Source organism: Caloenas nicobarica, chromosome Z (assembly GCF_036013445.1).
Source record: "Caloenas nicobarica isolate bCalNic1 chromosome Z, bCalNic1.hap1, whole genome shotgun sequence".
NCBI classification, from domain to species: Eukaryota; Metazoa; Chordata; class Aves; order Columbiformes; family Columbidae; genus Caloenas; species Caloenas nicobarica.
In genome coordinates, this window is record NC_088284.1 from 5,287,442 (window position 1) to 5,575,799 (window position 288,358).

The window sequence follows — 288,358 nt, forward strand, 5'->3', positions numbered from 1 at the left end:
TTTCTCTCTTCTCCAAAATGATTTTCAAAAAATGTCTAGTGCACTTCTGTCTCTTTTGTCCAAATTAACTCTACTTTCAGAAAATAATTTATATAAATGCTTTTAAGGTCCTCATTTTAACAATTCAACAACATTAAATGACTTAAATGAGTATTGTTACACTATCATGCCAACATAAGCTTCAGTTGTATTCCAGGATTTAGACTTTTTTTGTGGTTACTTTTAAAACTTATGTTCAGGATCTGATCGACATGACACAAAGAAGATGTAAGTTGAATAGTCAAATAAGCAGAAGATCTTTTTTTTAAAGGGCTGTACGAAAATTATTACAAAATGCAATTGTTGTTGGCTCTCATAAAAATACAGTAAACTCCTTCTTTTCTTACCTTAATCTATTTAAAATAGATGGCAGAACAAACCATTAATATCCTATTTCATGAAAATTTTTAGTGCAAACTACAATAGAATAAAATTAGGAAACAATTATTAAAGTTCAGCAAAGATAGACTGAGTTTACCATCACAGGAATGAAGAGATTAATCTGTGTTTGAGAGAAAAACCTGAAAAATAAAAGGAGCCACATTTGCAGTGTAAAGAAGGGTAGACATTCCATGATTTGCTATGAACCACTGAGCAGCAGATTAATCTGTGTCCATCTATCAAGAAGACTGATGGTTTTCTGCTGCTCGTTAATACCAGGTCCTTTTTCATCCAGAGAGTTGTCTATGATGTGTATTTTATGGCTCTACAACTTTCCAAGGTTACTCTATTTATGATAGATAATAATTTGCCAATTTTACTTGAATTAATGGTCATTCTACCCTAAAATTGCAAATTAATAGCCATCGGTATCTACAGGAGATGCTTCTAACTGATGGAAATAGACCAGGAGCAGGGGGTTCTTCCAAAGGCAACTTTAATTTGCTGATTTGGTAGCAGTGGACTCATGTAGCTGGCAAATACTGGTGTGAAAAGAATGCTTAACAGAGAAAGTATTTCTAAATGATTGCAAAACACAATAAACACCCAACAAAAATAAATTCTTGTTTCTTTTTTTTATTATGTTCAATCTCTAACAATATGGTCTGTATTTTTGTCATTGGACAGATACATTATATGTTGTTGCTAAATCCGGTTTTGACAGTTGTGTGATCATGAACCATTTAAATCAGTAAAAGATTTTCATTAACCTCATCTGTTTTCCCAGGTAGGAAGATTATAAAATCATCTAGATGAAATGTCTTCATGATAAGGTTGGTCAAAGTTTATGGTTATCTTCCTCTGCTTCTGGAGGTCAGCTTTAAATAATCCATGGAAGATCAAGATCTTTGAAAGCTGGAAGGCAGTTGGTTTTGCCAGTTGTCACACTCCAGCTTTCTGCTCTTAAGCTACCTAGTTATATTTTTTTCCTCCGAATTATTTTATCTTTTGATATTTTTCAGCAATGCTAAACCAGAAGCCATCAAACAGGTTTCCAGCTGCAGTGTAAAACAGTGAATGAATGAATGAATTCGACATCTAAGATATTTATTTATTTTCATTTTTAGCGAATTATTATAACTGTGTTTTGGGTTCAAGTAGTGCCAATGGTTTTTGTGCATCTCAGTATGAGTGGATTTTGAGTCTAGGACAAAATTATTTTATGGTTAAGGCTCTTACTTGCAAGAATTGGGTCCACAGATTGTTTTATCTTTCCACTCTTATGTAGTGCAGATATTGACAAAAAAACCTCTTTAAGTTCTAGTTTCATGTCAGATATTAAGAAATTACATTTTGTAAATGTTCTACTTGCCAAAACAGTACATGTTTATATTAGTCTTAAGAACAGATTTAAATCTGATCTGGCTTCTGAAACAGACATTTTTTTTGGTTTTTTTGAAGGGAGGAGGAGTTTGATTATCTGTGTTGAATCCGTACAATGTTTTCTAATTGTGAATTATAGCACAAAAGTGCTAGGTGCTTGCATCAATCTTATAAAAGTTAATACAGTTATGTCTTTCATCAGTGATCCACAAAAGTAAAATAGGACCCTTTTTCCCCAGTTTGTATGTTTTAAAGCAAAGCTAAATGAAGCCTCAGTAACAAAAAGCTAAAAAAAAAGCAAAAAAACCCCACAATCCATAATACCAGATATGCTGTTTATGGAATGAAATTGTATAAGGCTATTATAAAGGTGTTAACTATGGCTTTGGGACATATTTCACATGGCTTTGGGATATATTTTTCTTCTGGTTGGCTAGTAATTTTCATAGATGTGTACCTTATCATAGAAAAAAATATGTTTCAGCCAGTCTGAAGAATTTACTGGTTTTTAAAAAACTAAACTGTTCTTACATAAGTACTCATGAGATTTTTTTTTTTTTATGGTACCTTTCATGATTTTCTGATTTGGACACCGAACTAAAAAAGTAATTATTCATGCAGATCTATTTTTTGTCGTTTCTAAGAGGCAGATGTGTTAACCTGAGGAAGCACTGGAATCCCGTATAGTCTTTTCCAAATTTATTTTTCAGTTACCAGTAGTGTTGTGTTTAATAAAAATTAGTCTGTGTTTGAACATAACTTTTCCTTGGTGTCACAGTTGTCAGTTTTGTAATGTTTGGCATGGATGGACTATTTTTCCTTTGCAGCATCCGCTGCTACTACATTAAGTTGTTTCTTTGTTCTTCATGTATAGGATTACTCTCCTGCTAGTTTACATCACTATTAACATCTCTGTGAAGAAGATACTTGTTCAATAAGGATCCAGAATATCAGACTCAGATGTGGCAATCATTCTTAATTAAAAACCTCTTAGACTTCAGAATTTTAGTGAACTGAATATAGGTGACATTGTGGGTTATTTTGTTTGGTTGGTTGGGTTTTTTGTTTGTTTTTGTTTGAGGTTTTTTGGTTTGTTTGTTTGTTTTGTCATACCATATATTATCTAGAGGAACTGATAAAAAGGAAATAAAAATAAAATTGTCATTCACTCCAAATTATAATAAGTCTTACACTGTTGAGAGGAAATACAATGTTTTCTGTCTGCTGTCCAAAGCGAACTAAAAACACTTAGGGTTTCCTAAGTGCAGTTTACAGACGATTCAAGACTGAGGTTCAGCAAATACAGGTGCTTTATCTAAGTTATTCTTACCTGGCATAAGCTCATCTCTTCAGAGGGGAGAAGGAATCATAGCTTTAATTTGAAGGAGCTGGGTTGCCTGAAAAATCTATTTGATTTAACAAAGGACAGAAAAATATGCTAATACTAAGTCATACGGCTTGATATGGGGTGCTGAAATCCTCCAGAAGTTTATAAAGCAAGCATGCAAAAAAAAAAAATCAGTGACTGAGCTCCAGGTGTTCAAATCAGTTTATACGGTTTCCTAGTCATACGAATCCTAAACAGTCAATAGGACTTGTATATATCCCCAAACCATGCTTTGAAAATGCAGTTCTTAGGCAGAGATGACTGAGCTAGTGGGGGAAAAAAAATACAACTTGATTTCACTCTGCAGTGAATAGACCACTTATGAGGAGCATATCTTTTCCAGGCAGCATCACTAAAAAATGCATTATAAGACTTTCACACAGATATTTTAGTAGAGAAAGGAAGATTAGATAAGTTAAAGAGTGACAGGTGCTTTTCCCTGACGTACAAGAAAGGATTTTGTTAATGAAAAAGTGTTTCCTAGGCCAATGCAAAAGTTGTAATGACTATTTATAAGTAACAAGTACATTACATATAGCAAGTAAATCATACAGATTAGTTAGCACAACTGGCTGATATTGATCAATTATTGCCCTGCTAAATGACACAAGGTTGGTTTGAGAAATTGAATGTAACATTGCCACTATATAGTTTAGAGTTTTCTCCCCCAGCATTTGTAACCTTTGCAGATTTACTCTTTTTTTAGCAGAAAGCAACTTGAATGTTAGGGACATTCCCAGTGAGTACCTCTGGTTAACATTGAATTAGTTCTCAGATAATATTAAGAATTAATCACTACAGATATACTTCTCTCCTTCTGGAAAAGTTGCACTTACAGTTGCTGGGAAACAAAAATGACCAAGAGTATTAAAATGAGGTGCAGGGACATGCTTTCTTTTATTAACTGTAAATATCTATACATTAGCTCATCTCCTGATCTCCTTTTATAATCTAAAATTAGGTAAGAGGAATCCTGCTTCATGTTCCTGCTTCTAAAATTGTGTTTCAGAACACTACTCTCCATGTGGTGACCAACAATACCACAACTGAAAATACAAGACACCACCTTAAAACCAACTCTGAGAGAGTCTTAATGACAGATAAAGAACTACTTTCTCTCTCCATCCATCTTGTATATTGCAGAATTGCACTCATTCATGCCAAAGGGTGCTCTTTCTTCCCAGCTTTTGTGTACTATTCCATAGCTTGTGGGATTGGGATTCGAACTACACCTTCCCAGTTCCTACAGGAGTTCTAGATTCTGCTGCAGAGTCTACTACAAAAATGTAAGTAGATGCAGTGTCCTCTGTTACTTCTCACCCTTGGTTCACCTGCTTCATCTCTTCTAGAAGGAAAGGCCATGAAACTGTCTCACCTCCAAATAAAATTAGACCTCTAAATCTGTGCAGTTATTGCTTATAAAGGAAGATGTAAAGGAAATAAGCTCATTTATCAGGGGCTGAAAGACGTTGCCATGATGGTTTACAAGTGCAAACTCAGGATTCTGTTAGACTTTTTGTTTGTTTTAATTAGGGACACAGATTTACAGGAGAAAGTAAAGATGTGTTTCCACTAGCCTTTATTATCAGTTACCTCTCCTGGGCAATAACAGTCATTACTTGTTTTATGTACAGATTGTTCTGCTTTGTTATGTAACATTTTTCTTCATTTGTACATTTTTATCTAATTCTCTCTACAATTCCCACAGTAAACTCTCAGCTTTACACCTATACAAGGAACAGTGATTTATTCTTATATTTTAAGCTGTTGTATTCTTCATACATTTCACATTTCCTGTATATGTACTTCTGCAAGAAAATTAGTCAAGTGTGTGATAGAAGTAACAATAATAGTGAGTACTCTCTTGCATATTCTGCAAAACATTTTGTCTTTCATTTCTGTCACTTATATTTTTGGGTAGATAACCTCAAGCTACTAGAATATCTTGTGTAGCACTGAAATGAGTATTTTGTAATGATCATTTCCATAGGTGCGTTCTTCACCATTTGCAATTCCTTAAACATAATGATACAGCTAAAATGAGATTTGCACTTCAAAAGCTGGGGAATACATATATATGCAACCTTAAAGGAGTTTTATAGGCTATTTTTATCATAGTTTAAGACAATGGAATGAACATGCATTGAATATGCATAAAAGGGCACGGTAAGAGCATGCAAGTGGGACTGGGAAGACAAAGATGGGAGTTACACCTCCTGTAAGTCTTTCTGAATGTTCTAGTTTAAGTTGTGATGATTATGTTGTGTGGACACCCAGGCAAGAATCTGATATACTGAAATACTAATTCACTAGTAGAGTGAATTTGGATCTGAACAGGAGATAGAAGAAAAGCACATTACCTGTTCTGTTATTTGCTCAGACCTGTAGTAAGAATTTACTGCCTAAGTATCTGCTGAACTGCATGTTGTCTTGTCTTGTTGTTTCTTCAAGCTACTAAAAATGATACATAGGGAGAACTGGAAGGCAGAAAGGTGAATGCTGACCCAGACTTCTGTGGCTAGTAATAATTTGGGATGTCATGATTTTTTATGTTTATTCTGAACTGAGACCCAAGTTTCTGAAAAGCTCTCTATACCAAACCCACAGACTGGTTAGATGAAGAATAGTTAGCCACTGGATATTCACTTTTTATTTGTCATTATGCTGAATGAAAGGAAGGAAGGGATGCAACTTTCTGAGAACTCATTTTCTTATATGACTACGGAGATTCAAGAGTCATTTGATGGCTGCTTTCTTCGTGCTGGGAGGTAATGGTTGCTTTCAGCTGGTTAAGTGCTATCCATTTATTCTGTCTGAAAGCAAATCACCAAAGGATTCTTGCTACAAGTGTACATCACATTTTGGCACCTTCTATCATTATGTTCTTTAATGCATGTTCTCTACACAAGGAGATGATGCTGAATGTGATGTCCAGTTTATCACATCAACATCATTCATATCCATGGCTCTAGTGATAAGAAATATCTAGACTTCCTGATAACTCTGAGCTGTCTCACAGAAAAGGGGAACGAAGAGCAGTAGCCCGGTAAACAGACCATTTAAGAAGTGCAGTACCATTATGATAATCTGAAATTGTTATGGTGAGTGTAAATGTGCTTTTTGATATGATACAAGTGGAAAGGCATGAGTCTTTAGCTAGAGTTATGTAAAGCCAGTAGAATATTGCATCAGGAGTGATTATTTCTACAGAAGTTAAGGAAATATCCCATGTAAATGAGCCATGATTGCTGGGTGAAGTTTTGGAGGTTTGCTGAAATTAAGATGAATTTACATGCTGTCGAGGTTAGGTGGCAGCTGGCTGAAGTATTATCTCATTCTGAAAGTAGACACATTCTCTTTCTGGCTCCTCCAGTTCACAGTAAGATACTGGTACTTCTAATATTATTAACAATACATGAATTCTTCAGAAACCATCAACTGGAATCGAGGGCTAGCTGTTAGCTGACTGGTCCAACAAGTAGGTCGGAGCTGTGTTCTTACAACACTGTCCTGTCAATTTGTCTGCATAGTTGCAATGTTGCAGTAGGGCAAACGGAATCTGTCCTAGTGCCAATATTCATTGGTTTAATATGTTCCCCTGCAAGATGTGAATTACATGATTAGGTTCCTAAATCCATTAAACAAAGCTGTGGAACAGGAATGGCACTTCTGGTTCTTTTTCTCTTGTGTTTTTGATGATGTAGAGTGCTGGCCTAGTAAGTGGAAGTGTCCTGTATTTCTCTCTTCCCTGAATTGCTTACAGACTGAAAGTACAGGGCTGCTTCTGTGGTATAGGAAATGTGATTTCAAAGAGGTTCAGAACTGTAATGGGAAAAAGTTTCTGTTGAAAAAATGAGCTGTAGCTACAGTGACATTTTTAAAAACAATCACTTTTTCTGGTGTCATAGGACCACTTGAATCATGCTGATTGGAGGGAGAAACTGAAGAGAAATACCTGGAGTGAAACAAAATGTGGAGTTTTCAGATTGCCTTGTTGTTCAGACCACAGTGTTTCTGGGCAAGATAAGCACCATAAGAAACTTCTGAACAGGCCAGGGAAGCAATAATTTCTCAGTTGCCCTGGGAACAGGCAGTGTTGGGTACAGGTTTTCTGGTATATACACAACTATGTTATTTAGACAATCTCGATTATTATCTATGAAGGATCTAAATCAACCCTCCCTCCTTCTCTCTTTTTCTTTTTTTTTTTCCTCTTATTGTCATTGTTTGTCTTTGTCTTCCTTTCTTCTTTGCTCCTTTTCTCTCGTTCTCTCTCTCTCTTACTTTCTTCTGTCTCCATCCATGCCTTTTTGTTAATAAACAAAGCAACCTCTATTCTTTCAGCTGAAGTTGAAACTGCTGTATTTCGGAAATACTACTTGGAAGGATTGTCGCCATCGACACTCCAGAAGCTGAGAAATACAGTACTAACTCTACCACTAGTTTACTATAGTGTTTCTTCTGCAAGTAGCTTCCAAATTCTTTTGCAAATTCTAGTTATTACTGCTACTGTGATGTTTAATAGATATAAACATAGACTTGTATACCAAACCAGAGTGGCAGTGAAACATTACAGGAATGTTGCTACAGGGCACACTTTTCAGCCCTCGAGGGATGTGATTTAAAATCAGGGCTTGTCATACACTATGTTAGGCCATATGCTCTGACTGGTCTGTGGATACTGTTCAGCACTGGTGCACAGCATTCAGTGTCAGATGTAAAACGAAACTCCAGTTTGAAATCTATACTTGTCATGTTCTCATGTTTTTGGGTCTCTGAGCACTTCAGGTAATTTGAGAGGCACCTATTTACTAGAAACCCTTTAGAACAGTTTCAGACTTTGGAAGTATTATATAGGCTTATGATTTATAGATGTGTCTGACTCTTGCCTTTATTAGGAGTTTTTAAGTACTTGAAGTAAATATGTTGTAAATTTGCAACTAGCAGTGGACATTGAGATATACTTTCTCAAGAAGGACATGATTGTGAAGTGTTAATATTTTCCTCATGTTATAATCAGCGGGTTGTATTCGTTTCACTGGTTTTGTCCCAGGACAAGATTAGAGGAGAATGAGGCTAGAAATGTTTTCACGCTAGCTTAAAAACCGTCCAGATTTCTCAGAGCTTTTCTCACTGGCTTCCTGAAGAAGTTTTCTTCAGTCTGAGGGTTTTACTAAAATACAATACCTCTCAAAGTCTCCTGACACAATGTCAGGCAGCCATGAATCAAGGAAAGAGTTAAGAAAAAACTGTGTGATTTTTCCTCTCCTAGAGACCACAACGCTGTAGGTATTACTATAGGCCTCATTACCAGTTCTTCCCATTGGTAAAAGATTTTCCACTGGCTTGATTTACTGGGGTTTGGGCAGCTTTGGAGGAGCTATTCAGATGTAAAAGCTGTGTAACAAGTTTAGTCTTAAAGCACGTCACAAATGTTGTTACGGTATTTTTGTGAAAAGGAAAGGGTCTCTCCCTTTACACTCAACAAGGAATATGGGGAATCTGGTGCTAAAGCTTTAACTGGACACAAGATGTAAACAAAAATGTTTTATATCTTGCATTCAATAGCATCAGTCACCTTGCAGCTCTTTGATCCTCTTCTTTCAGGAAGAATCTTTTTCTTAAACTCCAGGTTTTAAGGGAATATTACATAAACAATTTTTCCAATTACAGTATTTTTCCTTTTTTCTGAAAAATATTAAAAATGTGGTTTTGTGGAAATGAAATTATACCCCTATCAACACTTCATAAAGCATTGCTAAAGCTGTTGTACCCACAACTGCCATCCCCACATGTAGATCCAATTTTATCTTATCCCTTGACTCTTTCCAGCTTTATTGAATAATTACATCTGCTAGTTCTTTGGAATTTATGAAATTGGATAATGTAAAAGTTGTGGCGAGAGGAAGAAAAGCCAACAAGTTATTAATTACTGCCAGAAAACTCATTACACTTCCCTGTCTTCCCCTGCTCTCTTTGTTTCGTAGCTCTTAGAGGTGACACTAGAAAACATCATTACTACAGATTGTGTAGCCCGAAAGAGTGCACCTGTAGTTTATCATCTGGTACTATGGATCAAACGTCCTTACTAAACACATTTTTGAGGGTGGTCAACCAATTTTTTTAAAAAGCACATTTCTAGTCCAAACTAAAATGCTAATCTGGATTCTCCTTTTCAAGACTTTCATTGTTGGACCCCATTAAGTTTGTGATAAAAACCAAACAAAAACAAAATCAAAAAAACCAACCAAACAAACAAAAAGCACCCCCACAATGACAACAACAAAACTAAACCCAAACAAACAAATAAAACCAAACCAACTAAACAAACAAAACCGAAACCAAACCAGAATCAATACAGTACCATTTTTATAATGACTTTCACTGTAAAAAGGTAAAACCAGACTATAAAAATATAAAAATCCTGAATGTTTCTTAGTCTGCCTGCTGTATTCTAGTATGGTGAATAAGACAGAAACAACTAAATTGGGTGACAAAGGTAACAACAGCAAAACAAAAAGATATTATAAAATACAGAACTAATTGCAAGGGAAGCATAAAAGCATATGACAAACACTTTAAAATGCTAAAAAAAAAGAGTAAACCAAAATACAAAAACCATATGAGTGATCTGTGGTAAATTCCAAAATAGAAAAATCATATAAGTGATCTGTGGTAAATTAAGATGGTTAACATGTCAGCTTCATGGCATTTTGTTGTGAGAAGTGAGTTGCATAATGTTTATGAAGATATATTATTTGTATCTTGGTCAGGCTCTCATCAAAGCCTGTCTCTTGTGCAGGTCTCCGTTGTTGTTTGTTCTGTGCAACAGAATCATAGAATCAAGATCATCAAGTCAAACTGATAACCTGACATTGGCACTAAACCATGTCCCTGAGAACCTCATCTACGTATCTTATAAACACCTCCAGGATGGTGACTCCACCACTGCCCTAGGCAGTCTGTTCTAGTGCTTCACAACCTTTTGCATGAAGAAATATTTCTTATCGCTTGCTATTTGGGAGAAGAGACCCATAGTCTCCATGCTAAAACCTCCTTTCAGGCAGTTAGAGAGAGTGAGGTCTGCCCTCAGCCTCCTTTTCTCCAGGCTAAACACGGCCAGGTGCCTCAGCCACTCCCCATCAGACTTGTGCTCCAGACCCTTCACCAACTTCGTTACCCTTCTCTGAACTCATTCCAACACCTCAATTTCTTTCATGTCATGAGGTGTCCAAAACTGAACACAGTATTCGATCACAAGGAATTTGAAGATAAGGAATTTTGTAAGGCAGTCACCCTAGAAACACTTACACCAACAATTACCATTATATCTCACCATGAATAAATGAATCACATTAATGAAGGTATGCAGAATCATTCCAACTGGATGCCTGGCCCTTCATTTCCCCAAACGTTTCAACTTAGCAAGTGAAATAGTTCTTCCTTGTTCTCTTGCAAAGTCCTCTCTAAGCATTTTGTTGGATTATGAGTTCAGGAAATGCTTTTACCTTGAGTTAATAAAGGTCTGAACATTTTTCTGAAGCACATCACCTTTCAGACTGTTCTGAAAGCTGGGATTCTGAAAGTCTATGGGTGTAGTGGTACACTGCACCTGCACAGAGTGAGGATGATGTGAAACTTCAAAGTGAACAAAATTTGTTTCCCATTTGACAGCAAAATGGGAAAGCAGAGTGGAGGCTCGAGTGGAAGGATTCTTGAACTTATAAATTACTCTTGTAGTTTGAAAAGATTTTTTTGGCTGAGCCTTGGAGCCCCTTTACCCTTCTTTTCATTCCAATAAGAGTATCAAAGGGAAAGGTAACAAAATCCAGAGCAGTGTGATTCTCATAATAAGGTCCTATTGAAGCCTGACCATTGTAGCTACTGACTGACTTTAATTAAAATTAAAATAAAAATAAATATTCTGAGCAGTTATCATTGTCAGATATATGAGACCCTCTCAGAAAACCTCTGTCTAACTTCAATAAATACCTTAAGGATTCACAATCATCTTTTTCCACACTAGGGATATGAACATGTGCACACACAACTGACGTAATAGTTCTGTTGAACTGTACACAACGTCAGTGCAAAAGTCTCCTGTGATTATGAATGATTTGGAGGAAGCAATGCAATGCCAGTGATTGTTCTGGAGGATATTAATTCATCAGACAGATCTCCATTACTATTCATCAATTTGAAGAAAAGCAGATTGACAGGAGAAGCCAAGATGGTTTGAAGAACTCCATGACTCAGACTCCACTTCTAATTTTCCCAGTTTATCGTCATTCTTAATTCACACAAACCAGATACGAAGTCGAGGGAAAAAGAAAGAAAATCTTGACTGACTAATCCTACCCAAAGATTGGTGGGAGCAGCAAGCAATGAGCAAACGAAATATCCCTCTACTACATGTTTCAGTGAACTCTGTGAAAACAAGTAACAGGGTACTAAATAAAATAAAGATGTAATTTCAGTAATGAACTATGTAAGATTCCATGGATAAAACATTAGAAAGATTTGTGAAACAAATTTTATAATGATTATATATGATATCCACACAAAAGTATATTAAAAATATTTTGATATTAATAGCTGAAGCTTTGCACATAAATGAAAAAGAACAGCAAGTCATAAGGAACTGCTCATAATGCCAGTGGTTTAAGAAAGAAAATGAAAGACCTTCTAAAAAATAAAATATGGTAAGAAAACCTCTACTTGACATTATTGTCTTAGGTATAACAGGATGTGAGGCAATCACCATCTTGTAAAGTGTATTGGTAAACAAATTGTGATTAATTGGACAGTCTTTGACAGTATCAGCCTTAATTGCCACTCTTTAATTTGAGGTTTCCAAAGATTCAGAACTCCATAAAATCAAATCTCCTTAAGTTCCAGTGAGCTGTCAATTAATTTTGACTGATTACACTCACTGTTATCCTATAAAGATAATCCAAAATTAATTGCTATACTGTGCAAACTGCAGCAGGACAAGGATAGTTTACAGGCTTAGGGAAATGTATGATAATGTGCACCCATGTTCTCCAGACACCTGAATCTCCATTTTAATATTCCCAATGTCCTTCCAATGTCAGAGTTAGTGATTTTTATGGGACTCATTACAGTGCATTTCTGCTGCAATTGGAAGATTCTTTAGCATGGTTCATGTCCCATACCTGCCAGATGAATCACTATTACATATACATGAGAAGAGAAAGAAATGCAGGCTGGCAAATTCAGTATTCCAGATTTGCTTTGGGAATGTTTTCTTCAGGATTCTGAGGGGTCAGGGAAAGAACTTTCTCCAGAGGGTTTTCTCGATTCTCTCTATATACAAGCTTAGCCATTAAAACTTCCTTTATTTAGAATTAAGTTGTGTAGCCCCTGATCATATGAATACGATTTATAGGAAATTTAAATGAGATAATCCTGCCATTTTTTCATAGAATTGAATGCTGACATTGAGCAGAAATAGAAAAAATAGCTGAAAAGGTGAACATTCAGCATTTGGCAGGTGTAAACGACATGCTGCAGTATTATCGATAAAAAGACATGCATTGGAGGTAGCTACAGATTCTAAATAAACAGGTCAGAGAACTGCTTTTGCTTTTTCTTTTTTTTTTTTTAGACATCAGTGAGAAACAAGAAAAAGCTGGGAGAGGGAAGACTGTTGAAAAATAAGACCAAAATTATAGTGATTCTCTTTAGCAAAATAAATACACAAAGTTTTTGTTGAGAACATTTTAGAGATGCTTCTATATTACTGTGAGTGGAGACAAGTACAATACAAAAGTTGTAATCAAACTTATTTTTGACTCATTAGTGTGTTTATGTAATACAGCTATTTTCAGTGACCTTTTCTACACAAACAAATAAATTTAAGTTACCAGTAGTCGAATGAAAAACATTTCAAAGATAATTAATGAATTACTAAGCTATGTCACTAGTTAGCAATTACCATAACTACAAAGGAGTATATTTCTTACCTACCTATAAGTGTATTTACAGTATCTCAACTCCTTCTTCACAACCAATGAATGCCTATGATGTTATTTTGCACTCCATTTCTATTCCTCTTTCCTAACTCCCAGCATTTTTCTGAGTCAATATTTCACAAAGAAATATCACTTAATTCATGAAGAATTTAACTGTATTTAGTGAGGTCTATGATAAATTTACACACCATTTACTTCAGGCAAACTTGGGACTAGACTGCCATTTAAAAGAGCAGAACATCTATTCCTTTATGTAAAAAAAAAAAAAAGAGAAGCTGATTTAATAAAGAATGTGAGAATGTTCTCCTCAGGGTAGAAAATAATTTGGTTTTGGGCTAATCGAAAGGAGTGATGTGTCATGAAAGACATTATCTTTTCCACTTCTCCTTAAAAAAATTAAAAAAAAAGAGAAGTAAACTTTCCATTTTAAATTTGCATAATTTTACAGATTCTCCTATCAAAGACAATGTATTTCACAATCTTTCTGGAGCATGAGGGGCTTAAATGTTGTAGAGAATATTGATGGCTGACAGGCAACAATTATATCAAAGCCATGGTCTGCTTCTCATCTGGTGATTAACATGCTGAGAGACATTTTCTGGCAATACTGATCTAAGAGTGGGCCTTCAGATGAAAGCATGAGTTTCTGTGCTGTTATTGAGATGTATATACTCTACTAACACCTTAAATACTGCGATTATAAAAATAGTTGCTGCTCAAGGAAAAAGACACTATCAGTGTGCTCTTAAGGAACTTACAGAAACAAAGAAAAGCTGTTACAAGAATGAAGAGGATGACCTTTCCAGGTATGTCAGGAGAGAGAGGCAGTTTATTCTATTACCATTCGAATATGCAAGCTTTAAAGTCATTTAAATGTGAATGAAAATACAAACTTGAAGAAGTGAAAGATATTTCCATAGTAAAAAAGACACCTAGATTGATTTGAAAGAGACCTTAAATTCTAATTAAAACCAGATGAAAGTAAAGAACATGTGGAAAAATAGCCTAAGTAAAAATTAGACTTTGGTTTTCAAATTAAATTTTGTAAACTTCTCCCAAAGATGGAAGGATAAGTATACAAAATAGAAATGCAACACAGACTAGCCAACTCAATATTCATAAAATGATGATATTGTAAGGAATTGTCCTGAGACGGTACTCAGCTAACAAAAGATTCCTGAAATCCAGTCAAAGTCCTGGACGAGGTATGTTTTTCATCTAATGTGTATCAGGGGCTTGGCTGGTTTCCAGCATTCAAAAATCCTTTATGGTGAATTGTTAATAGGGAGGACATAAATTCTTTTGATTTCTATGTTGGCCTCTGTCTAGCATGGTATTTATGTACTCCTTTCTATTAAAGATCCATATTGTCTCAGCCTTTTCCTTTTGTTATATTGTCAAGGTCCCTCTACATCAAAACTAAGCAGGATAAATTTTTCAGTCCAGCTCTCTTCATGAATACCTGTGAGTATGTCTTCAAGGCACATTATTATTCACAGAGAGCAAAAAGTACCAAAAATTGTCTCAGGGGCATGTACAAAATCCTGTTTCTCTCCAAACTTCAGTCTAACATAATGTCACCTTTTACTGGAGGGTTACAACAAACCGGGGCAGATGCTCTCTGTTAAACCCCCGCCTTCCCCACTAAGCAAAGGCAATACGAGGAAAGGGAGAGAGACTTCCAAATTGGAAACTTAAAAATGCTTTACTAATGCTACTAATAAATAGAGAAAATGATAAAAAATATACAAAATAAATCTTGAATTTCCCCGTGTAGTGCAGCAGCGGAGCTGGCATTGCTCCAGCAGCTGCAGGGCAGGCACCCAGAAGTCCTGGGCTGGACTCCACAGTAAACTGGAACTGGATTCAGGGATGCAGGTCCTGGAACTAGGCCGTGGATCACAAGCAGAACAGGCAGGTTTCTCTTCAGGTGCCACCTGTGGTTGAAGACTGTGAGACTCTCGTGATCTTCCACTTTGATAGGGTGTATGACATGTATGGGATGAAATACTTAGTTGGTCAGTTTTGGTCACCTGTTCTGTCTGCCCCTCCTTGCATATGCGCCCCTCTCACTTACAGGACGTGCAAAATTTATGGGTAACCTTGGCTGCCATAGTAGTAAGTCTAAACCCAGGGCTCTTCTGCATATCATTGCTACTGTTATCAGCTCCAGGGTGAACAGTGTCTGAAAAACATGCAGCCAAATTCAGAAAAATGCAGTTACTTAGAAGAATTTAACTGAAAGGGAAATTCTCTAAAAGATAAATTGGTCTTGTTTTGAGCAAAAGCAGGACACATAAATGTTCTGATCCTTGAGGCTTCTGTGTCAGAACTCTGAAACTGATCTTATGGAAAGAAAAAATTATGTGTGGCTAGAGACCTAACCAGATGCAGCCCCCATTCATGTTTTTGTCTTGAGAAAATTGGGCAGTGCATTAGTTTTTACAGAATATTAAATGGCTTCGCAATAATACTGTTCTCACCTCTTCAAGTCCTGGAAGAAAATGATAAATGTTAAAACTTTACATCAGTTGAATGCACGCTTGGAAATTATTTTTTAGGGTAGCTTTTTGATTGTTGTTTTAAAATACTTTGTTTAACTTATATTGTCGTTATATGTATTATTACATATGAGTTTTATACATATATATGCGTATATTTTATTCCAAATTAAAAAAAAAAGATAAAAGGAAAATGTCTTAGTAGAGATTTGTGGACGTAATAGGGTAGGATTTAGGAGGTGGATATATTTGTTAACATTGGAATTTCACATGTCATCAAGATTAATACAGAAGATATATTTATTTTAGACAGAGACGTATTTCTTCATCTCAATAGTGAATAGTAAGTGAATACTTAATTGAAATATTGCCTTCGCTGAGAAGACAGAAGTATCTCCGTTTGTGGGTATGTAAAGAGTCTACTTTTGGTGATCTCAGTATGTTGCTTATAGCTGCAAGAAAGTAATCATTTGGTGAATTTAACCACTCAATCAGTTCAATATTTTAATTTTCAGAGCCATCTTCTGTCTTCTTCATTTCTCTAGATCAGGAGTGTCAAACTCATTTTCTCCAGGGCCATATCAGCCTCGTGGTTGCCTTCAAAGGGTTGAATGTAATTTTAGGACGGTATAAATGTAGGAGTGGTTATGTTTATACAGTCCTAAAATTACATTCGGCCCTTTGAAGGCAACCGCAAGGGGGATGTGTCCCTCAGTGAAAATGAGTTTGGCACCCTTGCTCTGGATTGCAAAGGATTTTATTTTCTTTATGAGGCAATGAAAACCACATTTTATATGAAAATTGACATTAAATCTTGGAAATAGAAGATTAATAGATCACCTAATACAAGATATTGTCTTAGAAGATTCTTTAACAAATTTGACTCCAGTAAGGGAAGGGGTATTAAGTATTTCCAATTCAGAGAACAGGGATCCAGACTTTTTTTTTTTTTTTTTGTGTGTGTGTGTGTGTTAAAGGTGAGCTTTTTACATTTAAACAGTGATACAATGAGGTCTAAAGTGATGGGTTTTTTTCACTCATGGTTAATTAACAACGGTATAAAATTATCGCGCTGCTTTGCTTTTCAAGTCATACAGAGGTTAGATTAGCTCTTTTCCTAACATGTGAGCCTATTGATCTTATAATATTTTGTAAGAATAACATCTTTAAACTGATTAACAGACTAACTAGTGACAGACTGCCGTGTCTAGTGTCTTGGGTAGAAGCAGATCCTGAAACACTGTGGAGCCATAAGTGGAATGTTTGTAATCCTTTGCAACACAACTCTGTAAGAAGTTTCCAAATAAATGAATTTGCACACTTATCTAGTTCACAATCCTCTTGCTGGAGCTTAAATGCAAGAGTTTATCTCGGATTTGTAAAAGATGCTGATATCTTTCATGTAGGTTTCCTAGTGTTTTCAATGTTATATTTACATATTAAACGGGTCCCTTTAAACAGATTGAAACCTGTCAAAATAGGTAAGTTCATCAGAATTCAAGCACATGTGTAAACAGAATGAAAACAGATACGTTTAGTCAAGAAAATACTGCACTACTACTTCTGAAAACAAGAGTATATATATTCATTTTTGTGTTATTTCTTTCCTGCAATCCATTATTCAACCTATTACGTAGCTGAGTCCAAGTCTTTATTACTCTAAACTTAATGAATGTTCCCTTGTTCAACACAGGAAAAAATATGTTCAATGAGAGATTTAGCTAACCAAAAGTCTGAATTTTCTCAAAAAAATCTTTTACTGATGATTTTAAGAAATTACTCAATTTTTCTTATTGTTGGTACAGCTCTTCAGCTTAATTATCCACTAAGAATATTATTGTTAATTACAGCGGACTTGCTAACTGCAAAAGTACTCACTTTTTTTCAACCAACAGAACACCAATAAACAATTTGATTTCTAGAATAAAGCTATCTCAACTTGGAAAATAATCCATGGTGCTAAGAAAGTCCTTGCTAGTAAACTTAGAATTTATCCTGCTGGTGTTTCCCTGATGAAGCTGGAGTCACTTGTTACAGATAGTGAAGTGGAAGGCATCTGAATGACTGATAGCAGACCACATTCAAAAGTCTGTCTACTGCTTTTGGTTTTGTTTGTTTGTTTATGTTTGGTTTTTGTTGGTTTGGTTTGGTTTCGTTTCGTTTGTTTGTTTTTTACTGATACACTATTTGACATGGTTCAGTATTAAAATTCGCATGCTTGAAGTGAAGTCAGGAAACTGTTTTCAGGTGCAAGGTCTTTTGTGATGCAGACATTATTGTCAACTGTAATACCTTCAAGGTAACTGTCAAAATGAGAGTATTGTCTTTTTTGTAACAATAAAAAACATAGAAAATAATTAAAAAATTGCATCTGTTATTGTTGAATGCCTGTGTTTACTGTAACTATTTTAAGCTTAAAATACACTTGTAGTAGAAGTAAATCCATATTGTATGAAGTCTTGAAACAATTATGTGGCCAGATCTGGAAGCACATTTCAAAACTGTCAGTGGAGTCTTTGAGAACACAAGAAGCATTAATGGTTATTATAATAAACAGCCTATGAAAGAGAATCAATAGAGTTAGCTTTCTGGAGAGAATGAGGTGGCATGAAAGAAAAAGAAGAGACAGAACATCTCAGAAGGACAAAATTCTCTGTATTTACCATGTTTGCTTGACTTGCTAGCTCACTATTTAAATACGCGTTTGGTATATGCACTATGCCTTTTCACAACTGTAGCAGGTAGGATGAGAAGTGATAGTCTTACTGTGTAATGAAGGACATTCAGGTTTCAAAGACATTTCTAATAGGACAGTGAGGCAATTTATTTCAGTGTTTGAGAAACTGGATAAGTTCTCTCCGGAAGATTTTAAAGTAAGGTTAAGAAAATATTGTTCAAATTACTTAAATGTATTTGTGGAGTGTGGCAGGGATGAAAAAGATAGCCTCTTCAGAGATCTTCTAACCCTATTTTTATAGTATTTTGTATTATATTTGTGCTTATAGTTTTCCTTCCTAACAAAAGGTGAATGAGTTTAGCATAAACATCCATTAATGCTCACAGAGAACATGTTTATGTGGAGTTAAGGATTTGAGATCTTTAAGGTTTGCACATTCTGAATATCAATGTTGCATTTGAAAGTATGAAAGTCTTATCTACAAGAGTAATTAAAATTCAACAGAAATCTATAAATGACCTGCAATCATTAGTATTTCTTGATGGTAAGATCATAAATCACTTGTGAAACCTTATTGAAAACCCAGAGGAAACAGCTTTTCCCTTTGACGTACTCTAGGACATGACCTTCAATGTTTCTGTTCTATAAGAATTTAGAGTAGTCACTTGTAAGAACTTTTGACGTTGACACTACCGAGTGTTCTCAAGAATGTAATAAACCGCCCCTATTTCTCAAGCCTTTGTATAGTAGTTACAATATTAGTGCATTGTTTGACCTGGGGTAAGCAAAGGGAAGATGTTGCTTATGACAAACCTCAGTTCTTTGAAAAAACCAAAACCACAATACACCTTTACTCTGTGGAGTAGTAAGTGAATACTTAATTGAAGTATCGTCTTTGCTGAGAAGACAGAAGTATCTCCGTTTGTGGGTATGTAAAGAGTCTACTTGCTTCTCATTTTCTACCAATAGTAAGTCTCACATATTTTCTCCTTTCATTTTCTTTTGCCACTTCATGCAGTAATAAGACTTTAATTAAAATGCATTGCAGCAGAGGCAGGGGACAGTATGTTGTCTGACACTAGGGACAGAAATAAGAACTTCAGAGCAAAATACAGCTGTGTTAACAGCTTGAGCTGAAGAGCCAGCTTCCAGGTTAGAGGCTGTCAAGTGTTCTATCAAGTATACTATGTGTGACACACTGAGTCATCCTGCCGATGAGTAATTTGGAAACTGGAAATAGGATCGGGATTACCCAGGGAAGTCAGGGTGCCTATGGCAGATGGGTGATTGAACCACTAGGTATTTGTAGTTGGAATACAAAAACACAGAGTTCCTTCTGTAGTGTATATGATTCAGAGGAGCTCAGTATATTTACAAATGAATATGTTATACGCTTTGATGTAAAAATTAAGTTTAAAATTTTTGAAGTCCCCCGGCAATTACTTTTGTATGCTAGCTTTACTCAGAATTGACCAAATTAAGAAAGTGTGCAAAATGCATTTTTTTCTCAGAAGACCCGATCAGTTCTCCAGTGCTGTGCAAAGATTTCTGCATTAGCACTCTCTCTTGTCATAGTAGCCTGAACAATGCAAAAATGTGGGCTTACATACAATTTTATGAAGGATGCTTTTTATATTTCCTCTCTCTCCTGTGCCTAATATGTAAACATGAGGGACGACAGACTGGTCAGTGTTTCCATAATGGCATAGCCCTCAGTGGGCTCATGCATATTCACTTATTATTAAATGGTTCACGTGCCTTTAAACCCATCACTTACTGGAGCACAAATAAGTCAAGATTTGCATTTTGCTTGCTATTCAAATTTTTAAACTCATGAGCTCCCTGCCTAATGACAAGAATATTTATCCAGGTTAATTGATAAAATCTCCTCAACATAAAGTGCTCTAGGAAACAATTTCAGAACATTTACATGTTGTATTAACATCTCATTATTTTATTCAACATCCCCAGAGCAAATGGTGAGGTAGGATGAATTGACTGTGTTTTCTAATGGCATTTTCTCTAGAAAAAGCTCATCTGCTTCTCCTTTAACCTACCTATCTATATGTTGTCTTTGGCTTAAGATATAAACATCCTTGAAGATCTAAGCATACAGCTATTTCTATATTAACTGTCAAAATATGAATTTAAACAATTGCTAGATTTCAACAGTTGCTAGTTCAAACAGTTTCTAGATTTCAAATACTAAATGCATTCAGTTCATTGCTGTGTTTTAGAGCGAGTTTGAATAGCAAGTTAAAAAAAACAGGAAAAAATTTGCTGTGTGGTCAAAAGCAATACGTGAACAACAACATAGTCCAAATTTTTTAAATAAATGCTTCGTTACAGGCTAGTAGCCTTTTTTCCAACCTTTGCTGTTGCTCCTTTTTGCCTGAGGACAGTTTTCTATGAATTTACGTCATGACAAATGTGTCCTTAAAACAGTGAAAAAAAGATAAAATAACGAGTTGGAATTTGTTGTGGAATAAGTCACTCATAAAAACTCTAGTATCTCAGGTTTGATTATTGTATATTGTACTGTTTCTTCCTGTTGTCCATAAAGCATTTACCCTGGTGATTTTTTTCCTATATTATTTCAAACTGAGTCATTTCAGATCATCTCAGCATTAATTTTGTTGGCAGCAAACCGAAAGCGAAACGTTGTAGTTTTCTGCTTAGGTGGGAGAAGGAAGACTAGTAGATGTTATCATAAATGGGAATGAAGTTAAATATTTGTCCTCCATTACTGTTTGTCAATAGGAAGTTATGAAGAAAACTGATTAGAAAAAGTCCTGCATTATAAACAGGAATGCAGCATCACCTTTTTAGATCCTGGGCAAGTCTCTGTGAAAGTAAGGAAGATATATTTTTCTATGTGCTTATACAATGTAATTACACTTATTAAACTGTTAAAGTTTAATAAACATGGATCTGTCTTTAAATAAGGTATTTTACATGGTTAATCCTCAATCAACAGATAAAAACATTTAATTCCACTTTTTCAGAGGTAAAAATGCTGTCTTTATTTCAAGATTTTCTTAAAAGATGAGGAAGTGGTTTTCCATTAAGTTCTGTCTTATTCCACTTCTCACTCAAACATAATTCCCTTTTGTAACCTCTTCCATTCTTATGTTCTCTCCCCACTTTCCGACTCTAAACAAAAAAAATGACTTGTCATTTTTTCTGGCAAACACCAACAGCTGGAAAAAAATCTGACTAATTCTTATTGATTATGTATACACAATTTTCACTAATATTGTTTTGGAATATTTTGGTTAGCTTATCTTTTGAGTCATACCTACAACCACTCACTTTCCTGATGTTTTAATGTCAGCCAAATGTTACTGCCAATTACAGGGTTAAAAGCTCCTGAGAAGGAGTTTATTGTGTTGATGGGAGATTATCAGGAAAACCCAGCTGTTCTAAGCCCTGGATGTAGTATCATTATTAGTTTTATCTAATAAGTGAATACTGAGCACTTGAGGGTAATTTTAATGAAAATGGGATTCTAATCACAACAGGGATTTACTGTCCTACCTGTCTCTTTCTGCTGAAGTTCAATATTGAGACAACACATTATTACATTCAGAATTTCCTGGTTAAGCCCTATTTTATGCTCAGGAAGTCAAATCCTTCTGAATTCCAATGACTGCATCCAGGCATCAATACAGCCACACAGCCCTGACAGTATAAAACTGCTCACAGCATGGTTATTACATAAATCCTGTAGGACAGCTGTAACAGATTCTGATTCTGGAGGAGTTCTCAGAACACAGTGGCTCTCCCTCTGTTTTTTGTTTTTGTTTTTGTTTTTGTTTTTTTTCCTGTGTAGCTGTAAACAGACTGTCATGCTTGCATTCTTCAGTGTTTTCCAGGATCTGGTGGTGTGATCTTGAGTGCTCCTTAAACAAGAGGTGGTGACTCCAATAAACCACAGTGGATTTTGTATTATTCTGTATTTAAATTCTTTTAAATTACAAGTTCATTTTTACTGCCCAAAACATCAAGCAGCATGAAGTTCCTTAACATAGGCATGAGTTTTATAAGTAGTTTCATTTTGAACCCTACTACTATCTCTTTCATCTGATGTTTCCTAATTTTTGGATTAGGAGGGAAAACAGGTACTCATGTTGACTTTCTCAGTTGTAACTATAATTCTATTTTCGTACCTATGTATCTCTTCTCTTTAATTATGCATTTCCTTAGCCCATTAAACTATTTATTTTCCTCTCCCTCCTAATTTTCTTTCAATCATGTCCTTAATCAGGCTATTTTTTAAATTTCCTTTTCAAATTTTAATTCTGTATTCCTATGTAGTGCCATATGTTTGCTCTCCATGAAATAATTGAAGGAATGGACAGCTGAAGGTTTCTGGCTTCCAAGATACTTTACTTTGCTTCCATTTCCCTGTTTTCTTAATAGTTCTACCTGTCATGAAAGCCCAGCACTTTTCAAAGGAGAGCAAGCTTTTGCTTCCATCCCTTTTACAGTAGATGCTTTTCAGTCCTCAAATGTATTAAAATGTTAAAGCTAGGCAAGTATCTCATTACTTATCATATTCTTTAAGTATACTAGATCTGTTGAGAATGTCATCAGAAACCAATGAAAAGCTGCAGTTTTTTGTTGTAAGTTTCCACTGAATAATTCTAATGAGACATTTTCACACTGGATGTAATTCACAAACTTTTTGCTTTATTCTTTCCTTATTTATTTGGGCTGACCAGGTTGGTTAGATGTATCACTTGATGTTAGTATAAAATACTTATAGCAACTTGTTTTTCCTCTTTCCTTACATAGGTACTTTCTGGATGAATAGATCTTTCCCCTTACATGCAGTCCTAATTTCCTTCTGAAATTTCGTGTGGAACAAAGCAAAAATAACAAACACACATGTATATATACATATATATATATATATATAATTTTTTTTTCCCAAAATACCTTGTTTCTGTAACTAATTGATACAAACTGAACTAAGAGAATTGATCTGGGGCAAATCCAACCTTAGAAAACTTCTCTGCTTTGCAGTAAGCTTTATGAAGAATGAAGACTCTTAAAAAAAGTTGTTTATTTCACTTCTAACAGTATTAAACATAAATCTAGCAAACTTGAAGAACACAGGACAAATATTTAAGTCCAAGGTGGCAGGGAGGTTGTCTGGTCTATTTTGTTATTATTTAAGATTAAAGCAAGTGCTACATGGAGTAAAGAGCATTATAATTAAAAATTGTGATCCATATTCTTTTTCTAAAGGCTCTGCTCAATTTGATTCCAAAGACACAGCAGCACCCAGAGGTACCAGGGCTCTTGAGTCTCACAAAACTGCTTCTGTCCAGGAAAAGAAACACAGAGAATGATACAGAGCTGGGAGGAGGCAGAGAGAGATTTTTATTGGAAGCTGTTAAAGTGGTTGCTATGAGACCTTCTCCAGCTAACACAGGCACAGCAGCAAGTGTGAGGCTGATAAATCGTACCTCTTGTGTTATACCTTTCCTTTCTGCTTCTTTATTTTTTTTTCCTAACACATAGTTGTTTAAGATCAGAGGAAGCACCTGCCCATGGCTTTTTCTTCCCTTTAGCTCCCTTCTCCTGCCTCATGCAAGATGGAGCTAGAAAATGAAGTGATCAGCTCTTCCAGCAATGCTTCAGCAGGCTCCAGAGAGTACAAGGTGGTGATGCTAGGAGCAGGGGGAGTTGGCAAAAGCGGTAAGTTTGAGCAACAGCATTTTTGGGGAGAAAGGGTGAATTTGGAGTGTGAAGTTTACAGAAAAAGATTGTTGCTTAATGAGGGATTGCATTGCTCTTTCTCTGGCACGTGGCTTGGATTAAATATTATAATTTGTGATTGGGGCAATGAGTCAGCTTAATTTCTTAGGGACTGAAATGTTATAAGCCTTTTTGATTGGATATTTTTTAAAAACTAGTGTTGGCTCCACAGTATATGAGGGGAGAGTGGTCAGTTTGCTGTTGTTAGTTTAAAACAAGTGGTCACGTCACTCACACTTTGCAAGGGGTGTTGGTTTGCTGGATAGTGTGGATGTAACTTGTTGGCCTGCCAGTCCCTGCGCTCAGCCAGAAATGAACTAACTGCAAAGTCAGCTGTACAGTGTGAAGTGTGGAGGATGTCTACAGTGACTCTGTTTTGTTCTCCACATTTTCTTTTGAGTTTTTTTCTAAGTGTCATTATGACTCAGCTGGTGTTAGTCTCCTTTCCTGTCCGGACAGTTACAGAATGCATATCTGAGTCTCACTTCAGGCAATATGGTAGATTTGCAGCATATTTTAATATCACTGTCCAGTGCTGGCAAGATATGCTAGTACCCGACAATGATATTTCTTCAGAGGAGTCATTATTTTCTCCAGACAATGTTTTCTTTTTTCCCAGATATTATCACCTTTGATTTATTCTCACTGACACTTGCATCCTCTCTTAAAAAGACTTTGCTGAATGTGTAGTGTTTGTCTCAGCAGCCAGTGTATTGAGCTGGCCACACGACAAGTGTTTGATTACATCTTCTGGAAATTCAACAGAAAAATAAAAGAAGAAAACAAATGATGACAACAACAAAAATATAATAATCCAGGCTAGTTTCCAATGAAATTTCAGGATAAATATGCTGTGACACTAATCTACAATAATCATATAGAGCAAACAGGTTTTATTTCCTATTCAAACAAGACAAGGTATGGATGCAAAAAATTAAATATTGGGAGTGGGTATAATTTCCCCTCTGTATCTATAGTCTCTGTTCTGTTGTTATGTTTATCTTCAACTTCAGTGGCACATCTTTCAGTGAAACCTATTTCCCATCAGTATTGCTTAGCCAAGCAAACAATTCTTGCACAGATGTTATTCTGTGATCACTATATAAAATGGAAAAGGAGAAATAATTGGTTATCTCAGAGTAAAGTTCTGCAATTTCAAATTATATTTTCCATGGTAAAGCAGATATTTGGGATATGTCAGCTAGAACTTCAGTAAAATGTCATCTTTTTTTTTTTTCCTGAATGCATCCAAAAGATGGCAGCAATTTTTCCCAAACATACTATTGTAAAAATTATATCATTTTGAAGAGTCATTCACCAAAACAAAGGATGCTACAAACTGTACCTTATGAATAGTAGAACTGAATCATAACAACCAAACTTTGTGTGTACATTGAGGAAATTTTAGAGTTCCCATTTGCTATTAGAGAAGAGTTTTAAAGAACAAATGAAGTTTATTCAAATATCCTTATTCAGAAAACATTAGCTGGTGATTTCATGAGAATAAAGCCTTCAGATCTGTGGATTACACAAGCTAATAATACATCCCCAAAGCTGAGTACATAAATATTTGAGAAGGGTTAAGCATCTGTGTGGTTTTAGAGAAATAAAAATAGGATGAAGTGGATAGTTATGATATTGAATGGAATTAATGAAAATCTTCTGTTGTTTTCACTAAAGTGAAATTTCTGCAGGAAAAAAACCTGAGAATTAAGAGTCTAGAATAAAGAAGGTGGACAGTTCATAATTTATTGATTCTGAACTTCCAATGTGGAATGGGCATGAAATATTCCTGTAGAATCCCGATAGTCCAACTGGTCAAATTCTGATAGACATTAAGGAAAAAATGATATAATTCCATAAATTCTTTCTGTTTGTTTTATAGGCAGGATTAATTTATGCTGGATTAAAAGCAGAAAAACACTGAATGATTATGATCATTCTCCAAGATGAGCTTTGCTTTCCCCTAATTACCTATATTCACTCTGTCCATGAAATCACAAATTCAACCATAAAAAAGGGTCAGAGTAGATAAAGAACAAGAGATTAAAAAAAGTTCAATTTCTAATTCAAAGTTTTACAGACAAGCAATATATGGTATGATGTATTGATAATATCGTTGTTTCTTTCCTGTTTTTCTCCCTCCTCCTTCAATTTTTAGGTCATGATAAAAGCAGGAACAACTAAGATCAAGTTGCTGAGTGGGAAACCTCACTTGGATAAAATCCTTTCCATTCCTCATTTTGTTCAATATTGAATAATTCAGGTTTGGAAAGAATTTTCCTTCTGAAATTAAGCTGCAGAAATGTTAGAAGACTTATTTTTGCCCTGGACATAGTTCACTTCTGGAGATCCCTTGGGCATTTTGGTCTTCTGTTTCCCACTTTCTTCTGTTCTCTTAATGTGCCATGTCATACTGTATGTATGGATGTCTTCACATTGAAAATTGCATGCTTATCACAAGGGGCTGAGAGTGAGAGAGGAGAATGAGGAAAAGGACACCAAAAATCTTCTTTAGACATTGGTGTTTATAGAATATTTGCTTTGGTTTGTCAGGCTTATCTCTTTAGTTCTGTGCTCCAAGGTGGCAGAAAATCCAGGAGGACAGCTAACTTCCTGTTACTTGGGCTATTCAGTGTACTAGAAATTTCACAGGAAGTGGTAATATGAAATAAACTCAGCACATCTAAGTCTGATACCCACCACATTCAGAGTCACGATGTGTAAACTGCAGATGGTTTAAGAATTGTTACGTAAGGGTCCTCACATTTCAAAGTCAATACCAGAAAAAAGAAAAAATGTCTGCCACTATTTTATAGGAGGAAAAAACACCACCTCTAACCCAGAATTTGGAACAAACAGGTAATAGTGGTGTTAAATTGAAAAGTACAAAGCTATATGTAAAATTTCTTGGCTAGTGATTTCTGTACTTTAGCTATAAATTATAAGTTCTCTAGAATGCGTTATCTTTTCTAAGACCTCTGACAATAGAACTGTTTTTGTTTTCAGAGCAATATGCTAATTTATTACTTAGTGTAAGTTGTGTTTGACATCAAGAACACCTATACAATCTACTGCAAGTTCAGAGTAAAATCAGGCTAGAACCAGGAATTAAACTGAAATTAAATAAAATGAAATAAAAATACTTTTCTACTGGCTCTCATTTGGTTATAGTCCGTACCAAAATTACACATTTCTAGTGATATTTCAATTTCAATTAAAAATGGATTTTGACGTTTGGTCTACTCTGGTTTGATGACAAATCTCAGGTGAGCTCAGTACTATTCAAATCTACCTGAAGTTGTCTGACATATGGCTTAAACCCTAAGAATGTCAGTGGTTTTGAAATGGGTCTTGCTTAAAAATACATTCAGAGATTTATATCTGAACAGTGAACCAAGTACTCTTATTGTTCCTAGTCTGATGAAGCTCAGACCTCTGGGTTTAGCTTTATTTTTCAGTGTTACAAAAAATATGCACAAAAGAGCTTCTAAATCCAAAGACCATGCATTGCTATCTTATATTTAGCAAACTAATTACCCTAATAACAATAATTAACTGCAGTACATTTGGCAAAACATTAGCAATAATTAAGTGATGGATTGAACAGTGGCTACCAAAAAGAAACAAATTGTACCTGTGCAACTGAGTAAAAAAGAAAACCTCTGTCTAAAGAAAAATGGTTATTACCTAGATATCTTTCAAATACTGATCAGATTGCACCATAATCTGATTTTATATTCATCTTCTTGGCTGAATGATAATGTTATCATAAGGTTTTTTTGTTTGTTTGTTTGTTTTGTCTTCCCTAATGAATTTATTTAAAGGTGAAGATGATTTGCTGTCATTCTTGGTAAATGGAATCACATATTTATCTATAGAATGGGTGTCCTAGCTGCAAAGTGAATTTCATGTTACTTGTCCTGAGAAAGTTGTATTTCACATGAGAAAATGAATTTTAAAGTTCGAAAACTAACAAGTGGTTGTTGCTAGTAAGTTTTTTGTTTGCTTGTTTTCTTTTTTTATCCCGTAACCTAAGAGAAAATGTGCATTTTTCAGGATGTATTTCTCAGACTGATCACCAGTTTATTGAAGGGATTATCAAATAATTAACCCAGGAGTTTCTTAAAGCTAATATATTTTTTAGTTTTTGTATACAAGTTTGGAAAATACTTCAATAAATATTTCCAGGCTTCAATCTTAAAAAAAAAAAAAAAAATCAAAAGGATGAAGACGCTTTTAGGACTGTTAGAGGAAGAGTCTGAAGAAATGCATTTCTCTGACTGTTCTGGTTAAGGGAGGCATGCTTACCCCATTGATTTTCTTCTTTTTTTTTTTTTTCCCTGGTATTGCATGAACACCATATTTCCACAGATACAGGTGACTCATCCAAATAATTTCAGGATCATGGGTTCAAAATAAGTTCCAAGGTGTGTGAAAACAACAATGATTTTTGTGATATGTGAATTTCTGTCCTAGGAATTACATTAAACACCCAAATTTTTTTGATTTTTTGCTTTTTAAATTTTTTTAATAGTTTTATATCTTATTTTGTATAAACAAAGCAAATTCTGTACCTACCCATTTCAAGTGTTTCCTCGTAACAGGACTCCTCAATAAACAGAGGTCATACCATGGAGCATGTCCTGGAGAACTGCCCCACTCGAGCTGTTTATTAATCCCTTGGAGATAAATTAGCACATTATCCACTGGAAGAAGATAGGCAAAAGCAGAGATTCTACTATTTTGTTGTTGTTGTTTTCTTTTTTCTACCAATATACTCTCAAGTACAGCTTTACTTCCCTAAATGCCTGGCAAATTGACCAAGGGAAAGAGTCTGGCCTTCCGTGGTCTTTTGAGCTAAACAAATAGGCAGAATGAAGGTGGAGGATTAAGTTACTGCTCAGTATGAGTAAAGGTGAAAAAAGTAGTCTTTCAACTGTCTGGACACGCTGTAGATTACACTGAAGGCAAACCAAATTCCTTTTTTTTCTCCCAAAAGTCATTATAAGTGTAGTTTTTGATGTCTAATTTGGTGCTGCTTCTGCTGTGACTGTGCAAATATCCATCTTGAGATCCTCAATTAATAAAAACATACACCTATATCTCACTGAAAAGAAACGTTTTTCCCACATCATCCTCTGTCTGAAAAAAAGGTAATTCAGATTTTTAAGGCCAAACATAAGACCCTGACAATTTCAGGGAAATAATTAATTGTACTCATTTAAATGAAGAAAAATAATTTTTAAAATTGGAAAGAATAAATTATATCCATTTGTTGACCAGAGAAAAACTTCCTTGCTTAGTAATAGTTCTCAAAGCATAAGGATATTGATCAGTCAAAACGACATATAAATTTCCTTGGTCATAGTACTGACTGTAACCTGTAATCAGCTGTGACCTGATGTGGAAGTGTCAATGCAAGGCTGGGAAAGTGAGAGGAAACAACAGAATACTAACAGCAGTACAGCCCAAAAGACATAGTAATACTTCTAGACAATTACGCATCCATGGAGAAAAAATCCTAACTGAACATTGTAAGCAACCAGCTAAATTCGTCATGTCTGGGATGCTGTAAACTGAATTACAGTAATAGTTCTAATGTAGAATTACAACAGTTATATGCAGATTGATGATGGTGTAGGTTGTATTTTCTTCATGAAGAAAAAAAAAAGCAGCACTGTAGAGAAGTCCCACCAATGCCAGACAACCACATCCCTGGGTATGGGAAACTTCCAGTTTTCCCCATAAACCATATTAAGTATTGGAGACTTTATAAATGCAGAATCCTGATCTGCTTGTGATCTTTGAAAAAAAACCTGTTCTTATGTTTCAATTACCTTCAAAGATAGGTTATTGAACTAGTTTCAAGCTCAAATTTGTATAATTCCAACTTCTGGCCATTTTATCTTATGACTTCTTCGTCAACAACTTTGAAAAACTCACTATTCTCTTACTTTGCTATCTTTTAATACCTACAGACAATAATCAGTTCACACATTCATCTTCTTTCTCTTCAAGACATTAAGCATCTGAAACCTTACTTATAGAAGCTTACTTTCCTGCTCAGAGCATTTTGTATCTTTAATTTGAGTACTCTAATATTTAAACATCATTTTATGAATATGAATTCAAAAAATTCACGTTACTCTATTAGTGGTCTTACTACAAGCAAGACGACTTACTGGTTTCCTTTTCACATTCCTCTTTTGTTTCTTTGAGAATAACGCATTATTTTGTTCAGGTATAGTTCACAGAGATCACATACAGGGAAATATCTGTAGAAACCCTCAAGTTACTTGCCCTTTCTCAAGCACAGTCATCTGTGCTATCACATCTCTAGTGATGACCTGAATTCTACAATTCCATATATTTTATCCAAATTTGGAAGTATTTTGCTGGGTTGTGACCACTGAAGATGATGATTCAAATATTTCTGGACCCATTTCTGAAATTCTTATTTGTCTTCAGTGTGTTTCTTTTCCACATGTAAGGATTGAATGCATTGCTTATTCATTCATTTTTTGAATATGAGCAGACTTTTGGGGAAATGAGTTAAAGATATTTTCATTATTTTGCCTGTTCACATAATTAAATGGCTGGAGGGATGGAGGATTCAGTTGTGGCTCCTGCATTTAGTGGGATGGTTTCTGCATGTAAGATGCCAACAGGTTACTGGGAAAGCTGTCTGCAGTTCCAGTTTCTTCAATACCAACAGTGGTCTGATAAATAGGAGAGAGTGCAGAAAAGACCCAAAGAGACAATAAAATGTAATATGATTTATAATGACAAATGACTACTACTATATTCAAAAATATCTATCAACCACCAGTCCATGGTTCTTTATTGGGCAAGTTGCATATGTATACAGTGAGTTAATGTAAATGGGATTGGATGCAGCTGTAATGCGAATGGGTTGATCCACCCAGATTCTCCCACCATAGCATTCAGATGATGAATACTCACTTAGATAATACTAGCAAGAAGTCTGGTCACTGTCTGTACCACTTTGGCACAGGGGACAGAGAATTTAGAATATATGAAGGTAATAAACATCAAGAAAATAAGACATATTTGAGGAGGAAAGGGATCAGAATTTCTTAATGGAAAGTAATCTGTTAAGTGGTAAAATTAGAATTAAAACATGTAGAATTAGGGATGTATGAGATCTTGAAGCCTGACTTCCTTTTGTCAAAAAGAGCAGCACATATCCTAAACCATTTCTTATAAGGCAAGATGGAGTAGATTGTGGATTTTTTTTTTTTTTTTGAAAGGAAAAGTTTGATGAAAGTTGTATTAATCTAATTGTTTTATGCTAATTTGAGATAAAAGAATACGTTCTAGAGATTGAGCATTAATGAGCAAATACACCTGAGCAGAAAAAGAATTTACAGTCTTGAAACTCTTATAAAGGAGAAGGAATACTGTAATCCTCAAAATTATGAAATGTGTTAAAAGACATCAGGACTTGTGGTTGATGTGGTGTTACTAATGTGTGTTGCCAGTATCTCTGTGTTCAGGCTGCTTAAGAGACATTCTAAGGCTGGTCTCAAGACTGGAAGTGATTAGAACTCATGGACGGTTATGTTAATGAATCTGCTTTTCGTCATGTGATTTATTGAAAGCGGGCTACTCTTACACAGTGAAGATTTCAGTGAAATGCATACTGCCCAGCATTTCCCATCCATATTGCTTGCTATTAAGAGATAGGAAACCTTCTGGGCTCTTCCTCAACAACAGGAATTGGACTATCAAGGGCCCTCCTGGTTTTGATCACACACAAATCTGCCATTTTAAATGCCCAGACTGAAATATAAAATAAGGGAACAAGCACTGTTTCATGACAATGACTGGGCACTGTGGTGTCTTTGCTGTAAACAATCTGTGAGGCAGCTACAGGAACTGTTTCCCTTCCAAGCCATCCCTGCTGCTGAGCTGAGCCATCTGCAGCATTTTTGGCACATGATATCTCCTAGAATTTGGATGAGATTAAATCCATTAGGGACAATCTTGAAAACACATTTAGGAAAGATTTTTCTTTTCCTTCTGTTGCTGCTTTTATCTCTTTTCCTGCTATACTTCCCGTTTTATTTCCTTGCATTCCTTCGTTCACACAGATCCACTGGCAGATATTGAATCTTACCAAAGCATTGTGCAGAGTCCCAGGTTCAGAGGTCTTGCTGTCTTGGTAGGTCACTTTGCTACAAGCTGTAGTGATTTCCTGATGCACTACTAACCAGATCCAGTGGAGACACTGGCTAAAGCCACTTTGTTTCATTATTCTGGCCTCTGAAAGAGGTATGTTTTCAACTCAGTTACCTGTTGTAAAGCAGTGTTTCATCTTTTCATTCAGGTAAAAAAAAAGAACTAAACTGGATATTTCAGAGAACTCAAAGCTGGATCCACAAATGGTTATAAGTTTTAAAAATTAATTTCATAAGCTTTTGTAAAGCAAAAGCTGTAAACAGCTGAGAGACTGATGCATGTAATTCTTCTTTATCTTACATTGACTACAGCTACGAGAAGAGCTGTTGTTGAATTTCTTCCCTTGCAACCTTATTGTGCAGTTTTGTAATTCTGTAATTCTTATCCATTTTCACAGGCATAGAATAAAAGAACCCTACTTCAAATTTATGTCAGATCCTGTGATTCCTTTAGTAATTTTGTTTGCCTGCTGCCTACATGACAGCTTGTTGTGTTGTACTAAACTGTTGCCTGCTGGACAGGATCTACAGTGTCTTTACAGAAACATCTCTTTAGCAGCCTGCAAAATACGTACCATTGTTTCAGGTCTTCATTCAGAGCATTCAAAACCAAACCCAAGTACTTTCAAATTCTTGATTGTTTTAAATCAAGAGAACTCTAGTTTCTTGAATACAGATTGCAAAGTTTCCCCTTCTCTAAAATTTTGTCTGGAACTTTCTTAAATAGAAAAGATATTCCTTTCTCAATTTGAATATAAAGTCATCTTTAGACATTTTCTACATAGTGAATAATCTTGCCTGGTGACAGGGTCATCTGCTCACCCATCACACACGCTGTACCAGAGGTCTGCTTCGTACAGTATTGGCCATTGCATACAGCCAGATAATGTATTCCTGGGTCTCATCAGCTCTTCTTCTGTTTGTAAGCATGCTCTACAGACACTTTATTTCTCTACTGGAAATGGAGGAGAAGAAAGATCAATCTATCATAGTAATCAAGTAGCCCTCCATGAGCTTCAGAAACCTAGTTTCCTATGGCTTTCTTTCACTTACAGCAGTTTCAGTGAATTTTCCAGTGTCTCATATTAGCTGTGAATTTGAATCATAGCCTCTCTAACAGTGGATATTCTGTTTACTGATCTGTTTTTATAAAAGCAGTAGTCAAAAGATCCATTTTTCAGATCTTTCCTCCATCAAAATTGAGAAAAATACTTAAACGTTATTAAATGTCTGACATACCAACAAATAGTAAACCACATAAACTTCCACTTTTTTTCAGATAACATGGTTGAAATGACAAGTGGTTAGGAGAAAAGCAAAACAGAAGATACAAAAGATACAAACCAAGCAGTAGAAGGGGGAAAAGTAACAGATGCCAGCAACAGAGAGCAACAAATCAGAAGAAAATAGAGGCATAGGAAAAACACTGAAAAAAACAGAGAACTAGATAAAGATGAGTAAAAGCAATGGTACGGGAGTAAAGAGATAGAAGGAAAGGGCAGCAGTTCATACTTCAAAGAGCATTGATTTCAGATGCTCTCTTTTCGCTATGCATATCCTACTAGTTGCTACTGGCCCGTGGTTATATCCCAACACCTTCTGCAAGTATTGGTGGCCAAAAAAGTATACAGAGGTCTCATTAGTTTATCTTCTGCCTCTGTGACTTCTCATGCTCTGTTTCTCGTATATTGACTTTCTAGAATAGGAAGCTGGAGAGGCAGCAGCAAAACTCTTCTTTTTTTGCAAGTCTTCAGGTTCTGTAGAAGTTTGCCACAGCCATGAGCAAGGCTCCATGAATCTAACATTAATACAAATTGATGGGGTGCCAGGCAAATGGTGCTTCTTCTGTGCAGTATTCTTACCATCATCCAGAACTGAGAGGAGTTTGTGGGCACCAGCCTTAGAAATACTAAGCATCTAGTGAAATCAGTGGGAGGCACAGCATTTGTCAGACTCTTCTCTGGTGTTTGAAAAATTAGATCCATCCACACACCAAAATCTCAAATCAAATAATCACAGTGGTACCAGGGATACATTTCACTGAGTGTCAGGAAATAAAATTAAGTTCTGTTTTTCCTCAGTCTGGGAAAATTGTCAAGATGCAAAGCAAAAATTTGTGTATTTCTATATTCTTTCTCTTATTCTTTGTGATCCAGCTGATACCTCACTCTTATCTATAGATTTACTGCCCATCATTCTTGCCTACAAAGAAACAGTTACCTCCCTATAATTGAATGTGGACAAATGGTGGTAGGAGGAAAAATCAAAACAAAATGCCAATGATTATAAACACATTTAAATACACATATCTTTGAAACTCACTCATGTCAGATTTCTGTAAGTGTAAAGTAACACACATTTTGAGTCTTTAAGGAAAATTGTTGTTAGTGCCAATGTGTTATTCAAAGAATTATGGAAAGCTCTATAAAACCCAGTGAGATAACCACTTCTACTGATTGACAGTGACAGGATAGTTAAAGAATACAATTATTTGGTGACAGAAAGCCCTTATTCCTCAATGTCATTTAAGTAAAAAGAACTATGGACGAAACTAGTTTGCAAAGCTGCATCATGTTTTTCTAAAGCATCGCTGTACCTGCTGGATGAGTATTAGTATTGTTTTGAGTATTAGTATATTAATTTTCAAGTACTATTTTATTAACTATTAGTTAAACCAGTTTTATATTTTGAGATATTTTAGGTTGGTGTAACTAAAAGACATTAATAAGCTTGTGAATGAAGTATATTTCTCCTTGTCTATAAGCAAGAAAAATGCAGAAATTTGATTTTTTTTTTTCCGCGAAATTTTTAACTGTTCCCTTCCCAGGTATGAGTATCTCAAATGAAGTTGACAAAAACTGTAGGCAGTGAATACAGGATTGGAACTCATGGGAATATCTTTCACATCCCTGATATTAATTTAGTCACAACAAATGGCAGTATGTGGATTGGGAACAGATTAGGTAGGTTGTAGTAGACATAATTGCTCAGGAAATGACCTAGGTAGACAGAATACCATCTTGCACTGTGATGAAAGCTCCTGGGGGAATCAGAGGTTTCCCTTGCTCACAGTTCAAGTTCAATGCAACAGAGAAATACCATGAATAATTCTTTTCAGGTTTAGTGCATAACGGGTTGCTAAGAAGTCATTAAGAGATTCGTGATAGAATTACTTGCTTCTGAGTTCTAATTTCTTCCTCTCACTTTTCTCTTTCTTGCAGGCTTTCCCGTTAAGCATATGGTAGAATTTATGAGGGATGTAGGAAATGTAAAATACCACCTGTTTGTGTTAGTACAGTCTGTGTAGCCCATGCTATCTTTCAAAATTCCTTTTATCTTTTTCATAAACTTACTTTAAGTGTATTTACTGCTAATAAAATGTTTTACCAGGAATGTGGCTGTTTCGAAGGGCTCAGATTGATAACCTCTTGTGAAACTGTTTTCCTATTCCGAATTTAATTTTTTTGTATTTCTAGTTTATTTCTAAGTTTATATTAATTTCAGGATGTTCAACATATGATTAGTTTCCCACAATGAAAGAGTACTAAAAACTCACCTATCTTCAGAACCATCTGTAGCTAACCAAATACATATTTGTTTACTTTAGTACTGGAAAATGAAGATAGTATGGGCCTTATTTGTTCCATCATTATCTTCTGTGTCATATCTGTTCAGCTCAGTGACTACTGTCAGTATTGTGGCATTTAAAAGAAGAGCTGAAGAGAGAGTGGAAATGAAATTTGTGTTTTGTGCTGCCTCACGTATCACAAAGAAGACTGGCAGCTTAACACAGACTCTTTGCTTGACCTTAGCAGTGGAGCAGAAAGAATACATCCCTTTTTTATATATACTGAGAGTTCCATCCATATGACTGCATATTAATGGAGAAGGCACTCACACCGGTGTGGGTGGGAAGGGGAGAGAAACAGGAAAAATTATGCAGCTGAAGAAAGAAATCTGCATTTGTTCCTGACTGTCTGTTTGAAATTACCATAAAATGCCTTGACCTCTGTTTTCTGCCCTATCCACTCAGAAATCTATATTAAAATAGTTAAAGCAGTGCATGGTTAAATGGGATGGAGAAGAAAGAGGAGAAGATGTAAGAATTACTCCAGTAATTTCAGTAGGTTTGGGAAGAAGTATCAAACGGTATTGTGTCCACCAAATATTATAGCACAATTTGTAACAGAATTTGAAGGACAAGGAACCTCAAACATAAGACATAACCTTAAGACCTTAAGACTGAACCTTAAGACATAAGTCTTTGGTAAGCATCTATGGTGGATTGACCCCAGCCAACAGCCAGACACCCACCCAACCACTTGCTCATTGCCTTCTCCTATAGCAAAGAGAGAAAGGGGAAGGAGAGAAGACTTGTGCCTCAAGACAAAGGTTTAATAGTTGAAGCAATAGCTGTGTGCACAAGAGAGGAAAAATTAAGAATTTATGCACTGCTTCCCATGGGCAGGCAGATTTTTAGTCACTTCCTGAAAAGCAGGAGTTCAGCACACGTAATTGTTACTTGGGAATACAAGTGCCAGAACCGTGTACATCTCTGCTTCCTCCTGCTTTCCTTGAGCTTTTCTTTCTGTGTATGACACCATAGGATCTGGATATAGTTCTCTTCGTCTCAGCTGTGTCTGCTCCCAGTTTGTTGCCTACCCTGAGCCTACTTGTTGAGGCCATAGTGGGAAAAAGAAAAAGCCTTGATGCTGTGCAAGCGATGTTGAGTAATACCCAAAATATCAGTGTGTTATCAGCATTGGTTTAGTCATAGATCCAGTACATGACACCATACAGGCTGCCATGTAGAAAATTATCTTCATCCCAGACAGACCCAGGGAAGCAATTTGTAGTCTGAAAAGGAGCAAAGAAGATTTAATTTTTTCTTTGTAGTTTGTGTCTGTGGCATCATTAACCCTATGTTCGTACTACCATGCTTTTCTGTTTTGTGGAATTGCTATTAGAGGCCACAAAGCCAGTGGGGGCTGGCATTGGTTTACTTCTCTTTTCTCCTTGTTTATGATTTGATTGTTGAAAAACTATCTGGCATTTCCATGTTTCGTCATTTTTTTTAAGAAACATCATATATGAAATGTAACTGCCAATGGGAATCTCAGTGGCAAGGAGGCATTTCTACTGTACACCTTGTGCGTGTATGGTTTATTTGTAGGCCATTTGCCATCCAGATGCCTCACATGTTTCTGGGGAACACCAGCACTGAATACAGATGAGTCTTCCATTCAGGTACTAAGGTACTGACCGAGTTGTAACTTTTTCAAACAGGAGGAAGTTTCTGGTTTGCTACCTTTTTTTTTCTTTTTTTTTTCTGTTTTAGTTGAAAAGAGGAATGTCATATTTATAGCATCATTAAATCATCATTGGCAGAAGGTGGGTCAGCATGAGTAATATTTTATGCCACTCCTAAAGCACCAGTAGTTCCAAGGAGACATAAATCACTTTGAACTGTCTTTCCTGGAAGGAACCTGTTGAAGCCCATACTGCAGGTCGGCACTAGACAGTATTCCAGTCATCCTCCACACAAGGTCTTTAGTTCTCAGTCTCAGGATTCCCATGGAACACAGTATTTGAAAGCCAGTCCGCAAAGTCAAAGTGCTTTTGAAGTCTAAGACTATTCAATTCAGCTGTTCTATTACAGCTCAGTAACTCTGAGCCAATATTGACCACATGAGGAAATCAGACACAGTGCAGCACAACTGAGACAGTAGAATGGGTCATCAGCAGCCTCCGAGGCAATTTTGGTGCCATTCAAAAGAAACACTAGAGCAGGGCAGCAGTGCTGCCTTTGCACTGCAGATCTCATCTTCTCTGTGATGATGGCTGCTGTTCTTAATGTCCAGGTGGTAATTTTTCAAAGCATGGTACTTTCTGGGCTTCGTGAGGATTCTTGGCAAATCTTTATATCTGCTCTTTGGTAGGCAATGGCTAGCTCTGAATGGTGATTCTCACAGATTGTTAGCACCTGTCTACCAAACCCATCAATCAGTATGGAAATGCGCAGCGGACAAGGCTGGCTGAAGTACCAGTTATTAAAGGCAGATGAGATTTTTTCCCCTCTTTCTTTCAGTTAATTTGATAGACATAAATGCAATGAAAAAAATCATTATTCATTTGATCTAATGCAGTGCTTATGACTTTATCTTGAGGCTGTGTTGTTTCCCCTGTCACTGTCTTGATTCGTACATATTTTAAAGAAATGCATATCTATTTTTTTTTTTGACATTGAAAAGACACAAAAAGTTTGAGTGAACTAGTAGTCCCCAGAGAGCCACAAATCAGTGGATGGACTTTGATTTTCAGCTTTTAAATACATAAATCTGTATGATTAATAATATCTTCATTTACTTATAAAAAATAATTTAAGATGCATGATGTGCAGCAATCAGATCACTGGTATTGTTATTATAGCAGTTGATGTGTATGCTGGTGGAAGTCAGAAAGATATTGCACGCATAATATATGAGTATATGTAAATATCTTTCTGGTCTGAGCTTCCTGATCCCCTGACACTAGAACATGGGGCCATGGTGCTACTGATTATCTAGTGGCAAAAACTGGCATTAGCATTGGAACACAGAACCTCAAACTTTTATCTGATTTCCACAGTTTATTCTGTGTTTTGTGGTCTAGTGTACACCCCATCTCACTGTTTCTGTGTCTGATCTGTAAAGTGAGACCAGAGGTATTTGCTTTCCTTTGTATGTAATAACCTTCCTGACCTTCAGATGCAGGATACTTTTTTAAAGCTATCAAAAAAGACATCTTAGTAGATAATGCCCAAAGGGGTCATCATATGAAGCACAGCTCTGCAACTGGTACCAGGTGACAGGTTCTTTGAAGTTTATCTGGCAATTTCTTCAGAGTCCATGTCATCTCAGTGAGCAAATTAAGGTAAATGTGATAAACAGTAAGACAAACTCTGTAAAGATTATACTAGGCATAATGATTGAAAGAGTCTATAATACATTTCAGTAAACTAAGTAATCAGTGAAATCAGTGTGTATCTCCTCAAACAGAAGAGGAACTGTGAATGCCTTCTTGCTACAACTACTGAATTATTGAGCAGTTGAGGAGGCACAGCCAGCTTCTTCTTGGCTATGTTCTGGGCAGAGCCCAGTACTATTCCTCTTCTCTGAGAATTCCTCCCAAACTGAAACTCCAGAAGACAAATAGTAGTTTAATTTAAACCTTGATAGACTTAAATGCAAAGCACCTGGTTAGATGTTAGATTCAGGCAGCTCTGGGATTTGCCAGAAAAAAGCATCCAGAAAACTCTGTGGGGAGAAATTTAGGTGCTAGTGCTGAAATTCATCTTGCCTAATTTCAGCTTCTGGAAACATTTTCTGAGTCTAGATATGTAAGCACTTTTTATAGTTGATGGAGCAAAGTGCACAATCCCAGACAATGTTTTCCATTGTTTGAGAGAAGCCTGGATGACTAGACAAGTAGGATGACTAGTTTTCAAAGAACAGATGGGAATAGACAGAGTTTGAATGTTGGTAGGGGTGGCTGTAATTGATGTGGAGGGTTCATAAACATAATAAATTGTGGCATGCAGTACCAGTTCTTATTGTTGCAGAATTTATCAGTCATGTAAGATATATATGATGACTTCATTTGCATTTGTTTTGAAGTTATTTTTCCTCTGTTAAAACCATCTATAATTTCAGTGGTAATAATGCTCCCCCTTAAGTTGAAAATGCACGGTCTGGTGGCAAGTGTTGCGTGTGAGATTTTTCAGTCCCCAGTTTAGAAAGCTTGTTCCTTTTAGCTCGTGCAGACTGAATTTAACTTTGGAGTTCCCTGCTCTAATGCAAATACTCACCAATACAGTAGTGGTCAACATGCACAGAGATGAAACTTCCAGTTACGTTTAATTTTTGTTAAAGCCAGTTAGATCTATGATTTTTTTTTTTTTTTTTTAATTTTCAGTGAGAAAAACAAGAAGCAGTTGCTGTCCTCCTGAAATCTTATCTTAATCCATTTTCCAGCTGGGACAATTTCACTTTGACACATGAGAAAACTGTGAATAACTTACTATTTAGAGTGTTAATTTTGTCTGCAGTAGGTATATTAGATTTTTGTAGAGTACTTTATGAAATGTATGTTACTGCAAATTCCTTTAAGAATCTTGTAAGGGAGAAGCATCATAACAGACTACTTCTCTGTAAGGAACATTTTTAATCACAGGGTAGTTAAGTTGTCCGGAAATGTAGCATTGACAGGATGCAAGGTTTTGCTTTCATTCAGGCAGAGAAATCTTACCAGATAGGTACTTGATATTCATAGTTTCACTGAAGCGAGTTAAGTCAACTGTTTCAAAATGGTATCACCATATTTAGAGAGTTTGGTGAAAGATGAGTCAGTGCTTCATGGAGCAGACATGTCTTCTGACATCGACATCACTTTGTCTGCTGAGTTCTCACTTTTGCTGGCACTTGTTCTTGATTGATCTCTTGTTCTGTGCCACTTGATTCATCACGGTCAGTGACGCAGGGGTATGAAAAATTCATCCCAAGACAACATATACTTTGTAGTTTATGATATTTCTTTCCCTTTGTATTCAAGACAATTACTCCCTCCAGAAAGCAGAAACCTTATGGAGTGTAGCGATTCTGGCATTTCTGTAGAGGAAGCAAGTAAAATTGTGTGTTTCCATTCTCTCATGCAGGAATAAAGATAATGTGTTACAATGCTGAATTATCTAAATAATGACAAAACCTAATTCGTCTAAGGGAGTAGGTTGTGCAAAGGAATTTATTTCTGCCCTGATGTTAAATAACACTTAATATTATGCACTAAATTTCCAGAAAGATGTAAAGACCTATATCAACATCAATTTTCTTTTCAAGGAAAATTCTCATTTCAAACTACTTATCCTACTTAGATAAATTCTGGCTTGTCTTGGTGTTGCTGTACCTTTATTTATTATGATACCTATTAACTTACTTTAAAATTTTATCTTCCACGAGCAGAATAGCTCTGTAATGTGTACTTGTCTTTAAGTTTGCAGTCGAGATCCAGTTTTTTCACCAGTTTTCGACCGAAAGTATTGGAGTAGTGTTATGACTGCAGATACTTTGGAAAGTCTGAAATGAAAACTATACAATCAGGTGTTAACTCCAAGAAATGAACATAAAGCTCCCAAGCCACAAGACAGAGTCCTGTTTCCAAGATTACCTTTTGTCTCTCAGAATGGAAGTCTAATTTGCACATCATCAGACCTAGAAATTGCGATATTTAATCGCTGTTGTCTGATGCCTTTTATGTCATATCCTATAAGACAAAGTGGCATATGAAACAATCAAAGAGATAAATGAAGTGAGAACTTTGCATAAGAGACAGATGATATGCAATTTAAACTACCTAGTGGCTGACTACAGTAATTGAGTTGAACAAATTACTTCCATGAAAAAAAAATGTGGTAGAGTCATCTGGTGTAATATGAGTAAATACCTAGTGCATATGTGTCAGAGGTGACATGTGGTGTATAACTGAGGTATGGGAGCTCAAATCATGCACCTGCTTGTTCCTGGACCCTCATTACTTCATTTCTTTGTCCATGCCTCTCTCTGTCACAGTATATTCAGCTTAAACAGCTAAATCTTGTCAGATATTTTCTATTGTGCAAAGAACAGGCATTTTCTCTTTACATTTCTAAAACTGTGTCATATTATGATGTTTGTGTCACTGCAATGTAGGACAGCTCTTGTCATATTCTTTTGCCTTGTACTTTTTGCCTCATACTACATCTCTAATGCTTTCTAAGAATTAACATCATCTGCTTATTTTATTGGTGTGCATATTTGTGCAGAATTGTTCATGGTTTTTATTTGCAAACACCAAAGTTTTGTAAGTCTTATGAGAGTCAGTTATTGGGAAAAAAAATGATCTTTACAAGTGCTTTGTGCATGTTCAGGGAGAAAGAAGCAATGTTCTAAAAGTGGCAGCTCTGGAGCTGACATGAATTTATGCAGTTCTGTTAGTGACTCCTCCTATCAATTCCAGTCCCACCTGACCAATACTGTGACTAGCATGACCAGTATCCCACTAAAATTTCACAGACTTGACAGACCTGTGCAGGAAGCCATGTTTAGTCAGATGTAAACGAATATGTCACCAGCTGAGTAGACTTTCAAAAGCAGAATGATATGATGTCATCCCTGTCACTTTCTTACACATGATAGATTTTAAAAAGGAATATCCTTAGCCACACCTGTATTAGGTGTCATATAGATGCAGGTTTCTATACGATGACCTAAATTTGAAGGCCTGCCTGTATCCAAAGATGTGTCTTCTCTGTTTGAATTCTCAAAGATAGAACAATACTGTCAATGAAGTTCTTGACTGTTTGATGCACCCCAGGATATGGTTTGCACCCCTGGCTGCCAGGGCGTGCTGCTATCTCATACTGAGCCTGCTATCAACCAGCATCCTCTGATTCACTTCTGCAGGGCTGCTCTCCAGCCAGTCCTCTTCCAATGTGTACTTGTGTCCAACATTACTCTGTCCCAGATGCAGAATCTGGCATTTGTTCTTATTAAATTCTATTCCATTCATGACTACCCAATGCTTCACTCTATCTAGATCCCTATGCAAGGCATCTCATCCCTTGAGAGAGTCAGCTAGGTGGGATCTTCTTATAGTGTCAAGAATTCAGTCTCTTTCTCCATTAGACCATACTTAAAAAATAAATACTGAAAAATAAATTGATTTAAGCAGCAATTTGCTGAATTTCTTGCTCTACAGTAGCAAGTGCACCACTCATAGGGATTTCCCAGACTTGTTTTCCTGATCTATTCCTGGCCAACCCTATCAGACCCTCATATTCAGTGCATAGGCAGAGCTCAGGAAGAAACATGGAAAAGCTGAGGCCCTCTAAAATAAGAATAATATTGAGAAAGGTATCAACATTTCTTCTTGACCCTTGTCACCAGATAAAACTACTTAAAAAAAAAAAAGATAGCCTGAAGAGGATCAGGTGTGTGCACAGTTAAAGAGTGAATACATGAGTTTCCAGGAGGCTCCAGAGAAGAGAAATTCAAAACAACTAGCCTTTGCAAGCAGACTCAAAGCAGATGAAGCCTGCTCCAAATCCCATTTAACAGCACATTGATGCAGCTACAAAACATGTGGAGAACATCAGGGTCAAGAAGGTCTCTTTATGAGAAAGAGATTACAGTCAAGTCTCTTGAAATGTATAAAAATAAACTGAAGCCCAATCTCTGACAAATATTGTACATTTCAAGACTGATGTGCAGTTGCTCCAAAAACAGTTCTTTACAAAAATCAGTTCAGTAATTGCAAAATACATAAATATACAATGTGCACCTATTGTATCATTAGCCACTTGAGAATATCAGACTTTCAAAGGAAGGTAAAAAGAAACAAACTCTGAGAATAATTATTTTAAAATAATAATCTAAAGAATCAATAATATGCACCCCATGTTAAAAAATAATTTGAAAAGGTGATTGCGCTCTTCTGTATATTCTGTGAGTGACTGAATCAGTCTGACTGAATGTCTGAGAAGGTATTTAGTTGATTTTCCTTTCTGTTACACAAACTTGTGATTAACATATCGGTCTTCCAAAGCCAGATGAAGATCACTATCAAAGGTTTTATGTCAACTTCCCCAGGCTGTGAACAAATATCTACTGCTCACCTTCTCTGTATTTAACTTCACCAGAATTTTTACTAATGCCTTTGTACCTATAATTACTCTTCATCTTTCCTCAGTTCTCAAGAGTTTTCCTATGCAGTGCTAAATACACAGCAGAAACATTACAGAATTTTGTTACTGTCCTTTGTAAATTGACACCAGATAGGAAATGAGTTTCAGGTTTATGTGAAATTCATTGATCTTCAAAAGACTCATTTATGTTTTCTTTCTTCATGACTTGCACAAAATTGTTGAAGAACCTCAGCTTGGTTTAAGCACTTGGAAGTAAAAGGAGTAAAATATCTCCAGTTTGAGAAGATAACAACACAGTAAAACGACAATTCAGTCACTGAAAATTCATTTTGAAGGGTAAAATGAAGTCCACTTAATACTTTCAAAAGGCTTTAGAGTCAGATTCAGAGGTCTTTCTCTGTTTAGAAAAGGACTGATCTCCATTTAAGCATATTTTGTGCTGAATTTTTAGTATTCATACAGCAAACACTTGTAATACTCTCACTTGCAATAGCAGGGCATAATGAGGAGGGAGCAATTCCTGCCATGTGTCCATTAGAAACAAAAGATCCTGCTTTTCATTTTAGGTACAACAATATACAGTTCACTTAAATTAAGCACTTAAGAAACTTCTCTGCAGGTATCATCTTCAGGGGAAGAGATGACCCATGTCCAATACTTCAGTCAGTGGTTATCCTTGTATTTGAATAAAGCCCTGGAGAGCCAACTCTGTTTCTAACATAATGGGGAAAAGACAGCCATTACAAGGAGAAAGAAGAAAAAAAAAAAAAAAAAGGGAGAGAGAAAGACATTTAAAGAAGTTTTCCACGGACAAATTGAATTGAATTTTAATACTTACTCTTTTTTAATCTTTCTAAAGGCTAGCTAGCCTCATGTCTTCATAACAGTGTTTAAATAGTTCAGATATAGAATAGTTTGATGAGATACCACATTGCCCTGAAAAGGTTATTTAACATTAAGTATTTTTTTGCTTTTATACACAGAATTGTTTAATGGAAACAGAGATATTTATCAAAGTGCTGGGAAAATGTTTCACTTTAGCAGTATATAAATATAGCATATCATATACCACATCATCCATGTTAATTCTGATTTTGGCATTCTGCTAATTATCATATAATAATGAAAAGTTAAATGATCCTCAGTATTAAAAAAAGCTGAATAAAATGCATGGTTTACTTACAAGAAACAAAATGGCAATTTTCCTGAATGTGCTGTGCTTCTTTAATATTAACATATTCTTCCAAAAACTTGCATTAAAAAAGAAGGGCAGAGAGAGAAGAGACTGAAGAAAGATGGCAGTGGTAAGAAATAGCTCATAGAAGATTCACTCCATTTTCTATTTAAGGTACATTTACCCTTATTGATTTACAACATTTAATAATTGATCTCTATACTCTTCATATGTAGGTAAGAAAGAAAAAAACAGAGACTAATCAATTCACCTAAGGTTTCTTCTGAAAAGAAGTAACTTAACATAGAACTCTTAAGTCCAAGTCTACTCCTCTTTGTATGGGACCATTCTTCAGGAGACATTTTCAAATAACTAGACTGGGATATATAAAATGTATGAAGTCATGAGACTACTTGGAGAATTTGCTCTGTGATGCACCAGAATTACCAAGGAATACCAATTGTGTCCAAGCTGAAAATAATTAAGCTAATCAGATTTTATGCATTTCATCACCTGAATGTTGCTTGAATGGTTCTTTAGTGTACACCAAGTGTAAATTGTGCATCTGTCTCATTTGAAGTAATAGAGATGCATCCAAATGAAGAATCTCAAGAAACATTTTTCTCAGACAGAAACGGTGCCTACAGTTGACTCTTCCATTTAAGATGTCTGATTCAAGTAAGTTGAAATCAGCTGAAATATTGTATTGCTTTCAAGGGATTTTGTAACTAAGTGGCTAAAAAAGAATTGCTACATTCATATTATTGTTCGGAGTTGGTAAAGCGTGACTTCTAAAATCCTTCCAGAGCATGTCTTCTGTTGAGGTAGTCCTGAGTTTGTAAATCACCAAAGGACTTCAATGAGAAAAAATTTCAGATCCAGTTACTTCTGAGAAGATCCAGAAACAGATTTGTTTGAATAGATGTGTTGGAAATTAAATTTAAAAACTGCAGATATTGGGAATTGATGTTTCTTCACACAACTAAGATACAGACTAGGATGTTGAAATTTTGGGCACAACCATTTAAGGTGATACTCAGGCCTAAGTTCTCTAACTATTGGGGTGATGGCTCCTACTTAAGTTTATACTCAGTTAGTGATTGATGGTAATGAATATATTAGCCTTCATGCTCTTTTAGACATATACTGTGTGTTCTGCATATGAATACATGCCCATACAGAGCTTTTACATCTATCAGACAAAGCACTCAAAAAATCCAATAAAATACAGTAAGAAATAATTTATATTACCTTTGTTCCCCTGCTCAATGGAGTAAGTAGAGGTAGACTTCAGTGAATATGGAGCAGATCCTAAATTAGGGAAGGGCTTTGGACAGGGGATTCATCAGTTAAAATAGTGGAATGGTTGAGACATTCTCTGGCAAACCAGCTTAGCATCAAAACTGAGAAAAAATATAACTCTTTGTTTAAAGACAGTAGTAGTTGTCCAAGTACATATGACAGAAAGCAAAAAGTATTTACTGTAAGGTGCTCAGAATAAATGGAAATAAAATCAAGCAAGATAAACTTCTGCTTTGCTAGGTGATTATACCTGTTTTTTCAGAGTATTGTATGAAGGAGTATTTGACAGCTGATTTTGACAAATGCTTTGTTCGTATGTTGAAAGGTAAGGGACACATTAGCTAATCACTGATATATTTAATAAGTAATCATTAAGGAAATATGATAAGGGTTCATAAAAATAAAATCATCAGTGATAGCAATTACTGTGATCTCAAGACCAGTTCATCCTTGTTAAAAATAAATCTGCTTTGTGTCAGTCAGAAGTAATCATTATTTTCAGCTGATTTCAAGCCTCTGTTGGAAAGAAAGCCTCTTTAACGCTCCACAGAGAGTTAGCAAAACAAAAGGCTTTGATTAACAAGCAAACCTGTAGCTAAGCTGTAACTGTATTAATTGGCAGTGACCAAGCCTTGAAACCAAGGAAAAGCAATAATTTCCTTTCTTATGATTTACTCATGCTTTTTTTCCTAGTCAGATATGCCAGTGTTGCATCCTTTTCCTTTCTTTCAGGTTTATCAGAGATGAAAATGACTCCTGTAAAAATCAAGGGTTTTCTAATTGCTTTTCCACAAGGCATTTGTCTTTTTGCCAAACATTTTAGTGGTGTGACAGAAGCTCTAGACCATTGCTTGATCAGACACACTTTTAAACATAGATTTTTCATTATGTAAGCAAAAATACTTTTTTTCCTAGTTTTTTAGGAGGCAAGAGTGTGATATTGCACTTTCCACTTGTTGTTTTCTCTTCTCATTGATAATTTAGCTTGCTGACAGGAAATTATAAGCTTCTGGCATGGATAACCAGCACAGAGCTCATTAACCCTGTGACTAGTGTCAAGGAACTTTTGGCCCAGAGCATAACTAAGGACAGCTGTGAGTTCCTGGTGTTTAAAAGCAGCTTTACAGACTGTGGTATTTGGTGCTGAAGACTTCAGTGATGTTCTTCTGGTATGCAGATTTATTGAAACAATGCCTGAGCATCTTCTGTTGTCTCCAGGTGCCTACATTATTCATATGGTTTTTTAATTACGCTTTTCTTCTGAAGTGCTCTAACTTTGTATATTGAAGATATACTGCATTGGCTATTCTTAACTGGCAATAGCTAACTGTTGTTTTTACTTTTCCAGTCATTATTTGCCTAAATTTGTTTTCAACTAAACACTGTGTAACAACAAATTAGTTATAACAGGAATTATGACAATAATTGTTAAAGGGAAATGTCTATAAGGATCAAGATAAAGCTTGGGGACTAGACTGTATGATTTATAATGTTGTCTATAAAATGAGTATGACTATACAATGTTACTGTTTTGAGCAGGATGTTGAATGGATCTTCCTCCTCAGACATCTTCCAAGCAGAATGTTCATATGATTTTATAGTTCTAAATACATTCTGGATGGTGAAGGCAGGGCCATATCTCTGTTTGAAGATTGATAATGAAACATGAGGAATCTGGTTTGTCCTAGCCAGCATGATTTTTTGCTAGATGATCATCTGTTTCTTCTCTTCAGGTATACCTCTTACAGTGAAGATTCTTTGCATATATATTTTTTAAAAAAGTACTCTGTTATCTTGAAGGAGAGAAAGTAAAATGAATGTATGAAAACTTGTTTATGGATTTTACAGCTCTCAAGATAGATGTCCTGTCATGGTAGACTTTCAGGAAGGAACTGGAAAATCTCTTACAATGGTCTTTAATTGATCTTTGAGAACTTACATGTGCACTAAACATTAAACATATTTAAAAAAAAGTAGTTCATATAAATTGTTTTAGCTGACTCATTTTTGGAAGATATGTACATGGTTAAAATTTCCTGATATTGCCGATGATTCACAATATTTCTGTTTTCAGTCATTTAACCTGTCACTCTCATAACCAGTGATTTCTTTATTTTCCAGAAACTGGCCTATCTTAGATATCTTATATTGTTTTCAGATAACTTCTGATATGTATCCTAAAATGGAAGTATATATCAGCATTTTTAAGTCTTGGCCATCTTCAACTTTCCAATTATCCTTAGCTTGTGTGGCTCAGTGGGGCTGAAGATTTTACATCTTTGATGTTGCATAGCTTGCCTGGTAAGGAAAGTGGTCATGTAGTTTCGATAACAAGATCAAAACCTGGAAGGAAGAGACAGGAATAATTTTGTAAAAATGCTGTTGTTTTGTAGGTTTATGAGTCTTTCACACCATTTTCTTCTTTCTGAGATATTCTAAAGGAGAATCAGTAACCCAGACTAATAACGTGTTAAGACAGGGAGATGCTATAATTACACAGTGAGGAATACCTGAGCAGAAAATGCAAGGTTGATCAGCTTACAGGGAATAGAGCTCCTCTCAAAGCAGAGAAAGAATATGTTTGTTTTGTTCACTCAAAAATGGGAAATTCATCCATTCTTGCAGGAGAGGGAGGGGAAAAAATCCCAGCTATTTTCAGCACACAGATTAGCTCAGCTATTCCTAAACACAATGCAGATGCTGCCTGCCCAATCTAACAGCAAACTGCTTCCTGTCTTGTAGCCTTTCCCAAACAGCTGATTGTTAAGAACAGTAACCATTATGTATACTGGTGTGCATTTGGACCGCATAACTCTTATTTCTTAATTTACTTCTTGCACTTCATGCCTTACACTGCAAGAACTCCAGAGCGGCATATTTTCAGTGTGGGCACTTACCGAAGACACATGCCATCTATCTTTGCATATGTTGAGCTGCTAATATACAGGAAAAAATCTTTTATTATTTTGTCTTCTCATTGTTTTTCAGTTTTGTCTTCTCCTCAAAGTACAGCATGCTACATTTACCATAAATCAAATAGCCCCAGGATTCAATTGCGTTGATAGCATACACAATAAAACTGACAGTCAGATGAATGCTCACCCATCAGATATAACACGGTCAACAAATTCTATATATACCAACCAATTGGATCAATCTGATCACCTGTAAAAATGGCCTCTATATATTTTTTTTTTTCCCCTGTTGACTGATGTGCTACATCATGACAAACTGATGATGGAGAGTAGAATGAATCAGTATTGGCATATGCCATGCAGAGAGGGACCTGGGAGTTCTGATTGACAACAGGTTGACCATGAGCCAGCCTTGTGGCCAAGAAGGCCAATGGCACCTGGGGTGCATTAGGAAGAATGTGAGCAGCAGGTTGAGGGAGGTTGTCTGCACCCTCTCCTCTGCCCTCGTGAGACCACATCTGGAGTTCTGTGTCCAGTTATGGGCTCCCCTGTTTAAGGACAAGGAATTACTGGAGGGAGTCTAGCAGAGAGCTACAAAGACGATGAGTGTTCTGGAGCATCTTTCTTATGAGGAAAGGCTGAGAGAGCTGAGTCTGTTAAGCCTGGAGAAGAGAAGCTGACAGGGGATCTAATTTATGCTGATAAATATCTCAAGGGTAGATGTCAAGAGGATGGATCAGATTCCTTTCAGTGATGCCCAGTGATAGGATGAGAGGCAATGAGCACAGGCTGAAGCACAGAAAGTTCCATCTGAATATGAGGAGAAAAACAATTATACATAACAGCATTAGAAGATCCCCGTGTTTCTTGAGTTGTCAGCAAACACCAGTCCAGCCATTCTATTTAAATGCTAAGCTGTTGGATGGTACTGAATAGCTAAACTGTCAGATTTTCAGAGATCTGCGGACTCTGGAAGGTATTTCCTACTAACATTAGGCTAACCCTCCAAGTTTACCGTCTGATCAAGTGGCTAACCAAACAAAAACATGCCTGGATTTTCCTTTACCTATGAGTTTGTACATCATGGGCTTTAATGTTTCTGAAGGTGTTTTAGCATGAAAATTGTTATATACATGTGAAATATTAGCCTTATAAACAACTATAATACAATTACATTAGAAATAAAAACAAAGTAGCATGCAGAAATATAATTTTCTTAATTCAGTGAGTTCTTTATTTTTCTGTGTCTGTATTGAAGTGAGCATAAATAAACTGAAGTAGGGAAAGCACTGAAGATCATCTCCCTGTCCTCTATAAATGCTTCAAGAGGCATCTGATCTGATGGTGCCACATGTCCTTTCTGAAACTACATCTTGTTGTTTAATTCATGTGTTACTCTGAATAAAATGGCATCATTTAGTAATGGGGACTAAGAAAAGGTTTGGTATCTACAAAATGCTGCACATTAACTGGAAGTGCTGCAGCAACAGGAAAAATATTAATGTTTACCAGAAAGACCTTTATGAATACTCAATTCACCCTTAAAAGGCTGGATTCTAGTTTACGGTGTATATATATTCAAACTTGAAAATAAAGACCTTAAAATGAAAAGTCTCTTATGATCTTAATTTCAGTAGTTTAAAACTGTCTTATAATCTTTCTTACAGGATGAATTCTCCGTGCTTCAGAACAGACTATCTAAAGCACTTAACCACATAGTCAGCTATAAGTTTAAATCCTACTGAAAACAATTTCTTAAGCACGTGCTTGAACACATGTGTAATTAAATTCTTTAGCTGTTTTGCTAGATAATCTCTATAGCAAAGACTCTTTACAGGCTAGACCTTGCCAAGACCCAGAATTGGTCCATAATTCAGCCAATTTTAAATTTGTACCACAGGTTTATTCCCATGTTGTTTAGGGCTGATGTCTGGAGGACAAAGAATTTATTTATTTCAGTGAGAACGTAGCAGAATGTCATGTAAAATATATATATATATATATATATATATATATTTAAGTTTCAGTTTTACTTTGGCAGCTTTAAACACCTTTGGTCCAACAATGTTCTTTCAATCTTTAAACCTTTCTCTCCTTTACAGCTGAAACATCTTCATCAATACTGACAATGCTTGTATCTTTGTTTTACAGCAAATAATGTGATAGAAATAAAAGAAATTATTTGTCACCTCATGAAACTCCTCTTAATGCTACAGCCTTCTGTCATAAGAACCTGATACTTGTTCAAAGTACATATTTGTGGCTGCATATATATATATATATTTTTTCTTTTCTATTTTCCTCTGACAAGAAAAAGCCTCTCTACTGCTAAATATCTGCATTATGTTTATAAGAAATTTTAGCCAGAACAGGGCTTTTGTAACCAGCCTACTGTATGGAAATCTGTCATTCTAGTTCTTGCAGGTTCATCTGAACCTTTGGTCCTGGGGAATTTATCTGTTCTTTCCTCCACTTAATATTACTGTATTTGTCATAGCTGTGGTGATTATTTTGCATTGGTGTAATTCCTAGGAAGGCTAAGGGCTGTGTTGTTCAAGCAACTATGACTGAAAAAGAAAAAATCAAATAAATATTGCCTAAATAATTGACAAGGTATAACAAGCAGATGAAGACAGAAAAAAGTCAACAAGAAGACTTTAAAGCTTAGCATAATAAGCAGTGGTGATAGTCCAGCAGACATTTAGCTGTTCCTCTCAGGTAATTTCTTATGGGGATATTTAAGATGTTAAGAATTGAAAGAAACAAGATATGTGGCTGTTTGCGTAGGATTTTACCCGTGTGGAATTCACTTAACTTTAAACTTAAAATACAGCTGTTTACAACCAATCTAATGTAATAGACTTTAAACCCAAGGTAGAAAACAGGAATTCCATGATATGATTCAGCAGAATTATTTTATCACCTGTTTAGTGAAACCGAGTGGTATCATATATAAGAATTGCTGGTTTCACCTGACTATATGTGGACTCCATGCGTGAAGCCTTGGGTGCTGTCATAGTATTGGTCAAATAAATTCCCTTCCCCTTATATGCAGTGAGATTTTTACTCTCGGGTAGATTGTCTCAATAAGTACATGTGGCTTCATTGTGCTCAAGACTCAGCCTGGGGAGCTGGTACTGAATTAAAACAAAAGTGACACGAAAAAAAGTTACGCTCAAAACAGTGAAACATAGAGGTAAAGAAAAAGCATTAACTTTTTTCCAGCTCTTTTAGGAAATCAAAAAAGCTACAGAAAAATGCCTAACAGATACTGAAAACATAATGGGCGATACATTTTTCAAAATTTATTAAAGTGACAATTACACTTCCCGTGTGGTAAATTTCCATACAAGTCTTCTTTAGTAATAAGTTTCCTATGCAATACTGTTACATTTTTCCCTAAGAGGGGAAAACAGTCCAATGTCTATAATCCGCTCCTGCTTTAAGAGGAAAGGCAGCAGTTTTGTGATTTGTTGTTGTTGTTGTTACAGATTGACAACACCCTGCTGTTGAAGTATGACCAGCATTGTTTTTACATGGGAATTTAACCATTGCATCTTCTATTTTGTGATGTATACAAAGAGTATACATATTTTTTTCATATATATCACTACATCAGTATTTCATAGGCATTCACACTCATTCCAGATTCATTAACAGCAGAAAATCAGTATATTTAGTAACAAGCAGTTTGTAGCTATCATCTCTGGCATTAATGTTGATTTGCCAAGTGGGAAGTGTGAGAAAATGAACATGAATGAAACCAGTATTATATTCTGAAAAGCATACAACAGAAGTTCATAGCTAGTATATCCTCTTCTATGTAATGGTTAGATAAGCTGCAATATGCAGTGAATCAGAAAGTTTTGTACCTCCAAATATTTTTTTTTTAAGTTTATGATGAATAAACCATGAAAATGGTCAGAGGGCTGGAATACCTCTCCTGTGAAGAAAGGCTTAGTTTTTTTTAGTCTGGAGAAGAGAAGGCTCCAAGAAGACCTTATAGCATCCTTTCTGTACTTAAAAGGGTCTTATAAGAAAGACGAAGAGAGACTTTTTACCAGGGCCCATAGTGATAGGACACAGGATAACTGTTTTAAATGGAAAGGGTAGATTTAGATATTAGATGTAAGGAAGAAGTTTTTATGATGAGGTTGATGAGACACTGGAACAGGTTGCCCAGAGAGGTGGTTGATGCCCCATCCCTGGAAACCTTCAAGGACAGGCTGGAGGGGGCTCTGAGTAACCTGATATAGTTGAAGATGTGCCTGCTCTTTGCAGAGGGGTTGAACAAGATCATTTGCAAAAGTCCCTTCCAACCCAAACTCTGCTATGATGCAATGGTTCTATGTAACTTAATGGTACACAAACTGTGAAATCACTGCACATCCATTACTGTTTATAGCAGTTACTACCTTGACATAGCATTCCAAGAAAATAAATCATGTTGACTTAGAAGGCCTGTATTATTAACTAGTGAGAAGCTACTCTGGCAAGTTCTGTAACTTCAGACTGCAAAAATACACTTAATTTTTTAGGTTCTGACATATACAGCTATGTGGATATGACTATAATGACCATTAAAACAAGACAGAATTAGGGACAGCCTACCTTCATCCTGACTAGGACCAAAACACAAGTGGTATACCACTGTTTCAACAGCAGTAAAATGCTAAAAAAGTCTAATTGAAATACGAAGTGTAGTTATCTTGAGATTTTTTCATTTATTTTATGAAGCACTCATGAAGTATGACTTCAAAGCATCTCTTAAATGAACAAATGGCAGCCTGTGGACTCTGAAGAAGGTATTTCATGTCAGTAGGTGGTATTAATATTTTAACTCCAGATTTACTTTCCTGTGTATTACATGAAATATTGGGTGTAATACTTATATTGTACCCCAAATTACACAGTTCTCTGTAGGGTGTGTAAATATTCCAAGTACAAAAATCTTGATGTTCATGTAGTTAACTGTATTTGCATTATCCTGTAAGATAGATATTCTGCTCCGCAGTAATCAACATATTCCCCCTGTAAATACTGTCATAAATGAAAATGTAAATGTTATGCTTTCCCAGTTCATCAAAGTAACACGTTTCCATTTCATTTATCATAAAATGCAATTTCTTAACATTCATTTATTAACATTTTTCATAAAATTACATCTTTCTTTATCAGAAATAGTAATAAGTAGATTAAACTGATTGCATGTGATATGCCTAATGTCTTTTTAAGAAAAAATGTTTGTGTTATGGAAACTAGAATGGACATCCTGTGTTTGTCTTTTGTATATGATCTGTGTATATTCTACAGAATCCTAAAGGAAGACTTTTTTTTTACCTGTGGTGTCTCATAAAACATATTTTAATATCTGCAACCATCACTAGTCCCTTCAGGCATGAAATCGGGATTTCTATAGTAGTACTGGAGTTGAAGAAAGACAAGTTTTGCTTTTTTTAGGTGCATACTAATGAATGGTCATGCTGTCTGTCCCCTTGAGCTACCCAAATACCACAGGTTACAGTAGCTAGTGGTTCAGATGGGACATTATCGCAGTGCAGAAATAAAATATCTGTGCCTCTGGAATATAAATGTGTACATATATGTATATGTCTGCGTGTGTGTTTCTCTATGCACAAGTGCATGCATTAATATGTATATAATGGACACATGAAAGGTTGAAAATCTAAAGTATTAAAAGATAGCAGAAGACCATGCTGAATTTGTTAAATCCACCAGGTATTTCATATACTAAGGTTGACATGCCATAGAGAAGCTCCAACTCTAGATCGGAAAGAAATATTGTGCTCATTTTGGTTGGGGTAGAGTTAATTTCTTCACAGTAGCTAGTATGAAGCTGTGTTTGGGGTTTGTGCTTGAAACAGTGTTGATAATACAGAGGGGTTTTAATTATCACTAAGTAGAGTTTACACAGAGTCAAGGCCTTTATCGCTTCTCGCACCACCCCACCAGTGAGAGGCTGGAGGTGGACAAAAAGCTGGGAGGAGAAACAGACAGGACAGCTGACTCCAACCAATCAAAGGGATATTCCGTACCATATGACCTCAGCAATAAAACTAGGGGGAAGATTGTCTGAGGGGTCACTGCTTGGCAACTGGCTGGGCATTGGTTGATTGGTGGTGGGCAATTGTTTTTGTTGTAATTTATTAATAAGGTCTTTTGATTTTACTTCAATTATCAAACTGTTCTTATCTCAACACATGAGTTTTTCACTTTTACTCTTCTAAATCTCTCCCTTGCATCACGTGGGGCGGCGGCGGCGGGTGGAGATGGTGAGTGAGTGGCTATGTAGTGCTTAGTTGCTGGCTGGGGTTAAAGCATGACATGCATATGTATATATATGCAAGTAGAACCGCATACATATATATATACATGCATATATACATGTGCAATTTTGAGCAATTAGTGGGGGTTAAGGCAAAGATCAGTGTAAGAGACACAAAAGGTTAGCATTCCCTCGTTGTTTTTGTACCCTATGAGTCAGTGTATTTTGTAACATCTCTTTCAGTGAGAGATACGAAGTTTATTAGTTGAGCTTGGTTTGTAAATTGTCTCTTCCCAGAAATGGTCCAGCCATTGGTGCTGGGCCAGACGGTGATTCTCCATTACTGGCAGTGTTCTGTGCTTCAGGAGGTTGCTGTAAAGTTTGTTCTTCTCAGAGGACTCATGCAACTAGATTTTCAATATTGGGTGTAGGCTGCTTCGTCTCTTCTAAAGATGAGGATACCTGTCATAGATTTTTCCATGAAAATCTGAGAGGTGCAGGCCACTATGACATTCAGGACACAGTCTACTTAACTTAGGCACAACCATGTCCCTTCTTAAGCATGTTTACCCAAGCTGCTGAAATGTATGTTCACTTTAGGGCTGTGGCTGTAACTCAGTGATCACTTTGAACTGATCTGTTGACTTCAGTGAACAGCAGATAGAGACCAGAAGATAGAAACAAAAGTTGAAAGTTATTTAGCAATAAGACTAAGCACAAATGCATAGATAAAGGCAATGGCTACAACTGCATGATCTTTTCCTAGTACAAACATGAATTTCAGAGTGACCATAAATATTTGAAAAGTCAGAGAAATGAACCATAAAGACCTCATAAAGCTGAATCAACTCATCCACTGAAATAAGGCCTGAGTGTCTTCATTTGTATGTAATAGATTCTTAAGGCCACACTTCATCATTATGTCTTCGAACTTTTGATTATTTTATGCAACCAGACCTCAAAAATCATCTGAGATTTCCCTCTTACTAAATCAAATGTCAGCTTCCAACTGTTAGGTTGTACATATTAGACTGTACTGCATACATGGTTTGGTTAGTTTTGCTGTTATTTATAGCTGGTAAATTTGATACAAGCTGTAATTTTAAAACCAGGTAGAGTGGCAGCAGAGGTATACCCATTTAGATAAACCCCCAGCTGTAGCTTGAAATGTGTTTGCTTCACTGTCTCAATGACCTATGAATAATTAGGAAAGAGTTTAGTGAGATCCTCTCCTGTTCCTCAGAATTGAGGGGTTTTACAATTAGCACAAAGCAGTGCAAAATCAGACTGTGCTAGATATAACTCCAAAATTCCTGACAGTTATTGTCTACCCTGCTGTTTATTAAGGAAACATGCCTTTTCTTGCTGCCCCTAAATTATTTTGTATCTGACTAACAGCAGTTTCAGCGTTTTAGAAAAAAAAAAATACTGTGGATGATAATAAGAAAGTGTGTTGGCCTGTTAGGAAGGAAAATCCTGGAGGTAAAGGTGACAGCTTTACGACACTAGCCCTTGCCTTATTTGCAGTAACTCATTTTGTAGATAGTGTTTCATATTGGTGAAGCCAAGGGCTAGAGCTGTTTGTTATTTGCGTCAACCCATAAGGGGGATGGTAGTATCCAAGAGGGCAGAAAATAGGTCTGTTGATTAGAACAGTAAATTAGGGGAAGACGGAAAGACAGAGAAGAATAACTGGATTCCACAGACATGCATAAACATTTCATGTGGTTTGCTACTTGTTACGTGTCTTCCCTATAAACTCTGCTCCAGAAGTCTTTAAACTAATAATAAAGCTTTCTTCCTCATCCCACTCCCTGGGTTATTTATGTCTCTTTGGTTAGTCAGACTTCCTGTTTTTCTGAACTTTGTTATGGTAAAAAAAATTTTTAAAAATTAAAAAAAAAAATTAAAAAAATTTAGAAGTTGTTTTGTTCAGAGTGCTCAAACTGCCAAGAAGGCAAAACTGTCCTCCATGCAGCTATGCAAGCATTTGTCTTTGAAAGTTGAAAAGGAGGTAAATTTGTCTTTTCCTTATACCCATATTGAATTTAGTTCTTTGACTAATGCCCTGGAGGACCATTGGCCTCTAGGCACCAACTCAGAGACCATCATATAGAGGTCTTCCTGAGATGTAACTTCTCATCTTGATTGGGCATTTGACAAAATTCTGTTTTGTTTCATTATATATTTTATCCAGTTTGTTCCAGCTACGATAAAGTAAGTAATCACGTAAGAATGTAAAGTAAGAATCACGGGCAACCCCTCTCCCTACCTGCTTTGCTTCCCCAGGTGCCCCTCTGTAATAAGTTTGAGGCCCTGAATATTGAAGAAGATGTAGGTGGGGATGTGGTGCAAGGGCCACCTACAAGGTCACATAGGAAGAGGCGATTGACTCCATGCCTCAAGACTGCCTCCGATAAAAAAGAAAGAAGGGTAATTGCAGTAGGCAATTCCCTTCTGAGAGGGACAGAGGGCTCAATATGCAGAGTTGACCCTCATCATAGGGAAGTTTGTAACCTACCTAGAGCCCAGATCAGGGACATCACCAGGGCACTCCCCAACCTGGTGCACCCAACGGACTACTACCCGCTACTGATCTTCCAGACAGATGGGGAGGAAGCTGCATCTCGTAGTCTGAGGGAAATAAAGAAAGATTTCGAGGCCTTGGGATGGATGGTGAAAGAGTATGGGGCTTAAGTTATCTTCTCTTCCCTCCTTCCATTTTTGGGTGATGATATGGGATGGAATAGAAAAATTAAGTCTGTAAATGATTGGCTTCGAGACTGGTGCTACAGGCAGGGCTTTGGATTCTTTGATAACGGCTGGTTTTATAAGACACCAGTCTGGACAGTGATACGTGGGAAAGGTTTATCCCACAGGGGTAAAAGTATGCTGGGACAGGAATTAGCAGGGCTCATTTGGAGGGCTTTAAACTAGATTTGGAGGGGGATGGGGTTGTAGCTGGGCTTGCATCAGTGGGGCAGCATGCTGGAATTGATAAAGACTGGGAGGCCCCCCATGCCCCTGGGGTGAAATCATTGTACTCGGCTCGCTCCCTGAAGTGCCTGTACACCAATGCGTGCAGCATGGGGAATAAGCAGGAGGAGTTAGAAACCTGCGTTCGGTCAGGAGATTATGATCTGGTGGCATTAACAGAGACATGGTGGGACAGCTCACATGACTGGAATGTGGTCATGGATGGCTATGTTGTTTTCAGGAAAGACAGGCCAGCCAAGCGTGGTGGTGGAGTTGCTCTTTATGTGAGAGAGCAACTACAATGTATAGAGTACTGTCCAGGTGCGGTTGAGGAGCAAGTTGAGAGTCTGTGGGTGAGAATTAAGGGGCAGGCTGGCAGGGGTGACACTGTTGTGGGAGTCTATTACAGGCCACCAGATCAGAGTGAGGAAGTTGACGAGGCCTTCTACGGACAGCTGAGAGCGGCCTCACAGTCACAGGCCCTGGTTGTTGTGGGGGATTTTGACTTCCCTGATGTTTGCTGGAAGGACTACTCAGCCAGCCAGCCTCAGGCTAGGAGGTTCCTCCAGTGCATTGACAATAACTTTCTGATGCAAATGGTGGAGGAGCCGACTAGGAGAGGGGCACTGCTGGATCTCGTCCTCACTAACAAGGAGGGTCTTATTGAAGTGGTAAAGGTTGAGGGCTGCCTTGGTTGCAGCGACCATGAAATGGTGGAGTTCAGGATCTCGTGTGGCAGGAGCAGAATAGCGAGCAGAATAGCAAGCAGATTTGCAACCCTGGACTTCAGCAGGGCCAACTTTGGCCTTTTCAAACAATTGTAACATTCAGGGGCTGCTTCTACCAAGGTCAAGATCAGAGCACCCCGACACGCAGGAAATCAAGGAAGGGAGCCAGGAGACCTGCGTGGTTAAACAGGGAACTGCTGGGTAAGCTCAAGTGGAAGAGGAGAGTTTACAAATCATGGAAAGAGGGGCTGGCCACTTGGGAAGAATATAAGGCTGTTGTTAGAGGATGTAGGGAGGCAACTAGGAAAGCTAAGGCCTCCTTAGAGTTCAACCTGGCAAGAGGGGTCAAGGACAACAGGAAGAGCTTCTTCAAATACATGGCAGATAAAACTAACACCAGAGGCAATGTAGGCCCTCTGATGAATGGGGTGGGTGCCCTGGTGACAGAAGATACAGAGAAGGCAGAGTTACTCAATGCCTTCTTTGTCTCTGTCTACTCTGCCGGAGGCTGTCCTGAGGAGCCCCGTACCCCTGAGGCCCCAGAGGAAGGCAGGGCAATGGAGGAGTTTCCCTCAGTTGATGAGGACTGGGTTAGGGACCAGTTAAGCAATCTGGACATCTGTAAATCCATGGGTCCAGATGGAATGCACCCGTGGGTGCTGAGGGAGCTGGCTGAAGTCATTGCTAGGCCACTCTCCATCATCTTTGTCAAGTCTTGGGAAATAGGAGAGGTGCTTGAGGACTGGAGTAAAGCAAATGTCACTCCAGTCTTCAAAAAGGGCAAGAAGGAGGACCCGGGTAACTATAGACTGGTCAGCCTCACCTCCATCCCTGGGAAAGTGATGGAACACCTTATCCTTGGTGCCATCTTAAGACATATCAAGGATCATCAGGGACAGTCAACATGGCTTCACCAAGGGGAAGTCATGCTTTACCAACCTCATAGGCTTTTATGAGGACATAACGAGGTGGATTGATGATGGCAGGGCGGTGGACATGGTCTACCTTGACTTCAGTAAAGCATTTGATACAGTCTCCCACAGCATCCTCACAGCTAAACTGAGGAAGCGTGGACTGGATGATCGGGTAGTGAGGTGGACCGCGAACTGGCTGAAGGAGAGAAGCCAGAGAGTTGTGATCAATGGGGCAGAGTCTGGTTGGAGGCCTGTATCTAGTGGAGTGCCTCAAGGGTCAGTTCTGGGGCCAGTATTCTTCAACGTATTCATCAACAACTTGGATGAGGGAATTGAGTGTACTATCAGCAAGTCTGCTGATGACACCAAACTAGAAGGAGTGGCTAACACACCAGAAGGCTGTGTTGCCATCCAGCGAGATCTGGACAGGCTGGAGAGTTGGGCAGGGAAAAATTTAATGAAATATAAAAAGGGCAAGTGTGGAGTCTTACGCCTCGGCAGGAACAACCCCAGGTTCCACTATAGGTTGGGGAATGACCTATTAGAGAGCAGTGTAGGGGAAAGGGACCTGGGAATCTTGGTGGACAGCAGGATGACCATGAGCCAGCACTGTGCCCTTGTGGCCAGGAAGGCCAATGGCATCCTGGGGTGTATTAGAAGGGCTGTGGTTAGTAGGTCGAGAGAGGTTCTCCTTCCCCTCTACTCTGCCCTGGTGAGACCGCATCTGGAATATTGCGTCCAGTTCTGGGCCCCTCAGTTCAAGAAGGACAGGGAACTGCTGGAGAGAGTCCAGTGCAGGGCCACAAGGAGATGCTCCACTCCCTTCAGTATCTCTTATGAGGAAAGGCTGAGGGAGCTGGGTCTCTTTAGCTTGGAGAAGAGGAGACTGAGGGGTGACCTCATTAATGTTTATAAATATGTAAAGGGTGAGTGTCATGAGGATGGAGCCAGGCTCTTCTCGGTGACAACCAACAGTAAGACAAGCGGTAATGCGTTCAAGCTGGAACACAAGAGGTTCCACTTAAATTTGAGAAGAAACTTCTTCTCAGTGAGGGTGACGGAACACTGGAACAGGCTGCCCAGGGGGGTTGTGGATTCTCCTTCTCTGGAGATATTCAAAACCCGCCTGGATGCCTTCCTGTGTAACCTCATCTAGGTGTTCCTGCTCTGACAGGGGGATTGGAGTAGATGATCTCTTGAGGTTCCTTCCAATCCCTAACATTCTGTGATTCTGTAAAAAAAAAATGGTTAGTTTTACTTGTGCCACTATATTAGCCATTTATCTAGATGGTATACAGCGCTGGTAGTACATTTCAATATTTAGTTTCTTTAAAGGTTTAGTTTGAAATATATTGCCTATATGAATATTTAGAAATACAAAAGTATATAAAATAGTTTTTACTCTTTAGTTTCTAAATTTACAGTCTTTATAACTGTTTCTTTAAGTATCTTATTCTATCAAGGATAGTTTCTGGTTTGATTTGATTTTTAACAGTGTAAATTTTTGCTAATTCAAAATGATAGTAACAGAACTCACTGAGGATTGCTGAATTTTGCAAATTAACAGATTATACCAAATTTTGCCAATTCACACTAGCTTAATTTATCTTTAGACATACAAATAGCTTCATTGTCTTCAAAGTAAAGCAAGTGCTCCAGTTTTGACTGCAGAAGCCTGTATGGTTAGAGTTAGAAATGAATATGCATTATAAAATATGTTTTGATGCAAATATACAGATGATAACTAGAATTTTGTTTGATTCACTTGTACTGTGTCCTATTTTTGCATTATATCTGCCTTTTTAAAAATTTTTCTGTGTTTTCCAGGCATCTTTGTCAACTTTGAAAGTATTATGATCTTAAATGAGCTTATTGTTCAAATGTTGTATTAGAACAAGTATAAATCTGTTACCAAATGCTTCTGAATAGGGAAGGGTATTACACAGAAAATAAAATAAATTCATGAGCACGCCCACTGGACATAGTGCAGTCAGAATTTCACCCATCATAATGTAGACCAACTGTATGACATAAAAAAATACAATATGGCTTTTTTTTTTTGTAAAATTTAGTTTTCGTATAGGTATTTCTATAGTACAACACAAAACTCAGATTGCAAAGAACAATGTCACTGTGCCTGTTTTACACTTAAGAAAAATGCAGCCTACAGAGTGGAAGTGATAAAGCTAAAGTCACTCATAAGAGTAGCAGCCTTTTCAGCTCTTACCTGATGAAACTTCTAATGGATTAGATCACTGTGGTGAGAAACTGTAAGAAGTTGTTTTGTAGCTATCTTTTACTTTCCCCCCCCCAATCCCTGCAAATACTGCTCTTTATTCATAATGTTAAGAAACTTCTGAGAAAAAGTATGAGCTACTGATTAAAAAAATCTGGCTGAGAATCAAGGGCTCTTGAATGCCAAACCATGCTTTTGATCTGGTTTGATGATTAGGAGAAATCAGTCTATTTGCAATTACCAGGAATAATTTTAACATGACATAGATACTAAATATTTTATTGAGTTTCACCTATGCACAGATTTGAAGAACTTATATACTTGTCACTCTTTTCTGTCTTACCCGAATTTATCTGTTGTAGCCTAATTTAAAACTATCCTTGTGGAGAATATAGTTAGGCCAAATGGATGTCCAGATGCAACTCTACAGCTCAGATGTGAAATTTGAGGGTAACACATTGGTCCACATGTGATTGCTAGTTTAGAAAGTGCCTAAACAACTGACTACTAGCTGCAGAAAAGTATGTACTGGGAAAGATCACTTTATACCTGCTGAATTTCTTCCATTGTCATGCCTACCTGTTGCTGGGAACAAGGTGCTTTATTAAATACATCCTTGGACTAAACCCATAGAGAAGATTTTATAAATGTATTTTGGAAGTAAGTGGGAAGTAATGTTCAAAAAGCACTTTAAAACCTATTACAAAAAGATGTCATTTTATTTAGACCTTGCAGTGTCTTTCTACAGTTCATGCAATTTTTGCATCCTTTCAATAACACAGCTTCCTAGTGATAGCTGTGTTCTTGACCTGAGGGTTTATAAAATATTATTTCTTTGCAATAAAGGACATTTCTCAGTTAAAACTAATAATAAAGATCATTAGTCCACTCATTTTTTTACCTAAAATCTCCCAAAAGAAGTTTCTTCTTTGTAGGTATTTCTTCTATTTTTTCCATTTAGAAAATAATCAAAATTTTGAGATGTGAATATATTTACACCAAAACAAAATTATAGGTAGCAACCGTATGCACTTAATAAAATGTGAAGACAAATAAATAAGTCATACACTGATATCAGAAAATTTTTGACCCAAATAATGTCAAAGAAATGTTTGCCACTCATTTCAGCAGTCAGAATTTCACCCATTATAATATTTTTTGAAAGATTTTTAGTTATTTCTACTCAAGAACATGGTGGAAAGAGCATTTTGGAAGCAAAAATTTAGTAAGACACCTGCTAATATTAATGGAGAAGCTCCTCTTGACTTCTGTGGATCATGGCTTATGTCCTTTAAAAGCTTTTTTTCAAAGGAAAAGGTTCCAAACTCTATCGTGCTTGCCATCTAAAAGTGAAATAAAACCTGTACTGAAAGAAACACTGCAGATTTACCTGTGCTTAGGTGAGTGCTGCAGTAAACTTATATCCTCTGAATCAGGATCAGACAAATGCATAAAGAACTTTGTAGAGTGAGTTGGACTTGGACAGATACTAGTATTAAAATGGTATTTAGGGTTACAAAAGTAATGATCTCATACTTGGATATTATAGAACAAGTTTAATATTCAGATCTTTTTTACTTACTTCATTTTGATTGCTTCCTTTTCTTTTCCAGCTATAAATACTTGCCATTGAGCCAAAGTCTTTGCTGAGTAAAACACTGATGACAGATGAGTCATTCTGCCACATCTATATCAGTGCAAGTACCTTCAAAAAAGGCCTGATTCTCCTCTCTTCTGGTAACTGAGCTGACTCATTTGTGAATCAGCATAGCACAGTGTCATCGCACTCTTGGGTTATGGAGTACTTGAATACTGTCTTCTTCACTGAGCCCCCAAAAAGTCCTCCCAAGTCCTTTTTAGCACACGTGAGGAAACAGTTCCAGTTGCTATAACCTAAAGTTATATATTGTTTTGAGTTTTAGGCTTACTAGGGTCTTGTAAAAGTTCCTCTGCTGTTTCCTGGTTAGATCCCAAATCCTTACCTTCAGGGAAGTGTGTTTTTATGTCACTGCACCACCAAGAAAAATTTTAATGTTTTAATTACTGCAGAGATTCGGAAAACATATATCCCAGTCCTATGGTGGAGTAGATGAAGTACAACTCCTAACCCTGGGGCAAAATTATTTCTGTTAAGGAGCTATGATTATGGAACAATGTTCTATAGTAATTAGGAAAATTCAGAAATGGCTAAATATATCCATGTCTTCTGTGGCCTGTAAAAAACAAGATATTTTTGGTTTCAAGGATTTTTGTTTTCACAGTTCAAAGAAACGTGTTTACTCATCAGTCCCAGCCCAACATGTTGTGTTCCCAATTAAACTCCAGAAACCCTGAAAACAAGTTTTTCTGTAATATGAGGGAAGTTTTTGAGACTCCTCGAAGTCCACCCTATCATGATTGTTTGCTTGTGGGGAGTTTTATTTTGTTCTACCTGCTGCTGGTTTTGCATGGAAAGGTCTAGACTCACCAAATACAGCTTCTGTCACCCATCAAGCTAAGGTGGTGCATAGCACCATAAACCTCTGAGACAGCTAGGTTTCCCCAGAATAAATGACAAGTGCATCAAGGGCAGAAAGTGCATTATGAAATACATGAAAGTAAGTTTACCCCAGAAGGATCAAAGACTGAGACTCAACCTGTTCTAGTGGCCTAAGTATTCTGAAGTTCATTTCTGGGTCATGAGCCGTTGCCTTCTCACTGTAGGAAAAAAAACATTATAAACCCCTTCTCTGTTGCTAGCATTGATAGCTTTAATATTTCTTATTCACACTGAGGGTAAAAACCTGTATAGGTTAATGTAGATTTTTCCTACGAAAATACGATCAGTCTTCTAGAACTTTTGTATGTGCTTTGTAGCTGTCTGACCTTTTCAGTGTCATACTAATGCTATAATAAATCACCTCTTTCAGTGCCTGAAGCGCTACCTTTCACCCCCGAACATGTCTTGCAATTGTGACCACTGTCAATATATCATCATACTGTAGCATGTACATGTGTCAAGCAATATGAATGTGCTTTCGGCAGATGGAAACTTCCAGTTGGGTTTGTACTGTGAGAGGGGGAAGAGGATGAGAAGATATATAGCGATTTTATGTTACTGTCCTTGTACTTTGTAGTTTCTTCATCTCCACTATACTAGTAACTCATATTTTTATGTAAGGGGTTTGATCTCATGCCTCCTGCCTCCTTTCGTCTGGATGTCTTCACACTGAAAGTGTTCAAGGCCAGGTTGGACAAGGCTTCGAACAACCTGGACTAGTGGAAGGTGTCCTTGCCTATAGCAGGGGAGTTGGAACTAGATGATCTTTAGGATCCCTTCCAACCCAAACAATTCTATGATTCTTTGTTGAAGGAATTGGTTAAGACTGTTCTTAAAACTTTAATAGTTTTACTAACTTGAATTTAGAGGAAGAGTTAAGGAATGCATTCATAGCCGTATCTTATGTAGCAACCCTGTAAATCTTTGTCCATATTGCTGTTGCCTTGAGTTTTTCTGCAGGTGTGGAAACTGAGGCAAAAAAAAGATGTTGGTAGTAATTGAAGCGTAAAGAGCCGACAGCAGAGGCAAAAGCTAGAAACACCTCCCTACAGATTCACATGTACACATAAGTTTTCTTCAGTAGTTTTACAGTGATTATTAAGTCTTCGTAAATTAAAAAAGAACCTAGGGCCAGTACTGTCCTCTGAGATAGCTCATTGTTTCCCAATATTTTGTCTCCGAATTACAAGTTTTTTTCTGGATCTATAAACTCTCTTCTTACCAACCAGCTTGAGCATCTGAAGCCTCTAGGTGTTTCATTACTATTTTCTTTTCCATGTGTTTAAAGTGCTAAAGCCAATGTTTAGAACTGAAGGATATCTGTTTCAGGGTGTCTAAAATTTGCAGAAGTCAGGTCCTAACAGCTGAATATTTAGGGCCTCTCTGGTGTCTTGCCTCTGAGCAAAACTGAGAATCCTCTGTGAAACACATACATCAACTGTCAGCAGGAAGAGTCTGGTGCCTCACAAAGGAATTAGAAAGGCAACGTTTTTAGCTGGGAGCCACCTAAAGTCAGTACACAAATCCTGCAGCCCTTTAGTTTGCCAGAGCAAACTGATAGCTTCTCTCTTGCATACATTTTCTCTTGCAGAGTGATAAATCTAAGAGCTGGTTTACGATGGAAAAGGATTGCCCCAGAACTTGAGTCTTATTTTAACAACATCCTTTCAATATTGTTACCTTTGCAGTTTTCGTTTCTCAGCATAACTGTGTTCTAAGTTGTGCTGGTAGCAAAACCAAGCTACTTCTTCCCCATCCAGAAGACCTTGTTATCTTCAATTCCAGGCTTTCTCAACTGTTTCATTTGCTTTTTGATTTGTATGTACACGTGTATGCGCAGAAGGGAATAAACAACCAAAGAGCTTCAGTAACTGAAGAACCTCACGCTTTCCAAATCTTCTTTAATATGGTAGAAAAAACATTAAGAACTCATGTTGTTATAGTAAGAATGTGTCAGATTTGACTTCATTGTGAAGTTCTGGCTAATTAATTGAGAGAGAAACATCTCTCTCAACTGACAAGGAAAATATGTTCAGCTTAAAATTGTGTTGGTAGTGAAGAACATGTTTTAACTCATATAATGCAAATTATGTGATATTTAACTCCACTAAGATAAATAACTCCACTAAGAGAAATATAAGTTTAAACATATCAGTAGGAGATAAATTGTTGAGGACAGCATTCTGGGAATAATTACATGTCTTTGAGTAATTCAAATTTTTATTGGGATTTTAGCAACGTCCTAGTGTCAGCTTTCTGATCTATCAAATTTGTCTTCAGAAAAGTTTCCATCTTAGTGTATTTGCTTTAAATATGATTTGAACACCATTGTTTTCCTGGAAGAATGGTATTGGATGTTAAAAGAAAGGATCAGAGGATTTCTGAGCAAAGTACAATATTTTAAATTTTGTTTACATTTTAAACTGAAACAGAAAGCCAACATATTATCTACTCTAGTAAATAAAAATTTTTAAAATGTCATGAAAGTTCTGAAAAATTATCTATTAATAGTATAGTTATAGTAGAAATGTCACTGTAGGTAATATGGTATAAAATATTTAATAGTAAAATTATTAAATCAGTTTTGTATTTTGAATGATTTTGATACTATCAATCCAAAGCAGTAGATTTACCATTATTTGGTTTAGTTTCCTCTCCTGAACTTCATCCAAGTCAATTTTCTCTCCATGAAGTATTTTTGTTTAAATGAAAGTTCATTTAGCAACAGGTAACAAGTTCATAATTTTAATCATTAACACATTAAAAAACAGATCTGAATTTTTTGAGGGATATGCAGGTTATTGTTCAGATCAGCAAGAACAGATAAGCACCTAAACCCCGTTAAGTTAAAGGGAATTGTGTGACAGAAATACCTGTAAATGTTGATGTTATCCTTTACTGTACCTAATATATCGAGAAAGCCTAGCATTTGTAAGGAAAAAATAGTTTGTGTTTTAACCCTGAATAAGACTTCTGCAAAGAGTTAAATGGAAGGGTTATATCTTTGTCTTTGGTGTGTCATCAATTTTCCAGACCATAGGTTTGAAGTACTGAAAAGTTGGTATCATATCATAGAACAGCAACTATTCTCCCACTCACAAGAAAATACACCTGCTGTCACTGCCAATTCATCACTGCTTGTCGTATGGGGTAACAATTTCACATGGAAGGCATCACAGTAGCTAACCACTAGTTTATGCTAGGAAACCTGCAAACAGTGTCAATTTACCACAACCTGAACAGCAGTAAACCAAGTCAGAGCAACTCAAGTTATCGTTACATGTCAGCAGTTAAAAAAAGGGAGAGAAATAGATGTGGTTGCCAAGAGTTTTCTTTCCATAGTATGAAATTACTTTATCCTTTCTTCGAAGTCATTTTCACAGTGAGCTAATTATATTTGAGACTGATAGCTGAAAGACTAGGACCACTTCTATAAAGAACTGCCATATATTTTTCTCTTCTTTTGCCCTACTTAATTTGTAAAATTAGGAGATTTATCCATTGACTTTAATTTAAACATGTCTATTTGTAATGTTTCAGGATCAGCTCCATTGGTCTCTGAAATAATATGTGAAAAGTGAGCCTTTCCAGCTTTATTCAATGTCTTCTGTTTTAAAAATCACATTATAATAAAGCCTGGTTTAAAAGCTTTTTATGTCATATTTTGGATTGCTCACTAATGGAAGGCTTAAGTTACTGTTGCATTTTCTAGCTGAAGTACAGTAGAAGACAGATTAAGTTTTCTCACTGATTTTAATTTGATGGGAGAAATGCAGTGCGAAAATGCACTAATAGTGGCATTTGCCAGAAGTAATTTCTGGTTATTAATGCATCTCGTCACATAAGCTAAACAGGGTAGGGAATGTTCAGTACTTTTGTGGGAGACCTTTCTCATAGAGGTCAGGGTTGCACTGTGGAGGAAATGGTGCATAAGTGTCAGCAATCTGCCTCATCGTCATCTTTGATTTGTATATCATTATCATGATACCGCTTATATGGGGAGCAAATATAAGTCTCATCAGCTTCCTCTTTCCTTAAACACTGAACGGAATTTTTAACATGAATTTTATGATGCAGTGCATTCTGCTTTCCTACACTACACTAGGAACTGAATCTGGATGTAAATATTAATGTTAGTCTGAAATTTTTAGTATAATCATTTTGCACTAGAATGTGGTGATTCAGAAGACATGGAACTTTTTTGCAGTGAAGGCACTTTTGCTGAAGGGTTCCTGAAAGTTTCTTAAGTCCAGGATGAATTTTTTTTGCACTATTTCTCTTTTTGTTCTTCAGTCCCTGCTGGAAAGCTGTAACCAGTACCTACTATACGTCTTTGTTCCACTGATAACACTTTGAACAGAAATAATGAGAACTCACATCTTTACATCTAATGCTTGTGAGAATCAACAGCTTGAGACACACTCTGAGATTAGTCATTACTGTATATTCATAGAATAATGAAATCATAGAATAGTTTGGGTTGGAAGAGATCTTCAAAGCTCATCTAAACCCCCTTGCTCTCTGACCAACTCTACTTCAACATCTCTTGATTATAGTCTGTTCTTACTTTACAATGGTAGAGAGTATGAAACTATATGAACAAGCCTTTTTCTTGTTCTGCAGTCTGAACAACAAAACCAGCTCTCCTCTTTCAGTCACTATAAATGTTCATTATGTTCCGTTTTAGTTTGGTTTGTTTGTTTGGCTTTTTTTTAGGAAGAAAGTGAGGGATCTAACTGGAAGTCTCTGGAGGGAGATAAAAGACCATGACTTTTCTGGAAAGAAAGTGTGGATTCCCAGAGAGGAAGTGGGATGCAAAACAGTGAGAGTCAGAGCTTACAGGAACAAATAGAAGACGGGCAGGCCTTGGAGGTGATGGAAATAATTTTTCAGGTGTCGGCAGAAGCTTGTGCAGAGCTTTCTGCAACTCAGTCTTTAACCAAGACCAAGCCAACACAAGTTAACAGAAGGATCCATTTGTAGCAATTCAAATAACAAGGGAGAGTTCCCTTGTTTCTGTTCTGGCTGTCTTAGTTTTCTCTATCCAAAATTTAAATGTCTTGGGTATTTTTGTGTTTGTTTTTCATTTTAATAAGACAGATTTAATTCAAAAGACTTCCAGATTTTAAAAGTCTGCCCTTGTACTGCTTACCACTCTTCGCTGAAGACCTCAGCTTTGGCAGGTGAACAAAATACCTATCATTTTTAGCCAATAGCAGTGCAAAAAACAATGCTGCAGCAACAGCCTGGTATGCACAGTAGATTGTTGTACAGCAAGCTTCTGTTTTTCTAGTACATGAGAATGAGTTTAACACAGAGACATAAAATGTAGCTTGCCTTCATTTCACAGCAAATGCTCAATAAATAATACATCATGATACCTAAAAAATTAATAATTGCAGCTCACAGACTTTGCAGCATTCCTTCCTGAAGTGACATGGTAAAGCTCTTATTCTATTTCTTACAGGGTATAACAATGTAAAAATATCTGTTCTGGGTCAGAACAAAGGTTCCTTTAGACTGGTATCCTGTCTGTGAATCTAGTCTGTAGTGGTTGTGCTGGGAAGAATATATGAACAAAGTATAAGATATTAAAACTTCTGCTTGAAAACCTTCACATCCTCCAGCAGTATGAAGATAAGAGTGTCTTACCATAAGGTGAAATCTCTGAGTTTATTAGAACCAGCTTTTAAAAAAATCCAAGCTTTTAATCCAGCAATACAATTTTCCATTAAGCATGTTGTGAGAAAATCACAGTTAACTATACTTAAAGGGCAAAAATATTTATTATTAGATAATACCATTTTGTATTTCTATTTACCTTCCCTGTACTCTTAAAATTTTGTAAAACTCTGTAATACCCTGCATTAGGCATCACTCTTCTTCTCATTCATCTTTTTATCAAAATATATACTCCTGAGATATTTGTCATATAATTTCTGGTAAATATAATCTTCAACCACTGTGCAGGTTCAGTGCTCAGATCTAACACAATATATGTCTCACATGGAAATGTGTCATCCTGTTGATTTCAGTGTGAGGCAGGTCATTCACATATGCTTCCAGGCAAGGATTTTAGTCTCCGCTCAAGTTAGCTACACGTCATCAGGGAAGACCTCTCTCACCTTTGACATTGTAGCTGTTGTTTGTGATTTTGGTTTGCACTGATGTGTAGCACTTGAGCGCAACAGCATTATTTCATCATTCTGACTCTGTTTGTTTTGGTTCAGGGGACTACTGCCAGTTGTTTATTCAAAAACATACTGTGATCTAAATGCAGCATGCATAGATAAAATAAATACGAATAAATCAGAGGAAATATACTGTATACTCAAATCACATAGTCCTTTGTGACCTGGACAGCTGTCAGCTGACAGAGATGTCTGTTATTCCATAAGATTTCTTAGTAAAGGGTAGGAAAAAAGATAACAGTGTGCTACCTCAGAAGTGAAATAAATTTTGTTCAAAACAGAAAAGGCTGCAGGTGGGCTGGCTTTGATTGCATGAATTGTATATGAACCTCTCTCAGATTATTATTTTTTTTTTTCTGCCCTACAAAAGTGTATGATAAACAGGGTCATGGCAAGGCAACTTTTTCCATATGGAAACTTCTCCTTGGAAAGCAGGAGGTTCTTTACAAAATGTTTGAGATCAAAAGCATGTAGTATTTTAAGAAAGCAAAAATTTGTTTTCATCACTGATAGTAGTTGAAGACCTGATTGTAGATACTATCTGTACTAAGATCACAGAATCATAGAATCATTTTAGTTGGAAGAAGAGAATGCTGTTGGAAACACTGTCAAAAGCTTTGCTAAAATCTAGGTAGGCAACATCCACAACCTTTCCCTCATCCACTAAGTAGGTCTCCTTGTCAGAGAAGGAGATCAGGTTCGTCAAGCAGGACCTGCCTTTCATAAGCCCATGCTGACTGAACCTGATCACTTCTTTGTCTTTTATGTGCCGTGTGATGGTACTCAAGATGATCTGCTCCATGACCTTCCCCAGCCCCAAGGTCAGACTGACAGGCCTATAATTCCCCAGATTCTCCTTCTGGTGCTTTTTGTAGATGGGCATCACGTTTGCCAGCTTCCAGTCAACTAGGACCTCCCCAGTCAGCTGGAATTGCTGATCGACAATGGAAAGTGGCTTCATGAGCACCTCCACCAGCTCCTTCAGGACCCTTGGGTGGATCTCATCTGGCCCCATAGACTTGTGGATGTCTAAGTGGTGTAGCAAGTCACTAACCATTTCCTTTTGAATTATAGAGGATTTATTTTGTTCCCCATCTTCTGGCTCAGGGAGCTGGTTATCTGGAGCACAACTGTTTGGTGAGGCAAAGAACACACTTAGTACTTCAGCCTTTCCCTCATCCTCAGTCACTATGTTTCCCCCTGCATCCAACAGAGGGTGGAGATTCTCCTTAGCCCTCCTTTTGTTGCTCATGTGTTTATAGAAGCATTTTTTGTTCTCTTTTATAGCAGTAACTAGGCACAGCTCTAGTTGGGCTTTGGCACTTCTAATTTTATCCCTGCATAACTTCCTGGCATCCTTGTAGTCCCCCTGAATAGCCTGCCCTTTCTTCCAAAGGTTATATATTTTCCTTTTATTCCCGAGTTCCAGCCACAGCTGTCTGTTCAGCCAGGCTGGTCTTCTCCACCAGCTTGTCTTTCAGCACACAGGCATAGTCTGCTCCTGTGTCTCTAAGATTTCCTTCTAAAAGAGTGACCATCATTCTTGGACTCCTTCATCCTTCAGGACTGCCTCCCAAGGAAGTCTGCCAACCAGCCTCCCAAACAGTTCAAAGTCTGCCCTTCAGAAATCCAAGGTAGCAGTTCTGCTGACCACTCTCCATATTTCTCCAAGAATAGAAAACTCGATCATTTCATGATCACTATACTCAAGGTGAACTCCAGCTGTCACATTACCCATGAGTCCTTCTCTATTCACAAATAACAGTTCCAGTGAGGCACCTTCCCAGGTTGGCTCACTGACCAGCTACATCAGGAAGTTGTCTTGCATATGCTCCAGGAGCCTCCTAAACTGTTTCCTCTCTGCTGTGTTGAGTTTCCAGCAGACATCTAGTAAGTTGAAGTCCCCCACAATAACAAGGCCTAGCTATTGTAAGACTTCTCCCAACTGCCTGCAAAATATTTCATCTGCCTCTTCATACTGGTTGGGTGGTCTATAACAGACTGACACTATGATATCTGCCTTGTTGACCTTCTCCCAGGTTCTTACCCATAACCACTCACTCCTATCATGACCGTCGTCAATCTCTAGACAACCTAAACGCTTCCTAACGTACAGGGCTACCCCACCTCCTTTCTTGCCTGTCCCTTCTGAAGATCTTACAGACATCCAATGCAGCACTCCAGCTGTGCGAATCATCTCACCATGTTTCCATGATGGCAACTATATCATAGTTTTCCAGCTGCACAATGGCTTCCAGCTCCTCCTGTTTGTTGTCCACACTGTGTGCATTGGTGTAGATGCACTTCATGTGGGCCATCAATCCTGCCACCTTTTTGTGGTGAGAAGCCCTAATTCCTACGTGGCCATTCTCAGGTGTATACAATAAATGTTTTCTCCACCTGAAACTGAGAACACAGGGGAAAAGTTCTCCAAAAGAACTTTCTGTGTCACTGATTGAAGGCAATCTTTTTGCTTGGGAAACACCTTAAAATCAAAGAGGTTTCTTGACTCTTCCATCCATGTTTGAATTCTGTTAGAGAAAATTCCTCTTCTGGTGGCTAGAAATATTTCCTAATATGTAGCCTGTCTTTGTTCATAGCCAGCATCTCCTATTTGTTTCACAGCAAAATTTCCCCTTAGCTTTAATAGTTTTCTTTTTCTCAGTTGTCTTTTACTTTGATTAATTAAACATGCAGAAACTGAAAATACATGAAATCTTCCTCAGACTGTATTCAGAATTTTTCTAATTTTTTTTTTTGTTCAAATATATTCTAGCAGTATCGGTGTTTCCAGCCATTCAAAGTTGCTGTGAGTGTTAATGCAATTCAGAGAGCTCATAAGATTTTGTGAGAACTATTATCTGCACCTCTTGATGTTCATCATATAAAAGTTTGCACATTTTTATTGCAAAGTCTAGTTGATAAGTTTCAATGGGCAGAAGAATGATTGCAAGCGACTTTTTAATTGAAAAGTCAATCTAAAAGTTCAGGAGTGAGTTCCGAAAGAATTAGTTATAAGAATGTTTGTTATTTTCCAGGCCAATGAAAGAGAAGTCAATGGTCCAGTTTTCAGGCATGAACATTTGAAAAGATCATACATTTTAGAAGATGATACCTGGGGTCTAGTGAATTTGCAGCCATCAGAAAGACCAGACCTGTTCAAAATTTCTAATATTTCAGAGGTAAAATAGTAGGAAGAAAATTTTTGTCTAGTTGCTGAAATAGTCTAACTTTGATAACATTTTTACTTATTTAGTTATGTACAAGAACCTTATCAAAAGAATAAAATCAGGTAAGTTCAATGTGCCCTGGCCATGTTTTTAGAAAGCTGTTTAATGTTACAAATTGATAGAGGCAACAACTTGTCTTTTAAACTTTTAGCATATTAATCACTTTTTTATTTCTGTGATAGTCTTTTCCTATTGTGTATATTTTATTAATATGGGCTGCTGTTCTCCTTTTATACTCTGTGGCTTGTTTGCCGCTTTGTCTATGATAATAATACCTGTATGCTTTCTTCTTTTCTCATGAACTTCATGAGCTGATCTATAAGTCCACTGACTTGATTACATTATTTTTTAGTCCTTCTTTTATAATAGTATCTTCAAAATCTCAGTGTTTATAAACCCACAAGATCCACTGCAACAGTGGATCTAAACTATGGTGAATTATCCCTACAGAATCACAGACCTCTGAGTTGCAACTACTGTGGTAATTTTGTTAGACTATTCAAAATATAGGATTTTGTGGTGGGAGTAAAATTCTTCTGGAAACAAATTAATATATAATCATACATACCACTCAAGAAAGTACAAATATGTGGAAGTTGTTGAGTGAATAAAGGATAGGAAGATCAGGATGAGATATTCACATCAGGGATACTATTACAAGAAAGAATATTGTGTAAGCTCGCAACATACTCTTCAGCCTTGAAAAATAGATATAAGACCACTTTCAAAGGTGTCAGTACAAGTCAAATTTAGAACCAATTAGAAGGACAGTGGGATTCTGTTCTACTTACTCTCACAACTGCATGGGTATTGAAGCTTTTTTTTTCTATTAGCGTGTAGGCCTACAAAACCACATATTTTTTAAAAAAATTGATACAGTCCTTTACACAAAATTTAATACTGCTGCATTGATCAAAAGGAGGCTTTAGTGTAAATAATATAACCTCAACATTTTTCTGGGCATGACATTTTCTACTGAGAGGTAAATAAATTATTACTAGGAAGAGAGTAGGAATTATATAGAAAATAGCAGACAGGACTAAGTTTATTATTCATAGAAAACATATATATTTCAGTGCCAGCATACATAACATGTATACCATTCTAGATAATGAACACTGGGTAAGCATAACTAGAAACAACTAAAAATGAAACACAAGATCTGAACACTTATTTTGAAAACACAAGAGAACTTTAAAGTTACATAATTACTCATGCATATGAAACTTAGAGTTATTCAGCTGAGGCAATCTGCATTTGCTTAGCCACAGATGGATATAAAGAAGATATTAATCTGAAACAATGATCCTTTTACTTATAGTAGTTGCCATGTAATGTGCATGTCCCATTTAAACAGAATCATTTTCACAGTGTTTTAAAATATTCATTAAAAATTTTCAGGCAACTTGCAATTCGAAATGTCTCACAATATCTGCTATGGATTAAAAGGTGGGGGTTTTTACCATTTTTTAACAGACACTGCTTTTACATGTATATGTATTTATTCAAATATCAGTCTTATCCATTTATTCTGTTTTAATATCCTGCTTTAAAGTCACATTTTGATACAGCGCTTTGTGTGTGGCATAAATTAGAGCTAAAGGTCCCTAATTTATAGAGCTGTAAAAATTTGGAGCAGTGTTATTTGGATTTCCAAAGGAAAACAGTTACAACAATATCTGATGATAGGTATGAGCGTTAATTTATATGGAAAAAAAAGAGTAATGGATAAGGAAAAAAAGAAGCACTAAAGAGAATATTTTCATGAAGCACCATGGAATGCCGATACTATTTTTGTATTAGTTTTCAAAATTAATTTACTCTGCAAAATTACTTTGGAGCTGATGTTAACATCAGTGAAGAAGCATGTGTATTCCAGCTGAGGCAGCTGTCCTGCCGTGGAGCCCAGACAGAGTTGGTTATAAACAGGTCTAACTTCCAAGGCTCCAGCTGAGTGATGTGGTTCCATGCCAGCAGGGATTGAGCCTTCTTTTACTTTGGGAAGCACTCCATCAACTCCTGACCATCAGTCATAACTAATTTCTGGATGTGCTGCAGCCAAGACTGCAGAATATCTGTTAAACTCCTTTCCTTTCCTTTTCCTTTCCTTTTCCTTTCCTTTTCCTTTCCTTTTCCTTTCCTTTTCCTTTCCTTTTCCTTTCCTTTTCCTTTCCTTTTCCTTTCCTTTTCCTTTCCTTTTCCTTTCCTTTTCCTTTCCTTTTCCTTTCCTTTTCCTTTCCTTTTCCTTTCCTTTTCCTTTCCTTTTCCTTTCCTTTTCCTTTCCTTTTCCTTTCCTTTTCCTTTCCTTTTCCTTTCCTTTTCCTTTCCTTTTCCTTTCCTTTTCCTTTCCTTTTCCTTTCCTTTTCCTTCCCACACCTTCCCACACCTTCCCACACCTTCCCACACCTTCCCTTCCCAGAACTGACCTGTTATGCCTGTTCTGAAAATGCTTGCTGCACTAATATTCAGTAAGGTTTAACACAAAATGCTCATTCTTATTTCAAAGAGCACATAGAGGAAGATACATTGCAAGTCCTACCTCTTTTGCCCTGGTTTTCTTGTTTTACATTGCAATTCAGTGACTAAAAAGATCTAACAGGGTACCTCAGTTCATTCTGTCTAGAAAACAAAACTGTGTTACCTGCTTCTGAGAGAGGGTGCTAATCTCCATGCAAGAGGTGGCAAGCACTAAAGAGGCCAAAGTGTTTCCTTACCCTGGTGCTTAGGAGGAATCAGTAAAGGTGGTCAATGGGGCGGAGTCTGGTTGGAGGCCTGTATCTAGTGGAGTGCCTCAAGGGTCAGTTCTGGGACCAATCCTATTCAATATATTCATCAATGACTTGGATGAGGGAATTGAGTGTACTATCAGCAAGTTTGCTGATGACACCAAGCTGGGAGGAGTGGCTGACACGCCAGAGGGCTGCCTTGGTTGCAGCGACCATGAGATGGTGGAGTTCAGAATCTCCTGTGGTGGGAGCAGAATACCGAGCAGAATTGCAACCCTGGACTTCAGCAGGGCCGACTTTGGCCTTTTCAAACAATTGCTGGAGGAAATCCCATGGGCAAGGCTGCTTGAAGGTAAAGGGGCCCAAGACAGTTGGTTAACATTCAGGGACTGCTTCTACCAAGCTCAAGATCAGAGCACCCCAACGCGCAGGAAGTCAAGGAGGGGAGCCAGGAGACCTGCGTGGTTAAACAGGGAACTGCTGGGCAAACTCAACTGGAGGAGGAGGTTTTACAAATCATGGAAGGAGGGGCTGGCCACTTGGGAAGAATATATGGCTGTTGTTAGAGGATGTAGGGAGGCAACTAGGAAAGCTAAGGTCTCCTTAGAGTTCAACCTGGCGAGAGGGGTCAAGGACAACAGGAAGAGCTTCTTCAAATACATGGCAGATAAAACTAACACCAGAGGCAATGTAGGCCCACTGATGAACGGGGTGGGTGCCCTGGTGACAGAAGATACAGAGAAGGCAGAATTACTGAATGCCTTCTTTGTCTTTGTGTACTCTGCCGGAGGCTGTCCTGAGGAGCCCCGTACCCCTGAGGCCCCAGAGGAAGGCAGGGCAATGGAGGAGTTTCCCTCAGTTGATGAGGACTGGGTTAGGGACCAGTTAAGCAATCTGGACATCCATAAATCCATGGGTCCAGACGGGATGCACCCACGGGTGCTGAGGGAGCTGGCTGAAGTCATTGCTGGACCACTCTCCATCATCTTTGCCAGGTCTTGGGAAACGGGAGAGGTGCCTGAGGACTGGAGGAAAGCAAATGTCACTCCGGTCTTCAAAAAGGGCAAGAAGGAGGACCCGGGCAACTATAGACTGGTCAACCTCACCTCCATCCCTGGGAAAGCCATGGAACACCTTATCCTTGGTGCCATCTTAAGACATATCAAGGATAAGAGGGTCATCAGGGACAGTCAACATGGCTTCACCAAGGCGAAGTCATGTTTGACTAACATCATAGCCTTTTATGAAGACGTAACAAGGTGGATTGACGATGGCAGAGCGGTGGATGTGGTCTACCTTGACTTCAGTAAAGCATTTGACACCGTCTCCCACAGCATCCTCACGGCAAAACTGAGGAAGTGTGGACTGGATGATCAGGTAGTGAGGTGGACTGCAAACTGGCTGAAGGAGAGAAGCCAGAGAGTCGTGGTCAATGGGGCGGAGTCTAGTTGGAGGCCTGTATCTAGTGGAGTGCCTCAAGGGTCAGTTCTGGGACCAATCCTATTCAATATATTCATCAACGACTTGGATGAGGGAATTGAGTGTACTATCAGCAAGTTTGTTGTGACATCAAACCGGGAGGAGTGGCTGACACACCAGAGGGCTGTGTTGCCATCCAGCGAGATCTGGACAGGCTGGAGAGTTAGGCGGGGAAAAATTTAATGAAATATAAAAAGGGCAAGTGTGGAGTCTTACGCCTGGGCAGGAACAACCCCAGGTTCCACTATAGGTTGGGGAATGACCTATTAGAGAGCAGTGTAGGGGAAAGGGACCTGGGAATCTTGGTGGACAGCAGGATGACCATGAGCCAGCACTCTGCCCTTATGGCCAAGAAGACCAATGGGATCCTGGGGTGTATTAGAAGGGGGGTGGTTAGTAGGTCGAGAGAGGTTCTCCTTCCCCTCTACTCTGCCCTGGTGAGACCTCATCTGGAATATTGTGTCCAGTTCTGGGCCCCTCAGTTCAGGAAGGACAGGGAACTCCTGGAGAGAGTCCAGTGCAGGGCCACAAAGATACTGAGGGGAGTGGAGCATCTCCCTTATGAGGAAAGGCTGAGGGAGCTGGGGCTCTTTAGCTTGGAGAAGAGGAGACTGAGGGGTGACCTCATCAAAGTTTATAAATATATAAAGGGTGGGTGTCACGAGGATGGAGCCAGGCTCTTCTCGGTGACAACCAACAGTAAGACAAGGGGTAATGGGTTCAAGCTGGAACACAAGAGGTTCCGCTTAAATTTGAGAAGAAACTTCTTCTCAGTGAGGGTGACGGAACACTGGAACAGGCTGCCCAGGGAGGTTGTGGATTCTCCTTCTCTGGAGACATTCAAAACCCGCCTGGATGCCTTCCTGTGTAACCTCACCTAGGTGTTCCTGCCCTGGCAGTGGTATTGGACTAGATGATCTTTCAAGGTCCCTTCCAATCCCTAACATTCTGTGATTCTGTGATTCTGTAGTCCTTGACAAAGGGTTGTTGTGGGCCAAAATGAGTGACAGGAGCTTTTTATTAACCTTTTGCCTAGCCAGGTGACTGTAAGAGGTTTTCATTTCATTATGTAGAGTGCCTTCTGAACACCTTTCTCAAACTCTCTTCCTCTTCAGATTCATTTTATATTTAGCTAAATCAGCTCATGTAGAGGTCTGTGCTGAGACTAGGATCAGATTTGCCAAGTTGTTGCACCTGACATTACAAGACACAACTTCCTCCTCAGATCTTCCTCTAATGCACTGTGTGTGGCCTAGGCTCCTGTGAGAGCTTTGATGGTACCTACACACTGTGGTATGGGACATATAAATTTTACATGGACCAGTCACCAAAATTTTGCATTTACAGTAGAAAATCAGGAGATTAGTTCCGAATTATTTGGGTCCTCTTAGGTCCTGTGGATTTAATGACAATGTAAATGATGTATTGATTTGGGGCTGTCTCAAGAGAGAGGAAGAATGAGTTCTGGGTGTCCTCTGAGATTTCTGTTTCTGTTGTAGCAACAGACTTTGTGATGCAAGCATAGCTCCAAAAGGAAACAGAATGAGGTAATGTACAGAATAGTTTGCTTTTGAAAGAAAAAGCTTGGCAAGAAGAAGCAGCAGGTAGTGAAACAAATTGAATTAATTTGTGGAACAGGCCCTCAGAAAGCTCAAAATGTGTAGGCATAAAACATACGAACAGCATCTCTGCTAGCTGCCTCTGCTTCTCAAAGCAAACTAGGCAGGTCACATTAGGCATCAATTTATTCTTCATAAACCACTAACAGTTATCAGATGGAGGTGCCTAAAAATCTGTTGTGATTAAAAAACAGGTGTCCTGGAAAAGAAAGTGTTCAAACACACAGTACTTAAATGTCTGCATTTGACAACATATAATATAGAAGACATGAACATCACCTCACATATATTTATTCCCTGATAATATGGATAGACTGAATGAACTTTTTTCGCACAGTTACCCTCTCTGAGTTAATATGAATTTATAATGCTGCTTCTTAACATTTATATTTGTTTACACTAAAGATGCAATAATTTATTAACATAGTAATAAATATTTAATACTCCTTGTCTGTATCATTTTGTAAAACTATCTCCTTAAGCCCTTGATTCTTAAAAATATAAGGACAGACATTAAACTAAAACAATGCTGTTTTAAAAATAGGTCTATTATGCACAAAATTTTTTAAATGTTGCATTTCACCTCTGCTATTGAAGGTAACTGAAATGTTCAAGACATAAAGTAGAATATCGTGTTTGATTTAACATGTTGTGACTGATAGTTATCATTCAGGTGGTTTACTTTATTTAAAATGAATGTCCACGCAAGGTCTATAGAGGAATTTTAATGCAAGCGTTTAAGAAAAAGATATTTATATTGGCTAAAAAAATCAAGCAATATTTTTTGAAATATTTTTTCAATTTTGAAGGTCTGCTCTTCACAGCTTTCAGTATTAGGTAGATAACATTCCCTTTCAAATGATCTGGTATTCAAACTCCTGAGGAAAAACAACAAAAATAACATAACTTCCCGTGTTTTCTCTGGTAACTGATGAAATTACTGTGGCTGCTGAATACCCAAGCCTACTTTTATGGTTATTCAAAATACATGAACTTCAGATGTCATGTTGGAAACTCACTTTGGACAGGATTTGATACTTCTGCTTTCTTCATAAATTGGAATTTGACTTCCAGAGTGCCACCTGTTCCAAAGAAAGCAAAACAGTTTTGCTGAAGGCTCATGTAACTTTCCTAAAATTTCTGAAAGCAGGTAATACTCAGCCATAAAACAGTCTGTTCAGAAAAATACAAGCTCTAGATAGTTAACGTAAGCATTTGTCTGCTGCATCAATTTTAATGTCTTAGGTATTCCTAAAATGAGCCAGAAATCAACTCAGGTACTGCAGTTAGTGGCATTTTGTAACATCATGAAAACTTTTATGAATCAGAGTTGTAAATTATGTTTTATGTTTTCTTCATGGTAATTTTCATCTGTATGTGGTTATATGGTATATATGATATATCAGGTTAACAGTATTTACCAAGTGTTAGAAAGATGTAACATTTTAATACAGCAATTGCTAAAACACAGTTTAAAAATAAGAAATTAAGACAAATAAAGAAGTTTAATTCTCTTTTTTTCCATTTATCAGTTCTTGGTTATCACTGTAATGTGAATGCATTCTTGCAGCTCTAGACATAAATCATTTTGACTAATTTTCTAAGCTGATACTTATATGAATGAATGATCTGCTTGTTCTTCTCCTTGTTGTGATTTAAATACAACACTATAATTATTTTTTTTTCTTTCCTCTGTCTTTCTCATCTCCAGCAATGACAATGCAGTTCATAAGCCATCGTTTCCCTGACTATCATGATCCAACTATAGGTGAGTAAAGATTATTCTCTACTTCATCCCTTTCAGTATCTCTGCCTATTTGAGATTTCCATAAAGTGAGAAAGTGCTCCTAAATAGTACTTAGACAGAAGCAAGATTTGTATACTTTAAATTAAACCTTAATTTTGTTAATGACAATTAAATTGCACCATGGTAATGCTACAATTTTTTCTTAGTGAAATGCTTTATACAAAATCTCTTTCAACAACAGATTTTTGGCTTCATGCTCTATATCTATTAATATCTATGCAATTATAATCATAGAATGCAAAATAAAAATGTTACAAGATAGAAAACCATATTTCAAAATACTAAAATAGATGTAAAAACTCCTGTCTGGAGTGCGTTTTTTAAAGTTTTGTTATTTTAGTGTTGTTTTCCACTATTAAATTCTTAGTTCACCTTCTCAAGAAAAATTAAGTTACTACTGAATTTAATAAACTAGAGTTGTGCTCTGGGATCATATACTCCACTAGTTCCATAGGATTTACTTGCATTATAAACTTAAGGAATGATAAATATTTGCTTGTATCTGCAATACACTGAAACACAGTTTAGATGTTGACCATTGCATGAATGTATGCCTAGTGTACAAATGTAAGCGCAGTTACATTTATACAGTCCTAAAATTACATTCAGACCTTTGAAGGCAACCACAAGGGGGATGAGGCCCTGGTGAAAATGAGTTTGACGCCCCTGACTTAGACTAAAAAGCCCTTGCATTTATAGAGACTATACATGTGTAGATGTGTGGGAGGCTCTAAAAATATCAACTTTTATAAAGATTGATTTAAAAATATATACATATATTTTTTCCAGTTCCCTCAGCCAAGACAATCTTGTGTTATCTTCAAAATTTTCAAATATTTCAAACTCAGGTTTGACCTTTATAAAACAACTGCATTGCTAAATAGAGCAGCTAATGGTAATATTTATTTTCATTTTTTATTTCTATAGTATTCCACATTTGCTGGATATTAACTCTTGGTAAATTGTGCTATTTTAATGATGAAAAAAGATATGTATAAACTCTTCATGCCACTAGGAATTTTTTAACCATCAAAAATATTACAAAACAAAAATGAAATGTGTCAACTCTAAAGCAGGTAAAACTACTGTGTAATTGCTACAAATTCATTTGCTTTCTCAGGAAAGAAATAATCATTAGATCTAATTGGAAAAGAGGAGCATTAGTAGTTACTGAAACTATTAAGTTATGCATGTACACCCATCTTTATTATTAACTATCCAACTGCCATCTGTATTTATCCATATATTGTATCTTGTCATTATCTTAAGTTATTGGTCTCTAGACAATACCACAAGATGAATAATAGATAACCACAAAGAGAAGGAAAGCTTATGATGCATTATAAGTACATACTGCAAGAATGCCTAGAGGACCTAATCAGGATGAAGGTCTCCTTGAGTAAGAGACAGCTTCTACTCAGTAAAACCAACAGTCTAAATAGGAGAAGAGAGAGGGAGATAGAGAACAGAGAAATTAAAGATTGAATTCAAACTCACACAGCTGGCTAGAGGCAGAACTGGAAGTATGACTCAGTTTTGTCTGTTCAGCACTTCTGTCTCTCAGAACACACTGAGGACATCCTGAGAAAGGCTTATTTCTATTCATACTCCAAAACATGTACTAAACAGCAGAGTATAAACTTGGGCTAATTACATATGTTTCCTCTTGGGTAGAGTTCCGGTGTGACCCCTTAAAACTGGACATAAGACAGAAAACACGAATAGAAGGAATCATTTGTGACCTGACGTATAATAGCAAAAAAATACATTTCAATATCTCAGTACACTGAAAAGACTTGTACTGTTGAGATTGCTATTACTACTTTTGAACCCCTAGTTTCAAATCACAGAATTAATTGTGTGGGGTTTTTTTGTACAGCCACTATTTTAATGATTTTCCATCAGTTTAATAAAATACTACAGTTCTAGGGAATTTTCTGGGCTATCAGAAAGGTGATTTGGAATAAACATGTCCCAGGCCAAGGCTGTGCTGTCCAGGAGCTGACAGAGAAGAAATTATTCCTCTAAGGTCTCAAGGAGATAGCCACAAAGAGATGCTTTATGTCATGGAGAAGTTATCACGTTGGGGCAGAACAGTGACCTATGTAGTCAGAGTTGTATTTCTCACAGTAACCCAGTAGCAGACAATGAGAAAAGAAAAACAAAAAAAAAGAAAAAAGGCCACATACAAAACGTACCTTGACTCTGGCAAACGGGCAAAGCAGAAAATGGATCACAGATTTTCAGCTGTGCCTGAGATCACTGATCTCTCTGCATGTCAATAAGTTGCCTTTCTTTTTTGTTAAACATTTTAGAACACCTTCATTCCTCAGCTATTTTTTTACTGTTTGTGGAACTGTCATGCTCTGTTCTGAACTTGTCTGGGCATACTGGCCTCAGATTTTAGTGTATTTCTTTGGAAATAATTTCTTCTGCTTACCTGTGGTTTTATTTGTCTTTGGGCATTTAAAGCAATAACATTTTCTGTAAGTGTCACTGAGTGGATGATATTATCTGGAAATAACAAAAAAGTTCCATAGTGTGAATGATGATCCACAGATTTCCAGTATTAAGAAGCCTGCTGAGTCTACTAGGTTTCAGTTGAGCTTTAAGATAAGGTCTATCATTTATTTTGCTTTACATGGACATAAGAAACTAATAAATACCTACATATTTTTTTCTGCTGTTCTTGCACTAGCTGCTCCCTTCTCTACATTTTCTATGGTGTAAGATTGTGGTAGCAGTGACTATGATACTTAACTGTTCAAATTTAACCATGATTTAAGGTAGTACTGACAAAATTGGTAGTGTATCTTCTTGCATCTGATGGAGCTTTTTCTGAGAACTGTCCTATTAGAGATGGATGCGCAGGGGGCTGAGAAGTGGAGGTGTCTTTGTAACTAATATAACTGTCTTTGAAATCCCAGAAGTCTACCAATTTCAGTTTTATGGGAAAGATTTCAATGACTCCTGGGGATACTAAGTGTTTATAACCACTTTGTCCATTTTAACTTTTCATTGTCTACCTTAAGCATTGGCATGGGAGTGGAATAATAATTTCAGCTTTTTTAAATTTCTGTAGATTTTCGTGAAATATATTCACATCTATATAAATAAGAAAGTGGACAATAAACTCTTTGCAAAGCACGTGAGCATAGGACTGACATAATCTGGTTGATATTCTAGTTCAAAAGTAGAATGAAACCACATTCAATCCATACAAAGGGTCCACAAAACTGTCTTGCATGATCAGTTAGGAACACATAAAAACCCTGAAACAAGGAATCTAGAATAGTTTTTGTTTTGACTTAAAAATAAATGGCTGCCAATGGGTTTTCATGTTTTATTTCATAAAGACCCAAATCTTTTCGATCTTAAGAAATGTTCTGAAGTTTGATTCTTTTGGTATAAGACCATATTTAATGTCCTGACCTACTCCTTACTCCATAGAAGCACAGCCATGAGCAACTGACTTTTGAAGACTTTTTTAGAAGTTTTTTTCTCCATATTGTATTTTTATTTTATCCTTCATGTAGAAACTGATAAGATAGTGAGCTTTAAAGGGAGTCTAAGGATGTGAATGTATTTCTTTTTTGTCTAGTCCAACATGAAGCTATGGTGAAAATTGTTTACTGTTACTGACCAGAGAATACAGAGGAGTCCTTCCACTTTAATACGTTGTCAAATGTTCTTCCCCCTCCTACTCCTGCTTCTCTGTAGAAACACAGGAATTTATCCTAAACATTGTGCAGTAATAACCATATAGCTTTAAAAATCCAGAGACACTATTTTTCCCTTTTTTTGTGACAGTCCCTAGAAGCATGTTTTTTCCTTATCATTCTTTTTCATTGTGGTTCAAGATCATGTTACTAATGCATTAGAGTTTTCTCTTTCTACAGTGACTCATATCTCTAGCAATATAGTAGAAATATACAACTCAAATATAATGGTGCTTTCTACTTGCAACCTTGTTCTGTAATCCACTGACATTTTTAAAATATCACAGGTGATCTTGTTAATCACAGAAAGCTGCTGATACTGTGAAATGATGCAAAATTTTTGTTAAAATGATATTTCAGTTTCTACATTATATGATATATCTGCTTATAGATTTGTTTGTCAAATACATACATATGTTTCAAATATGTTCATTTTGATCTGAAAGAGCTATGCAAATAAATTTAGAATTATTTACTTGTGTTAATTTCTGGTTTTATTATTTATAGAAGGAGTACCTATACTTTTGAAGAATGTACTGGATGTTGTGATGGATAGTCAAACAGTTTTTAAGTCTAAGACTTTTTTAAAGACTATCATTAATTCATTTGAGGGAAGAGGCTGCATTTTGTTCTGTCTTTGTTTCTGTGTGATTTTGTTTGTTTGTTTTGTGTGTGTTTGTTGATTTTTTTGGTAAGAATATTATATATATATATGTAAATGTGTGGTACACATAAATACACAAATACCTGTGTCAGTATTTGATTAAAATATAGAGTAAACATTGATAAAAAGTTAAATTCTACCCAAAATGCTAATTTTAATGTTTTCACTTTCAGTTCAAAGCCACTCACGATAAAATGGGAATACTGACTGTGTTTTAGGCTTCCTACAAACATTGCAGTTCATAATTTTGAGACAGAAACATATCATTTTTATAAGTAAATGGTGAGGAGAAGGAGGACATTCTTTTAATATTAGACCGTATGTGGGCAAAATTTCAGAGTTTAGCACTTCATGAAAATGAAATTATTTCAGTGCACATTTACTGTTTAATTGTAGGCAACAATGGGAACAATTTCCATGTGGCAGTGGATGTGATAGTTTTCTGGAACAAATGGATAAGAACAATTTACACTCTGTACAGTCTTTGGCAATATCACAGAGAGTTAATGCAAGCAGAGTGACAGGAAAGGAAGCATGACATAGTGTAGCAAACTGGACAGCCTCCAAGATGCTCATTAGCCATGTGACTAGTCTCAAAATGAATACATAATGCAAACGAGATGCAAAAGCAGCTTCCTGTTTTGGTGAGATATCACTGCATGAGATTGTGTCAAACGAGCAGTTGAGGGCATTAAGCCTGTGTCAATGTCAAACTTTAATTGAAATGGGTGTGAGATGGGAGGCATTTTAGCTTTAAGTACATGAATTTGCATGAGGTTTCCTAACAAAACCTTCCTGCATTCACCAATGCATCAAATAAAACATATTTAAATTCATCTTTAATAAGATGGTCGAAATATGTGGGTGAACTTGAGAAAAAAAGATAAAACATGACTGAAAGTATTCTAAGGTAATGTGTACCAAAAGGCTCTGTGTTATAAAGAACATTATATTTGTTTTCAAGGTACAATAAAGAAAAAGGATAAAGCAAGGGAAACAGAAACTCATTAGTAATGACAGAGTGAAGGAAGACGAAGATGGGGCACATTTTCTAGGGAAGGCGAAAAGTATTAATCGAATTCACTTTAAAGGTACAAAAAGTTTCTAGATCATCTCTACTCTTATCTAAAACATATATATGTGTATACCACATCTCTAATTTCATACTCATTTTTCCATAGAAGATAAAATATTTAGATTGGACAGAGCAAATCACAATTGGATTTGAACTCCAAAAGCACTATTAAAAAAAAAACAACAAAAACATACCCAAATATGTGATCAATAGCTAAATAGTCATGACCACCTTTCAATCATCATTCTCCATATATTTGTTAGCCTTATCTGAGACTAGATAAACAACTTGTATAAAATGGTCTGGAATCAGTAAAATTTGTCTCCAAAGACTGTCTCCAAGGGTATCCAGACTGACTGTGTAGGTAGAGCTAAATTGCCTATTTTTGTGTTCCTAGTTCATCATCATTTAAAAAGATAAATGAGGAATATATAATAATACTGATGTATGCTTTCGAATGATATTCTTAAACCTGTGGTTTCTGTAGTTGCCATTTTTCTATCTGTTGATATTATCTGTATCATCTGTCTCATTAAGAGGTTAATATTTTCAGTATAAAGTATTTTGACTTGCGTACATGAAGAATAAAAAACAGAGATTACGTCTACTGTATTAGGACTAAACCTTGTGTTCAGGCACCTAAATTAAAATGTCTACACCTGAGCTGTGTATCTACGTTCCACTTGCATGGGATTTAGGAGTGGAGTTTTAGGTCTTTGATCACTTCCTCTATCACAGGCTTCAAGAGCCGTTTGAGATGTCCTACAGTATCCTGCTTTGGTTCAGAATCTTGATCCAGAAGACCTGTGGATCACCCACAGGTTCTGTGTCATCGTGATCTGGTCCCCTGTGAGTGTGACATAGGACCTATGGAACACCAGAGTCCTTCTAGTCCAGTAAATGAAAGTCAGACAAGATTCCTGAGATCATATCAAAGAGCAAGAGTCATATATGGACAACTGAGTAGTGTCTATACTTCCGTTAAATGTAAGGGGATTTTAGGTACCTATCTTGCATGTAGACACGTCTTTTGTAGCTGTCTAAATTTAGGTGCCTGAAGCTGGATTGCAGTGCATTCCCTGACAGCTCGTCAGAACAAGAACCTTCACACATCATCATAATGTCTCTCAGAGTGTCTGGATAGAGGTCCTGCAGTGAAGGGAGGAAAACCCTCAGTGAGACTTGCCATGCAGAATCCTTGTTAAAGTTGCAAAAGAAAGGATAACATTGGCATATATCTGGCAGTGTAGCTGCTCTCACTGTAAGATTAAAAACACCCTATGAATAGAAAAAGAGGGAGTAGTGCTAAGAAACTAAGAATGCAAAAAGGGTCGAAGCTGCTCAGTTAGTTTAGATTTCGATGAGGCAACAAAATACCTTCTGCTTAGTGTTGTTATTATATCCTACCATGAAGAGAAATAGAAATTATTTGAAGCCATGGTGAATGGAAATTGGAATATCATAGCAGATATTTCTCTCTGTTATATAAAAAAAGTTTGATTTAAAAAAAAATCCATTTCTCTTGAAAAGAAGTTTTTAAAATATGCTAGTTTCCCTCTAAAGAGCAGTGTCCCGGTTTTGGCTTAGACGGCTTAATTGTCTTTCCAATAGCTGGTATAGTGCTGTGTTTGGGATTTAGTATGAGAAGAATGTTGATAACACACTGATGTTTTGGCTGTTGCTGTGTAGTCAAGGAGTTTTCAGCTTCCCATGCTCTACCAGGTGCACAAGAAGCTGGGAGAAAGCACAGCCAGGACAGCTGACCTGAGCTGGACAAAGAGGTATTCCTTCCCATATGACATCATGCTCAATATATAAACTGGAGTTGGCTGCGGTCAAATACCGCTGCTGGGGAGCAAACTCACAGGTGGTAAGCAATTGCATTGTGCATCACTTGGTTTATATATTTTTTTTCCCTTCCTTTGTTGTTCTATTAAACTGCTCTTATCTCAAACCATGAGTTGTGTTTTGGTTACTGTTGTTGTTGTGTTGTTTGGTTGGTTGATTGGTTGGTTTTGGTTTTGGTTTTCCTTCTTGATTCTGTCTCCCATCTCACTTGGTGGGAGGCAGCAAACAGCTGTCTGGTCCTGGTCACCAGCTGAGTTAAACCACAACAAGCAGATCCATGATAGTTGAATCATCTCTCAGCATTTCAGTCTGAGCTATGTAGAACTTAGATGCGTTCTCATCTCAAGATGAGCTTTGATTCTTTACCCCTTCCTCTGTTGAGAACTTCAGTATTGTTCTTAATTAATGAAAGAGTGTGACCGCATTCTAAATGTACTGTGTTACTCAGATACATGATCTTTAGCTCTGCTATTAAACTTTATTTTTTCGGACTTTGCTTTGACAAACCAATTATTCAGTCCTAAATGGTTTGCAGACTCCATGTAACAAATAACCAAAGCAACCAATTACTTTCCCTGTTGTATTCAGGATGAATCACTTCTAAAATCCTGGACACACATTTAATTTCTACTACTGTTTTGTCACATTCATATTTTTTTTTTACAAATGCAACTCATCATGCAATTATTTGAGGGCTGTTTACACCAGGTGACAGCTTGCTGTCACTTAGCATTTTCAGAGACTTGGAAAACAGTGCTTAAAATAGAAATTTTCCTTTACAAATATCTCTGATATAAACAATAGCAGACAAGCAAACGCAGCCTGGGTCTTTCTAGGAGTAGATGGCCCAGAGGACTGTTCCTACAGTTGTCATTTCCTCCCTTATCATTTCACCAAACACTTGCTCAAAGGTTAATCAGAACACCTTGAAGAGCACTTAGGCTTGCAGTTTAGTCTTGGAAATGCAGTTGTCTGTCTGTGTCCATCACTCATGCCCTTAGAAAACTTAAGGCAACAGCTATGCTAGCAGATTCCCTTCAGCCACTGACATTTTTTCAGGCTCATTCAACAGTAGTCCAGAAGAAAACTAAACCACCCCAACACAGCATAGTTGTCTACCAGGTTAGTGAGATTAATCGCTTCAGTAAAAACAATTCTGCAAGCTCAAAAAGTGGAAAACGGGATAGTGTAGAACCACGTATGGGGAAATGGGAGTATAAGTGGGAATGAAAGAGGAGAAAAAAATCCTTTAATTTCTGGGACAGGCAGGATATTATGATCAAGTCAACCGTCTCGTGCAGAGTCATTCTCAGACACAAGCCCATGAGCCAAAATTCCTTCCCAAGTTGATCCCTCTTATCAAAAAGAATAGCAATAAATACCTGTACCAAAAGTGTAGATGGATTCAAAAACCATTTGGGTAAACTACTGGAGGGAAAAATATCCAGCAAGGGCTGTTAAAGGCAAAGATTTTCTTTCTGCCTGTGAAAGTCCTCTGAGGTGCAAATAACTGGAAGCTGAGAAAATATGCCAAGCAAAAATTATTGTGTAAGATTCCTTGGGCTCTTGGTCATTCTCCAAAAGAGGAAAATGGATTAGATGGACTGTTGATCTTCTGCGGCTCTAGTATTTCTATTCCCATGTGGAGCATTTACCTAATCTGAATGACTCTAATTGATAATCTGGCCAGTGACCTGAATCCCCTCTCTTCCTTGTTTCAGGAAGCAAGCAAACAGATGAACAACTGTTTCTCAAACATCCCTGCCTAACATCTGCTTACTGTGTTAGAACAGGACACAAAAGTGTTTCTCTCATGTGTTGCCATGAGAAACCTATGCTGCATGTTCATATGCAAAAAATGCATCAGTATCCCTTAATTGTTAATGGTTCATATTTACCACCTCAATTCCCGGAATCAATTTTAGGCCTCTCACAAAAAGAAAGACGTTGAGGTGCTGGAGCGAGTCCAGAGAAAGGCAATGGAGCTGGTGAAGGGTCTGGACCACAAGTATGATGGGGAGCAGCTGAGGGACCTGGGGGGTTCAGCCTGGAGAACAGGAGGCTAAGAGGAGACCTTTTCACTGCCTGCAACTACCTGAAAGGAGGTTGTAGCATTGAGGGTGTTGGTCTTTTCTCCCGGGTAACAAGCAATATGACGAGATATGAAATGGCCTCAAGTTGTGCCAGGAAAAAATTCTTCACTGAAAGTGTTCTCAAGCACTGGAACAGGCTGTCCAAGAAATTGGTGAAACCACCGTCTCTAGAGGTGTTTAAAAGATGCCTAGATGAGGTTCTTAGGGACACAGTTTAGTGCCAGTGTTGCACTCGATGATCTTGAAGGTCTCTTCCAACCAAAATGATTCCATGATTGCTATTTTCTATCCTCCATCAACTCTCTTTGTGTTAGCAGTAAGATGTGTTCCTGCCCTGGCTATTTGCTCTTCTCCACTGAATAGGGTCAATGGAGGATCAAAGCACGGGATATAAACCTTCTGTTCCTCCTAGAAACCTGTGAGTTTAACTGTATGTCTGCTAAACATAGATAGAATAAAAATAACTAAAAACTATATAAAATGTGATCTTATGGTTGCTATTCTTAAGCACTTAGTAGCCAGATTAAAATTTAGGAAGGAAAAAAAAAATCCTTTTCTCATAACTACGACAATATCAAAACCATTTCTGTGGTATATTTTTCAACACTAGTAATATTAGTGGTAATAGTAGTAATGAAACAATTTTATTAGAAGTCTTTCATAGTGATATCTACCACATTTAGAATCTAGAAAAGAAAGTCAGCCAAGAATAGAAACCAAAGTTAAAATATTTTTGTCTTTTGCACAGACTATTTTTTCTTTTTTCATATCAGCTTCATACAGGTGGAAGACTTCTGTCTCAGTGACTGGTGTTTCATACTTGAATCAATCCAACAGTTCTCACTTCTCTCTGCTTTGATTCACCAAGTCTCTAATTGATCTGTCTAGTAAACTGACATGGCAAAAGGAGTTGAAGGGTCCTCTTTCTTATCACAGAAGAGCTTATTCATGGAGCTGAGATTTTCAGTCCTCCCTTCAGTCCAATAATGAAACTCCAAACGTTGACCTATCACAGAAAATTGAGACAACATCTCCTTTGGTTCTTAGCTACTGTAGGTTTTTTAGTAGAGTTTCATATACATATTTCATTGGATTGAGGTGCTCTGAATCTGGGGAATTAATCTCTTAGTCTATAGATTCTGACTGAGTTTAAGTGCGAGCAAAGTGTTCATATGGCTAATAACGCAGGATAGTATATATGTTTATCCAGAACAATAAACCACAGTGTAGTCACATACGGGTTGTGGTTTCTAATTAACAACATAACTGTACTAAAGTTCCAGAGCATGATTCATCTCACTCTATCATCTGCATCTGAAATTAGTCAGATAAAAAATGTTCTCAAATGTGAAATATTATAAAGAAAGCCTAGGATCTTAGGAGTAAAGTGTGGTGGAATGTTATGTTACGTGGCAACTAAAGAGATTTAAATTCTTGGGAATTAGGTAACTGAAGCTGGAATGAACACCCAAGTCATTCTGTGGCTTTAGCCCAGTGGTTCTGTTTTAGGTATCACAACCCACATACAGTGATGATAACTATGATTAGGATCATGAACTTAGAAGGAGAGAGTGAGACTTGCAATCCATAAATAGGGTCACCTTGCATCTTTTGATTTGTAAAAATATTACTTACATGATTTGTGAACTTGGAAGGGACACTTATTCTATGGTTTCCTAGAGGTGGATGATTTCTCATGCTCGATTCAAAATACATCACACGACAAATTCCTCCATCAACCTTTCTTTCATGGAAGCCAAAAGCCATTTACACTTTACTAAATCCAAGGCATCATCCATGCTAAAAGCCACACAGATGTAGTCAACTTGTTAATTACTTCCCCTGAAATTACAAGAAGTGAATTTGTACCTGTCAGATCCTCCCACTCAGTAGCACAATAACAGACTTGAAAGAGTAGTGAAATTGCTACCTGCTATTCTTTTTCCCCAAGATAAGGGTACTCGGACTCCTGTTAATTATCATGTTTTGATTAAACAGGAGTACTTTGTTCACATTGTTCACGTACATCTTTGAAGCAAATGACATTTTTCTGGACATAGAGAAAGTAATGATATGCCTTTATTAAATATTAGTAGCATTATCTATATCGCAAGTGGTTTCTAGCAGGAAAGCAAATGCTACAGCAAAGGTTTGGTTCAATTATCTTTAGACTTGATTTGCAAAAATGGTAACATTTGTAAAAAATTGTATTTTCTCTTCAAGAACTGCTTCTGAGAAAAATATCTGTCAGTCAAATAGTCTAATTCACATGGATGGGACACTTCATAAGCAACATTTATCCTGTTTGAAGGGTTGTTTGTAGAACAGCTGAGTGAGTTTTCTGGGCAGCAAGATATATCCTGTATAATTGCATATACAAATTTAGTCATATCTGTGCATGCTTTCAGGTTAAAATCATAAAAGTTGTCTTTGTTGATAACAACATTTGCATCATGATTAATAGTTACTTCACTGGGCCAAATTATTCAGATAGAGTTTGTCAGTCTTTTATCCAAATCTCTGCTGTCCCCCAGCCTCTCTGCAGAAACCTATCAATTACAGGAGGTGAGCTATACTACAACCAGGGGAATCTTACATTTCACAATATGTTATGTATGAATGGAATCAGCTTCTCCATCGACATGCCTATGGGAAAGAAGGAAGACGGGCACACTGTGTTCTAGGCTTCATCTTGGTTATATGAATATTATTATTTATTATTATTTTTTATTATTATTTATTATTATTTATTTTTATTATTTTATAATATTTTAATTTTATTTTTTTTAATTATTATTATCTAGTATTATTTATTATTTTTGATCAGAACTCCGTAATGATCCTGTTTTTCATGGGCTCTTGTGAACACACATTTTACATTTATTAATAATTAGATTTTAAGGAGGAAAATTAATATCTGCAACTAGAAAATAAATTAATATATAGTATAGTAGTATAAAACTAACCCATTGTTGAATTCTCACTCTGCTCCTGGTCCTTTCTTTTTTTTTCCAAGCAAGTAATTTCACACGTTTCAGGTGTTCCACATAGAGACTAATTTATGATCTTTTCTTGTACATTCAGATACACTCAGTCTTACATGTCTCTCTGTGTTTTCATATATAGGTACATACATACCAATGAATAAACACATAAAACTATGTATATATGTATATGTCTAATCTTCTTATAACGAAGCACCTAATGGGAATGGATAAATACCAATACTTGGTGTAGTAGATCTGTTGACATGTTGCATCAGAATATTGAGTTGGAACTGAAGCACAAGAACTATGATGCATCCAAGTCAACAGCATGAAGACGTTCACTGTGCAGAGGGCAAGCAACAGTGGAGAAGGTGTTTCTTGTAGTCAGTATTTTTATGAATGGTGAGTGGCTTTGATTGATTACTATGGAGAATTTGCTACCATGAATGAAGACTGAATATGTTATGTTCACATATACTATTACAAGTTATTGGCACCATATAAAGAACTTTGAGTCTTTATGACAATGATCTGACAGAGTGCAAGGTGCTGTGCAACCAGAGAATGTAGCAATGAGTTTGCTCTGCTGGCCATGTGGATCAAACATTTTTTACCTTCTTTGCCTGAAAGTGGATATATTACCTTGAATTTTCTGTGCTTTTTCTCCTTGATGATGATACGTAGCTGAAAACCTCTCCTATGCAACACTTAGTGCAAGAAAATCACTCTTAATTTCAGTTCTTGAAAGCCGCCCAGACCAGTTTCCTTTTGCAACTGTTTCTTTAGTAAACATACTGATAATGATGACCCAAAGGCAGAAGACAAATCAGATTATCTGACTCAAAATTCAATTCACTCAGGTTTCTGTTAGCACAAAACCTTTTACAGAACAGGTAACATTTCTTTTTTTGTGCCTACCACAGACTAAGTGAGATTGAGTTAGTTTTGCTTCCCCTGCTTTTCAGCAGAGAATGAAAGGGTAACACAGTAATGAAACTGCAAGCTGACGTTGAAGAAGAGCTGCCTGTATATATCTATAGGTACAACTGAGGAAAAAAAAAAAAATAAAAAAGAAGAGAAAAGAAAAAGAAAAAAAAAGAAAGGAGAACAAAAAGAAGAAAGTATAGTGGATAACCTATTTGCCAATTTGGAAGGCACTGAGTGCATTTCGGGTCACTGAGAAAGCTGCCGTGTAGTACCCAATGCTAAAAATCAATCAGACTCCTTCAGCAGCTGTGTGTTATCAGTCTTGCCCTGCAGAGCACAGATCTGAAACATCAGGCAGCCCAACAAGAGGGAGAAACTTAATTTGAGAGCAGCTGTTTTAAGAGAGATACATAATGGCATTAAAAGAGAAGCACTGCAGTGAAGTGAGAGATAACCAAACAGAATATGAATTAGTCTGAGGAAGCTTTTAGTTATTTTACTGTAACCAGATGCAGATGGAGTATGGCCAATGGCAGGCAGAGCCTAGTTTAATGGAGTGAGACCGGAGTATGACAATGACTCAGTAAAAGACTACTTATAACCAATAATCAGACTTACTGGGCCTAAACTCAAATATTTATTACACTGCAATGATTCTCGTTGCTCAACAGGTAATTTAGGTTCTGTCAGCTACCAGGTATTTAGGCACCATTTTTCAGCAATGATAGCACAATCAAGTGCAGAGGTTTATTTGAGGATCTGGGTGTACTCTACTATGACTCTACTTTCTGCTGAAGTTATTAGCACTGCTAATTTCAGGACAAAATCAGCTAAAAGCTATGAAGTGTTCTGCACTTTCATTTTCAGGCTTACAGAAGTACCTTGTATTTCTATTCGCATTTATATACCTGAAACAGTAAAATATCTTATGAACACTGAAGGATTTGCTTTTATGTGCCACTGGAAATACAGATACTCTAAAACAGATCATAGTAGTTAGTTAAGAATATGTCATAATGCTGAAGAATGGCTAAATGAAGCAAATGAAGAATTGCATCTTCACTTGAAATTAATAAGGAGAGTTGGAATGTACAGCAGTAATATGCACTTGAATTTAGCAAGGCCATTTGAAAACAACATTATAGGATCTTTTCTAAAGACACATATGGCAAAGACCTTGGTTTAATATCTTGTCTGCAAATATGTTTATGATAATTTGAATGCTGAAATGAAAACTCAAAGATAGAAAGTGCTGTGTTTCTCACCATGCAACTGAGTATATAATGAATAAATGTATGATTTCCTTTTACGATAAGCACTTAATATGATTAACGCTTTGTTTTTTCTCAGATTATTTTAATTTTTTCAAGGCCTAGACTATAGACTTTTTATAAGAATAAGGCTAGCAGAGAGATACTATCTGATTTAAATACTGCTCTACTTTCCTGCTGTTCTTTCATAGAAACAGCAGAGATATTTGAAGTATGCGGTTACTGAAGAAACAGTTCCAATCTGTGGGTTTGGAAAGGCAGGGTCACTTTTCCTCTGTTCAGCAAACCATTAGCAAGATTCTTCTGTGTGGAACGATGTTGTCCGTTGCCATCATTTGTATACACAGGAGCAAGCAACTTGTGGTCTTAACACAAAACCGAGCAAACCTGAAAGATCTGACAAAACCCGAGAAAGCTAGACAAATGACATCATAATGGCAAACAGCTGAATGCTGAGAAATAAAAAGCAGAAGCACTGGAAAGAATAAGAAGTATTCTTAATTGCTGGTATAATGTAAAATTATGTAACACTAGGAGAACTGGAAATGAGATATTTAAATATCCTAGCTACTAATCTAGTATTAATTTTCCTACTTGCCTTATTTTAAAAGATACTGCCACCCACCTGAGTATTTACAGAATACAGGGCAATCAAATCTGTCAGTTCTACTATTCTAAGCTATTCATTGCTTATCATGCGTGCATAGCTCATAGGAAGGCAACCTCAGTGACTTGGTGTCCTTTTCTGCAAAATGCTGATAGCAATGCTCTCCTAAATTATAAAATGCTCATACTCTAGGAAAATAATTATATGCTAAGGGAAATTATAAGACTAATATATTTTGATGGGCAATTCCTATGGCATGCATATTATTATCTCAAATAGAAGGAGCTTATGTGTAGAAGTTGGTACAGTGGTTTAAGTCTCTGTTCATACACTCTCTTTTTATTTAAAAATTCCTTGTTGTAAATAGAAAGAGCACTCATCCAGCCAAAGACTCAAAATTATCCTATATTCATGAGCATTTCTGGATTAAAATGCATATGTATCACATAATCTAAATACACCAAGAGCTGGGTCTCCTGCTGTCTTTTTGACACACAGGGAGAACACGAGGCAGAACCCCATGTGTGGCTGACTGAGCCTGGACTTCTGCTGGTTTGGTGCCTCCTTATCGAAACAAAATATATTTTGGCTCATCTATATATGTGAGAATCTGATTTGGTTTAACTACAGTTTATAGTGTATAAGACAAAGAAGAAAGCAGAATATTTATTTTGAAAGAATATAAGCAAAATTAACAAATGGAAGACAGAAGCAGCTGACCTATATTTCAGGGACTGAAACATGTCTGTAATGCAGAGGAAAAGCCCATTACAACTCCCCTTTAAATTGTACACCATCTGAATCTATTTGTCATGAAGCAGTTACCTGCTCATAGCTGGAAAAGTGCTTTGATATATTTTTTATGAATCTAGCTTCTCTAAGATAACTGATTGCAGCACTACCTTGCATTAATTATTGTATTTCTGTCTCCAGAATAAGAAAGTTCAGAAAAGAAGATGTATTCATTTTACAAATTAAGAAAAAAAAAAAAAAAACAAAACCAAAAAAACCAGACAGATAACAAAAGGCTTAAGGATTATTTTTTCCATAATATTGCAGAGGATAATCAAATAATTAAGAAAAAAAAGTTTAAAAGTGCCTTCTGCAAAGCATTTTTTCTTGGTTTAAAAAAGATATTCAGTAAAGGAAGAAAGAATTAATAATAAAAAAGAATAGACGCTGTTCAGAGAACAATTAGAGCTCTGATATTTTTTTTTCCCTACCCTGGAAAACAGTAAATGGTCAGTAAGAATTCAAGATTCAATCCAAGTAGTATAATTGAAGTTTTTATCTGTTTTGCTTTTATTTTAATATTTGTAGGAAACAAAATTCTTAAAGAAACCCAAATTTTATATTAAAAAAAAAAAAAAATTAATTTTATTGGATACTTTAACTATCCAGTTAATATATACATGTATTACACAGATTGTAAGGATTCAGGATGTTTATTTATTTTTTCTATTTGTTACCTACAAAATGTGCATTCCTGCACTCAGTATTTGAATCATAGCTATATCTCACAGCAATATCAGTAAATTCCATCCACTATTTGTTCTTATAATACCCGATCTTTCTGCTGCATTTTACATACAGCAAAAGGTGGGACCTGACAGCCTCACAGAAAAGGAATAATATTGAACTTGATATAAGAAATATTCTCTGATTTATTGTCTGATGCCTGATTATTATTCTCTTCTCTTTTTTTGCACCTTATTTTAATTCTTTACTGAAATGACGTTTGGAGTTTGATCTTTTAATAAATGTCAGTCCTTAGAACTGTAGGATGTTAAATTCAGACACACGTGGCTTAGAAGCACCCAATTAAGTTTGAAGGGACTGTTATATTAGTATTATAAATTAATTAGATGAAAGAAAAAGTAATGTACTCAAACACTGTAAGCAGTGCAATATACAAGACAGCATTTTAAATAATGTGAATATTTTTTAAACAGAGGAGATTAGACAATGAGTTTTCTAGTGCCCCTTATGAAGAATTTCCTGCTTTATTTTACATACAGTGAGATGCTATTTCAGAGGAACATCTTCACTTCTGTTCTTCTCTCTCTACATGTAAGCAGCATGTTACTCTCAGATCTCAGAGTTTGTTTCCTTAATGTGACCACGGTGTGTATAGTGTTGCCTGAGCCATAAAGGCTAGCCACATGGTAGTCCTTTTTGAAATACTTTAGGAAGCATGCAAAGACTCCAGGTTTTCTGCTTAGCATTTTATCTACTAATAAAAGAAAAATATATTAACTGGTTCCAACACACATACATAACCAACTCTTGATCTCTGGGAGGTTGTTTCTTTCCTGGTTAATGCCTGCACCCCCTTGTATCTTACTGGGTCAAATAAAGATATTTATCTATGTAATCCCTCACTCTGCTCTATTTCCATTACTTCCTGAGGCAAAATCCCTGTATAAAAATATTAATGGTAGGCCAACACTTCCACTCGCATCTTGTCTTCTTGTTCCATACAACATGAGGTAGGAAGCACGGTTTTTAATTTATGCAATTTATGCGTTTTAATTTAATTTATCGTTCTAACTCCTGTTTCAGACAAATTCATTTTGCTAGCACCTCAGGAGACCAATCACACAGGGTAAATGACAGGAAAATGCCTCTCAAAAGTCTGGTTGTGTTTGAGCACCAAGAAGCTGATAGATCATAATTGGGTGCTATGGTATGAGAGTGTCGACATGAGATAGGGATTCCCTTGATAGATGTGGGCTTTGGGACTTCCTCTTAAGCGAGTGCTATAAGAAAAGTGGAGTTAAATATCTCATCTATTTTCCATTCAAATACAGTTTGAGAATACCCATGCTAATCACACCCCAACTTAGGCTATTTTTAAGCTTTTGTGAATTACCTGTACCATCCTGCCTTTTACGCATATGCAGTGAGAGAATATATATATCATAATGCAGTGAGACAAAGGAAAGTCATATCTCCTTCCTGTTTCATCTCCACATTTCTGGGGGCAAAGGTAAATCCTTTGAGTGAAAAAAAAAAACCAAAACCTCTTCAAAATACGGTTACCTAGCAAACCATCTAGATTCATGTACTTGGGCAATGCTCAACAGAATATGTTTCACTACCACCAACAGAAGATGCAAACACATATTAAGAATGAAAACAGGACAGTGGTTCTGGCACTTTGTAAAGCATTCTAAGGCTAGTAGTTTGAGAAATCAAAATAAATGGAAATAATACAGTGGGTTTCTATGTTCAGTGTTATCTTTGCAAGGTAAAAGGGTTATAAACATAACCTTGCTCCAGCTTTTAACAGCTGAAGCTTCACTGATTAAAGTGGCATGATGTCGGGCCACACCTGGAGTAGCTCAGCAGAGTAGTAGATGTATATACTTTACATTTACTTTCTGAAAGCTATCAGTTATATTCAGAGGCCAGTGGATCATTTAGTTGTAACTAACTTTGAACTCCTAATTCATTTCCTTAGTAAATAAGAGAGGATTTATCTACGTTCTAGCTTCATTTTTATCCAAGTTGAATTTAAGTATGCAAATATCTCTCTCCATCAACTGTTTTAAAGCTATTGCATTAAGGCTCACATTGGTCTAAGTGAAGAGAGAAACAGGACCACAACATATTGGCTTCAGAGTATCCAGCTGCAGAGCCAATAGCGCAAGCTAAATGTATGCAAGTCGTATGTTATTTATGCATGTATGAATGTAATGCAAGAAGTCACTCACCCACATCGAAATATATTAATAATACTTTATAGTATTAATAGAGTTCATATGAAGGAAATAGCATATTTGATTTTACGTATTTTCATTTTTGTTTTCATTTCTAGTTAAGAAATAATATTTTAAAAAGAAAAAAAATCTACTGCACAAATCATTGTCCTGCCATAATAGATTACTTAAACTGTAAGTAGCCTAATTCACCCTTTATAGTCCCTCTTTGGAACAGAGTTTCTTATTCAACAATCTCTAGAAAGAGATCTGCTGACTGAAACACATGCTGGTTGGAGTGCTCTGGCTTTCTCAGCAAGGCAACGTATCATACAATTAATTAAGACTGTGTGTCATCCTTATATCAATGGGATCAGGTATTTATATAAAGCAAGGACTGTGCCTAAGTAATTTGCTGAACTGAGGCCTAAAAGAAGCAGAAAAATCGTGGAGAGTACTGTATGTGATTATGTCACCAAAGACAGCTTTCCTCTGACTGCACAGGAGCGGGCTGAGTTAAGGCCATCCAGAATCCTTCATACCTGAATGTTTAAGTTTTTCCTTTGTGTAGGTAGAAAGCAGGTTTTTACATGCTTTTATAAAATGTCATATGACGCAAGATATATAATTAGGCACAAACTGGAATGTCCTGGGAATTCCAGCTACCTGCAATATAATCCCATATTGTAATCCCAATATTATATCAATAGTTATTGAAAGCGTAGTCTTGAGAGTCCCTGGCAGCCAAGGCTTGCAGGACTGAGTCTAGCCATAGGCTCAGGATGATTAATAACACTTCTTAGATGCATTAAATGCACTTGTCTGTCTTCACACCTCAATGCACAGCCAAAGCATAGTATCAGTCACCAAAACCACTCAGGCTGCTGTGCATTATTGTTTAATTAAACAAAGCAGATAATTTCCAAGACTATTTGAAGTACAAACAAGGCCGGGTATCTGAGCTCTATTTAACCTCAGGAAGAAAGTGCAAATGTTGAGAGGGGAATGGAATTGAAATGTGAAGAAAACAACATATGCAAATAGTAATTCACTTCTTCTCTTTTTCTCCTTCCAAATTTAGCTTGACAAAATCATGAGCTAAGAGAACAGTTCACCAAGCATAAGTTTTTCCTCCTCCACCCCCAGCCATGATGAGTGTGAGGACACTGATTACAGAATCTGTTTTAAAAATCCATTTGCATCCTCTCCAGACATATACAGAGGTATAATTAATTGCTCTGACATATCTGAGCCAGAAGCCCCCCTTCAGCCACAGGGAGAGTTTCCCAGCAATTTAGACATTTTTTAGCTTGAAACTACTTGCTGTAAAAGCTCTGTGGAAGTGTGATTGTGTTAAGTAAAAATCACCCTGCTGCATAGCACCAGCACAACACCTCTGAAGCTTTGTGACTTAAACACCACCTGTGGTCTGTGCTATCCTTTTAAAGAGAGGTAAATTTTCTTCTTTAAAATTTTGTTGTAGTGTAATAGAAAAGACTAGATAACTTCTTGTTGCTAATGCTTTGCAGTGATGGTAGGATTTAAAAAAATGTCTTTTTGACTTGAAAGAAAGCAAAGTTAGGTCAGACTGGAGAGCTTTTGAAAAGCTTGCTCCAAATTAGAAAAGCTATTTCATTTTCCATTTTCTGAGCCACTCTTATGCTTAACCATACTGCACTGTGTTTTTCAGAGGATGCCTATAAAACTCAAGTCCGAATTGATGACGAACCAGCCTATTTGGACATTCTAGACACTGCTGGACAGGTGAGTAGTTTCCCAATGTGAACCATTCAATCAGAGATAAAACCAAAGATTTTTAACCTCAGATATAAGGGTCACAGAGCTAGAACCAAGCTTCCTATTCAAACATAAAGGGAGCAGTGACAGAATAACATTGAGAAATTAACAAAGGAAAAGACCAAAGGACTACTTCAGTGGCATAGCATTAATTCAAAATCTGACCAGAAGAGACAGATGAATTTAATTGAGTAGAAGAAAAAATTGTTTGTTTGTATTTTCTCTTTTGTGTAGAAACATCTATCACAATCATGGAATGAATAAATACTGTTGCTGGTTTATATGTTTATCATTTCTGCTTTTCTATATATTACAGGAATCTTTTGGTCTACTTGTAGATCAAGTATTTTGTTACCGTTTTTCTCCTCCCCACGTTATATTTAGACATCAGATGCTCACCCACAAGGAAAATATCTCAATGCTAAAAGTAACACACAGTATACATATAACGTGTATATGCACGTGTGAGCATCAGCCAGAGAATTAAGTTTCACATACAGTAAGGCAAATACATAAATAAATAAATAACCAGTTAAATACAATAATTTATTCTAACTGATTCAGTTCATCTCTTTTCCATCTCAAAATGTTTTTATTGTTCAATCAAAATGTTTCAGCTGGTTGATTTTTTCCTGAGGTATGCATCATGTTGTGTTTGAAGGCTTTGGTAGTTTGTGAGTTTCAATAACGTATGTGCACCTTGTACAGCAATGAGTCAGCCAGCAAGGACAGCAGATCCTTAAGACAAACAAACAAACAAACAACAACATATATAAGCCCAGAAACCTTGATCTCAGCTTCCCAAATGTCTGAATGCACTTTACATGGGCACTGCAAAGGTGGGAAATGCACTCTGCTGCCAGGAATTTGAACAGCATCAAGTTATATAAATTGAATGTAGTTCAGGGTGATTGTGGTGTGAGTTTTACATGTGAATGAAATATAGGCCAATTTCAAAGTGAACTCAACCCCATTTCAGGAATCAAAAGATGCCCTGAATAACCCTTTCTTGACCTAAAGTTTTACAGTCTCAGCAGTTAAACAGTGATTTGCTGCAGAGTCTCCTGTGAAAGTGTTTGATTCTCCAGAAAATTTAAGCTACATTTTAAGGCATGTCCCCAAAACTATGAATTTAATTGACCTAGAATTTATTATTATAACAGGTACAAGAACTTTCTTATACATAATAGTCCTAGCATAGCTTCAGTAATGATTTGGCTGGTGAAAAGAAGAAACATCATGGTTGTTACTCAATACATCTGAAAATACCTGTACTTCTCCTGGAGAAGAAAAGCAGCAGCCTCTGCTCTCTCAGGAAGCCTGAAACTAGTAACTTCAGCCTTGTATCATCACTAGTACACAGTCATTAGGGAAATTGCATCTCCAGTTGTTTAGTCTTTTAAGGCTTTATGTGCTAGGGACCTCCTGTGTTATCCTTCAATACAGTTCATTGTCTACGTCTATTTCATTCTACTCCTAAACTCCCTTTAGTCATATGTTGTATAGTTAAAATGCTAAAAGTAAAGTACTTTCTTACTCTGAGTTGAAATGACGAATCAGTTTTGTGTCCAGCTTTTTGCTAATGGAAAGAGGAACAAAGTGCTATACAGGATGTACTAATCTTCATAGGTGTGTTCCTAATGTGCTGTGGAGACTCTGAGAGAGTGTAGGAGTTAAACTGTGCCAACCATAGAAGAGAGTACAGTAGGTACACTGCTCCTTGCTTTGTGCTCGTGCTCACAGATCTGTGCAGAGAAGGTGAGCTACCTGATACTAAATTTGCATTAGTAATGCAAATATTATTTATACAAAGGAAAAAAAAAACAGCTTAAAATCAAAGCAAAGAATGGATGATGAGTGAAACAAAAATGGAGAGTGTGCTTTTATTTTGAGCTGGGGAGTAGTGTGTTGCAAAAACCAAGAGGAATAATTTCTTCTACTTTGATTTTTTTCCCATTTGTTTTTGTTACTAGAAACATAAAAGTTTGTGTTGTTGATTAAAGAAAAAAAATAGAATCAGATACTGAGATTTTCATTCTCTTCCTAAGCCCCACCATAATCAAACCCCCATTTTTTTTAAGTAACAGAAAAAGTATTTTTAAAATATATTTTCATTTTGTGTCAGCTTCTTTTAAAATAAAAAAAAAATGGAGCACAACCATCCATTCTTTTAAACACTTTTTTTTTTTTGGATTTAAGAACAAGGAAAAATATGCCTATGCACTGGCCTTTAAAATAGTTAAAATATTATCTTTTCCAATTTAAAGAAAGGTCATCTTTTATCAATCACGTTCCCTTCTAGGAAAAATTTCCCACAAAGCGGTATCATTTCTTCATGATATTTTGTTTTTGATCATATTAAAAATCTAGAAGAATACCTCTTTTTTAATTGGGAGAAGGAGATTAGCCCATACTATGAATTTTAGTAGAACTAACAATTGTAAGATAAGAGAAGAAATCAGAATGATACAAACAGCAAAAGCTGGTGAGAACAGTACTAGAGAAAGGTTGGAGAATTTAAATTTTGTTTCAACAATGGACCGATATTACAGGCCCATGTCATGTAGTGACCACGCAATAAAATGTGGTACTGAGATCTTACAGGAAGTAGAGACCTGTGGCAGCAGCACCACAGTCTGCAGATACATCAGCCCAGGATGTTGTACAGCCTGAGTGTAGTTCTTCTACCTCAAGATCCAGGTTGAATTGATACAAGAAAATCTCTGCTTTAGATTTCCCTCTTCTTCTAATGAAAACTGTCATCACTGAAACATGTCTCAGTGTATCTGTGCTAGGAAGCTCTTCCCACATTCTTAAACCTCTATTTTTCAGAAACAGCCCATTCTAAGTATCTTGGATTTAGCTGCTTGTTTTTGCAGATGTCTTGGAATTTGTTTCCTCCCTATCTGCACTACACAGTTCCAGGATAAATCAAGACCTAATCCAGCTTCCATTGAAGTCAATAGCTAAAAAAGCCTCTTTCCTCACAAGAGGTTTGATATTTTTCTCACTGAGGTTCAGACTGAAATGCTACCTTGACTTTGGTGACTCAGGTTAAAAATCCAAAGCACTCAGTTATGTTGATGATGTGTTCTGATGGTATCTTGCTGGGTTTTGTGTTAAAGTAGCGATGGTGTTACAGCTTCCAAATCATGTAGTGGCATTCTCACAGTCATAAATACTTCGTCATCAACCTTGAGTAATGGCTTTAATCACTTTGGAAGATCAAGGAGTTAAAACTGTAATTCTTCCCCATTTGGGAAACACAAGAAGTCAATAGAAAAAATGACTGAAGTTAATGTATTTTGTTGTTGTTCTAGAGAACACATTTCACCAAACATGCTTTTCCTTTCTCTGCTGTACCTTTACATTAATTGAAAATTTCAACACTGACCAAATATTGGGATTTATTAATAATTAGTATAGTTCTTTATTTTTAAGTGCAGAGTTTAAAATTAACTTTCTATTTCATACCTGAAACTGGAAATTAATAATTGATATTTTAACTGATGTATATGTATTTACAGCACTAAAAACATAGATGGTGCTTCAGAAATACATTTCTGGTTCTCAACTTTCTGAAGTTAAAAAACATTCAAACAAAATGAAAATCAGAAACATGAATTAACTATTAGTATCACTCACCTAATTATTTGTTTTCTTATTCTCATGCTTATACATAGGCAGGCACCATTAAAGATGACAGATTTCTCCTTGCAGGAAGGAAACTGATGTTCCACAAACACTGGATATGTATTTTCTACATCATTATTTGTTTTCTAGTGCTCTCCCAATACTGTTTTTCCACTGAAGATACAACAAGAGGAACATTAATGTACGTAGGGCTGGTGTAAGTAGTTCTGCTTTACAGAAATCACTACCCCCACTTTTCACCACCTACTACACCTGCCAGCAGGCCAGTCTGTCTTTGCTCACCACAATCAACTTCAGACAGAATAAGGTTACGTTTACCTCAGAGAGTTTCAGCAACAGGTTTTGCTGATGTAGCTGTTCACAGCCAAACTGACATAAACTGCACTTACTTGAGCAGTTCCTACCATAAAGCTTGAAAACGTGGCATGCAAGAAGACATAAAAGAACAAAAAATTAAAGTTGGTTTTCTTTTTCAACAGCACAACTGAATGTAGAAGACACGTAACCTTAGTCTAACGTTTGATTCTAGAAGCTATCAATAATACCTTTGGTCCTTCTTTGACTGGAAGTTCTCTTCTTAAACCAATAGCTTTCTTTCTGTACCTACATTTCAGTTAAAGTAAAACAAAAGAGCAAATAATAATAATAATGTATTTAAAAAATGTAAAACAAACAAACAAACCCATCAGAGTAAATGTGAGATTGAACTTCAGGAGGAATTTTATTTAGTTAGCTTTTAACCCTCGAGGCTAGCTACAATTTGGCATGTGGAGTAAATAATACAACCTTAATGGAAATCTGCAAATACAAACTATTATTTGTAAAGATATCTTGAGCTTCCTTGTTCAACCATGTTCATAGCATATTTTTTAAGTAACTCTACCCTGAAATTCATCTGTGTTCCTCTCTCTGACCTCTATGGCTGGGAGAGGTTTTAGGGTGGAGGTAGTTCTGGGATTTCCCTTTTCTTATCCAATGTGTCATAAACCTAGTCTGCTTTTACATATATTTGATTTAAACGGGTGTAAACTATTTAATTTGCAGGAAACTTGTGGGTGCAAATGAAAGGACATTCAGACAGCAAGCCCATTATTCTGTGTTTATTTCCCTTCACAATTGTTCTCAGAGACTGACAACACCTAGCTGCTCCAGCCGTGCACAAAAAGCCTCCACACAGAGTCATACAAACCTTCTGTTCACTCATTTGTTCTTTCTCACTCTCTTTTCTGATTTAAAAATACATTGCTACTTCTGTAGTCCAATTCGAATTCCTCCTCGAGCATACACAATAGTTATCTCTCCTGCTGTATTTATAAACTGTTGACTGACAGAGATTTTATTCTTGTCACAGCTTTGCTTCTCATGACACATTACCCAACTTCACGACAAACGTTAAAAGAGCATAAGACGGCATTCCCTTCACCAAAACCCCATCTGAGGCAACCCTGTGTAAAAAAGACAAACTTGTTTTCAGACACAGAAAAATGGATTTCTGTACCTGTCAGTGAGACAGTACATTTCAAATTATTGCACTAATTTTTACTTGCTAAAATGTGAGCTTTTTATGATAAACTTAGCACACCAGTATGTTTCCCAGGCATGAGTCAGGCACTTGAAAAATTGGCCTTAAAGTGTGATGGCATGCCATTTCAGGGATATTTTCCTTTGTCTGGGGCTGTGTGCACATGAATTAATTTCCAAGCAGACACTTTTCAACCTGACAACAACAGTGCGCTCTGTAGTGAAATCCATCTCTCAAATTGCTAGCAAATCACAGGACGTGTTTATCCTGCCAGCCTCCAGGACTATGATTTTTGCCCCGTGCTTCAAGCTTTGAAGAGGAACCATATTAGTCCCAAGAGCCCTTCAGATAAACACTCTTTCTCAGACTAAACACTATAGTCTTATGACTCACTCAGGCTGTTATCCGAGATCCTTCTGCTTATTATCTAAACATGTTGCTCTAATCCTGAATCAATGGAAGTAAAATTTCAAACTACATTACTGCACCTTATCTCAAGGAAATGTAAAGTGTCTTTTTGGTAGTAATTATATTTTAATGGGCCTTTACAGCGTGTTCTTTTAAGGGGAAAATAATTTTAGTGCACTTTCCACTAGGTACTATAGTCAGTAAATGAAATCCAATTTATTTTTAAAGCATAGTGATAGTGAACTAAATAGCAACCATTAACACAGTGTATTAAGTGAAGAAAATTAATTTTATTTTTTATACGTTGTTTCACAGGCTGATGGTGACATACAGAGAAAGTCAAACCATAGCACAGAAAATTTGGTGGATTCTCAACACAAGCTGTTCTGTAGGAACAACTAAACTCTCACCCATGATCCAGTCATTTTATTCAGGAATGGTCAGATTTTGAAGAAACATTTATTTGGCACAGATACTGAGTGAAAAAAAAAAGAAGTTCCAGTAAATTATAGATGAAATTGCAGACCTGACTCCAACATCCTTCAAATTACGGGCAAAATATTATTTGTCTACAGTGGAAAAAGATCTAGACATATACTGTCAAAAAGAGAGTGTATTAGTCTAGCAAGAACAGGCAAGAAGCAATTAAGATTCCCAACTTTCTTTCCCGTCCCTGTCAATGAATGAATGATGGTGCAATAAAGGATGCATCAGTTTGTATTTCTAGGTCTGCATTTATCTTGCTGACAAACAGGTGCAATAACATGTTGCAGGGATCAGACATTTAGGGTGAACGTTGGGGTTTATTGAGTCTACCGATAGCGATTTCCTGCCCCTCACTACCATTCCACTTCAGTAGAGTAAATGCTAGCGGTTCTGTACTGCAGATGCAGGAATACTTTCCAGTGTTATATTTTCTTTTTCAAAATATTCTTCTTTTTAATCTTGAAATGCTTTCTCTCATTTTGTTTTTTGTCTTTCTTTAATTAATAATTTCCAAAAATAAATAACAAATGATACTGCCAAATGTTTGATTAATAACTTTCTAAATAAAATAAGAACATTTAAAAGAAAATACTTATTACACATTCTGATAAAGGTAGCAAAATGCTTTTTTCTTCTTTGTAGTACTTTTTTTCTCTCTTTGTGTATGTGTGTGCGTGTTCTAGTGTTCATTGTTGGAACACACTTAACTTGTGTGGTTATACTTCATCTAGGTCCTCCACAAAACTGTAATTATGTAAATTTATCTTTTCTTCTGACATTACAAACAGTATTGTATACCTTTTTTTCCCATTTTTGAATGGCACTGAAGCCCTTTGTAGTTGCTTCCAGCAGAAGCTGCCCATGCTCTTAAATGTGTCCTGATTTCTTTTTATATATGTAACTGTCCTAGATAACCTCACTAGGAATTCCATTTTAGAGAGGTTTATATACATAAAGCTCCTTGTTACTAAGCAGCTTTGAAGAGACCAGGAACTCCAGTGGACAGAGTTCTGTTTTCTACCTGTACCAATTTTCACAAAATTCATATCAAAAAGATATTTCTAGAACTAAAATCTTGGCTTGCATGCTGAGAAAACTACCCCAAAATGAGCCCAAAGCATTGTGGTGAATGGAGTTAAATCCAGTTGGTGACCGGTCATGAATGGTTGTTCCCCAGGACTCCGTGCTGGGACTAGTTCTGCTTAATATATTTATGATCTGGATGAAGGGATTTAGTGCACCCTTAGTAAGTTTCCAGATGACATCAAATTGAGTGGGAGTGTTGATCTGCTGGAGGGTAGAAAGGCCATACAGAGGGATCTGGACCAGCTGGATCATTGGGATGAGGCCAATTGTATGAGGTTCAACAAGGCCAAGTGCTGGATCCTGCACTCGGGTCACAACAACCCCAGGCAATGCTACAGGCTCGGGGAAGAGTGGTTGGAAAGTGCCTGGGAGAAAAGCATGTGGGGGTGTTTGTCAACAGCAGATGAGTATGAGCCAGTAGTGTGCTCAGGTGTGCTCAGGTGTGCTCAGGCCAAGGAGGACAACAGCAACCTGGCTTGTACCAGCACTAGTGTGGCCAGCAGGACCAGGGCAGTGATTGTCCCCCTGTACTGGGCACTGATGAGGTTGCACCTCGCATTGGGACAGGCTGCCCAGGGAAGTGGCTGAGTCATCGTCCCTGGAGGGCTTTAAAAGGTGTGGAGATGAGGTTCTTAGGGACATGGTTTAGTGCCTGAGTTAGGTTAATAGTTGGATTCTATGATCTTGAAGGTGTCTTCCAACCAAAATTATTCTGCGATTGTATTAACCTATATGTAACAGCACTGCCTGGTGCCATTTGAACTGACAATAACAAATGACCAAGAGAAAGGTCTTTTGCAGAGTGGGGTATTAACGCTTCTCAGGAAAAGTGGATTGTCCCAAAGAACTGTAATTTAATAAAACTTATCTGTTTTTTATGCTGTTCTGTAGCTGCTAGATACTCTACTAATATATTGCATGGCTGTGTCTCCAGAAAAAGAAAAAAAAAAAAAAAGAAAGAGAGAGAGAAAATAGAGAGTATATAGTACATAGACCTCTGAATCATCCAGACCTTTCAACTGCAAAACTGTATGAGACATCTGGCAAGGAGACACTTTCTAAAGATGTTGTTGTCTTTTCATAGTAGCAGGAGGGAGCTAGAAGAACCTTTCAGGCTTTTTTTAAATTTTGTTTTCAACGAAAGTCATCTTTCACAGCTGAAGTTCCAATAGTTGTGTACCAGAACCTGAAAGTGGCATCTCCCTCCCACCAAAACATGAAAACTGAACAGAAAAATTAAATATCAGTAAATGTTGAACTCCATTGCTGGTCACCTCTCCTTTATAATCTTAGGAATGTTATTGCATCAATGTAGATTTTTAAAAGAGGAAATGAAGAGCAAAGTAGAAATTAAAGAGAATAGTTAGTGAAAATACAGAGCACTTTGTTTTTTTTTTTTTAAACTGGATGGATTTCAGAGATGTATTTTTCTTATTTTCATATGATCAAACCTGCATATTTTGCACACATCTTTGTGCCTGCTTTTATATTGTGTCTAATGGATGAAAAGAATAAGTTGATGCCACAGGAGTTCCATGTCGTTATCAGGGCACCGGGATGATGTGAAACAAGCCATCCTAAGGAGTAATCTTTTATTTTAAAAATACAAAACCCAAAAGCTTAACAGTAGCTGCATCACCTGTACCTGTGTAAGAAATCAAATATTCTCTTACTTACAGTAGAGTACTTGAGTAACACCTTGGAACAAGCTGAAGAAGTCAGACTCCACTAACTTTCAAGATTGCAGATGAGTTGTGTCCTTGTATTGGACAGTCTTGGCAGATATCAAAAGCTACTCAGCATCTTTCAGGATCTATTGATCTAACCTATATACCTCATGACTAAAGTTTTGGAGCTCCCTCTTTGTCCTCACAGCTTTTTTTTTTTCCTTAATAATGAAAACTACACCCCCATTTTATAGGCCGACACAGAGGTTATGCATCTGAAAACAACTTCATTTCATCTGCCACTGGGTATCATTTGCCCCACCAGAAGTGAATTAGCTTCAGTTATACTATTACTGATTTACTTTAAAGCCTAGCTATCCTAGTGATGGATCTCGATGAAATTTTCAGTGTATCTAGAATATATGAAGTGATGATCAACTCCATAAAAAGATGCACATTTTTTTGAATTATTAGAGAAGAATTAGTCCCACTGAACATCTTTGAGTGCAAGATAGCTGCATTTCACGTGAAGGTACCTTAAAAACATTTTGTGAACTGGTCACAGTTGAGGTGACACATGTTCCTGCTTTTTCAGCTGAGTCTCTGTTCCCACAAGACCCCAGAAGGTCACTGGAAGTGGTGTTGCAGTGCTGCATAGATGCCAATCCAGTTGACCCTCTCTGTGCGTGTAAAGCCACCTAGCCATGTCACCTGTGCTAGAAACATCAGTGCAGATGCAAAGAAAAAAAAGAACAGTGGGATCTCCTTCAAACAGCAAGAAATCTGTAAGTCACAGAGACATGACAACTTAGTCCTTTTGTGTCACAGGTTAATACTATATTTTAACATTTTAAGGGACACAAAATCTATGCAGCTACAACACAGCTATTTTACATTCATCTTGGTGATGATTTACATAGTGTCCAGGAAGTACAACCCTCAGATAAACACTGAGCTAAATTTCACTGACATAAATGAGCTCACAATTTATTAAAGGCTACGAAAGACTAAAAAAGCCACCCTGCAGGTTGTTTGCTTCTTCTTTTCCCTGTCTTCACTTTCTTAGTTCAAATTATATCTCTGGTGATGAGTAGGGCACAGGGGAGGGAAGAGGAATAACTATGTTGTGGAATTTTTAAGGTAAGCACACTTGTTATGGAAGTCATCATGACAGAATACATATGCAAGCCAGAATATCATTTGCAGTCATTTATCACAGCAATGAGGTGTCTGACTCCATAGCCTCTTGCTTCACTTCTGCAAGATTGCGCAAGCCTCACTGGGGAAGATGGCAAGTCTGCAATCCCCATGTAAGCTGACAAGAGCTTGTTTGAATCCCTGGCGAGCCCTTGCTTGCAGCTGCAGTCATTACCTCTTCACTAGTGGGTTGTTGTCTTTTTTGTTTGCCTCTGTTGTTTACTAAAATGTAATTACCGAGCTATTAATTCTTTTCCTTTACCATTTACGATGCATTTGTGATAAAAGGTGAAAATTGTCTTTATTCTTTCTTGCATACCAATGAGGAAGGAGGAAAAGTAGTATACAGTGCACAATAAACTAAATGCAGTTGGGGGTTTTAGTGGTACTTAAAAACAAAGATTGCTTCAGTGCCTGCATTTAGGAGAAAATTACTAAGGTGTTTATCCCTAGGAGAGAAGCCATTAGCATTAGTATGAAGGAAAAAGACAGTTCTCTGAGTTAGGGAGTGTATCACTAAAGCATTTTTACTGGCATTGTGGAGAATTGATGTGGTGATTTCATCCATATTTTGGGGTGAATGAAAAGTAGATATAATCTCCCAGGTGATGGTCTGCATATTTTCATTACTGTATATGGCAAACCACCTTTAGAAGAGCAGTGTTAATAAGGTTAACAAAAGCACAGTATATATCATCACCTGAAGGCAGAAGGGCAATTAGAGTGGGAACATGGGGAGCATCAGTGCAGAGAAGCTACTTCTGGAGGGAGGGTCTGAGTGCCAGCACAGGTTATTTAGTAGTTCCTTAGTGAGAAAGAAAGGCACTGTGTGATGCTGGTTTTTTGAAGTCCTGACTTATTTTATTTGAAAATGTCCTCATTTGTCTCTTTTTTTTTTTCCCCCTTTCTTTTTTATTTCTCTTTACTTATTTTTTCTATCAGGCTGATGTGGTTCAATCTTACTTTTAAGCCAGCCATTATGAAGAACAGTGTGTGAATACAGAATAGCAAATGCATAAAAAATGTTCTGCTGTTAACAAATAGGGCAGTGCAATAGTGACCCTTCAGTATCCAGGGTGTGATGGGACATCTACACCTGCCTTTCATAAGATTTAATCTTGCAAGGTCTGTGATTGTTGAGCAATATCAGACATGACGGGGTGAAGTATCACAGCTCCAAAGAGAAGGGGAACTTGAATCTTTAAACCCATGTGGTGGAAATGACATAAATTCACAAGTGATGAAAACCGATTCTGTCCCACAACGATTTAAAGAAGTCAGTAATCAAACTAACTTCACAAACTGGTAATTTTCAGAGAGGGTGAAAATTTAGACATATCACTTCAAGGTCTCAGATTCCTCTGAATGAAGATGAGACCAAGATCCTCATGAATCAGTCTGATATAGTTACTCAGATTAAGAAATAAAGTCTTTATTTTTAATTGATTCATTCTTTATATTCAGGACTGCAAAGGTTCCTGATGTCTCTGCAGTAGACAGAGATTAAAGATGTATTAACCAGTGTGAAGGAATTCACCTCTTTCCCTGCAGATACAATAGTCTTCAGAAAGGATCTTGGACTGAGGTCTAGTGTAATAACAGCTGCTGTCGGGAACTGAATACATCTTTCTAGAGGGAGCAGGCTGATATCAAAGAATACAAATGCAGGGGAAGGGTAACAGAAGGAAACTACTTCAGAAAGTTTTTGGCCAAAATTTTGAGAAAATTAGAGATGTAAGACTATGCTCGCATTTCATATTCAGTGCGAGTCTAATCAAGTTTCTTAGATTTCAAACCATACATTCAGTTGACTCACTCAGCTTGGACCATCCTCCTGCCCACAGGCAAGGTCTTGAGGTGCCCCGTGTCAATCAATCTAGGTGAGCTTATCTGCTCCATTTCCAGAGTGTACACTGACTCCCAGAAAAGCCTGTAAATCAACAGCTAAGTAATGCTGGTATTTGTCACAAACGTGAAAAATCATATCTGGCTCTTCCAGCAAATATAATCTGTCATGAAAATTCTCCTTCTTCCTGTCTGTTTCTCATTCCAGGTAAATGAGCTTAAGGAGGAGAAGGAGTGGCCAGATTAATAGACACCAATTTAAATTGGATTGATATTGTTGCTGCTGGTTGTCCTCTAAATTATAGATTAATTTTGGTATCTATCTCAGGTTTTACTGGTACAGTCTCAGAGTTAAGAAAAGGTTATAGATTTTGTACAATGTGGAGTTCATAATATTGCCTGAGAAGGCTGTCAGATTAAGTTCAGAAAGACATTAGTCTGCTAGGAACATAGACTGCATCTTTTATGTTATCTTTATACTGTTCCCATCACTGGTGATGTGCATTTTGTCCCCAGTACAAATTCACAGAAGGAAAGGGATATTGCTGGTTTATAACAGAAGCAATTATTCCTTCCTGTAATTATAAGGCTTGAGACACTGACTGATCATTAATCAAGGGACTGATTATAATAATAATCCACTTCCACTGCAGGCTTATGGGCTAATTCTCGTTTATACTAATCCCATTTTGAACTGTTCCTGGATTGTTATTAGAGCAGGCAAAAAGGATTGTGAGAGAGAGATTTGATGTACAACCAGAACAGTGTGGAGATTTGATACAGAGAAGAATCGGTCCCTGTCCTCCAGTATTTAAGCCAGAGCCACTACATTTTCTTTGGTCTTTATCTGAGCTGTTATTCAGCTCCCTTCCTCCCAGGGATGTGGCAGATGGTTTAGGCTGGCACAGGTGGCTGAGTACCACTTGCTGCAAACTTTTCTTTATCTTTGGCTATATAATTGCTTTTGTTGTTGCTGTTCACAAAGGATGGCTGGAAATACAAGCTAAGAAAAAAAGAGAGTGTGAAGTGATGTTGATATTGTTCAGTACTTTTTTGTTTCCTGTTCTGTTGTTGCTGGAAACCTATAGCTGGTGTGTGCTGGAATCCTGCAAGCAAAGGCAACAGGTTTGAACTCTGACTTCTGTGATGGAAAAAGCTTATTATCTCCTAGTGTAACTTAACCCATCCTGAGGGGATGCTGCATTTCCCACTGCTGAGTGCTGTGAAGGGAAAAATCCTCCATTGTTTTCAGGCACTTATTGTCGTTTAACCTGGCAGGCAGCTGAACGCCACACAGAGCCATTTGCTCATGCCCCACCCCAGTGGGATGAAGGATACAATTGGAAATAAGGTAAACCTAGTGGGCCAAGATAAAGATAGTTTAAAAGGACAGAAAAGGAAAACAATAGTAGTAACAATTGTCATAGTAACAATAATAAAATAACATATAAAATGAGTGATGCACAATGCAATTGCCCACCACTCAGTGACTGATGTTCAGCATGTCTCCGAGCAGTGCTTCACTTGGCCATCCTCCCCCAAAATGTATACTGAGCATGATGTCATATGGTATTGAATATGCCTTTGTCCAGCTTTGGTCAGCTGTCCTGGCTGTGCCACTTCCCTTCTTCTTGTGCATCTGGCATGGCATGAGAATCTGAAAAGTCCTTGGCTACTTAGCAACAACTAAAACATCACTGTATTATCAACATTATTCTAATTCTAAATCCAAAACACAGCACTGTAACAGTTACTAAGAAGAAAATTATCCCAGATGAAATCAAGACAGCACCAGATACTACATCCTCTTGACTTTTCAAACTCTGTTGGAAATAAACCAGCCTATTAGAAACTAAGTGAAAAGATTAAAATGAAGACAAAGACAAGCTTTATTATCCAAATGTGTGAAGGATATGACTGGTTGAGGACTGTGGTTGGTATTGTAGACCTCAGAGGCTGGCATTGGTATTTAGTCTCTGTTGAGGCAGTGAGAGAGGTAAGAAGGAAATTCATCCTTGGTATCTTAAACACTTCTTTGAGAATGGGTTGCATTATACTCATTTTCTCTCTCTCCTGACTGTAGCTACAGACTTGAAGCCTGATTTAGAATAGGTGACTACCTCTTCCGTGGCAGAAACCAGGTGAAACAAGTTGCGTCATCTAGATTAGTAGTGGTATTAGAGGGGGCTATAGCATATAGTATCCACTCAACTTCCTATCTAGATGCTTTCTCATTTTAAATGTAACTGCTGCAGGTTTCTTGCTGCTTGCCTTTACAAATAAGCTTTTGAAAGCTATTTACATCTGCTGCCTTCCCCCCACCCAAAAAAAAAAAAAAAAAAGAAAAAAGAAGTCTGAAAAAGTAGTAAAAACCAAATAATTATCACAGCACTTCTCACCAGTGTGGCAAATATATTTCAGGGGTAAGAGAAAACAAAAGCACACCCTATGACAAGCAGTGCCAGGTGAATTATATGTAACCCCAGTAAAGCCAACTCTGATGTTTATAAGTGAGGTAATTTATTAACAGAGAGATAAGGGAGGGTTGCACTTTGGCTTTAAAAACCAAACAGAAATATTTGTTGCTAAAAGTACTCTTTGTCCATATTGGTAAAAACTTTCCTAAAATAGAAGAAATTCTCAACTTTTTTGTAACCAAAAATTCAACGACGTATTTTCACATACTTCTGTTGTTATGTGGTCATTACTTTTCTTTCTCTCATTTTCTTTTTGAAAGATTTGTTTTTCCTCACTGAGTTTCCTGTGTCCTTCTTATTCATTTTACCCTTGTTTGTTCATTGCCACCCATGAACAATATCTTACCTGTTTCCAGGAATTTACCCTCCCCTCCTCCAGTGTTCACTAGAAATGTAAAAAAACCCTTTCTAATAAGACTGACCCCTGTGGTAATCAGGGAGACAGCTTTGATTAAGAACATCTGTTAGCAGATTCCTGTTTCTAAAGTCAAGCAGAACATAAGACAAGAAGATATAGAAAGTGGCATTTCTCAAACTGTGAGGCTGGCCTCCCTGGGGAGACTCTGACCTCTTCCAGACATACAAGCCAAGATCATAATAAAAAAAAAACAGACATCAAAATGTGTGGAGGGTGTGTGTAGTTTGAAAAACATGACACCTTTATTTCTGAGGTGTCTTTAAATTTCTAAGCACTATACTTCAGAGGAGTGTGGAGAAGGATGGCACTTCTAAGTGTCGCACCCTGTTTCCTCCTTGAACACATCACAACACAATGAAAATGAAGGGACAGATACGGTGACCCACTGCTCACTGCCTGTGTCCTTTTTTTTTTTTCATTAGTTCTTCCCCCTCTTTTTCTCTTATCATTTTGGGGCTGACAAGGCCTTCTATTAGCAATGCATAACATGGGGAACCAGGAGAATTGGCTTCAGTTTTTAGTTCTGCTACTGTAAAATGGTGATGTGGAAGAGGTTGCTTCTTAACAATTTCTATTCTGAGTTAGATAAAAGGTTTTCTAGCCCAAAGCTCTTTGTCCAGCATTGTTCAGAAGGAAATACTTAGTAAACAGTAAAGAACCAGTGAACTTTGTGATTTATCTTCCTTGATTCTTAGAATCAGCAAGGCAGAGTTGCCCTGAGCTGTGCATTAGATTCAGACTGTTGTGTTTGATAGCAACACATAAACTAATCCTTCATAAGGATTTAGGTATCTAAATGTAGTCTATTTGACTTTGCTGCTCAATGCCTTTTTTTCCACTTTTGGAGACATTCAGAGACTGATCTTGCTTGGAAGGGATTCTAATATCTAATCAAACAAACAAACAGCAAAACAAAGCAAAAAAAACCCACCACAACAACAACCAAAACCCACAAACAAACAAACAAACCAACCACATACAAATTCTATTTATATTTCTATGAAAACAATATTAATTTGAAAACTAATTAAAATATTGCTTTTTATGAAAAGCTTTCTCTTGCTTGTTATGAAAAGTGGGATAAAAGACCATAAATCAAGATGACAGAGAGAAAACAGAGATTAAATATTTTCTTATTTGCTAAGTTGTTCTCCTAAAACATTATAGAAAAAGCAAGCATATACAGAAGAATGAAATGTGGAAATGGGGACAGTCACCCAAAGGTAAGTATGAAAGTATTTCCTGGTCATGAATGGATTGGATTATGAAACCCAAGGTGTTGCCAGAACTAAAACTTTTGAAAGATGCACAAGGCAATGATATAGGTTTCTACAAGAACACTGGCGACTAAACAGAGACCAGAAAAAAATGTGGGACAGCTGCTGAAATTAGTGAGTGGCCTGATGATGAGGAACATGCAAAGGACTAACACACTTAGGACTTTATCTATACCAGCCTTTAAAGGCAAGCTGTGCTCTTATGCCTCCCAGGTCTTAATGCCTCCCAGGAAAGCCTGAGGAAGAGACACACTACCCTTAGCAGAGGGAGACCAACAAGGGATGAGTTAGTTAAGCTGGGTGTATGCAGTTCAGTAGAACAGGATAGGATGCATCTGAGCATGCTGAGGAAGCTGTTCTTTGTTACTGCGCGGTCATTCTGTCACCTCTAAAAAATCTTGTGAGATGCCTGATAACTAATAAAGGGCAAACGTGACATCTATTCAGGAGCAACATAATCACTGAGAGATTTTCTTGCTAACTTTCCTCAACAACAAATAGACATATAAAAACATATGGGGATTGCTATCAGGTTTTTTCTGCAATCAATTATAATGGAAAAAGAAAATGAAAATATTATTCTGCCTTCTTTCAGCTTTTAGAAAAGTTTTATTTTGTTTCTATCCAGATTTGATGCTTGTTCTCAAGTATAACATCTCTCCCAAGAAGAATGGTGATTTTGTTTCAGAAGATTTCTTACCACAGTTTTCAGTTAAGTCTTAGTCATAATACATAAGAGAGTATTAGAGATTGATATCAAGCTTCAAAGTGCTATAAGTATGACAAATCTTCACATTAATACTCAGAATTGATTTCCTTTTAAGGAGGTGTGATTTTGTTTTGTCACTTCCCTTTGGCATTTACGGACTTGGTAATGTTTCATATTTTCCCCTTATTGAGTAGCAAATAACATCTAGTACTGTTCCTGAATAATTTTTTAAAAAGCCACTTTTAAGGCAGGAAACAATTAAAAAAGATATTAGTGTGCCAACTGCACAGGTACACAGCTGTTTATTTTATAAGAGAAACAGGCAAAATATAAAAATAAAACCACTGAAAAATCTGTAAAACCTTTAGGTCCATCTCCATCTACCTTTGAACCCAGTCGAACTTGAATTTTAGTTCTGCTTACTGTAGGGATACATATAAACTGTTAAATCTGGAGTGGGACTTGAAATAAAAAGTGAACAAAGAGATTTAATAAATCTTAGTCATTTGGCTTGTATATGTAATATGTATACATTATTACAGCAAGGGTTATAGTATGTTTACTGGAAATTGTATTTGTTCTTTTTCTGAGTATATATTATTATGTTGGGGTTCTTGGCGAACAGAGGAAAATAAACACTTTTTTTGAAATCAAATAAAAGGTTTATTTATGTTTGACCTTGGAGTCCTTGACTCTGTAATGAGCAACCATGCCAAGGGGAAAAAGCTGAGAAGCAAAAGTCAACATCAAAAAAATAAGAATGGAAATGACTGAGTTAACAACAGAAAACCAAGTAGATGTCCCCAGTCCAGTTTACAAAGAATAATTATTGTCTCTGAAAACGGATCACTGCAAACATGACGCTAAAGTATTTTGGCTGTTTAGTCAAATACATCAATAGCAACAATATGTCATAATAAAAAATTGCAGAAGGAAATTCTTTCTTACCCTTAAAGTCATAATTTTGCCCAGTCATGAACCAGAATGACTAGGTAAATTACTTTGACTCAAGAATGGCAGTGTCTAAAAGCTGAAGACTTTGTCTCTTTGCAATAATCCAATATAAAAATTAGGAGGCCAGGTTCTCTTGGGAGTCAAAGAAAGTCATGAAGAATTCTTGGGAAGTGATCCTCTGAGTTCTCATGCTGCAGGAAGTCCCTTACTGTGAGTAACTTAAAGAGGGATACGTGACCTAATTCCTTCTTGCCATGAATGGCTATAAATGGATGTACAAAGTTCTGAGTACTTCCTATAGGTGGATAATCTCACTTAAGCAGAGTTAATTCTTTCTAAAAGGCTGTGCATAATAATCATACAATGTCACAGTAGGTGATTTATGAAATCTCTAAACCAGGAAGACAGGTTATCTGGGCTGAAATTTAGGTTCTATGTCAAAACATCTACTTTTAGTTGCCTACATGGGATCTAGTGGCTTCATGCAGTTCTGTAAATGTTCAGCTCTCTCTAAACCAGATAAACAAAAAATAGTTAGTTAGATAATTAAAGAGAGAACTATTTTTCATCAGCAGAGGCAATTTGTTGTCCATTAATTGCATTGACTTGCTCACCATTATCCATTACAGGGGCTCAGTGGCCTGCAGCTATGCAGACAGCTAAATTCAGGAGCCTTAATCCACAAGTTTCACTCCACTTAAGGTTTCCATTGTCTGCTCAGCCTGAGAGGTTCCTGATCTTGTTCAACTCTTCCTACAAAGGAGATTACCTTACTAATCATGGTGCAAAACAGCCTTTGGCGGTTGATGCAAAGAGAAGAAAATCAGGGCACAGGGGATCAGAGGCTGCAGAGAGACCCTAGCTGTGTCAGGAAAACTTGGAATCTGAGGGTGAATAAGGGAGAAGGAGTAAGTGTCTGTGTTTAGTCATTAACACTTGCCCATATCTTGGAGACCCTGGGTATGGTCTCCAGTTGGGTATTACTTTGTTTGTTAATCCAGTGGCTATCTAATACAGATGGCAGGCAAAGACCTGGGAACGGAGACAGATCTCCACTTATTTTCTCTCCCAAACCAGCAGAGTGTAAAATTTTGTTTGACGTCTTCTGTTTTTCTCCCCACTGCTGCCCTACTTCTTACACACATAGTTTCAAGACAACAGGATAGAATATGGCCTCATCTACCCTACGCTGTAGCTTAGTAGTTAATAAACTCTCTTGGGATGCCAGTGGTGGTAGTTTAGAGATTTTGAAATTCTGAGTAAGTCTCAAAGCAGAATCTTACCCTTAAATTGCCTATTAGTCTGCTATTTCAGAGCTTAGTCTATGAACTTTTTCCTGCAGCAGGTGAAATATTTTGAATGATATATAAGAAAGCCCTTGGGTAAAAGATACATCATGAATAAATGATAATGGTCAACAGGAAAGTCTATTCACAGGAAGTATCATCAATCAACATGAGTGACTATTGGGGGAGATTTAAGGCTGAGACTTTTAAAAGAGCATAAGCAATATATTCCCTTCAATGTTCAGCAAGAACTGAGGATATATCTGTAATGTAAACTGTTTTAAAAACTCTAGCCTAAATTCTCAACACAGTGAAAAATACAATAAGTGATATTGTATACTGCTGCTCATAGAAACGGTCCAATGTTGATAAGTGTATTTCTTGCTTTATCAGACCTTCCTGCATCTTAATATCTCTAGAGAACTGATTCTGTCAGGAGAATTCTGATCCTGACCGACTGTTGCCATGGTGTTGGGTTATTCTGGGCTGTGATCAAGAAGAGCAATCAAACTTGAAAAAGAAACTGGCTTTAGAACATATTCTTGAGCCACAGCTCTTGAGACTAGTTTGTGAAAACAAAATCTTGAATTTTGTACAATGTTGCAGTTAAATACTTCTGAAAAACCATACTTATAATCAGAAGTGTTGCTGTGACAATAAATACATGCATAAGTAGAGGAAAATGCAGGAAAAGAAAACTAGGCCAGTTCTCACACTATTTGAAATTGTTCCTTTTCATTTAATGGTATTACCCCACATTGAGCTGAAACCCCCAGCTTCTCTGAAAGAATTTGAAAGAGCATAACTTTTTGCAGATTCTATTCCTGTTTTGCTAGGCACTGTTCCAAAGCGGCTGGGAGTCAATTAATATCTTTTTGATACTATTGAGCTTTTGAATTAAGTGCATAATAAGGAGTTTATACCTGTCTGCAGTCACTTGATACTCATATAGCTCTTCTTTTACACCTGTCAGCTTTCATTCAATTGCAGGTCATCTATGTGTACTGAAAGCACTGCAGAAGGTTCTAGAAATAATGTGCAACAGTATTTTCTATATGTAGGCACCAGCATAATAAGTTCATATTCTAAGAAGATAGACTTCCTTTAATGCAAAATGTTTAAGAAAAAAAAAGGTCTTAAGAGGAATCCTGGTGATGTATTACCCAGGATGATGACCAAAGAAGGATGAACAAGTTTCAGCAAGCAGTATTTAAAACTGTAAAACAAGCAATGTGAAATTATGTAGGGAATGGGGGAATTTTTTGGCAAGTTACTTATTTGCAGGTGGATAATTTTGTTTGCAAAATTACTGAGCATGTTCTTCCTGTTCCACAGGCAGAATTCACAGCCATGAGGGACCAATATATGAGAGGCGGAGAAGGCTTCATTATCTGCTATTCCATCACAGACCGCCAATCCTTTCAAGAAGCTGCTGAGTTTAAGGAACTAATTTATCGTGTCCGGCACACCTATGACATCCCCTTGGTACTTGTGGGAAACAAAATAGATCTTGAAGAGTTCAGACAAGTAAGCAAATTCTCTGCTGTTTGTGTTGTGGTTTTCTTTGGTTACCTCAGGGATTTCTGTAGCATATGTTGTACAGTACTGCTGAGAATTATTAGCACAAGATGAGATTTAATGAAAGAACAACACACTAGGATTTATAATAAATTAAGAACTTGGCAGTACTTTTCATTCATGTTATGGATCTTAAAGTAGACTTGGCCAATCAATGTATTTACTTGAAAAGGAATGTCACTTTTTTTGTTGGAAGTTACATATGTGTCCAACATGGAAGGAGATTGTCAGGATCTTTGTGGCAAAACCCCTGTTTTCTTGGGAAGTTACCAGCCATACAGATCATACAGGTGTTTGGTTGATTGGTTTGTTTGTTTCATAAAGATACTACATTCAATGATTTCTCAAACTCAAACTGAAAAAAAAATCTAGTTAAAATGGATAAATATATATAAGATTGTCTTTGACTGAAAAGCCAGTGGCTGTGTTCTTAGGGAGTTCAGGTAACATGAGAACATCCAAGATCTGAATGCACTTTGATCTGTATACAAAACTTGAACCACTGCCACCCATAGAGCAGTAAATTTATTTGACTATGACGGCATTGTCTGTGGCTCTCTCAAGGCCTTTGCTCATTCTTTTACTTCCTTTCTGCTTCCTACTTGCTGTTTATGTTGACGTATGTGTGCAAGGGAGTGAGTCGGAGAGAGAGTATCTTAGAAATTGCTTGGTTGTGACCTGATACTGAATGGGAAATATCCTTAAACCTAAGCAGAAACTTCAAAAAGGGGGAGAAAAAGATTTCCCTACATAGAAATCTTAAGAGGCTCTTTATGCACATTACAATTACTTTCAAATGACTGAGTTCTGTGCAGACATGTGTAACAGTTAAATAAAATGGGGTTTTTCAGTTCATTAGCATCTGTGCTCACATGATCCTGCCTACTCTTTTCCACTTATCTTGTCAATCTTCTCCCCATTTCTTTGTCTTCTTTCTTCTACCTGAAGAAAATCCAAGGTAGTGTTAAGCCTGAAATTAGTCATCAAGATCTAATGATCTACATTTAAAACTTCACATTTGTTTCCAAATCATTGACCTTCCCCATAAATCAGACTGTGCAAAACCTTAATGGTGACAATCCAGGTGCAGTTTGACACACAGCTTGAGACTTCAAACAACAGTGCCATATGCAACATAGAGTTCAATCTGTGCAGCTTATAGGGCAGTTCTATACCAGATGGGGAGTGATGTGGATCGAGTTGTTCTGCTGAGCAAACAGGACACTGCACCTCACCCCAACAAAAATGGGATATAATTGATCACCTACAGTTACCTATAGATGAGGTTTTCAGGAATGCTTTATTCACTAAATGATATGATAACTCTCAGAAGAGAGTTATATTTGGCACTACCTCTTTCTGATCTTGTGTTTTATTTGCCATTTATATTTTAATCCCTGTCAATGCACACAAAAATGTATGTCCAATTTAAATGTTTTACATGGGCCTTGATGATCTTGTCTGGTCTCCCAAAATGGAAAATCACTGTGCCTGAGTGCCTGAATTAAATATCACAAGCAGTACTCAAGATTAAAGGGCATGGGGAGGCTCTTGGGAATTATATTAGAAATTATGTCTTTGAGATGTGACAGACACAAAAAAACTGTCATACAAGGTTGTCACTGAAGATCTTGTCTGAATGTGTATCAAGGCAGTTCCAAATCATGGTCCTACCTTTTTTCAAAAGTTTTAGGACTTAGGTCTTCAGAATATTTTCCTCTATAACCCCTCTACGGCTGTCAACAAACACGGCAAAGTCAGAAGAGTTTTCTCAAATATTCTGCATTCCAGGCTTTGAGCCACGGGACACTCTCATATCGAAGACTAGTAAGATAATACAATGCAAATCTACTCCTTTGAATAAAGCTCTTGAATATGTCTACAGGAGCAAGTAGCACAAACCAACAAGAACAGAACTGTATAAAAAAAAAAAACCAGCTTACTCTGAAGTCCACAGTTTGGAAACTGATATTTAGCTTTGGACTAGCTCTACTCCAGGGCCATTGTCTCCATGATTTGCTGGTAATGAGGTGTACAAGTTGCGCTCCTGAAGCATATCTTCACTTAAATTTCATCCATAGTTCAGGTAATGTTCTCAGAGACCACTCCATAATTCAAAGCAAAGTACGGTTAAGTGGAGGTGACTAGGAGATACCGCTCAGAGTGCCTCTCAGACCTCAAGTGAATCACTAATGCATGGGAGGTCATCTCTGTGTCCAGCTTTAAACACATATTAATGGATTTTGGCAGCTTATTATTTCAGTACTGGGAAGTGAGGTTGTGCTGTATGTTTAACAAACACTGAAACATGCTATATCTATGCTTACCCATTAGGTTAAGCAATATCTAAGTAACTTGATGAACTGTGGGAAAGTAGAGTGAAAGGAATATTTTCAAGGTCATGTACTGTAGTTACAGCTTCATTAAAAGTGCTTGGATGGTCTAAAGTGGTAGCCAGCTAATTGGGGTGACAGAAAAAAATGGTCTGACGATGCATGGCATTAACATATCAGTGAAAAAACAGTGAGGTATACAAACATACCAAATGCAAAGAACTGAGCAATAGTAAGTGTCAGAATGCAATTACCCAGATTGAAATTCAGCCAGGGCACCAGGGCTAATATTGTTGCTTTGATTAACAACATTTTTGTCCTATGAAATTCATTAAAGCTACTGTAATGTTATTCATGGTATGTGGAAACATAACATTAAGTTCGACATTCCCGGGCATCATTTCCATTTAATGTCAATTCCACAGTAATCAGACAGGATGTAGTAGTTCAGCCAGACAAAGCTCTTTTTCAAAATGTGATCCCCTATACAATACGATTAATGATGTATGTCACTTGCCTGAAATCTATCAACAGGACTACAAGAATAAAACCAATCTGCAATTAAAATTTTGTGCTAGGAGGAACACTACTGAAAAATTGCACCAAAAAGCTTTTATTTTTAAATAATGTTTTTATTTTCTGATGGCTTCAATGAAATTTTTGTTGTCTTTAACTATGCCTGCCTTTTTTAATGTCTTAAGAAATGGGCTTGTCTGTACTTCTTAAATAAAAAATAATAATTACATCCACCAGCCTAAAGATTAAACACTTCCCATTTTCTCTGAAACAATGCGGGGGAACAACTGTGAAACAACTATGGAGAAAAAAATATCATAACTTTTTATCTTGATATGCATATTCAATCTGGTGGCAAGGCTTCTGCCGTTCTCCATTCCTTTCCATTCATTCCTGCTACAGCTGCATCTAGTCCTTTCTGACCATGTTCCATTTTGTATTTAAAGATTCACTGGCAAAGTGAATGAACAGAAGTGGTTAAGGCATTCATCTGTGCTCATTCTTAGATTTTTAGCCATTGCTTTAAGAAATATTCAAGTATCATATATATTTTATCCAACATGTGTTTGTTGTAAAAAGTAGAGTACTAAGTGCTTCGTTAGATATAATTTTAATTTCAGTGTTTTTTTAACACGAAAGTCCTTAGATTAATAAAGATAGGTTGTATATGACTTGTAATGTCTTTAGAATTCCAGAAACATTTAGGACCAGCAGATATGAAGTACAATAGATACTTCCACTTCAGGTAAGATTTGTCACTTTACCCCAGATGAACTTCTCATTCTTACTGAAGTTTAAAATCTGTATAATGGATAAGCATCTAATTAAAACACATTCATCTTCAAAAATACAATAAACAGCTGATCCTATTTGAACTCTGGCCATGCTAATGTTAAATTGCAGCTTTAATTAAAATATTTTATATTAAAGACACGTGGCACTGGTGAGCATTGTTTGAAACAAATATACATAAGACTTTTCCTACTGATCATTGCAATATATTACATTCAGCAATTCAGAGGGTGACTACTATAACTACATAAGCTCCTTTGAACAATGTACTGTAGCCCTGAGCTAGAAAGAATAGATGTTTCCTGGCAGCTTTTTCGAACTTTTAATGTGGATTTGAGAATCTCTCTAGAATTTCCACCTATGTAGAAATTGCATATCCTTTATGGAGCAGTTTTCCTTATACTCTTGTTGGACCGCAGAAGAATAAGCTGTGGGGTCAGTTGAATCTATGGATAATATCATGTCCATTGAGTCCGAGGTTAACAGGGCAGCTCACGCTTCGTTCAACTCCTGGTCTCCCTGGGAAGCCTGTCATCAAGGCTGTTAGTTTTGCCAGTACAGTCTTGGTCCTGAAAAGTTTTTTATTCTTCCACACATGAATAGTCTTATTGGCTTCAAGCACAAATATGAGCAGGGGCAGTATTTTGAGAGCATTTTCTTCCTTCTCTCTCCCACTACAGCCTCCTTCCTTCATTAAAAATATGAAATCAATATGAAATCTGTCTTTAACATGGAACAATATCTTATTTAATTATAAGGGATTTATTATATTTTATTATACAATAAGATAATTCTCAAATCAGGATTACAGTAGCTCTGTACGTTCTTATGATCTGAATCAGCTGCCCACAGAACATTTTTACTTCAATGAGGTTTTATTTTGTAATTTGTTCAAGATGAGCTGACTGGTTATCAGATATTGTGAGCATCCATTTTTAGCTTTTTTGTTTTGACAATTGTTCTATTTTCATGCCAGCTCCCAAAAACATTAAATACCTGTTGAGTACTAGACAGTGTTATGGGGCTTTGTTTGGTTTGTTAGTTTGTTTTAAATTGTTTTGTTTCAGTCTCTTTTGCATGAATAACTGTTCAATATATTTCAAACATAGTCAGTCTATACTTTCTGGTGCCTGGCTGAGACACTGAAAATACTTACAGAATATGAGATTATATTTTATTTCATTTTCCAGCTCATGACTATGAAGCACTGTTTACTAAACGCTCTCTTACTCATAGCAGTCATTAAACTGCAGTATTCTGAAATTGTTACCTTAGCATCAAGCTGAATTCCTTTGCTTTTGTGGTTAAAACAGCTCTCCATTTTGTAAATGTCATTTACCACCAGCAGTTCCATCTTCTCTTAAAAACATTTAAGAGGTTGTCTACTGAACGTTCCTGTTTCCCATTTCTCAGGCCAGTGCCCTACACAAAGGGTGAAAGATTTCATTGTTTTTTCTGAACTCTTTAACTGCAAGTCAAGGGAAGTGCATTTACTGTTATTTAATGACAAAGAATCGTATATTTTTGAGTTAACATTAGCCTAAATGAGTTGGCCAGATGCTCTGTGAAATCTATACAGAAAAACATAAATTATCACATATCGTAGAAGTGTATTATAAAATAAGATTAATCTGTCTATGAAGATGTCTGTCTGTCTGCAGACTGTAAAGGGAGGCAAGGACAGCTATCCTCCCAGCCTTTATACAGCAATACTTGGGTGAGACAAAGACTAACAGAATTGTTTGTGATGTCCATTCAGTTGAGAATGTAAACTCACTGATTCATTCTGTTATTATTGTTGCTACTAACTACAGACAGCATGGTCAGGTTTCCTTTGGTATTTGAATGAATAGAATCTAATAAAACATCATTGTTAGGTGGCAGTCCCTTCTGAATATCAGTGTGAGCTCTGATCTTACAATATCTCAGATGCATTCAGGCAGGTTTAGTCTAAATAACAACTACAAAAACCATAGTGGTATCCTTAGTGGAAACAAGCCAGCAGAGACTATGGCACTGAAGAGAAAATTCTTCAAAACTATGTATTTGAATGTTGCAATTAGTTTTTTGATTAATTCCTTCATACACCTTGATGTCATCTTGGCTCTTCAATGTCCATGGACCTCCATGCAGTTCAATTTCACTGGCATAAATGCTTGCTGAGGATGAATTACATTTGTAAGGAGGTGCTTTAGTCACTCACATTCACTTATGTAAATATTGCCTTTCCTACATGAAATCACATCATATTCTTCTTTTACTCTTCAAGTTCTGAATAATGTAAGCCACTTTTGCTGTTTTGATGGTGCCATGACAGTTGTCTGAATATTTGGAAATAAAAATATTGAAGTTGTCATGAAGTTTTACTATCTTAGAAAACTGTCAAACCTTTGATAATGATTTTCTTACATTACCAATATATATCTGGATTCTGTTTTATTCCTCTACACCTCTAATTTCTATTTATTTTTAATTGATTTTGATTTTCCAACATTTTTTCACACTCTTCATTGTCCTAAGAATTCTTCCTTACATCATCTACACAAAATCCATTTGTGTTTGCTCTGCCCACCAAAAAGGTTATGCTTGTCTATGCCAATGCAATTATAAAAGTCAGTTTGGGAGTTCTAGTATCTTGGAAGGAAATTCTACTATTATTAACTCAACTGTATCTAGCAAATGTTCTTTTATGCAAGGTTTACATCATTGTCATTACAATGGATTTATATTTCCACAAAAAAGCCCAAACCACATCTTCATATTACACAGGCTGAAAATTGTAATGTAACTGTTGGGTCATTTTTCGTAGAATCATAGAATTATTTTGTTTGGAAGAGACCCTCAGGAGCACTGAGTCCAACTGTAACTGAACTTTAGCACTAAACCATGTCCCTGAGAGCCTCATCTCCAAATCTTTTAAATCCCTCCAGAGATGGTGACTCAACCACTTCCCTGGGCAGCCTATTCCAGTGCCTGACAACCCTTTCAGTGAAAATTTTTTGCTTATTATCCAATCTGAACCTTCTCTGGTGTAACTTGAGGCCATTTCTTCTTGTCCTATCACTTGCTACCTGAGAGAAGAGACCAACACCCTCCATGCGACAACCTCCTTTCAGGCAGCTATAGAGAGCAAGAAGGTCTCCCCTCAACCTCCTTTTCTCCAGGCTAAACCCTCCCAGATCCCTCAGCTGCTACCCATCGAACTTGTGCTCCAGACCCTTAACCAGCTTTGTTGCCCTTCTTTGAACTTGCTCCAGCACCTCAAAGTCTTTTTATAGTCAGAGGTCCAAAACTGACCCCAGGATTCAACGTGCATCCTCAACAGTGCCCAATACAGTGGGACAATCACTTTTACTGGTCCTGCTGACTACACTGTTCTTCGTGCATGCCAAGATAATTGTGTTAAGCTCTAGTGAACTATCCAGTAAGATCTGTAATCCCTTCATCACAGAGCAGAAGACGTTTGAAACAAACAAAGATGCAGATAGCAAGCTGCTCTATAAGAGAATAAATAATAGCTGAACTGCAGGTAAAAAACCCCCAAACTTTTATAAGAGAAAACCTGGATATTCAGAGATAAAGACAGAGGCAACTAATTGCTTGTAGCCAAAGCAGAACAGAAAACATGTAGCAAAGGATATACACTAGGGATGGTGCTGCGAGGTCACATCATGGCCAGAGATATTAAACAGCAACATGCTTTATGTTGTTTTAAAAGTCTCCCAGTACTTAATTACCTTCATCCGGTTTACCTTCACCATCCAACTCAGAGGGCATAGAGCATATAAAATCATGTAATGAGAGCACAGAATGTCCTGAGTTGGAAGGGACCCACAGGGATCATTGAGTCCAACTCTTGTCTCTGCATATGGCAACCCCACAGTTCACACCATGTGTCTGAGGATGTCGTCCAGTCTCTTCTTGAACACTGTCAGGCTTGGGACCGTGACACCTCTCTGGGGAGCCTGTTCCAATGCTCCACCGCTCTCTGGGTTAAGAACCTCTTCTTAATGTCTAGCCTAAACTTCCCCTGGCACACTTTCCTGCCATTCCCTTGGATTCTGTCATTGGTCACTAGAGAGAAGAGTTTGGTGTCTGTCCCTCCTCCTCCCCTTGTGAGGAAGCTGTAGATCGTGATGAAGTCTACTCTTAGTCTACTTTTCTCCAGGCTGAACAAACCAAGTGACTTTAGCCGCTCCTCTTACGGATTCTCCTCCAAACCTTTCACCAACTTTGTAGCCTTCTTCTGGACACTCTGCAGTAGCCTAATATATTTTTAATTCGATGGCATCCAGATCTGCACACAGTGTTCCAGGTGAGTCCACACCAGTGCAGAGCAGAGTGTCTTCTTGATCTAGATTGCTCCTCACAGTGAACTTGGACTATGAGATTTGTCTGTTTGGTATGTAAATTGGGAGATTAGCTGTTGTGAAGACTTTAATGCACTTTTATTTGTCAGTCATGCCATCAAGATAATTCTTCTTAACTAAATCAAGCAAGTGATGTTGGAAAACTACCCACACAATCCTACTGCAAAACAGCCTTGTGCAGGGCTTGTTTGTGAAAAAGTCCAGGATGTTGTTGCATTCCTCAGAGTCTCTCAGAGGGAAACCCATTGGTTGCACAGTGACCACAAAAAGACATACAGCTTGCAAGGAAAATCACAGTGGGATCATTTGTTGAGTGGATAGGGCTTAGGAAGAAGCCTGAAAAATTTCCTGTGCTGGAAATCAAAGTTTGCAAGGAAGTTAATTATCCCTGAAGGACTTATTTTTTTTAACCAGCAGAGAAAGTTGTAAGTAGACAGCTGTGTATGACTCTCACTTTGGTTCCTGTCCAGCTCCAGGACCGGTGCTCCAAAAGTCTGGTTGCAAAATTCCATTTTATTAATTTTCAGTTTATTTGCTGGAATGTTCATCATCCTGTCTGCGAATCTTCCTCTTGCACACTGTGCATAAGCCAGGCATCACCCTGTTCTTAATGCAGAAATGAGAGAGGCATGAATATACCACATCCAGCAGTACTAATTGGGGCACAGTTTTGCCTCTCCACCATCCATCCCTGAAGCAACGTGACCTCTTGAGATTTTTCCTCTAATTTTCTTCACAGGGGCACATATACGTGAAAGAGAGTGGCATGCAGTGGGAAGATATCATATTTTTTTATATACTTGCTGCTATTTTTACATCAGCAAAATCAAGGTTTCAATATAACTCTTATGTATTATTTACTACAGTTCCGGTTCAGGAAACTATTTAAGCAGATGATTAATTGGAGTGGAACTAATGTGTGTTCTTCATGTTAATCTGCACTTGAGCAAAGATGCTGTCCTGAAAGTGAGACAGTAATGAAGAACTTTGTAAAAATGAGAGTCCCTTGATAAAGCAGCAGATTAACATAGGAGGCAACATTTACTAAGTGCAATGCTTATATAAAAATGTGAATTCCTTGTAGCAAGGATAGCTTCCTGTGCGTTTTTGCAATAGTAGCTCAAATTACTTGAAAGGAAAAATTTTGCCACAATTTAATTACAGCTCATTGTGGTGTCAGAAATAACAAGAGCATGACCTAGCATTTAAAGAAAAGATTAATCTGTTTAATCATCTTTGTTTTTTGAAGACTTGCTTGTATTCTTGTCTTAATGGCTTGCGCTTTTTTTTTGTCTTTTTTTTTTTCTTCCCCTCCCCCCCGCCCCAATGAATTAGGAAGTTAGAGAGGTTTGTTTTATCCAGATCTAACAACTTGATTAAGAATAGCTGCATCTTAGCTTCACAGTATGCGATGTGGTTTAAGCTGTGTAATCATGACAGGGAAAGAAAACAAACAAACAAACAAACAAAACAACAACAAAAAAACAAAAAACCCTGACCCAAACAAAGCAATCTGAAAAACAAAATGAAAGGGAAAATGTCTGTGTCTCATATCTGTTCTGGAAACTTCCAGTCTCTTATCCATAGTGTCAAAATTTTACAGTATAAAATTAATGCATAATGGCAGCTTCTGTAACTCTGAGTAAATTGTCTGATATAGCATAGTTAATTCAAGAAGGTTCTGGAAATTACTGATGATAAAATGACATTAGAACACTCTACTACACTTGAAACTGAAGATGCTAAACGTCTATAAAATGTTAGAACTCAAGTCTTGGTGTTACAGTCATTAGTGATATTAATCACACAGTTCTGCTGATCAGAACCCCAGACTGAGTCTAGGAGTCAAGGTATGCTATCTTGTTTATTTGAAATTAATCAATATTTGAGTTGATACAGTTTAATATCTTCACCCACCTTGTCCTGGCAGATGTTATTTCAAAAAGAAATAAAGATGCACATCCCTTCTGTCATTGCTGCATTTATTTCCTCTGTTGCTCAGGGAATATTCTTGCCCTCTGTTCCCGTCTATGTAATTTTTACCACCTACTACAATCCAAAAAGATTAGTAAGGAAAAAAATAATGTGTCCTGTCATTTTATTTTTTTTTTAATTGTCTGGTACAAACATCAACACAAATGCACAGGGTTTTGTGTGTGTGTATGTGTCTGCAAGTTTTAACATTGTAATCTAACATCAACAATGTGTTCACTGTAGGTTATTCATCAATACCACAGGCCACCCTTTGGGTATTCCTGTCATACATAGTTAATAATTGAAATTTTGAATTTACTTTACATCTTCTCTGAGGTGGTGGGAAAGACAGTGTCTTAACATTTAATGATGTTTGTCATTACCAAAACAATTAGATATTTCTTCTGTTCTTTTCCTAGCTGTGACTCATACAATCTCTTCTTTCGTTTTTATCAAAAAAGTAAAACTTGACTTTGTTTCTGAGATTCCATTCATTTCTACAGCTCATGATTTCTTGGATTTTAAACCCAAGGAATGCATGAGACAGATACGTTTTGTTGTTTTTCTCCCCTCTCCTCTGAAATCTGAGTGATATTACCCTAAACATGCTTAGTGCTAGCCCACTGAAACTACAGACCAAACCTAGTGACCTTCCTACTGTTCTGTCAAACTTTCCTAGCCATTTCTTCAAACCATACACAAGCTATTGCCACAAAACCCTGGTCCATTTTCCACTGAAGACAAAAAAAAGACATACACTGTCTGCAAGCAACCAGTCTGGGAGTTATGGCCAGATTCTCAGAATTATCTGACATTCCCAATCTCTTTTGCTCTCTTTCTTAGCATACAGTATGAAAAAAATTGCATAGATTTTCTCTCTTTAATTAAAAATAGAGAAATAGAGATCTCGTGTTTTGTTGTTATGGTTTTTTAAACAAGGTTTTTAGTAGGTTATTTTTTACAGAATGGGAAGGGATTGCAGGTGGTTTTGTGTTTCATGGAGTCAGAAAAGAAGCTGGAAAAGCAGGAGGTTGGAAGGAGCAGACAATATGTTCTATGAATTCCTTGAAGTTAAATATGCTTTAAGAATTCATCACACTATAATGTCATCTGACTTGATTTAGGCTATAGACCTGTGTAGTTACTTTCCCAGTGCACCTCACTGAAGAAATTTTGCTTATAGAGAAGTTAGATTCCCTTTTAATACCATTTTTCCCCATCTGAAGTGAATCAGATATTTTCATTGATGATTGCCTGTGACTACAAGGTGAATGGTGATGCCAGTTAGCCCTATCAGGATGATAATGCTCCCAAAACCAGGAGAGAATTAGAACTTGAGAACAGTTTGATTTGATTGTGAGGATATGCAGTTGTGAGAATCCCTGAGATCTTTCAGAAAAAAAGGAAGAATGGGAGGGTTATAGAGGTTATAGACAGGTCAGTAGCATTTTGTGATCAGTGGGACTGAAGCCTGGAGGCTCTCTGGGAAACTTCAGGCAGGACTTCAGACATGATGGTGGCTGCAAACAAAATCTTTCTTGATCCCTGAATAGTTTCTGTAAAAGACTTTAAATGTATTTAGTGTTACTGTACTTCTAAATTTTGAAACAAAGAGTATTTCACTGCTTCATCTGATGCCTTTACTCTTGCTAGAGTTTTGTACCTCATTTGATAAACATTTTGAGCCCATGAGGAAGAAGAAACAGAAGGTAGGGAGAGCTCATAGGTCTCCGTTCATACTGCTTTTTTTTTTTTCTGAAAGTATGTGCTTCAGTCCTTTGCAATTGTTTTGAGGAAGCTAATAACAGAGAATTGTACATAAGGATAATTCCTAGATGAAAAGTGTCCATATAACTTACAAAAAATCCGGGGAAGTCAGTTGTATTCTGTCCTTCAAACTCTATGGAATCTGGAGTATGAAACCATGTCTAGATGGGACAATGGTGAAAGTGCCCTTGTGCTCTTTTCTGAAAAACTTTCCTGGCATTCTTAATAAAAATTTAAAAGTAAGAACTGAATTTTTAACCATGCCAATGCTTTGTCAATCTGAGGTGCAATTAGTTTGTCAGAACACGCTGGAGAAACTCCCACTATTTGTACCACTGTTCTGTGTACATCTTCATTCTCTAGAGCTATCAACCTAGTGCTATTTATGTCATTTAAATTGAACAACAACAACAACAAAATAAAAACAATACTGATTTTATTAATTTCAGAATATTAGCACATAAAAATAATTTTATGTTTGTCTTGATTGCCTGACATTTTCGATGTGGAACATCTGTAAAAGAGAAATTGCTTTTTATGGAGCAGAGATAAAAAAGCCGTAAGGGAAAGAGAAGATAATTAATTAAAACGATCATAAAAAAATACACAGTAATAGGGTTTTTTTTATTCCGCTTGCACACTGAAGTTAAAGGCTTACATTTATGCCAAACATACACAGTGGTAAAGGAATCGTCTTTATTCTTTTAATTAACAAGTTCCTTCACTTTGTGACTACAAGTCTACTGTTCTTTGGAAGTGTGTTTCATTAAAGCAAAATAGGGTTGGAATGGCTATATTTCTTCAAAACACAAAACCAGAAAGAAGCAGCAGAAACCTTCATAGTGTTGAAATCTCTGGCAGAAAATAGTTGTGTAAAAAACCACTGATATTTAGACAGAAGATTAACACAACATGGTAATATAAATATATATATCCCATGATACCTGAAATTAAGTAGTAAGATATTACTAAGAAAATCCCTAATGCCGTTATCCATTATAATGTATTAAACCTTCTACTTCTTCAATATGTGGTTGTATTTATACAGATAGCGACTAAAAAGAGACAGATAATTTAGAATATCTTCATTTTTCTCTATCAATGAGAGTATCAGCAGTGCCTACACCATATCTTTTTTCCCCTGTTTGTGGTTCTCAGTAGAAATCTACCAAAGGTCTGAACAAAGTCAGTAATATTCTGTCTTTACCTGCTTCTGTATCTGTGGTTTTATCTTGATGAATAATGTACCTAAATAAAATGATTTTGTAATATATGTATTCTGAACAATCACAGGAAAGACAGAGAATGATGAGATGATTTTGAAAGACAGAAATGTGGTTACCTAAAACTGAAAAATGGAATTATGGCATTAATTTCAGTTCATTATTTATATCTAAACAAGAGTGATGGTTATAGAAGATCTGCAGTCTGAACATAAGCTTCCCAAAATTTAGAATTAGGACTTCAGATTTGGATGTTTCTCTAGTAGACTGTTTAAATTCAGTACTTGGCCAGCTTATAAACATGCTGGAAATAAGGTTTTAGGACAAACTGATAATATGAATGGTAATAAATAATCAGGAACAGATGGTATTCACCCAATAATTGTGAAAGAATTGAAGTATAAAATTGCTGAACTATTAACTGTGTTCGAAATGGAATCAGCACCAGGAAAATGGAAGATGACAACTTCAGAACAGTTCAGGGAGCTACAGACCAGTAATGCTGAGTTTTGCTGAGCAAATTGATAGCTACTATAAGAAAGAACAGAAATAACAAGTACATGAATAAATATATTTCTACAGGCAGAAGTAATCATGGATTTCACAGAGGTTACTCATGCCTAACAAATCTTTCAGAGTTCTTTGATTAAGTCAGCAAACATACAGTGAACAGGTTTCCAGTTGCTGTATTTCCCTTAAATTTCCGAAGAGTTTTATGTGAAAAACAAAAAATTGAAGGAAGGCATCACATATTAATAAGGATTAAAAGGCAGGAATAAATGGTCGACAATGACAAGAGATTATCATTGCAATTCCATGTAGATGTAGATATAGATATTCCTGTTGTAAATATACCAATTAGTAACTGGACAATAGGATGAAATATTTTCAATAATATTTAACTACATGAGGTAATGAAAATGACAGTTGACCATGATAAGGTTTAGGAGTCATTCTTAATATGTTTAAAAACTGAATGATAAGATGAAATGCAATGCTGAACATGAGAAAGTAGTAAAAGGACAGCCATGACAATTAACACGTGGCAAAAGTCTGTAAACAAGTTATCACCACTGCAAAAAAGTCAACTTAGAATTACTGTTGAATGATTTCTGTCAGCTCAATGCTCTGTAGGAGCCAAAAATCAAACTGAAATATTAGCAAGGGAATAAAGAACAGAGCAGAACAAGACAACAGCTACATGTCAATAAGCATTGCTTCAATATGGTAAGAAGTGGTAGTGTCCTCTTCTCCAGTCTGCTAAAAAGTGATATAGTAGAATTTGAAAATATAAGAGTAGATAGGCAAAGAGGTATTAAACAGCTCCAATATGTGGCTACATCACATAAATGTTGATGTTTCTGTCAGGAAACTGGGAGAACTTTGACATGGGGAGAAAATGTGATGGAAAACATACATAACTAAAGAATATTAATTGTTATACAATGCATAACTAAACTATGGAACTCATTGCTGCAGAAATTATAAATGTAAAAGGGTTTTTTTATGAATTAAAAAAGTTATTCAGTCAGCCACCCAAGGAGGACTAAATAAAAACCGTTATATTTCTAGCTCAGTGTCCAACCCTTAGATTCTCAGAAGCTGCAAGGATATAGCAGACATATTCTCTACCCTTGGTTTATTTTCATGTCTTGTCCATAAGCAAGTTTCTGCTGTTGATAACAGCATGGGGTACAAGACAGAAATGTGGGCTGATTTATTTAGCACCATGTTTTTTCTTCCGCAACGTATACAAAAAAATTGACCATAAGAACTAATTTTGATAGGGCAAAGACAGAGGAGGCTCATGAAAACGTTACTTTAAAAAATGTTTATATTTACATACACTCATATATTATAAATTAATGTGTACAGCAGTATTAACATGGTGTTAATATAGAGTAACCACTGTGCTTATCCTATAATCATATTATTATATAATAATAATTGATATTATATTATAATTACTGCCGGTTGTTACTTGGTTTACAATGGGACTCTATTTTTTCTCCTTTGTTGCTTTTTTAAAGGTACTCCATTTTCCAAGAAAATGTTAGCTTGAAGAAGAAAGCACTGGATAAAGTTTTTCAGTCTGTACTATAAAGCAGTCTGGAACAGTGTTCCCAAGAGTCTTTTCAAAAATATATGCATCTTATAATATTATTTTATTTTCTCTTTAAGTGCAAAGAGATTCTTAATAGTGGTGACATTTACTAGAACAGTTTCTTGAAATGAAAACCAAAGAATCATCACATGCTGAAAGCTAAATCAATTCAAACTGAAGGTTTCCAGAAACTTTTCTTATGTGTGTGGTTGTGTTCTCTAATTTAATGTACATATTAAATATGCACCTAAGACAGGAGTGACAAGAGAATCAGGAATGGTGTCAGAGGTAAAGCCCAGGAATCCTGACTTCTGCTCATCAGATATAAACACCAGATAATGTTGTCTCCCTTGTGCATGATTATATGCTTTGTGTCATTTCACAGCAGAAAATAACAAGTAGTAAGGGGTGGAGAGATTCACTGCCGCATCTGAGGAGGCAAGCTCCAAAGCCTAAGGCTGACATTGCCTTTCAAAACAATTTTGTCTGTGAGTGTTTGCAAACAGATGTCAAGCTAGGGAAAATACTGATCAGCAGTGCCACTGATTTGATGTCCTCAATGCTTCACTAGCTGGATTTCCCATTCTGGACTATTGGCTGTTAAACCTGTCTTTTACTGCATAGTTATAAACCTGAAAGACAAAAAATAAATAATTAAGACTAGTCAAATAGCAGGCAAAGGATCTATGTGATCCCATTTGTCTAAGATGGAGAGGGATGAATTGGAATCTAAGGGCTAATATAAGGAAACATAAAAAGTGTTTGTTTTCTGTAGCACAGACCTGAGATGTTTATAGCAATACAGGGAAAACACCAGACAGCACTATTATCCCAATTATTTGACGTGCCAGGAAGGAAAAACCAGCATACTACCTGTGCTCTCAGATTTACATTCACTTTTCTCCCAAGAAGAGGAGCCTGGATAAAATTGCTTTTGAAAGTGGATGTTTAATGATAGTGCATTCTTAAAAGATTAGGCTTGTGTTTACTTAAAGGAAAAATCCATGATATCTGCTACTTATCAAGAGGTGATCTGAACTTACAGATCCGACATTGAATTTAAAACCTTACAAGTTCAAGCTTACACTCCTCATAATTTGGAATGTTTGACCATCATGCACAGCTAGAAATAAGTGAAAAACAATGTCCTGCTAAGCTTTGTCTTTCTTTTTAGTAAACTCTACATTTTTAATAAGAAGTCCAGCTCAAAGACAATAAAATTCTCGTAGTGCTTTCCTTTAGCTTGGTATACATGAAGATGGAGATTCAGCAAGTCGGAAGTAGCTTGAGTTGTTTGCTACACCATTGCTCCTTCAGTGAGGAGGAATAATGACCCAAGTCATCAGAACTGAATCTTCAGCATCATAATGCATAGTGGGCTGTGCATGGTTACTAAATTAAAAGATGCAAATGTTTTACTGCCTTTGAGCTGAATCTTTGACTACCAAGACATATTAGAGATGGTTGGCAATTGCCACTTCATTCTCATTTCCCAACGCTGCAAACAACAACACTGCATTCAATTGTTCAGGAGTCTGTATGATTTGAGTCATTATCCTTATGTGAATTGCTGCATTTTTAAAAGTAGACTACTTTTACTGAATAAAAATGTTAATATTTCAGGCAAAGTTGAGATGCTTGTTCTACTCTGACTATTTATTTCTTTATGCAGTTTCTTTTCCTATTATTTACCATCCTGTAAACTTTTTATCAGACAGGTTCCATATATATATCACAGCATCTATTTCATTATTGAAATCCAGTATAAGTTTCAGAAGTTGCTAGTCATACTAAATAATTGCAGGTATTCACAAGATGTATTGTCATGTTCTGTAATGTAATATAAAGTACCGTGTCTCACTATTTTTTGCTGTAGCTTCTTGAAATAAAGGCTTGAAATCTGGATCAAGATTGATGACTTGGGCCTAAAAAATAAGTCTAATATAGTAGCCTTGAATTTTAATGAGCTGTGAATTTAGTGCTGTTTCTGAGACTGTGTAGCCTGACATCAGTGTCTGTTTTTCACGAGGTGTTTTTGTGGTATTTATAGCAGAATGGTCTTCTGGTCAATATAAAAGAGGTGCATATGAACTGGCAGCAATAATGCAGCAGTTTATACATAATATCCTCCTCCAAACATCTCAAGGAGTGACTTGACTTCCTTTGAATGCACTAATATTTTGTATCGCATTTGAGAAATGTACCTAGTAATCCCGTTTTCTGGGTCCCATACATTCTGGAAGAACTCAGTAATTTATACAACTCTGTTCAACAAAAATGTCATTCATATAACTCCAGAAAGCCTTCTGTCCTAAGGTGTTTCCCCCAAGTATTAAGTGTCACTCCAGGTTAGGCAAGGCTTTCCTGCAGGGTTTTCTTTAATTCAGTCTCTTATTTCTTGTCTAAATGGTATACTGGAGACTATTAGAAGATGTCAGTAATAATTAAAACATGGAGGTTTTTTTAGAGTGGCTTTGTTGGAATCTGTTAACCCAGCTATTGCCTGTGTCCTGTTTCACTCAGCTGTGTACGCAGTGTGGCTTTTCCATGACTGATCCACAGGTTTTGTTTTTTGTGGCCTGCATTCTAATCAGTTTCATTAAGAATCAGCTAATAATTGTGGGTGTTTCACTGAAAAAAATACACTTAAAAAAAGCCTTCAGCAACAATAGACCATTAGTGTAGAAACTGATAAACTTTGTCTGTAATTTCTGATTAAGAGTTTCTAGCTCTTCTTTTCATTTTTTCTTTTAATTCTTTCTCTTTGAGCTTTCTCTTGTATTTTCTTCACAGAAGCATCATTAACAGGCAGAGTGTGGAAAAAATCAGAAGATTTCTTTTTAATAGAAAAGAAGATTAATTTGTGCTGTAGACAAAACAACATCTTAACCATAATTAGGGGTATATAGATAGTTTTCAATAAGAAAAATAATGTACTTTTGAAACGATTATAGCAAAATATTGAGGGCAAACTGCTAATACACTGGCATCACCTATTTTATGGACTCATTTTATTTCAATTCCTGCTGTCACACAATACAGTATCTTTGAATATTGAGAGGCATACATAAATATAATTTCCTACACGTAATGTTTAGGAATATGAAGTGAAAAATGTCTGAACAATTATGTAAGTTGTGATTCCTGGAAATAAGAGTCTAAGTAAACATTTAAGTTTTATTGTGGTATTTTTCTTCTTATTATTTCACTTTTGATGGAGGCTATTTTGTGTGTGGATGAACCAGAAGATTATGTTGTAGCTAGTAAGAACATTAACATAATTTTTGGTACACTGCTTTAATAAAACAAATGTAATGAGCCTTAGTGGTATGCAATATCAGGTCAGTGTGTGAATTAAACTGCAAGTAATTATAATACTAAGATTAGTTGTATTCTAATTATCCTGTGGCTAATAGTACAGAGAAAATTGGCTGAAACCAAAATTATTTGGGCTGGAGCAGTTTTAGTATAGAAGAATATTAGCTGTTACATTTCATTCTGCCTTCATGAAACAATATAGTCGTTTGTTTTTTAGCGGAAAAAAAAAATCAAACTCTCAAAGACGCAGCTCAGTTTTGTTTCTAAATTGAAATGATAAAAAAAATTGCTAGATTGTGAGAAGCCATGACACATAATCCCTGCATTTATTGTACGTTATATGGTAGAAGTAATGTCAAGTAAATTTGTATTCCATGTAACTCATAATGTAAGAACGTAACTGAAAAAATTATTCCCATGAAACTAGTAATTACAAGAAGGAAAGAGTAAATGGATATAGTTGTACTCTGAGCACAAACTGGATACCAGTCTTGAGTGCAAACTTACTTCATGCACAGGGTGTTTGAATACAAACTTATTCTCAGCCAAGAACTTTAGGAAAATTTCCAGGCACACTGAAAAATGGTGGGAGAAGCACTGGGGTTTGTTATTATACGTTAGCATATCATCACCAACAAAAAAAGGCATGGGCAGAAGTATACCCTCATTGTGTAGGATTTACCTCATCCGACTAACCTAACTTAGCTACAATTAGTTGTCTAAAGCTGATCTGGTTGTCCATTCCCTTGCTGTTCAAGAGAGGAGACAGATGTCTGATGCAATCAGATCTGTCCTATTGAAGAATCTTTCACTGGGATATCGTAATACCTTTCTGGCACTGACTGTTACATCCTGCTGATTATAAACCTTCTATGACTGATTCAGTATTAGAGGCTTTTAGACACTGTATAATACATCTGCCTGTAAGCAATATCACCTATTTAAAAAAAGACAGGAAGGTAGCCACCTGGTTCATCACTGGAACATGCCGAAATTGTGAGTTGAAAGTTCCAGAGGAATTAGGAGGAAGCCTCCTTCATACAGGTCTTTAGATGAGAACATCTGGATTACACCAAGCTGCAACTGTCCTACACTTGGCATGCAGATAGAGAGAACTGGGTCTGCAAATTATGCTGCACTTTGGTTCTCCTTCTGGATTATAATTTTGGGAAGAGAACAAAGTCAATGCAGGGGAAATTAAATTACATAAAAAATATAAAACTAAAAATATAGATTGAGCACAAGTATATCCTAGCGGATATTAGCTGTAGAGGGGTAGCATTATTTGTTCTGTGAATCGTATAGGTTTAGTAAGCAAAGTAGTTTGTCTAGGTAGAAATTTTACGTGAAGGAAATGCTTCCTAAAAGTACCCTTCTGTAGAGGTTCCTGCCCCATCCCCAGGAGCAATTAATAGAGCTTGTCTTTGTAGTTTAAATGTTGCTTTGACTGAGTATGTCAATTTATTTCATATATAACTCTCACAGCAAATAACGTTCTCAAACTGTTTTTATCAACAGTGGAATTTTCAGCAAATTTATCTCTTTCATATTGTAATTTGCCAGTGAACAAGCTTTTACTTGCATGAATTTCTTTATTATTCAAGATCTCCATAAATATAAGAATGCAGTTTATTTTAGAGATTGTTCATCAATTTTGCTCCAAGGCTATTACAAAGAATACTGGCTCATCATAATTTGCAATTTGTGCTGCTTAATGTATTGCATCACTCGTAAGTTTCTGTTTCTGCTCTCCGTTTATGTCCTCATTAAGACATATATAAGCAGTACCTGAAGCAGGAGCAGGCATGCATGTTCCCTCTGCTGGGACCTAGGGAGATACTGTCCTAATAGGCTGCCATCTCATTTTGAGAAGTGTCACAGCAGAGATTACCAGCCAGTTCTCCTCATTTTCAAAGTTGATGAGAATCCAGGTAATAAGTTTTCTACAAGCAAGGAAAGTGTTCATGCATGAACAAATTCTTGTTCTTGAAGTAAATGAAAGATCATGTACATCAGTGACTTCAGATTAAACACCAGCACTGGGCTAGTTACTGGTGTAGCTGCTGGACAGCAGGATGCTCTGTATGGACAGCAGGATGCTCTGTATGGACAGCAGGCAGGAGCCAGGCATTGTAACAAGGCAGTGGCTTTGCCAACATGGGCTAGTCCCACAGCACGCTGGTGAAGTAAATGAGGCACATCCAGAGATGAGAAGCAGGAGTGGCTGAGAGTCTAGGTCCTCAGATGAATCTCTGGTGAAGAGGAAAATCCAAGGAGAAGAAGCCAGGAACAGAAGCCACAAAGTTAGGGTCAAGATCAGGTGACAGCAACCAGAATCAGCCATTATCCAGAGATCATCAAGCAAGTCAATATAGATGATACTATTTCATATGTGAAATTATCTGACAGGTAACCTTGTAACGAGTTATGGGCAAGCTACAGGTAAAACCAGATTCGAAAGAGGAATATACCAGTCTCAACATTCTGATCAGTTCTTTAAGTTCTCCAGCTCTTCAAAGAGTCTAAAATTAATAGTAGATCTTGTTATTATTTGTCCTGGTTTCAGATGGAATGGAGTTAATTTTCTTCCTAGTAGCTGGTATAGTGCTGTGTTTTGCATTTAGAATGAGAATAACGTTGATAATGCACTGATGTTTTAGTTGTTGTTAAGTAGCCAAGGACTTTTCAGCATCTCATGCTGTGCCAGTTGCACAAGAAGCTGAGAGGGGACACAGCCAGGAGAGCTGGCACAAATTGTACAAAAGGGTATTCCATACCATATGATATCATGTTTGGTATATATATGTTTTGGGGGAACTGCTGCTTAGGGACAGGCTGAGCATTGATCACCAAGTGGTGAGCAATTGCATTGTATATCACTCATTTTATATTATATTATTATTATTAATCTTCATTATTATTATTATCATTATTTCCCTTTATGTCGTATTAAACTATCTTTATCTTAATCCACAAGGTTTACTTTTTTGTCCTAATTCTCTCTCCCATCCCACTGAGGGTGAGGGAGTGAACAAATGGCTGTGCGTTTAGCTGCCTGCTGGATTAAACCACAACAGCATCTTAGTATATCTACATTCTATTCATGAAGATTTCTAATGTGCAGATGGTGACAGTGAGGAAACTTCTCAGAACACTTTGTAACTAGCACAATTGCTGTTGGGTTTTGTAAAGGTTTGTGAAGCTGGGAAAAGGATCTTAAACATCTGAAGTCAGTTCTTCTTTCCTCTGTGAATGAATCAATTTGTTAAATCAAAACTATAATAAGCAGTAATCTATATTGTCTGTGTTGAGGCACTGGTTATACTTTATCTTTTTTTAAACGGTTATACTTTTCACATTTGTAGTGGTTTTGATTGTTTCCATTTTTAATGGCAATTAATACCTACGTTTGAATCAAAATCTTTGCAAAGAAGCTGTGATTTCTGCTGTATATAGTGATGTTTCTATTTCCATTCTGTACCATATGCTGTTAGAATGATACTTTAACTTCTCTAGAACTATGAAAAGAACCTTCAGAAGGGATATTTTCCTCTTTTTCTTTCGAGTTTCCTTCACAGTTCTGTCTTTTTGACTAACACAATACAGACAGCATCAATACTTATATGTTAAAGACAGTTATTGAGATCTATGTGTCTCTTGCTCAATAATACGTAGATTCTGGTGTGGGTTTTATTTGTTTGTTGTGTTTTGTTGTGTTTTGTTTGTTTGTTTGTGGAGTTTGGGTTTTTTGTGGGGTTTTTTGTGGGTTTTTTTGTGGGTTTTTTGTTTTTTGGTTTGTTTTAAGACTCTACAAATGGAATTTAGAAACAGGTCTGGATTAATAACTAATAATACTTGCTACATAATTTAATTGTTCTGCAATTACCATAGAAAAGAGACTCAATTAGACTTCTGGGTACATCCTGTTTAACATAGGTTGTGAGGAACACAGATTTTTCTTCAGAAGGAAAGTCACTTGTCATATCATTTAAGAAAGAAAACAAAGGAAGAAAATTATAAAGAACATTCTGCAGTATATATTGCAGATATATACTGGGCTTTTCACCCCAGTAAAACTCATAAAATCCAATTCAGGTTTGTCAAATGAATATTATAGAGCTTTCATCAGGAAATTGGTAACAAAGAGTCATTTGGTTTTATTACAGGCACAAAAGGCTTTCAGTTTTTCAACAAGAGAGGTCTCAGTCTGTTTCTGCTTTATATTTTTCTCCTGTCTTCTCTCAGCCTCTTTTTTATATACATTCTATAGAAGTGAAAATCTGTAAGGTATAATCAGCTGGAGTAATGTAGTTATGTATGCATGCATTAAGCAATGGTGTTTCTACCATTTACTATATTACTATCAGAAAGGATTTACTCCCTTTCTTTTGAATTATAGCAGATTTACAGAATCATAGAATAGTTTGGGTTCAAAGGGACCTTTGAAGGTCACTTAGTCCAACCTCCCTGCCATGAACAGGGACATCTTCAACCGGATCAGGTTGATCAGAGCTCCTTCCAGCCTGGCCTGGGATGTCTTCAGGGATGAGGCATCTACCACGTCTCTGCGCAACCTGTTCCAGTATTTTATCATCCTCACAGTAAAAAGTTTCTTCTTCATGTCTAACCTGAACCTCCCCTCCTTTAATTTAAAACCCTCACTCTTTGTCCTGTTGCAACACACCCTTCTAAAAAGTCTCTCCGCATCTTTCTTATAGGCCCCTTTTAAGTAAGGAAAGGGTGCAATAGAGTCTCCCCGCAGCCTTCTCTTCTCTAGGCTGAACAACCCAAACTCTCTCAGCCTGTCCTCCCAGCAGAGCTGTTCCAGCCTCAGATCATTTCTGGGGCTCCTCTGGCCCCTCTCCAGCAGGTCCATGTGTGTCCTGTGCTGACAACCCCAGAGCTGGACCAGCCCTGCAGGGGGGTCTCACCAGAGCGGAGCAGAGGGGCAGAAGCACCTCCCTCAGCCTGCTGGCCACGATCTTTTTGATGCAGCCCAAGATATGATTTGCCTAATGGGCTGCAAGTGCACATTGCTGGGTCATGTCAAATCTTTCATCCACCAGTACCCCCAAGTACTTCTTGGCAGCGCTGCTCTCCATTCGTTCATCCCCCAGACTGTATTGATACCAGGCGTTGCACTGACCCAGGTGTGGAGCATGTATAGCTGTGTGGTTTCAAAGACACATAGATGACTTTCCCCAGTTGAAGAGAGACAGACAAAAGCCTTTGTCTAGGTATTCTATAGTTTCATCTATATGATAAAATGTCCTGCTCTGTTAACATATGTCTTTATGGATCTTTATTCTTCCCTGACAGCATGCATCTGGCAACATACAGAAGGAAGGTGAGGTCTGCCCAAGTAGAATTGTTCCCTAAATTGTGCTCCCAGAGTCATATCCATTAACATCATTAGGGTTGGGACTAATCTCTCCTGGCTTTGGAAATTGAAAATGTAGAGCTCTACAGCAGGATGAGTGGCATCCTAAAGAGGATTTCTGAATGAACCGTATGTGAAACTGTTGATTTCTTTTCACTGATAAAGGGAAAATGGAGTCAAGATGACTAGCTCAGATGTAAGATTATTATGCTTTATAGCATCTGAAAATCTCACCTATATTAACTATTCTTAAAAGCTAAGATATGTCTGTATAAAATCCCAGTGAAAATGAAATTCACAGCAGCCCATCTGTCAGAGTTTACGGGTAGAAACTGCTGTATCATTCCTCATGTGGCTTTGTGTTCCTATTTTTGGATAGTGTGTTTGGTGCATTTAAAGAAAGCAATTACAGAAAACAGAACAATAGGTGTTTAATCAAGAGCATCCATAATAGACAGAGACAAATTAGGAAGACTCTGAGTGGTACACAGAAACAATCTGTTAAGTAGGATCAAAAATAATAACATGGTAAAGTAGAAATCCCTTGTGGTAAATTTCCTCGCAGGTGCACCTATGGTTTAAGGACAGTGATGAAAATGCTGTTCACTAATGGTTTCATACAGAACTTTCTTGCAGAGTCAATCATAATCTGAAGACATAACATAGTTTTAGGAAAAGTTCCACAGATGCAGATAACATTAACAATAACACTGCGTGCTTATATTAAGTCTAACTTTTGGGAGTCAGAAAGCACTTCATAAATATATTGAAAACTTTCAAAACCAGAGTAAGGAAGTTGTATAATAAAACTAGAAAGTCTTGTGGGTCAAGCAGAAAAAAAAGTTAGGTTTATCTATTAATATTTAAAGTGACTCTTGAACGCTCTGATGTTTGCTTTGACTTCTAATTAGAAGAATTTACTCAGTGAAAACTTCCATTCCAAGGAACAGATTTTACTTTTCCCTGAACTGTTTTTGATATAGTTGTGCAAATAACAATTTTGTTTCTTTATTCAGTGTCCAAACTGATGTGAATAAATTATTTAGAATGACCTCAAATTGACGTATTTTTTAAAGAATATATCCAACCAAAACTGTATACCAAATGATATGTTCTGGTCAAAGTGAAATATGTGTTCTATAGCAGTTCTAAAAAAGTTAAAACTATAGAGATATCAGTGTTGTATAAATCTACCTCTCTTCCCCTTGGTTGCTGATAGTCCTCTTGGGATCACTATGTGAAATATGGAAGATCTATAGTCAGGTTATTTTTTTTTTCTTAATTCAGAAGACCTCAAAATATCATAGTTTCCACAGTAGCAAAGTGTTCACAAAGTTTTTTCTATTACCAGGGTATATTCTGAGCCTTGGGATGAACCTCAGAATAACTAGTTCAGGAATCTGAAGCAATACACATTCATCATTAATCACAGGAAATGCATTATTCCACAGTAATTTCTTTATTTAATTTATTATTTAATTTCACTCATTTCAAGTACATATTTATGAGACTCACTGATGCATTGTCTCAGTGGTTTCCTGCAGTACAATAAGCAAAATGTTCACCATCTGTCACATGTGCCTCATTCTCAGCATAAGAGGAGTGATATGTGATCAGCTAAGTGTTTTGTTTTAGCAATATTTTGTTTTATTTGATTTTTAAAATACATTCTGCTGTTTATTTATTTTAGAAAACGTAGTTTAAAGAAAAATAATTTTGGTCTTGGAATGAAACATGAGATTTCAGTCCTATATCCTTAAAAATTATAATCCTAGAGCTGGTTTTAAGAAAGCTTTGGAAAAAGGTTTCTTGTTGCTGGAGAAGGGTTTAATGGTGATTTAAAAATGTTTATTTCATTTGAGAAGTAAAGTTATCAACTGTAGCCCTTATTCAGGCATTTCAGATAATGTTTCAGGTATTTATAAATCTGGGTAACTAAACACCTTGGGTATAATATCAGAGATTGTGAATATCTCTGACAAGGTGATGTCATGTGCTAGGAACCAGGTCTAATGCAATCCTTGTACAAGGAAGACCCATATCCTTCAGAGCGTGATGTTTGATGACTTCGTGCCAAAGGTAACTGAATCATAAGCATGAAGTGAGAACATAAGTTCCAGCTATAAAAATCTGCCCTTGATTTTCCCAATGAACACTGTGCATGGCCCTTCAGAAATTGCATAGGTTTATTTAACAAGTAGTCTGATTTTTTTAATTTATTATATGAGATGGGCCTTGAAGACTTAGAAAGGCAGCTGGTACAGATGACAATACACTCAGTGGGTCATCCCTTGTCTTGAATACACAAACCCCTTAGGATTTATGTATAACTAATGTTATTACAATGCTTCTACATCTTTGTTGACTTTGCAAAGTTTTGGTGTCTGACATATAGATCTACCAAGTTTCTCAGGACTACCTGAATACTAAAAGAGTTTAATAACAAATCTAGCTGGCTATAAGACATGTGGAAAGCTTGATATTTCTTCAGGTTCAAAAATGAGAGACAAATGTGTATAGCTGGGAAGGAAGAGGAGACATTCCTATCTATGAAGTAATTCAGAAATGAGAATCTATTCTGGAATCAGTGAGAAGAGTACAAGAAGCAAATAGAAGGAGAATGGACAAATCAAAATAAACAGTAGAAAATACTATGCAAGATAAATGACAAAATAATGTGAAAGGATGAAACAGGAACAATCAGACAATCTGTGGCTGACACAATAAGCTGGTGAACTGTGGCCACAAAGTTAAAGTAATACCTATTTTGTGGTTTAAAGGATATTGTGTTGAAAATAAGCAATGGCAAGATATGCAGGAGGTGATGGAGTGGAAGTGAAAGTCACCATAGTCAGCATAAGAATTAAATCTTACAGGTAAATTATCCTTAAATCTTAAGAATTAGACAATGTACATCCTAGAATTTAGAATGACCTGGAAGACGGAATTGCAGGCCTGGTTGAAAGGGGCTTGAGTAAATATCTTAAAAACAACAACAAACATAGTTCTTGTTCTTAAGAAAACGGGACAAGGGAGATGGTTCCATAGACTTGAAGAATAATAGTCAGACTTCAATTAATAAGAAAGCAAAGTATTAAAAGATAATTTCTCAAAATGACCTCATTAAAGCTACACTATTTGATAATTGAAAAAAAACCAGTTGGCTTTCAATTTTTTTCTGTTTGTAAAACACAACGTAGTCAGTATTTTATATATTAAAGAAGAAAGACGTCTTCTCTGTTTTCCTTTTTTTCTCTTTTGCAAAATCCTCAATTAAATTATAACATTAAACTCATTTCACCAGGAGTCCATTAAATATTTACTTACCTTCTGTGGTGAACATTAAGAAGATATTACTCAAATTTTATTTAAACAGTTAAAAGGAAATAAAATGCGTTGGAAACATCATTACATATCATAAGCTAATTTTCTAACGATAGCTTAGCAAGTGATAGATCGTTTAAGCTTCTAAAAGGTTTTAGTTTTGTGTTCAATAAGTCAGAGATGAGAGTGGGGTTATGTTGATTTACAGTTTATTACCATCAGTATTTCCCAGACACAGAATGCTGTAGCACAGTATCTAGCCTAATTTTATATTCTTTCTTTCTCTTATGTTGCATTCTTCAAATTTGAACCTGAAAAGAAAAGAATAACTCGTCTCCAAAACTGTCCCTTCCCCAAGCACAGATGAGATTTCTGCTCAAATCACTTGAGAAAGAGGTTTTTTTCTTCCTTCCAATTGTTTCAGGATCTTAATTTTTCAAACTTCTTTAATTGCTTTCATTCCACAATAAGCAATTATTTTATAGTTCTCTTTTTGTTGTAGTCGTTGATGTTTGAGGGTTTTTTAAATTGAATTTTTATAACTGATTTTGATTTTTTTTTTTTTTAAATAATATAAAGCATTGTTGGGCAGACTCAGAGTGGGAAAAAGAAAACCTATAGCTGAGGTTCATCTTACTCTCATAAGTGTTTACCAACAGTTCCCAAGTTTTAGGAGAGTCTGATAAACCTGAATCAACTGTGGTCAAACACAGAATATTTGTGAATTCAAGAAACCTACAGAAAGTGAAATTGTGTAGAATCAACTGGGAAATGGTCTGTGACAATGTCTAGGCCATGTTATCTCATTATTGTTATTACTTCCATGCCACTTTTAAGCATAAAAATCTCTAGGGGTTTTTGTTTGTGTACCCAAAATTTGCACAAGAAGGGCCTTCCTCCAGGACCACTAGGAGATAAAGGCCGTATCATACAGTTCTGGCAAAGTGATTTCCTTATTCTTTCATTAAGGTTTTAATTTTTACAAGTGAATAGAAGCTTACGATGTTTTAAGTGTTTTAATATATTTAGCCCTCAGTGGGATACCCTTTCTATTTTTAAATGTCAAGTAGAATTTCATTTCTTATCAGTGAAACCTATAGATAGGGTTTGTTTTAAAACATCTTCTCCCCTTTGATCAGCTCATTAAGTTAATATTTCTCACAAAAGAACTAATTAAAAAAACCCAAAACAAAACAAACCCTTCATGCTCAGTTAGTGAGTCTTAGTAAGATTATCTGCTTTGCGTGGCCACTGTGAATATTGTTTTTCTAATTATAGAATGATGCTTCATGATTTCCAGAGGTCCTTTCCAACCATAGCCATTTGGTTATTCTGTGAACACACTGTCTATGTTCACTGTATGCTGAAATACCAGGCAGAGATCGCTAAGAGATCGCTAAGAGTGCATCAGTTCAAGCTGGGAGATAGTCCCAGAGATAGTCACCTGGGTTTTGCAAGGTACAATGCTTAGTTAGAAATGAATTAGGAGACTAAATCTGGCAGAGACCATTGGAATTCAACTCCACCATTTATTGGTTTTGCAATAAAATGTTGAATACACTCTGGGGTCCATTGTATGGGGCAGAGCTTTCCATGCCATTCCATCAACAGTCAGAGTTGTTAGTATTAACTGTGTAACACTAATCAAATTAGCACATTATCATCTTTCTCTTGTACATGCCCTTTTCCATGTCTTACTCATTTTACAATCAACTTTTGCTTCATTGATCACTATGTTACAGGACTCTCGTGTTAAGGGAAGATGACTATACATAAATACAAATGGCTAATTAAGATGACAGTTCAGGGAGCTCAACAGTCTGGTAATGCAACCAGTGTTTTACAGAATAACCCACTGCACACAGCAAATGTGCTTTTTGAGTACCTTTTGTCTGGAGTTGCTTACACATTCCAGACCTCCTGTGTAAGGGGAAATGCATCTTTAGAATGATGTGAAAGTATATCCTTCTAAGAAGTACCGACTTTACTGACAATATACTGTCTTCTGACCCAGAGGATACCATCTCTACTTCATTCTCACTCTTTACCATATGTGGACAGACTTTGGGAACCAGAGAAAACATATTAGTGCAAAAAATTCCACCCTATGACACTGCATCCCCTGATCCTCAGAAAACAGTCAGTAACAGCACTCCTGTGACCAGATTTTTCAATAACTTCTTTGGATGAATAGACTGGAGATTTAGCTGCCTGGATAATGATATGAGTTAGCTGTTCTGAAAACTTCAGGAATATTCCAGCTATTCTTCCATTTAAAAAAAAAAAAAAAAAAAAAAAGAAGAAGAATGGAAAATAACAGAAAAAATAAGAAATAAAGAGATTTTCCTTCTCTTAGGAATATAATCATCATGCACAGTGCAAAAGAAATTCTAATTACTGCATCCATGATAACAGTAGAAAGACTTGAATAATTAAATGATTATTGTGTACAGGGGTTTCAGCGGGATTTATAATTCACAAAACTTTTTCAATTATTTAGATTCCTAAGGTGGAAAAAGCAAAAACTGAAAAGCAAATTGAAAATCCCATTAGCCACTCCTGTTAGCCATGCACCTACACAGGCACATGGCTGGATCCCTTTGCAAGTGAAGATGTTTTGAGACAAAGGACATCTGTAGAGACTGACTGCCAGAAAAACACAGTTGGGTTGGGAAGAAGAATTGTCTATTCATGTGGTATAGGCCAGGGAATTAGTGAAAAGCTCAGAGATCATTTTAAAAGCTATCTAACCCTATAACACATGTTCCCTTGGCTGTTGATAGTTCATCTGGGAATATGTTCTGCCAATATGTTTATTTGATAGTTTGCTGCCTATTAAAATGACCAGATATGGTTGGCATATTTCAACTTGAGCTGGATATTTTCTACATTAACTGAGATTTCAAGTAACTTTTTAAAAACTGTTCATTTCTTTTCACAGTGTTGATACTTAAAAAATGGTACATAAAAAAGGAAAATAATTTATAGTACTTTGATAAATTGTATTTCCATGAGCATCTTTTACCAAAAAACATTGCTTTTGAAATTTATTTGGAAACAAAGTCATATATTCTGACCAACTATAGTTATGACTGAATCATGTAATTTCAAGCACTGTAAATATTATAAACTTGACAGTAAGCTCATCAAAGTAAATGAAAGGAATTCGACTGACTTTCATCAAACTCTGTGTCTGGTAGTAAACAGCTTCACAGTCAAGCTCAAATATGTTACAACAATCAATTAATTATACCATGTTTGTGTTTGCTGTTTCTGTATATCACTGATCTATTAAACTTGTTTTGATTATCCACTTTTTCCACCTTCTCAGGTTTAGATTGAAATCTATAATGTCTTTTCAAAGGGCTTTAATATATGTAGGATTTTCTAAACAACACATTTTTGCACATCAGCTGCTGTAGTAACTGGGAAACTTCCTTCTGCATACAGTGCACATCAGATGAGATCTCACATTTTTTGGTACACAAGTAGCTGTATGTAACCTAATAGGTGTAATACCTGTGTCGATGTGGAACTATAGTATAAGAAAAAAATGAAATTACATACCGGTTAATCAAAAAAGAATTAAAATATTATAACAAAGATAATATAATAAAATATAACACTTAGAGATTAATATCTATAATCTCAGAGAAAATAATTTGGCAATGATTCATTAACCAGTATGAAATGGGATGGTAGTACCATTAACGTTTTAAGGGAGAGTTCTTTGCCTTATGGAAATTATCTTTACAAGTACACTTCTCCTCAGAAAATCTAAAAGGCCAGAGACTTGTAAACAAAGCGAGAGGGAAACAGTGAAGTTACAGCAGCCATTCACTACCTCATAGCACTGAAATACAGTGGCCTAAGGCAGCAGGAGAAAATTTCACTGGCACAAAAAATGAAGGGCCCGATTCTTCCTTCAGAAAGTCTTTGAAGTACTTCCACTGTCTCCAGTAGAATAACTGCAGATGTGAGACAATTACAAAGACAGGAAAATCAGATTCCAAGCTTGTCAACATGACAGCTTTCATCGCCACATGATTTTTTAAAAGTACAAAAAAAAAAAAGGCTTTTTTAAAATTAACAAAATGAGCTGCTGAAATTGCCTAAAGTCTCTTATCGAAGTTTTATCCAAAACCTTCATATAGAACAAAAACTACCATCTGTTTTGTAGCTTTCCAAAAATAAGATATTGGATGATAGAGTTTTATGACGACTTGAATTTTCTTCTTTCAGTTATAACATTAATCGTAATTTGGAGATGGACTTCAATTAGAGAATGCCACCACAGCACCAGTTCTTAATGATGCAAAATGTGAGCCTCAGAACTAAATTTTGTTTTCAAAACTCACTGTGCTCACAGAGCCTATATAAACCTACCTTTCTGCAGCTTGAGGCCAGCAGTAAGTGTTGCATTATCATTGCAATATGGAGGAAAGAAGGGAGAAAAAACAGAGAGAACAACTCCTGCTTTATATAGAGGGACTTTAGTGAAGAAGTAGAGAAAAGTATTCATGCAAAAAATCCTGCTCAGAGAACTTGTGATATTTTGCTTAAACTTTAAGGGTCTTTATACTCTCATTTCTACCATCTTACCTGCTCAGCAACCATAGGTAATTTATTTTTTACCCATCCTTCTCTCACAACTTCAAAAGTATATGTAATAATTCTTCATTTTACTGCATGTTAAACAGCTTAATAAAAATTGAAATAACATACAGATCTTAGCATACTACATGTGCTTAAAGGACTTATGGTAATAAAAACTCTGGTCTTGGGCTGCGGCCAGCAGATGCTGTTGCAGCACTGTTTCATTATTTAAAGTTTGATAGATTGTCTGTTCTCCAGTTATTTAATTCAGCTTGGATTTATTTCTTTCCGCATGCTTTTAACTCAGTGTATTTTGTAAAAATATAATTCTCTGTCATCAGGGTGGATTTGTACATGCTAAGAAAGAGCTACCAATTCTTTAGTTTGAAAACTACAGCTGCAAGGGAAGTCTGACTTCTTAGGGAAAGAAGGACTAGAGATCTACCATGGAGCTCAGAATACCTTTTAAAAAATGGTGGCACTGGAGGAGTAGAACTCACACACAACTGATGTGTGGAATGTGCGAAAGTCTTTATTCAAGTTTTCCTTCAGCAGTTTCTTGTAGATACCACAATAGATACCAAATCACTTCCATTTGCTTCTGCAAAGGGACTATCCAGGGAATAGATCTCACTACTGACAGCATAAAGGAGAATAGAGTGACATATTGTAAGAAAGGATCCTAAATGTAAGACAATCTCACTTGCGTTCAAAATAACCGGATACTGATCAATTTACTTGAAAACTCATTTTAACTCAAAGCCATAAACACAGGTTCCCATATAACAATGGGAGACATTAATTCTGATACTCCAAGGAGATCAAAATGTTATTGGTTACTTGTAGTATTGGTGTTTTAATGCAATAGGTGTCACAAAAGGTTACATTTTCATTTCATATTGTCCTCCATATTATGTCATCCTTCATCACATAATGTGCTGTCAACAGACATAGCAACAAAAGACATGATGTGATGTGACAAGATGGGCAGAGGTCACTTTGATACAACGTGATGTTTTCCAGGATATGTCAGCAATGCCGTAGTCTTCATATTTTTAAGCTTTCTACTTTCATGTAATTTTCTGTAGTTGGGCCACCTCTTCACCCCCATATTTTGGTGATGTGCTGTTTATAATTTCCCTCTATTCTTCTGAGATGTGTAAGGTATTTAGACTTCTCATTTATAAATATCAAGGTGCAAAAGCCCCTCTAATCATTTGACACCCCTCTAATCATTTGATGCCCCTCATGAGAATCATATTAGATAGAGCAAAAGTTTCAAAATCAGCCTTGTTTCAATGGTATGTTTCATGGCTTCTTGGAAATATATATGGAGAATTTGCAACACTCATATCTGTTGATTTACAGCTTTTTTAGTCCCATCATCTACCCAAGAAGTAAAACTGCATTAATCTTAGGATCTGGCTATAGGAACTTGGATTGTAGTACCATCTTTTTGAAAATGGGACTAATTAATTAACTTCATTTTCTTAACAGCTTGCAGTTCATCATTAAATGTAAATGTGTTCTGTATTCTACAGTGTTTCCATAAAACGGAGACAAGTTTTTTGTTTGTGACAGTTGATAATATGTAAGTTTAGTAAGTTAAAAATTTTAAAATAAGTCAAGTTACTTTAAAGTAATAATAGCTATTAGGCAGCAGTGGTTCAACTATGCAGCTACATTCAATGGAAGTCTGGATTGCTCTTCTGTTCTGTGGAAACAGCCATGAGCTAGCTAGACACTTTCAAATATTTCTTTTTATTCATTTGTAGCTACTGGTCTCCAGTCATGTTGCTAGAGAGGTACTTGAAATAAATCAAAGTAAATAAAATCAAGAACCACCTCTCAAGAACACAGCAAAGGAGAAACATCTTTCAGCAGTGCAATTGTTACAAGATCGGGTTAATTCTGGGCTAGTTTTTCTCCTTCTAGTTATAATCTATGTCAAGTGAATAGATGACTTTGTCCCATTTTCACTTCTCATTACAAGGTTTGTCATGAAAAGTGAGTTATCACGGGATTTTATTGCCTTATATATTTAGTGAATTATGACCATGTGCAGAGGACACTTAACCTCTTTCATTATTGTGTGGCTTGATTGACTGACTGTTCCTGGGCATGAAAGGTAGTACATGGGAATGCATTGCATTATTTCTTTGCATACAAAGTCAAAGATGACTGTTCAGCAGAGCAAAGAACAAAGTTGGATCCCATTTAAGAGCACATCATGATCAAGCGATGTTATCCCTGTGCACCAATCTCACAAAATTAAAGGAAGGAAAAACTACAACTGCAAGCTGTGGTTGCAGAAGTGCTTAGCATAGTTAAAACTTTTGGCCTGTAAAAGCAATTACTTTTACTTTGCCTGATGTATGACCTCCAGGATGCTGGTTCTCAGTGATACACTTGGTCCTCTGTGTTGAAAATTTTAATAAGTACAGAGTGTATTATTCCTGGGGAGTAACATTGTCAGTTGATGACTTTCTGATAAAGTCATACACCAAGAGGACCATCACCTTCTACTTTTCTGCTATTACCAGGATACTTCCCAGAACATTACTCAATTACAGTAACTAGGAAAGAGAGGCAGCAGAAAGCAGATAGAAGGTTATAAGAGTCTGTATATTTTGTTTTTCTCCTATTTTTCTTCTGCAGCTAGAATAATTATATTTAGTGTGTGCAGAGTGGGAAAGGAAGGATTCATTTTAACTGATAGATGTCCAAGGAACACACATCTCCTTATGTCACACATTTCAAATATTGCCATGTTGCAGATAATCCCTTCCCTATGATACTACCACTAATGATAATAATGACCATTACATTAAGGCTCTCAAATTAATATACAAAGAAGTCATAAATATCTATTACATGTTGCTAATAACCAAGTTACAATACAGAAGGGAGGAATGCAGTCCCAATATAAACAAAGACACTGTGAACTTGCAGAGTCACAGAAGTGTAATGGAAACACTCTACACCAGTCAGTGCTAACAGAGGAGATCAAAGCCATGTTGGATGTTCTCTAAATCCACATATGGAACTTTACTATTTATGTAGAATCTATCAGTGATTGTAGGATGGTAGGTAACATCATTTTAACCCAGCTTTGCAAGTTCATGTGAAAGACATGCATAACCTCCTTGTCTCTCTGATGAATGTCAAGTGGTCTCAGCTAGTACTCAAGCATAACATACACATGTGAAGTACTGGCTGAAGTAAATATATAGTGCAACACATAGTGAGGACCATGCTCTAATCTCATACCAGGGAATGAACTTCAGTGCTGGAAGCATGAGCTTCCACAGTAAGGGATAAAGAACACAGCTATATTGGGAAGGAACAGACCCCAGGGTCTGTTCTTTGGCTCTGAGGCTGTCTGCCATGGTCCACTCTAGGACTCTAGGACTGTCTATCTTTGGGATGAGTAGAAAATAAAGAAGAATATTTCCTTAAAGAATTACAGATGTTATGATGAGCTACTTAAAGGACATCAAGTGTGTATGTTGCCCTCACACAGTTTTTAACTGGAAAGAGTTAATTGAATGGATAAGCAATCTGAAGCTGCTCATGTGAGAAGCCCCATAGGTTTGGCAGGACTAAGTTCTGCTTTACTTTGTACAAGTTGTAGAAATGAGGTCCATAAAGTGTGGTAAATCAGGTTCATGAATATGGTTGTTCCAAGAAGAACCACCACTAGTTAGTTATGCAGCCCTACACAAGAAAGCGCATCATCACCTCCTTAATCAATCCTAAATAAGGGAAGGGCACAGGCAGAAAGTTTAGTGTGTTTTAATCAAAGGCCACGATCAGCTAAATCTAATGTTATAAAGATACTATCAGTCACTAATAATACTGCCTGACAGTTGTGCACTATGTGGTGGTACAAACAAATCGTGCGTAAAGGCTATTATCATATTTATCATTGAATGAGGTCTAAAACCAGATTTATGCCTAGGTAAAACAGTATTCCTTACAATACGATCCATTAGCTGTGCATAAACATGTTAAAGCAATTTAGATAATGTGGGTAATGGTGAACAGACGATATTACTACCCCAGGATAAAATGATTCAGAGATTGGTGTCACTCTGAGCTTCATGTCCAGATGGAAACTGACTATTCATAATAGCAGACTGATCACGGGAAAGCAAAAAGATGAGGGGATATGACAACCAAAGATGTTGTCAAATTCTGAAATCCTCATTCATCCATTCTGACCAAATCATCTTAAACAATCCTATAGCTCAGTGAAAAATGTGTAGAAAAAGATGAGAGGAGGAAGATAACTTTATTTTTTTTTGGTTTTTTCATGTTGGAACATTCTAACTCTTGTTCCCTAGTACTTATTCAGGCAACTGATCTTGATGAAGTTCCTGAAACCACATTGGTTGGTCAACATTCTTCAACTTGAACAAGGAATGTGTTATTGATATCACTAAAGTATCAAGTTAATATGCTCTGGACATCCAGAAGGATGAGATCTAAAAGATGTGTCAGCAATAGAATTGTAATTTGATTTATTGTACTATTTGTGGCTAATATTAGAATAGGTAAAATTCCTCTAAAAATAAATTTTTGAGGGAAACAAGATGTTGCACATTCTCTTGATTTAAAGCAGTGCATCTGCTTTGAAATTGTCTAAGCATCTTTCAAGACACTGTACATGAACTGATTTTAGGAAGATCAGACAGATTGCCATATTTCTACAATAATAACTCTGTTGTCTTTCTCTTTGTGGAGAGGGGCTTCTAATCCAATCCTAAATTATCAAAATTGTAGTCCTTTTATGAGAATACTTTTGGATTCTATTTTTTATTCTGACCAACAACACACTTAGTAGTGGATCCTAGCCAGGATCACAAGGAAGAGTCAGACGTTGCCTGCATAAAAATTCATGTGCTGTCTGTAGAAACCATGTCCCAGGGATAATTTTCACCAATGTTCTTTGACTTCAGGAGGAGGAGTGTGTATGTGTGAAGCTGTGTTAATTGTGGTTTATATTATATAGCTGACTGACTGCTGTCTCTGTGTACATAAGTTAGACTGAAAAAATTATAAATCAGGAACACTTCCGGAAATATGAGCTACAAATCTGAAGGACTGCTCATGACTGATTTGCTAGCAGTGACCAGGGAATAATACGAAATTATTTTTTGCATTTGAGTCTTCATCAAGGACCCAATTTAACATTGCTTGGATTCAATAAAATAGTTGCTTCCTCCTCTTCATCAGATATTTCATTGCACATCGGTTTAGGCCACTGAAATTGTACACCCTCCATCAACAGGAGGTTCAGCATCTCAAGAAAAGATCTCAGGCTTATGGCCTTGCTTCTCTTTTCTGTTGTCCTGGCAAAGAAACCATATTTTGATTTGATTCTAACCTCAAACAGCTAAGTAAAGCATATTTATTTCCAGAAGCACCACGCAAGGTTTGCAGGGTTCTTCAGGCTGTTGGCAATCCATGTGCCAACAAAATGGAATTGCACTGAAGCTGATAATTTAATTGTTGTATATAAAAGTCTTAAAAAAGAATGTTGATATAATATCTTGTGGAAACTGCTCAGATCTCAAAGTTTGATGAACCCTGGTTCTTATTTGGCTTTCCAAAGTCAAAAAGTAATATATTTTTCCCCACTTCTTGGACAACTGTATGCCATACTGTGACATTTATTGATCACCATTCTTTTATCACTGCCCATTGACCATTTGTGTCCCTAGTTATGCATCAGGACTATTGATTGGGTAGTAATTACCCTCTAATGGAGGTCAACTAAGGTCATGGATACAAACCTGCCCTTCTTGATTTTTGTTAATTTAGTTTATTGGGATTTTGTTTTTCTCATTTTCAGTTTTGGAATCGATTTCCTTTTTTATGCCTTTTTACATGCCATGCAATATTTAAGTTGTTTACCAGCTGGGAAGAACCTTCAACTTTATCAGTTGTCTAAGGAATACTTATTTCCATTGTTACTATGTGCTAGTCTTCAAGAATATGATCTACATATTTCTCGGTAAAATCTGAAGTGGAAATAATGAGCATAAAAAATGCAACATACTCATAATGATTGTTTTTATTTTTTTTTCCCTTTGGGACACGGGTAGACTGTAGCTCAGATGGCATCTCTTCTTCAGAATGCATAATAAATTTACCTTCTTGTAGAAGCAACTGGAATGTGAGTAGGGTGGAAGTATATTTGAAAACATGGGTCAGAACTTCAATTCTGGTCTTACAGTCACAATAGCTGAGCTAGCACAGGGAGTAGGAGTATTAATTTACTACTGAAGTGTGGGTCTGCAGTGAATTATTGCACTCCACAAGCAAATAATTAGAGATGAAACCATGAGATGGGGCTATTGTTTGTTACACTTGTCTGCCATGTCTGAAATTGAATCTTGACTTGTTGCATGGAGAGACTGTATCTTCCAATTCACTTTCACAGAAACTAGCACATCAGGGGTCTGATCCTCACTGAATTTGTCTTTGAGATGACACAGCCACAGAAGTTATGATAAGCAGTAATAAAGTTTATTCAGTCATCAAATTGCAACAAACTTGGGTTACATTCAAGCAGGCAATTTTGAAGGAAGCAAAGGTAATCATCTAGTATTTTGCTTTTTTATAGATTTCTGTGTTTAATTCAATTTTCATGCCCACACACACACAGGACACTTGCATTTCATGGCACGTGGTGGATATCTGAAAAATTACCCCAAACTCCTTGAATCTACACAAAATACCTTGTTTTTACAAAAAAAAAAACCAACAACTTTCTTCTCCAGATTGCCTGTTTTCTAGCTCTGTGGTATGAATATGTTCACATAGCTTCTGAAACAAATGGAATTGTAAGTGTCTCTTTCTCCAAGCAGATCATAGCAATAATATTGGTAGCTTAATGAGTGACAAAGAAGTTAGGACACGTTTGTGGGAACATCGAATCCATCTGTGTAAATTAGGAGGTACATTTCTAAAGTTATCCATTGTAAAAAATATCTGCCTGCCACACAGAGGAAAACAAAGTAAATAATTTGGCCTAAAATGCCATTAGTGATGCAAAGTCAAAGTAGTCTGAAGCAAATGTGTTGAAAGATGTTGGACACTTGAGTCTCTACTAAGTGTAAAATGGATTTCAGAAAGTGTTTCACTCATTTCAGGCTTTATAGACTTCACAAATACTGGCCATACTGCTTCATCTTTGGAAGTCTTAAATTCCCCATGGCTGTTGTTCACACTGACCTCTACATTGGCTCATTGTCTCTACTTGACATGGGTCAGACAGACAAAAGCGGCTTTCTTTTTGTCAGTCAAACTGAGTTCTTTCTAATTTGTCCTCTAAGGTCATGCCATGCCTTTTATGAATCTTTTGAACATGACAAATCACATGAGAATACGTTTCTTGAGGAAGGCCAAAACATTGTATTATCTTGCAAAAGCTGTGAAAAACACTTGTATTTATTGCTGCTACGATGTACAAAACAAATGAAAATAAATCATGATTAATTAGAGATTTATACAGCTCAGTTATTCTAGCCCTAAGATTTAACTGTATAATTTGATATGCCTAACGAATGTGTCTTTACCATGAAAGACCTATGCATGAGGAGCCACTTTCCTGATACCCTGGGAGGGTAGCTATAGAACTAGACACAGACAGGTGGTTTTAGCTGGTAAAGAATAACGAAACTCCCCTCTGAAGAGCACATTAACTTGAAATTTTGCCCACAGCTACAGATTTTCCAGACCAGAGCTGATGTGTGTCTTAACTATTTCAAAGAAAGAACAGAATTAGTGTACGACTCTTTTCGTTAGATATCCGGATACATCTTGTCTGCTGTTACATAACAATCTCCTCAGAAAACAAACCAAATTTGTCTATGGGACACTTAGCAGAAAAGACAAAAAAAATCTGCTGTAAAATACATGTGCCAAAGGTGACATATTGTGTGACATGGTAGAACCAGACTTTTCCATTTTGCTCAATAGTCAAATATTGCTACTTAAGTTTATTTTCAGGAGTTGATGAGCTCTAATGAAAGTGTTAATATCAGTCCCCAAAAGAAAAAAGAAAAGCAGAAACTTGAGAAACGTAGGTAAATAATGTTAGAAAGAGAGCATAAATGAATTAGTGCATGCTAACAGATCTATTCAAGAGAAGAAAATGCCTTCTATAAAATAAAACATATTCTATTACACTGAAAGTATATTCCAGCTATAGTGTTTGTCTATGATGTCAACTGACAACCTGGCTGTAACAATTTTTGAAAGGAGCTGAGAACCAGCTGGTGTGACTGAGGTCAGCTGTTTGTTAGTAACTTCTCTTAGGATTAGGACTGAGCTATGAAGTGGAATGTGTCTCAGATCTATAAGCAGTTTTGAAAAAAATCATGGTAGCTAGCTCTTCGAACATTTACAAAGTGCAGTTTCACTTCATTTAGATACATTAGTTAAATTATCTTACACTTCTGTCATATCAAGAAAGGAATTTAAAATTCTCAGGGTAAGATTCATTCCACTGCACTTACAAATGTTAAAAATAAGTTTCTCAACAAATCTGTTGTTTGCAGGTCCTTTCTGTATTCAATAGAGATAAATACATTCAGATAGAAATTCAACCATTCCAAAAGTAGACAGTTAAGGCCAGTGATGCACATGGCCAAGGAGTATCTACCTCTTATCTTGAGTATAAAAGGAAGCCAGACAATAAATAAAGAATTGGTTCCTAACTTCCAGGTACCTAGATTTAAGAGACATTATTCAATTTGTAATGTAGTTTTAAAATATTCAATCCCTTTCACCTTGGTTTTTTCCCAGCTGAACTGATTCAGCTACCCTTTCACATTGTCTCCTATTGCCGGTGTTAAATGAAGCCTTGTTCCTTTTAGGATTTTCTATCAGATTATCATGATCACACTTCTAAAAATCTAGATTTTGCTTAGTAAATGTATCTGTTCAGCTTTAGCTGTGAGTTTCATATAGTTAAGTGCTACAGTCTGATAAGTCATATTTAGCCAAAAATACCATTGATTTCTAGCATTTCAAAAATGAATCATCAGACCCTACATGGGGTCCGCAAAATTCTGCTCAGCTGTAAAGCATATTATGTTTTGCCTAGCATCTCCCCATAATTCTTCTTCTACTTGCATTTACTGGTGGAATAAGGACAGCTAGAGGACTCTTACCTGACCAGCTCATTCAGCAATATTAAGTGAACTTTGTTTTCACGTTCAGACAGTTTAGCAATGATGTCTTTTATATGACTAATTTATGTCAAACATGTCAAAAGTGTTTTTTCAGATGTACCGCATCCAATATGGCATCAGCTAGCTGCTGTTCAATACACAGCTGCATATCTAAGTGTGCAAGGTATTAAACCTATGTATCAAGCCTGAAGCATTGCTATTGAAAAAATCCACTCAAAGAAAAGACACAGCAGTGACTCAATATACAAAGCAGATTTTCTTGAGAACTTGCTGCATTTTCCTGTCTTTCAGCATCCCCTATTATAATTCTATTTTATGAAACAATAATATATAGTTTCTGTCCCATTCATGTAAGGGAGAACACAAAACCTAGTGAGAATTTGTAATATATCATGAAAAGAATGTGTGTCAATTTATAAGATAATTGTCATATGACCTTTATAATGTTGTGATCATTGTCACGAAGTCCAGAGTTGTATTCCAATAAGCTGTTATGTCTCCACTGCAAATCATTTTACTTGTACTGCTGCCGTTTTTTTTAGTCATGGTTAATATTTGCAACAACACTGAAGTGACCTAAATACTTAAACATCATTTGTAAAAAATTGTCATACGGTAAGATTCAGGCTTCCATCTGGGATGTTTTTTCAAAGGGTAGTAAGTATTTAAAAATATTTTAAAATGCATATACAAGCTTAAAGAATTTTTTAAAAAATATCTGATCATATTAGGTGCTTAATTCACACTGAGATGCTCATCTCTCCCTCATTCGCAACAGAAGGATTATTTCCATAATACCCAAGGAACAGACACATGAGACAAAGAAGAAAAAACTTATTCCATTTTAGCTGTTCTGACGCCTTCATAAGTACTAGAGGACTTTATTTTCAGTGTAGTCCTAGGTACCAAAACATGTAATAAAACCATGCCATAGAAAACAGCCTGAGGAATACTAGATCACTTTGTAGTACAATGCCTCTGAGACTTCCCTGATATTTTAAGTACCACATCATTCTCCAAAATTATCTGCTCTTCTAGCAACTTCTCTCTTGAACACTAATTGGGTGACTTCAACACAGGATTCAAATTATACCTTTGCTATTTTTCACTTTCGGTCATTGTGTTCAATAAATGTAACATTAAAATAAGCTAATTCTCTTTAAAGTAGAATAGAATATTTCTTTTCAGTGTGGCTTTGGCTGTTACAATATTGAACAGAACTTATAAACGTACATTATGTATTATATTACACACTGTCATGACTCCTCAAAGTTGGAAAGGTTTCAGATGCAAAAGGATTAAAATGAGACAAGCATTATCATGTGTTTGTGAGACATGATGGTATTATTGATCCTAATTACCTACCTTAGATGCAGACACTAAATTAGAAACCTGATATTCTGAAATGGGTAGTTTTTCAGCTTAGACAGTGTGAAGGGAAAAATAAATCCTTTTGAGGAAAAGAATTCCAACTGCCTTTTGAAAGAGTTTCAATATCATATTAAGCATTTTCATTAATTTGCTGTAGAAGAGTCAGTAACAGATCCACAAAAATAAGAGTAGTTAAAAAAATTTTATGTACTTTTCCTTCACTCTTGGTCAAGTTTTCTAAATCCAATAAAGGGTTAGTCTTGTTTGCTTTCCTTTAGGAAATGGCATCAAGGTAGTTAAACTGTTAAGAAAACATTATTTTCTTAAATTCTGGAAATTGTTTCACAGTAGGAGAAAGAGAGAATTTCCTTTGAATATTTTGGCCCAGTTCTTCATTTGGCTTTGAAATCTTTGCTGCATTTGTTCTGTAGGTTTTTTTATGAAGTTCCACAAGACTGTTACTTAAGCAGATGGGGATTTAAAACAGTATCCATAGACAGAATATTTGGCCAAGAAACACATAAGAGAGAAAATACTGCAAGGCTTGAAAACCAGTCAGAGTATTTTACTGGTCCTATAATTTAAGTTCTAGGGATGTCAATCTGGCTGCTTTTAACAATAAGATTTAAAGAAAATACAAACTAAGAAATTTAATATGATTAAGTCCAAAGTCTGCTTAGAAATACTATTATCTCCCATTCTTTCTGTATTTTTGTAAAACATATCTAAAGAAAAGGGCGGCAGGGGGCAGGGAGGGGAGAAGAGCCTCGTTGAAACACTGAACTGTTTTGGCAAAAAATAAATACAAAATAATTTAAAGTCATGCATAATACTTGTTTGATGGTAAAGAATACCTCACACTTCCAGCCTTGTTGGAAGAGACTGATCAGGAAACACATCCCATCATGAATTCACTAGGATTTTCTTTTATGTCTCTATAGCATAAAGCAAGTAGAGCTCACTTTGTTCTTCCACAGATAGCATAAAGACTCATATGAGGAATAGGCTGGAAATAAGTTCCAAGCTAGTTATGACTCCCTTATTCAGTGTAAAGAACTTGAGTTGCTACGTGCATATGTAGGAAGGGTAAAGCAATTTAATATTGTTGTAGATGAACAGCAAATTACAATCTCTGAAGGAAAAGAAGAAATAAGAAAACTATTATGATTTAGATGTGTCATGCTACTTCTTAGGGCTAATACTGCTGGCTAAATGCTACTCATACATCAAACCTTGCTTTTGGCTATATATGAAGTCAAAAAAACAACATACTGAAAGCTGAATTCATGGGGAGAAATCCTTGTCCTACTTTAGTTAAAAGGGTCTCATTGGCTTAAATCGAACCCATATTTCACAGCTGGCATTTGCGAATTGTGATGAGAAGTGTCTGTTCAAATATTTCACGGCCTTAAAATAGCACAAACAGCATAGTAAAAAAGGTGTACCTTATTCATAAAAATGGTAACATTGTAGACATGTGATGTTCTTAATGATTAAGAAAAAAAAAATCCCATGTAACTTTCTCACTTATTAAGAAAATAAAAAAATAGAGCAGCATTAGCAAGAGGTTAGCCTCTGAAAGTAATTTAATATGATTATCATTATTAAAATACCACTGCTTCAAATTATTTTTTCAGATTAATAAATCTGCTGAGCCATAAAATTTTCTGATTTATAACTATGTATTAGTAGATCTGAAATGCCAGCTATCACCTTCATGCTTAATGCTTAGATTGTTATACAATTTTATGCAGCTTCTAGAGTAGATTCAAAAGGAAGAGAAATAAGAATTTTCTGACCGCCATTTCAATTAGATTTCCAGGCCAGAAAATAACACTCAAGTTTACATTTTCTCTGATTAAAATAATCTGAAAGAAGATATCATAGTGTTAGTAATTGGCATGGTAAATAGTTTCATTTACAAGAGTAATTTCTTGTTTAATGGAAACCCAGGAATTAAATACATCGGAAATAAATTACAATGCAAAGATTTTGTTTCAGCAGGAGACTTAGTCATTGTGGTGTTAATTCTGTTAACAAATAAACTGAAAACAACCTATTGTCCATAAAAGAACATAAAGATACTAATCCTAAAGGTTGTACATTAAGTAAAAATGCTTCATGAATAACAACAAAATCTTGACCTGATGCTGGGCACTGAGAACAAAAACACTGGGAGTGCATTTTTTTGTTAGTGATGGATCGTGCAGTTAGTAATTACTGGAGATGTAGTCCTTTTCATACAGCATGAAAATTGGAGGCTACCTCTTATGGCTAGAGATCCATTGACACTGAGAATGAGCAGAAAAAATTCTGCTGTTCTTGTTAATTAATAATTTACAAAATTTGGCAACTGACTTAACTGGAGCCCTGAATTTATCCTACCCTTGACATAACCTTTTCCTTTAGACTTTATTTTCTATAGTGAAAATATTCTCATTTAGTACCTGTCCTGCTTTGCCCTAAAATATAGTGCACTGGGAATATAGCTCTTGTGTAGAAAATGCATTAATTCCTGATAGGATTTCTATGTACAAATTTTTTAGATAAGAAGAAAGCGAATCTACAAACCACGAATATGTACTTTGCTGAAAACTGTTTTCTCCCATACCAACACCACTGGGATTTCTACATCCTGTTCAAGCTGAATAACACAGAGAGAATGCGGCTTCTTTATCCTATAGACCATAATGACTCAGGGCATTCTTTGATCAAAACTACCCTGAAATGTGATTTTTAAAACCCTTCCCACCCCACAAAGTTACCTTTAAGTAAGGATCTTAATTTTTAAGGAAAAAAAAAAAGAAAAAGCACAACACAGGGAATAACAAAATGAGCCTTAAGGCCTATCTCTGGAAGAAAAGCACCTCCATACTGCTATTGCAGTTAGTAAAATCAGCTTTAGAACTAGCAGGAACTCACACATGTCTGAGAAGCCAGCATCTGGCACTGACCAATATAAAAAGCCTAGCTTTAACTTCACCTTGTGTCAGTTGCTTTTTTTGGTAACTGCAAAATTTTAGCACAGTTAGGAAAACATACATCTCAGCATCTAATATTATAAACCTCCCTCACTCCTTGCACATCTCTAGAATCAAACTGTGTAGAAGCTTTTTTGTAGTTAGTTGTTAAGGTCAAGGACAATAGCTAATTTTGTTCCTCATTCAGGTTCTCTTTTAGATGACTGAGTCATCGGACAGACGATCCATCAGTTTGGTGTTCAGACTCAGTGTCAGGTATTTATTTGGAAATGTTCTGTCCATGCACAGTTCATTTTACCTCTTCAATGATAACACTAGTGAAAAACTGTCTTCCAGTCACTTATCCCACTCCTTTCACAGGTATCACTAGAGCTATATTTGTCCTATTTATATCACATCCTTTTTATCTTAATGTTCTGCTGGGATCCAAGATCACTGAAGGACGTTTTCTATTTCCTCCTAACAGGCTGTCACATATGAACCCCCAAGACTCAGAGTTCTGCCATAAAAAACTGGCTGGATGGCTGAGCCCAAAGATTAGTGGTGAATGGAGTTGAATCCAGTTTGCAGTCAGTCATGAGTGGAATTCCCCAGGGCTCAGTATTGGGGCCAGTTCTGTTTAATCTCTTCATCAATGATCTGGATGAGAGAATCAAGTGCACCCTCAGAAAGTTTGCAGATGACAACAAGTTGGGTGGGAGTGTTGATGTGCTGGAGAGTAGGAAGGCTCTACAGAGCAATCTGGACTGGCTGGATCGTTGGGCTGAGGCCAATTGTATGAGGTTCAACAAGGCCAAGTGCCTGGTCCTGCACTCAGGTCACAACAACCCCAGGCAATGCTACAGGCTCAGGGAAGAGAGGTTGGAAAGCTGCCTGGGTGAAAAGGATCTGGGGGTGTTGGTCAACAGACAGCTGAATGTGAGCCGGCAGTGTGCTCAGGTGGCCAAGAATCCACCAGCATCCTAGCTTGTGTCAGAAACAGCGTGGCCAGCAGGACCAGGGCAGTGACCATCCTCCTGTACTGGGCGCTGGTGAGGCTGCAACTTGAATCCTGGGGTCAGTTTTAGGCCCCTCAGGACAAGAAAGACTTTGAGGTGTTGGAGCAAGTTCCGAGAAGGGTGATGAAGCTGGTGAAGGGTCTGGAGCACAAGTCTTATGGGGAGAGGCTGAGGGACCTGTGTGGGGGGATTTATCCTGAAGAAAAGGAAGCTGAGGGGAGACTTGTCACTCTCTGTAACTGCCTGAAAGGAGGTTGTAGTGAGGAGAGGTTGGTCTCTTCTCCCAAATAACAAGTGATAAGACAAGAGGAAACAGCCTCAAGCTGCACCAGGGGAGGTTTAGTTTGGATATTAGGAAAAAATTTCTCCGCTGAAAGGATTGTCAGGCATTGGAACAGGCTGGCCAGGGAAGTGTTGGAGTCACCATCCCTGGTAGTAGTTAAAGTACATGCAGATGTGTCACTTAGGGACATGGTTTAGAGGTGGGCTTGGCAATGTTAGGTTTATGGTTGGAGTCAATGATCTCTAAAATTCTTTTCCAATCTAAATTATTCTATGATTCTATGATTCTCTTATATACTGTAAGTCTTTTATTTTTGGCTTACTTCACCACAGTCTGTATTCCTCTTTTGAAAGTTTTAATATAATAGTGATTCTCATATCTAAAAAAAATAATTTGTACTAGGATAAAATAAACCCTCAGAACATTCACTCCTTCATTTTCACATGTAACAGTCTTCAAAATACTCTTAACTTCTCCCCGGATAAGGATGCTGCTTACTAGAGAAAGAGGAGCATTTAAAACTGCAAAAGAAAAACTTCAAAAAAATGTTCTCGGTATCCTACTACTGGATCATTATTAGCAGACCTGGAAAATGCACAATAAAACCAGTTATGAATATGATTTCACCTAGTTTTTCAGTGCAGTAAAAGTTGTGTCATTTTGGATAAAGCGTTTACACTTCCCAACAGAGATTTAAAATCACTCCTAGCAAAATCAGAGGCAGTATTAAATGGTTACTGATATTGCAATTGGACAACAGGCTCCTGTTAATCTTCCCTAAAAAGCAGATGAAACATAATTCCTCACATAAAGCTAATTCTGTGGTTTCCTGGTTCCTGTGGGCTGTACTAGCAGATGGTATCAGCAGCATCCCTTCAGCTTTGGCTAAGAGTCAGCTTTTCATTTCAATTTGTCTCTTTTTAATTTCAACCATGGGCACTATATACTGTAACTGCTCAAGTTAGTCAAATAATTATTGCAAAATACCATTTGTGGTGAAATTTAATGTCTACCTACTCAACAACAATCTGCAGATAACATTTTTTAATCTGCAGCTAGATACTATACAGAGACAATTCAAATGAACTTTCTTCAGAAGCTACCCAAGGCAGATCTATGCAGTGTCACACAGCGTTCACCTTTCCTAACATTTTGAACCTCTTTTACTGTGATACCTTTCAAGTGTTTTTCCATGTCAGTCATGTGCCAAAATGACAATGCAAAGATCCCTAGATCCTTGACTGAGCCTGGGACTGAGCAAGAAAATTTCAGAGCTGGCATTCAATCTCCTCATTAATAGAGGTGATTTCTCAAGAGATATATGTCTTCCTCCAACACTCTTACTTCCCACAACCTGGACCTTGTTTTCCTCAACACTTGATGCAAATCTGTCTGTCCTCAAAAGCAGAAACCTTACCTTCGTCAATGAGGTTCATGAATCCGTGGGGCACATACCCTTTCTTACCTTTCTCACTGTTGAAGGGTGGAAAGCAGACAAGTCAAAATGAATGGAGTGAAATTTTCCTGGCTAGGTTTGCTTTCTTCATACAAAATAAGGATCACTGCCAGTAGCCACTCCCTCTGCTTTTTAGTTTGGTGGGAGAGAGTATCAAACAGGTAGAGGTGACAGAGAAGATTGCCTTTCTTGACTGTTATCTGGAGAACCTGACTTTGTGCCTCTCCACAAGTGGCAGGAGTGTAATGCTACAAGAAGACTGATTGTACACCAATATAGGCCATATTAAAACAAAATCGAGTGTGCTTACCTAAAATTTAGAAGGTGTAGGTAAGAAAGTATTACTGTTTTCTACAATAAGATTGCATGGAAAGAAGGACAGAACTAAGATTGCCTGGAAAATATGATAGGATAGATATAATTATAAATTAAAGTGAATATATGAGAATAAACATTTTGTTAGTAGCAATTTTTTTACATAAGGATGTTTGTAAAATTATTTATATTATATACATGAAATCAAACATAATTGATGGTCAGAGACTATGGGAAAGGGGACCGTAAACCTAGTGGAATACATGAATATGAGCTATAACTTAAGCAAAACAATTTATATATTTTAATGTTTTACTGATCTCATGTTGAGATCCTTAAACTTATTCTGCACTAACTGCAACCAGTCTCATTTTTTGTTTTTATTTTTACTGATGGGATTATAATCTGCTATAGTTATTTTTAGAATTACTTTTATCTCCAAATAATGACTGTTGTTAGCAAGTGAAAAGGTATATTATTTAAATATCAGATTCATACTTTGCTGTAGAGGAAAAAGGTTCATCTTAAATGACAGGGAAAATCCTAAATTTTTGGCTTTTACTATTTTTCATCAGGAGAGTAACAGTGTAATAGTGAAATTCTGCCTCTAGGCTTATGATAAACATAATGCCATGCAAACCTTTTATCCTGACATTATGAAGAGTATATATTATCTCAGTCATTTTAAATTGCATTAAAGTGTCCAGCGAGATTAAAATAACAGCGTTTTCCTTACTAAAGTAACAGCATGAATTTAGATCAGTGTGACTTTTTTTGTATACCTTCCCTAGAGTACTCCTTCAGACAATTTAGGAAATAGAGATTGGTGCTCAGGAAAAAACAAAAACCAAAAAAAACCAAAAAAACCTCCACCACAACCAAAAGCTAAGAACAATCTCTACAGCTTTCTTTTGTTAATTTTAAAGTTCTTAGAAATGTAGCTCTGCCCTTGTCTTGATGACATTCATCAAATATTTACCAAATGTGTCCTTCCACACCATCTGAGTATATAACTGATGAAACATTAAAAAGCTGACAACACTGGTATATTTATATGTTTGACTGCAAAATCATTACATTGCCTATAAATATTGTCATCATGCACTGTGTAAGAAAAAAAGGACAGAAGCTCCCTCTGATATTTTCTGGACAGGTATTCAGGGCTTTGAATCAAAAATTTGGTTTCACAAGTGTCATGTCTCCTCCTCATCCACTAAAGTATTGAGCTGGTGCTAGGGAATTCTGGAGGTGAGGTTCGGTTGCATTGCTTTTGTACTTTAATGCTGAGGGACAGACAAAAGTACCTCCTTTCTATTAAGTCAAGTATCGCAATACTTAACATATCCTTAACATTAAGGAATGTAGGGAGTATCTCCTTAGCATTATGCAGCATTATACTTTGCTGAATCAGAACTACAGTTGTTGTCTGTGAACCTTTTAGGAGGATAAGGAAGGAGAACTGGTTAGGTCAGCAGAAGGACAGGTGATGGGCAGTGATGATGGATGATTAGTTCAAAGCAGGCAGGTAAATAAATAAAAAGAGCTAATAAGAGAGAGGATGAAATCAAGAAAAAGAAGGATTCAACAACAAGAATAAAGTTCCTAGTGCTACAGTTTATTAGTATATGAAATTATCTGCCACAGAAATTATAGATATTCTATTTTTTGACTCAGTGCACACTACATGGGATAAGTTATTCACAGACATACAATAGTAGGGGAAAAAATCCTGTTCTTACAAGCAGAAAGAAAACAAACGTAGGCCCACTGATGAACGGGGTGGGTGCCCTGGTGACAGAAGATACAGAGAAGGCAGAGTTACTCAATGCCTTCTTTGTCTCTGTCTACTCTGCCGGAGGCTGTCCTGAGGAGCCCCGTACCCCTGAGGCCGCAGAGGAAGGCAGGGCAATGGAGGAGTTTGCCTCTGTTGATGAGGACTGGGTTAGGGACCAGTTAAGCAATCTGGACACCCATAAATCCATGGGTCCAGATGGGATGCACCCGCGGGTGCTGAGGGAGCTGGCTGAAGTCATTGCTGGACCGCTCTCCATCATCTTTGCCAAGTCTTGGGAAACGGGAGAGGTGCCTGAGGACTGGAGGAAAGCAAATGTCACTCCGGTCTTCAAAAAGGGCAAGAAGGAGGACCCGGGCAACTATAGACCGGTCAGCCTCACCTCCATCCCTGGGAAAGTGATGGAACACCTTATCCTTCGTGCCATCTTAAGACATATCAAGGATAAGAGGGTCATCAGGGACAGTCAACATGGCTTCACCAAGGGGAAGTCGTGTTTGACCAACCTCATAGCCTTTTATGAAGACGTAACAAGGTGGATTGACGATGGCAGAGCTGTGGATGTGGTCTACCTTGACTTCAGTAAAGCATTTGATACAGTCTCGCACAGCATCCTCACGGCAAAACTGAGGACATGTGGACTGGATGATCGGGTAGTGAGGTGGACTGCAAACTGGCTGAAGGAGAGAAGCCAGAGAGTTGTGATCAATGGGGCAGAGTCTGTTTGGAGGCCTGTATCTAGTGGAGTGCCTCAAGGGTCAGTTCTGGGACCAATACTGTTCAATATATTCATCAACGACTTGGATGAGGGAATTGAGTGTACTATCAGCAAGTTTGTTGTGACATCAAACTGAGAGGAGTGGCTGACACACCAGAGGGCTGTGCTGCCATCCAGCAAGATGTGGATAGGCTAGAGAGTTGGGCAGGGAAAAATTTAATGAAATATAACAAGGGAAAATGTAGAGTCTTGCATCTGGGCAGGAACAACCCCAGGTTCCAGTACAGGTTGGGGAATGACCTATTAGAGAGCAGTGTAGGGGAAAGGGACCTGGGGGTCCTGGTGGACAGCTGGATGACCATGAGCCAGCACTGTGCCCTTGTGGCCAAGAAGGCCAATGGCATCCTGGGGTGTATAAGAAGGGCTGTGGTTAGTGGGTCGAGAGAGGTTCTCCTTCCCCTCTACTCTGCCCTGGTGAGACCTCATCTGGAATATTGTGTCCAGTTCTGGGCCCCTCAGTTCAAGAAGGACAGGGAACTGCTGGACAGAGTCCAGCGCAGGGCCACAAAGATGATTAAGGGAGTGGAGCATCTCCCTTACAAGGAAAGGCTGAGGGAGCTGGGTCTCTTTAGCTTGGAGAAGAGGAGACTGAGGGGTGACCTCATCAATGTTTATAAATATATAAAGGGTGGGTGTCACGAGGATGGAGCCAGGCTCTTCTCGGTGACAACCAACAGTAAGACAAGGGGTAATGGGTTCAAGCTGGAACACAAGAGGTTCCACTTAAATTTGAGAAGAAACTTCTTCTCAGTGAGGGTGACGGAACACTGGAACAGGCTGCCCAGGGAGGTTGTGGATTCTCCTTCTCTGGAGACATTCAAAACCCCCCTGGACGCCTTCCTGTGTAACCTCACCTAAGTGTTCCTGCCCTGGCAGGGGGATTGGACTAGATGATCTTTTGAGGTCCCTTCCAATCCCTAACATTCTGTGATTCTGTGATTCTGTGAAAATAACCTTAACAAGGCTTCCCAATTTTGTCATTTCCTTGGTATGGTTTACATGACTTAGTGATAGATACTGCAGAACAGTCTATCTGTCTGAGATGTTTAATAGGTTGTTTTAATAAGCCTTTCTCGTGATTTGCGTTTCTGATACGAACAGCAATTACCCAGCCGAGTAATGAGACTCTAATGAACATGTCTTTCCTAGATTACTTTAGAAGTTCATCAGAGAAGCCTGATAGCATTGTAAAACTAAAACCTACTTTTATTTTTTTTTTTTCTGTCAAGACACATCTGATTGTTCTACTAAGTGCTTTCTAGATGAGTAACTGAGAGATGACAAATAAATATATATATGGCGACCTGTGTGTTTGTATGTGAACATGAAATACGTTATTTTTACTTACCACTCTTTTTCTCATAATATGACATAGAATAAAAAAGTAATTTTCTTTCTGCTTACAGTCTGATTAAAATCTATGTATTTGCTTTCATCACAGGTTTTGTGTTGAAGTGCATGTCCCTTGTGTAAAGAAGGGAGCTTTTTGCTACTTAGTATATCTGAAGTTTTAGGGTTTTTTTTCTGGAAAAAAAACAATAGAGAACCTAAACAAGTCTATGAACTTCAGTTCAATGCAGTGCCATAAAGAATGACACTATACAATGAGGAAAGGAAAAGTGGGTTAACAAGTTACCTCTCCTTGCAATAGGTCTGGGCAATAATTCTGACTCATTGGACTACATATCAAAATTTCTGTACAACGAACTGTTGCAAATCATGTTACGTGTAACTTAGACAGTTAAAAGGCTAGGACAAATTTTTAAAGTAGTTTACTGGCAAAAAAAAAGACAGTACTACACATCCTTTAACTATTTTAGACATTTACTTAGGATGGCATAAACCATATCCTAGAAGAGATTATTTCTCTTAATAGCAAGTATTGTAAGACTAATTCTGACATTGAAGTCCCCATTAAAGAGATTAGCATTTGATCAGAAGAATTCCACTACAAATGATAGTTTATGTATGACATAACCCAAAAATTTTCATGGTAACAATTTAAGGTGTGAAGTAAGAGTTTGTTTTATAGGGCAATTAATGTATGGTTTGGGTATGTGGCAACCTCATGACTCCAACTGCTCAAATATGACTTTAGTAATGCAGCAAAATAATACTATGAATTGTTTTACTGGAATAAATTTGAAAAGTAATTTCAATAATTCTGATAAGGTTTTATTTTTTACCAAATGATTTTGACAGAAGATTGGGGGTTGGACTAGATGACCTTTGAAGGTTCCTTCTAACCCAAACTATTCTATGATTCTATAATTCTAAGATTTGTTAATTCATTGATTTCTCTGTTTTGGTGTATGTTTTTCTCTCATAATGTGTCCTATAAAATGGAGGAGGAAACAGAAGAGAGACAGTAAATATAATTAATTGGAAATAGTTTATCATATCTACATATTTCACAGAACAGATTTTATTTACAGAAGATTACTTCACAGTAATGTGGTTAGAATTTAACATCATTTCAGTCACATGAACCACTTGTATTAAACAGTGGTCTAAACTCCTGGTAGATATATTCCTGGTTTACGAATTTACAGTCCACTTTTAGGCTTTAAAAGTTTTTAAGGTGTTGATTGTTAATGGTGACTATGTTTTTAATGCCAAAAAGAAAAAAATAAATGTTCAAGATGCAGGAATGTTTAAGGTTTGTTTGTGTAGGTTTTGTTTGTTTTTGTTTCTTTGTTTGTTTTTTTTTAGATTTTGTGGGGTTTTGTTTGTTTTGTTTTGTTGATGTTTGTTTGTTTGTTTGCTTTTCTACAGGTAGTAAATAGAAAAGTAGAATTATCCTGACATTGCTCAAATAATAATCACTGATGCCTTGTCTCAAACAAAGTTCAGTGTAAAAAAATAATAATTTAGTCGTGCTGCTTTGACTAAGGAGAAAAGCGAATAGCAACAGAAAAAACATCCCTTTATCCCAGAGAGGGACCTGGGGAAGAGAGTCCTAGCCTAAGGGCCCCAAAATTTCTCCTCCTGGAACTCAATTTCTTTCTCGTGAGTTAGAAATTACACTCCTTGAATTCAAAGTATGTAATTGCTGAGATAAACAATTCAGGAGCAAACCTTACCTTGCAAATTGATGGCTGCAGATTGCTGGCGTACAATGACAAATGATGACTCTTCTTGGAGTGTATTTGCAAGAAGAGAAACAGAGGACAGGCTACGTGCATCAAACACTTCAATTGCATTGAATAATGCAACTGGTTGTAGTCGATAGTAAGTAGAATACGATAAAAAAAGGAGCCAGTGGTTTCACAGAGATAAAAGAACAGCACAATATTAGAGAAAGAACGGCTGTAAGCCTTAGGAGCATATCTGCAGAGAGAAAAGTTTGAAGTCTTTGCAGATGAACAGAAAGAACAGCAGGAAATATACAACATTGGAGATGGAAGGATTGTAACAAGCATTAATGTTAATGACAAGTTAACTTGGGCTGTACCTTCACAACATGAAAGCAATGGTCACTGAAATAGCACAGGCCCAAGCACCTTAATTCAGTGAATGAGTCTTTTTAGAAGAGATATGGTGCCAGCAAATCAAATCTTGCAACAGAAGCACATGGTTGGATTTGAAATTCACTCTTGGAACCAGATATCTTATGTTGGTAGCCTGTATCACCTCCTCCCTCTAGCATCTCCTTGCATGAGTGGACAACCTCGAGCACCACCGTGGTGTGATAATGACAGATGATAGTGATACCAGAAATTTAAAACTCTTAGGTGAACAAAAAATATAGAGGGAGGGAAATCATAAGAAAAAATACAGTTTTAACAGCTAAATGTTTATATCTATGGATACAGGTTTTATTGACCAAAATAGATTTTGAACTTTTACTAATAAAAGGAGAACATATTATTCTTTTTTGATGTATTCTATTTGACAACTAAATACAGTTTTCATAGAGTTCTAAAAATAGTCATCAAGCTTTTAGTTATCTTTTTTTCTGTATCTGGCTCATATAGTACCAAGTACTTTGTAAGTACTTTAAAAAAAAAAAATTAAACAATGGTAATTTGACAAAATGAGGCTTGAAACAGTTCTTGTAATATCCTGACAGTTTTGCTTTGCTTCACAGCAAACAAATGACAAGAAAAGTGGTGTTGCTAGTGAACACTGCTGTAGAGTGCTGAGCTAATGTAGATTCCTCATTTACGTAAAATAAAGGGTGAAGAGAGATTTAGTAAGTGAACTCAAAATTCATACTTAAGAAAAAAACAGATTTCAGAATCGACCTGAGGGGAATAAATTGTGGCATTAGTCACACAATGCACATGAGAAAATGGATTATCTAAGAGAAAAGCAATAACAAAGATATTCTTATTGAATAAAGTTTCTGTTTTCATCTCAGTATTTTTCCACTCTGTGATGACAATAAAAAGGACAGGAAAGTATATGCAGTAGACCTTTGAAAATGTCAGTGTCTTGTGTACACTTAGTACAGCATTTTCCTAATTTCATTTCTTCATTTTCTGTTTCATCTTTTGGGGTACCACTTCGTGTAAATTCCCAAGAGAAGGAGCCATTTGTTTACTTTGTGTGTACGGTGGCCCACACAGGGTAGAAAACTCAGGCAAATTGTGCAGCTGGACACCGCTATTAACTGTTGTGTTATATATTGTCAATAATCACAGCAAAGTTAAAGCTTTGAAACAGAAACCTTTTAATATCAGGGACAACATTTTTTGAGATATTCTTGTCCTGTTACTTGAATTGAGGTCACTATGATGTTCTTTGAGATATTGCACATATGTTGCTGCAAACCATGTCATAACTCTTCAGCACTTGTTACCTTCTGTAATTTGTATTTGTGTGTCTGCCATGTTTAACTCACAGTGTATATCTGAACCACTCCATTGTTTTATACAGGCAAATTAAACTGGATAGGTCAAAGCCATACATCCCTGTAATCTCAGCAGAAATGAGCCCAGAGGCATGGCTTACTACTGCAGTAAATTAACAAGATTAATGGGAGATTTCTTCTTATCTTGTCAACCCAAAAAATCCATCTCTTTGTGCACACTAGATTAATTTTATTCTTTGCAAGTGGCCCATTTTTATTTTACAGTCTTCAAAGATTATGAATAATACCAGACTGTAAAGTTCCAATGCGGTACTTCAGTGGGATGTCCTCTGAGATTTTGTTTTCAAGTCTACTTTGAGATTTGAAGAGCTGTTGTCTTCATCCAAATATGCACTGATGTCTAGTTCTGCGTGTACTTATCCTTTGTCTTAGGATTCAAAGCAGATTTACATAGTGAAAAAAATGCCCACACAAACAAAATGCAGAACATGGCAACCACTGCAGTCCAGGAGGCTTGAATTTTTTTGGCACTGTGGAAGAAACATTTGACTTTTCTGTGTCCATATAAAACTGAAGCAAATTGTTCCCAGCTGGAGTAAAGATAATATTATGCAGAAGTTTGTCAGTTGGCAAATTGTCCTTTCAACAACTTACTACTTTACGTATGTGGAATTTATTGTTCTAGACAAAGCAGTACAATGAGCTACTACAAAATGTGTTCCTTTCTGAATACATAACTAATTTAACAAAAATAAATTTTATTTTATTCATAGAATCACAGAATCACAAACACAGACTACTTGAGCCTTGAAAGGTCCTCTGGACATCATCAAGTCCATCACTCCTGTTCAAAGCAGAGTCAACCAGAGCAGGTTGCTCTGCCTTGTGTCCATTTTGAATATCTCCAAGGATGGAGACCCCACAACTTCACTGGGCAATATGTTCCAGAGTCTGACCACCAACACAGTAAAGTAGTTTCATCCTAACCTTAAGTGGAGTTGATTCAGGCTCAGGTAAATGATAAGTTCAGATGCAGATGAAGGTGGGAGAAGGATAGTTTTTCAATGGTTCATGCATTTTTTTGAGGGAACAAACTTGATATCTTTCTCCCAAAACTCCAGATGATGCTATAATTCCAATCTATTTTAGAATGAAATTGCAAAGGCTATAGGATAAAAAAATATTATTTCTAGATATAGAACCCATGTCAAATCCTAATGTAACAACTAAGTGGAAACTCAGTCAAGTTTAGGTTCTATAGTTGTTCTTGTTATGAGACAAACCATGTCATAAAGAACTTGAAATTTAATAACAGTGTTGATGCATATGAAAACTATTAACGTGTGTGGCACAAGAATAAATATGAGCAGATCCATAGGAATCTAATTGCGAACGGACAAGAAGACAATATTTGTCTTATTTTATGCATGCAGAATATTGTCACCATAAAAGTTCATCCCACAAGAACAGTAGAACAGATCTGGCAACTTAAATAAAATTTTAAACCTGTTTCATTTAGAAAAGAGAATCTCCAGTAAAACTATGAAGTACATTTGTAGTAAACTTCTAGTCTAGAATATTCTGATCCAGGTCAAGATTGTTGCATATATTATTTCAACTTTTTCCATTTAAATAGCCCTGGAAATATATTAGACTTTTACACAAATATGACAAGATCTATTCTCTTTTTCTTAGAGGCTAGATGTTAAATGAAGCATATTCAGAGATAATAATAAATTAAAAGGAAGGATTTGAACTGTAAATGCAAAGAAAGTCATAAAGTTACATTGCAATATGAATTTGTAGACTCAGTAGACATAAAGACATTGAAAATATTTACAGACTATAGAATCCCCAAAACTATACTTTAAAAAAGCTTTTCTCTCTTCCTTTCTCTTCCCTTCTTTTCCCTTCTGCCACTAAGTTACAAATGCTTAAAGTTCATGGGATGAAAACACACCTTTATATTCAGTAAGTATTCTGAATCAAACATATTCTCAATTTTAGGTCCCTAACTGAGATTTAATCTAAGTTTTCCATATCTCAAAAGATCTCTGAGGTTCAGTTTGTGGCCAACTCTAAAGCACACAAAAAATTTCCTAAAACAAAAAATGACAGAGGAAAACAAACTGATCACACTGATTAAAATTTAAACACTTAAATGCCAATTGAGGTTTCAAAAACTGAAATTGTTTTCTTCTTTACCATCTGAGTATTTTTTATTTGATATGTTAAATTACAGGTAATGGAAGTTACATGAATTCTTACTTGCTAGCAGAGCTGTAGCCATATATTTACTGGTTTTCTTTTCCTTCCTGCTGCACTGCAGTCTTGAAGACAGTAGATATTTTCTTAGTTCACTGTTTTCCTGCAGAGAAGTGGTGTAGTAACATTACACCCTAAACTGGTCCCAAGTCTATAATAAGATCCTAATTTTGTTGTTGTGCTTTCAGATCATAGAGTTTTCTTGTAAGGCAAGATTGTCAGGATCACCTTCTGCTTTGGGGAACTCAAGTTCTCTTCCATGTGGTTTGAAAATCACAACTAAACAAGTTAGAAGAAAACCTTATTTTTATATACTACTTGGATACTGTGAAACTAATCAACAGAGACAAACCACAACCTCCAACATTTCAGCAAGCTCCAAATTGCTTTCTTTTTGTATACTTTTTCACGAAATTAACTTTTTCTTTTTCTTTGCATTTCTTTCCAGTATTTTCTTTCCCTCACTCTCTCCTAATCTCCAAAACAAAAGGCAAATGCTTATGAAAATGTGTGTGTGTATGTATGCGTATGTTTGAAAAATGCCACTAGATTGCACATTTGTACTAAAGACATGCTTGAAGAATTCTTAGGAAATGTTTCAGGTTATATTCAAATGACCTATTTAAGACTTCTGAGACCAGAATCATTGTCCAGATAATCCAAAGCAGACCCTAAATTTACATATTTCTTGACATTGTTCATATGTTTCATTGAATGATTTTCTTCTTTCTCACTGTTTAGTTAAAAAAAAATCTTGCATAATTTCATTAGGTGTCCAGAATGACATTCTCATTCTGGTTCACTGTCTCTCTTAGTGATAAAAGTAGAGATGGAGACGTTAAAATGCCTGTAATCTTGGGTGAAGCAAATCCTTTTTTTTATTGATGTTGAGGAAAAGTTTTAATATTGCTCCTCAAACACTGTGCAAATCCTGAGGGACTGGGTAAGCCTCAACTTACCCAGCGGAAATGTGCTGAGGTGGACAACAGTTGCATGGCACTCAGATACTGAGACTAAAGCATTCAGAAATCTTTGGGACACAAAGGTGCCTACTTTATCCAGCACAATGCTGCCGAAAGCCATCTCCTGAATCATCTCTGTGTAACTTTTCTTGGCTACCTAGCATAAGATTTTAATGCCATGATTGACATAAGACTCATTTAACTTGAACTTGAGCTTGAAGCTCATATTAGTCCATCTACATTCATTTTATTCCTAATAAGCAAAACACTTTCTGAATCATGGTATTACTGCAGCATATGTCTTCTTATGAGAAACCACAAAGGTGCCGTATTTTCACAACATATCATTTGTAAATTGCTTGACAGTTATTTCTCCCATTATTATTTATCATGTTTTACTTCTCATAAAGTAGAAAAAAAGGTTTCTTTTCTGGTTAACAAGGTCCAATAAGAAGATGTCTCTTGATAAATGACAGGACATGAATCAGGCTATATCGCACATGGTGAAACATTTTCCTGTAGCAAAAGTCCAACAAATAATAATTCTATCAGCTTTATTGGATATTGCTTGTTACTAGAGGTGCTCAGGCTCATGTGTTAAATCAATCTCTTAGAGCAGCCATCAGATCCAGTATAGCTGTAAAATACACATCCCTAAGCCCTCAGCACCTGTTTTTATATGAGAAGGTAAGGATAAGACAGAAATACATTGTAAGTCGGCTATATCAAGTGGGGGAAACACCTGATACAACATGCTAGAAGAGTGAGGAAAAATATTGCAGATTTAAAATAAGAATGTGCTTTATAATTCCAAATACCAGGAACACAACTTCCTTGATAGAAAGAAAATCCATGCTAGTGTCTACAGTTAAGGCCACAAAAGTGAGGCCTACAGTTAAGGCCTCCCTGCTTTTAACTAGAGCAAATGACTAAAAATAAGACAGTGATGGTACTAATATTAATAGCAACAATCATACTAGTACTAGGTTTCTGGAGTGGAAGACACTCCTGTGAACTTCTCAGAGACCTCTGTCTGGACTAATCAGTGAGTTTGCACAGCACCATGTACCATGCCAGTGTCTGGAGCTCACTGTTGTCATGTCTCCCATAAATGAAGTCCTGAGCAACAAGTATCATAGAATCATAGAATACCATGTTGGAAGTGATCTCAAGGATCATCTGGGACAACTTTTCTTGGCAAAAGTACAGCCTAGACAAGAGGGCCCAGCACCCTGTCCAGCCGAACCTTAAAAGTGTCCAATACTGGGGAATCTACCCCTTCCCTGGAGAGATGATTCCAATGGCTGATTGTTCTCATACTAAAAAATTTCCCTCTTATGCCCAATCAGAATCTCCCCAGAACTTGTACCCACCACCCCTCATCTTTTTCATGTGAATTTTCATACAAAGGAAGACTCCATCTTCTTTGTAGCCACCCTTTAAATACTGGAACACAGTGATGAAGTCTCCCCTGAGCCTTCTTTTCTCAATGCTGAACAAACCCAGTTCTCTCTGTATGTTCTCATATGATAGGCTTCCCAGTCCTCTGATCATCTTTGTGGCCTTGCTCTGGACCTGCTCCAGCACATCCATCTCTTCTTTTGTACAATGGGAACCAAAACTGAACATACCATATCCAGGTGTGGCCTGATTAGCACTAAGTAGAGTGGAATAACGACTTATTTGTCTCTGCTGGTGATGCCCTTGCTAACATACCCCAGCATCTTCTTTGCTTTCTTTGACACAGCAGCTCACTGTATACTCATATTGAACTTGTTGTCCATCAGGACCCCCAAAAGCATAGTAACAAACTATCCACCACGGCAATCCAACATCACACATCACACTTAGGTAGCAGTTCATCCTATTTGTAATGATATAATTGAGGGTGGGAAGTAGCCTGTCTCTGACCCTCTTTAAAATCAGGGAAGGCATTTCCAGAGGGTGTTTTAACAATGACTCTGTAATTATAGTGAGATGCTAGAGTAAGCGGGTCCATGCCATCTGTATCTCTGAAGCCAAGTTTGTGTGACTCCACTTTGTTAGACTCAGCTTATCTCAGATAAGCATAATGACACAGAAATCAGGCCAAGATCCCTTCTGACATTTATGGTTAGGGGCAAGGAGTGGGCTCTAGCACTGATCTATATTTATTTGTGCTTTTTAATTCTTAATATGCTTGCTCAGAAGTATGGACGCATGGGAAATAGTAACTCTCAGTATGATGTCCACAGGTGAGGAGGGAGGCAAGTCTATGTCTGCTAGTCAGGTTAGGCAAGAACACCTTTATTTGGGATACAAAGAAAGTTTAACTATATAAATTTAAGATCAGAGAATTTTTTCCAGTCTATTTTATTTATTAGGATAGATTTAGACTGGATAAGTAATTTCACAAACAAAAAAAACTTAGCTAAAAGGCAGTTACATAAGCCAATAAGTGATTGATACAGTTTGTTCACTGACTCAGGTGCTGCCTGACATAATCTCTGGAGGAAGCTTTAGTGGTCATGCATTGACATTAACAAGTTTGTCATTCTTGTAATTTGAAATTTTTTTATAATGGGGACACTCTGCAATACAAGCCATTACATGGGTCAAGGCCCAAGCACTAATACAGGCTGGGCACAGAATGGATTAAGAGCAACCCTGAGGAGAAGGACTTTGGAGTGTTAGTTGATGAGAAGCTCAGCATGAGCCATCAATGTGTGCTTGCAGCCTAGAAAGCCAACCATATCCTGAGCTGCCTCAAAAAAACATGACCAACAGGTTGAGAAAGATGATTCTGCCCCTATACTCCACTCTTATGAGACCACACCTGCAGTACTGTATCCAGTTTTGGAACCCCCAACATAAGAGGGACATGGACCTGTTGGAGTGAGTCCAGAGAGGCCACAAAGATGATCAGAGGGCTGGAGCACCTCTCCTATGAAGACAGGCTGAGAAAGTTGGGATTGTTCAGCCTAGAGAAGAGAAGATTCTGGGGAGATCATAGAGCAGCCTTCTAGTACCTAGAGGGGCACTGAAAGACAGCTGGATTGAGGAACTTTTTAAAAGGACATGTAGTGATAGGACAAGGAGTAATGGCTTTAAACTGAAACAGGATGGATTTAGATTAGATATAAGGAAGAAATTCTTCCCCATGAGGGTGGTGAGACACTGGAACAGGCTGCCCAGAGAAGTTGTGGATGACCCATCCCTGGAAGTTTCCAAAGCCGGGCTGGATGGGGCTTTGAACAACATGGTCTAGTGGAGAGTGTCCCATGGCAGGGGGGTCGGAACTAGATGATTTGTAAGGTCCCTTCCAAACCAAACCATTTTATGATTCTACGGTATTTGAAAGGACGCTCAGCATTTTCAGCAGCATTTTCACTGTAGCATACCACCACAGAAGCTTCTCCTTCTCTTGTCTCCTTCCTGCCAAGGCTGGATACTCTCTTTTGCAGATGGCTTTTCACACAAGATACGGAGACAAATGAAGCTCTATAGTCTGTGCTTATGTGAAAGAGGTCTGATTAGTTATTTGCACTTTAAAATCCGTAAATATTATATATTACTATTTCTACACGTCATGTGCATTTGAGACTCTTGTAATGACAAAAATACTGAAGCAGATTATATATCTGTTGGCACCTCTATTTCTTAGTCTTTGAATAGAGGCACCCATAATAAATAATTAGGTGAAATGTGATGCTTAATGAGTCCAAAACCATGTGAGGCGTGATAGTGCAAAGAGCTACTTATTGGTATCATTTTTGCTGTTGCAGAAAGCACAGTCCTAGAGGTCAAAACTCACCACATTTGCCTTTGTGGGACAGAAGCTTTTGCTTTGAGGGAGATATCTGCAAGTCTTCGAAAGCTGATCTACAGACTGTGAAGAAGCTTATTCTGATTAGTTATTTAAAATGGATGACTGAATTTCTTCCAGTTACAAAGCGGCAGCTTGCTTTATATGAGCACAATGGTTCACAGAACACCTTTTAATGACTTCTTTATTTGATAACCGTGATTACTTACAATGGGAAATGAAGAGTGACGTGTTTCTTTGTTCAGAGAACTTGCCAGGTCCAGAAAAATGTCTACATTGCGTCTAAACCACCTTTCTTGTGCTCGATTCCTCTAAATATCTGAAAAAATGGGGGAGCGGGAGAGGGAATAGACAAGCGAAAACAGTCTCCTGCAGAATGCATCACAAAGGCTGCACAAAATAAAAAGAAAATAATTTAAAGAGTAAATCTTTTCCAATAAAAGACTTAATATTGTTACCTAAATGATTATTTTTTTTTTCTTTTTTTAAAGAGTATGCATGACACCACATGGAACTGGGCACATACGAGTGAGTGTCTTTTTGACTTTTATTTGTTTGATTAGGTTTTCTTTGGGTGACTAATGGCTGCCATTTATTTTACAGTGACTCCGATGATGATGTATGTGTGATATATGGCTTGATTTTCAAAAGCACTTGTTGGATTCACTCTAAGTATTACAGATTAGTAATATAATTGTAGAGATAGTAAAGTAAGTCACTAACAAGTAAATGAAAGAAAAAAAAAAAACATGCGTGGTAGATTTTTGGATATTTTTTTCAGGGAATATTTAGAAAACATCGCTTATTTAGAAAAAAACTGTAGAACCTGACCTTTGAAAATTAGGACCAGTCAGCAGTGCTCCGATCATAAGCGAAACAATGGAGATAACCAAAATAGGTAGGCAGTTTTGGAGTATCAACAAGACATGGAGATGGAAGAAAAAGGAAGATAACATGCTCAAAATAGATGTTAACTTTTACTTGAGTAATGAGCAAGGATTGTAGTGATATGCTCACAGAGCTGAATTCACCTTACATAAATTTGGGTGAAACTACATTATTCATAGGCCATGGTATTCTGAAGGATGGCTACACTTGATAATTATTTTAACAACCTGCTTCTTTCTAACACAAAATGAAAAAAAAATTCTATTAGTGAGAGTATATTAGGCAGACTCCTCAGTCAGTATGAATCTCTGAGCACCATGGAAAAGCATCATATAGTGAGGACTGCTAAAGAGATTATATTGCCTGGGTAATTACTTAATCGTTTAAACTTATCTTTGAAAACACATGAGTACATTTAGGCCTCATGGAAGTACTGAAACCCACTGAAATGTCTATACTCGAGAGCAGCTTGGAGAAATGCTGTGAAATCATCCCAACATAGTCTTGCCAGCACAATTCAGTAATGACCTCATTATAATGCCTAGTTTCTTTCCAGCAAAAACTGCCCATCTGCCAAATTCTGCCAGGACATGGTCATTTCAATGCAGAGATTCAAACAAGATGCCAAGCTTATTCCTGTGTGTGACACATATGAAATGAAGTTTGAATGAAAAGAAAATACTCCAACAGCCCACTTAGTACATGGTAGGGTAGATAAGATATCCACCCCATAAGCTAAATTTAAACATGGAGAATCTGTTAACTATACAGGTAAGCAGATATATTATACCGTGCTCTTGTGTAGTTTGGAATATTCACTTTATTACAGCTTATTAATTATATTAAGGATGACAAGACAGACTGAAAAATATTTTATTTCCTTCTATCTGTTCTCCATTATCCAAATATGCTTTGGATACTTATCACTCGATTTGACAGATATTATAAGATTATAACACATAACAAATTCATAAAAACTTAATTGCGTATCTGCAGACTACTTTCAGATTGAAAGGAGATATGCTATACAGCATAGTCTATCTGATATATAGAAGTGTTATTGAATAAAAAGTGATAAATCTACTCGAAAATTCTTAGCTATTTGAGACCAGTTTATATATCCTTAAACATATATATATTTTTAAACTTCAACACTTAGTTTAAAAAAAAAAAAGCATACACACTTCACTTGTCTCACTTCTTGGAAAAAACAAGGTATAGCCAAATAGTGGCCCAAACAGGGCTGATATTGTGTCAAAGCATAGACAAATAATATCCTTAAATGACTTAAATAATAATTGTTGGATTTATCTGTTGGTTTGTTCTGCCATTTTTTATTTCATTTGTTGTATAATGGAATTCAGTGTACTCTCTTGAGAATGACATTAAAACTGTGTTGCCAGAGGCAAACAAACAAAATACAGATGCTCAAAGGAGATTAAAAAAAAAAAAAGCAAAAAAAAAAAAAGCTACTATAAGGACAGGATGCTCAGTATTTTTTTCTGTGTTAAAATAGTAGTCCTTTTATATGTGGGGCAGTTAGGCTTTTAAACACATAGTTTTTATTTCCGTGAGTTTTAGTGTTGGAGAATGTGACAAAGTAGTTTCTGACAGATTGCCCTGAGTGTATATCTGATCTTTCCAACTGCAGCCTCTACGGTTCACTGAGAGGAGATCAGAAGGCCCGAGGTTGGCAGGTGGCAATGCAAAGCACACAAACGAAAGGGTTGTCTTTCACCGCTTTTCTTTTTTTTTTTTCTTTTTTAACTCTCCTTATCTCTGGCTTCCAACAGTTTGGCCAGCACAAATCCCCATCTGCTCTATCCCTCTCTCCAAAAAAATGGCAGTTAGGAGCAAGCCTGTGCAGATAATTCATATAGAAACCTCAAGGCATTGGATTATTGGAATTATAACTGTACCGTCAACCAGCGTGGGTCACAAACCAGGGCCCCCTGTTGTAATAGGAGCCACACAAAGGGCTATTTGCAAAGTGGGGTGTCTGGAGCAGCACAGCTTCATGGCTCTTTGCCATGGAGTGTTTAGTGTCTGTCAACTTGGAGTTTTCACATGGGAAGAGATGTCATTAGACTACTTTCATGCAATGTAGCTGGGAAGTCATCATCACACATTAATAAAAATAGGGATAATCATCCAACATTTCATAAATCAGCTTTTTCTCCACTATGTTCTGTATAAACGTAACAGATGGGCTTGTTGAGATGGGCCAACAGAGATGGGTGATTTACTGGCAAAAGAACTATGACAGCTAGATTGCACACATATACAACATGCACATTCTTAAATTTAAGTAACATTTTAGAAAGAGAGGGTTTGGTTTTGACCTCATCAGTTGGAACTGGATCTACCCCTAAGAATATTAGGTGTTGCCCTTCAATTTGCTGATCTTTAACATTTTCATTAATGACCTAGGCATAAAAATTCAGGAGTGTACTGACACAATTTGCTGATAACACAAAGTGGGAGCATTTTCTATCTAGAAGAGACAGGATTATTGTAGAGGAAAAGCTGTGTGACCCAGAGGAGTGATAGAAGTGGAATTAAATGTAATTGTAAAAAGTGCAAGGCCATGCCCTTAAGGACTAATATCAAGACTGTGTGAGAACACATCAGCTGTAAGGCAGGAGAGAAAGTCTTGGATATATCAGTCACTTACAGGGTGATTAAAAACCACAAACCTCGTACAATTGTGCATAAAATAAATGTCACTTCAAGAGGTATTTGGAGTGATATGTTTATCAGTGGCATGGAAACATCAAAGGTATTATAGAAGACACAAGTGAAAGCTCAGTTAAGATTAGCTGTAGTTGTTTATGGATGATGACAGTAAATTCAAATTGGAACAGGTTCCAACGAAGCATATCAGGCTAGTCCTATCAGAGGAAATTAAAGACAACTTAATTTCTTTAGCCTAGGTAAATGAAAGTAAAGAGGTGATGAAAGTACAGTGCATAGGTTGATAAGAAGTGAAGGGACATAAATAATTGTGAGAAAGAACCATTTCAAATAAAGAACAATGATGTGAAAACATCTAATGGGCATGAAATGGCAAGGAATACATTCTGTCTATAAGTTAGATGATGGTTACTGATCATCTTATGACAGTACAGTGACTCCAAGACAGCTGTTCAGTGGGAATTAAATGGGGCAAAAACTTATCTTCTCTTGTTTTTGAATGCGGCATATAGTATCATTGCCAGAAACACTGAAGGACAGAAATGTTGACAAGGAGCTCTTGAAGTCCTATATCATTCTTCTGAGCATCCTCCACAGGTACTATGGTACCTATGAATAATAGATTTCATTTAGTAAAAAATAGAGCAATTGCCACTAATCAGCTTAAACTTGAACTTTTCAGCTGATTTAGACCCGAAAAACAGATTGTACAGCTTAAAGTTTGTCTAAGTTTTCCTTTTTCTGCTTATATCAATTTATTTGACAGATAAATATGTCCATTGCTTTCTGGACTGTATCACTCATCCATGACCCCAAGTCCTAGTAGGATTCCCTTCAACAGGCTTCCCTTCAATAATTATTATTTATTATTTAATTATCTTGTTGTTTGTTTTGTCTTGTGGTTTTTGGAGAGATTTCAGAAAAACTTTTATAACATCCGAAAATGTTCCTCTAGAACTGTTAAGCTGCAAACTTAATTAACAAAGAGGGAGAGAATTTAGGAAGATATGCCAAATTTGGCATATTTCATTTGAATCCTTTAATCAGGAATCAAAAATAACTACAAAATCTGGAGTGTTAATGTTTTATCTGTGGCTATGTGCCACTCTAGCTGCAAGCTTTCCAGCCTGTCCATTCGCTTGTACAAGAGCCAGGTACACTTGGTCAGGTGGAATGCCGCTGACATATAACTCATGGTGTTCTGTGAGGAGTACTCTCATCCTGCTGACACCCAGCTCAGCAAACTTTTGGTTTTGTTGTGCCCAAGAAAGCTGAAAGGACAGAGACTCTTACCCAAGATGAGAGAACTATTACCCTGATAGACAGAGTTAAACATTTCTATTTTCTATGAATAGCCCTATTGATTTCATACGACTACATGAGCTACAAATGCATAGAACACTAGTAACATTAAATAAAGTGAGTCAATATCAGACAGTCCCTAGGAGACCAAAGAAACTGAAAACTGTTAATTCCTATTGCAGATGAGCTGTAGTGTAATTTTCATATGAGCTATTTACTTATCCCATAGGTATAGCTTTTCTGCAGTCTGCAGTGTGCCCCACCATCAGATTATGGAATGCAAAGTTCAGCATATGTTCCAGAATATAAGTAGTATTGAGTAGTGTACATAGGTCAAAAGAGTTCATCTTTCACTAGAAATATCAGGGAGAAGTCACCATTGCCATAAAGGTCAGATCTACACAGGAAAACCACCTTTTTCATGGGTAGGCCTCAGTGTCCAGAGCTATATATGAAAAGGTACAGTCATTCTGGATAAAAAATATATATTGTCTTGGATGATTTTAAGCCATCTGTGGTCTAAAATGTTCCCCTCTTTCACAGCCCTTCTCCTTTGCCCACTTTTTGTATTGTATACTCAGGTATACCACCTGTTCAGGGATGGATGATTGCTTGTTACCAGACTCTTTCTTTAGGGCCTGAACCAAGGAATAATAAGAGTTTTTCAATTTAATTCAGTAATATTGCTTTATTTGCTGAACCCTCTTGCACCTATGGCACGAAAATTGAGTTCTTTGAATGGCCTCCAAAGAAGCTTAAGTGAGGCTGAAATGATAGAGACTCAACTGGTGAGTAAACACTCAGGTTCCTGGATAGGACTGTACAGCTCGTGCTGATGTCTGTATTTTTAAATATCAATACCTGAGCTAAGTATTTTAAAGATAAATCAATTGCGTCCGCAATTTTTTCAATCTCAGTTGCCTTAAAAGAAATGGTGATTCATTTTTGAAGCAAATCCTCCCAAAAAGCCACATTCAAGGCACATGAAGGACAAGAAAATGCCCAGGAACAGCTAGCATGGATTTACCAATCATGCCTGACAAGCTGACTGAGTTCTGTGATTGCCTTCAGATGAATGACTGTGGATGAGAGAACTGGTTTGAGGGACTTTTTACAAGGGCATATAGTGAAAGGACAGGGGATAATGGCTTTGAACTGATTAAAAGGGTAGATTTAGGTTAAATATAAAGAAGAAATTCTTCATCGTGAGAGTGGTGAGGCACTGGAACAGAGAAATTGTGTATACTCCATCCCTGCAAGTGTTCAAGGCAAGTCTGGATGAAGCTTTGAGCAACCTGGTCTAGTGGAAGGTGTTCCTGCCCATGGCAGAAGGGCTGGAGTTAGATGATCTTTAAAGTCCCTTCAAACCCAAACGACCTTATGATTTTATGATTCTATGATTCTGTTTACCTTGACTCAATCAAGACTTTCAACTCAGTCTGTCTGCCAAATAAGTGAGATGTGGTGTGGATAGACTAAAAAGTGCATGAGAATTAGCTGAACTGCCAGGCTCAGAGGGTTGTGATGAGTGGTACAGAATCCAGTTAACCGTGAATTATTAGTAGCATACCTCATGGGTCAATTACAAGGCATGATTTTGAATATTTTTTACTAACAGACGAATGTTGGAACAGAAGATGCCTTCATGAGTGGTACTTAATTTTGTGGTATGGTTGATACACTGGCAGATAGAACATACATGCAGACGGGAACATTGTCAAACTAGAGAACTGGTCTGACAGGAACCGCATGAAGTTCATCAAAAGAAAATGCTAAGGCTGCACCTGGGTTGCATGACATCATGCAGCAGTAGCAGTCGGGCACTACTGGTGAGACAACAGCTTTGCAGAAGAGGACTTGGAAGTCCAGGTAGATGACTTGACTTATTAAAAGTCAGACAAATAAAGCAGATGTCATTGTGGGTGTCTACTATAAGCCACCCAGCCAGGACGATGACACTGATGAGTTATTTTTTAATGAACTAAGCAAAGTCTCCAAGTCATCTGCCCTTGTGCTTATGGGGGACTTCAACATGCCAGATGTCAACTGGGAATATCATACAGCTGGCACCAACAGGTCCAGAAGATTCTTAAAGCACCTGGAGGATAACTTCTTGGTGCAGGTACTAAGGGAACTGACCAGGAAAGGTGCCTTCCTAGATTTGATTCTCACTAACAGAAAGGGTCTCATGGGAGAAGTAGCAACTGGTGGCTCCCTTGGTCACAATGACCACGAAGAAGTCAGGTTCAAAATCTTTGCCAGTAGGAGTAAAATTGCCAGCAAGACCTTAACGCTAGATATGAGGAGAGCAGAATTCAGGCTGCTTAGAGAACCACTTAGTAAGATCCCCTGGGAAGAAGCTTTTGAAGGGGTTGGCATCCATCAGTGTTGGTAATTTTTTAAGTAGCAACTACTAAAAGCACAGGACCAGGAAGTTCCAAAATGCTGAAAGTCTAGCAGGCAAGGCAAAAAGCCAGTTGAGCAGGGATCTTCTTCTTGAAATACAGCAAAAAAAAAAATTACATGGTCAGTGGAAGCAAAGTCAGGCAACATGGGAGGACTACAGGGATGTTGCTCCCCACTGTAGGGAGGAAATTCACGTTGCCAAAGCTTAACTAGAATTGAAGCTGGCCAGTACTGTGAAGGACAATAAAAAAGGCTTTTGAAAATATATTAATGGCAAAAGGCAAACTAGAGATAACATTGGCCCGTTACTTGATGAGCGTGGTCACCTCGTTAACAGGGATATAGATAAAACCCAGACATATAATGCTTTCTTTGCCTCAGTCTTCAACACTGATGATGGACTTGGGCGCCCCCATAACCTTATGCTAGAAAGCCATGGGTGCATGAAAAATAAACTCCCAATGAATCTGAAACTTGTATGGGATTTGCTACTCCAGCTAGATCCCTACAAGTTGATGGGGCCTTATGGGATTCATCCAAGGGTGCCTAAAGAGCTGGCTGACATCATAGCGAGACCTCTCTCTGTGATTTTTCAATACTCCTGAGGCCCTGCAGAGGTATCTGGAAAACTGGAGAACGGGGCAATCACCAACCACATTAAGTTCAACAAAGGCAAGTGCCGGATTTTGCACTTGGGAAACAGCAACCCTGGCTGTACATACAGACTGGGGGATGAGATGCTGGAAAGCAGCTCTGAAGAGAAGGATCTGGGGGTTCTGGTCAATAGCAAGTTGAATATGAGCCAGCAGTGTCCCTGGCAGCCACAAGGGTCACCCGTGTCCCGGTGCATCCAGCACAGCAGGGCCAGTCAGGCAGGGAGGGGATTGTCCCGCTCTGCTCTGCACTGGTGCAGACTCACCTGGAGCGCTGTGTGCAGTTCTGGGCAACTCAGGATAAAAAAGATATAAAGCTACTGGAGAGTGTCCAGAAGAAGGCTATAAAGCTGGTGAATGGTTTGGAGAGGAAGCCATATGAGGATCAGCTAAAGTCACTTGGTTTGTTCAGCCTGGAGAAGAGGTTTAGGTTGGATGTTAGGAAAAGGTTCTTCACTCTGAGGGTGGTGGAGCACTGGAACAGGCTCCCCAGGGAGGTGTCATGGCCCCAACCTGACAGTGTTCAAGAAGAGACTGGACAACACTCTCAGACACATGGTGTGAACTGTGAGTTGTCACATGCAGAGACAGGAGTTGAACTCAATAATCCCTGTGGGTCCCTTCCAACTCAGAACATTCTATGATTCTATGAATGAACAATCTGCAGTGAAGGTGTCCAGGTGCATTCTGGGTTGGATTTGTAATAGTGTAGCCAGCAGGTTCAAGGAATGATCCTTGGACCTTTATTCAGCACTTGTGGGAATGTGTCTGGAGTATTGTGTCTGTTTTAGGCTCCTCAGTACAAGAAATATCTGCATATACTGGACTGAGTTCAGCAGAAATCCCCAATAGCTCAAAAAGTAACAAGAGAGGCTGAGAGATCAGAGCTGGCAGATTTGTTCAGCTTCATGAACAGAAGAAAAGCCATCTGGCTGTCTTCATCCACCTAGTAATCCGTAGGATGAAGACAAAACCAGATTTTTCTTGGAGGTGCACAGTGAAAGGATGTGAGGAAATGAAAAATGTTTGGCAGCACAAGAAAACCTGGTGAATTGTGAGATTTTCTTTATCGTGAGAGTGGTTAAAGAGTGGAACAAGTGCCCAAACAGGCTGTGAGATTTTCTTACTTGGAGGTGTTCAAAACTTGACTGAATATGACGTGAGTAATCTGCTCTGAGTTGACCCAGTATAAGCAGGACTTTGGAAACTGACTTACAGACACCTTTTATATTCTAAACCATGCTATGATTCACTAATTTCTATACATCTTTTAGAAGAATATATTTAATTGAAGCTTGAATCATTTGTATCAGCCATAGTAACTGTTTCTTTTCTCTGAAATAAGATACATGTTTCTTTTCCCACATCTTTTTCTCAAAGATATCATACATGTCCCCTTATTAATATTCCTTCCATCGAGTACAACAAAACTTTACCACAGGCAGTTGTCATTTTCTAAGCTATTTAATAACACACATTTTATTTCTAAGGGTAAAAAAATAATGGGGTGATAACATGCCCTGAATTGCTAGTGACAGTAACTGTTAAGGCTTCAAGCATTTACTCTTTTTCACAAGCTGTTGTTTTTAGTACTAGCAATTTTATTCCCCCAAACCTAGGCTTATTTATGTATTTAAGGCAAAAAAATCAACAACCACAATAAATGACTTATTGTCTGTCTTTCTCATTGTTATACCTGCATAGCTATATATACATATATATATAAATAAAACTACATAATTGACAAAATACAGTTAATAATTAATCAGCCAGATTAGGTTATTCCTGAAAAGCTATGTCTTTCTTCTCCTTAGCCCTTAATACTCTCTGTGCTTTAGGGTATTATTTATCTCCCACATAGTACTATTTATATCTTTATCATAATTTATGTGTTATCTGTTTCCTGTCCTTCATTTCCAATCTTTTGTGTCTGGGAGGATGCAGAAGCAGTGGTTCACCTGGCTGCTGGTACTCCAGTTTATGACCCACTGTTTTTCCTATAAGAATTTCTGGAAAACCTTGAGAAGAGGCAGGAGGACAACCTGGCTTGTGACATCTGCACTACACAAGCTGTCTTTTCACCTTTTCAGTGCCTTTTCCAGAGTTTGGCCAGACTGTAGATTTGAACTAGCTAGCCGACTGAAACATTGGAAATAAATAAATGTCAACAACCAGCTCTATTCTGCAAAGGAACTGATGCTGAATGCCTCCCAGTACCAAAGGCACTCTTTAAAACAGTGTTTTGTCAGCATCCACATCCAAGTTTTGCTGTAAGACCAACCTTTTCTGCCAGGTATACTGGAGAGGCTTATCTGATCCAAGCAACATCTGTTGTGTGTATGTGTTTATGTGTGTAGATGCACTTTCACATATGCTGCTAGGTAAACTGAGCTACAGCTTTATCAGTGTGAGGACTGAAAATTCTGTTCCACTGGGTAGAAATATGAGTTTACCAGCTGTAATCATGATTTGGGCTCCTAGGGTGTATTAATACAGTATCTTTTATACATCAAAAGAATATCTGCATCATTGAATGGATACATCATGGCTAGAGAAGGCTAAACAGATGCTTTGAGCCACAAGTTTCTAACATTCTGTTTGTTAAGAAACTGTTTGCTCATTCTACCCCCAAGCTAGCATATAAAGAAAGAATCTGTCTTCCTCCCCTCTGCCAACCTTCCACCTTCTCTCTTCTGCTTCCCTCTTCTTGTCTCTTCAATATTTCCTTTCCCTGTGGAAATAGACACAAACTAGCATCACAGCCAACTTGTTTGGCTTTAGTGAAAATTAAGATTCTAGAAAAAAAAAAATCCACTGATTAATCCTCAAGCATCATAATTCCTTAAATTTATGTTAGTAAAGTATCCAAGATATCTTGAGGATGTATGCAAGAAAGTTTGGGGCTATATTCAACAAAGTTCAGATTCTGCCAGATGTTAGCTGTTACTTTGCTTACCTTAAGGTGCTCATTTTTCTGAGTATAAATCAAAACCCACAGGCAGCAGATACAAAAGGGTTATCCACAGAAACTGCCCACTGGATCGGGGGAGCTTGCTGACAGAACAAGCTAAGCACAGATGTATGAACAAGTTACCACGGAAACTATCTGGATGCATGCTCTTAGCCTGCAGCAAAAGTGAGGTAATTTGTGCAAGGTTAGCAGGCAATAAGAGAGCTTGTTACATCTAATTAGCTAAATGTATTCTTATGGCTCTTCCTACCCATTGGCTATTTAAGATTTTTAATTTTTTTTCCCTCAGCACATTCATTTCTTGTTGTTATCCCCTTCATATGCGGTTCTTCAGACTCAATATTTTATTATGCATTGTCCACTCTGGCAGATCACATCACATGATGGAGCTAAGTGGATGCTCTTCATGCACCTGTCATTACTGTTTTAAGGTTCCTATGTCATGAGTCTCTCTCTTTGAATGTTTCTGTGACCAAGAAAAGACCCTTTGCTCACCCGTGAGCCCTCCTTTCAGCAGATTAGAAAGAAGCTGAAAAGGAAGACTGCAGTGAAAATCTCATTAATTTTTTCAGTCAATTCATATTCTGCAAAAGTGTAATATTTTGTCTCAACTAATATTGATGTGGGGAAGATCAATGTCATTACTTTAATGAAGGTACTGTGCAAGTATTTCCTTTAATGAGATTGTTTGACAAACCTTCCCAATAAACTTCAAAATTACTAAACCCTCAAAAGTAATTATATATTCCAGAGGAAAACAAACAAACAAACAAACAAAACACAAACAAAAATCCAAATCAAAACAAAAATCCCCAAAAAAACAAACAAACAAAATTAAACAACCAACCAAACAAAAACCAAAACCCCCTCCATTTCCCATTTCTATCAAGTAACTTTTTCTATGAAAAGGAACTCAAGCAGAAAGGTGAAACATTCTGTAAGTTGTGCATAAGGTACTTTGATACCTCATACATTTGCAACACTTGCTTAGTTCAGCAAACAGCTTCTGAAAAGAAATACTAAATTATTCCATTGCAGTCCAAATCTCTGTAAATCCATTATAAATTCTTCCTTTGCCTCCCTTCTGTCAAATACTCACTTCAGCAGCCTGGACTGTATCTCTGAATCTCAGAAGATGACAATCACACATAGATGGAGGGAGAAGTAAGAGATTTGTTGCAATTTTCTTTTTGGTGCCAGGAACCTGGTAGGGTAGTGTTCTGTGTTTGCCTGCAAGCTGTGTCTGGGAGTAAGTTGAGATGTGAAAACTGTACACCAGAATATATGTGCATTGCACTCCATATAGTGTGAAGCAATATGTGATGTCAGAACAAAAAATATTATTTATTGCATTTGGAACAGATATTTTTTGTGACCTTTTTATTCTAGTGTTGGAAAATCATATTCAGCTTGAGTGTAAAGGGAACTTTCAGAGCTTAATTCCAGCAGTCTAAAAATAATACATTTAAGTGAACACAAGTTTTGGATACCTTATATCAAAAGATTATTTCAGTTGTGTGAATCACCAATATTTTTGTTTGTTTATGTGGGTTTTTTTTACTTCATTTACAGTTCTCCTTTGTGTCTACATGTACAAACACACACAAATAAGCAGATAGCTGTTTCTGTCTCTTTCTTGTCTTCTATTTAGCTCTCCAGATTTCTTTCTGATTTCCTTCAAATTTCTTGTATCACATTTCCCAATCTTCAGCATAAAACTGTGGAAAACAGCACACTGAAAGCAGCATCCTGCTCTATCCTTCTCACTGACACCTGCTCTGTTTTCTTATCTTCTTATGTCAGCACAGTGTTTTAAGGACAAAATATTGCTGTCAGAGGCTGTGCTACTTCCATCTTCAAAGTAATATAATGACAGAGACATTTACATAAACTACCAGCTATTAGATGTATTTACTCGGTACCGAATCTGCTTAGTGCCTGAGTCTTAATGAAGAACTAAATTCAAGTGATTAGTGGAATTTCAATGTCTAACACATAAATGAAAACAGCCTGGCCCAGTCTATAGGTAGATAAAAAATTGGAGGCTGGCTGTACTGAACTGACAGTTAAATTGTTCTCAAAAAGCCACAGAAATCACTTGCAGTGTGAAAATAAGAGTTCATCATTACTAACTTTCTATTAGCTTAAAAAAAAGAAATACAAAAGGTACATTTGCAACTTCTTTCACACAGAATTCTTTCAGTAACTATCTCTTGTTAGCAGATAATTGATTTTTTTCGTTGTTGCTTAAAAAAAATTGAAAATATTTTCATTTCTTGTGAACTTAAAACTGCAATTCCTAGATTTTTTTTCCCTACAAGAAACTGGTGTCTTCCTGTGAATGTTCCAAGCTGAATGGATGTAGAAATCTCTACTTTTTGCAACCATTTTATGGCCATCAATGTCTTCAGCTAGGCATTGCAATCAAAGTACCTTTAAAGATGATGGATAATTTAGAAAATTGTCAGATCGCTGAAAAATGCTTTGAGCAATTGACCTGCACTTGTTCATCGTGAAGACTGATGGTAAGGATTTAACACTTCCACATTCTCTTCAAATTAGTCCCAGAGCTATGGCTGACTGATGCAAGATCATGTGGCTTTGAGTATCCAATTCAGTCAGATCCCGAGGCCATCTCTCTAGAAATATTTCCTGGTATAAAGATGCTTTAACCCACTCATCAGTCTTGCTTTTGACAAGACAAAGCCAAAAGAGTACAATCTGTAGTATAGAACAACTTCAGAGTCTAATCTGCAGACAGCACCCTGATTCCTTAGTGCTTTTTACATGAAATGAGGTGTTGACTTAATTATTTAGCATTGCATCTGTGAAATAATGAAGTGACATTATCACAAGTTGGAAACAAAAGACCTAGGAGCCTCTTGTGTTTCATTTGCTTTGCAACTAGGCAACTGCATGGAGAATGTTTCTCTGTACTCAAAACATTTGCCCAAAGCAGGAATGAATTTACCTGGAGGCATAGCTTTTGTATTACAAAGATACCGTGGATCCAAATTGAGGAAAAAGAAAATCCAAAATTGAGAGAAAGACCAGACCGAAATCATTGTTGGGCAGTAATCTCCATCACAAAATATGGTAAATATCTCCAGAAAAAATTCAAGTATGAATTCACATTGGATCCAAAATTTTTTCATGTGAAAAAGAGTGAGATGAATGCATTTAATGAAATAGCAACTGATAGCTTAAAGTTTTTATATAAGAGTGTAGCAATGACTATAGCAGAGAAAATGTAGTTTAACAATGATCAGCAGTGAAGAGCATAAGAACAAGGGTTCAGTGATGCTTTATCAGATTACTTTCTCAGTTCTCAATAATTTGCAGTTCCCTTGGATTGAGTGAGAGTATGATTCTTCCTGGCTCAAAGAGGGAGTTTAAGCTGTGTTTCACGTCCCGAATTAGTGACTAACCAGATAAGAAATGCATAATTTGGGACAGATGAATGTCTCTGGTTTTGTCTAGACATTTAATTCTTTGAAAGACTAATATCCAGTTTTCCTTTTAAAAATAAGCAAATTAGCTTTATAATTCCACAGTCTGCATACCCTACCTCCTGAAAATAAGCCACAAAGCTCATCACAGAAGCCTCTGACAGTCTTATTATTTTCCGCAGTGTTAAAGCCTCATTTTCCTTCCTGACCAAATGTAAAGGTGAGGTTAGAGGGGAAAGGAAAGAATATCTAAGCCTCTGTAATGCAGTTACTCACAGACGTTGGAACAGCTCAAGACGTGACATGCGTAGTACTGTGTGATGCGCTATTTCTATACCATCCAGTCTGTCAGGGCATAAATTCACACAGCTAGACTGCATCTTCTCCTTGACACAGTCTGCTGCTAATCCTGTCTACAGCCATGGCCATTCATGCTAGATCCCATTTTGGTCACCAATAATTCTTCAGTGTGAAACCAGTAAAAAGTTTCACAGAGTGGCAATATAGGAAGGAAAACAAGAAAAACTCTTATAAGACACCTTCTGTCACTTAACTCTGAGATGGAGAAAGAGGAACAGAACTAATTGAAATACCCTCAAACTAATGATTAATTGAATGGCATCTTTTATCTAATCTAGCCTTGTAATCTAAAAATCCAGCAAAGCTGAGCCTGCAGACCCGTCTGCCATGAAGTTGGAGTGGAGTTTGTTCAACTAATTACTTTTGGAGACTTCCAAATGGATTTAAGAGTAATGATGTTGACATGAAATTCTCCTCTCACATTTCTGCAGCATGTTACTCATTTGCTTCTCAGGCTGCTGAAAATAGGTGTCTGCTTCCCGAGAGACTAAGGAGAAAAATAAGGTGCACATGTTTGGTTGGATGAAAAATGCTAGTTTGTGTCAGCAGAAAGTAGTTGTGAATTCTAATGGAATCTTGACCAAATCAAATCGGTAAGTGGAGTGTATACATTTGCGAATAGGATTATACGTAAAGGTTAAAATGCTTATGTTTGCAGAAGAAAAAGTTTCAACATTATATTTTTTAAATAATAATTCACTTTAAAATTCATTTAAAATTCTGAAACAAAGCAGAATGTTTGTGTTGAGGGTGATGGAAACGGTACAGTTGAACACCGAGGATTCTTGTTTTACTTTTGCTCTTAGTATGCATTTGTTTAAACCTGAAACATAGTCATATTGAATGTCTGGCCACAAAGAGGAAACAGTGGTTACTCACAAAGCCTAGCCTTCAACATTTCTTTCAGCCTGAATTGATTTCCACTTCATCTTTTTTTTCCCTTCGTTTCAGGTATGTCATCACTCAGGGATAGGAATATGATAAGCAGTTTATAAATGTAAATATTTGAAGAAAGAGAATAAGGATAAAGGGGCATGAAACATTTTTTCCTTCTTTTTAAAGAATATTCTATGAAAAATATTATGTGAACAAATAATGACAGTGTTCCTTGTCTTAAAAAGACAGAAAGATTGATTTTTCTATTTTATCTGGTTCTGCTCAGGTTTTCAACCCCAGCCACTGCTGTAATATCCAAGTATTTGAGCTTTGACCTGAACAATAGCATTTCACACTTGGAAAGCTCCTCATACTAGCCTGTGGAAAGTCTCTGCCACCATGCCTGTTGATACAACACTTGTCCAAGGAAAAAATGAATAACTGTCAAAGTGACATAGGTATAATACATTTGCTTTTGGGTTAGTGGCTTGGGTTGCACGTTTGTCAAAAACAGAATCAAATGCTTACAGTGAAAGCCTTCAGCTCTAGGAAGGGCAGGTGGCAATGTAGGAACACTCAGCTCAGCCGTCACTGGACTCATTCCCATATATCAAAATACAGAGCTTGTTTTTGTCCAAATTACTGGGTAGGTCCCTGATGCTTATCAGTGCTGGGTGGCCAGCAACCACCTGGTTTCTTCTAGGTACCTTAGACACAGAGTGGTGAACTAAGATTACTGAAAATTGGTCAGTCCTGGTTGTCATTCATCATTAATAAGAAATATCACAGGTGCTGTGTGTGAGTGCCTTTGGGATAAACTCAGTGGTCAGTGCTGGGACTAAAAAAAAAAAACTTTCATATCAGATCGGCAATAACGATTTTTTTGCTTTTTATTGTCTGGGATGGCATTCACTTTCCAGATGCATGACATGGACTGTGATGGAAAGAGAATCTGGGTTCTAGGTTGCCTGCCTGTCTCTAAACTGATAGCCAGATGCTAATACACAACCTGGCATCTGGTTCTTGTTTTGTGGAATGGGGCCTGTTTGGAAACAGAAAAAAAGTCCACCAGAGGTAAAACAAAAGGACATGGGTCTGTTCTAGACATCATTCAGAGTACTTGTGGCTGTTCTTACTCCTTTTCTCATTTACTGTGGTTGTCATGGGTGGATTATAACACTGTTTGGGTTTAGCAACAATTTTGAATTCATTAAGATAAGTCACAAGATTAATACATGTTCTCTAATAACACTTAATTGACAGGTGATTAAGTGATTTAAAAGAATTCAGTGAAATTTGTTATAGTCAACACAGTGACCTGATTACAGATTTGACGATAGCAGAGTCACACTATACATACAAAAGAGAGAAATCATATACACATAAGCACACACGGATATGGGGGTGAAACACATACATACAGGGTTAAAAATCACATGCACACACCAGCGTGCACTATATATGTATAATATACGTGTAGGTATATCTATTACTAAAATTTCTCTCTCAAGTTTAGTGAATGACTCACTGTAATGTGACATTCGCAATGGGCAATTCACCAACGTTGTGAAATCAAGCCTGGCAGCATCCTGTCAAAGGGAGATTCTGATCACAGCCTGCTGTGATCCAGGGAGCTCAAAGGGTCTCACTTTAGGATCTCTATTTATAGGGTCATGAGATCATTGACTTTTGGTCAGTAAGTTTCTACTCTGGCCAAAATTAGGATGAGGAAATTTCTGGTGCTTTCCACCATTTATTTATGTTCAGAACTTTTCAGGTTGCAAAGTTCTTGTACCATCTTGCTCAGGCTATGATCCAAGTAGCAGGTGTGTTAGGTTGCCAGAAGTAACTGATCATTGCTACCTTTCTCTCACACAGAAGACCGTCTTTCCCATATGGTAGGTGCTCTGACAGCACTGAGGGGTTGCCTTCACATCTCAACTCACTACACTTGCATAATGGGAATTTTTTCTCCAACATGCCTGTTTGACTGGGTACCCAGCTCCCAAGTGTCCCAGGGGAGGTTGAAAACACCACAGTGGTGCAAACAAGGCTGCTCAAGATGCTGCTTACTTCCCTGTCTTCTTAAAATGTTGTCTTTACAGTTCACATAAATTGTTACTTGTCAAAAATACAGAGCTTGATCAAAAACCACTGGGGTTCCTCCTATTATCCTCTGCGGGATTTAGATGAGCACTCTGTTCAGCAACATGTGTCCCCTTCTGTCTCTGATTAGTGATCAAGACTCCATGTCTTCAGTAAAAATATTCACAGAATAAGGCTTTTTGATGCACAATTATCACTCTGTTTCCCATTGCAAAGTTAACGAGGATTCTGTAACAAAATGAGGATTCTGGAATTCTGTAACAAAAATTTAGGAGAATCATTGCAAGTCCTAGTACTCTACCTGAAGCCTCCAGACATCTCCATGACAATCTGTAGATCCCACTCACAGGGGAAAAGCTGGAAAATTCAGCTGAAGCAGAGCAAGTAGACCATGCAGTTGCAGGAATGAGATGCACTGGTGGAAATACATTGCTTTCCTGCATGGAGGCCACCACTAGCTCACCCAAGGTGATGCCGTTGACTCTACTAATACAATCTTCCAATGAAATCTACTTTGGGATGCTTCTGTTGCTGCCTTAACCAAAGTAGAGACAAAGCTGAACACAAAATCATCTGATCCTGATGGAGATTTGCCAGCTAACGACAGTCCAAGGGCAGAGGTAGACTGTTGATCTGTTTAGTTTCTTTGTACTTTCCTTTTCAGAACCAGATATTTTTATGTTCTGCCTATGGGGGCCAATGATTGCCAATGCCTCGCCACCCACCATCCAGCCAGGGTGGCTTTTTGTTCTTGTTTTGGTCATGCAGGAGCTGACCTTCGCGGGAACTGGCTGTCTTAAAGATGGCAGCTCATCCATCATGTCTTTCACAGGCTGTCAGCATCACATTTAATCTCACTTGTAATTTTCCAAGGGAGGTTTGCAAAAGCCACAAACAGAATCTTAATACTATAAAATGTGGTTTGTAGCCAGGGAATACTTCTTGTCTGTATGAAGTTGTGCTGCATTCCAGCTGCCCTGAACTATCGAGAGAGGAAAAAATCTCAAATTCAGCCTACAGTCCTGTGTGCTATCCACAGTCCACATGATGTTGTAACTGGTATATCTTCCCTCTCAACTCACATATAACAAAATGTGCACTCAGAACCATTCAATTTGCAAGGAAAATGTGAAAAGACTATTCTCCTGGGGCTCACACATCATGTTCATAAAGATTTATTGCCCATTCTGTGGACTTGTCATTCTGGGGGGTCTTGCTCTTTGGTTATACTGAGAGCCTCATGCCCTGCTTCTGTAAGTCCTGATCCAAACAATCATGGTTTTTAAAGTTTGGATCAAACTCAGGAAGCTTCTGCCAGCTCTTAAATTTTCATTTTTCATTATCTTCGTTACACCAGTCTTCCTCCTTCATTCCCTTATTAAGATTTACCAGCAAAGGAATAAGCTAAATTGGAATCAATATAACTAGAATTATACTTTGGAAAACAATGCCAGATTCAATCACAGAGGGTTACTCTAAAAATGAGATATAAAGCTCTGCTTCCCAGATATATATTCAATAGAATGACCTCTCTCCCTAACCTGTCAGTCTGTGTCACGTTGACAGATCGTATCTTGCTCTGATAGAGGCCCCTGGAAGCTGTAATTTGTCAACAAGTCCCTGAGCTGTGCAGATTTGGGATGGATTTCTATGATATAGTTTCTACTCTGGCAATAAGATAGGAACAAGGTAAATCCCCGGAATTATGTGGGAGTCAGTGACCTCATCAAGGACTTTATCCCTTTTTCTCATTGCATAGGTGTCTAACCCCTTGACCGAATTACGAACTGAAAGAAAAATGTCTGTTTTTCCTCTAGACATCTCTCTATATTTAAAGTTTCTTCAGCAAACAGATTAATTAAATTATTTTATTTTAATTGGTGCTGGAAGCAGTAGTGGTAATTATGGCAGCATTAGATTGCAGAGAAACTGTTTTTCAGCCTTGAAGCTGAAAAACTTCAACTAAATGTCCTGAAATTGTTTGTGCCAGGCATCCTCCTCGTGCTGAATTAGTTCATAAAATTTCACCAGAGCAGTTAATCAGTTCCTTAGGGCAAGATTTAAGAAAAATATCATGCTTTGAAACAAACAATTGCCATTAATAACTTCAGTGTTGTCTCTGTAATTTGGCTGGAAACTCTGGAGTCTAAAACCAAATTTTTACTGCTTTTTATAGAAATCCAGCCAAATTTGGCCACATTACAAGCCTCTAGCCACATAGAGACTGGGAAGATGTGTTTCTGCACAATTTATTTCTCCTGAGTATTCTTCAGCTCTCACTGCTCTTAGCAGTCTTGTTTCATTAAGTAGCATAGCATGTCTTTCCTGCAGTTGTTCTTCCTTGCAGGTGGGAAAAAAACATAGTTTTGATACTAGAAGACACAAAAAAAGAAAAAAATAAAAAAGTGAAACAAAAGAGGATTGGACTAGAAAATCACAAAAGAAAGGAAAGGGTAATTTTTAATATTTGAGAATTTATGTTCTTTTATCCTAATTAGATTTAACCTACCATTCTTTAACATAAGGATGTTTCAATTTATGTTCTTTTTTTTTTTTTTCCTTTTTGGTGATGAATGTATGAAATCTTCACTTAAACTACAGCTCTGTGTAATCATTTGCTCAGAACTGCAGTGTCTCTAACAAAATAAAATAAAAAATGCCCCTACAGCTCAAGCAAGGCATAGCAAGGAAAAAAAGTGTTTATAATATCCAAAAAAAGATGAAAATAGTCTTCTATCCAGACAATCAATTTCTCAATGGTGCCCAATAGACATGTTGAATCAGGTATTTAGCTTACACAGCTGCCCAGAGGAAAACAAGCACCATATTGCTACCCATCTCCATTTGCCAAAGATTGGCAATTATACCAGTTGGAAGGTGGTAACAACCTTTCATTGTGTCAGTGAGTATATGCCGGTGAGTATATGCACAACCTCCATGCTTACCCTCACAGTATTCTTAATTACATTAAGATGATACCTGTAGCACAGACAAATTATCCTACTAATGTTACAAAGTTTGTGACTCAATGCAAAAGTGATGGGGAAGAATTCCCTGGTCGGCATTAAGTGGGTATATACTTGGTGTAGATTTACCTCCAGGCTGGAATTAACTGATTTCCTGTTTCATTCAAAATCCTGTTCCTCTCTGTGTCCAGCTTTACACATAAATAGAAAAAATGCATGGTGATGTCATAACTTCATCATAAAGTACATTTTCCTCATTGTAAATTTGACAGGTTTTGGTTGTATCTTGAAACATCAGGCTTTATTTCCCTGGTAAACACAAATGGCACATTGATGCATGAAGGTAGAAATAAGAAAAACAAAAACTGTAGTGATCGACACTTTTCATAACTTACTATCTACCCTTTCGCAAGACTGTCTGAAAGTACCTTTTTTGCCTTTTTATCCAGATAGCTGGAAAGTTACTTGCATGAATCATGATATCCAAATACAAATAAAGACAAAGGCTGAATTTTCTGACCTAGAATTTGAATATGCACCAAACATTTCATTCATACATTTTTTTCATTCAGCTTTATGTTCAAATACAGAAAGGAAAGACTACTTCACTGGCTGGAAAGCTAAGTTAAGATTTGGACGTTCATAAGGTTTGCTCCTTGTTTTACTGCAGACTTGCTACATGCTACTGGATGAGCTCCCAAAGTGCAAAAAGTACCTTAAGTGGTAGGCAGTGGTAGTCCTTATGGTAAAAATTTAAACTCTATTTAAACCACACAATAATGAGCAGGTTAAGCACGCTTCCATTTAGCATGCTGGCAGGTCAAATGCCAAGACATACCCAACATGGAAATTCTAGGAAGAAGATCCCTGTTTCAAAAGTCAGGCAAATTCTAGATTCCTAGTGATTTCTCTCTGTACGGTTCCTCAAAATACAAAGACATATTTCCTCCATGTTCTCTCCATATTCTCCAGTAAACAAAGCCACTTGGGGAAGATGAGCTGAAAAACAAATATATTTTGGATCTTTACACAGCTCAGACATGAGCTGAGTGATAGGAATACAAGCCAAAACAGTTAAAGGCATGTTCAGAAATTAATATCACTAAAAAATCTTAGAATATGAAAGCTGGCATGTTTAAAGAGTCAAGTTGCCTCCAGGACTAGGTAATGCCAAACAGGGATTTTCTAGGACCTTATTTCTATGTAAGTCCTTTTAGCTGCCCATTCCATTCTGTGGAATACAGGTGCTAGCACTATCAAACTATGCAGGATTACTGTGCTAAAGAGACTACTGTGCCTGGGAAAAAAAAAAAAAGGGGGGCTGGAGGGCAAAAAAACCCCGCATCAAAATTAGGAAAATGAGATAAATGAGCACATTAATATGGATTGAGCTTTGTTCAAACATTTCATGGGTTCAATCTGATCCTTTCACCCTTGAATCTTCTCTGTGAGGTACTGTTAGAATATATTCCTGTAGAATTACAAGTGGATGATTTGCAATATCCAAAAAAGTCAGACTTTATTGTAATGTTCTTGTGTTGATTCATCTTCTGTGCATTAACTGATACTTGTGGACTTTTCCTTGTAGGTCTCGACAGAAGAAGGTATAAGCTTAGCCAGAGAATACTCCTGCTCCTTTTTTGAGACTTCAGCTGCTCTCCGCTTCTACATTGATGATGTCTTTCATGGACTAGTGAGGGAAATCCGAAGGAAAGAGTCCTCACTGCCTACAGTAGAGAAGAAGATGAAGAGGAGGGATAGTCTGTGGCGGAAACTGAAAGGATCCCTGAAGAAAAAAAAGGAAAGTACAACCTGATGGCAATTCCCTGTGAGCCACCAATCAGGAGCTGACAACAGTAACCTGTAACAGTTCAAAAAGGCAGCACTGACACAGAATCTTCCAGACCAGGTCCTGGTGTTCCTTCCCTTCAGCCTTCATGCAGAAGTAGCTCCTTGAAGGCCCAATTCATGGTTGCCTTGTGGCTCCTCTGTATTATAGATAAAGTCACTTAGCATACCCTCTCATCCCTTCTCTGCAAATCTGAGTGAAGAAAATACTGTATTTTTTGCCCTATCATCCCTGACCAGTCTTCAAATGCTAGGAGTTAAGCCAGCATCCAAGGCAGAACTAGCATCCACCAGCTGTAGGACAAGGGATGCACTTATTGCCTCCTCTTTAAATGCATGCATCATGTCACCATCCCAGGAATGAATAACATTGATTCCAATAGACATTTTGACTGTTAAAGGACTTTAGAATTTGCCTTTCAGCTTTTCATTCACTTGTAGGCTTAGAGTTAGGCTGTGCTCTGCCCACGAGTGTGTGTGTCTGTATGCAGATGCGTGTGTATGAACCAGGCCTCAAGGGAATGCTAAGGGCTCCCAATTTTGACCTTGTAGAGCCCCATCCTCATTTTGTCCTTTCAACTTAAAAGGAAGAGTTGGCAAGCATATCATAAGTCATGCTCCAGCTGTCTGGAGGCTGCAGGGCTACAGCTCTGTGTCTTCTAATCTCCTCACCAGGGCTGGCTAGCAGAGGTGTGGTGTCCTACAGACATGTAAAGCATCAGAATCATAAACCAGTTTGGACTGGAAGGGACCTTTAAAGGTCATCTGATCCAACTCTCCAGCAATGATTAGGGACATCCTCAAATAGACTAGGTTTCTCAGAGCCTGGCCTTGAATGTTTCAAGAGATGGGGCATCCACCACCTCTCTGGGCAACCCGTGCCAGTGTTTCACCATTGACCATGCTCTTGTGTCCTACCAAGGAGTGCACAAAAGCACTGTCTGTCTGATGCTTCCCAGAGCCCTTCCCAGAGCAGTAAAGCTCTGTCCCAGCATGTAATAACACCTACAATATAACATTTAACCCTCGACTTACAGGAGAATTGGGTTAGGTCATCTTTCACAGTCCTTGACCATCCAAGTGAATCATTTGATCAAACTGTTGGACAAGTCTTTTAAATGTTCATTTTTAAAGCTGGTATGAAATTGAGTATATTCTCATTGACCTTTTTTTTTCCTTCAGACTTCTTTTACTATTGATTTATTTTTAAATTTTACGAATAAAACATGCATACATTTTGTCAAAAAACAAAGATTGTGATTTACATGAAACAATACTGGTAGTCAGTGTTATTTGTGTCTGTCCAGGTGTGATAACTGATAAAATTAGAAAAAATTATGGACGTTTTTCACTTTTTTTCTTTGACAATTTTGCAAGATTTCAATTAATTATAGTTTGGATGATCTGAGGGACAGCTGATTTGTTTTACTCAGTTAAATTTGAAGAGGTTATGGCTTTATAAAGAATTTGAATTCATTACAATCTGATGATTTTTATCCACTTTCCTATCCTCTCAAGAAAATTCAGTGATATTTTTTGACTTGTCAAAAATTCCCCATCAAAATTAATACTTTACTGTATTTAGCTAGATAATATGTGTCTATATTTCTATTTTGGAAAGATTATTTCAGAGGAGTACAAACACATACATGTATTTAAGGTGAATTTTCTTTTTCATGCCTCCAACAGCTAAAGTCTGTATTTATACTATTGCAATTACTATTATTATTTTACCTGTATTGCAATATAGATTTTAGGTCAAGCATCCTAGAGACAAAGAGATGTGCTTGTCCAAAGAGTTTATGAGCTAAGTATTGGTGGAGGGACAACAGGATCCTGCACTGAACAGATGGCAACACTAAATAACAAGGGGAAACATCTGTGATTGTTCCAATACTGCACACTGCATAAAGCGGGATGAAGCCATTGTTCCACGCATGAGACCATAGAAATTGCTATCCTGAGAAACCTTCAGCAGATGCCTAAGCTCTGAGTCAATTGAAAAACATTTACTATTGGTTATTATGTCTTTTCACCCACCCTACTGAGGGACATACTATATCAACACTAGCTTGGCTTTGTAGTTTTAGGGGTGCCTTGCTTCTGGTCAGTGTTCTGTACAGAAAAGATAGCGAAAGAGGGTGTAGATACAGTCTAAGATTAAACCTTAAATGGATTCATAAATTAAACATGCCCATTCTCTGACATTAAGGTCATCTGGCACGGATCAACATCTTTTCCTGCTATTAAGTTATGATAGCCTTCACAGCAGGGTTACCACACACAAACAGACCACACAGTGGTTACAAAAGTGTTGTCCTGATACGGTCTGTGACCAAGCTAGGGACTATTTTAACAATTTAATGGTATAGATGTGCTCATGTGCCTCCCTGAATATGTTTGTATTACTAGCACAGATGCAGCTTATGTAGTCATATTTTTAGGTGTACTAAGCCCATAAAATGTCCAGGTTCATGTCTCCATAACCAGCACCTACATTCCACATTTTGAAAGATATTTTGTACTAGGTTAGTCTCTTCAAGAAGAATGAGGCATCATACTCTCTGATGTTCTTCTGCTACATCTTCCATGAGTAATTTCAAGCATCTGAATATGTAAGGGGCAGAAAGGTCTGGATTTATCTCACTCCATTTTGATCATATAAAACCTGAGCATGGCATCCAGTCATTAAGACTTTGGCTAATAAGGAGAGAGGGTTTCCTCTGGTTGGTGATTTGTCATCTAGTTTGGATGAATCACTCCCTGAAATGCCTGCCTCTTTCCAATGACTATTCGTCACTCCATAAAGAGCAGCTTGATTTCCAACTGAACTTTCTGGTGGCTAAATTCAGTTATGATAAACCCTATTTTTAATGATATGTCCACCTAATATATATGACAGAGAAAGGGGCTGTAAATCCTTGCCATTTAATTTTGTCTCTAAAACACCCGACTATCTTTTATTTTGAAAATGAGAAAGTCATTCTGATTTACTATTGTCCAATTCCTCAATAATCTATAACGCTTAACCTCAGTTAATTGAGCAGAGCTGATGGAGGTTATAGTCAGTGAGGACAACGTAAGTCATAACTGCATTAGGGGCTTAGTGCACCTGCTTTACCTAATTAATCATATGGTTCCATCACAGATGACTGTATTTAGCTGTCAAACCTAGCTGACAGAGTTAAAAAACAGTGTCTAAACACTTTTCTGTCTCTGACTAGTCTCTCATCTAATCATGTCTGGAAGATTTGAAGAAGGAAATGGATCATTTTATTTTGTTGTGTTGCCTGTAGTCCCATGAAGGTGGCAGTCATAACTTACTCCGCTGTCAGATTGTATTGCAGTTGGACCATAACTCATCTTCCTCCAGGATTATAATTAAAGCAGCTAATAAATAAAATAAAATAAGAACACTTTGCAAATGTATCCATAGAGTCTCTCACAAATACATAATATACGGTAGTTAATTACCCTTCTTCCCAGCTCTGGCAGATCACATACTGTATCTACTTGAGAAGTAATCTGGGGAAGGCCTTAAGTCAAGATGGAATATTGCAGTACTTAAGCTTTTCTTTTTCATGGGTTTTGCATACACACCTTTGGACTTCAGCACAGAAACCACCTGAGTTCCATCAGATTGTCAGTTCATGAACTACGTTAATGGTCTGATGTCTTTACGAATGATGGAAAATAATTTTACAGACACAATAAAATGCATATTTTGAGACTGAGTTGTAAGAATGCATAGCTAGAATAAAAAGCAGGAATTGTCTTCACTTTGTCTGCTATATATATTTCATAATATATATACACACACCTAATATAAACAATATATGTAAACAAATCTAGAGACAATAATACATATAGTTTCTATATGTCTCTAATTCTTAGCCTTTCTTAGATACTTGGGATGTCCCTGTATCATGACAGATAGAAAAAACCATGCAACAAACAAAAGATGGGCCTTAGCAAAGTTTAGTGTCTCATAGTGATGATTTACTCTCTACAACTGTGTCAATACCTTCTCCCAAGTTGAATGTTACTCTCTGTGGGCCAGATTGTGATATTTGTGATAAGCAAAATAGCTGCCAGTGGGCCTTCTTGTAGAGACAGTAAACAAAGTTACCTGCAGTCAACTCAGAAGGTGATACTGGGATAATGATGTTGAATGTTAAACTAAAGACCATAAATTAATTTTATATAAATTACAAAAAAATTATAGTTAGCTATAGGAATGCACCAGTGTTTGCCTGAATTTGTACCAGGAGTTGAAGCATGAATGTCTAACATAGACAATTATGCTAATATAATTCAATTAATTACACTTACAGTAGTTATCCATATTTAGATACCCACCTCAGGGACTCTTATTTATACAAGTGTGCATCATGCACACTGCTCATTGTTTATGATTCTGAAAAAATCCCTGAATATTAGCAGAATAAAGGCAAAATCACAGAATGTGACTTTAACACAGTATTGAAATCTTAGTTCGCATAAAAATTGAATGGCAGTTGAATAGAATAGTGTCTTGGACCAGGTCTGATCAGCTTCATTTTCAGCGCTGTTCGTATCTTGATCTGTCCCTTCAAGTATGTGGAGCTCCTTAGGATGTCTGCCTGGCAAAATGATTTGTGATGGGGATGACATTGTCTCACAGATGCTGTGAAAGTCACCCCAAGTGGCATTGCCCTACACCTCTAGCTTGATTTATCACTCCCTGATGCTCCTGTTTCTAAGCCTCCTCAATTTGAGCTCTCCAATTTTGTTACATTGCGCTGAATTATGAGGTTGTTTTGTGATGAGGACAAATGTCCACTCAAGAGCACCAAACTCATTTCATGATCTGAACTTTTCCCCCAAGAGGTAATAAAGACAAGAACATCCAAAGCCATTGCATCACCTACTGTATATCTTCTGTCAATAGATAATTAATGTGACAATGAGTTTCTCCCGTTCTCGCACTTCGTCATGCGTCAGTTTTTTTACAGTGCTTTTAGACGTACTATTGTTTCAACAACTACATGACCTAGCTCAGAAGTCATTATTTTTCATGGCTGCACTTGGAACAGAATTCCAGTTAAAGAACAATGTTAAGAGGGTAAAGTGAAGCATGTTTTTTATATTAATGTTATTTACCTTTATTTGTACCAAATAAAACAATACCATCTTACTCTTACAGTTTAAGCATAATGTTAGAAGAGGAAGGCACTCCTAGGAAATACAGTGGACAAAAGTTTTTTATTTATCTGGTCTTCCTGCATTCTGCAAACAAGATAGTTCAGAATTCTTGGTCCTGGAAACAATAATTCAAGATATAGGTCGTAGATTTGTTTCATAAATGGTGGTTGTGACTTCATTTGGCCCCTTCCAACCTGGTAGCCTGACAAAGATTCCTAGGCAGTACCTTCCACTAGCTTATCTGCAACCACTATGCATCAAGGCTAGCCTCTCCACCTTGAGCTCCATCTAGATAAACTCATTATTTTTCATTTTTATTTCACTTGTTATATTGCATCACTCTCAGCAATACAAAAATTGGTCTCAGGTACTTTTTGACAAACTAAAGGCACTGCATCTTCTGCCTTCTTCATAAATTTCCCGCTAATTTAATGTTCATACTGAGGGGAATGAGTAATATTTTTACTGACAAAATTTTGCAAAGTCACTCAGCTTTCTGAATAAGAAGCTAATAGTTCCTGCAAACTGTCTTTGCCTCCACTGCTAGACATTGCTGACTAATCACAGATGTCTTTTTACCTAGGACATTGAATGAATAAGCTTGAACACTTAAGGTATTCAGTCAGTATAAGTGGGCAGTTCTTCTGAAGACAATGGAAAATCTTACAGTTGATTCACATTCGTCTCCAGAAAAGAATTAGACATTATTGCATGACGATAAGTATAATTCAGTTACACAGAGGAAGGTGAAGTTTATGTCCCTGAAAACTTACAAAAGCCATAACCCAGAGGAAAAGACAACGTGAGGAAGGCAGAACAAACAGATTATTAGTAATAGGAAGGATAGGCAGAGGCAGTAGAAGAGAATATAGTATAAGCAAATGTAAGAAAATCAAGTGAACTCAGAATACCTTACAACTTTCTCCAATGTGGATGTGTTTTAAGGTCTTCTAGACAGAGAATAAGAGCAGATATAATGACAAAAAGATAGAAGACTATCTCCAGAGATTTGATTCAAGTGCATACAGCATAGTAGTTTGATGGAAGATATCAAGATGAATGGGTGATACTAACAGCAACATAAAATGACGATTTGCTTCATTGTGTGGATGATGCAATTTGGTTGGCCTAGAAAATGAAGGGAAGAGGTCTGAGAGATAACTACTGCTGTGAATATGCAAGACAGTTTGGGAACATATTTTAATAAAAAAATAATATGGAGAATACAGTACAGAATGGAAAATTAAACAGGAAGAAACAATACAAAAAATCAGTAAAATCAATGGGAAGTTTGGATTTCCCTCCCTGCAGTAGGCATCAAGTTTCTAATAAGAATCTGATTATAGAATGAGTTGCCCCTTACTGAAGTTTCTTTGCATACTTATGAGAAAAAATCTCCCCGTGGTGTCTGCCGGCTCCCCATATTGTGTACGCTTCAGAAACTGAAAATGGTTGATTCCAAGCCAACAGTTGCAGAAAAAGTGGGATGCTCACCTCTGTATTTTGGAATGATAGTAGAAAAAGACGTCATTTATATGCTCCATAATTAACATAAAAGATAGTATGATAGCTCCCTGCTGAAGATTTTAAATGATACTTCAAATACTTGGTTTCACCTGGGAGAGCAGCTACCAGTTTGCAACCAGTGCATGCAGTTCATTTGTTGCTGGCTTTTTCCCTCCCACTGTTCTCAGACCAGATGTTAATGAAAAATGTAGGAACCTGTTTCTGCTCTCCTCTTTAGTTAATAAGGTGTTCACCAAATACTCCTAAGTCTTTATCTAGCAAAATTGGATGAAATCCAAGTTATCAGAGAATACAGCAGGGATGTCTTTAAGGAGGCAGATGTTCGAAAGAGTACTTTGAAGAGTTCTTCGACCTGTGTGCAGTTGATTACTATTATGTGGATGAAAGATGAGAAGAAAAATAGATAAAAACACAAAGCCTAGGAGAATATGCTATACCTGTCAACAATAAACTTCAGAAAGACTTAAGTTATAGAAACTGTAAAATATTGCTGTGATAAAACTTCTGAGCCAGGATAGACCTTCAGGGACTACAAACAAATTTTAGATCAGTCAGTACCATATCAGTTCTTTCACCTGACAGAGACTTCAATCCACTTGCCACTGTGTGATAAAAATCCTTATAGAGAATCCCTGTGATTCAAATAGATAGGAGAGGAAAAGACATACTGTGACACAAAAGGACTTTTGCTTTTAATGGATGAGGAGGTCTAACTGGTTTGTAGACTGCCCACCTGTGTCAGATTTTGTAAATCAAGAGAAAGTATGAAGACCGCCGTTAAAATCTCTCAATACGTTATGGCAGTATGTTAGTGTCAATAATTTCACTGATATACAATTGTCTGTGACGATCTTCAGCCCGGTACTGAAGCAGACAGTCCTCCTTGGACAAGATCTTCCAGATACCATATAGAAATTGCAGCCCCAGATATTCATTTGTGGCCATGTGGTTCACCAGTAGACTTGTGTTGATAGCGAGTGCTAAACCTCAGGCTTTGCCTTGCAAACCTTCTGTTTGGTTTGCAGTCACCTGCAGGTCTTACCTAGGGGCCAGAGACTAACAGACATGGAGCCTGGGGGAGTAACTCCCCTTGTTTCATCCATCATAGCCCTTTGGTCTGTGTCTGGTCCTTTCCCCTGGGGTGGCCAAGAGCAGGAGCACGATCACCACTGGAAAGCCATTTGCATGCAGATGTGCTTCCCAAACCACCCCTCAGCTGTGTTGATCAAACAGCAGGTGAATGACAGCTCTTCTTGACATAGCTTTTCTTGAAAAAAAAAAAAAAAAAAAGAAAGAAAAGACAAAAAAAAGGTCAAAATGCTAGAGTTAAATAAAACCTTTTTGGAGCTGTACATATTCTTTTCATCTTTTAAAGCAGGGCAGGCACTCTCTGACTGCTTTCTCACTCGAAAATACATGCTCTATACATCTTAAATAATCTTAGAGACATACATGTACAATCATACAAACACACAATGTGTTCAAAACCCAGAATTTACCTATCCTAATCTATCTTCCAACCTCTATCTGAAGTAAAGCTAGGGTCAAAAAAAAAAAAGTATTTTATTTTCTCCATGCCTTTTTGCCACCACAGGGAAATAAGAGAGACCATATTCTTGATAGTATTACTGAAAATACCTACAGCATCTATTTTCTATTTGCCTCTTTGGTATCTTTCAGGTACTGTTTTCCTAAACATACAAACCAGAACACTCTCATTTTCATTATAGAGAAAGTCAGGAAAAATAGCTTAAATTAAATATATAACATTTATTTGGCCATATTCACCTAAAAGTAGTATGAATGTGTAGAAGTGCATCTGATTGGGCTTGTAATAGTTCACCATGAGAATGAGTAGGCTATTGGCACTTAGTGGAGTACTTGTGTAAGACTTATCTTAGTTGCTTCTAATCTATGTAATAAAAGTGGGCCAGAGGGAGGACTCTGCTGAGACAAATTTGGGTATGTATGTTCATCAGTAGCTATTTGGCTAACTTCCAACTGGTGAGACACATTTTGTAGTAGCAAGACTTCCAAGTGAACTGATAAAGGCCTTTGCATTTAGGTCATCTATATTTAGACAAGATAAAGTGCTATGTCTTGTCCTACTAAGAACTGTCCCAGTTTAATAGATCATTTCTCTTTCCAGCTTTCACATTTCTACAGGGGGCTGTTGTGTTGCTGACTACAAAACAATATCTGAGTTGAAAGAGCTATGATTATTATTTACCTAGAAATAAAATGCACTTATCTTTAGAAAATAATAAGTCAAAAGGGATAAGGATGTAATTCATTCTGATCATAGTATTTTTGTGAGACATTATTTAGTTAAGTTTCTCAGTTTAAGCACCTGTGATGTTTAGGTAATATGACTAATATCTATTATGGGTTTCCCTCTTCTTATAGGAGGGAATGCTCTCAGTAAGTTTGTGTTTTGGTATACTTCCTGTTGCTTTATCTTAATTAAATATTTACAATACAGAAGAATGTATGTTTTATACTTCAGTCAACCAAATTCCTGTCTCCTGCTGAAGCCAAAGCAGAATCCCAGGAAAGAGGATTTAAAAATATTCGTATTTGTTGTGTATGCTCGTTCAGACACAATTCTTCAGAAATTTCCTGTGTGAGATGTTATTTCTGTGATTTCAGGGATCCTCAATTGGGCCTCCTCATGAATTTTTTCTAGAAATCTTTTTTGGGCCTCTAAACTTTTGCATCCACAACATCCAGACTTAGTTGCATGAAGAATTCATCAGAAACCTGGAAAAATGCAAACGATTTTCCTTTTCTTCTCCAGTGGTTGAAAGGGTATTTTGTAAATGTCATAAAAGTTCACAGACTTTCTCTGGATATAATCTGTAGAAAACAGTGTCTGGACTTCTAAGGTTTGATTTCATTAGCTAAATGAAGGCTTTTCTTGGCCCTTGAGTGATTCAAAGGCATTTGCAACACCCACAGAGAGCTGGCAGACACAGCACAAAGAAGACACCAAAGTCGTTCCGCAGCAGCAGCAGCCAGAAGACCTACAGGACACTCTGGGACATCCTGAGGGCGTGAGGACTCCTTGGGCAGGTAGCTATTAATAAGAATATGGGAGACAAACACAAGCACACCATAAGAAGGTGTTTTGTTGTGAATTGCTCCCGTAGTATGATTCCTGTCAATGTCCAAACAGTGCCAGGGTATTGATTCTAAGAAGCTAGGTTTGCCCTGAAGGAATATAAAGCCAGGTAACACCCTCAGTACTCTGAGATGCATCAGACAAACACATTTTTCATGTTTTACAGATAGGTGCAGAAATATCCATCTCATTCTGTGATTCTGGGTCACATACTCTTCTCCAACATAAAATGACAAGATTGTCCTCTAAAATAATCACTAATGAAAAACCTGTAACTCCTCACCACACGAGAAGCAAGCTATTTCATGTTTGTCACAGCAGCTCCCTGAATGAATTTTGAGTGTCGTGTGTGGCACAACAAAAAAGCACAAGACCAGCGCAGCCAAAAAAAATATTACTAGGAATATTTTCAAGTCACTAGACCATGTCAGAGATGTTTATGTGTGTTTTGTTGCATTGTAAATATAAAAACAATTTTAAGAGAATTGTGGCAGCTTCTCTGAAATGTGACAGAAGTTCAGCTTCTGTGGGCAATCAGGAAGAAATATGAGAAACCTTTGAGTCTGTAGTGAAAACAAGTGCTATGGAATCTAGAAGAAGTAAAGCACTGAACAAGCTCATTTTTTTGAACAAAGGCCATCCTCAATGGAGAAAAATGTTTAAAGCAGTTACTCGTTTACTTGAATAGATCTTGAACTTTTAAGAATGTTGTTCTGTTCCACATTGGTTCTGGGTAACACTACCTGCTTTTCTTCAGGTATGTTTATTTTATCTTAGTCCTGGTTCACCTGATAACAGAAATTAAAAATTAACATTACCTCTATGGGTCATATAGTCTAAGCCTTAGGGATTTAGGGATATTTCTGAAATCTTCCCTAAACTATATTTGCTTGGGTTTTTTCGAAGTTAGTTATCAAATTATCAGCAAATTCATTGTAAGCCAACAGTCTAATCAAGTCACCTCCCAAGTTATTTTTATAATGATACTCTATACTATTACCGTCCCCACACCCCAAAAATCCCATAAACATGTACACAACACAAAGGCACAACAGCATCACAACATAGCAACAGGTTTGTTTGTTGTTGTTGTTGTTGTTGTTGTTTTCTTAATCCTAGAATTCTTTGACAAAATAAGAATTAAGCTGTAGTATTCAGGTTCAATCAGCTCTCAGTGATTTAAGAGACATTTCAATTAGGAAACATAGGAAATTTAGAAATTATTTTTAAGAGCAATAAACTGGTCTATAGAAAGCTTCCCATGGCTACACTGTGTTCGGTGAGGTTTTCCCTCTGTTTAAATGTAGCTCTAGAGTGAATTATTTCCAGTACCTCATGTGTATGAATTTAAGAACATAAATATTTTTTGAAGATCATGTATAAAAATTACGTACAGTTCAGGATATTTATATACAAAATTAACACAGCAACTAAAAATCTGTAACTTCTTGACAGAAAATATTCATTTTTATTATTAAAATATCTACTTGGCATGTTTTCCTTGTTTCTAGTTCAAGTTTTACATAATAAACCATGAAGAATTGTTTTCTTGTTTTCTTGAAGGCAACTTTGACAGAAAACTTAAAAACTTAAAACAAAACAAAACACCCAACACAAAAGAATTTAAGGACTTTGAAAAAAATGCATTTCTTTTCCTTTCCTATTTTTTTGGTAATCTGAGCTATTTGATGGTTGCTAGGGAATCAGCAGAATCTGCCATCATATTTATAATGTTTTGTCCGAACAGTTTTTTCTTTATGGCAGTGACATTCCCCATGCTCCTACATGACCAGGTAGGGCCTAAAGCAATGGTATTTCTTCTTGCTTTTTGCAAAACTAATACTCACTGACCCTCTTCCTGAACCAGTCCACATTAGCTAAACCTGTGGAGCAGAAATGTCACTCAGCAAAACAAGAGCAGCAAAATGATGAATTTTCTGCCAGTTTAGCACATGAAATCTGGCAGCAGAAGGAGGAGGGCAGGGCCATGGCAATTTTAACTTGATTTCCTCCAAATGTCTTAGAAATGTAGCCTTGGGCCCTAAGTAATTCTGTGCTTGGCAAATGTGTTTGAACATTAAAGAAAATGAAGACATTATAAAGGGTTTTTTACAAATAATTCTCTCTTCTAATTAGGCTTGTTAGAAATTTGGCTTAAAATATGGTTAAATAACAATTTGAAATGCAAGAGAATGGTGGAAGCTTATTATGAAACACTTTTTCCATTCCTGATGTTATGTATCTTAGATTTTTACGCCACTGTCCAGGAGAATAGTATTGGTTTTGTTACATATGATGGCTGCTTCTTTACAGCACCTTTCAACTACCAAATCTGGAGTATAATTAATTTCACAAATGGATCTTCTAGTGCCATAGGTGCATTTTCAGCTTCATACATTGAAGGTAAAAAGAAATCATAAACTTAAGTTCTCCAAAGTGTGTTTATCATTACATATCTTTTGTTTAAAATATGTATGGGGATTCAAAATATTCAACCTGTAAAAAAATCTTTCTGATACTTTGAGAAAACTGGACTCAGCTACAATGAGAAGGATAACATAATTTCATGGAAAGACAGATGCACTGCTGAGCCAAATCAGATAAGGTCCCCCCAACCTCATGATGATGTCGTTGAGAGCACAGGATATTTTGCTAAGCACTAAGAGAAAGAAGATATCAATAGAAACTCGGCTCCTGCTTGAATATGTCTGTAGGAGCCTCCTTCTTACACCAGATAACAGTTTTGCAGTTTATTTTCAAAATGACATTAATATATTTCTGCGTTGCTTGATGACATCTGTAGTACTGTTGAAGAGTATGAGAATCTACATTACAATGTGAAGCTTAGATTTCAGTTTTAAAAACAGATTTGATGTGATTTTATGTAATGTTTTTGGTTTATCACAAAAAAGTGTTTATTTTCTGCAATATCTCATATATCCTAGTTAAAAAGAATAAAAACTCACACACACATACAAAGGCAAAAAAAAAAAAAAGCTATGCATATGTAGGCACACAATTTCCACCATTCCTGCCGGGTGACAGAGGTGAATATCTTCAAAAAAGGCACACATGCACATGCACATCTATGAGTACCTCACATCAGCTCTGTTCTCAACACATATAATTGAAGGCTGAAGAACAAACCAGAGTAAGTTTTACTCCCAGTCTGCTAAAGCAGGTGTCCAAAATGGGTTTCTAAATTTTTTTGTTGAGGTATAAGCATTGCTGAGAGATGAACAATGGGATTTAAAGGCCAGCACTGGTGAATAGTTGAGCCAGTTAGCAGAAAGCAGTGTTCAAAGGCAGTGTGTGAGATCCTGCTTATTTTGTGATATGGAGGCCTACTGAAATCTCTGAGATAACCACCTGTCTCAGGTTGGTATCTTCTTCCGTATTCAAGCACCTAAATGTGTTCATTTTTTCTTGAAATGTACTGAGAGAAGCAGACTAGGATAGTAAGTGAAGATCCCTCTGAATCCAGGATTCAGGAGCTGTGAGGTAGAGAGTTCATCCATCCATAGTCCCAAATTTATGCATCTGAGATGGCTCCAGATGTTGTCTTACAAGTCTGGGTATACCCGTCATTAAGACAAATGTGAAAGTTATTAAAATGGAATGCAGAACAAAGGAGTCAGGCAGAGATTTTTGTGCATGAATTTAGATTTCTAAATTTCATGTTAGAAGCAGAATATTGTTACTCTCCATTTCATATGTCTTGATTTGGAGTGTTTTATTTCTGTTGCATAGTTTTTGTCCAAGTTTCAAAATGCATTATCTGGATGAGAATCCTCCTAAACAGAACACCATTAACAATTACTTCTGCAGATGAAGATGAGGAGTTCTTTGCAAGGATGCTGCTGCCTGCTATAAAAAGTGTGCTTCATTTTTATCAGGTCTCTGCTGCAATTAAGGGACTGACCAGTACTAGCAGTTACATAAAACTATTATCTCACTGGAGCAGTAGAAATAATGTTGCCAAGGTGATTCTGGTTTTTGTGATATTCTAAACATATGGTGAGACAAAAACATTGTAATACAAAGGCTTAAGTCTTACTGGGCACAAAGGCTACACTTCAACTCCCAACCAGGAAACTGGGACTTTCATTACTATGATAATTCCAGGTAAAAGGGCCAAAAATGTTTGCCTTTGCTACAGAATTTAAAATGAATATTCTTGCACAGCCTGGAATATCTTAGCACAGCACCAGGTTTTTATGAAGATAGTGTTAGTTAACATATTTGCATTACTGTATGTTTCAGCTAGGAAAAAAAAATCCAACTTATGTTGGATTCAGATCAAGTCATCCAGGCAAGCTTCCAAAGAGTGGGCTGTTTCCCAAATGACAATAATTTTGTTAGTATACTTCCTGCAGCTCAGCCAACATGTTAAACCAAGCACTTGCTAGTAGGTGATGTTGGCTAAATATTTTGTGCTCACATAATAATGGTTAGATAAGTGGCTTACCTCTGTTTTCACCAAACTAAATTTGTGATTTGTGTTTGCCATTTATACAAAAGGAACCAAAGCAAGTGCTTTATGTGACTGCACTTTATAAAGCTCTCCTGTGAACAGGTATATTTTGAAGTATCACAGGTTTCATTTCTGGAAGCACAGGAAGTAGGGAATATATTAAAGAAATTAAGCACAGGAAATGTATTAAGGGAGGAAGCTTCACCATGATCTCGGTATGTTTTGGCATTCCTCTGCAATGTGGGGCAGCACTGTATGGGTGTGTCTCATCTAAGCTTTGTGCCTGTAAAGGTCAGTAAGCTGTGCGAAGTCTTCTGCATAGAAAATTCAACTATTTCTTCCCTATTTCAGCCTAAAATCTTTACTGCAATTTCACCCTTTCTTTCTAAATTTGACAGTTCTCTCCTCAATTTTTTCTTGTTATTCTTCCTCTTCCGAATAAAACATGAGTGAATTCTGAGCAAGAGCATCAGGACTTAGTTATCAATGACATTATTATCATTATTATCATTATTATTGTTATTATTGTTATTATTGATATTATTGATATTATTGATATATTGATATTATTGATATTATTTCCTTAACTTCTTCATGTGATTATAATTATTTCTTTATTGGTCTTTTGGGGGTGAACGGTGGTGGTAATAAAACATTATTTACAAATCCTGTCTCCAGCTGCACCAGATGGCTAAGAAAGTGTTTCAGTACAGGTGTTTGTGTTGTGGGGTTCGGTTGTGCACCCATATGTGTCTCTCTGTCTGTCTGTGTACCTCTGTTAAATATGGGCTTAAATGTGAGAATATATGAGAGAGTTTTAAGAAAAAAGCAATGGGTTTCAACTTTTTTTTTTAATGAAAAACAGCTTTTCACAAATGATCTGTGTGTTTTATAATCCTAAATTATTAACTATCCACTGCTAAATCTGCCCTCACATATATTCAGATCTGGGAGCATGAAGGCAAAATACTAATGATCTTAAGTCATGGATACTATACCATGAGCAGTACAATAAATCTTTTCTAAATAGTTTTATCATTTTGGTCTATGCAGCAGTTCTGCACGTTTTCTGATAAATTATTATGGAAAATTGGCACCCATTTGAAAATTCTGAGTATGAATACAATTTATTACTGCAAAACATCATAGTAATTAACAATAAATCGAAAAATACAGGGAAAATTCATCTTTCTCATCACCTTATCCAAGCAGACTGTGACGTTATAAGCCAGAAACACCCTAATATATATTTTGTTCTCTTGAATACTGATAGAAATAACTATAGAGAATCAAATCTCCTAGGAATTCCAAATTTCAGCTTCATTTTGTTAGGACCAAAATGTTCAATAACCTTGATTAAATGCCAGCTAGAGATCTAAGTCTGAGACTTCACATAATAAAGCTGAGTCAAATATTAGTTCTGCACAAACCTGGCTCACTTTATACCACCTTTGGGAACTATTATTACCCAGTGATTTCAACAGCATTGGTAAGACCATACTGTCAGTATATTCCCAACACTGGTTTCCTAGGATTGTGGAGAGTGAGCAAAAGTCTCCAATTTACATTTTATTTTCAGGAGGGCAGTCCAGCTCTATTCTGTATTCCGGGTGTGTCTGGTCATAATCCATGATAGTTATTTTTTTACCATCAGCAAAACCAGTCGTCAAAGGAGAGGAAAGAAAAGCAATCACAGTTCCCATGAAGGATTGTTATGGTGGTGGCAGGAATGTCAAAATCTCTCTTGACTTCCTAATACCTGAGGGGGCAGGTTGTCCATCGGCTCATTTTGCTCTTTTTCATTAAAGTGAACAAAACCAGTCAAAACCAAGCAAATTACCATGCAGATAAATAGATATTACATTAAGTTTAAAATATTATAATATGCCACATCTTTGTCTGTAGCAGAAATTTAGATGAGCTGGGAAATATCCGTAAGCACTGGAATATGACCTCTTACGCTGCTAATCTGTCAGAACATTTGCCAGCTTGTTCCAAGCAGCACTTGGAACACTAAATATTTCTTGGGCATTGTTTGGTAATTAGAATAGTCAAAGGACATTTCCTTGTGAACAATTAGCATGCAGCCTCCCTGTTTTTAAAATTTGGACCATTTTCTGGCATAGACATGGGGTATTTTGTTCTCATTGAACTCTGTGTCCTGGAAGATTCCCATGAACACTCAGTTTATTGGTATTGCATTCACCTCAAATTTCTATATTCTAGATCTTTCTTGACTTCAATTCTTTTCTTCTGCAGGATCTACATTTTGTCACATGGAAAACTAATGTCTTACCTTCTAAGGAAGCAAAGCCACATCAGTTTAAAAAACAAAATGAAACAACTATCTGTGATGAAGGATGAGAACTAAGGAATCTTGCTGTCTTGTAGTTTTTATTTCTGACATTATTTGATGCTGGTAATTAATTTCTTAATTTCTTCCATTCCAAAAATCAATGCATAAGTTAAAAATTGTCTCAAATGCAGATAACTTTTTAGCTCGATTACTTGTGTGTAGTTTCCAGTGTTGAAGAAAATCAAAGCTCATGGCATCAGCTGGAATACTGGCAGGTTTTTTCTGCTCCCTGCTCACCTGTTCTGATGAATTGTGCTAAAAGTTCATGTATCTAAGGTGCCCAGTCATTTGCCAAACATAGTTAAAATCTGTCAAATTGATTTATAAGTTATTAGAGAGGCAGGTAAACCAACAAACACACAGACATGTATAGTCATACAAAGCTGTATGGCATAAGCTTTGTTTTTCTTAGGAAATCCAGCCAAGGACAGCTCCTCTTACTAGTTTTGTTATCTAGCCTATCCAGAGTCTTCTATTCCAAGGTGATAATGCTAAGGAATTTATTAATTATTTAAAAAAATTCAGCATGTTAATGGTGAATTATGAGTTCCTCTTTTAGCTTGTGGTACATAAAGTAAACATTAAAAAAAAATGAATTAAAATACCTCAACATTTCATGTATTTTCGTTTGGAAGTCCACGACTGAGGCTGACAAGCCTCTTTGACTTGTAGTCCTTGATAGCATCAGTTATGAAGTTTAATGTTGTAGAATATAGTGTAGTGAACAAATAACTTCGTTATGCTGTCACACTGTTAATATCCTATCACAGCTCTGTGTAGCAATTTGTCATGCTTTGGGACTGCAATATTAACCTGAGTCATTTTAGGTTTTGGAATTACATCTATTTTTCTGGTGCTCTCCCAACTGTGATGAAATCATCTGTAAATGTGCCAAAATCAGGTGATACACTAACACTTCAGTTTGAGATTAAAATTTCAGAAGTTTCTTGAAATCATATACAAGGAGCAGGAGTATTAAATTAGTAAAAGTAATCTCTATCATCAAGTGGATTTATATATAGTATAGCTGTGGAAACCTAAGGATTATAAAGTATTTCATAAACATTAATTAATCACATGTCACTGCAACAACCCTTTGGAGGAAGTGTAAATTATTAATCTTCAGTTTACGCATGGGAGAACAGGCACTTTAATTTCTCCACTCCATAAGAACATACACTCACATTCAAGTATATTCTGAATTATCTGAAAGACTTCAAACTATTAAATGTGCCCTCCTTTTTTCTTTTTTTTTTTTCAGTAAGAAACCACCCTAGTAGTATTTTATATGAAGAATGAATATCCACATTTGCAACAAGGTGTCTGTGTTGATTAGTCCTGGAGACTTGCTGCTCCATTTAAGAGAGAAAATTTCTTTCCGTAATTTCTCCAGTTTAGTTATTGGTTTACTGTATCTTGCTGTTGTACACACAACTCCTGTTTCTTCATTCACAGTTATATATCTCTGATGGAGTTGAACTGAGATGGTGTTTGTATATCCCGGTCTGCAGTCTAATTATGTAAGACAGAAATTGCTTTGTGAAATAATCGTAATAGCCTAAATAAAACTTATAGAGGAAAATGAAAGCAAATAATAAAATTACAGGACAAAGGTTAAGACAGCTCTTATTCAGCTGCAAATGGAAAATAAAGTTTGACAATGTTACCAGGATGGTTAGTAGGCTTGTTAATTTTAGGGGGAACTAGGAGGCTCTTAGCATTAAAAGGCTGAGCAAAACTGTTCAAGACACTGTGATTCTAGCTTCTGACCTACTTCTGTCTATGTAAGTAACCCAGAAAAAATAAATGTACTTCTTATTCCTTCCACTTTCCTATAATTTTTCAGAGAAAAGTTAGTTATGTTCTTAATAAAAAAAAAAATAAAAAAGTCTATCCACTGAAAGGAATCTACTTTTTGTTAACTAGTTTAGTGGTTTATAGTAATAGTAACTCCTCCAACTGCAGTCTCGTGCCTATGTTAGTCAGAGCCTGGGCCAAATACTTTGAGTTCACTTTCCTACTGTAATAAATTCTCTTCAAAACAGCAAATTTTTGGAGACTCTAAATGCCAATGGAAATTTCCAGTTCATGTTTTCTGACATCACACAAGAAGAAATAGGCTGAATGAGAGTGAAAGCTGGCAAGGGCTGGATGCAGTTGTGTTGATGCTAATTCAGGATTTGGGCAGGTATGTCATGTCTGGTGACTGCACATGGTGTCTCTAAGTATTTATGGACTTACAAGAGCCATTTTTAATCCCAGGAAGAAACATGTGCTTGTTCATGGGATGTTCAGTGAGTCCAGTGGTTTACAGCTATGGGACACTTACTATCTACACCTTCTCTTTGTGTTCAGTCAACTCAAGAAATCCATGATGCACAGATCACTTGTTCTGCAAGTCTGACATTTCCCAGATGTCTCAGGGTAACTGTGAATGTGCAGAGCTGTTTTTCACACGTGCTGTGCATATATTCCAGATTCCTGCATATCTGGCAACCTTACTGAAGAAATTTTTCCTCTCAGGGAAAATCTGGCCAAATGGTTGAATCTCCACTTAGATCCATTCAGGATTTTCCAGTAAAGGAAAAATTACCCAGGCATAAGGTCATGCTGCCAAGAAATTCCTACCCCTGCTCCCTACCTGGTCATCCTTTTCCAGAGATCCTAAATGCTTCTGGAGCCCATCAGTCAACACCACTGTTTAGAAAAGCATGTTTCTGTGCTCCTCAGATCTTATGCAGAGTGGATACAGAAATACCTAATTTTTCATTTTTTACTTGAATATATTGCAAAAAAGGACAGTCTTAGAGAGGAGTGTAATGAATGTCATTTTGTCCTTTATTCCAGATGTAGTTGAGCTGAAATTTTCTGGGACTAAACATTAATATGTCCTGAACAAATGGATTAGAGATGCCAAACTGTGTGGAAAACCCAAATAGATCTGCTTATACCATTCAGTAATACCAGTTGCCAGTGGATATTAATCACTGAAATGGTCCACAAGATCCTAACCAAGGCACCTCAGAGGACTTGCGACAATAATTAGATATTTTTGGCTTTTGTTCTTTCAAATTTGAAATTGGAAAGATTTTCTTTCAACCTTGCTTACTAAAAGTTGATTTCAATGACACACAGTGGTGACTTTGTACCGATGGATCAAAACCTTGTGACATAATGGTATGCTTATTTGCTTTCTGCTAGGTAGTTTCTATCCAAAGTCCTCTGTCTTTGCTTTGTCATTTTCTGCTACTGGGTCAAATCTGAGCAATTTTCAAACCCTGATGGGATGGCCACAATGAACAGCACTGCCTGTTTGATTATGCTTTCTTTGGCACACACACTGTGCCAGCATTAAACAATTCTAGCAAATATGCACTATAGGCTTGACATTTAATTGTATCTCAGCATGCAATTGGCTGTGGTTTTGATGGTTTTCAAAGAATGGTATATTAGCCAGATTGCATGAATAGCCTTGTGTTGTTGAACAGCAGTAATGAGGATGTCAGTTGAGAGTTTCAAATGAGCTTTCCTTAGTCATTTAAAGGATTTATGTATGTATCTGCTCGTTTGTCAACTTCTTTTTACATGAGAATAGTGACCTATATTTTTGTATCAATGCACTTGCATGTTCAAACAGTAGGGGAAGAGTAAAGTAGTGCAGACTCACAGACATAGTCTCTTTAAAGTTAAGTTTGCAAACAAAATAAGAAATTAACATAGATTCACTTATGGATAAGGGAATAGCTGTAACAAAAATTACTTTGTTCCCATCCACGATTAGCTACATGTCATGTACTCCATGTTCTGCTGCTACTGCTGCAGTAACTATAAAATAATAGAAGTCCATGTGTAGCATCTAATCATATATACCACAAACCACGCTAATGCATATTTACAAGTGCAGTAAGTGCTGAGTCCAAAGTACAAGTAGCACTTTGCCTTTGGAAAGGATGTTTGTTGTGAGATTCTTATTTATTCAGCCAAATGAGGTGTTGCTGAGTGCAAAATACTCCATATAGTCACAAGCCAAAGACATGTTTATTAAAGGTTTCATACCATCTCACACCTGCAAAAGATAAAGCTGAGCCAGAGCCCAGTAATCAGAAAAATCCAGGATCAGAAAAGAGGGAAACAAAGATAAGGAGAAGGATAGAGGAAATTAATTTCTTGTCTTTAACCATTTGATTCTTTGAGCACACTAGAGCACCAAACACCTTTCAGTCAACCTTTGTTTATTGTTTGGTTAGCCACAGAGTAAAAAAAAAAAAAAAAAAGCCCAAAATATATTATTTACTTTTTCACTTTTACAGGTAGTTTTAAAGCATGTTTTCTGTTTATCTTCTATACAGTTACCACACCCAGATAAAATGTCTTTCTTTCACATAGACCAGAAAGAATCCTAAGAAGTGGACTATATTCCCCGTCAGGGTGGTGTGTATTCCCCATCAAGGTGGTGTATATTCCCCATCAAGGTGGTGTATATTCCCTATCAGGGTGGTGGAGCACTGGAACAGGCTCCCCAGGGAGGTGGTCGTGGCCCCAGGCCTGACAGTGTTCAAGAAGCATGGGACAACGCTCTCAGACACATGGTGTGAAATTTGGGGTTGTGCTATGCAGGGACAGGAGTTGGACTCAATGATCCTTGTGAGTCCCTTCCAGCTCACGACACTCTATGATTCTCTGATTAGGAGGGTTTGTGAGGCTCAGATTTCCAGAACGGGCTCAGTTCCAGGACTTTAGACCCCCTTGGATGGATGGTAACTAATCTCTGAAACTTACTTCTTACTCTGATACCTGAGATTTCACCAGAATGAGGTAAAACTTTCATAGGGAGAGTTACTGTAGAAACCTGTAAGAGAGAAAAATAAGAGCACCAAAAAGCACCACCAGCAAATAAAATACTCTCTTTTTGTTTCTCTCCCACTTCAGGGGAAGAAACAGGGAAGGGAGGTTTTCTCATAAAGAAAAACTATATGTCGAAATTTCTTTGAAGATCTTCCAGAACAGGTACTTTCTATAAAAAGTTATTATTTTCTTCTCGTTCAAAGAAAGAAAAAAATCCACATTTCCTAACATGAGCTAGTTATTATCACCAACTTCTGATGCAAAACTGAAGCACAGAAAGACTATATTTCCAGCCTGATATGCAGTGAGGATTTCTTTCTTAGCAGATGCTCTGTCAGAAAAAGTTTGTAAAGACCTTCACTGTGGCCAGAATACATCAGAAAGTCTTCTGATGGCTTTGTCCTTGTTTGTCTCTCTTCCTTGGTATAAAAAATGAGGTCAGTCTGGCATGTGGATCTTTAAAATGCCTCTAGTATATTTCCTCACCTGCAGGTATTATGAGATCAGGAGACTGAGGTTATATTTATCGCTATTTCTGGAAACTTGCATTACCCACTTTTTAAATATTTTAGGAATGCTCACAATGGAATCTGAATATCATAGTGAAGTGACTTTCAGCTTAAATATTAATGAAAAAGAAAGCTGAAGTAAACAATGCTGCATAAAAAAGTAAGCTATGTAAAAGAGACTGTTTATTAATGTACATTGGTACTCCTGTGGCTGGTATAGACATAACCCCACATTTAGAAAACATTAAAATAGCACCCATAGAAACAATTTCTCTAGCAAGCAGCCTGGTTACAAAAAGAATGATTCTGTAGCCAAAACACAAGCTTGACTTCAATTTGCTTTGATCTTGCTTATAAAAGGAGTTTTGTTATTTTTTTTTATAGCTAATGTTGCAGTATTACAGTGACGTTTTGTTTTGTTTTGTTTTCTCCCTTGACTCTGGTGTAAATCAGGTGAGAGTCAGTCCATCTAAGTAAAGTTTTCTGTTGTGTTTTGGGTTCAATATGTGGAAGTTAATGAGTTGGACGTAAATAAAGCAAATATTAGAAATATATTTGAGAAAAAAATATGTTAATTGACTCAAAAGGCTTTCCGTTCTGTGATCAGAAGTACCCGACACCATTTGGAAGAGTTGTGTGGCAACACATTTCCTATCCAATGATTTTTTTTCCTCTCCAGTCTGTTTCAGGACTGTTTCAAGATCTGTCAAATTTGCTACGAAAAAGGAGGGTGAGAAACCTGGATCTACTCACAGCAGCTAATAGCCCAACCGCCACCTGCCATGTCAGGGAGCTATTTTACATTTCTTTTCTCCTTTTTAAAGATCAAAGCCTTGAATCTTCTGATGTATGGTATCAAGTCCTAAATATGCGCTGCAGAAGAAAGAGGTTTCTAAATCTCCCAGCTGAAATATTCCCAGTTTGTACAAATAGTTAAGTATTAATTAGAGATGGCAATTAAACCTAGATCTCCATGTGAGACAAAGTTTGAAAATTACTAATTTTGAGTTAGTCTTTGGCATTTTTTATCTCAATTCCATTCTGGACCCAAAATTTCAGGCTGGAAAATATATTCCCTAAAGGTTCCTGGCGGTTTACAGCCTGTAGTTCTGACCTTTCCATATGTATGTGTGTGTGTGTATGAGCAAATGTCTCCAAAATTTATTCTTATGACTTAGATATGCATGTTTTGCCTGTTTTGACTCAGTTAAAATTACCCCTTTTCTGTTGATTCAAATGCCCCAAGGTTAACTATCCACTGGGACATTCAGCTCCAATGATGTTCAGATCATGAGAGCCATTCACCTCAATTCTCTGAGGCTCAGCACAAAAAGAGAAATGCCAGTGTCAGGAGGCAGGAACTTGGAGGATAGACCTTCAAAAATCTGTATTTTCACAAGTAAACTAAGTAAGTTCTATATGATTGCTTGATTTTTGCATGAGCATTTCCATAGTCAGAGTTTAGAGCACATATTGTGTACTGAGAGGATTTTATGAGATGGCATAAAAAACCACTCCTAATCTAACACAGGGGCTACAATATGGAACAAATGGTGCTTTAGTACATTTTGCTATTGAGAATTATCCTGGCCCTCTTATTCTCTTTTTGTTTTCCTAGGCCTAAAAGCACAAGCAGTGGAAAAGGCAACATCTCCCAGCACATGCGGGCTGCTAATCTTAACCTCCTTCTGTGTAAAAAACAGTTTAAATTGACTTAATTATTTATTATCCCCTTGCTGACACAGGCTAGTAAAAAGATCAGCATGTTAATGCTCCTTTCTAGCACTTTCTTTCCAAAAGCCTTTAAGAAACTCATGAATATTTAATGCCTCTCAGTCAGTGCCAAGGAGATGGTACCATTAACAGTGAAACCAAATGCCAGTAGTTGTGTGTGCATCCCATAGCTGCCCGAAATCTTGTAGCGAAACCTCCCCAAATGGCTCTGCCCTCGCAGCTCAATCTTTATGACCAAGTGCTAAAGGACCAGGGTTTTCTTGCCCTCTCTTTTCCTGTTTTCCCCCTCTTGTTTTCCCCACTGGAGAAGGAAATGGCTCACTCAACGGAAGAATCAGCCCATGGTTGTGTATATTATTTTTACGTCTGACATCTGTTTAGAATGGTGTAAATGAGCCTGTGTTAATGCGTAAGTATAAAAAGCATTCAGACTTAAACATGGAGAAATTATGTTCACTCACCAGGGAACAGCAAATCTAGCTGATTTTTTTTCTCCTCTGTACTTTGGAAAAAAACAAAACCATCTTTTTATTTGGCAGTCAGTATGAATTTGCTAAAGTAGGAGTGGCTGATTTTTGATATGTGTGTGGTTAACACACCCTGTAATGTATGTGTTTTAAATTTTGCTTTCCTCATCTGTCTCTTAAAATTAAACAAACAGAATAATCCATCATATCAATATGTTGAAGAGGATCAATATTTGCTGTGAAGTAGTAAGTGTTCACATTAAGTTCTGTAACAAAATGCCTATCACTATATTTTTTTGATGGAAAATTATTTTTTTCATGAACATTTTTTTTTTCCATTTTAAATACCCACAATGAAAACATATAATTTTCATAACCCAGCTTGCTTTACTTCAAATAAATACCCAGTAATCTGGTGGAAGACTGAAGATGGCAAATTTAATAAGCTTTTGCGTTGCATTCAGGAGGTGGTGGTTTTGTTGGTTCCTGTCTTCCCATGTCTTTTGGGAGTACAGTCTGCAAGGAAGTACATGCTCAAGGAAGCACAATGCCTAATCTACTGTTACTTTCCCCACTTTTCTAAAAGGGTAAAATAATGAAAATTGTTATTCGATAAGACAGCCTGGCCCATAAATGTGATAGAAGCACAAGTAATCCAAACTGCATTAGGTTGCTCAGAACACTTAAAAAATTAAGATAGCAACATTTTTAAATATTTCACCAACTCCATTATTTGTTTAAAATTTAATCCTAAACCTATTTGAAGATGAATCAACACTATTGTGAGTTCCTTTATTTTTGCATTAACATATTAAGGGGTTTTTAATCTGTAAATCCAGATGTTAATTAAAAAACTGTTGTCAAAATGATAGGTTGTTTTTTTTAATCTTTCATTTCAATTATAACTAATCCTTATAAAGGACAGGACCCAGAGGAGTTAATTTTTCTGAAGAAAAAAGCAAAGACTGAAGTTTGCAAAAAAGCTGCTCTATCTTCTAGCTTTCATCTAATGGGGTTCCCATGAAAACACTTTTCTGACTCTGCTTCTGATTTTAACAGACAAATAATAATATGATAATATATTGATAAACAGCTAAAATTATTCCACAGATGACTAGTATTGCTTGCTAGCCAACTAATATAAACAATACTCTCTGAAGTTCACTACTTTTGAAAGATTTCCCATGAGCTTTTAAATATAGCTTGATTGTTCATGAGCTTTTAGATCTAGTTTGATTGTCTATCATCAACTCATAGGAACAGATAGGGATGGAAGGCAATGCTGGACCCTACTCAACCACCAGGCACACGTGTAATGTGTGCCACTCAAAATGTGATTTGTGTGTTACTCCTGAACCAAGTGACTGGTTCCATGTCCTGTTTGTGTGAAACAAGCTTTGCCACACACACTGGAGTTATTTCCATTCCTCTGCCACTTCAGAGTACTGAGGCCACCCCAGTGGAGATCAGTATTATTTGGGACAGGATGGCAGCATGGTTAGGTCCACAAGCCATGGTGCTGGAGAGTGGACACTGCCACCATTTAGGAAACAATGCTCAAGTTACCTTTTGTGTTGCATGACTCAGTTTTCTTTTTGCAACGTTTACAGTACCATCAAGAGCTGTGATGAGGTTAAACAAATTGAAGACTGTGTGAAGTTTAGATACAGCAGAGTATGTGAAGTTAAAATAGCTCATCTGCTTCCTCCTTTTCGATAAACTAAACTAAAATGCAATAAAATAGGTGTTTAGCAAATAAAAACAGCACACAATTCAGAAATGTCTAATGTGGATTCAAAGCCAGATACAAAAGAATGTGATCCTAGAAGATTTTTCTTTATTTCTGACAGCTTTATGCAGCTGACAGTGCTTTCATAATCTGTGTGAACAGGACTAGTGGGGCTACCTCTTAGGTCCTGGGGGATGCTTTTGGCCTAAGAAGGCATTGCCAGTATTAGAAAGGTTGTGGTGTAACTACGACATCATTGCGTTCTGTCAATATAGTTTTGCATGAATCGCTTGGATTGTGACACACTAAATTTAATACTGTGCTACAGATAAACTAGAAAGAGAATAAATATTGTAACAACAAAGCTGCCACAGAAACACACTCCAGGTGTTTCAACCCCATTCAAAGGCCCTTCACTATAATTGTCCCTGACAGAAGGCTCCTGTGCTGTAAGTGCTTTAGTTGCCAATGACCTTAAACACCATTATCATTAGATTTCTTTTAATACTGTCTTTCCCTTGAACTCAAATTACCGTGCTTCTCAGATGATTTTTAAGGAGTTCAGTGTCGTAGTTAGCATAACTGAAACTGTTTTAATCAATTCTGTGGCCTTTGTAAACAAAGCTGCGTTCTGAAATAAATGCTGTAATAATTACATCCATGATTTGTTATATTTATGGAAATAATTCTGACTATAGCAATTTGAATGACTGTTTCAAAAAAAGGAGTAAGGAAATAGGTAGGTAATAATTTATGCTGATACACTTATTAATGCCAAGCCTGAAGCTGGGTTTTGTTTAAGCCAAATATTTGAATAATTAAACCATGTTTCAGAGGCAGTAAAGCTGCTTTGACTTGAGACCAAAACACACCTATGATCTCTAAGTCTTTCTCAAAAGAAAATAAAAATATGCGTTTCTTTCTTGCCTCCACTGAAAGTACCCAAAGCTGATGGCTTGCCAAAGGCTGACCAGCACACAATGAAAAAGCAGAAATCCCATCACCTGTAGGATGACGCTGCAGTGGCTGAGCCAGGTTAATTACTATGGGGAAGATTTCATAGTCTAAATTAGTGAGTAAAAGTCCTCTAGAAATAAACCTCTTCAGACACATTTTAGAATTTAGTAGTTCCAAGACACAGAGGCATTAAATGTAATGAGAGAGAAGCAAGTATTGCCACAAACCCAGTTTTCCAGCAGCCATCTCATATAATTCCTTTCATAATCCACCTTCCTCTTAAATTAGATATATTTCTGTTCTTGTTATCCAAAATGGACAACTGTGTCCTGAATCTGACTGGTATTATTTCTAGAAATATTCTAATTTTCAACCTAAACATGTTCATTTATTGTTATCTATTTATTATTTATTATTGATTTTCATCTATTAATTGTCCTTTTACATATACCTTTCTTCTCCCTTCCTGGTACTCTGTAGGGTACATTCTTCATCCAGGACACAAGGCCCACCAGTGATAAAGACTATATTTAAGATCAATAAGAATTTTATTAAATTATTTCCTTAGAAAATTAATTGTTAGTAAGGAATTAATTAGCACTTCTTGAAAGACTAGTTTTAGTCTTAAAAAATATACACATATGTGTTACTAGAAAGTAATTGTACAGTGTATTTACCTCTGGTTTACTAAACTTGTTCATATATTGTTGATTTGATTTATTTTATACCAAAGTCATTTATTAAAATAATAACAAATAATAAAAACAAAGACAGCAAACCCTGCCCTGGCTGGTCTTGGAGAAACACCATTAATTCTTCTTCTCTAGTAATATGATTCAGCTTTCACAGAGCTAATGAGTGCCTAGGATACCTAGCTCTTTACCCATCATGCATTTATAATATTCATCCCTTTCTTCTCAGATATCACCAGAATTTCCTATGCGCACCGTATCAAACGTTTTACTGAAGTCCAGACAAATGCGATGTAACAGACACCCCAGAGGAAACTGATTATCTTCTCGGTGAAAGATACTCATCTAGTTCAACTTCATTCAAATCTGATGTTAAATACTATAACAACTCTTCTTTCCATGTCCTTATTCCCTTATTTGTTAAATATTTGAGGACAATTTACTAGGCATATGGCCTGGTGTTTGTTTTTTGTGTTTTGGTTTTTTTCCTCCAATATAGTACTGTATATTCTGTGCAAGGCATACTATACCATCTGCACTGCACTGCATTTTTCTTTCTTGTTTATCTTCAGGAATATATGCAAAAGATTGACCTTTTCTGCCATTAGATTCGCTTCATACTGACTTAGTTCCTCAGATGCCATCACCAATAATTTTAATGGAGATTGGATGTGGTTTTGTTTTTATATTGTTTCATTTTTCTCCCTAAAGCTTAAATACTAATGCACACAGGAATCATTTCAGGGAAAGTCATTAGACCTTGCTAATACAGGGGGGCTAAACCAGATGGTTATAACTTTCTATACCTGTAACTTGTTTACCTGGCATTTTATCGTTTTCCTGTAGACAGAAAAAATTTCCTATATTAAAATGCAGACAGGGACATCCAGTGTTAAAAAATGATACTTGGCAATGACTTTTCAAATTAGACATCTAAAATCTAGATATTTAAAGCTGGTTGGGGTAGTGGTTTATGTGTGTGTTTTGTTTGATTGATTGATTGATTGATTGATTGGGGTTTTTTGTTGTTGCGGAGTTTTTTTGTTTGTTGTATTTTTGTTTCTTTGCTTAGTGGTTTGGTTTTTGTTGTAAGTACTTGCTAATAAAATTTATGGTCTTTAGATTTAAAATAATATGGTAACACAATTTCCAGACATTATTCTCAGTGCTACAAAACCACAAAGTTAAAAATCCATCATTAGGACCCATGCCCTCACTGAACTGCTAGATGCAGAGCAGTGTGACATTACTTAATGTCTTATTTTTTCCTTCACTTCCTTTTCCCCCACTTCCTAAATTTAGAAGCAAACTTGGATGAAGCATTTCCGGACAAAAAATGTCCAAACTTTATTTGTGGAGGACAAAATTTTTATCTCAGACCTTTGCCATTTAAGCACATGCATGAGACACTTCAATGATAAAAGTCCCCATCTACCATTGCCCTGCACACGGGTGGCCTCTCAATACACACAATTTGGACCAAGCCAGCCAAAAACCAGAGTGGTAAAACGGTTGAGCTGTAACTCTGTTTTATTAGCCAGGTGCGTTCTTGTCCCAGGTCTCACTGGAATGGCTTAATGTCTTCTCACCATGAAGCTGATAGGTGGTAATTATCGCCTAAAAGGAGAAGCAAGGAGAATTCGCTTATAATGAGGCTTGTGATGGAAACAAAGAAGAATTGTCAACAGCTGTAAAAGAGCAGGCACTAAAATTTATGATGTCTGGACTTCTAATTTCACTCACTTTTCCTCAGGGAAAATTCGTTCCCTCCCTGCCATTTTCTCAGGGGCTCAGTCTCCTGATTTGAATTCCTGAAGTGACAGAAAAGCCACAACTTTTCTCAGTAATGCAAAAGTCTGTATCAAAGCCTTTCATTTATGGAAAAATCAAACCAAACCGACCAACCAAACAAACAAAACAAACCACACAAAACACCACTAAAAGCTTACCAGAGCAGGGAATGCTGCAATCTTTCATTGCATGTTTTTCGAATTGAAAAATACCATAGAAAAGCAGAGAAAGCCTAAGTTGTGGTCATTGTTTGTCTTCCTCCCACTGTAATTCTATTCCTTTCCAGCAGTGATTTAAGACCACATGGCCTGACTAAAAACAAGAAAGAGAATTTATATATTTTTTTAAGAGTAGTATACGTATCTTTTCTAACATAATCACAATCACACAATATTAGGGATTGGAACTGACCTCAAAAGATCGCCTAGTCCAATTCCCCCACTGGAGCAGGAACACCCAGATGAGGTTACACAGGAAGGTGTCCAGGTGGGTTTTGAATGTGTCCAGAGAAGGAGACTTCTCAAGCCCCCTGGGCAGCCTGTTCCAGTGTTCTGTTACCCTCACTGAGAAGAAGCTTCTTCTCAAATTTAAGTGGAACCTCCTGTGCTCCAATTTGTACCCATTGCCCCTTGTCCTATCATTGGTTGACACTGAGAAGAGCTTGGCTCCATCCTCGTGACACTCATCCTTTACATATTTATAAACATTAATGAGACTCAGTTCCCTCAGCCTTTCCTCATAAGGGAGATGCTCCACTCCCTTCATCATCTTCTTGGCTCTGCGCTGGACTCTGTCTAGCAGTTCCCCGCCCTTCTTGAACTGATGGGCCCAGAACTGGACACAATATTCCAGATGAGGTCTCACCAGGGCAGAGTAGAGGGGAAGGAGAACCTCTCTCGATCTACTAACCACCCCCCTTCTAATCCCCCCCAGGTCCCATTGGCCTTCTTGGCCACAAGGGCCCAGTGCTGGCTCATGGTCATCCTGCTGTCCCCCAGGACCCCCAGGTCCCTTTCCCCTACGCTGCTCTCTAAGAGGTCGTTTCCCAACTTATACTGGAACCTGGGGTTGTTCTTGCCCAGATGCAAGACTCTACACTTGCCCTTGTTATATTTCATTAAATTTTCCCTGCCCAACTCTCTAGCCTGTCTAGTTCTTGCTGGACGGCAGCACAGCCTCTGGCGTGTCAGACACTGGGGGTACAAAAACTCTTCTGCCTACAGGTAGTGCACAAATACTTTGAATGAAAACAACAAGTTCTTCTGCCTTCCTGCCTTTGGAGGTATGGGGACTTTAGGATATTTTACAAGACTTCCACGTTTCTCTATTCCACTCTCAGGACATGCAGTTAGCTACAGCCTCACTGTGGACTCATCTGTATACATTGGAAGGTAAATGTTAAAGCTGTCGTGCTCTCAGACTTCAATCAAAAATCTTACTATGCTGTGGAGCAAACAATCACCACTACCAATCTTTCCACTGGTGTATTCCATACAGAGTCCAAGAGTCAGTTTCATTTTAGAAGACCAAGCCACCCTTTCCTTTCTAGCCTTTAAGTGTAGAACGACACATGGAGAGGTTTGCCCAAGAATCTCTAGTCAAATGAAGCAGATCAGGGGAAAGAGGAGTTTTTACCTCTCATGCTACAGTCCAATAACACTCTTGAGTATGTTGCTTTAACCTGACTCCAGAAAAGCTTTGTAAATTGTGTCACTGACAATTGCAGGAACTCCCAGGGCTAACAAGGAGGAATAAGGTGCCAGAAGGAAACCACATAGCAAATACGCCACTGCCCAGCATGGCAAGAAGGTGAAAGAACCTGGTAACTCTCATATGAAAAGCAGGTCTGGGGAAGCACAGTGGAGCATGGAGGGCACTTAGAGAGGCTCATTTACATCAGTATTTGCATTTTTTGACCGCAATCTTCTTGGAGGTTAATGGGAGTGCCTTCAAACAGTACACTTAAAATTATACAATGCAGACTTGCAGAAAATCTATTATTATGCGTATTATGGTGATGATCATTACAATTACCGTTACCTAAAGTGTGGTAAAAAAGAGAATAAAATGCCCCAAAATCTTAAATGCCAGCAATGGTAGGCCTTACTTGAGACTGTTCAAGGCAGTTATAGCAGTCGGCTCAGCATGCAGCTGTTGAAATCTGCTCAGTTTTCTACATCAGGGTGGTAGTTTAAAGATGGTTTCAAGAAAGTTAATGAAGTGTCTCAGCAAATATTCATTATGTTGAACTTTTCCTACATGTGCAAGACAGCACGAGAATAAAACCAAGATTGCTTATTTAAAACATTTAAGTGTACAAACGTACCATAGAAGGGAAAATTTTATTAAAAGCTGAAATTATTTGCTCATTATTTTTCTCTCTAAGAGCAGACTTCTTGAGAAATATGCTAAGTGTATCAGAAAAACAGTGAATACAAAGTATACATTCTAGCTCTCTCAAACTAATCTTCACACTGGGAAGGACACTTATTCCTAAGGTTGGTTTTGATATTTGGAGATCTCGGGAATGAAAAGTCCTTGATATTTTCTATTTTTCCTGTCAGCTCCATAGAATTTACAGCAAATTTTATTTTTTTATCATCTTATTCTTGCCCAGGAGGTTGTGGGAGATTGTTTGCTACAAAGGCACATTGATGGCTTGTGTTCAACTTGCCGCCCACAAGGACCTCGAAGTCTGCTTCTGCAGAGGAAAGTTAACCCTAGGTTCAGGACTTGGCAATTCCTTTTGTTGAACTTCACAAGATTCCCATGAGTCCATTTCTCCAGCCTGTAGAGGCCTCTCTGAAAGAAGGCACAAGCATCTGGTGTATTGGCCACTCCTCCCACTGTTGTAACAGCACTGCAACATCATGACAATGTGGAAGTCTGGCCTTGGCTTTCTGAGGTGACAGTTTTTTAGCCTGATTTTTAAATGAAAAGAGTTTTCACAGTCATGGTCTCATTCTACCTGTCCAGCTGTCAGTAACATTTAATTTCCTCTAATGGCCTTTCATCCTCTTCTCAAATTCAAAGAAGTTTGAGAGAAAGACTGAATTCTGAAAGATATCAAGTCCGTATACATCTGGGTGACACAAGCAAAATATTTTATGCTACTACTGCAGAAAAGGTAGAGAAACCTCAGTTCTTATCTATTTAAATTTGGATGCCAATAGCAGATGGCAAATCAACAGATCTATATTTGCAGGTTGCCTGTGGTATATTCCAATTCTTTCACAGGTGTAAGCCACAAATATAGAGACAGAGGAGGAGGGAAGAATTTAGGCATTGTGAAGATAAATTATTAGAGTTATGCACAAAGAATGTTATACAGACTCAAAGGTGTAACACAAAGAGGGGGCTGGGGAAGAAATGTGTGTAATAGACTAGAAGATTTTGGGAACATGAGAGGAATCTGATGGTACTCACTTATGAAAAGTCTTAGTACTGAGGAGAATGGGAAACTGAGAATCACAGGAAACAGTGGAAGGACTCAGAGTATTGCTAGAAAAGTGACAAAGGAGATAAACCCATTAGTTTCATTAGGTCCATTACTCACAGACCAGCTTCTACATGTTGTGGAGTTGTTCAATAAAAAGTGTTCCTGCATCTTCTTCCCGAGTTCCTTCTTTCCTGCAAATTGGACAAATTCTGGCATAAGTATGAATTATAATTTAATTTTATGACAGAGGGAGTGAAGGGAAAATGTAGAGATACTGAAAAAAAGAGGAAAATTAATGAGTGGAAAATATGACAGAAATTAACTGTCACTATAGATATAAACAAGTGGCAAAAATGAGAGTATTCTAAAGAGTAGTGATTTTGTTTTAGTGGGAAAAGGCCACTGAACAAGACAGTATACCATTGTACCTCTGACTTTGATACCTCTGCATTATTTCATGAGTCAAGAATTGGTCCTTGTCCTAAGTATAAGTGTTGAGCTGAAGCATTTGATTTGCAAATACATATTTTGTATTGGATATTTTTTTCAGTAATAGTTGCAAACAAGACAATTAGATATGGTGACCTTTTGGTAGGGAGATTATGTTAGTGAAATGTTAAATGCAGAAGATAGTTTTATCAAGGTGGCCATGAAACTATAGATAATAAATGGGAATAAATACTACAGCTGTCTGTCAGGATGTACCATTTACTTTCACATTTAAAAGGAGAAGCTATCAGAAATAGATTAAAGCTGCTGGGTGCTCTGCTAGCATCCAGATCAAAATATTATATATCTGCTGGGGAGAGCAGAGAAGCATTTGGCTATGGCAACTTCTTTTTTGTATTTTTTTTTTTTTCCAAAACACTTTTTTCACCTGTTGGGAGATAGCATTGAAACAAGTCACACCAGCTTTTTGCTTATTAGGATGCCTCATGCAAGAGATAGTGACGGTCATAAAAAGACCATTTTACTCTACCTTTTGTGCTGGAATGTATCATTATGGAAGTGCAGTGCTATACAGACACATTTTTTGCAAGGATGTGATCAACAGCATTGTCATCTGAAGGTATCTTTACTCAGTTGTTTCCAGTATTCATTCCATCACATTCCTACCTATCAGACTCTGCAATGTGCATTACTCACCTTTTCTGCTATTCAGTGCTTTTTCTCTTGTGAGGAAATGAGATGGTTTCTATCAGTGTCCACTCTGAAATGTCTCTCTTGGGCCTTGAACCAGTCTTTGTTGACTAGCAAAGTGCAGCTGCTGATTCTCGCTTTAAACATCCCCTTTTTTACAGCTCAGACATCTCCTCTCTCCATTTACCATCAACTCAAATGCAGTACTCTTTATATAGCTCTTGCTGATTGAACATCTATCATTTTTTCTTCTTACTTCTTTTATCCATTATACAAGTAGTGGTGTGGGCTGCATCAAAGTGAACTCATTTCTTGAGAGCTGATCAAACTCTTAATGACACACAGAACACAATGCTTTCCTAATGTTTCTTTCCTCTACAACTACATTTTTTATTCCTTTCATTTCTCTGATGCCTTTCTCCTGTCTTTTTCAACCCAGTTCAGTGTTTACAATATCTGCAGCATCTTTTATCTCTTCGCCACCTCTTTTTCAGCCTCTCTTTTCCTGTAGAGATCTCACTGGCATGGCTTCTTTGTCTTTTTGAGGCATCAATACGATTTTTTTTTTTTAAGTCAACATGTTTTTCTTGACAATTTGAAGCGTTTCTTCTTCTGGGCTGTGCTTGGTGTCAGTACAATGGAACTATCTTCTCTGATATGCTCCTTTTTTGTGTGTTTATATAATTTGTGTTCTCATATCACCATTTCTCACTTGTCTTTATTCCACTGGCAATTTTACTTAATGAATCAAAAAATGCGTGGACAAATCAGATATATATTTCTACTCTGACATGAGTCTGGGTTGCCAACTATCTGGCTTAGCTTATAAAGAAAGAATTTTTCTTCCTCTCTTTTTTTAATTCAGCTCGTATGCCTGATGGAGCCAGCTGCTGGTCCAATCCAATTTCAGCTCTATTGCAAACCCTTGTTTTGAAAAAGATGAAAAACATATCCTGTAAATCTTCAGTAACTACATAGTGGGTTTAAAGGATTTGAAGGACCTTTCTTATCTTTTGGAACTGTTCAGCAGCTGTTGGTTCTTGCAGGTTACCTTTTGCAACAAACACTCCTCTGTGCTCAGTCAGCCTTGTAAGTTCTTGCATGTAAGCTAAACACCAAGCCACTGAACGTACAAAAAGTTTTTTTCCATATCTCATGCGTATCTTTGTCTGGGTTGCTGGAGCACTAAATCCATACAAAATTACTGGATACAATTTCAATCAATAATCGCATAGTGGAAAATCAAGCTCGTTAATCATGTCATGAAATCACAGACAATCACTACTTCGTAATTAGTGCTGTTCTGTATTGGTGGTTCAGTGCATTTGGGAAGGAGTTCTTGGCACTGTGGGTTGAGTGCATTGTGCATATTTATTTATCTGGCCTATACATGTATATGTTAATATTCAGTTTTGGTTTAGATCTCCCTCTGTGGCTAGGGTCAAAGTCAGGTTAATTTCTAGTAAATAGGGCTCCAACAATCAGACTGCTCTTAAGTCTGGATCCTTAAATCTTTTGCTGTTTTTCAATGCTAATGGTTACCAAACCCTTTTTCCTGTTTACCATGTCCAAAGGAACTGATCTGCTTTGTACACCTTGCAAAGAAAAAGTTTCAGCAAGAAAAAAAGTATTTTCTATTTTCCTCCCTTCTATGACATCATAAAAACTCAAGGGAAGGAAAACTGCTTCCTAACCTCAGCCATTGTCAAAATACAGAAGTTGTGGATGACTCTGTGATTTCATTTAGAACCATTAAACTGAAAAAGAGGATTTTGCTGATATAAGATTTTCATCCACTTACCGTTTTACTCATGAAATCCTGGCTGGGGATACACGTTTGAAATTATTTTTTTGTTTAAAAGATAGTATAAAGAGTTCATTCTAAAATTTCCATAGACTTTTATTGGTTTTATTTTGTATAAAACCTATTTGGACAGTTGACACTTTTCAGAATAGTTTTCACCTAGCCATTAAATTCTCTTTAAAAAGAAAAAAAAAACAACCAAACAAAATACTCCTCTTTGAATTCCCATTTGCTGCATATTCTGCTTTGTGTAAGCTGAGATGGCTCTAACAGTCTCCTCTCTTCCTGCAAGGCCTGTGAGGATCCCTGTTTCCTGCTGACTTAGGTACAATAAGAAAGTTTTTATATAGTTTTACATAGTCTGCTAAGCAATTATATAGTTACTGTACTGCTTTCTGCTACATGACGACATGTTGGTTTTGATAAGTTCTTGGTGTCTGCTGCCAAACGGAATGCAGTGTGCTTTATTATCAATTCTACCCAAGTACACATTTCATCTTTCCAGTTCACTCACCAGCACCTTTTCTTTCAGTTTTGGTTCAGCAGCACTGCAGTCCCCTAGTCTGCCCTGCCACTTTGCATTCAGCTGTATTTTCTGGCTAATAACTGTCACACCACATCGCAAAGCCTGTCGTAAGAAATCAGTCTCCTCCTCCCCTCACCCCTGCCCCAGTCCTCCACATCTCAGGTCACTGATTTCTCATCTAAAAGGAAACCTTTCTGCAAAGGCTCTGAGTTTGATCTGTTATCTGTCTGAATGTTGTTTTCATTCTCTTGCTGTGTTTCATTACGGATGATGAACGATTCCTACTTTTCATAGCCAACATATTGGATTTGCCTGAGATGGAGTTAATTTTTCCCATAGCAGTCCTCCCAGTGCTGTGCTTTATATAGATAACTAGAAAGATGTTCATAACACAGCAGTGTTTTACCTGAGCAGTGCTTGAACAGCATCAAGGTTGGCTACCCAACATTCCCCCTCCTCACCCAGCAAACTTGGGGTGGGCAAGATCTTGGTGAGAGAGATAGTTAAGATGGCTGACCCAAACTGACCAAAGGGATATTCCATACCATAGGACATCTACTGAGCAATAAAGCCTAAGAGAAAGGAGAAAGAGAGGGGGAATTCATTATTGTGATATTTGTCTTCTGGAACAACTGCTACACATACAGAAGCCTTGAAGTCCTACTTCCCAGGAAGTGGCTGGACATCTCCTGCTGGTGGACAATAGAGAATAAATTTTCTGTTTTCCTTTGCTTCCACTCATGGCCTTTGCTTTTGCTTTATTGCCTTTATCTTGACTCACATGGGTTTTTTTTCCATCTTATTTTCTAACCCCCTTCTGCTGAGGAAGGGAGTGATAGACAGCTTGGTAGGCACCTGGCCTCCAGACAAGGTCAACCCACCACACCCAAAGGTCTGAGGAAAAGAAACATAAAAAAGAAACAAACTAACAGCACTAGTAATAAATACAACAGGGTAGCTGAGTCTTCATTCAAAGGTAGGCTCAGATTTCCCAGGCAAGTCTCTGCTGATAGAATAAAAGGATAAGGCCTGTTCCTTACAACTTGCCTTCTGAACCTAACAGAAGAGTCACATACAGAGGAAAAAAAAAATAAAAAGTGTGAAAAGTATAAGAAAAAATAACGAAAATGTCCATATTGGTACTGCTACATTATCAGAGCTATCATTGGTCAGTGAGTCACTTTGTCATGAGCTGAATAAGCACAGGATTTGTTTCAGGGAAGGGAGGAGAATGACTTACTTGCCAGAAGGAAAAGAAGACCTCTCATGTCTCTTTGCATGAGGTTCAACTCTGCTAAACATAAATATCTTAAACTGATCTAAGTTCTCTAGGTGAGCTCTTCTTTACAACTAATATAATCAGTAGATGTGTCTGCATAATTATTAAGTTTTTAGTTTGAAATAAGTGGTTTGCTTCCCTCTGTAGTTAGCTACATAGTATTTTTTTTAAAGATTTTAGTGGGTTAAATTTAAGTGAGAAAATCTCATCTGTTTTATAGAGTCAGCCTGGTGAATTGATCAGGAACCCTCAGTGGGAGTGCAGGAGTAGTGCTTTCTAAATAGCGGGGCATACTGGTGTTAATTTTGACTATTTTTAAAATCTTTTTTTCTGCATTTGTTTATAAAAAGCCTTAAGAAACTAAAAAGTGCTTGGAACTAACATTAAATGTTGATCCCTGACTCCTGAAACATAACCAAAAACAACTGGCTCCCCGCCTCCTTCCCCAAGTGGCACATGAGCGCTACCTAGAGTTTTCATTATCTAATCTGAAACCAAAGGAAACCAGCTTGTCACCACTAAAGCTAATGGAAACATTGCTTTGCAGCTACATATAAAGATGTGGGCACCCAGTCAATAGCTTTTATAGTAAGTTTATTGGCCAGTAAAGGGAGCCTGAGGATTTTGTTCTTTCCTGCATCCATGAGCCCTTTGCATTTTTCAAAGTTATTGGGGCATTAGGTTTAATTGAATGTACAACTTAATCACAGGGAGCCTTTCAACCCAGAACACGTGCTGTGCGCTCACAGTTTGATGCATCTGCAACTGTACAACTTTACAGAGATACTGCTTATCAGGGATGAGTGCTCCTTGCTGCTGAGAGAGGCAATTCTCACAACTCGTTCCATCCTCACCCGGGTAAATCTGCTCTTAGGACCTTTGAGTGATGACTCTCTGTGTGGCATGTTCTAATTTTTCCTACTGATACTCACATTTCTTATGCAGAACATATGCCTAATGTACACCAGGTCAACTTAGTCGAGACATTTTCCAAATAGGAAATAAAAGTAGTTTCAGCTGGGCTTGTTTTTGACACAGAGAAAACACAAAGTTCCTTCAAAAAATCTTTTGCTGTATCATGAGGATATCTGCCTATGGCAGAGAAAAGTGCTGTTGAACTTAGAAAGCCCTCCCTGGACTTTCCCAATGGGAGGTAGCCAGGGGTAATTCTTCATCCCAAATATATGACAAAATTGTCCATGTTGCTTTTCTTCAGAAACAGGAAAAATGTGGAAAAAGCAAGGGAATAGAAAGTCTAACACACATAAAATATGTTCATAGCTTGCACAGTTATGCAGAGCATTCATAAAGTCACACAGTACAATTGAAAATGCATTCATTAAAGCGTATTTCCTACTGTGTCTTCAAACTATATTCAGTTCTTTCACTAGAATGACAGATATCAGTGGAGCAGTGGAGGCTGTGTGCTAATGCAGGGAAAAAAAACAGCTGTCTTACAAATGTGGGAGATATTTAATAGATACTGCTAGAGCTGAGTTTAACCTTTTCAAATATATTTTTTTCCTTCCCCTTTTCTACTTCCCCCTTTCTCTTCCACGCATTCTGCGCTGCCACTGATCTTTCCAGTCACGAGAAAATATGACATCCAAGCCAGGAAAACACGATGTCTGCACTAATTTATTCTACTCTCTGCATGGGACTTAAGCCAAGCTGAAGGATTTCCGAAAGACTCTCTCCCTCCCTTTCTTGATTTTTTCCTTGTTTCTTCCAGAGGGTGAGTTTACAAAAACAGCTCAAAAAGCAATGTCTTCCCGGAGCTGAATGTATTACTGCCAACTGATCGTGTTCACCTGAACAGAAGCTGTAACACTGATATATGGTGTTGTCAATAAATACGTTAAGAACAAAAAAATCTTGAAGAAAAAGGTTTAACATGGCTTGAAAATTTTTTACCATCTGTCCACTGTGATAAGGTCGTGTCCCTTAGAGTCAGTTGGCTCCATATTACAACGGCTGTGATTAACATTAAATGAACAATTTAGACTACAGTTGCTGCATACTTGTGATTGTGAGGATTAGAAATTGTTCAAGCAAATCTGATGTTCAACCAAAACATATTTATGTTGTGGATCGGTGCAGTTAAATATATACCTAAACTTCATCCTAGTTAGGCAATTAATTTTCAATTCCTAGATATTACAACAGACATACAATTAAAAATATATTCTCCTCAGAATTACGTTTCTTAACTACATCATTGCTGAAAATGTTCCTAACATGGTGGGTATTTTACCAAGCTTTTGCTTATCATAAATATAAAGAAATGTTTAAATATCATTCCTTGCAATTAAAATATTGAAAACATATTTGAACCTTCAAAAGTCCTGACTTGAATTTGAAGCAAATGAAATAAACACTCCTACAGTCATGTTAGTATGATTTCCTACTTGAACTTTAAAAAAAAAAAAAGGCAGGGCTTAACTATTTATTCATTAGAAAAGTCTGAGCAGAAATCTCTATGATACTAGAAGAACAGCAAATGAATGCAATTATCTTGTCCAGAAGGCAATAATCAGGAATACTAAGCATTTGGCCTTTTATTTTCCAACTCTTGTATATACATTTATTCAGTTGTATGCAAATTAGGTGTGGGGTTTTGTGCTCATGCTTGCACCTGGAATTTGCCCTGTACAATTCTCTGTACTTTACAAGTTCCATTTCATATGTATTTTAAAGCCAATGGCACGCAGACTTTCATCTTGTTTGTCAAGCGAGGTCCATTCTTAAGAAATTATTTTCTTCTGGGTAATTACTGGCTTGTTCAATAAAGACCAATAAAGTTATAAAAGTTTGTGCCCTTGTGCCTGATCATAATAGAAAGAATCTTGAGAGCTTTAGGAAAACACAACTTTATTCTTATCTGTGACCAAATGTACCATAAAGGGAGATTTATTTGGATTATAATGATGCCTATTATGTGCTTTAGGAAAAGGATCAGAGAAAGCAAGCTGCTCGTTCAGTGAGACATTATCACTACTGGCATTCTGACATCTTCGATAAAAACAGCAGCAGCATCACTATAAAATCTTCTTTAAAATCACCAAGTTTATATCAGCAGTTAGCAGGAGAAAGCCATAGACATTCATCTTGCAGGACCTTGCTGGCATTTCTGATTTCCTCTGAAAGGTTTTAATTGAGGTCATCAGGTGCCATAAAATTTAGCATAAATACAGTTTAGGAGAATTCAGCTCTGTTTAAGAATTACACAGTGAGCAGAATTTACTGGGGCACTTTTGGCCCTGCCAGACCTTCGGTTCATTTAGGGGCTTAGAAAAGTTAGACACCAGAATGTTGCTCTGTAATTGATGGCAAACTCTGCTTCATCCTAAATCAGTTCATCCATTAAATGTGACTTCTACAATCTTGAGGATGGTCTGCTCAGTATGTAAGGCTTGGGTCTCTGTGTCTGATATTTCTCTCTTCTCCGTTACTACCTCTGTAGCTTTAGATAAGTTCTTGAACTTCTCACTGTCCCAATTTCCTCAGCTGTTAAGTGGAATAATCATGCTTTACTTATCTGTTTTAATCATACAGTGTTTTTCAGTGAATATTACTTACTGCATCCGTTGTCACTATTTAGAACAGGTGAGGAGCAACCACACACAGGAGATGTGTTAGAGACAGGACAAGGAAGAGCATTATTCCTAAGGACTGTTGTTCTTGGACTCTGAAAAATAGACCAATGTTAATTTCTTGAGTGAATAAAGCATGAACAGGAGACAATGGCACTCAGGAATACAGCTGTGGATGATTTTTGTTCCTAGGTGCTGGGTGAAGTGTTAGGTCTGTGATCATGATTGTTGGGACAACATACTTGGACAGATTTTCAGCAATGAACTCTCATTTTAGAGGAGTGTAAAACCTCTTACAACTTTTATGTGTTTCAAGTCAACATTTGGAGCCTGACAGCTGGTTGAGTTGTGACACACATGTAGAAGATAGTAGGATAAAACCCCCATTCTTCAAGGGAGTTTTGTTTCTTTATCATAAATTGGGGTTGTTATCACTGAAGTGAAATGTTAATAAAATTTTACCAAAATCATGAACTCCTCCAAAGCATCTTGCTAAAATGTGTTATTCTAGCAATCCTCAATACACTGAGTCATAATATTAATTATGCCTGCAAATGACTGTGGGAGGGATTCCTGCAATTCCCTGGGCTGGGAAGGGAAGCAGGAGAGATTCTGTCTGAAGCTAAGTACAATACTCAACTACAATAAAATATCTTACACATAAAAACCAAACAGACAAACAAAAAAAGTACCTTTATTCCTATAAGGGGTATTGATAAGGACTAGACTATAAACAGGACTTTGGAGCACAAATTGGAAAACAAGATTTCCAACTCTGTTTTTAATATACTATTTGGGCATCCTCCCAACTTTCCAAAATTACCATCTGTTGAGGTAAACTGTAAAATGTAACCCAGCCCTGTAAATTTTGAAAGTGTGATGATACAACTCAATTCATAACAGAGTTATATTAGACCATTAACTTGTTTAAACCGGGGGTCTGAAAATAGCAAAAAAAAGATTGAAGCTGCATTTTCTGCATCACAACTAAGTAGAAACATCACAGAAATCACCACAGTTTTCCCACCATTCTGGCAATTTCGCAAGTCACAGAATGGACAGGGGTGTTGAAGTATTACAACCATGTAACTTATTTTATTTTAAGAGTGTAATTTTCTCAGAATTTCTTTCCAGGTTAGTAGCGAGTTGTACATATTTTGCCACTTTCTCCCTCTCTCTCTCATTGTAAAAAAAAAAAAAACCAAATCATGTGGTTGACACTTTTCAGAGCTGCTGCTACACTGAGTGATGGCTGTCCTTTCACAAAAGGCACTGACAGTACATGGTACACAAGTCTCCCTATACCCTTACCTATGACTGAGTCTATCTACTGGTTTTCCACTTCTGAATCCAATTATTTTGCATTAAAGAAAGAAGCACTATTTACTCCATCAGGAATATCTTCGGCAAAAATTAGTAAGATATAAGTGAATTTGTTGCTTGCTGTACAAAAGTATCTTGAGTCAGATGGCATTTGCTTGGACCTGTTTGGCCCATTAGTAACCACACGGTGACCTGGAAATCAGGAGTGGTCCAATGGGATATGCAGTGCCCCAAAGTTTGAAGTTTTCCAGAAAGCCTGGTTCTTCATTTGTGCAGTAACTAGTCCAGCCTCAGACAGGTTGTAACATCTTGATAGGCAATATTACCACAGCTTTCTTCTTCCAAGCACCGTGGTAGAATTTCATGAGGAATCCTTCACCTGTTGTGTTTCAATAGGCCTAATGTAAAGAAAACCAATATAGCTTTTTGTGTGCATTCTAAATTTGAAAGAGTAAGGGTTCTAGTAAATGACTGGGTCTGATTGTGTTTTATGAAGACTCATAGTCCAATCTCTCAAACTCACCAAGTGACAGAATAACAATGAATTGCAAAAGGTAAAAATGACTGTCAGTTCCAAATAAATGGTTTCTGACCAGCCAGCATAAAGCCTCTCAGTTCAGCAAGAAGCAAAGGAGATGCAAAACTGTTTGAATCTACAGATCAAGCTTTAGAAAGTCACAGAGTTTTGAAAGCTTCCACTTTAACCAAGCCAAAACAGAGGCTGTCACATTGTCTGCTCCCTGGCACAATGATGTCTTGACCTGACAAACTCTGTAGGTGACAATAGTGAGAAACTTGCTGGCAGAATTAGATACAGTCTTAAAACATGGTGCAAATAACAAGCTCTGCTTCAGAGGTCTCTCTTTAAGGCATCACTCTTTCTTTTTTCTCTGTGGTTTAGCAATTTATAGTAGACTGGTCAGCACCTTGCGTGAGGCAGTAGGGAGGGGAGATGAAGCCAAGACCTCACCTTTCTTCTTCATACCCTGTAGAGGAGTGTGAGAGAGCTATGATCTGTTTTCTCTTCCATGGACAGATAATCTATGCTGCAACCCAAACCTTAGAGAATGACTCATTCAGGTGGATAATGATGCACACAAAGTCTGGTTAAAGAAATTCTGTCTCCTCTCATTACAGTTTTCTGAGGATACATGGAGACCATTCTGATGTATTATTTTTTCAATCTTAAATCCACTTTTAATTTTTGCTTTCCCCTACTAAGTGTCTTCAGGCTGTTGTACCAGATTTTTTGAGAATGACTCTTTCTACGGCTATATTTATATAGTTTTCATTTGAGAAAAATAATAGTTTTGTTCACAATTTGTCTCTTAAATTTTTTCACACTAAGGTTTTGAATTTTTTTTTGCCTTTTCTGTCTTCCTCCTGTTAGGTACTCGAAAATACTCTTTATCCTCAAAAAAAAAAAAGATGTACAGAGAAGGCCTGACTTCTACTAGTAACTTATGAGGACATCTGAAGCAAGATTCTTGTGAGTTAGCGGCTTTATTTTAAAGGGCCAATCTCAGTCAGAAAATAACAAATGTCTTTTATTGTACTTTTTAAGTTTGAAAATGTCATTTCATATTAAAATTCAGTTAATTTTCTTTTAAAATAAGTCTGATTTATCTCACAACAGTTTATCTTTTCATATTTCCAAGTTGATTTACTCAACCTTGTTCCTTATTGATGAAGAAGAATTTTCTCCCAGTAAATTTGGTTGAAAACATCTTCAAAATCTACTTTTCTTGAAAAAATTATAAAAGCTTTGGTAAGAAAAGAATAAAAGCACCCATACACTCACAAACATCACTGAATACATATGTACATGTATGTATGTGTATATATGTATATCCTACCTGCCTTTAAAAAAGGAAATATCTGGCATGGCTTGGCTTACCTTCTTTCCAGGGCTATCAGATATACCAAACTGATTCAAAGTTGTTTTTTACAAAGCCTTAAAACAAGCTCTCTCAACTTATAGAAAATACTCCCAGAGTTCAGCAAACTTTGAAATTTAAGCCTTGAAACACACAAGAGTAAGTGTGTTACTGGTGTGTGTATTCCTGCTGTGTACCAGCCCTGGAAGAAGGAAAGATTCCATCACTACAGGAGCTGTAAATGAAGTTTATTTGCTCAGGTCCAGTCAGAAAAGACTGCAGCCTTTCTCTGAAACAAATGAGAAATTTATACAAAATTGTCATCTATCTGCAAGATGCCAATAAATGGAATAGGAACACAGCATTGCACATCACAATAAAAATAAATATAATTCAATATGCAATATATCAGAAAATACAATTACACATAACCCCAAGGCAAGCAGAATTTAGCAAAAAGACTATTTGATACTATTCATAGTATTGCATGGTGAGCTTTGTGAAATAGCCATAAATCCTCTGTTTTCCTGGCAGATGGAAATAAAGCCAAAGTGATGCATCTGTTAGCCTCAAAATACATCCACTGATATTCAGCAAAAATGTGAGATAATGACCCCAAATTCTATATTCACCAGGGAAATTCAGTGCACTCTGTGCTTAGCTTTCAATGCTCAGTTATGTAGGTTTCCTTGTGCTATCTGCAGCCATTGTTAGTCTGACATGATGAATTGCCTCCTCAGGTCTCAGCAAGGATAATTATTTTCTGAGCAACTCACACAACTGCCCTCATTGCACACAGAGAGAATGCAAAAGTCAGGAGAGCTTAGCAAAGGAAAAAAATTTTAAAAAATAAAAAAGAGAGAAAGGAAAAAAAAGAAAAAAAACCAACTTCAGACTGCTTAGGCTCAACAGGTGATGAAGTCAAGCCAAGCAGATAAACTGCTCCCCGGGGTGGTGCAAAGCCTCAGGTGGGGATGTTGGTTGTTTGTCTCTTCCCGAGGGGGTGAGTACACATTCTCCCTGGTAGGACACAGACCTCCTGTGCCAGTGGAGATAAATTTCCCAACCATCAAAACCACCACTTGCATGGGTAAGTCAGACTTCTGCATCTCAGCAGGAAATACAGTGGTTGCGATAAAAAGGATAAATTGCTCTTGCTGGGATTCATGATTTCAAGTGAAACCTCTTACCTTCCTCAGTCAAGGGGTCTTGCTAATGGCTAGTGCTGATGTTCACAGCATGGAGGTGAGAACCAGCGTAAGAGAAGGAGTGAAAAGGAGAAAAACCACCATGGGCAGAGAGAGATAACACCACTGTTATTGATTTCCTCTCTCTCTTTGAGTGTGTGTGTGTGTGAAAACTGTTCAGACCCTATGACAGGACATTAATGTAAAACCAACACACAGGTAGACAGGCAGACACATTAGATCAGACTGAATTTTCACTTTTATTTTCCTGAAATGTATCACTGGCTTTGAGGGCTGAAAAAAAATAACTATAAACTCTCCAGTCAAGCTTCTGAATTTCTGAGGCCCAGTATATGCCAAATATCACTGTTCACCCCACTCCCTCATTAGCACCTGTACAACAGTTCACCCAGGACCTCTGACACTGGCATTGGCCCCATTTACAAAATACCATTTTATCAGTGATATGAAGCTTAGCCTAAGAACTTACGTAAACATGATATGATCATGAAAAAGTGTAGAAGTAATGATAGATTATATCTCCATCATCAGGGGCAAAAAGGCATAGAAAGGCTAAATTAGTTTCTCAGCCTGCAGAAGAGCTGAGACCCAAACACATCAACATTCTTCCTCTGAATCACTGGGGTTCATGCCATGAGTTAACTGGAAAGGGCAGGGATATGCACTGAAATGGATGGACATACTAGAGATCTGGAAGACACAGGACTTGGCTTGTGAAAGGATTAAGTTGATTACTTTTGTTACTTTGCCATAACTTAGGGAGAGTTGGCTCTCTGGAGCCGTTGTGATTTTACAGCTAAGGTTATAAGCCTACTCCTTCCTGTAGGGTAAGTGGAAAAACAGGATTCAGTCAATAAGAAGTTATCTGTGGAAATCTTGCTTTGCACAGTAAATGATCTGCAGACATATTTCTTTAAAAACCTACATAAATCTCTGATCTTCAAAATGTTTAAGCAAAAATGAAAGAAACAAGCTAAGTCTAACCCTTCTCAGTTCTCCACCCACCATATCCTCACAATTATTTTTATAAGAGTCCTTTGTATTTCCTCTTTTTCTTTAATTTCTGTTGAGTCTATGGTCTCAGTACTCATAAGGCAGCTGCATCATAATTGCATGGAATAAATATAATGTAAGCTGCTGCTGTGTTTTTTTTCTGCATGAAGTGTGAAAGTGAAACATATGCAACACATCCAAAATGGCTAATTCTTTGTAAGGAGCTGCAAAAGATAACAATGCAAAAGAAATAGTGGGTCATTGCTCTGGCCTACACATTTATGCTACCGAAAAATTCATAGCAATGATTTTAGCAGAGCCAGGTCTCCAATAACCATCTTTTAAAGTGCGTAAATATGCCAGGATTAAATATTCAAAATTTACACACACAAAAAGGTTATAAAGTACGTAGAACAAAGTAAAATAGAAGATTCACAAAATATTCAAGGAGATATTATTACTTTACATACTTCTGTTCCTCAGGACATTTTTTTTTTTTTTTCACTGAAACATATTATCTGCTTTCTTTCCATTCTCAGAGTCTTTCTGTCTTCTACAGGATATCTGGTTGTTCAGGGGGCTATTCATCTAAAACTTCATTTTACTCCCATCACCTCTCTTGTTCTCCTTTTGCATCCACTACAGAAAATATTTTTTGTCATAGGCCACAAGGAAAATGTGATGATAAGCATTTGATTACTGACATCTCTCTACCAATAATGCATTTAGGGTGAAGTATTTATTAGAAGGAAATGAAAGATCCAGCCTTTTTGAGGAATGGTAGCCAGCTTTCAAGATTAACTGACAAGAAAATATATTGCACACTACTAATGGGAGATGTGTCCCATACTGCTGCTATTGAAGCTGCCACGTAAAACAATGAAATAGTCTACAAAACATGTCTACAGGGTAATTTATACAGAGCCAACACTTGTCATACTGTTGGTAGTGAGTGACCTATGCTGTTCTCTTGTGCTCCACAACCTCATCAGTTATAGTGGAGGTGGGGAGCTCCGTGGACAGGTGTCCTGGGACTCTGTGATGGAGAGGAAAAGGATCATAAAGCCAGACCCATACTGACTGCTGTCTAAGGCTATTACCTGACACATTTTTAAAGTTCCAGTAAAAGTTCCTATAGAGAATTGTCATAGTTAACACACAACCCCGCTTTCAAAGGCTGCCCCCACACAGGACATGAAGGGAAGCAACCCATGTCACATCTCACAAGCTGATCAGCTCCCTGCCTGCAGTGTTTGGGAAGGACAAAACCAGAGCTATGTGTTTTCATGGGATCTGATGGCATATCACTCCTCTTCCCTTTGCAGCTGGGAACTGAATGGGTAGAGCCATTCTCGTCTTTGGATTACATCTCTATTTCAATGTTAACACTAGTGCAAAAATGGCTTGCTCCAGCAGAATATCTTAGATAAAGGACTCTGCCTCTTTTACAGAAGTATTTTCCCACTCTTTTCATTTCCCTTTGTCTTCTGTTGAATGTTAAAGGGAGGTTATGGTAAGATGAAGACAGTGATGAGAATCCTATCTGTATTACAGGCACTATGTCACTTCACAAGGAACCACACGTAGCCCCAATTACTACTAACAGGAAAGAGCAGAAGGAGTTTTTTTTCTCCTCTGTGAAACGCCAAAGTCTGAGCACTAAACAGGAGATTTCTAAATCTAAATCTAATTTTTCACGTTACTTGCCATTTACTTAAATCTCCAGACTTTGCTTACTCATCATCTGCAAAAGGGTGGTAGTTACATACCTGTGTACAGTGGCTTGAGATCAAGAATATGAAAATATAGAAATTCTACCAGGAAGAAAGCTGTGATGATGTGGAAAAACATCAAATCCAAATCACCTTTGAGTTATAGTTAGAGAAGTACAGGATTAAATTTAGAGATTACAAAAATATTCCTGAGAATGTGCTTGACTGAACAATTGCCATAAATTAAACCCTCCCTCTCGTCTGTTGGCACTTTGGCAAGCAACTTGAAAAAGAAAAATGCAGTACTGATCAAAGTACATGAGTAACTAATTATCTTATTTTCCATCCTTCCTCCCCTCTGTGCAGGCATTAATGATGAACATGAAATACAGGAGTGAGAGAAGATCAAAAGAAAATTACCTGGATGTGTATGAATTTCTTATACTCTCCCCCCTTTTCTCCCAAGACTTACTTCTCATTTCTACTTTTAGATGCTATTTCACATCTGTTATTCTTTTTTGTCTGGTTTGGTTTGACAGGACTGCAATGCACATATGGGGAATGTGACCAATGATTATTTCAGTGTGTCACTTTCGCTTGATTTTAGCTATCCAAGCTGGCAAAATTTGACCACTGTCTAAATTTGATTCAGAATGAAGACTAAGTTTTCTGTTAGCTTGTGAGTCAAGACTTATATCTCAGTTCAAATCTGGCAGCCTAGTGAGCTGGGAGATATTGGAATGACTTTCTGATCCTGTGTAGTTTTTTTCTTCTCTTCATGCAAGCAGATCTCTCATGAGAATATCCATCTTTATGACAATGCTTCTATCTTTTCCTGGAACACGGTGAAAGAACAGATTTCCTTGTGGGATTTCAGCTGTTATCAAACCATAATCAACAACACCACACTTCTTCACCAAAAGCCCACAAAAAACATATAATAAGCAAAAGCATTTTGTACACATTCATTAAGTTTATGATGGAAAATGCATAAAAGCAACATGATGATGAACAACAGAATGTGCTCACCCAGTTTGTTTGATTTTTTGGTGATATTTTTCCTCCCACTTTGTCCTCAAGACATGCACTCCATGCACTCTCAACCCAAGATACCTACCCATTATTTCAGTGTATATAGCAACATCTCCAAATTAAACTTCCTAATGCTGTTACTGTTTTATGGATTTGCCTTTTACAAGCACAGATTTGTGGTTTAGTGTTTCTGCAGAATGTCTCTGTTTCTCTTAACCTTGGCATGATTGTTCTAATACATTTGTTTTAACCACTGAGCTTCCTTGTAACAGAAGACCCAAGCTGGGTTGCCTCGATTAACCAACGGTAACTGTCAATGAAATTGCATTCTAAAGGCCTCTTTCATTAGTGTCTTTTGAACTTCTGAATGCTTTCCCAGGGATCTGATTGCTTTTAGACTGATACTTCCTAACAAGGTTTTTGATGTAAACTTTCATGCCTCCCTTACTATGACAATAGTGTAATGCTGCAACAGCATTAATTGCAATTTTGATTATTTCTTTGTCTCAGAAGACTATGTTTTAATAACTGGTTTGACTGTGTTTCAGATCAATGCTGCAAGGCAAAGCTGAAATCTTTATTTCCAGTAAATTTTGAATTAACAGAGCTGCTGAAGAGGAAGAAACAGAAGAGGGAAGTGAGTTCATAACATCAACACAACCAATTTTCCTCACTCATGACAATTAGTCCTTTTATAGAAAATAAGCAATTTTTCTTCCATGCTAGGAAATTCTTACCTAGCTTTTCACATTCTTCTACCTAAATTAACTGTGGTTCAGACAGTAGAAATGATGAAAAAGCATCAATGTGAATTCCTTATTAAAAAGTGTTACATGTTAGTGTTTGATCTGGAGTGGACTGAAGGAAAATTGCAAATAAACCAGTTAGAATCTCTGCCAACTATTAACATTCCTCACTCCTCAGAATCTGAAGGTATAGCATAACAAGGCAAGTCATAAAAGTTTGGTGAAAAATGTTTAACATTTTCTGTTCCAGCTTTGTATGAAATCCCCAAATAGATATTGCCAAGAGATGGAAACAAACAGTATCACAAAACCAATTAACCCCATTCAATGTTTTTTCACTAAAATTAATCTCCACTGTTAATTCTCAAGAATTCATCATATTACGACTATATCTGTGTTTGTGTGCATATATATATGTATCTCTACTGAAACCAAATTGGACATGGAATCATATAGCTGTTTAGGTTGGAAAAGGCCTTTAATATCATCAGCTCCAACTGCTAATCTAACACTGCCAAGTCCACCACTAAGCCATGTCCCAAAGCAACACATCTGCTCATCTCTTAAATACCTCCAGGGATGGTGACTCTACCACTTCCCCGGGCAGCCTGTTCCAATGCCTGACAACTCTTTCTATGAAAAAAATTTTCCTAATATCCAATGTAAACCTTCCTGGGCACAACTCGAGGCCATTTTCTCTTGTCTTGTCCCTTGCTAATTGAGAGAAGAGATTGACCCTCACCTCACTACAACTTCCTCTCAGGTAGTTGTAGAGGGTCATAAGGTTTCTCCTCAGCCTTGGTTTCCCCAGGATAGACAACCCCAGATCCCTCAGCCGCTCCACATCAGACTTGTGCTCCAGACCCTTCACCAGCTCTGTTGCCCTTCTCTGAACTCGCTCCAGCACGTCAAGGTCTTTTGTGTCATGAGGGGCCCAAAACTGACCCCAGGATTCAAGGTGCAGCCTCATTAGTGCCCAGTACAGGGGCACAATCACTGTACTGGTCCTGCTGGCCACACTAGTGCTGTACAAGCCAGGATGTTGTTGGCCACCTTGGCCAGCTGGGCACACACTGGCTTATATTCAGCCACTGTTGACAGACAGCCCCAGATACTTTTCTGCCAGGCAACATTCCAGCCACCCTTCCCCAAGCCTGTAGTGTTACATGAGAGTTGCTGTGACCCAAGTGCAGGACCCAGCACTTGGCTTTGTTGAACCTCACACAACTGGCCTCAGCCTATCAATCCCCCTGATCCAGATCCCTGTGTATGGCCTTGTTACCATCTAGCAGATCAACACTCCCAACCAGCTCGGTGTGATCTGCAAATTTACCAAGGTGCACTCAATCGCCTCATCCAGATCATTGATAAAGAGATTAAACTGAACTGTCCCCAATACTGAGCCCTGGGGAACACCACTCATGACCAGTCACCGACTGGATTTGACTCCATTCACCACAACCCTTTGGGTCCAGCCATCCAACCAAATTTTACCCAGTGAAGAGTATACCCATGCAAGCCATGAGCAGCCAGTTTCTCCAGGAGAATGCTGTGGGAAAGGCTTAACTAAAATCTAGGCAGACAACATCCACAGCCTTTCCCTCATCCACTAAGCAGGTCACGTTGTCACAGAAGGAAATCAAGTTAGCAGGCAGAATCTGTGTTTCATAAACCCATGCTGACTGGGCCTGTCACCTGGTTGTCCTGCATGTGCCATGTGATGGCACTCAAGATGATTTGCTCCATACCCAAGCAGAGACTGACCGGTCTATAGTTATTTTAAACCAAATTCAGAATCTTTTTAGGTTGTTGCATAGCTCTTTTGTATTTATTCTATTTTTTTTACTTATATTTCCATGTTCTAGCCAATATCCTGGTTATATTTTTGGGAGTTTTTTGGTTTGGTTTGTTGGTTTAGGTTTTTTTTGGTTGGTTGGTTGGTTGTTTTTTGGTGTTTTTTTGTTTTTAATTTCAGAGGATTTTCTTCCCTGATGAAGAGAACATGTTTTCAGGAGAAAAACACACCTATTTGTGTGACAGTCTAGCCATATAATGTATAAATCTTCATAGACATAGAGGTTAATGAGTTATATAGCCTGTTTACCCAAATCATTGAGTCAAACTGTTTGCACCATTACAATAAAATGCTGGTCTTTTGAAGCTTTTTTTCAGATACATAAAAACAATCGTTTACATTCTTTGCCTACAAAAGCTCCAGTCACTATTCTTTTCAAGCTTTTTCCATCGACAATTAAAAAGCTGTTAGCAGTCTAGTCCCCAGAATTTACTGATGTCAACATAACCAATAAAGTAAAACAGAGTATACACATATAAAGTTATAAAATCTTTTACCTTCTAAGCGAAATCCAAATAATTAAGATTTTATTTTTATTTTTTGTATTTCAAAACCTTTTCCCATATTTTTGCAGACATGTAAGGATGTATATCCTCAAGAAATCAATGGGAACTGTCTTGAGCAGTTTGATCAATGACTACTTCCACTCATTTCTGCCTGGACATTCGTCTCCTGTTGTTCAGCAGACATTTTACAGATTAATAATGAAGCATAAAACCAAGTTAGTGGTAACATATGAGCAGGGGAGATGCAAAGCTGAACATCTCATGTTAAGGGCGCTCTACATTAGCAATCCATAAGTCTGGTTTACCCTGCAATATTTGTATGTTTTCTCATGCCTTCCCAGTACCACCCGCAAAATACATACAGCTGCTTCCTAGGAATCCCTCAATTTTACTTATGAAAATTAGACCACTGGCCTTTTAAAGTGCAATTGACTTGATTTTCCCATCATTTGTGCAAAGTAAATCCAAAGTCACTGTATTGAATCAAGAATCTCTGATGATTTACATTGGTTATTAAAAGTAATTATTCTATGACAAATCCAAGAGAGATTTTACTTCTTTTTTCTTTTTTTTTTTTTTTTTTTTTTAAATTTTGAGGCTTTTTCAAGATACAGGAACAACAATACTACTGGGAAAAAAGTGGATTATTCAGGGTGGTAAGGTAAATATTCTGCTGAGATCATCTGTATCAGTTAAATGAAGATGATATGACCTCAGCTGGAGCAATGAACTTTGAAATTTATTCAGTAAAGGCTCAGGCCATTTTAACTACATGAACGCCTATTTTGCTTTACTCATTCGTCATGAATAATTTCAATGTCATCTCTTCCTCAATCTCATCCTTAAACATATATCTAGAAAATATAAGAAGAGACCTATTCCACCCCTGGCTTAAAGAGAGAGAGAAGCTACCACTCTGTTACTTCTTAACTCTGTTGTTGTTTCTTGTGTTCACACATCAGCTGTTCATTTTGTCTATCAACTTTACAAGTTTTTCAAGCAAGGCCACATGCGTCAAGCCTTTCTCTGAAGCATCTGACACACTATCACTGCACAGCAGATGCTAATGAAGACAAGAATAAAACATTTAAAAATTCAATGTATCACCTCCAATACCAAAATTAGAAATAGGAAAACAGAGAATGTCACTAACAACAGCAACAATTTATTTTTAAAAAGTTTTTCAGGAGAGCTATCAAGATTTTTTTTTTTCTTTTTAATATATATAATTTATATGAAAAAATAGGATCTAAGCCTTTAACAAAAAAAAAAAAAAAAGAGAGAAACAGTCCAGTGGCACATCCAAACATAGTACCTAGAAGTGACCACTGTCTGCATATTTCTTCATCTACTAAGACTGCATTTTTGCTGATTATCAAGTGGTTGTCAGAGTAAGGGTATTCCAGATGATAGGGTAAAAATAACAGAGTTATCTCCAAATCAAGCAATTATTCTAACTACGTCATAAATATTTTACTCTACTTTCGCTGGAGCTCCCTAACGACTTCCTGGAAACCTATGGTTTTGGACCAGTAAGGGTGGCAAAAAAAGAAGAGTGACATTTTCTTTAAAAAAAAACATTCACATCTGCTTGAATGAATTTACCTTCTTCCTGGCAAAGCTAATAAACTGTAGTCAGAAATCAGAAATGAATCAGACTCTATTAAACATAAGCAAACAGCGAGAAAATGTAATCATTAAGAATCTTTGTGACATTTTGCTTGCTCAATGCTATGGAGGTACCCAGAAAGAGCAGATTACAGTAACCCATGTTCTACAACCCAACAAAGACTCAATTCACTCAAACCAGTGAATTGATACCTCTTAAAGAGACTGACATGCAAATTGTGCTTGTTTAGCGGATTATATACAGATTTGGGTTTACTGTTTACGTTGGCCTTCTTGTTTTGGTAATGCAGGGTGAAAGTCATTAATGAAATTAGCAGTCAAATACAGAGATCATCTTAATAATTGCAGAGAAACTTTTTGACAAGATTAGTTGCCTTGCATGACCTCTGTGGGAGATTCACCATCTCATCTGCTCACTCTATTCATTGGTCTTTTGCAGCCCCACTGCACTGAGTAGCTGCTGGTCATCTCAATGTCTTGGCTTGCCTGCTCGATTAAATGCTGGTAAACTTCCTGATTGCCTTTTATATAAGCTTTCTCTTAAGGTTTAGTAACCATTGCCAAACATAAATCAAAATTAACTGATGTGGCTTTCAGGAAATGTAAGAAAAGAAAATAGAAAGATGATGAACGCTTTCATTTCTACATTAGTCTTGCAGGTTCTGCTGATCAGACAAATTCATTGATGTGTTCGACATGAATGAGTGGTGTGAGCATATGATGGTTGGTATGAGCAGTTTGGTGTTTTCCTCTTTTTTTTTTTTTTTTTTCCCACTACACTTTGAACCAGAAAGCCAGGAAATGGGCAATTTCTGTGTAGGTTGACTATAAGAGAATAGTATCGCCACGGAGTACATGAATATTTCCACTGGCTATTTATTACTTATAAGCTCTTTGTTAAGCATATGTAAGGGCTGGTAGAAGACTAGACAGTTACATCACTTGACAATTCAGGCCTGATTCATTCTGCAGTTTACCTGTGCACAAGCAAAACTCTGTACTCTGTATTCATTGGGAGTGGGTGAGAAGGTGTTAAGTTTAAAAGAAAAACAAAATAAAAAGAAAGAAAGAAATAGACACCCCCCCATTCCCAAAGAGAGAGGGGAAAAATAGCCAAAGCTGGACAGGGAAAGAAGGTGGCAAGGTTTCAACTTTTTGGGAAATACATGATCATAGAAAAGAATGTAGAACAACTAATTCCCTCTCTCATGAAGATTAAACAGTATTTTTTTTTTAAGTTTTTGGTTAAAGATCTTGAGTTACTGGTATTGGAGTCCATAATAGATGTTTTAAATGGCTTCAGGCTAATTAATTAAGAGTGGCTCTGCTCAGAGCTGGGTCTCTCTGAAGCATGCTGCTCGAACCATGCTTCATAGCACTTCACACAGGTTTGGGGTGCTCTTGTAGTTTAATCAACTATTATAAAAATAAAATGTGGCTGAAAACAAACAGCTATCAGTTTAAATCCTCTGAAACAGTGATATAAAAATCGTATCATGACAATAAATGTATTCATTTACTGGCTCAGCTTCAGAAGAAAATTTTGTAGATAATTAAACATGGTCACACTTGTTGAAAAATCCTAATGTATTACTCATCAAAGCTAGTCCAAATGTGTTTTCATGCGACTGTATATCAAAAGAGGTTAAAGTCACTATTAACAAATATATATGAGTAGTTAACAACATCACTAACCAATTAACAAAGAAGAAGGCTCCAGATCCACTCATCTATCTCCATAGCAATGTGGATTTTCAGCTGGCTTGTCTGATCTTTTTGGGAAGTTTGGAAATCTGAGTTGGCGAGCTGAGTAGAACTAATGGTGGAGGTTTTTTATTCCTAAGAGAGAGTGCTCTAACTGGTATTTTCTATGGGATTTTGTCTTTTCTTGTTACAACCACATGCCCCTAATTGAGGGGGAAAAAAATAAAAGTAACGACATAATTAGATGGATAATTAAAAGTGATGTTTAGTGATTTTTTTACAATCATTACACAAAGTGGTGTGAATATGTCAAAACCTCAGCAGTATCTGCTCTCTATCTTAAGTAAAGGAAGGATGAAAGATATTATTTTCAGAGATGTTCTGCATCCCTGGGCCTTAATAATTCAATGAAACATTATGGTACATGTTTATAGAGAAAAGACTGTTTTCTGTCTCTTGGACTTACAGATAAAAGAAAAAAAAAATCTCCTTGTGATTTTTTCCTCACTATTCTCAGAATGCAAGCCAAATGTATCCTGTCATTTCTGCAACCATGTCTGTGATCTCCCAAATAAGTCCCATCATATTTTAATATATTAACCTCTTGTTATTTTGTTCATAGATATCCTCACTAATGCTATGTTAAGCATTTATGACATGCACTTCAAAGAGAATAGTGGAGCATGCAGGAAATCGCTAACTTGTGAGCCTAACTTTAGCTATATGAAAGAGGTAAGAATTACCAGTAAGAGAAGAGAATATGAAACATCTAGAAATATATTAAAGACAATCAAATGGACTCATAAAAAAGGGATCACAACCGAGAAATGTACTAGAACTGCTCAACATGTTCATTTTCAAATTGTTACAAGTGAGAAACTGCTGATCATAATTGGCTACATTCCAATAAAGCATATACTACAAGATTTACACATTAAATAACTGAAATATAAATGTAGAAATTTATTGAATGGACGAAAGAAAACAGAAAAAAATGAAGGTGGGGTAAAAGAAGAATAGTTAAAGCAACATATAAATAAAATGTAAAAGAAAGCTTTGAGTTTGGTCCTGTGCAACTTGTTCTTGAAGACAGGCTTTTTACTCAGTTATTCCTATACATTTTAGTATTACCTGGCTGTCGCTCATACAACCAGACACATTGTTAAGTGTTTAAAGACTTATTTTATATATCTGGTATAGCTGTAGTTTCTTTGCAAAGCAGCATCCATTAAAAATGCTTAGAAAACCAGACATCTGTCTATCAATAAATTGAAACAGTTCAAGTTACAGACAGTGTAAAGCTTTGGCTGTAAAAAATCAGAATTAGCAAGTGTGCTGTGCTAGCAGCTTTACTCTTCTCCCAGGTGAATCATTGTTAGTGCTTTGCTTACTTCTCGGTAAACTGGATATGTGGGGTAAGTACCTGGGGTGTCAATACGGTGTTAAGACAAGCTTCCACAAGGCTTCTGAATCATAAAGTCTCAATTCCAATATTCACCAACTGTCGGTATTTGTCTCTGTGGATATCTGGTTTAGAAACTGAGTCTAAATGTATTGTTCCTCTTCCTTAACTTTAATGGATGCAAAGGAAAAGAAACTTTGCCATTCCTTTCTGCTTTTTTTTTGGCTTATTAGTATCACAAAGGGTGAGTTATTAGGGAAACAGTTCTGAGAGACTCTGAATTCTCCAGACTGTTGCTTCCTTATCTTTTTTTAAGCAGTTGATTATTTTGCTGAATTTGCAGATGTTGAAATGTAAATCATTCCTTGGGCTGTTATAGGATAGGAAAATCTTTCTGTGCTGCTCCCTGAAAACTCAAATGAACAGTAGACTATTTGTAAGAGGTAATCTTGGCCTTCTTATCTATTACTTTGGTTTACAGTGTATTAGGCTATAGATTATTGTAACTATTTACTAAGGCAGATAACACCTTTGACTCTAATAGCACCTGACTTACAGTACATCATATGAATTGGTTTCTATTATCTGATGCTTTGTATTTATGGAGGAGGTAAAGTAGAAGAGATATTTAACTCCATGATTTTGGTGTCTATATTGTAATAGATTTGTTTTTTCTCTCAGGGTTTCTTGATGACAAAAAGTAATGCCTTCATAAAAATATAATCAAAGATTTCAACATTGAAAAAGAGCAACATTGTGAGTTTGGAACATCTTACTAGCATCTAGTTTGACATAATTTCTTTGCCTACTTTTAACAAGAGTACCGCTGACTTCAAGTTCCTCAATTCACCATCATTTACTAAGGGGCCCAATAAACTTGGTTCTGTTCTTGACTATCTGTCTGAAAATGCTAGCTTAAGTTTAGCCTTGTTTAATAACAGTAGATCAATGGAAGATCAATGTTGAATGTAGTACTGTCTCTTTGAGAGTCTTTGATCAATGGAGAATTTGGTGGGTTTCTCTGATGGAGACTTGGGCTGATATCAGACAAGTACATGAAAATAACAACTTGAAAGTTAATATACTTTCCTTTTCCTTTACTGTGTGTCCTGACTACCGTATAAGGAACCTGTGACAAATGTTGTATGGCATATGTTATAAAACATGTGCAAAATATATAGCTGTTGATTGTTTCCACAGGCTGCAACATACTTATTTCCTGGCCCCCCATCAATATAATGCAGTGTCTGTAAGGATGGGAGGAACTGGGAAAGTTAATGCTACTCTTGTTGTTAATTTTTACAATATTTTTTGTCTAGGGGGTTGCTGTCAGCTATTAAATTGCCCTGTGGGCCACAAATGTCAGCATATGAAAGCCTCAGTTTTGTAATTTAAAAAAAATTATATTTGTAGATAACTGAATATGCCCTCACAGGGTACATTTTTCAGCAAAATCAGTTCTGTCCACAGATATTTACAGATATATTGATCTCACTCTAAGCTCATGTGTCTACAGAAACACTTTAGGGGCATTTGGGCAAAGGAAGAGAGATGCTGTGAGAGACCAAGGTTTGGTACTGCCAGAAAGATTCTTTCTCTCTGGAGATTCTCCTTTCCGTGGTTCTTGGAAAGATGAACATGCAATCTGCAATTGAATGCAATTGTTCCAGGAAACAGTACAAGGAGATCTTACTTGGTAAATACAATTTTTTTTTTTTTTTTAACCCACAGCTTTTTAAAATCTTCATTTCCAGTTTTGTTTTTTGTTTTGTTTTGTTTGGTTTGGTTTGGTTTGGTTTTTTGTTTTGTTTGGGTTTTGGGTTTTTTTACACATCATATGCCCTGTGCTCCTAGTTCTATATGTAGCTATGTTTAGGAGACAGCTACTTACAATTTATGGCATAAAATTTCGAAATTCTTCTTCTGGTCAGTCCATAGTTACTGAAATTGAAAGCTGACTGTGATGCAGAATGAGTCCCTTATTGGACCTCAGAGGGGTAAATCCTGCTTATCCCACTTTCACAGGGGATACCACTAGTTGTAGCGTTGCTCAGAGAAGTGACTGCACTTTTGTTCATCACATAGAGAATAATCTGCTAATCAGATTTTCATACTGCAGCTTTACAGGTTTCTACACACTGCATTGTGTGCAACACCATCATGGCAAAGCCCTTCAGCTTACTGACAGTAGAAATCTCAGAGCTCTTGTAGCACCATTGAGTTCTCTTCTTGGTAACAGGCCATATTGTTACTTACTTGTGAACTAACTTCTAGACTTTTAGTATTGTCTTATCATTTCAGGCTTTCTTTGCACATTCAATGATAACTTTATCCCCTCTGAAATGATGAAGTCTGAATTATCTACTATATTTTCATAAATTATCTTAAGAAACTAGGTAGTCCTTACATCTGCATCTGCATTTTAACAGCTATAGTGTTAGGTCATTATGATGTAAATATTCCTCTTCACTTCCATATTCCCACTTTTAGACGCTTTAAGGAATCTACATTTTCCACATAAGTAAAGCTAAAAAGTAAGCTAGATACCCTTTATTGTATTAAAAAATAGAAATATAGTCAAATATCATGGAAAAGTCCCCAAAACAGAGGTCTGGAAGCTGGTCTTCTATGAATAGGTTCCTGGTTTAATTTACAGCAAAAAAATTTGAGGTTCCTTAATAGGCTTCATGCTTCAAGTCTTGATCAGCTCAAAAGTCAGCACAGACTTGCTTACAAACATCAATATAGGGTGTGCAGTTAAACCTTGGAGTCTGCAATGCATTGCCCTGTCCTAAAATGCTCCATTTTTCTGTATGACAATCTGTTACGTCCCAATGCAATTGCCAGCTGGCAGGTAATTTTCCTGTAGAAGACTTTTCTCCCAGTAAGCACTGTCACAGTAATATTCAAACACAACAATATAGTCAACGGAAATTGATAGTAATAGGCACTTCCAAAGGCTGACTCAACATACCGAGAAAGAGGAAGCAAGGTGGAATAAATTTGGAGGAACTTCCATCTCTTTGCCAATTAGAAATTAGGCTACACACCAGACTTCTATATAAGCTTGTTGGGATAAATCTTACTCTAAACATTTGAGTTTTGTTACAGGCAATTTTAGTAACAGTAACTATCAGGTTACAAGAGATAGAGATACATTGGAAACCAGATATCATTGCTCACAGTATTATATGGAAAGGAAGAGAGGAACACAGACAGATTTAACTCTACATACGATAAACTTAAAGATGGAAAGACGGGATTCCAACTCTCATAGGAAAGATTAAGGAAGAAAGACACAACTTGAATCTCCAGGTTGTGTCCAGACTGTGTAACACTACTGATGAAACATGTCGTGCAGCTGGCCATGAGTATTTAGAGTAAATCCCCAAATGCCAACATCCCACCTTTTAGAATAGCCTTGCTGGGTTCCAGCGGAGGGCATTATCTGTGAGTATCATTTTATTGATGCATCAGGAGCTTTTGAAAAAAATACTTTTGATATCCCTCCAAGTCACAGTAAATCATGAAGAAAAAAGGAAAAATATCAACTGAAAAAACAGACCATAACAAAAAATAACAAAGAATTCTTCTTCATACAAAGAAAATAAAAATCTTTACTATACTAATTGTTTCGTGGTAAAATGTCTGATATTACCAATGGTGAATAAATGCTAACCTCTGCCTTGTCCTAGTTTTACCTACAGAGTATTTGAATGTCCACATACAAAGTAACAGTTGCAGACACTGTTTAAATTCCTCTGACCCTTTTCAGGCACAGTATGTTCCATTTCCAATATTAGAAATTAGCAAAACTACCTACTTGACAGTAAACATGAAAAAAACCTCATCCCCCAACTCGCTCTTGCATTCTTCTTCACCTCACATTTGATGCTGAAATATTATTAAGTACTGGTCAGAAAAAGAATTTAGATTTCATGTTAAACTACCAATTTACTTTTTTTTTTTCCTTGCCATTTGTTCAGACAAAAGCTGGAGGTGTTTGACATATATTATTTATTCATCCATTATGAATGAAATAGGCAAAAGTTTAAAATAAGCTGGAATAGTATTTTTTGGTGTACATTTAAATCATGCTCAAATACTGTCTTAAACTCCTATTTGTTTTCCAATGAAATGAATATGTTTTTCTCCCTGGGTTGCATACCTGCTGTCTTTAAACCTGCTGTTACTTAGTCATCAGTTATCCTCCTTTTCTGTCTATTTGGCTTCTCATTCAAGGCCTTTTGTCTGACTTTTTTTTGTTTGGTCAGTTGTTTTTTTTGTTTGTTTTTTTGCATCCTCCTCTGTAATTCATTGTTTTGGAACAGTGAATTGTGCATTGACCTCTACCCAAATAAAAAAATTAACATTTCAAAAACATGCTTCTCCAAACCAACTTAGACCAAAACCAGAAGCAACAGTTGTAATTCAGAGGTCCTGACACACATGTCGAAAATAAGATGTCTACTTCTCAGGCAGCCTTCTCAGCTCCTTCTACAGCCAAGGAGAGAAACAGGCACCTTGACTGAGTGATTTTTCTTTCATAATTCCTGTAGTAAAAAGAACCAAACACAATGAGCACAACTTAAGCAATGGCAAAGGCAGATGAAAAATTTAACCAAAGTGAGAGTCAGCAGCCTAGATTATGTGATTGGTCATGCTGTGCCAAAACTGGAATTGTACACAAATTCTTATGAAAAAAAAAAAATGAAAGAAGATTCTCTGCTTTATCTGTTGGAGTAGTAGATCATGGATATTAATATACAGAGTCTAGATTTCGTCTATTGGTTAGAAAAATACTTACCTGAACTTCAGTTTAAGCAATTAGGCACATCAAGTGCATTTCTCAAACACTTAAAATTGGCCTGATTGCAAAGAGAAAAAGTATTAACCTTGTTGATAGACCTATCATTAAAATTCTAGTCTTCATAGAAGGAAATAGACACAGAGGCTGGTAGAAACATGATACAAACCAGAACCAAACAGTACCACCATAACACTGATGAAATTCCTTACTCAAAGTTCAAATGTTTCTATACATATTCACATTCATATACGTGTGTATAGATACAACATAGATGGCTCCATATAATTCTGATTCAGTTTGAAATTCAGGTTCAGTGATTAATTATCCATGTTATTTGGCTATGATAATCTATTTTAGCAGCTGCTTAATGGTATGATAAACACATATTTAAGAAGTGTTGAAATACGTTACAGGTCCCCATTTTGTTTCTTCCTTTTCTTTAACTTTGCTGTTCTCGACAGATGACACTGCGTATTGACCAGCTGGAATATTGCTGCCAAAATTTGGATTCCGAAGACTGAATTCTCCCTCAAAGTTGAGTGTTTATCTAGTTAGGCATCTTTGAAGCTGATGATAACTTTGACACCTTGAATCAAGGTCAGAGTACAATGCTTGATTCCAACTCAAGAGCAAATGATGAATATGTCTGAGGAAAATAAAGATTAGTCTCAAATTACTGTTTCATACAATGAAGTCTACTTCCAGACAACATCATTAATTCACATGAGGAGTAGAAGAGATATATCTGACAAGCAAACACATTTTTCTGCTTCAGATATAAGAATGCTTTTCCTTTTTTTAATTAGTATAAAACCTCCACATTTGCAAGCATCAAGGTGCGTTGTGGTAACAGTAGATAGATTCATGCTTTTTGTCCTTTCCCGCAATGATGATTATAGTTCATAATGACTTTGCATTTGATTTACAAGGACCATACAAGGCTGAAAGGGTATTGACTCTATCATGATGTTTATGCTGCCTAGGTGTTCACACTTCCTCAGAGGTAAATTTTCTCATTGACAGTATTATTTATGGAATAAGCTTTTTCCAGTTTTCAGTTTAAATCCTTCTCATCTCTCCTCCAAACAAAAGGAAAACATAATTGATACTTTTGGTGAATAACTACGAAGTTTGTAAAATTTACAGCATTAATAGTGTTGGAAATTATTTATGCTGCCAAGGGAATTTATCTCAAGTTACTAATGGATGTGATAAGTTATGTAGAATGTGATACTCATCAAATGTATATGTTTTGCTTCAAATGTCCATACATTAAAATGCACTGATTTTGTTACTGGATTTAAAATACTTTATCCAGAAACTACAACTTCTTCATCTTTTCCATACTTGTGCTTCATTGTCAGTTAGAAGTTAAATACATAAGCAATGATGTGACCAGCTCAGGGTAATACAATGACTTTATTATTATGGTTTTGGAGAAGTCTGCTTTGAGGGTAGGACAAAGAAGCTACCTTTATTTCATCTGAAGCAGCGAGAATGCAAAACTTACAAAATATAAAGGGTTTAGATGCTGATAAGCAACCAGGATAAGATCTCAGCATAAAAAGTGTGAGGGAAAAAGAAAAGAAAAGAAAACAAACCACAAAAACAAAACACCAAAACAACAGTAAAACACCACAAGACAACAAACACACCATACACACGAGAAAGAGAAAAAGAAACTAGCAAAACACAACAATAACAACGACAAAAAACCTGGGATTAATTGCATTAGTCTGAAACATCTGCAGAGCAGCTAAATCTTCTGTTCACACTTTGGCCTTTTTCTCATTAAGTTACCAGGAATTCAGCCTTACACAGAGGGCATTTGTATTAACCACCTCCATTTCATCGTACAGTCAGGTAACACAGACAAATCACCATCTTCCTGTCAAGCACACTGGAAAAAAGGAAAAAAAAAAAAAAGGATTAAAAGCTATAGTTTAAATTATAAGATTCAAATAGTCTTGAAAATGCAAACATTTGCTGGCAGAAAGACAGATATAAAGCAAACAGAACGTGATCTCAGTCTCATTTTAAAGGTTTTACAGCATGTAGTGAAAGTCAAGGACTATTATTTTCTGTGTAAGGTCTCAATAATTTCTGCTCTCCTTTCATCTTAATAAACTCATTTGACACTGTATCGGTTGCTTTCCTAGCCTCAGTAACACGAATCATTAGGCAAACTTTTTCTTCAACTTTGATTAACAGTTGTCCGAACATATTTGTCTTGGAAATATGGTTTTGAATGCCACCAAAATACAAACAGGAGACTAAAACTCCATGTTTAGTTTTCATCTTGCTTACAGTTTCAGTGTTCAACATTTTTTTACTGCTATTTTGACTGCTGAGAAAAGCAAAAATTGACCCAAAACAAATGCTCGTATGCCATTGAATATAAAAAAGAAACAATTTATTTGATGTAAATTCACATAGAAATATGAAACTCTTATTAATTTAATAAGAAACAAATATTTCACTCCTGTTTCTCATACTGTCATTGTAGAAGAATAAGTCCTTCTAGAATGCTATTAATCAGCAAGCAGTCTCATGTTCAAAAAAAATAGTATTGAAAGAAGGAAGATTATCCAAAAGCATCAGCCTGAAAGGAAAAGACATGGAGTCAACTTTGAAAGTCTGACTGAGTCAGCACATACCATTTTTAAACTTCCCTTCAGACAGAATGGACTGTATATCTAGGGAATATACAAAATTAGAGCCTTGTTCTAACAGTCTTATGCAGTTAAAATTACCTTTGAAGCTAAGTAAAGAGACAGAGAACTAAGATTTATAGGGACTATCCTTGGGAAAAGGAATTAACTGTGTAAAAATTGATTTATAGTATCCAAACTTGTATCTCACAGTATTATCTCATCAGCAGACACCAAGAGCAGATACAGCAGGGAAAGTGTAGGAACTCAAGGGGAAGAACTGGGATAATCAATCCCATCTGCCAGCATCCTGATCACTAGAAATGAACCATTTAAGACTCCTTGGAAGAAATCAAATAGATTTTCAAAGAGTGGCTATTAACAGCAATATGTTTAGATAGATGGGGAAATTTGGTTCCTTTGGAGATAACATGCACTTCCAGTATTTTTCTAAGAATAAAAAGTATTAAAACTCAGCTCTGTAATTCCATTTATGGCTTAAGCTGCAGCCCAGAACTTCAGAGCTGCAGTCCACGAAAACATGAGTGTTAAATCATACTTGAGTAAAACCAAGTAACTCCTTTCCAATATTAATCTAGTTTTGCTCTCCCAAAATTTCCAGTCCTTATGAATATATTTGGAAACTATTTTCCATGGATTAACTATCCTATAGAGGAGGAAAACACAGACATGCTGCAGCTTTACTTAGGTATGTGAACGTTCAGTGAAATTCTACTTAGTTATATCCCATCAAACACAGGATGGAAAGACTCAGAGAGCCTAATGCTGTGTCATGCCAGATACCTCTGCAAAATTTATGCTTCTGCTAAAAGGCAGGTGATTCTCATCTTTATTTTCCCCACAAACTTCCTGCTCTGATATTAAGCAGAGAAATAGCAAGAGGTTTAAGACAAGAGATTGTCTTTTATGCTTCAGAACCTCATTACTATAGAATATTGTTGCATGCCCTTCTGAATTTATCAATTTTGACCTGCCTATAATACCTATTGAACAAATTGCAGTATTTCACTGAGCGGCACCAAACCCCAGGAAGGTCTTTCCTGGTAAGGGTAGAAGCGTTTTGTCCCCATCCTCACAGTAGGGACCCCACCCAAGGAGCAAGGCAAACAGTCGGAGCTTGCCACCCTGACATCCCTCCGCCTTCCCTACTACCTTGTGCGAGGTGGCTCTCCACTCAGCACATCTCCATTCTGCATTACTCCCTTTGGGGCAGGGAATCTATCACCATTCATAGCTCAGGAATCCTATGGATGGGATTTGTCTTATCTCACTTGAGAAATCTCAAGGTTAAACTTCTAAATCTCAGCTGGTCATCCTGGGTTCTTTTTTGTCAATTGAGAGAAACAGGTCAGAGGCATGAGTCTCTGGAGATGCTTATCTCATAATGGTGTGAATTGTCCTTTAAATTAAGCCTTTTCTATGATGTTAGATATCAAGTTTATACTGTATTGCCTTATAGCTAATCCTCATATTAAGGTACCTTGTAATGTTTCAGGCATGACCTGTGACCGTGGTATGACTACAGTTCTATGCTTTATTCAAAGTGGATCCTTGTAGTTTCTCCTGATGGAAATTTCCTGTACTTTTAACTCTAGTTTGAGTCTGAGATGGAGAAATAGTCTCTATTTATATTTCAAATGGTGATTTCTAGAGCTTATCTATAGCAAAAACCTTGTAAGCTTTTCAGAATTTGAAATTTCCACACAAATTTCACATATTAAAAAAATGAGATGTACTAGAGGGTGAAAAGAATTACTTTAAAAATAAAAATAGAACTGATCAATAAAATGTGTCATATTCTGGTGTGTTTTATTTTCCTAGGTAATGTTTCAATATAAGTATTTCCTCCACAATGTGTTGAATGGAATAAAAGAGGTTAAAAAAACAAAGCAAAGAAAAATCTCACAGTACTAAATTCTAATGAATGCAAAGACCTTGAAAACATCAGTGACTCTGCAAATGAAATGCTGATTTCTTTGATAGAATATGCAGGAATAAAATGGTTAGCAGTTGAAATGCTGTGGTATAATAATAATTACTTTGCACCTGTAATTCTATTTCTCATTTCCCTATTTACTGTCTCATGTTTTTGTTTATCACAGGTCCATATTCCACTCTCTTCATTTGTATTCTGTTTCTGGAAAATAACTTATACTGAAAGACACAAAAGACCATGATGATAAATTAAACAATATGTCTTTCTCTGTATATTGTTTTGGTTTGGTTTTGTTTTATTCCTAAGCAGGAAAGGTTCTGGTCCTCTCTCTCTTTTTTTTTTTTTTTCTCTTTGTATTTTTTTTAATAATTAAGCCTATCTTATTTACATAAAACCTCAGTTGTTAACATTATTATTTTACCATCACCATTGTTGTTAGGGCTCAAATTAAATCGTGTAAATTAATAAGCTTGTATGGAACTTATCCGAATGGAAATAAAAACATAACTGAGGTCTGGGATATTAATATTTCTGCTTTGGATGGCAGGAAGGGGTTTACTCCACACAAGTCACAGAAATTATTCTGGAGGCAAAGGAAAATCTCAGCTGACTTCTAGTGAGGACTAAATTTTGGCTGAACCACTAAAGTTAAAAGCACAAAAAAGTGGCAGATCTAAGAACTGAGAGAGTTCCACAGAGGAAAAGTGACAATTTTCACTTCTTCTGTATAAGTGTAGATTCGTTTTCATATGTAGAGGTGAAAATCAGGCTCAAATACAGGCATCAAGTGTTCTGAATGCTTACGATCTGTGCTGGCCATCACAGCTCACACTCAAAAGTGAAAAATGTCTGTGTGACATGTTTGGGAGCCCTACAGAGGCTGGAGACATCTTCATGGGAAATAAGTTTATCACCAACAGGAAAAGAGAACAGTAATAAAGGAAAAGTTGGAGCAAATGACAACGAAAAAAAAATGAAATGGCCAGGAGGCACCCCATGTGCTGCTAGCACTACCCATGAGAAGGATCAAGGAATGCACAGGATCAGCTCAGGATGGGTGGCTACTGCAGAGCCGCCTTTGAAGGTGGACATCCTGGCAGCACAGCAACACCAGGCTGACTTTTCATTTTCTGCTTGTCACAGGCTGAGTGGAGTCCCATAGTGTCAATCAGTGACCACTTGATGATGGTTCATTATATAACAATGCTCCTATACATTCAGCATAGTCTGTGAACTGCCCATGGATAGCAGAGGGGGAAGCCTGAAGGGAGAAGAGATGCCCAAGCACAAGGCAGAAATACGAACACTTATAAGCAGACTTTGACTGAAGACAATAGGGGTATCTAAACCACCAAGCATTTCACAGAGTTAACAGATACCTACAGAAGCAAGTTACAGTCAGGATCAGTAATGAGAGGTTCAGGATATGTCTTGAATGAAGGATGAAATGTTCTGCTTTCATGAAGAAGAAAAAATTGTCAGCCTTCTCCTCATCATACATATCTTCCTTTCCTATTAGATATATTTGGTATATTTATATATGTTGAAAGTTAATTTGCTGACTCCAGATTCTTGAAAAAGTTTCTATATGGGTAGTACCGGTATAGGTAAACTGTAGGTTGTACATTTTTTTTTTTTTTTTAATTCTAATATTTCACACAACAAACTTTGTGCACTCGGTTTTCTATAGTCTTTCTTCCATTTACCCTTATTCTTCGGCAAACCCCTTCACTGTAATATGTTTGTCAGTTTTATGGCTTGTTCCCTCTTCTACCAAAATGTAATGTTGACAGATCAGCATCACCAAATCTTTTAGAGCCATCAGTGTCACTTCTGAAGTGACTGTAAGAGTTATTACAATCTTCTCCCTTGGTAACTGCTGGGCTCCCATCTAACTATTCAGCTGATGACTGAAAGAATTAAATTTCAGTTTCTTGTATGACTGAATTTGGTACTAAGCTGTATCAACCAGGAAGACATTATGGGATACACTGCAATTTTCAGGAAAAAAATAAAGACTTAATGGTTGGTAACATACGTACACACTAAAGGAAGCAGAGAAAAGCAAAAAAACCCAAAAACCAAAAAAACAAAACCAAACTAACAAAAAACCCCCCAAACAAACAAACAAAAACAACAAAAAGACCAAAACAAAACCCATAAAGTACCAAAGAAAGAAGAGAGGTTATAAAAACAACAAAAAAAGAGACAACCTAATACAAGGGGAAAGAGCACATAAACTAGAGGCTAAACCAAAACAAAACTAAGAATAGTATAAGAGGAAGACACCAGGCTCCAGACGGAACATTTTAGAGCACAGCTGCAACCAGCATATGCACTCAGAAACAGTAAGAAATAGTGACTACAGTTCCCATATATACAACCTGGGGAGATCAACCACCAATTATGCTCACAAGCCACTCCTAGCTGGTGAAGGTCATTGACACTAAGTAAAGACCTTCCTTTCTAGAAGGCTCCTTGATAGTATCATAAGACTCAAGCACAGCACTACTGAGAGGTTAGTTTATTTCATCTTCAGAAAGTTTTTTTTTTTTCAGAAATGTCTGAGTGTTTAGAAATTTGATAGACACTTATCTTCTCTCTTGCCTTTGTACACCTGGATGTTTAAAACAATAATTGAGTCAGTAATAGGTAGAGAATGAAGTTAAGTAGTTTTTTCCCATCTTTTGTAAATACAGGAAGAATTGCTATAGTAACACCAAAAGACACAGTCACTAACAAAAATGTGGCAACCTGATAGAAAAGGCTAATGAGGGAACTCGATTTCAGCTGAATTTCATTAAACTCAGTCTCTCCTCACTGCAAAGAAGGAGTGGAAAGTGGTCAATTAGGTAAAGGCTAGGATACTATTACCTTAATTTGGAAGTGAATTTTGTCTGAAAGAGGTGAGAAAGGCTATAAAAAAAAATCCAGACAAGGAGAGGAGCCTAAACAAAAATAAAACAGCATTCTTCTTTGCTGCCTTCTTCACTGTGAAGATGAGCTCCCTGGTTTTACTGGATTGATATAATTGATAAGAGTGTTATGCATTTCTGTATTGTGGCTTTATGTTTTAATCCTATGCCTAAACTGTCAGTTTCCCTCGATTCTTCCTCCCCTTCTTTCTGTTGAAAAAGCTGGGATTTGTAGAGGAGTCTCAACCACCAGGGACATCAGTCATGGTCAGAGGTTGGCTGATAATTCAGGAAAAAATCCAGTAGGTCCTAGTACGTAGTCTAGAATTACTAACAATAATATTGCTGAGGCAGAAATGCAGGCACACTTTAGAGAGTGACTAGCTTGACGCACAGTATGTAGCACCTAGTAGCCATGTCGAGCCTTGTCCACACTGTTCGTCTTGGAGATACCTTTGGAATCATTCCCCTGGCAATGCCTTGGAAGACGCTCTGATATTCAGGTGGATTTTCAAACATGTGTAAGTATGGGCTTAGGTTTGACACTGGAACCATAAACAACTTTAGAGGAGGATTTTAGACAAATGCTTTCACACGTGCTTTATTATCTCTGGCTATAAAACAAAATGTTTCCATCAAGAATGCATTTTCTTTGACCAATGTTGAAATACAGGAAAGGAAATAAAACTCAAAATCACCCTATTGCAAATATTTGTGCAATGCACTTTAAACTCCAGTCCAAGTGTGTCCTGTTCTTACATTTGCTGAAAGTGGAAGGTTGTCACCTGAATTTATGAGCCTGCCTATTACAAAATATTTACAGGCAAATATAAGAGTTGGCCCCTAAAGCAAGTAAAACCCAATACTTAGCTTAAGTAGTGTGTCCCCTACTCCCTCTTGAAATGCAAGCATTGCTTTGTACCTCCAGGCCATAAAAGAATTGAAACACATGACATGAAAAGTTCTCATACACTTTTTTATCTTTCTTCTTTGTCTCTTTTTTTTTTTTTTCCTTATTCCCAAAAGAATTTATCTTTCAGTCATTCTCAGAGTCATTTTTCACAATTGAGTGGCTTTGGCCTAGTTATAAGAAATGCTCTTTCTGGCTATAAATATGAGTAATACTTTAGGGTTTTTTTCCTTGGGATGGGGGCAGGAATAGAATCCAACCTCCTTGCCATCACTAGGGGCAAGAGGTCAGGTGTAATTTGTACATTTTAGATTTCTAGCCAAATAAATGTTGTTGTTCCAAGAAGGTGCCACTTCAAAATGAAAAATTAGAAGAAAGCAGTTGCTGTGTTGGAAGACACAAAGCCATAAATAGTTGAGGGAGGAGGGAGAAAAAACCTTTTCCATTTAGGTGGGCTTTGTTTTTATCCAGGAAACTGTTCATAAAAAAACACATGAAATATGAACTCAAAAAAATATTTCAAATTCTAAGTCAGATAATGAAATAACTTCATATTTTAAAATATAGGCAACTGCAGTATTAGGGGATGAGATAACAACAATACTGCAGTGTTTTGCTAAAACTGGAATGAACACTTAATCATATTAATAACCTTACTCACAAGTCTTTGATTAAAAATCCTTGGAAATTTGGGAGGCTGCTTTCCAGTCACACTGCAACAGTGTGTAAACTTCTCAGTTCCTGACACACTTGTTCCGGTGTGCTGGGAAAACATCATTAGTTTCATTTAATAGACAAAGGCCTCTTGCAGTGAGGCATAAGCACTGTAAGATATACAAATGGCAAAGTAATATGCAAAGTGAGGAAACAAGCTCCCATTTTCCTAGTAGAGCTAATTAAAGATTATTTGCTTAATCATGTACTTGGTTCGGTTTCCTAGTACCATTTATTTAATTGTTACTACTAGCAGAAGCACAAAGGACCTTTTTGATATTTTTTACCCCTGAATTTGGGAATTAAAAAAAAAAGTTACTCGCTTTAGCCATGAGAAAAATCTGAACTACAGATTATCCACTTTTTTTTTTCCACTCTTTTGAAACAATGTTTATTTTTAAGTGTTCCAATGTGTAATGTAATATTTTTGACGAGGCGATACCGTGAAAATGATTTTAAATACTAACTCTTATGCAGGAGCAAAGTAGAAAAAGCCCTGTCAAAGCGATTGCTTCCTTCTTCACTAGGTCTTCTCCCCAGCACTTTGAAGTGTCAAACTATTGTCTTTATTAGACAGCAGCAGAATAAATTTTAAGAATATGCCCTGTTTTTCTGTGATTATTAAAAATCCTATATAATTAGGGTTATGTATAACACTTATTCCAGTATACCTTCCCATTCATTTCAGGCTAAAAAGAAAAATAGTATAAGTTTTCACAGAGGTTCATTATGTATATGAAAACATTTGAGTTAGGTCATTTTAACTCTTTAATACCATCAGTCATGTCAGTGAAAACATGGGAGTTAAGTAAATGACAAAACTACTCACTCTAGACTCCTTGGCAACATATGAGGATCGTTGGACTTGCTCTGAAAATGACTCCAGATGGCTTAAGATCTGGAAGCATCCCTTTCTAGTATCAACTATAAAGAGTCCTTTGGGTGACTAAAGTGGGAAGATTAAAGTCAGAGAAGATCAATCAAGATAGAGCTAATATTGATCCCAAATTAGTTCCTGTTTTATCTTCTGCAAAATGGAAAGCATGGTGTGCTTGCACAGCTTTTTCTACTTAAAGGTTGGTTCATGGTGTTCACATTGACACGTTGTTTATGTTTGTTTGGTTTGCTTGTTTGTTCCCATACAGGTTATTATATTATATTATATTTATTATTATTTTTTTATTATTATTTTAATAAGCACAAAGGAAATGCAAGGCTTTTGATTGCTGGATACTCCTTGTACCCTGGGGAGCCCTCATTCACATGAGGAAATTCATTATTGCTAAAAGGATTGCTGCTGTAAACACTCAGTCACCATAATAAGGGTGAGTACCTTGGGAATTGGTACTGGCTTTTTGGGTGACACCCAGTTAGTGCTCTGGGTTGCAGCTCAAGCGGAAAATAAAATCAGGCCCAGCCACAAAAGCATGTGCACCCAGCTCTCCAGTAAAGCAGAACACTGATTTTTTAACATGGCTGTACGTGCCACCACTTATTCATAAGGTACAACTTGAGGGAAAGTCCTGTGACAGCTGTTTGAACACCTCTGGTGTGCAAAAATCTGCTTGCAGAACACAACTGCCTCATTCAAAGAGCGTATTTGGTTGTGGGCAGACTCAAACATGAGGAAGACAATGGTGCAAAGTACCTCTTATTTCAGGTAGCAAGGAGATAGATGTTACTTCTGTTTTATTATTACTTTCTCTTTCCCACAACGCCCATTCCCTTCACTTAACTTGGCCAGTGCCTAACTTTCTCTGTGCTTGCTGTTGTCAACACAGAAAGATTATTTCACATAAGAAGGCTGGCTTTTCTCTAATTCCCCGTTACAAAAAGATGTTACAAGGCCTGGAAAGGAAGGCTCACAGGAACAGTAGTTTCAACAGGCATGGAGATGTTTTCTTGGTGACATTTTAAGCAGGAGTTACAAGATCTCTTTCTGTATAGTAACAGAAAAAGAAGATGAAGAAAGTGGGAGTTTATAGAAACAGTGGTAAATGCAGCCACTTCGTTATGCTTCTAACTGGAAAGAATTCCTCTTCGTGCTGTCAATTTTTCTTGTTTTCAGATCTGATGATAATGACTATTATGCAGTGTCCCATTTTCTTTTAATAAATGTAAAAACATAATGAGATTTTTTTTACAGCATTGTTAAATTCTTAAAAAAATGAAAACACAATTAACCTGAGCTAATTTATCTCTTATACATCTTAATTTAGTATATACACCTTTGTCAGAGTGTGCTTGACCCTTGCATAATAACCAGTGATTTCAAGGCCTGTGATGAAGAGATAGACGGATCCTTTCAGAGAGAGATAAGTGAATCCTGGCTAGCTGGAGGATTTGTAAACTCAGTTCAACACTGAACCTTTAACCTAGTCCTCCAAAAAACGACTCTTGTTAGTACAAAAAAAGAAAATTCTTACAAACAAATGAGAACTCACCCCTCACAAAAAAAAAAAAAAAAATCCATCACATCTTTAGCTAGAAATAAACAGAATCACAGCCTGTCTTATGTTCTCAATCACAGCTTCTTTATTCTGCCTTAATGTAAATGACAATCAGGTCTTTGACATTTACCTTCCATCCAGCTCATGCTGTGTTGTTTTTTAACCTTGTTTTTAATGGATTTTCTTTACCCATTTGTCCATTGGTGGAGCTAAATCAAGAATCTTCCTCTGTGTAGATGATGATTTCTGTCATGCAAACTGAGCAAAATCACTTGGAGAAATAAGAGATGCCAATCAGGCATATAAATAGGAATTTTCTCAATAAGGTGGCTGAACTAAGACTATAATTTTCTGTATCATGTGCTTGTCCTGAAATAGAATAACCATAATCAGATCATGAAATGTAATAGCTTTTACAATATGTCTTTAATGACTTTTTGTTTGTGTATTTTGAGAAAGGTACACTCCCATAAACCTCTATGAGAACGGAAACAATAAAAGATATTAGAAGCTACATGTGCTTCCTGAAATACATGTCCAGACTAAATATTTTTTTTATAAAACCATCCAATTTAATATTACTTTATTAATGCCAATCAAAATTAACAGAATAGCAACCTAAAAGTGTATACCCTCTTTAGAAAGTGCTCAAACTTGTGCTAGTCCCTAATTCAGGTACACACCTTTGTAGAATCAGATCCAATTACATGAAGAAAATCTGATTCTCTCTCCAGTCTGGCCCAAAGCTTCCCAGCAGAGTCATCTTTTTTTTTTTTTTTTTTTTTTTTCCTATATTGAGTCTGGAATTCAAATTATCTCATACTTTGCAAATATTTCCCTTGGTGCAGTTTGAATGTCTATGGAAATGTCTGTCTAGAACAAAACTTCAGCATTCAAATCATCCTGTGAAACGTAGGATTGTTTAGACAGAGTGAAATGCCTAAGATGAGTGGCTCAGTTAGACTTCCAGCTTCCTGTAGTGTGGGACCTTCTTACCACCTGGGCTTTTACACTAGAGAGGCTTGGAGAAACCGGAGCTGCAAGTGCTTAAACATATACGTGTCGGGGGGTGTTTATATATATATATATATGTACTTCAGACTCCAATGAGGAGAACTGGTAATTTCACAGGAGCTTTCCTCTCTCTTGTAAACTGAGGTTGACTTGTAGATAATAAGGCTCTTCATCTGCTGACTATGAGCCATAGCAACAGGCATATACTATAAGAAAAAATTGCTGAAACTCTTGTTCGCCCCAGAAAGCTCTCTCTATTGCTATTTTCTTATTTCCATTTCTCTTACCTGCTCTTCTTCGATTCCATAAATTTTAAGTGCAGGTGCCACTATAACCCTGTGTTTCCTGCAGGACGGCTTGGTCTTTATGTCCCATCTTACATTGCAGTGGCCCAGACCTTGGACACACTTTAAATCTTACCTGAAAGCTTGATTAGTTATTTTTAGTACTAAGCCCAGACTGAGCATTGCCTTACGCATGCCTCTTGTGATTCACGCACTGGACTAGGAGAAGAAAGGAAAAAAGAAAACCTTTAAAACAGAGAAGGACTTAACCACTAATGTGGTCAACATGGTGACAAGCTTGTGCTTGCCTCAGTTCATTGGAGGCACATCCATGGTGGGGAGGAGTCTCCTGGTGGTTCACCTGGCCTTTGACTGACAACCTCTGTTTCTGTTGAGAGAGTAATCCCAACGCCTGTCTATCTTCTGTAGAACACATTGAAATCTGGTTTTAAACTTCAGACCAATGCTATTATTGACTCAAAGGGACAGTTCCACTTCAGTCATGGTTGGCAGTGAGGGCTCTGTACTGGGTCCCCAAGGCTTGGGCTGCTCATCACTGTGGTGTGCACAAAAGGCAGAGTGAAATGCCCTTAACAAGAGCGGCAGTAGCAAGCAGCAGTCTAATAAAAGTAATCCTATTTACAGCCTGCCTTGAGATGTTGCTGTGAGTTGAAAAGTTCACCTCCAGCGGTTTCCTGAGCTTGTCACCTTTTCTGCCTTTTCCCTTGCATATAGCTCAAAGGCACAGGTTTTTATTAAACGGGAAATAGAAATAATAAAGGAAAAAAATACAAACTAAAGCATGTTCTTGAATATGGCAGGAGTCCCATCTCTCAAAGTTTAGCAGCAGCAGATTTTTGTCTCCCTGTCAGAGAGACAAAGCAGTTCTTATGAACCTAATCTACAATATCACATATCCTTTGTGTGTGGCTGATATTATTATCTCCTATCCATGGGCATTCAATCCTAACTTAATTAACTTGGCAAGAAGAAGTATTGTGCTGTGGCACAGTCAGTGTCTGTTATGCTCAAAACCCATCCTACTCAGCTGGGTATCAAGACTCTTTAGCTGGCTACACTTACTTTTGATCTGTGTGACACACAATAAATACAGTCAGCAATCCCATAGAGCTTGGCTCTATATCACCACTTTGAGGAATGGACAGACTGCCGCTTTTTTTTTTTTTTCCTTTTCTGTAAAATTAAAAGCCTTCTCACCTCACCAGATGAACTCCAATGAAGCTTTATTTTTCACTATACTTTTTTTTTTTTTTTTCCACTCTATTTTTCACTATATTTCTTAAACCATTGTGTAGCAGATCAGAACTTAGGGACATGAGTTTCCACTGTAATGGCACATGGACATTCATACAGAAGTAGATTCAGATTTCAATTATGTAGCTGTGAAAAGAGAAGAATCTGGTCTGACATGGTTTGGTACTCCAATGTGAATGAGAGAGACATTGAGATCGATTGACTAGACCTTTAATTAAGCAATCAGTACCCTGAACCTGAGCTTTTTTTTTAAGGTTTGAATGGTTTCCAGGAATCGGCATCTCCTCTGTTCTTTCTCCATGGATATTTGTTCATTCTTGTCATATTCTGATCTGCCAAATTTTAAATGGAGAGTGAGAGGTGTTAAAATATGACAAAGATCTTTCAGCATGTCTAGAAGACTAACCTCTTATAAAGATAACATCTGACTGCAGCCTTCTAGGCTATAGCAAACAAAGAAAAGGATTTTGTTAGATCTCTACTAAGTTACTTTGTTTTGGTTTTTTTGTATTTTGGAAAGATTTTAATAGAAAATTTTCCTAATTAAAAAATACACTTTCTTCACAAAAGTCACTTTAATAAAAAAAATGATAATGTTCAAGTAATTAAGTAAATGTCTCTGCCACTACATATACATACAAATTATGGGCATGATAAATAATACATAAAATTTAGATATTTTTTCTTTAGAGGAGTTCAGCATTTTGCTACAAAATCAAGAATAATAAAAAATTGTTAACATTTTTCATTAAAAAGCATTTTTAGCTTTAAAAATCTATATAAAATTGTCAACAAATGCAGTTATATAGGAGCACAGAATCAATTACATTAGACTCTTTGTGGCACATACGTACCAAATAGTCACTACTTAAATCTGAAAGTCCTGTTCTAGGAGGTAGAGCAGAAAGATGGCAGAAATCTGAACAGCCACTCTATGGCGAAAGGAACAAATTTATTTCAAAATCTTCTGTAGGACCTTGTTAGGGGATAAATTAAAATCAATACTTCTTATTATCTATAAATAATGACAGCTGTGTATCACAGGCTAAGTTAAAAATCAAGAGCCATTTTTCGTTCAGTCATTTCTCTCTTTGAGAGAGAGAGAATGGGTATGTTTAGATACAGAATTACTTTGAGATGTTAAACTCTGGTAAATCTGCATCTAAATGTTAGAAGCAGAAGAGAAAACCCAGGCTGCCTTAGAGAGAGAACTCTCTAAACTTTTAACACCACAACAGTTTAACAAGGTAAAATTTTTAACTGGACTTAACTTTTATGGGTTCAAATCTGACTAAAGGATGTACATGTTACATCAAACCAAGATCATTAATGCCTGCAACAAGATCACTGGATTATAAAACTCGAATGTAATTTTGAACATTGTAACACCAGGTATTTATTAAAACTGCTTCTGGTGTTACTTTGAGCTATAAGGTCTTCTAAATATTAAAGAAAAGGATGTCCTGAGGAGGGGAGAAATCTCCCATTGTTGAAAGACCAAAATAGGGAGTATATGTGCTAGAAGCAGAAAGAAAAGGTGATTAAAATAGTCATTTCAAACTTGAACTCTTCTAATTAGAAGTGAGTTTGAACCAAATTTCAGATTAAAAGCCATTCACACTTTAGTTACTTTGGAATTTATGCATTAAGGATGCAGTGGACCAAACTTTCCTAATAGTGACAAATTTATGTAAATGCATACGTAGCAGCTTCTCAGACAATTACCTTTACTTTGTTACAACATCTGGCAGCTGAAAGCTAAATATTAGGAAGTATGTTATGTGTTGTCTGGGGACTTTGCCAAACATGCATTCCACAAAAATTGAGGTGAATTGGAAATAACTGTGATTACCCAGAGGTAACAATAATGGTAAAAGCGAAACAGATGAAGACGGTGCTTTTTTTGTCTTACTTTTTTGTTTTTCTTGTAGAAATTCATTATTTCGCAGAAACTTATTGACTTAATTTTTTTTTTAATTGTATGAAACTAAAATACTGAGGACAAGATCATCTTAGTTGTGTTTAACCAAAGGTATCCAACTTAAATAGTTGTTTGAGCTCCATTCAAAAAAATGGTTGTTTGCAAGCACACTTCATCCTATCCTGATACAGATGTCTTAGGCCTCTAATAACACTATGAATCTGTTGACAGCTCTCATTTGAGGACACATTGAACCTAAATTATGACCTTAGGTCTAATTTAAGGAGTGATTCACTGCATGTCTATTGAGTACCTGTTCTGCTGGGTGTGCAGCTCCCTCTTGAAGTATTTTTGGTTTGATTTTTTTTTTTCCATAAGACCTTTGTTTTATGTGCCAGTTATGTCTTAATCAGAAGAGATTTCTAATGGTACTAGAGCTCTATCTGTGAGAAAGTAGACCGTGTTCTTACAGTGGGATTCAGATGCAGGTATCCCCATTGTAAGCTTTTGAAACTAGATGTTTGAACTACAGTTGAAGCCTCCTCCTTCCCTCTTTATACTTTAGGTGAGATGACTTTTACATAGATTTTCAAGTTAGGTGAGGAGGGCAATAAGATGTAAGAGATTTCAGTTGAGATTCCTCACGTGTGCTGAAAGTTTGAGGATGAGAGTATGGCTGAGAGGATCCCCTAATCAGATGAAAGAAGGATTTAGGGATTTTCTTTCCTTAAATCTCTCAACTTGAAGGCTGTAGCTCGTTTTCTTTTCAGGTGACTTCTAAAGGTTTAGCTTGTAGCCTGAAGAGGTATGAAGATAGTTACTGGTATAAAACTTTCCTTTCTATTCAGACCAGCTGAAAATCCATCTCACACTCATTTTCTGTGCATATCTCCACAGTTGTGTCTTATATCTGGGACTTTAATAGCTGGTTTAGCGCATATCTCTATGGCAGGTATAGAGACAAGAGAGCTGGGTTGGTTCATGATGAACATGGAACGAGAGGTTATTTCCAAACAATGGCAATTTCAACACACCTTCTGCTCTAAGTTGGCTTTATGTGAACTGCTGAGGATATAAAAGTTGTGCAGATGCTTACCTCTCTTTTGTGTAAGTCCTTTTTTGCCTTGCTCTGTGATAAAGACATGCCCCAAGGGTTTTAGAAATGTTCCTCACATCACAATTCACAACACGACATTCAGCTGAGAAAGCTCAGTGTGCATCGGATTAGGGCCAAGCAGCCACCAGGAAAGCATTTAATTTGACTGCCATTATCTCATAACGATGGAGATATGATAAGCCTGACAGCTGATTTCCTACAGGATTCTACATTTCCTTTTTTGCTAGTAAGAAACAAAGCCAAAAATAGTCTCTATTTCTTCACCCCTCTCCCCTAAACAATAATTGGCACAGTTTTCTTTGGTTTACAGATTTGCCCTTACGGCCATGGGTTTCCTCTGCACAAACAGAAATGAAAACAAGGAAATGCAACCTTGCCGCATCTAATATAGTTATGATCTAGTCCCTCCATTGCTGCACTGGAGAAAATTAGTGTCATGGTGATGAAATCCAGCTATATCACAATTTCAAGTGATGCACTAGTAGCTATGGCAACAAGGTATTCCCTTCCAGTACATG

The 288,358-nt window shown here is 36.9% G+C and overlaps 1 protein-coding gene across 1 annotated transcript; it reads left to right on the forward strand.

Annotated features, from left to right (window-relative positions):
• Window positions 1-23,966: 23,966 nt before the first annotated feature.
• On the forward strand, window positions 23,967-208,636 carry RIT2 (Ras like without CAAX 2). The gene is made up of 5 exons (XM_065657149.1): window positions 23,967-24,069; window positions 82,076-82,132; window positions 102,754-102,827; window positions 123,182-123,373; window positions 208,409-208,636. Exons 1-5 carry the CDS (start codon window positions 23,967-23,969, stop codon window positions 208,634-208,636), a joined length of 654 nt encoding a protein of 217 aa, XP_065513221.1.
• Window positions 208,637-288,358: the final 79,722 nt, after the last annotated feature.

Bases quoted from the DNA above. Each gene is read 5' to 3' on its own strand.
- RIT2 (XM_065657149.1), top strand. From the start codon at position 23,967: ATGGAGCTAGAAAATGAAGTGATCAGCTCTTCCAGCAATGCTTCAGCA. The intron at 102,828-123,181 runs GTGAGTAGTTTC...CCTGTTCCACAG, and splicing joins TTCTAGACACTGCTGGACAG to GCAGAATTCACAGCCATGAG. The intron at 123,374-208,408 runs GTAAGCAAATTC...TTTTCCTTGTAG, and splicing joins ATCTTGAAGAGTTCAGACAA to GTCTCGACAGAAGAAGGTAT.